The 246,815-nt window shown below is 40.2% G+C and overlaps 1 protein-coding gene across 3 annotated transcripts; it reads left to right on the top strand.

The window, feature by feature from the left end:
* Positions 1 to 14,618: 14,618 nt before the first annotated feature.
* Positions 14,619 to 168,141, top strand: BANP (BTG3 associated nuclear protein). 3 transcript variants are annotated; one of them, XM_076348951.1, is made up of 13 exons: positions 14,619 to 14,693; positions 29,436 to 29,580; positions 31,036 to 31,130; positions 32,442 to 32,641; positions 51,147 to 51,269; positions 52,037 to 52,212; positions 65,628 to 65,867; positions 83,361 to 83,528; positions 93,462 to 93,592; positions 97,482 to 97,544; positions 99,620 to 99,664; positions 162,774 to 162,917; positions 167,363 to 168,141. In XM_076348951.1, the coding sequence occupies exons 2-13, from the start codon at positions 29,511 to 29,513 to the stop codon at positions 167,432 to 167,434; spliced, it is 1,527 nt and encodes a 508-aa protein (XP_076205066.1). In that variant the 5' UTR covers positions 14,619 to 14,693; positions 29,436 to 29,510; the 3' UTR covers positions 167,435 to 168,141. The 3 variants fall into 3 exon arrangements, with proteins under 3 accessions (XP_076205066.1, XP_076205068.1, XP_076205067.1); XM_076348952.1 differs by lacking the exon at positions 14,619 to 14,693 and adding an exon at positions 15,055 to 15,220; XM_076348953.1 differs by lacking the exons at positions 162,774 to 162,917; positions 167,363 to 168,141 and adding an exon at positions 102,428 to 102,476.
* Positions 168,142 to 246,815: the final 78,674 nt, after the last annotated feature.

Below are 246,815 nucleotides of genomic sequence, written 5' to 3'. Positions count from 1 at the left end.
CAAACTCCGCTGCTTTTCACTGTGGCATTAGGATGACCAAACTTTGTGAAGCTTTTTAGGGATTTGATCCTGCAAGGTTTTGAAAATGTAAAGTATATTATAGAGCTACTAAGCTGAACAGAATGAGTCATTTCTTGTGGGTTGAACAGCACAACCAAAGGAAAGTTCTTATGGCATAGGCTTTCGGAAACGATGGGCTGTTCAGGTGCAAAACTAAAGAGAAATAACTTTGACCTACAACACTTGTATCCCTTCTGAATCATTCACAGAATCTGCATCCAGCTTTACATGCACGTGCTATTTCTAACTGAGCTTAAATGTCAGTAAAACTTTATCATTTAGTGAAAAAAAAACTTTTCTCCTCTAGGGGGTTAAAGAAAACCCTTCAAAATATGAGCTCAGTGGCAGTGAGATGGTTTGTTTTGGAAACTGCAGACAGAAAGGCAAAAACTACCTGTGCAAAAGGAAACATAAGCCCTAAACCTTTTTCCCAGCACTTAGCCAGCATGGCCAAAATCTTTGTTTCTGAACCATTCCAGAAACAGAGTTTCTCCTTGGTCATGTCCCAGCTAGAGATGGTGGTTTATGCAAGAGAAACATGGCTCACATGCAGCGAGCTGGAGAGAACAGCAGCAGCCAGAATTACAGTATCTCTGTTGTTCTCATGTTTTTCCAAAATTGTTACATTTCTGGACCATCTGGGAGGTTTCAGCTATGCTCACTCTCGTTCTGAACTAAGAGTGGTTTCTGTGTATAGGGAACACTGCAACCAGGAATCTGGCAATTGGCCTACTGCATGAGTTGAAGTGATACAGAATCTGTGTGGAAAGAGAAATAGAAACCTCATCTACTAGATCTGTTTTCAAACGTGCGAAGTAAAAAAAAAAAAAAAAAGGGGTGAGAATTAAGATAAAACGCAGTTTGCACACTTTGCTTTATGCACGCCTCATTTATGATCCGCTCACTGAGGAAGGGTCTAGTCTATTGTTTACCTTTGTTACATGCATATCTATGGTATTGTCAGAATAGTTATAGTAAATATTGTAATAAAACAAGCATGACCAAGATGTGAGTCATCTGTGAAGAGAGATCTGCCACAAACAGACCTAATTTGTGCTTGATTTATTCTATTTTTTAGAAACCTTCCAGACAGACACAGTGATGGTCCATTGAATTTTATAGTGTTTGGAGGCTTCTTACACTTGCGCTGTGTTTTTTTCCTACCTTTCCCAGCTGAAGTAGATGTATAGCTTTATATAGATGTATAGAGCCATCCAAATAGTCCCAATCTTTTGAATTATTTTCTATAATTAATTGCAGCTGTGGACACTGTAACAGGTCTGTTTGGAGTAATTGTTAAAAAGTTCATTTAGCATTGATATAAGTATCAAAAGCTTTGGGGTGGGAGTCAAGATCCAGATGAAAAGACAGGTTGTGTATATTACTGGATTATCATAATTTATAACACTATTTCCAAGAAAATATTTTGAAGGCCACAGTTCTATGGTAAAAATCCAAAATAAACTCAGCTAAATGAAAGGATTTACTGCCAGTTTACACTGTTGTGAACTTGATTTAAAGAGACAAAACATTTTTCAATGTTTCATTTTTAAATTCCCTTTTAGTATCCTGGGGAGGAGAGAGTTCTCACATATGGGTTACAAAATTAGAAGAAAGAGTACGAAAATTAATTCAGGTGGTTGTCAAGTAAGAATGAGGGGTAAAATGACTCAGCTTCAGTGGATCTCAGTCTTTATGGTTTTAATCTTTAAAAACAATAAAAAAAAAGACCTGTTGAATAAAGCACTTTGATTTGTTCACACAGGGACTTTCAAACGAGCTTCACCCAGCTCTGAAGTAAAACAGGGTGGACAGCATGGTGGGAACAGCTGTGAAACCTCAACCACTTGAAGTAAATATGTTTTTGTCTTAAGTTGAGCAGCGGTGCTTTCCATAGCAACACATTCTGAATTAGAAACATAAAAAACAAACATATTACTGAAACTCAATAAAGAACCATTTTAAACTTTAAAGGATCGTGGCTCTGCTTCAGCCACTTGGATTGAATATGGCAGAGGAAATCCAAGATAGGTTGATTTCTTTGAAGCTCTTTAGTATGAATCAAGATTTTGGAGGATAACAGTGATGGTTGGCTGAAGTCCATCCTGACAAGGTGTTGAAAATTCTGCTGAATTGATGTCAGATTTGGACTGTGATGTAGGCCAGTTTATCAATAAACAGTCCAGTGCTTTTTAATCAAACGGATGTAACTGACAGAGGACTCTAAGCCCAACAGGAAAGCAGCAGCAGCAGATTGTGAAATGCTGAGCTTTTCTCTGCTTCCAGAATGTTTGGCTGAGATAGGAGCCTGGATGAGAAGGCAGTGGCTGAGGCTAAGTCCAGATAAGGAGGAGGTAATTCCAGTTGGCAAGGTAAAGCAAACAGAGGCTTTATCTTTTCTGTATAAAAACATTTGCTAAAATTATGCATGCAGGCTTAGTAACTCGGCATGGAAAGGGCTTAGAAGATGTCTCATGGACAATTTGTGTAGTTACTGCAGTTGTATGTGCAGTCCTGGAGATGGCACACCTGGATTGTGTGTCATTGCTGTACTTACACAATTCTTAAAAAAAACCTTGAAGGATTCTGCTTTTCTTGTAACTTCTAAAAGGGTGAGAAAGAAAAAAGCCATTCAGGTCTGCTCTGGCAATAATTACTAGGGTGAGGGTATACTCCAAAGACTTATAATCCCTATGAAGAGCATTTCCAGCAACTCCCTCTCGATTGTATTAAAAGGTGTCTGAAACCACTGCCTCCATGTATTGTTACGAGATACCACAGAGCTTAGTACAGACATCCACTGCGGTAGTCCACGTGACTAGAAATTTTTCATATATGCCATGATTCTCAGCAATGTTTCTACAGTTCTTTCCCAGTGAATTGCAGAAAAATACTTTTGTCCTTGTAGGGACACAAGGGGATGCCAGAAAGGACACTGGGAAGTGTCAGCCTTTGAATTGTTTAACCTATGTCCTCACAGCAAATGTCCGAGTTAACTGCCAAGTGAAAGCATCACCACCCGGCTTGGTGAGAGACTAATTCTGTGTGTGGGAAGGGTGAGGGGAGAAAGATAAGAGATGAAGTTGAGGGAAATGGTGAACTTTACATTGAAGATGTTACCTAAGAGCTCAGTAGTCCAATTCTACTGTTTCTTTGATCAAGTGTTTGTCACTGAAGGCACTGTTTGTACTGTCAGCTGTGAATAGCGGAACTGAATTGAATGTGCTTTTTGCTTTGAATGCGTGTTGTGCACAGGGTCTAGCCACCAGATGGGAGGAACCCACAGGCTGGCTTGTTCAGAGCTCGTGTCTATTCACTGGCAGCCGAAACCAGCCATTCCAAAGATAGCGTTTTCCTGAATCGGTTTATTTTGGCATTTCCTGCATCAGTTTGTTTTGGCATTTCCTGCATGAATGTCATGGAGTAGAGAAAGACTTAAGTAATAAATAGCATCTGTCTTAAACTGAAAAGAGGAATGTGAGTAAAAAGAGTTAGAAGCAATTGTAGTTAATTTAACCAGCAATGATCTTATGATGGAACAGCCTTGCATGATCTCTTCCTGGAATGTTTGTTACCATGAAGTGAACTTTGGTTTCTCAGTACAGTTTCCCATGGACAAGGGTCCACAGCAAAAAAAACCCAAAACATAATTTAGCCCCTTACTGGGAACTGATGGACCAGGGGCAACCATAAAATGATTAGTTTCTCCATCACATGTGGAGATCTAGAGATCTCAGCTTTTCCCCAGTTTACCTTCTTACTCCACTGAACAATTTCAAATAATTTTCCTAGAGTAACACCTTCACTGATGAAACAGAAAGGTAACACTTAATTGCACTATATTCCATTCCTGAAGTGTTTAATTCTACAGGCCATAAAGTTTTGTGGTATATTAATACTGAACAAGCAGAAGAATTAGGAACTGTGCAGATGGATTCTGTGCTGCTGATTCATGGGTTTCATTACTTTTTTAATGAAGGATGTTGATTTATATTGTCTGTATGGCTTCTGAAATTGGAAGTCGTCAGACTCACAATGAGTATTCACTTGCAATCTTAGTTTATGTCTTCAAATATAAAAATAATGAATAAATAATAAAAAATAATGACTAAAAATGCAGAATAATGACAGAACTTTTTAACCACAACTACAGTGGGTTCTCTGGATTTCCCTTCTGAAGCAGTAATTCATACCACTGCACATGAAGAGCAGTATTGGATGAGCCCAAGCATCACTCTTACTGGCACAGGTTTTGGGTTTAGGTGTTGAATCTCCAACACTGAAAAAGTTTGCTGATAAACTGCAGATAAAGGAGGGCTACAGGCATTGCTTGTGACTATTAGAATATGCTCTCTCATATGCACACATCCTTGTGTGGAGTGGGTGCACATACAGTTGCACAGACTAATTAACACATCTGATTAATATGAATTCATTAGAAAAGCTACTATTACATGCACCTAATTAATACAAATTTGTTAGAAAAGCTACTATTTTATAAGGCTGAATCATTGTTTTTCTAAATGTTACTGTAGTGCTTTTCTTTGAATAGATGAACAATGTCTCTTTTTTCCTTATTTTAATGGGAAAAAAATGAAGTTTCTCAGCATGTTTGTACAGAAAAAAATGGTAGAGAAGGACGTAAAAGTTTTAAGAGATTTTCGAGCTGTACTAAGAAAGCTCTACGCAGGTCAGAAAAGGGAAAAATACTGTCATGGAAGCATGTGTGATCATTTAAATTTTGCATTAGGAATTAGGCTCTTGTGGTTGTTTCACTAGTAAAACAATTCAATGCTAATCTTGCTTCTAGAATTAGGCATCTTCTATAGATTCAAAAGGCACCTTTTTAAAATGAAGGTGAAGCGCCGTATTAACAAGTTATGCTACTAGATTGAAGTACCCATTCCGTTTTAAGCTTTCAGAATACAATTCACATTTGCTAGTCTGAGTAGCAGAAAAAAAGAGAAAATTTAGACTGAGAACTCTGAAAAACATTGCAAACACTGTATCTCCATAACAGCTGCTCTGAATTATTTCTGATGTGCTGAGGGACAGGGAAGCTTGGGTGCTATATATTACATAAAGCTTCTATGTCTAGGAATATATACAACACAGTGCACGTTGCGCTTGGCAGCTAATCTACCAGGTTTTTTTAAATGCTGGTCACTCAGTGGGAGAAAGTATTTTGGCGTCATCTTCAAAAATACATTTACAAGTGTAGAGCTATTAAACACTGAGAGTTACTGAATATTTCTTCTAGCTTTCTATATAAACAGAGCCTTGTGCTTGTCTCCATTCTGCTTTGTTTTGTGTGTGTCACAAAATCGGCTGTTTTCTCATCAGTTAAGTAAATACAAAATTTGTCATGTGATAATTCAAATAGAAGGGAATCACATCTCAATATTCAAGGAGGGATCTTGCTGTTCTTTAGGAAAAGTTAGTAAGCTGAATACATTTACAGAGAAAAAAATAGGAAACAAAAGGATTTCCTAGATGTAAAAAATTACTATTGCTCCAGCTGACATTACCCGCACACCAGCGAGTAGACACGCAGTCTCTGGCTGGCCTCATCTTACTTGTAGATAAGTTAATCAGTATTTTAAATAACTAAATATTTGACATCTTCCAGTAGTATCCTGCATCTCAGGAAGTGATTCATTGTAGTTCTCCTATAAACCACATTTGGAGGGTTTTGTGGTTTGTACTTCTATTAGGCCTCATTTTCAAAATTAAACATTGTAGTGTCTATTAAATTCAAAGTCACTCAGAATCAATTTGCGCTAAATGTGCTTTGAATTACACTTATAAATACAGTTTTCATTGAAACCAGTCAAAACCTTGCAGGACAAAATTAAAAATTAGTTGTTGTATAGTCTGTTTGTTCATTGTAGTTACAAGTGAAAATCACAAACAACCCAGTAACACTGACACAGCAGAAATAACAAAAAGAACAATGTTTTAATCCTGCACATGCAGATAAATCATGCAATTCAGTAAGGTATTTCTATCTCTAGTTTCTCTCATTCTATTCACTCCTTTTTCTTTAATCTTTCAGTCACATTCCCAAATTTCCCTTTTTGGTTAGCTGACAAATAAGAAAGAGCAACACAACTACATTTGTTGTCTTTGTACCTCTGCACCTCTCCTAAGCGGGTATCCAGTACTATTTTGATAAAATGAAATACACTTACATGCATCATTCCTGTTTTTATGAGTGCAGGCAGCCAGACTGCAGAGTCGCGCTGGCACTGCTGGTGGACTCCAGATAGTTTTCAGCTGCTTGTATAAATGCACCAGGGTATTTGCCTTCATGCTATTCATTGCTATCACCTTGGCACTTGAAATCTTCAGTTCGTCAAACAGCCAGAGGAGCTTTCTAGAGTCTAGCAAGCTATCAACACAAAGTAGAGGAAAAAAATCCTGTGGATATACAGCTTCAAGATAACTGAGGGGTCTCCAGACCTATTTATAGAAAAATTTGAGAGCACCCTTTCCTGGTTGGAGCGGTGGAGCTAACCAAGTGGTTAATTTTCAACTTGTCCCTGGATTGGCTTCTTCATTGGCTCTACGTTTTGTTGGAGGACCGGCTAGTTGATGATTATTCTACATGTGCTTTCCAGGTTCTTTCTCATCTGGCTCCAGGAACACCAAAGGGTTACAGAAACCACTCTTTTGTATGCAAGGAGAGGTTTCTTATCATTTCTTCATGCATGCATTCTTTGAATTTGAATAGTTGTGTATTTGAATACTGATAGCTAAGAATTGCTATCATTAACAGCTGCAATTCTGAGGACTGGTGACTGCTCAAACTGAGGAATTCACAGAAATCTAGTAGATAGACAAGGCTTGCCCAGGAGAACAGGAAGGGGAGCAGCCTCCTGCAGAAGAGTATTTTAGCTCCAAGCACGTACTACAGTGCCATTGCAGCCTCACGGTGAGGAATTTGTTCTTCTGAACTATCAGATGTCCCCTAAGAGGGGTAATTTTGTATAGACTAGAAATAGAAACAGATATAAGGAACCATCATTACTCCTCCCACTCACACACCACTTTGACCCAGCTGAAGTGTGGCTTTTTTTTTTTCCAGTGGGGAGAACAGATTGAGATCTTTTCCTGACCTATGTTTCTTAGGGATGAAAGCATGAAGAACCTCATTATTTCCACATGCAATTCCAATAACTTTGTCATCTTATGTGAAGGATTTGTATAGAAAGCCCATCCTTTAATTTTCTTCGGGATGTTTGCTCTTCCTCCCATAGCTGCAATCCACGTAAACGGTACAGACACAAGTTACTTCTGAGTTAGAGCTGTAGTTTCTTAGGCCGAGCACAGAAACACAGGCAATTCATTCTCTAAAGACTTCTCATAACGTTACAGATTACAATAGGCCAAATGGGAATGAAGATGGAGAGCCTTTAGGAAAGGGTGCCTGGGCGTGTCAGGGAGCAGCAAGGGCCAGCTACTCTCCGAGGACAGGGGAGCGGGGAGCCAAGCATGGCCCCATCAGAGGCAGGTGCCCTCACCAGCAAGGTGCCACCCCACAGAGGCTGAGCACAGCAGGCAGAGCTGGCCGCTGGTAAAAGGGTCCACTGACAATCCCAAACACTGCAAGGGACAAACCAGGTCCAAGGACCAACCAGAGAGGAGCAAAAGGAGACAGGGCCAAAGACAAGCAACAACAAGAGTCCGAAGTCCTTCCTAGAGACAGGGCCAAAGACAAACCTGAAGACAAGTGCCCTCACAACAGAACTTAGGGGCCCAGGCTTGGGCTTAATTGGGCTCCTGGCCCGTGGGCAGGGCTGTGGGTGGAGGCTGCAGGTGAGACTTGTCAAGGCCATTAAGGCTTGTTAGTGCCCTCAGGTTGATGACAGCACAGAAGTATTGTGGGGCCTTTAATAATTCTCATCTAAGTATTTACAAAATCCATGTGATTATTTTCCTCCGCTAAGTACATAGGAGGGCATATTCTGAAAGCTACAGAATCTATCAATGACAGAGCAAGCAGAAATGATAAGATTGTTAACATTCTGCCATTAAAAATTTGCCATTAAGACCCACTCCCTTCTGAATCCATAAAATTACCTGTGAAATATTTTTCAATAGGGTTGTTTTTTTTTTACTTAACAAATTATGGTGTTCTGAATTAGAAACTTACTTGCTTGGCAATATTTTCATTAAACATATGCATGTTTCTCATCTCTTATCACACAGGGTGTAAGTGCAAGGCTCAGGCTCAGGGAGTCCTCTTTAGTATCCTAAAGTGGCAAGCTTATCTGTGCTATTTACTATTCCAAAACCTGCTATTTAGGAGAGTCTTTCCTAATGCTTGTCATTTATTAGCTCAGCAGCCTGCTTCAGAGTATCTAAGAGCAAGCCATTGTCAGCTAGGAGTTCTGCCTGAAGAACTGCAAAATCAAACTTCTATTGTTTTTCATAATTGTGGGTAATTACGTATGCGGAGTGTGACTGTATACAATGGAAATGTGCTTACTTTGTCTTCACAGAAACTGAAGAAGTAAAAATCTAGAAATTTCTTGCTGTCACTACCCATCTGACTTTTGCTGTAAGTGCCCCCGGACTGGACAGAGAGGATCAGTATTTGGGTTTTTTTTCTGATGCTTACTAGAGGGTTGCCAGTACTTACATTCTGGTTAACTTCAAATGAATGCTGTTGCTTCAAGAGAGAAAATTACCTCCTCGATTTAGTGTTTCAAGAGATCTGATTCTCCTGGCATCATGCTTGCAAGGGTGTTTCTGTCCTAACATTGTCTCAGTTGCAACACTGGCAAGTCAAACCCAACAATTCAGAAAAAATAGTCTTACAGTTTTCCTGTAATTAAAAAGAGACAATGAAAGTGATTTCATAATTAACATTTTCCTCACCTAGTTATTGTTTTATAACAGCTGACCAGACGATCGATCAAGTAGTGGGAAGCTGCCCAGGATGGCATCGCTGCTGAGGAGTCTATGTGAAACCTCTGTGGAGTAGCTAAAAATATCACCTAGGGCAGCTTTCACAAAGCAGTCAGGTCATTACTGGGTGAGCTTTAACACTCACTTCTCTGTGGATCGGCTCACACTTCCCATGTTAGATATTACTGCAGCCTAAGGGAAGCTTTTCTTTGATGTCCAAATTTTGCTAGGACACTTAGTAATGCGACGGAGCTCACCAGCCTGCTAACCACCTCTACTCCCTCCAGTTTTTCATTCTCTCTCTTGTATCAGGGGTCCCCAAACAGGACAGAGTATTTCAGATGTGTCCTCACAAGGTCTGAGTTTTGGGGAATAATCACATGTGCTGGCCGTGCTCTTTCTAATATAGCCCACTATGCCATTAACCTGCAAGGGTGCATTGCTGATACATGTTCAACTTGTGCTCCAGGATCTGCAGCGCTTTTCTCCAGAGCTTTTCACCCTAGCAGTCAGTCCCCAGGTTGCACCAAAGCATGGGATTATACCATCCCAAGTGCAGGACTTGGCATTTGCCTTTGTAGCACTTCATGAGGTTCCAGCTGACCTGGCTTGTCAGGACCACTCCGAAAGGTAGCCCTACCATCCTGCATGTGACAAACGTGGTGTTATATGGAAACTTCCTGGGGGGACATTCTGTCACTCTGGCCACTGATGAAGATTTACACTTAGTTTGTTTTACCTCTCACACCTGAAAAAATGGGGTTACATTGCAAATAATTTTGAACAAGTGTCCAAATGGATGCAGGTCCAGAATTGGGAGATGGTCAAACTCTGCTTAGAATAATAGCATTAATGATACACTAATGCTATGTAACATTTTGTATCTGGATTTCTGAAAAAAATATATGAAGGTGGGGACTACACACTGAATGAAAAAGCAGTTCTCGGGCAACCCTCAGTCTGAAGAAAAGGATAAAATCCTCTAAAATCAGTAAGTGTCATGAGCTCCCCTTCAGGCTTTTGATAATCCTAGTGGATTAAAAAAGACTGATAACGGTAATGGTACCTGACCAAGTAAACATGGTCTGTGGCAAACCTGAACAAAGCTGGGCAAACTAGCAAATACTGGGCAAAGATATCAGCTGTGTAACAGAGGTAAAAGGGCAGCCGAAACAGCTGTGAGCGTGATCCTGGGAAGATCACAGCTGGGCAAAGTGCAAACACAGAGCTTGTTAGAATGGCAGATTTCTGAGAAGGGGAATAGCCTCCTATCATTTTTTTCCCCATGATCTATACAGAGAGATGGAACAGTATGTAAATAAATAAGAGAACATTGAGATCATGCCTGACCCTTCTCACCTTATTTCTCAGACTGGCAAAAATGACCTTACAAGACCATGAACTTTGACCGGCTGGATGACCAAATGTGTAACGATGTTTTTCTCTCTGCTGTGGGATTTTGAGGCCTTTTCTTCCATCCTCATTCATGAAAATTAGGATTATCTTCACTGAATGAAATGGAGTTTACTCAGCGTAAACCAGAAGTGAGATCAGAGTCAGAATAGAGAATGTCTGTGTCTTGCCCGAAGTCATAGAGCTAGCTGAAGGAGGTTCAGGAGCAAAACCCACTCAATCCTGACCTGTTTTCTGTAATAAAATCAAAGAACAATTCTGAGAGAATTGGAAATGGACATGGTGTCTGAAAAGTAGGTGCTGAGGAAGTATGTACTTGGAGGAGGAAAACTGACAACAGATTTCAACTGCAGAGAAGTTTTCTGTTGATAAAGGAGAAATGCTACAGCAAGTTTACAAATAGCATTAATATTACCGTTGTTTAAAAAATGTATTTTATATAACTTTTAATTAAGCATCACTATGTCACAAGATAGTGCATGCTGTGTTCACAAGGATGTGTTTGTGTCCCTCTCCAGTTATGAGAGTTAGTGGATAGAAAATGAGTGAAGTAACTCAAACAGAAACGGAATAAACAGGGGAACTTCATGTACTTCTTTTGTTTTTAATGGCATAGGATGTGATCAAGGATTTTATCCATGGGAAAGAAAATTATTCCTACAGAGTTCTTATGGCAAATGCTCTGGAGTTACTTCTGTGCCCTGATCACATCTTCTGTGTTCTTCGTGCTTTTGTTTCTATATTCTCATGCTCCACAGTGAGTATAATTATGAATGCCTGTCACTTGTTTAAACAAATGCTTTGTTTGACAACCTTTGTTTTCCTGCTGCTGATGCAGCTGGAAAATTGTGTGCACAGTGTGTTAATTTTTTACCTTTGATGCTATGGTAAGTTTTTTTTTCCTAACAAAAAAAAGGAAACCAATGAATGAGATACCAATCTCTCTTGATCCACACAAAACATGTGAAAGCAGCAACTTCCTTCGGAAACAATAGTAAATGAATGCTGATACAATGGTAAAGTAAGCTAGATATTTCCTGGAACCAAATGATTCTTCATAACATGACAAAGAAAAGTTGGCACATACATAAAATGCAAGAGAGAGAGGGAGACTAAAAAAAGAGGATGAAAAAGGTGAGGAGAGGAAATAAACCAACAAAGAAATATCTTGTTATTTTATTTGGGACAACAGACTAACAGGGCAACAGGATGTATTTTCTTTCATAAAACTAAAAAATGAAATTGATATATTAGCACCCTGAAGTTCTTACTCATTTTTATAAGAGGGAAGGAAAATAAGAATGGATTTGACGTAGGCACTTGAGTGAGTTACCGTGGTTTAAATCAGAACGTAACTTAGAGTGCATCAACTTCTTCCTGGTGCTTGCTCATGGGCAGTCTCTTATGCCATGGGAAAGTGAAGCCTTCATTCACTAGAGGGGGACTTATGCTGAACTTCATTACATTATTGCAGAAATATTCAGGTGACCACATTTTTGAAAGCTCATAAAGCTTAGGAGTTTGTGAAGCACAGGAAACAATTATCATTGGATAAGTCATTCATGTGTTGGTACTGTAAATTAAAGACTAAAAGCCAAATTTGGGCCTTCTGATTTAAGCACAAAGGAGGTCTCTACTGTTAGGTTGTGAACAGAAAGATCCTCTTTCTTCTGCTGTTTACCAGTGTTTTCTGTCATACTTTATGCTGCGTGAAGGGTATTGTCAATCTCAAGGGGAACAAGGGATAGGCTATGATAATGGAGCCTCTTCATGATTTATTGGTGTAATTCAAAATTTTAAAAGGAAACGCCCCCTGCTTTGGAAGAAATGTTAGGGGAAAAAATCTAAAATCGTATCTCTGGTAAAGAGGGAAAAAACCCTTACAAGAGGTAAGTTAATCGTCTATTCCAGATTGCTGTACTGATCAGAGCGGACTGACTCACTAGCAGAAGGTAGTGCTGCAGCCTTTCTTAGTGATAAATTGCTATATTATTTTTTTATTATGTTGCTATCTCTGATCAAAGATGTAGACATCAGTTGGATCCTGCCAGTTAATTTGACAACTGTAGGTGAATAGCATAATTGGTTTATGACATGTTTTGTCTTGTTTTAGCTGAGAAATTATTTACTGGCTATACAGAGAGGAGCGGGATCTCACATCTTCAGCACAATGTGAGTTAATAATCCCTGGGAGAGAATGTACTGATGAGAAAACAGGACAGCTTTTACATCGGATTTAGTTTATGATGACAAAGGCTCTTACTAGCAACTTTCCACAGCAGGTAGTACACTGATACTTGTATCGCTGTTTTTCTAGCTGGGACCTGGCAATTGCTTGAGTGCAGCAGAAACTGTTTGGCAAATCTGTTGCAGGGCAAATCTGTGCAGCAAAGCCTGAAATAATCCTGTGTGAAAAGTCAGTTTAGAAGCAGTTTAACCTTTGAACTTCCTAATCTGCTTGTGAAGGAAGAGAACACAATAAATAAATCAACAGACTCAGCTGAACAGTTACAAATCTGGAAGCAGAAGCAAGGGTTTTCCTGACACACCAGTTGTTAATTCCCAGGCTCATGGCAACTCTTTAATAGTGAAAACACCAGCTTGAGAAGTCACTGCGAGCACTTTCGAAGAAAGGCACGGCACACGTGCCTCTGACAGTGTAGGTTTCCCTGCCTGAACCATGAAACCCCTCAAGTCCTGTTCTCTGACTCTCTCCCTAACTCCTAGACAGATGAGCAGGAGGAATTGCTGGTCTCCTGGGGTTTGAAACACTTCAGAAACTGGAGCCTTTGTGACATACGCCGTTTAATTTCATACAGGTACAAAAGTCCTGCAGTGGACACCTTGAGTTTGAACATGACAAAGCTGCAGAGCCCGAGAACAGCATTTCAACCCACTAGCCCGGCAGCTCCGTTTAGCCATGGGTCTGTAGATGTCAGGGTGGCCAATTACAGCTGAACCAGGGTGGATTCAATTGCATGTCATGACACTGCAGAACTGAATTAAGCATCTCATTTAAGGAATATTTTTATGGAGAAGTCTAAAAGTCACCGCTGGCTATGCTGAAGCTGAAAAATGAAGTATGATGATGGTCTTGTTTGGGCAACACTGTGATATATAAGGATATAGTAAAATAACGTAATCCTTGTCTTCTTTCAGAGCTACTTGCATACTTCCTCCGTGCTTCCTTTTTGTGCTTTTGCATATTTTTATCATTCCCAGAAGGTTAACAGCAGGTTTTCCACCTTCGCCCAGTCATTCTGTTCTCACACCAAATGCAGGAACGAAGCAACAGAAGAATCGGTCTGATGAGCTAATTTAGCAAATTCCCACTTGCTGCCTGTTCTTCAGCTGTGTTCTGAGCATGGTGACATTTTTCTCCTTAATATGACAGCTCACATTCAGATCATCCCATTTCAGCGATGCAAGCGCTCAGGAGCCATTTGAGCAGGGAGAAATTTAATGGAAGGACCAGAGAAAGGAGTAGGGAAAGGGAACATGTCGGTGTGTGAATGGCTCAGTGCAGGCGGCTCTCGAGGTGCATATATACGTTTAATCTGCTTGCTGACAGCTCCGCTGGCCAAATCCTGTGGCTACGTCGCCTGGCAGGTCTGGAAATGCTTAATACAAAAGAGATGTGACACTGGAGTTTGCAGTAGCCCTGAGATGCTGTCGGAGAAGGAATCGCAGAGCTGTGCCCAGCAGGACGTGGCCGCAGGCTGCGGGACACCACCGCACAGACCATATGGCTGCGTTGTCCGAAATGCCGGCAGGTCCATCACCGTCCCGGGGCGCACGGCAAGACCCTGTTGTGACGTCCCGGCCCAAGCAAGAGGGTTTTAGTGGAGCCCTCAGGGTTGTGGCAGGGCTGGGCGTGCGCCTCAGGGTGAATAGGGGCGAGAAGGGGGGACATTGTGTGGGTGCGTGTGGGTATAGCGCGCGTGTGTGGGTGTGTGTGTCAGCTGTGGGGGTGTCGTGTGTGGGAGGTGTGGGGGGCGGACTACAATTCCCGGCATGCACTGCTCCGGGCGCGTGTACTACAGGTCCCGGCCTGCTCGGCGGGGGCGGCGACGAAGAGCCGACGCGCTGCCCTCTGGGAATTGTAGTCTCTGCCGGCGGCGCGTCGGTGAAGGGCGGCCGCGAGGCCGCGTCCTCCGTGCGCCTGCGCGGGCGCTCGGGGCGGGCGGGGGCCGAGCGGGCGCAGCGCGGCGGCGCCTGCGCGCTGAGGAGAGGGAGATCTCTCGCGAGGAAGGACGCCATTATCGCAGCCGCTCGACAAACACCACGAGAATTCGGCACCGCACACGGTAACCGCGGCGCCCCGCGGCCGGACGGCTGGGGCTGAGCTCCCGGGGGGCCTGACGCCGGGCGTATAGCCCCGGCCCTCACAGCCTTCCCGCTCCTCACAGCGCCGCCCGAACACCCGGGCCGCGAGGCGGCGGCTCCGGGGAGGGGCCCAGGCGGGGGGGCCGCGGGCCTCCGCCCCCTCACCCGGACGGGGCGGGGGGGGCGACCGGGGACTCGCCTCCTCCCGCCGCGGGACGCCGGAGCTGGGCCCGCCGTGGGGGGGGCTGCTCTTCATCGCCTCGCTCCCCGCCTGCTTTCTCCGCGCTCGGGCCTGGGGAGGGGTGTCACCTCCTTGCTGGGGCTCCTCAGTGCTGGCCCCTTCTCTTGCTACCGCCGCGGCGGGCAGCCTGTCGCCCCTGCGGGGCGTGCGGCGTTTGAGGTGGAGGGTCTGGGCTATCCCTCCCCCGGCAGTGTCCCCGAAGACCGTGCCCTCTCTCTCCCTCACCTCCCCGAGGCTGGTGCTTTCCCGTTTTGAAGGACGGGACAGGTTTGAGCCTTCCCTCTCTCGGGTCGCGCACACGCTGCACTGCAGGCACGTTTTTGGGAAGGGGCATCGCTGAGCGCACTCATCCCTCCCTCCCTGTCGTAGGAGAGTGTAAATGACTGGTGACATTGGTACTGCCTCTTCTTTTTTTCTCTCTGCTGCTTGCAGGTAGCGGTAATGGAAAGGGGCCGCTTCTTTTCACGTGCCTGCTAGTGGGCGGAAAAAAATAGTCTCCTGAGGTGCTGTTTTGCGTGTGTGGTCATTTAGTTATAGTCAGGGTTTTTCACATCCATATCGGGGCAGGTATTTTCTAGTCTCTTTCATATTAGTGATCTGTTGGACAACACACTCAGTCTTCCCTTTTTCCTTGTTTGCAATTCAAGTGGCTTTTTTTTCCTAAAATCCTTGTACAGTGGGAAGTTGTGTACTTAACCAAATATAGTAATTTTATCCTGCTATGGGACATATAGTTTATGTATCAGTTTATTTTTAGAGCTCTCAAGGGAAGATTTTTTTTTTTAAGTAAACAAGTTTGGAGGGGTATTAGCAACTGAGTGATTGCTTCAGTGGAAGCAGCTTTCAAATTGTTGTAAAATGATAGTTTGGAATGTTTTTTGCTAATTTTTTTGCCTTCTGTGTGAGGTTACCTTAGGTGTAGTACCCTGTTGATGTCAGGCTTTCAAGAAGCAGACATAAAATTTGTAGAATTTCGAGTACTCGAGCAAGATCTTAAAACAACAAACAACCAAAAAAATGCCTTTGTCTTAATAATTTCATAGCAGTGCCTCTTGAAACAATGGATTTTCTCTCTTAGAAAGTATTAATATATGTTTAAAATGGATGTCCATAGAAATCAACCAGAACAAGAACTTGATTCTGAAACTGTATGAGCCTCATTCCCTATGTTAAATGACATCTTGGCAGTAGTTCAGTTTTCAATAATACATGAAAAGATGTTACGAAGAAAGGCTAGTTAATTTATTGAAGAGGGTAAAAAGATTGAGTTTGGATTTGGGAAACATTCCATCTCCTTCAGAGGATGAAAATATTTTGTAACTTCTTTCTTTGTTTTGTAATTTATAATTGTTTTACAATAACAGTAACTGGCTTTAATGTCTTAATTATCCAGCCATGATTAAGTTGCGTGGTTACAGGACAGGTTTTAAATTTTAAGATTCTTTTAAAGGAGTAATTGATTAATGACATTCAGAGTAATTGAATAATAACATTAAGAGTACAGTAGTAATGTAGTGAGCACTAATTATCAATGTTCACAGTTAAAAGGGTTCCATCAGCACGTGTTCTGCCAAACATGTTTGAAAAAGGCTTGTTTCCTGCCTGTGCTGTTTTTAACACAGTGCAACATACTTGTTCTGTACTGTTTTGGACTGATGAGGTGAAGAAGGGTGAGCTGGTTACATGGAGCTATGACTATAAGAAGTGCTGCTTATGGGTTTACCTTGACTTAGCTGGGAGTAGTGCTGTGCTTGTGGGATTCAGACCCACGTTAATTACAGTAATATGCTCACATTTGCAAGGACTTGAGGTTGTCTCTGGCCTTTATCTTGAGCTTTTCCCTAAACTTGTAAAACATCGTTCATGCAGGAAGAATAATACGTGCCTTTATTTTGTCAGCACTTGAATGTCTTCATATCTTTCATTGAAGAATGCCTTGAATTGAAATTGCTGTGATGCTCCTTAGAAAGTAAAGACTCTCTCAGTACATTCATTTTGAAAGGAAGAGATGGGTATTTCCCTTTGTGCACAGAAGCTCTTGTCCCAGAGATCTACAGAAACTGTTTATGTGAATTGAGCAGAACAGCAAGAGCTACTTGTAGGAGGAGACAATGCAAAGCTAATGACTAGAATAACAAACTGTCTATGTATACTAAACTTTGCCAATAAAATTTTTTTCATAGATATGATTTCCTTTAGTTTGAAACTTGATATTTAGTTGTTAACTATTGAAGTAATTTTATTTGTTTTCTGTTTTTTACGTATTCATTAAAAGGCTAAATCATAATATTTTTTTCAAGTAAAAATAAAAGGAATAAAATGTCTTTAAAGTCACGTCAAACACTTGTTTCCTTGCAGTTTTAGGTTTTTAAAGCTACTGTTAAGCACTTAGTTTTGCCTACCGCTTGTTAGACTGCATGTTAAGCCATTAAGCAAAAGTGCACAAAAGGATTAACTTCGTAAAATCCTTTGCATTTGGGACTTTAAATAAAGTAATTTGTAATGTTGTCTGTTGAACAAAATTATTTTATCTTGCTTCCTGTTTGTAAAACCCCGACTTAAACCACTTAAGGGAAAAATACATTAAGTTCAAATTTTCCTCTGAAAATTGGAGCACCTGTATTTTATGATGAAAAAAGAATGCATGTAGTGCATTCAAATCCTACCCATGGAGTGAATTCATAGCAACTGTAAAGTTAAACACCCCTTCCTTCCCTGCTCCTTAGACACAAATGTCTGTTACATGTACCAACTTACCTCTCTTTAAACTTCCGACTACATATTCATAGGATGTTAAAGCTGGAGTTACTTTCTGGTTTTCTTTAGAGGAGGGAGGGGGAATGTCAAAACAGGGTCAGATTGTGCTAATGAAAGTATTCCAGAATGTGAAGAACAACTTAGTCTACATTTTTCTACTGAAATGATGCTCTTCAGTTTATTTTCATAAGTATTTTTGGTAAGAATTTAAAAATACTGGTATTATCCCTGTGTTTTAAAACAGTGCTAAGGGTCTGTTTCAGCAGCTTGGATGTTTCCTTTTTCTAGATAGCTGCAGGAGGTAAATCTGTTAGAAGGCTTTTGAGTAAGCGGGTTACTTTTATGTTGGCCATCGTGCTTTTTGATAGTAGAAGCCTGTGCCAACATTGGGGTCTGTCCTTGTCCCCCCTGGAATTGCTAGATTAGAAAGTTTTTCCGGTGTATAGAAGATTAGCAGTGCACATACTAGGAAAAATATAAAACGATAATAAAAAAATGTTATTCCTTTTGTTGTCAAAGATTCTGTTTTAGGTAAGCCGAACACGTAAGAATAAAGCATTTTGCACAAATCTCCCTTGAACTTGAGCCAGGTGCTTGTCACAGTGCATGCTGGTCCTGGGGTGTCTGCTGTGTTTGGACTGAACAACTGTCTGAGGCAAAGCCCCTAAGTGATAATAGCAAAGCCTCTTTCCTGCAAAGAGGCAATTAAACTGGAAGGTTACTGTATTAGAAAGTCTTAATTCCTTCTGCCAGTGAAAAACGTGCACAAAGCAAGGGTGTCTTACAGAGCACACTGAAGGTGGTCAGGTTCAGGTACATGTCTTACTCCCGCACCCTCCCTCTGCATTTATTTTTTGTTTCTGTAGAAGACCTGGTTTTAACATGGTGAAGGAATATGATGGTCAGAGGAAAACAGATTCTGGCATAGTGTCCGTGCTCCGCTACACAGACCTGACAAATGATGTATTGTGTGACATGCACACGATGTCTTGGAGCTGAGGAGAGTAGCAGCTTTGGATGTAGAACAGTTGAGCCAGATGGAAGTGGCTTCTCAGCAGTGCTGCTTTGTTGCAAACCAGCACGGGGCAAGATGTTTTCCTTGGCAGTCTCTTCTGGTTGGAATTTCACTGATGGGGATTTTCATCACACAGTTCTAGTCTTAGCATAGCGTGTCATTGGTAATGTGATGTAGTCATGATGTTGGAGCTGTGCTTGTATTTCTCAGGGTGTGCATGGCTCAAGAGTACAGCTCCAAGATGCAGGGCTTAGTTACTGTTGCTTTCATTTTTAGCTAGACAGTGACAGGTCATTTCTGCAGCGTGTCTGCTTCCAGAAACACACACAAACAGTTTTCTGTGCTAACTAAAGTTTCTAAATGATCTTTTACTTGGCTTTAAGTAGGCAACTTTCTGATTCTTTATGATTGAAAAATACGGATGTTGTTAAACTTGGAGAGATGTGTGTCAGAGCCAGTTTTTAGTTTGATCAAAGATGTGCATACTTATTATCTGCCTACTGCTGTGATTTCAGTTTGAAATGTACTCTGAGTTTAGTGATAACCGTAACTCTTTAGAGCAAATAAGTTTCCAGCCTAAATCTGATGTTTATGAAAGTGAATAATTAGATATTTTCTATTAATTAAAAAGTCCAGTTCTAGCTACCATAACTTAAAGAATTAATTTTTTTCACTTTTAATGCTTTTTCCCCAGAAAGCATGAGATTGTCCTGTGTTATGTTTTTTTCCACATTTTGGATAATTTCTAATAAAGAAGAAACTCATTTACCCCCCACCCCAATTATCATACATTTTTTTAGCAATATATTTAAAAGTAATCATTTTTTGTTTACACTAAATTGCAGTGTTTGGTCTGTGAAGTGAAGTAATATTTGCTTTGGCAGAGTTAGTAATAACAAGATGGGTTTTAGGAATTCAGTACTTCAATCCTTCGGACAGAAGTTTTATCCAGGTCTTTTTTTTCTATGTAGTATGGTTGCTAGCTTATTCTTCACTCAGCCTTTCTTCTAGGTCTCTTTATAAACCTGGAATAAATGTTGTTGGAAGGTTTGAAGAATCACAGGCTCTTCTGGTAATGTAACTGTTGGCATGTGGTCATCGATGCCAAAATTGGTGGTAAGCCTTCCTATAGAGTCAGCAAGTCTCATGGCATATTGGTGTGCCTTTTCCCACTAAGGCAGAGCCCAACCCCACCGAAGCTTTGTGATTGCGAGGGCTTCTGAAAGGGGGAATCTTCATGGAAAATTTAACCTACTCTAAAATTTGTTCTTTGGTAAACATTTCTTATTAAATAATTGCACTGAGTTAGTGGCCTTGCCATTTCAGTGTTCATTTAAAGTTTAAAGTGCCATCTGTGATACTATTCATTAAGCTGTTTTCTTGAATACAGAGGATTTTTTTTTTATGAGGGGGGGGAAATTACTTTGATAATGAAATGATTGGACAACATAATGAAAAACTGGGCTTTCGGAGGTATAAGTTGAAAACTATGCTAATTTCCTTAAAATCTCTTTATTTCCCATCTTTTGATCTTGACTGTATACTTTCAGTCTTGCAAAAGGGAAATCAACTTAAAATAATAAAGATTGCATAGATTTTCACAAATATCAAACGGTTGCACAGTGAAATGGAATTAAAGTATCAAGCAGGAAGGAAACTTATGAGATAGCTACTTAATACTGAAATAGTTAATGAAGCTACGTTAGAGATGCGTGCAAATGCTTGTATCAGGTATACGTTATTATGTAGGTGGTCAATATTCAGAAGCTGTCATTTATTCAGCAAGTTTTAGCAAGTGTTTGAATATTAAAAAAAACTTTCACCTCCTTCTCTCCTGGTAGCATTTGACAGTTTTTTAGAACTGTTATTTTTAGTTGCAACCCTTTTGTTATGCTATTTATTTCCTGCTTTCCAAAGGGGATTCAAATATTGAATAAATAGCTGGTATCTAGATCTGTCATTCTTCTCATACATATATTCCTTAAAAAATCCTTTGGAGTTGAACCAGTAGTTGTACAGAAAGTATCTCAAAGACTTTCTGACCAACACACAGTATTGTTAGCTAGAAAGCAGCTACAAGTGTGTTGTGTACAGTCTTCAAGAACTTTTCAGCTTTTTGGCGTCCATATGGGAAATTAGAGTTAAAATTTCTCGAAATTATTTCAGTCTACGGCATTGAGATTTCAAAATGTTTTAATATCAGTACACTTCCCCCCCCCAAAAAAAAAAAAGTAATGAAACTCAAATTTGATAGAAACTGTATTCTCCAAAGTCTTCTCTTGTGCAAGTTTAGGGTCAAAGATCTGGTGATAAACCTTGTTCCAGTCTACATGTCCTTGCTGGGGGAAAATGTGCTCCCTTGATCCTTCGTGAAGTAACTTATGTTTCATGAGCATAATGCAGATCCCTCTGCTGTAAAGGAGGCTCATCTGAAAAAGTCTACGTTCCGACATCTGTAAAAGATGTTTGTACTGCTTGTACCCTTCCTCCAAGTGTTTAATTCCTGGGACTGGAAGAAGACTTCACAGCTTTTCTCAGTCAGCTTCTCAGCTACCTCTGCAGATCTTTTGAATAGCAGTGGTGAAGCTCGTTTGCCATGTTACTTTGTCCTGCTGCTTGTGAAAATTACAGCGTGGTGCAAGAACGTTGGGTGATACCTGCTCTGAGTTGGTACTAGGTTGATTTCATAGCTGGTGGTACTTCAGCTACCAGTGTTTTCTGGAATATTGGCTTTCCAAAGAAAGTTCCCCTCTTCCTCCCCCCCCCTCAGCTCTTAATCACTTCTCAGTAAAGGCCCTATGAGATGTTTAAAAATCCCTGTTTCTTCTCTGTTTCCCCTGCAGGAGGAATAATACCAACTCATTTAAAGTAACACCTCTTATTCAGGAACGAGGCAGATGCTGCACTTTGGTTTTTGGGGGAGGAAGGTTGTTTTTTCTCTTTTTTTTTTTTTTTTTTCTTTCCCAGATGGGAAAATTGAATCCTGAATAGTGTGTAGGGTGATCCCTTGGTGGACCAGTAGCACATGTCGTGCTAGACCTGTTGTTGCTGAAGTCTGTAGACTACAGTGGTTTCTTTCACCTTAGATGAAGCATAACATTTTAATGTCCTTTGAGTTTTGTGATGGAAAATAGGAAAGAAAGCACTCAGAATTCAAATATTTAAGTACAATGTTTAGGCTGCTGTATAATCCACTTACATTGCAGTATTAAACTTCAAGCAAAGTTTCGCTCTTTCTCATATACGTAATGTTCTGGTAAGAGCTTTCTGCTCGTGGACAACATGACAATGACAATGAATTGGGGTGCAGTTGTATTTTTGTTCCATTCATTTTTCTTGTTCGTTTGTGTTTCAACTAGAAATAGCATTAACGTAGTTTTTGGTTTTGATTTTACCTGTTTAGCAGGAATGTCATTTTTGCTAGGAACATATGAAAGTACTCCTGAATAGGAAACTTACAGGACCAAACTTACTCTTTCTTTCTGAGGATAGTTTCTGGCGTAGAAAGGCCCGAGGGTACAGCCATCTCTATGTGAAGACATCGGCACAGTGAGTTAGGTGTGATGTTTTAAGGTATGCTTTGGATCTGACATTGCGGAGCTGCCTTCATGAATTGGAGTACACTCTGCAAGCGTTCAAGTCATGCTGATAGTCTCACCAAAAATATGTCCATTCCCAACATCTGCAGCATGTTCTGGAGTTTGAGGCACAAAAGAAAAATACTTTTATCAGTGTTACAGTTTTTGTAAAGATCTAATATCTGCCCCAAATAATTCTGATCGTGTTAGGCAGTGGTTTGAAATTCCTAAAGTCGATATGAAGTACCACAGAAAAATAGATTAAGAGGTTATTAAAAAAAAAGTAAGTTCTAACTTCAAATGAAGGTACAGTTACCTAGAGTTCAAAGGACATCTGGACCACCTATCTCAAAAATATTCTAATCACACGTAGAAGTTCACTGAAGCTGGGAGACACTTTTAGATAAATAATACGAAACTAATTCTGGAAGTTTGTTCTTTGAATTTAAGTAGTTACAGGTTTTTTTTGGAGCTGTTATCAATAAAGATTCTCCATCTAGTGGATGAAAGCAATAAAACAACATGACTACATCTGGTTCTGCATACTGCATTTGCTGTCTGGGCAGTTCTTGTTTCGTATTTGCTGGTTTTCAGCCATACGTACATAGGCACAAATTGTGCCTAGCACTAATGACCTATGATGCTGAAAACTGACCTCTGCCTTAAGGCACTGAATCTGCAAACACTTAAGTATATCCAGTCCATATGGGTAGTCTCATTAAGTTCAATGGGTTTATATGTCTGTAAAATTAAATTCAGACTTTTTTGGATGTCTAAGCACCTGAAAGTGTAGTTGTAATAGGTGTTAACATATCCTTCCTAGCTCACTTGGGAATAATTATATCAAAGATGTGGCAGTGCCGGTGTTGGCACATGACAGCAACAAGAGTGTTTATACAAGGTCCACAGAGAATTTGTGCTTGAGTTGCTGGTGTATGCGGCCACACACTCAACGCTGTCGTTCCTTGTGCCAGAACGTGTTAAGCTGGTATGAGTACACTGGAAAGCAGGACAGTGGTATTTCTGTTTTAGTTTGTTGTACATTGTGTTAGGATTGTGGCCACTGGCAGCGTATTAGAAGAGTTAGAAAAAGGCATCCAAGCAAAACAGTGGCTTGTACCAGGTGGAATGAAAAAAAAAAAAGGAATACATGTAGAAGCAAACCAAAAAACAGTAATAATAATGTGAGCTTTTGTAGCAATATTTGAGAATTTCTGCCTCCCTGCAAGATTTTGGACTCCAAAGAAATTTCAAGATCCTTTATTCTTGGAGCAGCTGTTTCCTTTTTTCTGTTGCTATCTGTATTTTAAGAACTTGTACTGGCGTCCATCAGCGTAGCATCTCTGCGAGTGATGTTTATTTTATATATCTATCTCCAGAATGTTATGGCTGGTGTCCGTGCTTTCACAGATAAGGAACATTTCTGTCATGTTTTGGGAGGACTTTTTTTTCCTGATCTTTGGCTGAACCAAAGATGCCTGTATATTGTTACACCAATTTTTTAAATTGTTAAACTGAAATGCTTGTGTAGTTTTACTATGAAATTTACTTAAAACACAATGTTTTTACTTGCCTTTTAAGGTGGATTGAGAATAAGGATGAAAGCTAAACAGGTGCTAAGAAAGATTAGAGTCTTCTCCTTTATAGTTTTTAGTAGTAACAAAGAAGTGTAAATTCTGATCTTTTTTTTTCCCCCCATCCTCCCCCTGAAAATAATTTTCAACTTCATATTCTGATAGACTGAAGCTTCAGAGAGCTGGAGCATAAGGGAGGCTGGTAGCTCTTGTATTTACAGTGCATTTAACCCTGCATGCTATTCAATTGTTGCTTTTTATTATGTTATTCCTCATCTATTACAGTGCATTAACATTTGCACTGATGTGGCTTGTTGGGGACTTATTAGTTAGTGTCGGAAGGCTCTGTTCCAGCTGCCAACTAAAGTGACTTTATCTTAGAGAAAAAGCCAGACTTTGGGATTATAAAAATGTTGCAAGTCACAGAGCAACACTAAAAGAGCATTGTCAGATTCTGAACCTTATAATACCCGTGAATAACTTCATGTATCAAATGATATGAAAGTTTCCCAGTTCTTCCCATAGGACTACTCATAGAGATTGTTTCTGTGAAGACACGACAGAGTTCTCAATGCAGGAGACCTGTTGCCAGGCTAGCCAGGGCTATAACCTGAGTATGCTGGTTATTCTTCGTTAAGACTATCATGTGAAAAATGTTGTTTTGTACTTGGAGTGCCTTTTTGCTGGTTTTGCATGATTTGCTTCCAGAGTGGATTAAATGGAACCGCACAAAGGCATTCTTGGTGTGGATTATTCTTTGCACAGAGACTTAAAGCTCGGTGGTCCTTCTGGGCTGGTTCCCTGAAGGGACAAGTACTCGGGGAAGTTGAACTGACTTAATGCTCGTTAACTCTACTGCTTTAGCTATGTCCTCTATGGATCTTCACTTTCAGAGGGAAGATGATCTTTATACTATAATTCCTTTACAGCATAAGGTCATTTTACTTCTGCACAACCTTGTCCTCACAGAGGATTAATACACTTGCATGCATGTATAAAATACATTCTTATCATTAGGTTTGCCTTTGTAGCCTAGCTGGTTTCACGTTTTGGAAATCTTATTTATAAGTGTCAGCAAATCATAGCACTTTGCGAGATAAGGACCTTTGTTTGTCCCATTCATGGTCGATATTAGGCTCAGAAAAATGGGCTGATTGGCTAATAGTGCTTGTATAAAGGAGAATATATATTTGTAATAGAAATGACGTATTTGAAAATTTGCCTTAATTGATTTAAAGGAAAAGTGAAATGAAGAAGAGGAAAAACATTTGGGCCTTTTGGGTTGAGCAAAGTAACATGGCATCCTTCAGCTTTTTTCACACAATCAGGAGTAAATTTTTGTCATAGTGCAAATTGAAGTATGAGAGAAGTTTTTTTCATTTATCAATAGCACTGAGATATATTAGCCAGGGAAGTGATTAGCTGCTCAAATGAGAGAAGTGGAATGAAACACTCTAAGTAGACCAGAGCTTTGGAAATTGTTTTTTTAAAATGCAGTGTTTACCCTCACTAATTAGCATGAGAGAGATGATTTATGTTTTGTGCATGTTTTTATATGTTAACAAGGCGTTGGATGTTTTTGATAATACACTTTGGAATGATGCCCTGTGACCTTGCAAAGCCATCAGATATTTCGGTAAATAGGTTTGTTTACAAGGGACTGCTCAGAAGAATTATTCTGAATTAATGTTTTAAAATAGATTAATTAAATTGCATTAAACTTGTGTGTGGAAAAACTAATCTGGAATTTGGGTGAATTTAATTTAGTTGCTTACAAATATTAATTTACTTAACTAAACAAAGGCTACTTTAATTCTGTGGTAAGTGTATCAATTCTGAGTAAGAGTATTGGCAGAGATATTTAGTGCACTTTATCTAATTGGCTTTAAATTTATACCTTTAGTTGTCTCTGATTAGTTTTTCTGAGGGTTCCAGTACTACAGCCACCTCCTGGCAAGTGGTTGTAGGAATGCTCTAGGATTTTTGCTCCCCTTTTTGGCTTTGTTTCTGAATATGAAAAGCCAAGAACAGGGAGGAGTATTTGTCTTTACTTTCAACTTATAATACATAAATAGGGAAATTAATATTTTCAAGTTTTGATGGGTGATGAAATAGACTGTATTTATTACTGGAAGATTTAGTTCTGTTACTCCATATTGATGCTTGTTCTGTCTTGGAACCTTAGGACTGTTTTCTCAAATTTTGAAAAAATATTTTTCCTTTGGGAGGTAAGAAGGAACTAATACAGTATGTTTGCTACGTGTGATTATTTCCGTTATTCACTGTGATTAAAACGTGAGACAGTTTTTAATTTATGCTGCTTTATACAATAGGAATGGGTTTCTGGTGGGTTTATTAGGCGAGGATTACCAAAGTAGCGTCTGGCCTGGGGTGGGGAAAGGGTGGACAGTAAAAGAGCTGATCTGGGAACTGGCTATATGATGCAAGAGGTCTGAAGCGTTAGAAACATTTGAGGTAACTGAGATTTGAAGGCACCCAGGACTGAAGTAGGAATGGAGGTGGGAGGAAATCCCTCTGATACACACCGTAACCTGCTTTTCAGTGTTTGCATTGGATAAGAGTTGAAGCAGTCTCTTCCAACCCCCAGAAAAGCCCTCCAGGAGAAGTGATGAGTGCGGTGCAGATCCACCTAAATAGCTCAGCTGGAGTCAGTTTGAGTTTGGCTGGCCAAGGCCTCCTGTAGTGTATGTGTTAATGAGGTATTTTCCACTGTCTGGTGTAAGCTGTCTTCCCATACCCCTCCCCCAGATAATGGCAAATTGACTATAAAATACTGCTCTGTTGATCCAACTTCCACATGCTCGTTGGGGGAGAAAAAATGGGCACATTTCATGTCCCTGTTATAGTTTATCCTTGGCTTCCTGGCTTTCTGTTAATATTTCTTTCTTACAGCTTAATATTTTTTCCAGGTAATATTTCGGCATTGGCTTCTTAATGCCAATGTACATACACTTAATTTAGAATTAATTGGGACTAGGGTTTCAGCCAGAAGAAAGGAAGGAGGGGGGAAAAAAAAAGACGGCTGGGAACATACAGCAAATTTCAAGAAAAGGAGTGTTTTATGTGAGGAAATGCTGGTAAATACTTCACTGAGTAAAATATGTGGAAACTATATTGGCAAAGTTATTCTGAATTTGTTGACTGAGGCTTTTTAAAGCTGATAAACTAATCTAAGTCTAATCCTGTTAAATTTTATTGAGCTTTTACCCTTGGTTCTGAAAGCAAGGTTAGACCACTGCTAAAATTTCCTATTATAAATTGAAATTCTGAATTTGGAAGAGGGGCATTTTATTCAAGTTGAGATAGCTGCTGTGGTTGCAGTACCCAATGTAGCTTACTCGGGCATTGCTTTCCTAATCCACACATCTAGAGTTAATAACAAATTTACTTGTTTTCCCCTTATGTTTTGATACCGGGGCTCACTGCATCTGGTGACAGCAGAAGTATATTTTGTTCTGCCTGTTGAGAAGGCAAAAATGTGTTCCATCAGGATGTTGGCTAATTGACTATGAGCTGTGTCTGACTTACTGAAATTGTAATAAAATTTGTTTAAATGGAAATAAATACTAATGTTACGAAGACACATTGCTGTGTATGTGTAGTAGCTGTTCTGCCAATCATAGTTTGGTTATTATGCCCTTGTTTCAAGGCTCTGTGACAGAGTATTTTGGTGGTACTTTTCTGATGTGAGGTTGAATACTTTCAGACTGTGACCCAAGAGAGGCAGAGAACAGATGTCAGCAGTGTGAAATTATTTTTTTGTTTGTGTTGAAGAAAGGTTTAGTGATTTTTTTATAATGAATTTTGAAAGGCTAAATATGTGCATCACGTGAAGTATTAAAGTGGATTTAAACAAAAGCATTACAAATCCTTTGGAATGTTTGGTAAAATATTGATGTATTTGTAGCTATAACTGGTTTAAATGCAACACGTGAAGTATCAGTGAAATTTTGAATCGTGTAAATAGACAAAGTTTTAAAAGCTGGGTTTTGTTCTAGTTTGTCCTTTTTCAGTGTTTGCAGTGGCAGATGTCTTCCTTCAAGTTGAGGGCAGGGTTCTTAATATTACTAGCAGTATGTAACATTATGAAACAGTAACTGTAGCACAGCTGTTTTATTATGTTAAGCCTGGCTGGTTACCAGGATTTCTCAGAAATGGCAAATATAATTTGCCAAAATGGCATCCATATGCACTAATGTATTGCCAGTTTTTTTGGGCGTGCTGCCACAGTCTGTGCTGTCCCAACAGTTTTTCACCACTATCAGAATTTCAAATGACTCAGTATTGGCAGCGCTGGTATTTTGAGTAAACAATTCTGATATGTGGGGAGTCCTCCTTTTGAGATGGGCTTTCGCAGCATGCAGCGGTTGCTCAGGCCACTCGCAAAATTCTTCTGTAGGTTGTGTTGCTGTCTTCAAAAATTTGTACACCACCTGTCTGGCTTAATGGCTTTCTTGTGCTCAAGTGGAAGAGGGAAAGAGGAAAATCTTTATGCATAGTTGGATTTGATTCAGTGTCAGTGTTCAGGGATGAATTACCGTTTCCATTGGTAAACCTCAAATTATCTCTCTAGTATTTTTTGCTTCAGGTTAAAAAAGAAAAAATCAGCTGATCTCCTGGTATTCATTGTCCATCCTTTTGTAGACTGTGGGAAAGCACAGATATGAATGGTTCCAGTGATTTTAATTCAATTTTACAGGCTGAAGGCTTCTCTTAAAACACTAATGTATAACCTTGACAGAGAATTCCAAGGGAGCAGGGCTGAGAAATATTTTGGCTTTAAAATCAGGACCATATTCTGAAAATAGTTTCATCAGAATTGAGCTGTAGAAAAACAAGGCAAGTTCAATAGCCAAGAAAAAAAAGTCAAGTTTTGCTTCAAGTCTAGTTGTAATTAGCTGCAAGGAAGCTCCCTGTTCTCACTGAATGTTTATGAAGATTTTAGAAGCCTGTTAAAATCCGTATATGTAAGGATCTTGTGTGCATATAGATCTGTACAGAACACAGTAATTGCAAATCTGATGTGGCTTGGAAGCTTCATATGCTTTTGCAACATCAAGACTTAAACACGAAAGTCTGATCACTTCCAAGAGCTTAGCAATAATCTGTAAATTAAACCCCTGCAATTTAGGAATGGTCTTGTATGCTCTTAAAACTTCTAAAACAAAAAATCAATTTAAAAGAAAACATTTTATTTTGTATTTTATACTGATGAGCTGCCAAATCTCTGCAGCTAAATCTTCTCTTTATCCATTGGTAAAATGCAGAAAAGTGGATCAGCAAGGGAAGCTTGAGCTCTTGTCTCAGCCCTAGTATAGAAAGCTTACTCATGGAGGTGATGCAGGTAGTTCAGTCCTTGGCTCTTTGACAAGGCTACGAATAAAGTAGCAGTTGATACCACTGGATGATCACTTTGTAGGTTGGCCACTTCTGTTAGGAACTGCATCTCCTTTTGTAGAGGAAGAATGAAAAAGTAAATGCAGTATTGATATATCAAGTATATCTGTATTAACGCTCTTCTTGCTGCTGTTTTTCAGGGTTGCATGACTTGTAAAATTACTTATTTGGGGGCCTGCAGTGGTGTTTGACTGGATATTGCTGCCTGGTTCTGAATGATGTCAGAACAGGATTTGGCAGATGTTGTTCAGATTGCTGTTGAAGACCTGACTCCAGATAACCCAGGTACAGTAGAGATGGTAGTGATGACGTGAGAAGGATCATTTATATTATTGCCCATTAACAGGGTGGAAATCCCTGTTGAGGTTTTCTTAAAAATATAAAGCAGTGCTGCACATTTTTTCTGAGGTGCTTGTTAAGACTGTGTACCAAGTTTTCAATAGCTTAACTTGTATATCTTCAATACCCTTTAGATCAGATTATTTTTTTATTTTACTTTTCTTTTAAAGGCTTTATTGCCTGGGGCTTTGTTTGGGCAGAGGTAGACTAGTGCCGAAAACTGAATGAAGTATGGCCTCCTGCAATCTTTAGTTTTTCTTCAGACCAAGTATGTTTTAGGCTTTCCCTCAAATGAGAACTATGACCCATCTATTACGAATTGTTGTTTTACTTGTAAAATAGTTTCTCTCATACATTATTAAAATTCTTTGTATGTATAACCAAATGACAGTAAAATTGAAAAACACTTCTAAAAGCAAATACTGTGATATCCCTTGCTTAGAACTTGACCTACTAAGCGAAAATGTGTTGAGATCAGGTATAGACATTGATCCTATGCTGCCATTACATGTAAGTGACTGAAAGAACAGTAACTACAGTTGTGGAAAATAGAAACACATATCAAAACCCTTTTTTTCTGATCCAGAAAGAATAAGTTACTTCAGAAATGTTCCCAAAGAGTTGGAGGAGGAGCTGGGACCTGGGACCTGCCTGTCCTAGCCTAGCTGGTAGCTTGGTGCTCAGGATTATCACCTGTGGTATGGTCAACCTTAAACAAGTCTTCCTTTGCTCAGTTTGGTAAAGGAACCCAAACCTGGTCCGATCTCAGGTGATGCTCTGACCGTGAGGCTGTTCAGGGCTCTACCTCCTGATTTTACCAGCCAGGCCTTCCAGTTCTGAATTCAGTTCTTTTTTGTTACTGTTTTCTTCAAAATGTTTGCCTTTCAATGAAAGGCTGTTAGAACCTCTAGATCTGCATATGTGTGTGTATTTTGGAAAGCTTGCAGGATTTTGTTCATCAATACTGGCGAAAAATAACCTGCTACTACACTGAGTAGTGGGTGTAATCCTGTCTTTGTACAGAACTTCATTAGTACTTTTTATGGTTTAGTAAAAACATGAGGGTTCAGAAGCCTGTAGAATCTGTCAAAGCAGAGCAGTTAATGTGGCAACTCTGCTACCTCGTGGTAAGTTCGTAATAAAAAAATCCAAGGTAATGCTTGGGTGTTACATCCTCAGTGCATTTGAAACAAAGTCTTAGATTTGGATAAATGTTTTTTGAGAAGTAGTAAACCATTGTCACGTATTTAAGAGAAAACCCAAGTAAGTGTAAAAGAATACATACAATATGTTAATTAAATGCCTTTTATATTTTTTTTGTTTTATCCATTTAATGTATTTTTAATTTGAGCCTTGTCCTCTTGTATTATAAACTATGGCAATGCTTACTTTTCTTCACAGTTGTGTTGGAGAATCATGAAGTGACAGATGATGATGTAGAGCCTGCTCTGAAACGTCAGCGTATAGAAATTAACTGCCAGGATCCCTCTATTAAGGTTATGAGAATGCCTTTTTCTGCTTTTATTTGTAATACCAATTAAGTTAGCTTTCTTGGGGAAATACATTAAAAGAAAAGAATGTAAAATAAACTGTTTATACATAATACTGGAATTATTTATAGCCTTCTTGTAAATGTTTGTGCATTTTTGTGCATAAATTTAAAAGTCTGGATGATTGGCTAATCTTCCAGTGTGAAATCAGTAGCAAGAATTTTGTATGCGATATAAAATTCCATCAGAATTAGTTCCGGTGACTCAAACACCACTATTGGTACATTTTTTGATAAAGTGAATAAAGTTGACCTAAATGATAAACTTGAGCATGTATTTGTATTAGGATTTGTAGATACTTTCAGCATGTTTTAAATTACTATTTTAAGCTAACAACATCTCCTAGTAGTTAAGCTGTATTTGGTTCAGGCTCAGTAGCTCAGGCTTTTCTGTACTTGCAGAACTTCCCCTGCTGTTCTCACTAGTGTGCTTTAGTGTGTGTGCGCTTTTTTTTTGTCTTGGAGCATAAGTATATTAGTAGTATTTTAGTGCCACATGTTACATAGTATGTAATTCTGTATTTTTGAAATGGTCATAGAAACTGAAGCTCTGTATTGAAAGAGCATGGGGGGAATAGCACTGTAAACCAGCTTGATTGGGTGTGTAAATTGTAGTGGAGGGCCACAAGATGGCATAGTTGCTGTTTGCAAACGAGAATGTGTGTAACATTACCCTTTAATGGCCTATTTTTCTCAAGAGAAACCAAGTAGGATATGCTTTCTTTTGAATAAAATTGCTTAGGAAAACAGATTTTATTTATTTGCCTTTCTTGATTTGCTGTTCAGGAGAAAACCTAAGTGAGCGGCATTAATTGTCTCTGTTGATGTAATTTCCACTGTAATCATCTGAATTTATCTGTTTGGGCAGGAAAAAATCTTATTTAACTTTATCCAGGAGGATGTGTTCATAGATTTATAATCCTTTTGTTTTTACATGTATCGAATGAAAGGCTTTGGCATGTCATTTTAAATGATTTTGTGGTGTATGAAATCATACTAACAAAGCGCTTAGGTGAAAATGTGTTTGGCTTGGATGCTTTTGGCTTCTAAATATAGATCTGGAAGAATTTGAGAGTGCTAAAATGCTCCTGGATGTTGTCAGTTTTGTACGTGGCTGAATTTTGTCACTAGGCACACTGCTGCTTCCTTTAGAATTGTTTTCCAGTCACATTTATCTGGAGCTTCCTTATGTGTATGTTGCTGAAGATAAATGCGTAAGTCTTTAAAATCGGTTTCTTTTGCATTCTCCCCTTTCTAGTCATTCCTGTATTCCATTAATCAGACAATATGCCTGCGGTTGGATAGCATTGAGGCGAAGTTGCTGGCGCTAGAGGCTACCTGTAAATCACTGGAAGAGAAGTTGGATCTTGTCATGAACAAACAGCATAGCCCCATCCAAGTCCCCATGGTGGCAGGTTCTCCTCTTGGCGCTACACAGACGTGCAATAAAGTACGATGGTAAGAAAAGAACAGATTACTCATCAATGTGCTTTTTAAAATAACGTAAATCCATTTCTTTGGCATCAAGCTCTGCAGGTTTCTGTATAGCTGTAAAGAGCTTGGTATGCTGTTTATGAATGTAGAATTAATTTATCTTGAAGGTAATTTTTGTACCAGTTTCATGATGTTACTTAGAATGAGACACTGGTCCATGGACAGTTTGCAACTATTTCCACATTTCATTTTGACTTAAACCGGACTGATTCATCCATCCTCTGGAAAAGTCTCATCAGCTATTTTGGACAGGTTTTTTAGACTTGCTTTTCTTTTATTTATGTGGCTGTTTTGAGTTAATCATCATTTTAATTGCTTCTCATTTTACTTTTATTCACCAGAAATACAATGGAGTTTGTTTTATGTGCTTGTTTTCTCAAGACTCTTGCTAGAATAATATCTGTGCTTATTTTGGGGTTAGAAGTTGGAGATGGAAAACCTGTTAAATAATCTAATCCACTTTGATGAAAGAGCAGGTTTGACCTGCAGTGCCTTTATGTATGAGTTGCCTAATATGGTTTTAAATGTCTAGCTCTTGATGTGCCTGTCATTTTACCGTGGAGATGATTCCAGCCAGAGAAATATGTTTATCAAAAGACTCTTTTGTCTAACAACTTTTCCCTCCTCATTCATGTTTTTATAGCTAGAAAAAACTTAATACTTCTCTAAATAATTGCTTTTTATTCTCCGTTACAAAGGTGTATAGGCAACTTTCGCATGTCATACCATTCTAGTCAAGATATACTAACTTAATTTGTCTTTTGTCAGTCTGTTTTTCCGTCTTCTGATCTTTTTCATCACTCTCTCTGAACTTTCTCAATATCTGAAAATTATTTGGATATATTTTTGGTATGTTATACTCAGTGCAGTGTTTCAGGTGCACTACTCTAGAGCTCTATAGGAAAAATTAGTTCCTTGCTTTATGTTGTGGGACTCATCCATGTGAGGTAAGGAAAAAACCAAAACCCACCACAAACATTACCTTTTTGCTACTAGGCCACTACTTGTTCCCTGCTGTATTTTTTTTTTTTTAATTTTCAGTATTGCTATTTTTATAATAGGTATTTTAAGTTGAAAAATTTATCTCAAGGTCATAATCGCATTTTATTATGATATCTTTCAGTTCATGCATTTATGAAACAGGATGGAGTATAACCTTACTACCATAAGGGTTCAGAACTGGAGATTTTTACGTGAGAGGGATACACTCTGCTCACGTAGCTGTACCTGTTGCATAATGCAGACTGTTACCTCACAGTTGTTCACTGAACGTGATTACTTCTGATGAATGTAGTCTAATCTTTTTAAAAGATACCTTATTTGTATTTAAAAATCTAAAATAATACAGAACTGAATGTGTTTCTTGATCTTGGATGGATCAAAAGTCCTTTTTATTTTCAGTGTAAGTTTGAGTACTCTCTGCTCCTTTTGCTGTAACAGTCACCTGTCCAGTTAGGAACAGTTGATGTCCTCAAACTTTTCCAAAACAACTTTCCTTTTTAGATGTCCAAATACAATGTTTGGGCCCCAGTTCAGAATTCCTTTATTGGTCTTTGTTCTTGTGCTGGTGATGAACATCCTGACCATTGGACATCTTCCTTTTCCCTTTCTCCATTTAATTTTTCTTTAAAATAGGTGCTGTGTCTACATTTACTTAGGCTTTTGAAGGCTTCCCAGTCATACATTGAAAAGGTCAATTATGACTAAGTTCTATATCAAAAGAAATAAAGTATGTGGAATAACTATTTAGATCATAGAGCAAGTAACTAGAATATTACACCAGTGTTTTTGCTAAATACTCTTTATCAATAATTATTTCTCAAGGAACTTTCTTTAAATGTTACTAATTTTTTTTGTCATTATATTAGAAATCTTCAAGTTCTTGTGCATAAGCTGAACTTCTTACTGCAGTTTGTGCACAAAAGACTTCAAAAATATTTTCAGAAATACATGGCCCCTTTGGGAATCTATTAATTCATGTTCAGTGAATGCTTTCCTCTGTAAATTGTACTATTTTGAGTTTCTTACGGGATTTGTCAGACGTGAGGTTGTTTTTTTTTTTTTTAATCTCTGTAACCATTGGAAATTTGTCCTGTGTGTTAATGGTGAGCTTGGTGTTTAATTTTTTGTTTTGTTTTGGGTGTACAAATTTATGATGACGGCTTTTCAGGCAGTCTGAACATAATTTAGATAGAAGTCTTGAAGACTGTAAGACTCACTGCCCCAAATATGTATTAATGTTGGTATGAAGTTGCACATTATCAAATGCATCTTGCCAATAAAGCACTGAGGGCTTTTTGTTCTTTTAGCAGTCTGTGGCCTATATGACTCAAAAGAAAATAGTTAGGGGTGTATGTGTTTAACTTGGCATTAGTAACACTTCAATTTCACAGTGATAGAATGTTTCACTGAATTCCCTGTCTCTCATTCTTAAAAACCTTTATCACTTGTTGATTATTTCCAATTAAAGCCTGCGTGGACTGTTCTGTTGTATCAACTCTCTGTATCGTTCCCTCTTCGGAGAGCTGCCAACAAGAGTTAGTATTTTGGATAGTGATTTTCAGATTCTGCATCTGAATGAGATTCTTCAACCTCCTTCTCCTCCTTGTGCCACTACAATAGTACAGGGTTTGCCACTCTAAAAAAAACATTGTAGTTAGCAAAAGCGTGTCAACCAGATGGTACTACACTGCCAGTAAAGCAGACTCTCACTCTTTTTTTAATAAATACCTTAGGTTTTGTGATCTTTTCTCTTCCACTCTATGGTGAATTTTGTTCACAGTTTTTCTGGTAATTTAGTTACTGCATTAATTTGGTGTAGATTTAACATAATCAAAATTTGTTTTACAGCAGTGCACACAGTAAAGTATACGAACATTATAAATTCACACAGTTTGATTGCTTTGTGCTATTTGTGCTTTTAAAATTAAATTAATTTCCTAAGACTTGTCAGTTTGAAATATGCTTAGGTCATCATGTGATGAAAACAAGGGTGACTTGGACAGAGGAGCTTTCTTCCGTGTCATCTTGTGGTGGAATTGTGTAGTTACAGTGTACCAGGTGAATTCACAGCTATGCGCTATGGCCTGCCTTGACTATGATGTGGAATTTTATGCTGTGTGCAGCACTGTACACTGGCTGCTTATACGAAGGAGTGATAAAGTATAATCTGTCCATATAGCTGCATTAGGGAGGCAGAAGTCTTACATTGTAATGGTTGTCAGATTTACGTTCAATGATAAGTTGTTTTTTCTAGTAAACTTAATACGTTGATTTATTGGGATAACTTGTACCTTTGTGCCAAACTGTTGTTTCCAAGTTTTAAAAATTATTAGGGAAATGAAGCAGAAGTTTTCAAGCAGACTTAGAATAAATCTGGAACCACCCCATGTTATTAGCTCCCAGGACAGAAATGCAGTGCATTTTAGAGTCTCGTTCTGCTTTCTGTCTCTTTATTAAACACACGAGGAGTGATATGTGTGGAAATCTTCCAATATCCTTTTCTGGATATGTGATTTTTGAAGGCTTGCTGACGTTTCTTGGAAAACTACGAAATGTTGAATTCAGAAATAACAGTACTGTCTACTGCTCTTGATATTTTGTGTGAGTACATCTTCATGAAAGCTGGCTTGTGTTCTCAATTCTTTTCTTCATATTGTTTACTCTGATCCGCTGTTACTCTACTTCCTTATATACTAGCTAATTGCAGTGCAGATAAGGAAGAAAATAAAGGATACGTGGTGCTGTGTAATGAATAATTTGAATGAACAGTTGAGATACAGAGGAACAATAGGCTGACTTTTAGATCTCCAAGTAAGAAGTTTAGGCTACAGCAAAAACTAACAGGAGAAAACTTCTTTTGAAAGGAAGTCATTCCGAATTTGTGACATGTAAACTGTTTTGAGGGAAACAGCAATAGGCCACAAACAATATGGAAAGACTTGTAGCTGTTGTATTTCAATAAATCATCACATGAAAAGCAGAGCTAAACAAGTGTAGTTTTGTATGGGTTTTTGTCTTATGTCCTCTACCTTTTCGCTGGACAAGCCTTGTGTTTCCTGTATGGTCCATGACGCTCCCTGCTGTGGGATTTTGAAATCTTCCATGCTATTCCCATGAGAGTAGCATATGCGACTGCTGGAGCTAGCTGCTGTGAGGTAATGGATGAGACCTTGCTGACTTTCTATTAGTGGGGTGTAGCGTTTGGGCTTGTCCTTACCCCAGCCTCAGATTTTAACAGGTGTTTATTATCTCTTAGACCTCTTTCTTTTTTGTCAGATTTGGTCATAAGACTGCAAAGTACTAGTTGGGATTGGAGAAACAGCATGATGTTAAATCTTATTTTCTTGGGGGGGGAGGGGGGGGAAGAGAGTTTTAGAAAGCATTTTCTCAATGTTTAGTGGCTGCTGCTTAAAAATACGTGGTTTCCAGGATTACCTACAAAGACATAGTGTTAATAGTTTTTTAAATTTCTTCCTTGGAAGAGAGGCTGTCAGAAGGTTTTGGAACTAGTAGAATGGATGACAGAAATCCTTAGATTGCACAGAGTTACGCTGAACTATATGGAGCTTGAAAAGAGACAAGAACAGTAGCAAAATAATGTAATAAATTAGCAATGGGAGTATGTGTATTGTCCCGGTGTTCTGAGCTTTGTCCGGCTTTGTGCAGCATTAGTACAGCCCTGCTTTTCCATCCAGGAAGCGATTGTCTCTCTTCCTCTGTCTGCAACATTTCCTGGCAGTATGGCTATTAAAAACCTCTAATTTCTTTTCTTTTATGAGGTACCATGCTGGTCAAAAATTCCAGTAGCTGCTGAGAGTTTCTTGGATAGGAGAATTGGTGCAATGCCTGATGGTCTGTCAGTATGGCAGCCTCAAATGATAAGTTTGAAATTCAGCATGTGCCCAGGTCTTGAGATTTATAAATTGATGAACACACAGTGTGACAGTGCGACTAAAATCTTTTATCTGTGTTTTGAAGAAAATATTTCATCTGAAAGATTTCAGTCCAGAAACAGTGTTATTTTTGTCAACATCTTTCCATTAATCATTTTTCTGAGTGGGTAACCCCAAGTATAAATGGTTAAGGATGATTGCTTCAGATAACATAGGAATTTGTTTTGGTTTCACAGAACCCTCCATCACTTGTTTTTATGGGTATTTTCTGCAAATACTACATTGTACAATTCTGCTCTGTTATTTGGGAAATTTTTGTTGGGTAAATAGATGTAATTGAGAGCAGTTTTTAAAATGTATTAATTTTGGAGAGGATTTAAATTTAAAATTGGTATTTTCTTCATACTTAATAAAAGTGTTTCTGATGAAATATGGAAATTCATAGGTAAATGGAGTTTTTCTTTTTGTTCAGATATTTTCCTTGAGCCTTTGTTATGGTAAAGTTGAAATACAGACCACATACATCTGGTTCTTTACCATATGCGTTTGTGGCTAACTGATTAAGGATACTGATCGCTATGTGTAGAGATAGAATTGCATGTATTTTTGTCTTTAATGGGAACTGGAGAGTTAAGTGGAATTGCAGAGTTCAAAGCACTCAGTAACTGTGCAGAGACCCAATATGGTATCCTTGAACAAGACTTGTTAGCGGGGTTGGACATTAGCTTATTAAAGCGGAGGTGCTTCAGATAGTCTTGTCTGCAGTTAATTGTGGTGTTGGTAGGTTCAATCAGCTAGTTTTAGAAAACAGCACTTGTCTTTTTTTGTCTTAAGATAGAAACCAAGTTTTTTTTCCATGCAAAAGAGAAGGCTTGATGCAGTTGTGTACCAGCTGGGATGTACGAACTTGCTTTATTTTTGTAGGTGTAGATCATTAATGTGTTTGTTTTACCATTAAGTTTAATCAGCAGGGTGTAGTAGGTTTTGAAGAACAGGATTTGTTCCTCCACTTAGTTTGTGGTGTGCCAGTTGGCAAGCCTTTTGGCTCCAGATTTCCCAAGTTCCAGATCCATGTTTCTGGTGTGTGATTGTTTCTTTGTTTATGAGTGGTTTTGTAGCCAAATAATGCAAAATTGAAAACTGAGATGATTTTAAGTGAGGTTGTAAAGCAGGGGGATGTGGGGTGGAAAGAATTGTAGGATGACTGTTCTAGATTTAGCAAAACTATTGTTGCTCCTGCATAAAGTCTTTAGGAAAAAAACCAAACAAACCCTAAAGAAATATAATCAAGGTATTGGTATAAAAACCAAAATAGCTAGAATTCTATTTTATATATATTTTTTTTCTGTGAGTTACAAACCCCTTGACCAATCTAATTTCATGTTATCAGGTATTGAATAGCTTTTTCATTTTTGTTGCATTTTTATCATAAGGATTTTTATAGATTATAATAAACTATCCTACTATGCTAATCCAGGCTTTTTAAAAAGAAGAGTAATTCTTCAGTTCTTATTGCTAAATAGTGGCTGTTGAGTCTCTGGTGTATATAGTTAACCTCTTTCCCACATTTGCTGCAGTTGATACTATAACTCATTAGGTGATGTAAACCAGTATCCAAATTTAATTTAGGCTATTTTTCCCCCCCCCTTTTTTTTTAAACTTCAGTGATAAATTAACATTGTAAACCTTTGGGATTGTTACTGTCTTTACCTGAAGTTAAGAGCTAACTGTCCCTCTCTGGAAATACACCCTCTTCAGGTCTGAAGACTCTACATTTGCAGGAAGGTTTTTTTTTTTTTTTTTAAGTAGCCAGTTTGAAACAAAGCATGTATTGAGGAATATAGTATCCTGAAAGATGTATGGTATATGGTTTATTTTCACGTTGCAGGTACATTACTCTGCCTGCTGAGAGCCTGATCTCATGCACTGAACTCTAGGCCTGAAAAAATATTTCCCTGGAAGCAGATTTAGTCTTCAAGACAACTCAGCAGACAGCTCAGCGAAAGATGTAAAATTAAGCCGTGTTTTGGGGAGTGAGAGGGAGTGGAGTGTTACAGATAATGTCTTGAAAATACAGTCAGCCATTTGGGGTGTTAATCAGAACGTATTATAAAGGTCTTATTTGGAGAAGCTGTGGAGTTCATCAGGTTTTCAGAAATTCTTGTCACTTTCTATAAGCAAGCCGGGTTTATTTATCCTTCAGTATATCTTATGTTAGAGCCAATTTCTGGGGCCTCCTCCAGCAGTATCTTTAGTGCAAACCTTCAAGTCTGGGAGCGGCTGACAAAAACACAGATGAACTTTTGTCATTGTTTTGGACTGGACCCTGTGGTATCAATAAACTAACAACCTTTCCCTGTCACTTTCTGTCATCAGTCAATGGTACTGTGCAAACATTTATTTTAAATTACCAGTTCAAGTGTCACGTCTGTAGCTTCAGCCAGTAAGAGTTCTGCTTAAAATTAATAGGTTTGTTTCATGAAGAATTGAGGATGATTGTGCTGCCCTCGTGAATAGCTCTTTCATGCAAGTCCAGTCTGTTTATGTCTGGGCACGGAAGGGGTTGAAGTAAAATGGCACAACTGTCTGTGATCTGTTTTCACCATGTTCATTTCAGGTACACTCACAATTAGGGAACAAAGTCAATATTAACAAAATGTAAAAATCATAATTAAAACTTAATGACTTGAGAGGATTTTACCCCCTTTTATGAATTTAAAAATTTTTGTTTAGAGTCTCAAGTTTCTTAAAGAGCACATACATATAAGCAAAATTTTGATATTTTGATAAAAACTTTCTGGTAAAGTGGAATTTCATAGAATCATAGAATAGTTTGGGTTGGAAGGGACCTCTAAAGGTCATCTAGTCCAACCCCCCTGCCGTGGGGGGGTTTGACTAAGGGAATCAGAATTTGAACTGCCTTTCATAATTGCATTGATTGGTCCACAATGCTGTTCTTTTTCATGCCTTTTGGGGCCTCTGTTTTCAGTTCTACTATCTCTCATTGTTTGTTTTTTTTAAATCCTTACTGCAAAGCAGGTGATAAAGGGGTTTCTTACACATGCATTTGTGTATAAACACTCACACGCACGCACACTCACTCTCCTTTTCAGGTTGAGTACGTGAAGCATGTTTTGTATGGTTTTCTTAAATGAAGGAAGTTAGCTACTATCACCTTACAATGCCAGCAAGCGATGAGCAGTATTTTAGTCTGGAAGAATTGTTGTGGCTTGAAATATGTAAGTGGATAGACGAAAAACCCAAATACCTTCTTGAGGTGTAGTAGACATGTTTATCTGAAAATTATGGTTCTGTCTTGCACTCAAAAATTCAGTTTATGAAACTGAACTAATCAAATAAAGGAATTCTTTGATTAGATGTCAGCCCCTCTTTCTTTATCCAGGGCTGCATAGTGTTAGTTTCTTTGGCTGCGGTATGGAGAAAAAAAAAAAAGCTTGACATCTTCGATTCCTTGAAAAACACATCAATGCTTTCCAAAGTCTCCTAATTTGTCACAAGAACTTGTCAGCCTCAACATTTTGAGATTGATTCTGGTCCTGCATAGCAGTAAAAATACCGATTTACATCTTTTTATTTTTCCTGCATTGAAACATGCATTTCATGTAGAAGTACCTGCTACGAATTAAGTAGACTTCTGCGATTCATTATATTTAGGATCGATACAACTTTATATTGAAAATAGTTTAAGAACTCTCATGACTCTGATTTTTATCTTTATTTGCTGTATCCTGTAAGATTTACAGCAGCAGTGCTGCAAACAATGGTAATTCTTGCTTTGGATATTTATGCTGGAGACTTAGATATTTTGAAATTAAGCTTGCCCTGTTGGTTGTCTGTCTGGAGTTTTTGTTACAGACTATTAGCAAGTGAAGATTTTTTTTGTTACAAACCATCAGTTTGTGAAGATTTTACATTTACTCCCTTCACTATTGGGAGTTAAAATTCACACAGGAATAAAGAGAAATGGCATCTTGGATTTAAGAAGCTTATACAGCAGTGTTCTCATTGGAATTTTGCATTCCATTATTGTTGCATTAAGATATTGAGGAGCCAAGTGTTTAGTAATTTGTTGTTGGGATTTGATAAATTCAGAAACAATGTATAACTTCCAGATAGCATTTAGGTTGAGAGTGCAAGGTCAGTTATGGAATTAAAATAACAATTTAATACCAGCATTTCATCTATGTTTTGGAGTGTTCAATAATTCATGCATGTATGGGATGGAACTTAATCTATAAAACTTTAAACTGACCAAGATTTGAACTGTGTTGATTCATTCTCCCAAGTCCAATTTTTCTTAAGTTAATGGTTTCTGATGAAATATCGTTTATAATAGTCCAATGATTCAAATGAGAGCCTAGCAAGTAGCAGCTGATAACTTATGTCTGAGAAATGGATGCAAAATGTGTGGCTTGGATCTTTTTAATTATGGTGGTAGTGTTTAAAATGTACCTGTGAGGCTTGAAACACTAGAAATAATCTTTTAGAAAGATATAATTTTGAATTCTTAAATATAATGCTAGCTAAGATTTTCAGCAATATACACTGAAAATAAAGACTTAGGTAATAAACTTCCTTCAAGTTTTAGACAAAGGTTTCAGTCTTGTAGATGTGTTACAAGGCTTAATATTTTACTTTTGCCAGGTAATCATGCAGTAAGTTTTCCTGGTTGTTACTCTTAGCCCATGACAAATGTGAAATCCTTTAAATTAGGAGGTTTAAAGCATCGGAAGTAATTTGTGCTTGCTCTGAACCACATGTCGGTAAACAGTTTATTTATTCCCACTTGGCTAATACACAGGAACTTTTTTCTGCGTCTGAGACCTTAGTGAATCCTCTTATTTTCATTTGGTAAAGAAAACCGTATGTGAAAGTTATGGCACCAAAACCAGAAATGCAGTTGTGTGAAGTCCCTTGTGGTGCAATATCTTGCTATTCACAATAGTAAGCTAAGAAACGAGAGAACTGAATGTGCACAGAATTTGCCCCTTGTGCCAAGACATTTTAGAAATCAACATCCTTTAATTGTAAGGGTATCTGAGGATGAAAAAGAGAGGCGTACATGGGGATCAAAAAGGCTTTGAGTTTTATACCCATTCTAGGGGGACATTTACTAGTATAATTAGTATCTAAGAACATTTAAAACCAATTATAGTAGTATTAAAATGTGGGTTAACCTACCCCCTTGCGAAATCCCATAAGGTCATATTAGATTAATTCTGGGGAAAGCAGAACATTTACTTTAATTCTATGGTTCTGTGAGCATAGCCAGCTATTGCATTCGAGAAATAAATGTAAAGGGTGCATGACTTGAAATTTGGTTCAGGACAAATGCCTTCATACGGCTCATGCTTTTCCTTTTGCCTAAATAAACAATTGAATAGAATTATTGTGTTTAATGAAAGTGGAGAGTTTTTACCTCGTGAATGTTGTAAAATGGATGAAAATTATTATTAGGATTATATTTTAGTGCAACTCTAAAAATCTTAATATATTTGAAGCAGTGCACTGGATTGTGGAAGCATGTGTTACTATGTATTTTAAGAAGTAATTTATCAAGGATATAATAAACAGAAGGGGGCAGAAAAGCTTTATATATTCATTTGGATTCCAGTTTTGAGAATTTAAATATTTTTAATGTTACAGTCTCTGGAGATGCTTGGGAGTTTGAAAATCCAGCAGTAAGAGCATTCCCTGGAAACTTTTCCTGTAAGTTGGGGTATTTAGTTCTGCGACTACAACAAAACAAATGAATGAACAGGAGAGCAGCTAATCAATTTGTGATTAAAGGGGGCAAGTCTTCATCTTCCTTTGGAAATGACAGAAATTTGTGTTTAAAAATAATTTGTATACCAGTTTACACCAGATTAAAGTACCAGTAATACTATTTTTAAAAGTTGCAAAAAGAACTGGGCTTGCTACTTATGGAAAATAATACGTAGTAGTATAGTTTTAAAAGAAATAATCTACAGTGTTTTTGGAGAGTCCTAGTTTTACTTTAAGCAAGGTGGAAAAGAGCTATAGATGGATTCAGAGCTTCAAAAGGATGAAACAGAAACATCTAGCAAGGTCTCGGCAAGGTTGGTAAAATGGCAGAGAGCCAGTCTTCCATCTGCTTTATTTGGCAGCAGATGCTATTTAACTGATACATTTCCAAACGTAAAAAACACACTGTTTGGAATCTGAATGTCTTTCCAAACAGAATTTTTCCTTTTTGTGGAACTGTATGTTTTTGCATATCTTTAGCTCAATCTCTTTGTTCCATATTGAAGGGTGGAGTATGAGACAGGAAATCTGCTCCTAATAACTTTTAAAATTGTATTCTTTGTAAAAAGTGAAGAGTGGTGTTTCTTTAACATCCCTTCAGGGTATATGGAAATTAAAGATTCAGTACCAGCTCTCAGAGTAGCAGCATCCTTGGCCTTTCTATAAAAGTGTGTGTGCGGTGGCAAGTGTACATAACTGGTTGGGTAATTATGAAAAGCAAGAAAAACAGATGCATGATGGAAATTATTTACAAACTGGCTCTGTAAGAGCTGTGTGTTTGGGTTCTGTTTGCAGAAACCAATGTTGTATTTATTTGCAGTTTGTTATCTGGTGACCATCGAGGCTTCAGATACTGTAACTAGTGTCTTGAAAGCCAGTGCATAATGCTGCTTCCTTCACCTCAAAACTTCTAGTGCCACATAAGTCAGACTTTTGCTGATATTGGAATTTGTAAGAAAATTTGGAAAATAAATCTAGAAGTAGCTAGTTGTATAATAAAGGATTCAAAATCTTTACTTTTGTTTCACACAGTGTTTTCTAAACGTATAGCAATTTCTATTTTGGTACTAAGGCTGTGGTAGATCATTTCATTCATAGTAGCTGTGTTCAAGATCAGTCAAGTCTACGTATTTTGTTATAGAAAATGACTGTCCATCCCTTATAGATCAGCCTTTCTCATTTCATGTTTAATACAATCTCCAGTAGGCTGCAGTACTACTACTTATCTAGTTCAGGAAGTTAAGGCTCAAAGAAAGGTAACAGCTGTAAATGTCTTTCTATACTGTCTGAATAAAAGATATCTTTGCTGTTGTTTTTTTGAGTACATTTGTCTTTAAAGGGGCTTGTATTAACCTGTTAATTAGAAGTCATGACCTGTCCTTTTCTTGTCCATAATCAAAAGTAGAAGACTAATAATTAATGCCATTTCTGTTACGGTGTTTTTCAGTCCTAGTTATGTTGCTGGCACATGGCCTGGATGGACTGGTGTTTGCTGCTTTTGTGTATCTGCTTAGGCCAAAAGGTTCTTCGGAGACTGTTTCACTGTGCATTTAATTTTTACGGAGTTCCAGTTGTTTGAAATAAAAGAAATAGTTTTGTGGTTTTCTTGGTTTGTTTGTGTGTTGTTGTTTGTTTGTTTGTTTGTTTTTAAACAGAGTATGAAGTTGCTTGTGTACCCATACAGGTGTTGTAAAATCCCTGAAGTAACAAGCTTGACTTTTTAAGTGGTAGGTTCTTTGGGTCACTTGTGTTATCTGGCTGTTGGTTAGCTGGTGAACTAGTTGGAAATGGGTGTTGTCATTTATGAATGATTACACTTGATTGTACAGGTGCATTTAGCTTTTCTCAGAGCAGAATAATCTACAACAGATTTTAACACTTTTAAAATTGGTTGATAAAATTGGTCTTAAAGCTAGTAATTCATGTCTTTCTGATTGTCAGCCAATTCAGAGGCTCTCTCTGTAGGTAAGGCTGCGTACAATAAACTATATAGATATATTTTGTAACTTGGAAAATGTCTGGCTCTTACTTATTTGAGCTGAAACTTTGATGTTAGATGTTCTTAAACTGTTAACAGTATGTTTTAATAAATGCTGCATTTGCTTTATCTTTATTATAAATTGATTACAGCTTTCTCAGTTTTCAGATCCATGAATCTCTTTCCAGTGATGGCTGGTGTACTTTGGCTTGTCTTTTTACAGGACCTAGTCATTAGTGCTGTCTTTATAATGTCTGCTCTTACATGATGTTCCAGATGCAAAGAATCCAAAGATAATTTTTGATGACTGAGCCCTTACTGAAAATGATGGATAACACTGCTGCTTTTCTGGCAATTGGCTGTGACTAGGTGAATGCCACAGTTTAGGGACATTAAAACTTTAACTGTTCAAGTGCCCACACAGCTCTCTACCCTATAGCAGGTGTCCCACTGGTCTTCATCGTGGTGAATGGTTTGCTTGTTGGCAAGTTTGCTCTCTCCTGGGAGGTGAGGAGCTGCATTCATTTTTTTGGCATAAATCCAATGTAATTTTTGTGTATGCTTTGCCAGTTTGTGGTTTTGTTCATGTATACCATAGTGTAAATTCGTAAGTCAGTTTTCTCATTCCTATTTGGATAGGGAATCTTAACTGTATGTGCAGAAGGCAAAGGAAGCAGGTGGTCATCAAGAGGAAGGAGCATTTTAACATTATCTTCCTAAATAGCGATGAAAAGATCCACAGAGTGGCTGTTCTTACAGATAAACGCAAGTGTTAGTGAAAGATGATAAAGCAAAAAAAAGTAAGGAAGACACCACACTTCTAAGATGGTATTTTTTTCTGTATCATTTGAAAAACTTAAATTTCCTTCATGGTAGGGTTAATTGTAATATTCCTCCAGAGCCCCCACACATGCATGAGCTATACATTTAAGTCTTCATATTCGTCCCCAGCAGTAAACTGGAAAATACTAGAGTTCAAGGTCTCTTTCCCAGACTTGTTTTCCTTAAGGCTGTGTTTGGCTGGAGACCCTTAGTACAAGCAGTCTGCCAGCAGTAACTCCAACTCCTGCCTTCCTGATCTCCTCTCTCTCTGCATCTCCTAATGCGTACACTAGAGGAAGATGAGAATGATATCCTCAGGAGCCCTGCCTTCCAGATAAGCAGCACACACTGCGTGGGCGTTGTAGTGACCACAAAGTATTATATAGACAGGAAACAGCGGTTCACGTGGGTGTGGCTAGCTGAATGTCTCTAAGCCAAGCTCTGTCTCCGAGCTCTTATTTACCTATTTGCAGATGTTCACATGTGCAAAGGAGGCTCAGAAATGGTCTAAACAGAGGACTCTCTTCTTCCTTTAACTGGCTGAGCACTGCTATAAATAATCCATTAACTGGTCTGTATTAGTGGGTCTAGGAAAACAAGAAGAATAACTTCTTGTCTGAAAATTTCAGTCTGAGTTTTTCCACAAGTAATTTTCATCCATTTGCAGAAACGCTTTTGATCTTGTACCTTGTGGAAGATAGAAATGTCAGTTAGTTCCTTTCGCTTTATTTTTCTCTCTTTCTAAATGAAAACCTCATCTGGGAAGAGGAGGAGATGATGGTCCTGGTATTGCCAAAAGTTCTTTTATGTCATTGGCTGCATTGTGTGATTGACAGGTTATTGGCAATGAAAAACCAACAGTTAAGACTAACGATCATATCTGACTCACACGTTTTCCATACTGAAAATTACCTTTGGCAGCAATTTTCTTATGCAAAATATAGAATATCCTTTTAGATTTAAAAAAAACGGCAGAGGCTAAATATGCATGCTTGAAAATCATTATCTGGCATGTTATTTTTTTAGAAATTCTTTCACCTGTAATTTAACAGATTATTTGGTAAACTGCATTTAAAAAGAACTCCCCAAATATAATAATAATATCTGTAGGTTGCATGCATTTTAAATTTTTTACTAAGTTGTGTCCAAGAATAGGCAAATTGCAGAACCAGTCTCTCGAAGTTCTAATGCTTATGGGGAAAGGAATATGTGAACACAAATGGAAAGTACTGAAGCCTACGCAACAACACTGGGTTTGTGAAGCACTCCCCCTGACCCCTCTTAATAGTTTCTTTCCATCTTCTCCATGAGTATAGTGCTGGCAGCGCTCACAGAGAGAACTGCTTCATTTGGGATCCGAGTGAATATCAGAAGCTTTCCTCCTTCTTCATGATTTTTGTTTTCTGTGTTTTAGTACATAACTAATGATTAAAGTTGATTCATCTTCAGTATGAGATGTACAGACTGAAAAAAGAAATTAGAATAATCTAGTATGGGGATGCACTAGTCTGTAATAAGTTTTAATGATTTCCTCTGATGGATTTTTGTCAGGTTCGCCCAATATTTTGACTTACATAGAATTCCTTGTTTGATTTTGTGCATATTCAGCAGATTTCTTATTGTTGTCTCTTTAAAATAAATAAATCTGAAAACAGAGAATACAACATCTCACAGGAAAGTTAATGGGAAGCACATTCCCATATCTGCAGGGAATCTTGTGGATATCCGTCTCTTCTGTGTACAAATTGGAGTCTAAGACAATCCTCTGAAACTCTCTCTTTTTCAAGCATAATGGCACCTTTTTGTATTGGTCCCAATTGTTATTTTCTTTTTCTTCCAGATAAGTAACTGCTCAAGTTTCACAACACCATCTCTGAAAAATTTCTGCCTCATGATTCCTCATTGTCAGAATTTGTCAGCAAATTCTGTAGCCATTCTTGTTCCATGTAGAACATGGACCAGAATTGTAGTTTCTTGGTTAACATTTATGACATTTTGAATGGAAAGGTTACCTCATCCTCCTCATGCAGACTGCTTTTGAAAGCACCATCCTTCAGGAGTTAAGCATTAAACATCATAAATTCCTTCTCCTTTAAGACTGAAAAAGAACTGAGTGAGTTTTACTGGGGTCTTTATGTTAGTAGACACAGAACACAGAAATAATCTTTTACCCAACATTAATGATTCCTGGTAATAGACAAGAAACTTCATTCAGTTACTTTCAAACTAGATGTAGAGTTCCTACTCAGGCAGGTTAATCACAGAGAAAGGTTAATTGGTGGTTGTAGATTTGTTGTGCTGCGTTAAACGTTTCCAAATGCTTATTTTAGCTGTTCTCTACCACTGTGCTTTCTGTGTGACTGTTTTCTCTTCAAACTGCTTTGTAGAGTCTTTGAGTCCTTACAACTTGATAACAGTTCATTTCCAAATGTAAAACAATTGATGGACAATTTGGTGGTAGCTGTGGCTTGTTACGGAGGTTTTCCTTGTGTACGTGGTGTCTGTTTTTGCCTTTGTGCTGTATAGCCAGGAAAATACGTGTCAGTAAAATGGTATGTTTAGTTAGTGGCTCCTCCCAAAACAACTGTGAAGGTAGATTTTTCCTGCCGATTATCCACTCTGCTGACTGGGAAAAGTTAATTCTTAGAGAGGAGCCAGTGTTTTCATGGGTGTTTGTTTAGGGATAAATTTGAAAAAAAGCTTATGCATTGAAGTAAGCAAGCTTGAACGTACATTGACGCATTGAAGAGGGGATGAATCTGTGCTGGTGGGTTGTATAAAAGTATTTCCTTATTCTAAATTTGCTTAAATTAGCTATATGCCATCCGGCTCACTCTCTAGACTGTCTTCCTTAAAAATGAATATTCTTTAATAAAAAAAAAAAAGGTAACCCCCCCCCCAACCTCTTCCTTATTTTATGTCAAGTTTTAGTGCTAAGACTCTTTCAAATATAAACTTAATAGGAGCAAAATCCTAAGGACTTTATAAATGTAATTTTATTGCATTTATCTCTACAGCTGAAATTAATTATTCAGTGTGTTCATTAAAAATAAGCTTTGGTAAGTGACATTTTAAACAGGCATTCAGAAGTGATTGCAAGAAAGATGGTGATAAAGAACAGTGTCTAAAAGGAAGCGTAAAATTCTTGAACATTTTAAACTAGCCTGTAAAAACTTCAAATGTAGCTGTTTGGACAATTTGGGAAATGTAACGAGAACACGTATTGCTGCTAGACTGGGGGACTGCCAACGTTGCCATGGATCGGTATTTTATCAAGTATTTGGTGTGGTTTTTTAAAACATGCAGTGCTGGCATTGAGAAAATAGAAGTTGTCATTTTTTTTTTAAATAAGAAATGTGTGGGTGTTTTTCCTCTTGATAATGAAGAAAATTTTGAAAAGGTGACTATGAAAGCATCATAAACCCTTATGCTCTAGATAGCAATTAAAAAAAGCCAACAGAAACCCCCCATTTATTGCTTAATACAATTCGAACTTCACATACACATGAAAAGCTATAGTACACTCTGTACTTGTCTATGATTAGACAAACATCTTCCAGAGCTTCTCAAGGTTTGCAATCCAACAAATCATTGGCAGTCCATGAGGAATCCCATTTGTTCCTAGCAACAGATGCAATTACTGTAAGAGGGAGGCAGAGCATTAGGCCCTGGGGCTTTTTGTATCCAAAAAACCTGTGGTCAACCATTTTATCTGTGCCAAAGTTGAGATCCATTTATTGTTAGCTCTTATGACAGTTTCTTATCTTCTCTTTAGGTCTTAATGATGGATATTGTAGTGCTTAAAATTTTATATGGACACATGAATATTCAAGCAAGCAGGCACTGTATTGCAGCTGGAATAAACAGAGTTGCTGTCATCAGATTTGTTTAATTTGTGTTTCAACAATTAGCCAAGGAATACAGTTAGGAAAAATAAATGACCATCAGTCATGTTTGAGATGTTGGACCAGTAAAAACAATAGCGGAAGCAAAGAGAAAGGAGAAGGCCTTCTCTGTCACTAAACCACAAATTTTCTTCTAAGTTCTCTCCTTAAGTTTACCATGAGCACAGTGGAAACAGTCTCAAATATCAAAACCATGCCTTAGAATATTGAGTAATGGTGTGGGACTAATGTTAATAATCTCTGAAACCAAATTAAATGATAAGCTGCATGCTGGAGACAATTCTTTACTTCATATTTACTTTTGTATTATGGTGTAGACTTAGTGTGTTTTTCTATGCAACACTTCTCTAGTTATTTCCTTCTACATTGTCATCATAAGTGATAGAGAAGGCTTTCTGGTTTCTCACACGCTAAATGCTTTTCTGTTGTTTGTTTTAGATTTTTTTTTTGTATGTGAAATGCACACAAGAAGTAGTTTAGTCTTGTCATTATTTAAAGTTACAGTCTGTCCCTGTTCTGCTCTCATGCCCCTAGTACCACTCTCGTCTCCCTGCCCTCCACAAGCCCCCAGCCCTGGAAGACAATACGTGCTTTTTAACTAAGCCCATCATCCAATTTTGCAATAAATACTTCTACATTTTTTTTTCCTAGGAATTAGCCTACTGAAAATGGTGTATTACCATGTAAGCTGGCCATAGTATCTCTGAAAACGATCACTCTCAGACTTTTCAAAACAAGAATTTGGTGGCTCTTTGGAGCTGTGATGTACAGACTTCCTCCTGTGTATCTTGAGATGACGAATTCTTTATCGCTTTGCCAGGGGTCGTGGACTTTTATATAATTCCATTGAAGCCATCTGTCCTCTGAAAAAATTTGAGTACTTGAAATGGTACAGATGTAAAATTTGATGGATTATCAGCTTTAGCATTTGATACATAACCACGATGCTGGGAGAAAGAGCTAGGCTTAGAGGCAGTCTCTGTTTTTAAGTAGAGTATTTAAACCATAAGACTGTGTTAATGTATTATTTATAAGGTTTGCTCCTTTACATTCCATTTTCCTCTCTGATTTTTCTCTTGTAGTGTTGTCCCTCAGACCACAGTAATACTGAACAACGACCGGCAGAATTCAATTGTAGCCAAGATGGTTGGGCAGGAAGAGCCATTGAGCAGAACAGCGGATTCTCTGGAAAATATCCTTAGCAAGTTAGTAGCAGTTACGGGAATCCTCCCCCTTCGTGCCCTCCTTTGACAGATCAATATCAGTCTCTGCAGCAATTTGAAGTGCAAAATGAGGAATGTTCTAGGTAATAGTGGGGGAAAAACATTGAACCGGTACTTGAATATTTTATCAGGCTGACAGTTCTGCCTAGGGAAACCTCGTATCAGCGGTAAAGGTACAGAGCAATGCTTCACTCTTGATGGGGAGAGAACATCTTGGAGAATCTGGGATTAGTTCCATGCTAGTTGACAGCTGACAGTTGAAAGGAGGAGTGCCCATAGCTACATATTTTTTACATGGATGTGCGATCACTTGGCAACATGCCAAGAGCCTGTATTTAACCAACTGAAGGAGGATTATGCAGCAGCCCAGGAAGGCTTGTTAGAATTTGTACTGTCTAAAGCAAATTTTAAATTAAGTGGAACTGAAGATGCTGGGTAGAAAACGTTCTTAAAGAATATGTTTTTATAAATCATTTAAATATTTTTTGTTTTGCGCATTGGGCCTAGACTTTTCCATTGATGCAAATTTAGAAAGTGCGCATCTAAAATTTTTTATTTCTTCTGCTATTTTCTTCCATTTTATTTTGCTGGATAGCTCTGAGTTATAAACAGGAGTAGGCTTGTTTAAAGGAGTATGCTTTTATAATACATTTAATTTTGTCAATTAGTGTTTTTAATTCCCTTATAATGATGCTATTCCTGATTAAGGATTGTGTTTTCCCAAAGTTACGTACTTTTCTTTTCCATAGTGCTGTTCCTGGACGTAGGCAGAACACCATAGTGGTGAAAGTTCCAGGGCATGACGATAGTCACAATGAAGACGGAGAGAGTGGCTCTGAGGCCAGTGACTCAGTTTCCAACAGTGGACAATTAGGAAGCCAAAGTATTGGGAACAATGTCACGCTTATTACGCTGAACTCTGAAGGTATGCTGATCTAACTATAAGGTTACTTGAGCAAAGTAAATGTGGTGATGGAATGAACTAAGATTCAACTGGAAGCTTCAGAGATCATATCATGGGTCCAACCTTGAATTGTTAGGCAGTACAGCAAGCATCAGATAGGAGTGAATGAATCTGAATGAATCATTTGGTTGTTTGGTGTGTGTTTGGCTTTTTTTTTCCCCCATTTTTACTAGTTTTACAGGCAGAACAGCTAATGAAAATTACTTGTAAAATTTAAGTATGCCCCACTATAGCAGTGTAGCTTTATATTTTAAACCCTTTAAATTAAAACATGCAACCTGCAGGATTTCCCATCACCAAGTTGAAATACTGTTTCAGAACAATAAATGCCTTCTCTGGGAAGTAATACCTACTAGTCCAGCTCCTCCTGTAACTTATTATGCCAGTCCACTTGTGTAATTCTTGTGAATGTAAAATAGTTATTTTAGCAACTGTAAACGATTTTTATAAGGAAATTCATATTAAAAACAGACTGTTAACAGTGTAATGTCAGATTTTTCTGAAAATTCTTTGTCTTGGACACAGAAATCTAAGAATTTTAGGTTAGTCTTATAAAGATATTCTATTTTATCTGGTTGGAAATATTGAAATGAATGTTAGTTGCTGTATTTTAATCACAAACAGGATTATATAAGGGACACTGAGTTTTAGGTGAAAATAACATGATAAATTATGTTTTATGATTAGTTTGAAAGTATCGGTGATTTTTTTATGCAGATGTAATTTGAATCCTAGACTTCAATTTAATAATTTTCCTAATTACTTTTTAAAACATATTTATTGAACATTTACTTGTGTTATTCTGGATGTGGTAGTTCGTATTTACATTCATGTACCAGGAAGAATAAGGTACTTCAGGAAATCGTTGCAGCAGAATGCACTTAGGAGGTGACCTTGGTACTTAAGAGGTAAATGTGTTGTCTTTTTGATCTCTAACACTGAAACAGAAGGACTCTAATTTAGGAGTGATTCAGTTTCTTCAGCATGATCTCCAGCCATTGGTAAAAGCATGTTGAGTGTGAACAGGTTAGGATACAATTAGGGGTAAGGAATAATTCAAGATAGCCTGAAACTGAGTATTTAAGAGTGCATTCAAAGATTTCAGAACTAACAGTTCAATGAGATGCTTTAAAACTTTGATGCTTAGAAAACTTCAGAAGTCAGTCTACTGAAAGTGTCACGCACCAAAGATTGTTTCTGAAAGTGTTGTTCTAAGGCATTTGAACCTAGGATTCTTTGACTTTCATGGATACTCATACAACATATGCATATTAGAAAGAGCTTTTAGGTTCTGTCCTGTAAGTACGTTGTGACACAGAGTTGCTTCCAAAGGGTATTTCTTTTTGGGTCAATGGGGAATTAAAGGAGACTGAGGCTGTCTGAGGAGTTCCTCTCAAAAAAAATGATCGGATTGCAGATAGTGCTGATATTTCAATGTGAAAATACATATAAAATGTACTCTTTGTGGAGTCTGTTAATATTTCATACAGCTTTGTGTCAGCTATGCCAGGAACAAAGTTTCTAACATCAGGAGGGTATTTGTTGTGTAATGCCCTTTTTGACTTGGTGGTTTGGCACAGATTTGCACAGACAAATGTGATGTTGGCCTTTTATGCCATTGTTGTATATGTAAATTTTGAAGAAACAGCTAATCCATTAATGTCTTCAGATCTGATTTTCTTCAGACATTTAGAACACTCATCCATTAAAAATCTCTCTGAGATTGATGAATGCTTTGAGAATCAGATTAGTAATCCCCCACACCTACCTCTTCTTGCCCTTGTGAAGAGGAGAGAGGACCGCTTGCACAGAAGGAATGCTAAGCAAACTAGCCTGCAGTGTGTCACAGAAATTAAATTATTAATAAAGGAAGTGATGAAGAATAATAGGTCTGTTGTGCAGACTCATTTTCTTCAGCAGTAAAAGGCAAAAGTTACAGCACCCATCAGCTTGCTTTCATCGTCTGTGAAAGAATTCTGAGTTGCTCAAAGGAATCTCAATTGATTGTAAAATATGCGGGGCCAAGAATGGTGTACTTCAGCCCTTATGGACTGAGACTAAACAACAGGTTTTCAGTATGACTCCCATCTGTCTTATTGTGTCCGGAAAGCAAAAATAAACTGTGTTTATAGTTGGGCTTTAGCTGACTTTGGATATGGCATTGACCTGTGGATATTTTCAGAATTTAGTTAGTAGATTTATATAAAGGCGTTGTTTGCTCTCTGCTGGCTGTTTTCAAAGAGCATTTAATCATGTATGGTAGTTTAAAAAAATTAGTGTTACTGCCTTTCTATTCCAGAAAAATAATTATACAGAAGCATGGAGCCCAGTTCCTGGTTCCAATAATGGTCTAGAATAAGGGGGAGGGGGGGGGGGGGGTGTGTTGCCGACTGAACACTGTGACTTTATTTGATCTTCAGTTGTATATTACTCTTTTTGCATGTGCAGAAAGGCATGTTCTCTCTCTTCTTTGAGCAACAGTTACTTGATTCGTTCTTTTGCTTTTCAGAAAACTGAAAGTGTTCATCCATTTTACAGATGCAGTTAATAGTCTGCAAAGTGTTGATTTTAACATGTAGTATTTATGAACTGAAAGCACCTAGAGATGCTGAATCTATAATTTTTGTGAAATTTTATGAACTTTTTCCAAATTTCACTTTGGAATAATTAATGTCCTTTCACGTGGGAATGATAGAAATATCAACACCTGATGTATTCATTGAACTGCAGTTCTAAAAGTGATGTTCATCAAGTAATCTTGCACAATTGACGATAAAACCCAGCAAGAATAGAATTGTTCAGTATTGAATTACCAGTGTAAAATCAAATTAAAACAGGCCAGAAGGCTTACTAGTAAGTGACTTAATATTTTTATTAATGTCATATTTTTGGCAGAGAAAATATCAAGTGTATCCTTATTCAGCCAACTAAGAAATAGTGCTTTTTCATTTAACTTGTAATTTTACCCCACAGATATTAATAACTGTCAAAAGCGATTAGTCTGTTGTTGTTTTGAATGCATATGTTAGTGTGTCTTTTCTACTCTAACTTTGTTGCAGCCCAAGTGGATCTTCTGGGGAAACTAGAGAAGAGCAGTTGGTATCGGTGTATAAACAGTAGTGTAAGTTTATAACCACATGCTTTAGATGTAAAATTACTTTCCTACAAATGGGAGGATAATTTAATACTAAGATCAAAGCTCAAAACTCTGTTTTACCAAACTTCCCTTATAAGAAGATACCTTCCTCCAGAAACACTGTTTGAATGCCACTGATCCTCCCGGAGTTTAAATGGGGAAGGGACATCAGCTTAAAACTGATTAACTGACTCTTTGGTTTCTGGAGATCTGGATTGGAGCCTTCATTTAAATCCTAAGTAAAAAAATGTTTATATTTTTTTTTACTGTACTGAAACAAGGTACTGAATGAAGAAGCCCAGGTGTGACCCACTACTGAACTCACATTTGAGTAGCAGTGAAAAAGCAGAAAGGTCTTAGAACAGCAAACATACAACCTACCAAATAAAACTGTGTCCAAGCTGCTCTATTCTGGTAATTTAAACTGCTCAAGCAATGCTATAAAGTTAATTGTAAGCGCGGTCTCTAAGGTCTAATTGACTTAATCATCGCCCATCTCTTCTCTCTTTATTTTTCTGATTTAGGAAAAAATCTCCTCCTTGTATTTTTAACACAATACATTAATGATGTTTAAAAAGGTCCTCACTTTAACCAAGAGTCATTGTTTCAAACCAGAGATCTTTTTGTTGTATAATTAGCTTAGTTATAATCTTAGCTAAGAAGTTCTGATTTGGAAGAGCTTTTGGAGAGCTCCTCTGACAGTTGTGAAACTGTCCTTACCCACAGCGCGCTTAACTAAATAAATCTCCAGTCTGGTTAACCTTTCTTTTCTCTTTCTCCCTCCGTCTTTTGAAACATCAAAGCTCTGTAGGTAACTCCTGCATTGTGGTAGAAATGCAGCTAAGCAGTTTACATCAGGAGGTACTGCTTTGTGTTTTCATATAAACGTTTTCTTTCTGAAGTGTGGCTTTTAGAAGTTTGAAGTACCCAGCTGTTCCCATGCTTTTTAGAAGTCTTTTGTGTAGTAGTTATTCTCTGAATACATGAACATGTCTGTTTTAGCAGAAATGTTTTCTGGAGGAAAGAAAACACCAAACATGAGTTATAGCATGACCAGTCAAACTTATAAACAAACCATTTTACTGTGTGAGTATCTAAGAATTTGGGTAGAGGCTGGTTTTCTGAAAAGTAATGTTTTTGGCTGTGTTCTCCTGAGGCACTGTATGCTTTTTCTTTAACCTGGAGGAAACCTGTGTTTAAAAACATAGGGAACTTTTCTTGTTCGTTGTCCTCTTCTCCCCTCATCCCCGCCAGCATGGATTACACATCTTTCTCGTTTAATGGATAAGAAACACACATTTATCACTAAGAAGTGTTTAAAGTAAACGTCAACAATTGATAGATGTGTTTTTGCTCTTTTAAAAGTCCACTTAATTTTGACGTGAATGTTTTTTTACCGTAGTTTTGGAGAACAGCATACACTCAGTTTGAACAAAGTTGTGCTTTTTTTTATCTTGAACTTTTTAATTAGGCTTAAAAATGATGAGTTGATTAATGAAGAACATCATCATTTGGGCCTTGTGTCTATGTACGTTATTTTTGTAATAAACAGTTGTAGATCTTCAGAAACTGTTACAAAAAACTTGTTTGTCCATTTGCGTTTGTGAGGATTTAGTTGCTATATGTGTTAAGTGGTTTATAATGCAGTGACTCTTATCCATCTGTTCAGCTGTGATGGGAATGGAGTTGATATTTCTCTCAGGTATATTGAAGCTGTGCAGAATTATGTGATGTAAATGTCATGGGCACCTTCCAACTTTGTAGAGTTCACTGTATTATGCAAAGCAAAGATAGCACAGGAAGAGATGTCATTAATTTCACTCATGTGGTTTTGGAGTGGGAGAGCCATTAAGTTTTATATACTAAACATGCTGAAATATTTTTTTTTTCTTAATAGTTGCGTGGGAGTTTGTGTGCTAAATGAAGTGATGGCACTGTTCTATTTTCCTCTTCAGTTTTCAGATATTGTACTTCTCGCACTTTCAGGGTGGTAATAGAAGGAAAAGTTTAGACTGTTTAGTTATTTTTGTTTAGACTGTTAAGTTATTTTGAGGAGACTATTTTTCTGTGCTTTCCAGAATTCTTGTACGTTTATAAAGGTCTGTAGACTCTGAATTGGATTTCACCAACCTAAAATGCTACAGCTGATATATACTGTCCTTCTTGCACAGAACTTAATTTGCGAATCGATTCTTTAGGCCTTCGTATCTCTGAAGATATCGGTACTAGTTGATTATGTGGTAAGTAAGGCCTCGTGTATAGTCTCTGTTCATGACAGCTTTCATCCTAACACTGTTGCGTTCTTTCGGATTTTGCCTTCCCCTGCAAAAAATAATACCGTGAAGAACATTAGATCCACACTAGTTTTAAATTACAGAAGTTTTAAACCTATGTTATTAAGTACCTATATTGTTTTCTGACTTTAATGAATTCTCTCGTACTGGTATGTGGCTGTAATCCTGTCAAGGGTTGGTTTTCAATTGACTAAGCTATAACCTGGCAGCCATTCATGCTCACCACAAATCCGTTAGAAAATATTCTGACATTCTCAAATATATTTGTCTAAACTTTTTAACTGAAGAGTTTTAGCATTAGACGAAGAAAAGCAAGTTGCAGTAACTATGAACAAATAAGTTTTGGTAAGAATGGTGAGTAGATTTTCAAATGATCAGTGCTTAAAAGGAACCTTTTATGTTCTTAATAGATAACATCTGAGGTGAAAATAACGCTCTTTCGTCCAGGCTCCAGTTACCTCCCATCTTATTTACTGTAAGGCCTCCTCTCTGGCCTTATATTCAGAAAGCTGTTACAAATATGATTTGCCAAACTTGTCATTTTAAGCCCATCATCTTCTTGCATCCCTTTCCCTACTCCATGGCACCCTTGTTATGAAGGAAGACCTTGTCCTTTGCCATCTCCCAGTCACTGTTGAGAGTTCCTCAGCCGTAGATGACAGGTTTCCTTGCTTGTAAAGTTTTCACAGAGACTTTTATGCTTTCTTCTACTTCCTTGGGAGGAAATCCTCATAACTATATATATACATCACTGTCCATGATACTTGCTTTTGTCTTTTCTCATGGTGTTTACTTAAAACTTACCAAAGTTAAGATACCTTTTTTTCCCTAAGATACTTTCTTTAAGATACTCTTTCTTTTGGTGATGCCTACCATCTCAATGTGTGTTGTCACCTGCCTGCCTCTCTGTAATCCACCTATTGTCTCCTGCCTTATTCTTGGATTGTAAAATAGCTGGGTAAGGTTGTTATATTTGTTCTGTACTTACATAGTACCTTCCGCAACACTTGATTCTGATTTAAGAGTTTTACACTCTTGGATTTATAGGAAACAGTCAAAAAGTGTGGCTTGTTGCTTACTTGTGATTTCTCATTTGTTGGGTAAACTGCTTGGAATTCATGTATAAAAGATCACACTTAATTCATAAAGAACTCTTTCTGATAAGCCTTGAGCTTGCACTGAATAACAGTTTCAGAATTTTACATTGTTAAGTACTGTTTTACCAAGAAACGTGTGCAAAGAGCAGAAAGCAAGGAATAGAGAATATCCAAATATATTTACTAATTTTTTTGATAAATTAGTTTTTGCTGTGGTCAGGCAGTTTTGTGTTTCCTCTGAAGGTGTTGAATTTTATTTTGAAAAACTTTACAAGAACTTGCTCTTCAAAATTTCACATTAGAATATTGGTAAAAACAGAATTTGCTTTTTTTTAATGCAGCTTATGTACAGAAAAAATAGTAACTTAAGCGGCTGCTTCAATTTAGCTCAACAAAGCTCAGATGTTGAATACTTACTGTTCAACTAAAGAATAAGCTATCTAAAGGCACTGTGATTATACTTGCACACCTCTAGGAGATACGATGAGAGCGTTATTTTGCTTAATACTAGATATACTTTCAAGATATGAGGGGCTTCAAGATGTAAGGAATATTATAATAATACTGTTCTTACACATATTCAGTATATGGTAACATTTAAAATATTTAATCTGTGACTTACTGTACAAACAAGAGGAGCATCTGTTCCTAAAACATTAATGCACATCATGTTATCCTTTTAAATCTTTCACAATAGAGTTACTGTCCTATCTTTAATATGGAAGGAAAAAAAAAAAGGCAGGACCTCTCATCTTTGTGGTATAAGAATGTCCCGTTCAGCATTACTATGCTGCTTTAAAAGCAGATATTTTAAAAAATGTCTATGCTAAAGCCAAGACTTTGAAATTACTGAGAAAGAAACAGATTGTCCTTAGTATCTCCCAAGTACGTGAAATGCTCTTGAACAGCGCTCCATGAAAGCTGTTTTTAAGTGATATAAATAAAATGGCAAGATCCATTGATTTAGAATTTGGTTCAGTGAACTTTACACTTGATATCCTGACGTATGATGTTTGGCACCATATGATAGTTTCCTATCACATCTGCTTTCTCTGCGTTCCTTTTACTGCATTTTAAGACTATAAAAAAAATATAGAATTAGAAATGTAAACATGTATTTTTTGAGAAGATAAGGGAAAATCGGTCTACATAGTGTGTTAATTAAAGGATGAATAATATTTTTTCCAAATGAAACTGTTTAGTCACATATTGTCTCTTCAGCTTTGCATCTGAAACAGTCATTTTACAATACTAGTATTAAATAGTGCTCAACTTGCTTTCCAAATGTGAATCCAAGCAGCTATTTGTACGTGGCCCAGACTTATCTGTCCACAGGATTTTCCAGTTCACTGTAAGATCAAATCTCGCATGTTATATGATCATTTGCAGCACTTTGCTTTTCCTGCCAAGCTCCTTATGACCAGATACAGACAGCGAGAATGAACTTCTAAATAGCAAACTTTTTGTATCTTAAAACAATACATGTAGCTGATGTGAAGACACTGATGAGACTTCAAGAGCTTCAGTGACTTGTTAAAGCCAAAGAAAACTATAGAAATTGAATTGCTTTGAGTTTTGTGTTGGTTTGTTTGTTTTTTTTTTTTTTTAAATTATTGGGAGCAAACAAATGAACAATGGTTTCTTCCAGGTATCTGTCACAGTGATGTTTGGAATTAACAGTCTGGTCCACTGTGTAAAGTTAAATATAACAAAAAGGCAATAAACAAGAAAGTGGGGAAAATCTAAATTAGAAATCTCATTTTTCTGTCATGAAACACATTTTCTAAGGGTTTAAAAAGTCATCTAAGTCCACAGATTTTAATTTTCTCAATTTTATCTGGAATTTTTTTAGCTGATTGTTTTAAATTACGGATGATCACATTGTCCTCATTTTCTACTTCTGTTGAATAAATTCCATGGCCTTCCATGAGTCATAAAGTAAGTGAATCTCCTCTTTCTCTCATGGATTTAACTATATACTAAAACTGAGGCCTTATTTTTAACAAACAAGTAATCTCACTGATGTTATGCTGAGACTTCTATGCACACCCTAGTACTTGCTGAGACAAGTATGCTTTGGTACTGCATGCTCATATATGTTCTTTCATGCTGTGTTGTCTGTCAGACAACTGAAGAAACCATGAGTGCAGGATGTATTTTCAGAATATCTCGCGTGGTGTACCGGTCCTCTAACCTCAGGGGCTTAGAAGTTAACTGGAACTGCGTATCTGTTAGCCAAATCCTTTGTGCTGTACAGAAGATTATACTTGGAGCATGAGATTCTTCTGGCTATCTTTCTTTTATATTTACATGGAAATTAAACCTTTTTTCCCCATGAGAAGAGTCAAGCGAAAAACTCCAGTTCTGTGTCAAGGGTTTCTGATGTTTGTGGACGTGTGCGTGTGTTGTATGCTTCCTTTTGCCAGAACTCCCAGTGTCTTAACTGCTTTTTGTGGTGGGAGGAGGTTTTGGTGAGTATAGCTTTAAAGCTAGTTCTTTAACCTTTCTTTTAGCACAAGCTTTAAATCACATTGCTAGATTTGTAGGTTAACTTACAGCCTGATTGTCGCTCTGTTCCTTATATGTAATGATTGTTAGTTAATAAAGTCAGTGCTCTGTAGTCTCTGTCAGTTAATCACCACCGCTGTGAACTCTTGCAGGGGCAAAGGACTCGGGCTAATTGACAGATGTTTATTTAAAAAGATGATGTTGAATCTTCTACACATCAGTCAAAATAGTATGTAATTTCTCTAGAAATGGGGGTTTATTTTTGTAGGTTAGGATTTTTTTTTTAAGGTTAATTCCTCTTTCTGCCTTTGTATTGCAGCTACCAGTTGTTTTTCTCTGCTGCAAAAGCCAGATTTGCACCCGGCCTTGTTAGTAAAATAAACCCAACTACTCGGAATCATGGAACATGTTAATTCAAGTGTTTATGTGGGCAGGTGTTTCCTTTTGTTTTTCCTTGTTTTAAAGGAGTGATTGACAGCACCTCGCGAGAGGGCAGAGCCTAGCTTTGCTTCTAGTCTTACTGCTGATGCTCACATGTCAAACTGGGGGAGTGTATCCCAATGGAAAGACGTGAGTAACAGTTAAGTCTCTCTCATCTCCCCGGGTGGGAAAACACGTACACACATCGAGAGTGAGTCTGAAAGCCGCGGTGACTCTTGTCTGGTTTTTGTTCTCTTGACATAGGTTTTCTTGATACTAACCTTAAAGCTCGCTCAGCCTGTTTCCATAGAAATGCTTGTTTGCGCAGCAGCCCCAGCCACCTCTCGTCTTCTCGCACGTCCTTGCCGAAACAGAGGAATGGTCAGCTGTGTTGTGAGATAAAAGAAATGGACTTAATACAGTAAAAAAGATTTGAAAACAGCATTGAAAAGCAAACTAGTTCTGGATTCAGCAGAATGGAGATAAAGGGAAATTTTCTGATCTCTAAAAAAACATTGAAGAGGAGCTAGAAATTAGTCTGTCTGTCATTGAAATGAGCTTCTGAGTACAGAGAGGAAATCAGATAAAAATGTCAGGACTTTAACACTGGAAGTAGAAATGATCAAGAGCCACTTCTCTGATGATATAATATTTGGTGTAAAGAAACTCAAGGAAGTACCTTTCCACGTAGCATTCAAAATGCAGCAAGGCCATTAGGAAAATTAAGGAAAGGAAAATACTTCAGGGCAAAACAAAAAAGGTGCGTGATTAACTGAGTTACAGATGAGTGTGTGCATTTATGCTTCATTATTTTTAAGAAGAGTGTTCTTTGACTGTATTCTTCCTCCCCAACCCTTCACATGTTATTTGTGTTTTGGTAGCCTTTAAGGAATAGAAGAAACTGTGTGTGGTTGTACAGTGCCTAGTGGGGTCCTGACTCGGTATCTGGCTATTGCAATGTAGGTACTAAATAACTTGATTCATCTAGATTCTATCTAGATACTACATATAATGCCTGATAATACGCGTAAAGAACCATTTCAGTAAGCATAAAAGGATGTTTGAGCGCTAGGAGCTTCAAATGATGCAGCTTTAGCCAATAGTGTTTATGTACTTCATTGTTCAGAGAGAACTTCCATCAAACTCTGCCTTTTTTTCCTCTTTCGTTATTCAGTCTGTCTTTTCCCATACCACACCACTTGTTCAGAGCAGTTCTGCCTCCCTCATAACTGGCACTATACTTCCTCTTTTCACCAGTTTTTTGTGTGCCAATCTCATCACATTTGCTCTATGCAAAGTGCCAGATGTGTTGGCAGGCCGGTAGGAATTATTTTTATCTACGATAAGGAACGGTTTAGCTTTTGTGCCCTCAAGTAGCTGCAGTAAGACAGTGTCATGTTTAACTTTAGTCAGGTAAGTTCCACTTAATGCAAAATGATTATAAAGCAAATTCCCTTTCTGTTGAAGCTTTTAAAGCAGGAGGAAAATGCAAGAGATGATTTAATGTGGGGCATGTGTTCATAGGTCAGAATAACAAGATAGTGTCTTTTTTCCAGGCTGTTAGCAATAAAAGAACAGTTGCACATGGTAAAAAACAGTATGTTCTAGACTCCGTGCCAGTAAAAAAAAAAAAAAAAAGATTATTTTGCGAATTGGAAAAAATCTTTGGTTCATGTAGGTTGATAGCATTTGTTAAACAAGACTGCAGGTGAAAGGTGTTCCATAAGTAGTAATAACTGTAACAGCAATTCAGTGAACTGGTAAGGCAGTAAGGTTTTGATAGGATGTAGAATCCTTTACTCAGGCTTCCTAGAATTTCTTTGAAAAAACTTTCACATTAATCCAGAGATGTTTTTGCTTTGCCAGCTCTGCCCAAATTTTTATAAAACAGTCAATTTATCTTCAGGAACAGACTGTTGTTTTCCCTGATAATGTTAACCAGACTTGTGGTGAGGCCAGCCACAGTGGCATTCAAAACAAGTCATAATTAATATGAACCACCTTATTTTTCAGATGGCACCTGGTACTGTGAGCAGAAAACAGCTAGTGTGCCCTGTTACGTAGTTCAGCATAAAAAGTAAGGTTCAAGTAAAATATACACTTGCAATTTTTTATATATAAAAATATATTCAGAGCAGAGCATGAAGTTCTGATTTCAACAGAAAAAAGTTTGAGGGACTAGCTGCTGCGTACATCAGCAATAAATATTTTTCCTTAGAAATTATTATAGTTGATAATCTGATGTTTATAATGATATATCAGTATTGCATAATCTAACGTTTGCTTCATCCTGTCATTATTCATTGCAGTAAACTTGCATCTGACATGTGGTATGACTCAACCCAAAGGTCATGTTGGAAAAGTATTTTTTAGTGTTTGAGTTGCTTTTATGTTATATTTTACTGCATACTTTTGGCTTGATGTCTAGTAAAAGGCAGGCTGCTTAACCTATGCCAGTACTTGGAAATAAAGATGCTGCTTGCTCAGGGGTCCTGTTCAATGTGAAAAGGATATGCTCATCCGTCTGAACTCCGTCACCCTACCTTGTGACTAGAAGGGTTATGGAAACCAGGAATTTGTGACTTTGTATATACCATGACATTCTAAAGACGTTTAATGAAAGATAAATCATGTAGTTGAATGACTTGTTCACATTTTTACCATTCTGAAGGGGTGTGAAACAACGATGAAATACTATAAAGCTCTAGCATGGAAGGGCTGAGTGACTCCTAAGTCAGGAAGCTTTGTTTTACTCCACAGAGTTGAGCAAACATAGAAATCAAATCCAAATGGTCTGTGTCAGTAAACATTGAAATAGCGCTGGAATGTTGTTCTATCCAGTTCTTATTAGCATTGTCAAGATTTGTACTGGAAATTTTGTTTTTATCTGGAGTGAGAGTCTCACCCTAGATCCTGTGTTGCATCCTCCACTTCAGCAGGGATTGGTCGTCCTTAGGAGCTCTGTTCTAGTTTCTGGTTAGTCTTGAATCCACTGACTTTTGGCATTGTCTGCAAAGATTAATTTCCAGTGAGGGCTTAGTATTCCTCTTAAAATGAATAGGTTTTTTTCCTGCCAACTGAGGGGCTGAGACAGAAATCAAAACCCTCTTTATATACAAAACGTGTGTGTTTATACACAAGAGAAGTTAGGTATAGTTCTTCTACTAATGCCCTTGTACTTGAATAGAAGGGAAGATTCACTTGGCAGATGATTAGTGATTGATTCATTATCTTTATGCTGGGCCTGTTCCTTGGTAAACTGTGTGTTTAGGAAATAATGTAGACTACTGGCTGGTAAATTTGAAGAAAGACCAAAATTTTGATTGGGATCTCTGGCTACATTTTGAATGATTGTCGTTGCTTGAAATACTCTTTTTAAGTGATTATTTAAGTTACTACTCACTATTGATTATAATTTCTTAAATTTATAATCTTGGTTAGACTCTTCTAAATCTGATGCTTTTGGGGAAAAATGTGGTTCAAAGCTGTTAGCTTCCTGAAATTAGCTGTACTTTAAGAACAGTGTGGGGTTGCAGTAATCTTCATTTTTAGGGGATGACTAACTTGATGAATGAGAACACTGTGAATACAGTATGCTCTTTCAGCTGTTGGCCTCTAGTATGAGACATTTCAAAATTCTGAGAGCGAGTTAGGCATCTGGACTGGTTGCACCAGTTCCTCGTGTAGGCCAGAACATTAACGGCAGTAACTTTTACTCACCATTGGTGTGGATTTGAGAATAACTTTTTATCTGTAGCAAATCTTGCGAGCCTATTAGTCGTGCTAAGTTTTAAAGAAGTTTATGGAGACTACAAAGAGAACTGGAAGAGCTCATGATAACTTAGGAAATGTTGACTGTAACTTGAACCTGGCTGTCTCATTCTGTGCCACAATTAGAATTTCCACAATCTCTGTTTTTAGAGGATTACCCCAATGGGACATGGCTCGGAGATGAAAATAATCCTGAGATGCGGGTCCGTTGCCCCATCACCCCTGCTGACATGCTGCACATCAGCACGAACTGCCGCACAGCCGAGAAGATGGCACTGACATTGCTCGATTATCTCTTCCATCGGGAAATTCAGGCCATCTCCAACCTTTCGGGCCAGGGGAAGCATGGGAAGAAGCAACTTGATCCTCTCATGATTTATGGAATTCGCTGTGAGTATAATACTGAAGCTTTTGAATTTGTACTGTGTAGATAAGGCAGAAACTGTCTGCTACTTGCAGTTAAACTACGTTTTGTAAGAATGGAGTATGTATTGTTGCCAGACAGATGTTTTGTTAGCTTTTGTTTACGAAGGAATCCTAATGGGCTGGTTTAATTTAGTTTGTTGTGGGTGTTCACCAGAAATTCCTTGGTTTTGAAATCTGAATTCAGATTTCTTTGCAACTACCAGCTGTGAGCGCACCAAGAGTAGTAAATATCGGAGAAATATTACTTTCTCAGATAATGGAACAAATACTAAAACAGATTACACAAATTTAAATATTGTCCAAGTGTTCAAAACAGTATGGTCTTGAATCTTAGTTTTTTACTTCCCGTTTATGTGTATTATTTCAAAAGACTTGCTGACATTGAGATGGAAGAAATTTGCAATCTCTACTAAAGGAGAGATTAAATATCATAAAGTCTGTGGATTCGTAACAGGAATGCGTATGATGCTAATGTACTTCTGTCAGCTCCAGTGTGCTTGAGTCTTTTGGTTATTAAAGCCATTATGCAGTAATGAACAGATATTACTTATACTGAAGATGCAATTTTTGTCAATTTAAAAGGAATCAAATGTGTTTTGCATATAGAATATAGTAGGCATAGCCACTATATTGAGTGAAGAAGAACCTGGACATACGCATCTTGCTCTGATACAGTGACTTCTCGTAGAGGATTACTCAGTGAATACGTTGAGGACAGCCAAGTCTGTTCCATGCGCTATGGTGTAAATATTTTCCAGAAAAGGAGGTGGGTGAAGGCCTCTCAAACAGCCAAGCATCTGACACAAGTGTTACAGCTCTTGTGTGATACCTTTGCTATGCATGTAAAGAGGAAACAAATTTAAATGTTAGTCTGGAATTGAGAGTCTAAAAATGACCAGCTTTACTAATTGAACTAGATTTTAATATACCAGTGGATCTCACTGTTAAAAGATTCTTTGTAGTCACATCTTATGTAGGTCACCAATGGATTAGTAGAGTGGGAATAATTTGCTATACTAGAGCGTTTTGTATGGAATTGCCAATTTGAAGTGCCAATTAAGGCTTAAGAACATAGCCAGAGAGAGCTTATTTTGAATGGTGTTTGAAGAATTTGATGTTTTGTTTTTATGCTTCTGTTAGGGCAATGTGTTTGATAGTTACACGGAAGAAAATGTGAAGAACGTTTGATAATGAGACTGCTGTGCTTTCTTTACATTGAACCGAGCTGAGGAAATACAGTCCTATTGACCTGCTTTTGTTTCTAGTAACTTGCTGGCTGTCTCAGGGAAATTGATAGGCAAAACTAACCCATTCAGTTTGCTGCATTAGGCCAATTTTTGTCTCGTTATATACCTGAAGCAGAAGACTTCAGGCTTCTACTGCAAATACATTAAATATGTATTTTTAAGGGAGATTATGATTCAAAGTAATTTTGATCTCCAAAACCTTTTTATCTATTGATCTCATCAATGTAAATGACCTTGTTCCATTGTGTTTTTAAAACTTAGATTTTTGTTGACACTAGTTTTTAGAAACATGAAGAAATGAATCTTGCTCCAATGTTAAAGCAAGTCACTAGCAACCCTTTTCCCCATCGCTTAAATCTGTGAGCACAAATCAAACAAGGAAATTTATAACTATTCATGTAGGAAGAACAGGTTTTTGGAAATGTGAGCATGGGGAAGGAATGTGCTCATGTGAATGAATGCTCAAGCTAGGGATTATGTCATTTCTATGAGGCATTCTGACCATGAAGAAATTGGATTATAGAAGTGATCCCTGCAGTTGGAAAAGGTCTGCAATGGCAGAAAAGTGACAGCAGTGGATCATAAGCAGCTGCATTCTGAACACTGGGCACAGAAACCACTGTCTGTGTCTTCGATGTCATAAGCACGGTTCGGAAGGTTTGGGATCCAGGTGTCTGAAACATATCTTTATTTCTTCTTCATGTTGACTAGTGTTGCTTTCTTTTGGGAACCAGTCCATAACAACCTAGGGATTGTGTATGCCTTCTGGAAAAAATACACCCCGTGTGAATCTGACCAGAGTTTGCTTTTTTGGGTACCTAAATGTTAATGGTTATTGAGATTCGCTATCAGCAATGACAAAGAATCCTGTGGCAACAAATGACGAAAATGCATGTAAACTTGATGAAGCAGCAAATTTAACAGTTACAACATTGGTCCAGAAATGATGATTTCATGTAATAACCTAATATGTCATCGCTGTGAATAATTAAGTTGAAATGAAATTTCATTTCAGTAGCCTGTTTATGAATTTGCTGTGATGTGAGTGAGCGTATGGATGACTCATAACTCTCGAGGATGAGATTCTGGCCATGTTCAGTTCAGTGGCAGAACTCCTGTTGAGTGCAGCTGTGCCACAATTTCATCCCTAATATTTGTCAGAGAGGTACTGGGAAGAGCCCTGCCATGCCATACCCACTTTGCTTTACCAGTCCACAGGCCATCTGTTTTTTACTGGTGAAGTGTTGTTCCATGAAAACTACCAAAAACTGAGTGCAGCGCTAGCATGGGAACTAAATTAGGTTGTTGTCCTAACAATGTGGTTTGCTTCTGCTCTGAGCAGTAATACTTTGATGCATTATTTTAAACTTAAATGAAAAATCTAATGTCATCAGCCTCGCATTTGCCAGTTATAGCTAGAAAAGCTCAAGCCGATATAAAGGATTTTATTTTTCCTTTTGTTTCAAGCTTCTTAAAGTTTGTCAGTGGAAAGATATTGCTTCCTTTCTTTTTCTAGGAGCAAAAGAAAACACCAACCAAATCTGTATTTAATAGAGAGAATATTTTGTGTAATATGCAGAAACTATTGAAAATGAAGAGATGTATGTTTATTAAAAACTCTTGATATACTGCTTAGGGTTTACCGCAAGAGAGATGAAAGTTTATCTGTGGAAGTATAAATTTTCACTTGTGGTATAAATTTGCTTGTGGGGTGGCAGTGGTATTGAAGAGAATTTTTGGGCAAGAAACCAAAATGACTTAAACACACTATATGTTATTAAGTAGCTCATTACTTCAGCCCTACTAAAAATGTAGACATTTTCTGGTGAAATATGATATAAGAACATCCGCAGTTGTAATTTTCTTTGTGTAACAGAAAATACAGGTTTAGCTCTTTTGAGATTTTATAGCAATCTCCACAAATTAGTTTGGAAAAAAACAGATTTCCAAATTCAGGATTTTGCATATATAAGAAGCTTTATAACACAAAGGATGATTTTGCATGTCGTCTCGGAAAAAAATTGAGAGGGGATTTCTGAAGTTCATAAAAGAAAATCTATCAATAGTTCTTATTCTTTGAAATAATTCAAGTAATTAAATGAAAACAAAATAACATGAGTTATTTCCTGTGTGTTTAACTTTGTTACTGTTGACACACTTTCTGTGAAAGCCTCTTGCATTTGCACATGTGTTTTTGCACTCTCACCAATCATTTTTTAACATATTTGTCAGTTTTGGCCAATTATGACAAGAGGAGAGAAGGTCAGTACCTACAAATTAAATGCAGAACAAGTGTTTGGGTGAAGGAAGGAGATACAAATTCACTAATTGTGTTAAGGGGAACCTGTGCCCTTAGTTCAGTTGTATTGTTGGACACCAGAAGTCCTCTTTTGGCTCCATACAGTCGTCTGTTGCTCAGGGAATTATTTATGCATATTGAAATAACTCTCACATTACGGACATGGTTGTTGTTTAAAAAAACCCCAAAAGAACAAAAAAAAACCCACCAAAAAACCCCAGTACCCGCAGAGGAGAGGGCACCATGGTGAAAGATGTATGAGTACTGTTACAGCCAGCTTAGTACTATTCTGTTGAATTTTCCCATCTGCTTCCAAGACTACTTCGTAGAGTGAATTTTTGTTGATTTCCGTTCATGAGTTAACATTTATTTCATCCAGAATACATCCCTGTCATTTAAATAACATAGGAAAAAAGTGTGATCTGAAAATACCTTATGGTAAAGTCTGATTTTTAACTATATGGTAAATGATGTATATTCTGTTTCAAATGGCACATAACTTTACTTTTTAAGATGCAATTAAAAACGTAGAATAGAAGGAAATTGGTAATCAAAGCTTGGTGTTTGTATTGTGTCATAATATTGCTTCCAGTAAAGGTGGGACCACCTTTCTACTCTATTAGTTGAAAGAGATGTTAATACACTTTGATAGAAGAATGAAACATAGCTATGTCCTCTTCAGAGGGCTGTTCAAATAGAAGTAAGCACTATACTGCTTTACAAAATTCATTGACACAATACTGCTTGAAGCAGACCACCCGCATTTGTTTAATAGGAAACACATTTGACTCCTGCTTGATTGTGTAACGTATGTCAGTTAGATCAGCGTATCTGTATATATATATATATTCATGCACACAACCCAAACATAATGCAGGTTGGGCCAGTTTAAGCAACTTGTAACTTGTGTCATGTAAAATCGGCAGATCGCAGTAAGTCACTACTGTTTCAGCTTCTCATTTGCTTTTAATGAAGGTTTTGATCTTAATAGCAATGCAGGATAAACAACAAATATACCACACTTCTGTCTGTCTTAATCATTATCGTGCTTTTAAACATTGGAGGGAAGGGTAGTAAGTTGCTTCTCATGGACAAACTGTTAGCTCTAATGTTTCTCACACCAGTGGATCTGTTTTATGAGATACTGTAGACTGTTGCTGTTATATAGAATGTTTTATATAAATAAACATTACAGTTACTGAAAGTGTACACTATAGATACAGAATGTATTTAGTATTTTCCGTTTTCTCATTTTTCCACTAAAAAGCCTTTTTTCTTGCTGTATTTTTATAAACTACATCAATTTTTCCTCTTATCTCCTTTTTTCCTTCCTAATCTTCATATACTTTTTTTGCACACTCTCTGTCTTCCTTTCATTTCCTGTTTATAATTCTGGGCTTCATGTGTCTCACTTCTAAATATCGTTGTAGTCACTAACTGTCAGAGTGTATAATATATATACAATGGCTTAAAACAGTGTTACACCTAGATGCAACAGAGATTGCTTCAAGTCTTGGTTATCAGCAATTTTTAGACATGTATCTAGACCTTGGATGCCCTCAGGAGACTGTTGAAGAACTTCAACCAAAACTCAAACCTTTTCAAATTGGCATTTTGTCCTACCTCTTTAGTATTTCGTCAGCACTAGAAATTGATGAACTTCTGTAACTTGGATTGTTGCGACCACATTGCTAATTGTCGTTTCAGTCATTCCCCTTGACAGACCAGCTAACTCAAGAATCAGTCATGCTCTGGATACTCTGGAGGTTTGGGGGGAAGAGGAATGGGTTAGTGGCAGTGCTCAAGCTAGTAATTTGTTGAGGTTCTCTGATGTTTTCTGTTTAACCCATGCTTCTGTTACTTCATTATATAGGACATTAACTAATCTTCCAAGCTATAGTAGTCTGAAAAGAAGTTGTGTGGTTTATATCCGCATGAATGAGCTAATCTTGTGGTCCCTGGAAATATTTTTTGCCAGCATTTTCTTCTCCTAGTAATAAATACCATGGACTGTAGCTCTTTGGAAATAAAAATTCACTTCAGCCTGTTCCTTTGAGGACTGCGGTGTTATCAGATGCTGTAGTGCATTTCTCCTCAACTGCCAGATCACGGCTTAGAGGTAGGACAGACTTCACTTTACAGTTTGAAAGGTTGAGTATAAGCAGACAAGAATTTGCCCAATTCTGCAGCGTCATGCCTGTGGCAGATGGGGGAGTTGAAGCAGGTTCTCCTGAGCTGTGTGCTATTCAAAACCTCTGCTCTGAATCTTACCAAGTGGACCACCTCCACGTGACAATTTCAGAAAAACTGCATTGTGGTTCATTCTGAAGTCCATGAGAGTGGTGAGAACGCTGGGGCAGAACTTGGAAAGAGAGGAGGGAGAGTTTGCAGAGGTGTTGAACTATCTCATACTCAAGAGAGTGAGAAGCAAAGTCTGAAGAGTTCAGCACATCTTTAAATGGAAAGAAGTGAAAGAAAGCATTTCTGTTGTGCTTTTCTCATATCCAAAAAGCATTAGTTTTTTTTCGTACAGCACCCTCGGGAAAGGCCTTGTGATGCAGCAGTGCTGCTTTTTTCAAACACGGCGTCTTCCTCAGAGCTGCAAAAGTCTGGCTTCAGTTCCAAATAGCTGCTTCTTTGTGAATCAATTAAATGCTGCCACATGGAGGGAAGTGATAACCTCTTTTGAGGCTAGGCAAGAAGATAATATGAGAACCCATTGAGTTTATCTCAGTGCCGCAGTTCTCATAAATGGCATCAATGCTGGCACTTGCTTACTGACTTTATGTAAGCACTGTAATTTAATGCTGGCTGTTGTTTTCTTCTTTCCTGGGCACTTATGTTTATTTCAATTACTTTCCTGGCCAGTTACTGTTTAATAAACTGAAATAAAGACAGCAATTTTGGGAAATAAAATAAATTGTTGGCAGTGTGTTTTCTCTCTCCTTCTCACACTTCTCTTGTTGTTCTTGCATTGTATGAGCGATGAATTTAATTTTCCATTCCTGAACGTAAGCAGCTGCTTAGCCTGTCAGTTGCAACTGTGATTGCATGTAACTTGATTGCGCATGATGTCCTGTCAAGCATTTGTGAGTTCGTAGGCTCTACAGAAAGAAGCAAGCTAATGCATTAGGTCACTTGGACCATCTCTTTCCAGCCGATGCACAGGTGTTCCATCCTGTCAATACTTCTCCGCTTTGGCCATACTTATTTAAAGTATGTGCTGAAGTGCGCTGGTCCTCACTTCTTGAGAGGCAGCTAAAAACATTCAGATAAGTGTGAGCGTAAAGGAGTTTTCTCAGTGACTTTAAATGTTGCTTCAGGAGTGTGTAACAAAAAAAGGGGCGAGTTCTGTAATTTGTAAGAAAGATGTGCTCATTGGGAAAGTTACTGCTACAAATACAATAACTTAGTTGAACGAGTGCTGGTTTTTTCTAACGAAAATCAAGGGAGTCTTGCGTGGATTTCAGAAGTTATTACATATTCATGTATTAACAAGCCCCAAACCCTGAAGTCAGCAAGAAGTATTGGACCATTTATAACCAATGTGTTGAGTGCGATGTCCAAGGATCATCTTTATCAATACTGAAGATCCATCCAACCTATGAAGTTACAAGCGAAATAGAGGACTCTTTGTGTCACGGTTGTACTAATCACTGTTTTCTTTGGGCTGATTCCTCCATACGTGGAACTACTCCAGTGTTATGACTGTCTGCAGGGTAGTTACTACAGTGGGCAGCAGAGATGTCCCTTTAGGGCCTAATTCAGAAGGATGTGGAGCGTGCTTTACTCTCGCCATCTGTAGAGGAGGCTGGTGGTTACCCGGTATCACTCAGGCTCAGTCCCTCCATAAGTAAAATATCCTAATGAACTCTAAATGGACTCCAGACAAGAAATATTTTCTTTACTATCGAAGGCCTATAAATGACAAAATTGAACTTTTTACGGTGTGGTTTTAGAAGACATGAAGAGTCTAAGAAAGTATTTGATCCCTGACGTTTTGAGAGGAAAAGCAGCTCAGCCACCAAACACAGATTGTTCAGTGCAAAAATAATGTACATTCATCTGGAAAACGCATTGCTGCATGCAAGGAGAGCTGTGATTTCACAAAATCTCGTAAACAGAATTCCAGTAAGTTGCATAGCTTTTCCTTTCCTGGCTTTGAACTTTCTTTTCTTCATTTCACAAGGGTTAAAAAGTGAAGTGAGGAGATGCCTCAAGCTGACTGCAAGTAAAATGTAAATAAATTCCTGCAGCGTTCAGGTTTCTGTCGTGCCAGTCCTTTCCAAACCCACAAGCTCCTTCGGAAGGGGAGAAATTTTCGTTGTTGATTCATAAGTGAGTTTTTCTTGGCGGCACGTGTGGTGGCGTTTGCCATGCAGATGGGCTCCTGAGGCACTGCGGTGAGGGCTTATGTAACGGGATGTCTCGGGAAGGGGGTGGTTAAAGCAACAACCCTCCTTTTTCCATCGGTTCTGCTGCCGGTTCTGTCAGATCGCATTGTGCTGCTGTGTTAAAAGACAAACAGCTGTTTAATCAAATTCCCCGTAAAATTGTGGCTATCAAAAATGACCTGATGTGTGGTTATTGGCAGCAGCTCCTTGAAATCAGAAGCATTTATTTCGATCAAGCGTTATTGCTTCAATTTAGGTGATTCCATTTGTTTTGAGCATCAGACTTTGATTTCAAACAGTAAGTTGATCCTTTGGCAATAAACACATCATATACTTAGGTATGTTCCATTCCAAAACAGAATGACGTCTGATAAACCTTGTGGGATTGTTTCTCCCAGTGAGTAAAAGAAATAGCAAGATCTTTGCTGGCTGACTGTGATCATAAATGAATGCTCTGACATTTTGAATGTGCAAAACCAAAAGGTTAATTTAACTGAAGACTTAAAAGATGGTATCCCATAAGTCCATTTTTATTATGCAAAAAGAAGGTAATAGTTATCATGAGCGCATTAGGTATTTTATTTGGAAGGAGGTTGTTAGTGGCCGGGTAAGTCAAACGAGTGTTGGAGTCTTTAGGTCCTAATCTTCGTGAAAAGCCATTTCAGATGAAAATGCTTGTGCAGTCTGTATGGAATGCTGCCACTGCAATTTTTAGCTGTACAGCTATATGAAGTATGCAATTTTGCTTTCATACTGAGACCCAAATGTTGCATGAATATATATATTTTGGGAGGAAATGAAACGTAGATCTTTTTTCAAGGTATCTTGTTTTATTTGCCGTGTCTTTTTGGATTTTTGCAACATCTTTTTTAGAGCAAGCAATGTGTTTTCTTTTAAAAATGGGGGAAAAAATAGAAGCAAACGTATGTCATTTGTCCAGTATCATCGTAGTGGAGTACCTCTCATTTAATTTGTGAACTGAGGCAAGTCTGTAGTAGATGACAGGAAGACTTTTCTATTTTCAGATTATAAAACTTCTGGTTTGGTCTAGAATTATTTTCTTGTGCGGGTTGATCGATTCATTTAATGAGTTAGACACTTCATGTTTTTGGTAATTAACTCTGGTTATTAAACAGTTACATTTATGCAGCTGTTGATATTCTGTCACCATCAGAGAAAAGTGATCAAAAGATCCCTAGGGGGAACGCCCTACGGCCACTACAGTAACACACCGCGTGGAACTCACTTCAATCAAAGTGTGCAACCAGGAACATCAAAAATACTTTATTCCTGTAGTGATTAATTCGCCCACTTCCATTTCACAGCCTATCTCTGGTTCTGCAGTTCTGCTAACCTTTTGTAGCACTTGGCATGTCCGGCAAGGGAGTTGGAGATTGAGCAGACACATGCACGGATAAAAATGCTGTCGTTTCTTGCCAGAATGGTAAATTTGACGCTCCACTAGATGGCATTATTTGCATGCTTATGGCTGTCTCTTGAAGGGTCAAAATCAAACAGGTTCTGCTCTTGGTAAAATAGATAAAAATAGACCGGCTGGTTTTCCAGAAAGGTGGTAAGGTGTGTCTGAATGTAGGAGCTCTTCTGTTTTGGAAGAGGATACGCTGGTGGAATTTGGAGCTTCTAGATGCTAATTAATTTTATTTTTGTTTTTGAAACTTCTGGTAGGGTCCTGTAGAGCTGCATGGGTCCTTTTAATTTGTTGAATAAGGGCATTTAAAATAATCTTTAATTTCGTGTTTCCTCTGGTTCTGTGATTTGTTAAAAACGAAATATTCGGGCAAATACTCTAAATATTAATAAATATTAATGAAACATTCTGAAAAATTAACTTTTAATAAAATAAAATTAGATGTTAAATATTCTGATAATTCAAAGCTAGTTGTTATTTCTTTTGAGGAACAGTACATTGCCAGAATGAAATCTGAGCCAGATCTGCGTATAAGCATCAAGAAGGTGCTTGCTTTTCTCTTGATACATTTGGTTTCAAAATGCTTTAAATCTTTTAAAATACAAGACTTTCTATCTGTGTTTTAGAGAGAGCAAGAACAGAGAAAGAGAAACCTCATGCCTTTTGGGTTGTACTGCTTTCTCATAACTTTTTTTTTTTTAAAAAACCCAATCGACCCATAAACAGACAACAAAAAAAACCTAGCTGGATGTTGGAGACCACGTATTTTACCCGAAGCAGAAACACTTCTAGCAATCACTTGTAAAAGGTGAATGGTCTCTTGCAGTAGGCCTTTGATCTGGTATGCTTGAGACAAATGCAGAAAATAAATGTGGTTACAGCCGTCTGTCTGCATCCACCAAATCGTCGGATCTGCAGCTTCAGATTGACAGAGAAAGTTGTAATGATTGAAGCAGTGAATAATCCACTTTCACTTTAACCTGCTATTGAGACACAAGCCCGTATGTGCAAACACTTTTTATGCTGTTTGGTAGATATTTAAAACAAGTTCATTTCTGAAATGTTTCCTCAATGTGATAGAGTAATCTAACATTATTGAGGAAAACTTTCTTGCCCGTTCTTACAAATGGTTTAGTCTTCTATTTGCATAGAATTGTAATTAGCCGATTGTCTGAACAGTGTAATTAGCATTTTATAAATAGTTGCTGATTGTAGTTTAACACTTCTTCTGGCTTTCTTTGATGCTGGTCCATCAAAATGCACCCTTTTGATCCCAGAAAGCATTCCTACCAGACAGATACTTAATGTGAACTTGGCTTTGTTTTAGGAGCTGAGATGAGAAAACATTGTTTTAAATTGTTGGTTTTCTTGAAATAGTGAAAACACACTGCTTTCATATATGTTAGAAAGGAGATTTTCATTCTAAAAGGGAAGCAATGAGTGATATAGGCTGTTACCTCAACCCATCCTGTTCTTGAACTCGGGGAATTTTATAGTAGTCATAGTTTGGGGTGGATGGTGTCTTGGTAATTGTAAGACCTGTGTTACTGGGATATTGGGGAGTAGGAGTGGGACGCTGATAGGCTGATGTCAGTTCAGTCTGCAGAAATTTATGTGCACAGTCTCACTTCTATTCCAGTTATCTTGTAAAAGGTGTGAAAGTACAATGTTAGAGTTTAGGTCCTTAATCTGCTGACGTGTGTATTTATATAACACCCACATCATGATGGCATCTGGAAGCCACGAGAATTTGCAATATGAGCAATACACTCCTGGAAAAAACATTTTTTGGTGTTCCTAAAGTTAGTCCTTATTCCCTAAATTGTCTAATCACATGCTCACACTTAAGACCACTGACTTCACTGACGTTTTTCACATCTGGAGTGTTTCCTTGAACGTGCCTGGCTTTTTCAATTGTGTTCTTAGTGATATTTATGAATTTCCTTATTCTTTTGCCATGACATTTAATTTTCTTACTGTAGGTGAACAATTGCTAGGTATTTGTTGTAGAGCAGTTGTTATAAAATTAGCCATTATGTGTTCTGTCATAAAGTTACCTAAGATAAGACTCCTCATGATCTCTAGTACAGAGTTGAGTTCCTATTGTCCAAGTGGAAAGGGATTTGATTAACGTGGAATTTTGAGGTTTATATATTATTATAACTTAGTTGAAGAGTACAGTAAAATAATCTGTTTTCTATGGAATCTTATTTGCAGAAATCCTCTTTAACCGTATCTTCTGTACCTAGGAAAACAGGGCATTTCTTTTCTTTAAAAGCTGACAATTGAAAATTTCCTGAAAAAGTTCAGATTTTGTGAACATTTTATAGTGTTTGATTTTAATATTTGACTGTTTAAAATATTCTGGTTACTGACACAGGTTTAGTAAATCCTTCTTTAGGTGTGTGTAGTAGAATAGGATTTCAGTTGTATTTGAGGCTGTTCGTAAGTACCCCCTGAATACAGTTTGCACTATAAAGTGTGCACTCTAGTCTCTAGTAGTCTATAAATTTTGTAGCTGTTTGAAAGGTGTGAATGTAATAGTTAAACAAAGGAACTCTAGAAATAAAATGGAAAACAGAGTAATTGTTTGGTAGCTGAATTTTCTTTCCCTCTTCCCTCTCTCCGTGTTTTTAACAGCTCCCCCCCATCTCTTTTTGGATGTTGTTTAGCTTGTGGATGAGAATGTTATGGAAAATTATTATCTGGTGACATGACTGACGTTCACAAGCATGTGACGTTGGAGAAGCTGCCAAGGTTCTGCCATCCCACTGACTGTAGCGGGGCGAGTTTTCCTTGAATGAGTACGATGTTGCCTTCCCCTCCTGCATCCCTTTGCCCAACCCTAAACAATTCTGAGTTTTGGAGGGGGGAAACTGCCTCCCAGCTATGGAGATCATACCCCCCCCCCAGCTGTCAAATGAGTAAACAATTACTCTTTTCAAAATTGTTTCAATATGGTCAATGCGTGACCATAATTACGTTTGAAGAATTGAAGTCTGAAGGCGCAAGAAGTAACTTCAGAGGTGCTTAATTTTTTCCTCTGCTGTTCCAATATTTAGTACAGCAGATCTTGTTGTCATACGCTATTTGTTTAATAAAAAGAACTCCAAATGTATGACCCTTATGTGAAAAAATGCATTTTGTTAGCCAAACCCCTAAATGATTGCCCCTCTTCATGATTCTGTGCAGGCAGAATCTGAAGCCCGTGTTTTTCATAATATCCATCCTATTGTCAATTAAAAAAATATTCTGTTCATCATTTTAATCATTTGAATTTTGAATATGACATCCTGTTGCTTTTTCTCTAGACAGTAAAAATTATGTTGAATTTGGAAATGGAAGGAACAGTTAACCAAATCTGTTTGGATTACACATTTAATGTAAACATCTTTATTTTACATGTGTGGCTGTTAGATTCTCTGGGGTTAACACTTTCCCTAATCTTTCGAAATGTAACAATAACAAAGGGAAAGTCTATGCCATGTTGGTATAAATGGCAGCAAAGGGAACTCGGCCAAGTCCATGAAAACAATGATTTACCTTTTAATTTTCTGAAGAAATCTGGTATTCATGGAGAATGGGAGGCAGCACAACCTAGCAAGATCCAAGTGCAAGCTATTGACATGAAGTTTGTTTTTTAGGAGGCTGATTTTGAATGCAGTATCAAGATGGAATATTCATGTCTGGTTTTGATATTGCAAATGTCTTCTCTTCCTCCTCAATTTGTTCTCAATTATATTTCTTGACAATTTAATGTTTTATGTGGGTTGTTTCGTCTGCTGACTGACTTCTGACCTTTAAGAGAGGATTACTTTCTCAGGAACATTGTTTTCATGGGGTTTTCATTTTTTTTTTTCCTAATTAGCCCTGTTTTTAAAAAAACCACAACCCTTTCTCCCCCTATTTTGTACATTAGATGCCCCAAAAGTTTGGGAGTATATAGTCGTTTCAGACATCATTGCTGACGATCTTTGTGTTTGTACCAGATCATCTTCACTGCATTTCCAAGCGGGTTTTTTTTTTCCTTTGAACCACAGAAAGATTTATTTTGTGGTGCACAAGAAGCATTCTAGAACTAGTTGTGTCAGTCGTCTTTTTAGTTTTATAGGAACTTCGGCAAAAATATGCTGTGTTTCTAAACTAGGATGTGGAAGGCAAAACTTAGTATGATGCACCTGTTGGCTTTTAAAGCTGTCTTCCTTAATTTTTCTGATGCACACATGCCTTCCTCCTAAGCTTTTGCTTGATAAGGTTTGAACGTTGGTTCTTGCTTGCAAACCAAAGTGATTTCCTCTTCGTGCATTTCAGAATAGCCCATGTCTCTGTGAGTTCTTTGCGCAGATCTTTGTCTCCCAAGCAGCTGCTAGTATGTATCTGGTCTATAGAAATCACTCAAGCTCTTGCAATTTGTTAAATAACTGAACTATGTTAAGTCTCTGGTGTGTTTTCATAGAAAGCTTTGTTTAGGAAGTGAGGTTCCCAAAGAAAGCAAACTTTGGACCCTGAAAGTTTAAAAACAAGCACATCCTTTGTTGTGAATGTTACCGGCAACCATCCATTGTCCTAAATAAAAAGATCGCTAAAAACAGTCAGCCATCCTTAGATGATCTAAATCCTTTACTTCACTCTCCTTGTATAAGTACATCTGTCTTCCAAAATACTCTTGTCTTTTTGCCAAAGTGCTGAATTATATTGCTGAATGTATTTTTTTAATGTGTTTTTAGCAGGGTTGTTATGTGGCTCATAGATACTGTGCCGCTTAAAAATTACAATGCTTCATGCTGCTTTTGACTAGCAAATGTTCCGAAAAAGTCAAATCCCTTCTCACTGAAGTATTTCTGTCTTTTCTCATATGGACTTCCCCAAGTTAAATGTCTCATTTGCAGTAGCTTGCTTTAGTGCTGCCTTTCTCACTTTTTTTGGTATTTGACATACTCAGAATGAGACAGCTGAACGCTCTCCTGCATGGGATCATTTATGGATAGAGAACAGAAAGTCAGCATGCTTCAGTTTTCTAATATTGTTTGCACATGTTTTCGGGATGTATCTCTCTACTACAGGTAAATCATATTTCTAATGTTATGGTGAACTTTTTATCTACTTAAAAAATACTCCACTGTCGTTAGCATTAGATTTTTCTTCAGTCATCAGTGGACTGTTATGAAATGTGGTTGCTAACGACCTGTTCGTAGAATAACATTTTAGATTGTAATATCAACTGGGTAGATTTATACATCTGAAATTCATTTAACCTTTATATCAACTATCTTTGTACTTAAGGGCTAATTTTTCATGCCTAATTTGCACATGCAGTTACTGTGACTGAGTATGCAGTTACAGTAAAAATCTGTGCAAACAGCAGGCGTTTTGTCTATACCAGTTTTACACCTTCGACCACCGTAACAGCTAAGTAGGAATTTCATGAATAAGGGAAAAGAAATAAGCACGCCTGGCTTTGAAAAGCTATGACTGATGTCTTAGGTCTCTCTAGCCTAAAATCTTCTCCTCTGACTCTACCCTGTTTAGCTTGTTATCTGCTTTCTATGCTTTCCTCTGTAGTCATGTTCTCTCCATGAAAGGTAGTGGTCTTTCTATCCAGTATTTCATGGCCATTCCTTATCACATTGATTAAATGATAGCTTTTGTGATCAGTAAGTAGAAGAAGGTCTTTTCCTGTCTTCCCTCAATAGAGCAATTCCTGGGACGTTTTATGTCACAGCTCTGGCACTCATCATCTTTCTCAAGCTCTTGTCCTACATGGCCTGGGTCCCCTAGTAGGAACAGCTCGCTGCACCTGAGACTATCTTGTTCCTAATAATTTATATTGCTTTTGATTTCTCTTTGAATTAAGTGACATCCTGGAATATCCCATGGATTACACTGTAATAGTTAAAATTCCTAGCTAGACTGCTTTTCTATGAGAGTTTTCTCTGACCTACAATTGATTCAGTCACTTCTCTAAACAGAGCAGCATACAACATGAAAGTCATTAAAATGTATTTATGAATGAAATATGGACATTTTTTCAAAATAACCAGAGCATATGACTGTTTTGTGTACGACTACAGAAGTGTTTTTGTACGTACTGACAGCTGAAGTCATATAAAGAGTTAAAGCACAACTATTTTTATTGGACACTACTGCTAACATTTATAAACCCATTTCTCTGTGTAGTGCATATTAGTAATAGATTACACTGAGAAATGTGGTCTCAATATTTACAATACAGAATGTGCTTTCCTTTTGCTGACACCTATGGAAAGGAAACTTGCACGGCAGCAGATGATGATTTCAGTTGATTTTCCTCTTTTCCTACTCCCACCCCCTTTTTGGAGACATAATGGAGGGGTTCTAAAGCAATCTCTAAGTAACGTGCTTGCTGTCACTTGCCAGTGAGAAATCTTGGGGCTTTTAAAGCGCTTTTGAATTAGCTTTTTGATGCCACTGTTTGCCTCCTGTATGTTCTCTACTTTATTTCAAATTGCTTTTTGAACAGATCTATAAAAACATGTAGAGCATCAGAAAATAAGTGTGTTTTAAAAATGATGATGACTTAAGAGATACAGTATTCCACCTGACTATGTTAGATCAGTAACCTGCAAATTTCAGTTTCTGAGGACTCTGGGCTCATTTGTAACACAAAGGAAAAGTACAAAGCTCTTAGTTTGTGCAAACCTGGAATTTTGCAGCTGTGGGCTTCAACTCATTTGTCTTAGAGGAGCAGACCATATCCTGTTCGTAGGACTATACAACAGCTTAAGCAAGTACTTCACAGGATCAGGATCCTATTTGAGAGTAAGATCGAAAACCCACTAGGTTGAAAAGATTATTTTACTTTGCAGTATATGGAAAGCAACTGATACCAAAAGGAAAATAAGAATTTTAATCCTTCAAGCATAGTCATGTTGAGTAAAAGCATATATTACAGCTTTGGATTGTTTTTTAAATGCAGTATTGCACATCTTAATCTGGAAAGTTTAGATGTACTGAAGTTTTAGAGGATGTTAAATGTTCAGATAGTTCTGTTTTAATTCACGGGTTTTGAACCTTTGGGTTTACATTTTCAAGTGTTTTTTCTGCAGCCAAGAGGATTATAAATTTCTCTTAACGTACAGTCAAATGCTCTCAACTGTTGATGCTTTACGCAAAATATAAACCACTCAAGCTTACAATGAAATGGTAAAAGTATGCAGCAATATGGGGAGGACCTTGAAACAGCTGACAATGCACAACATGTTTCCTTCCCAGTTTTAAAGCCATTTGTCCAGATGTTGAAACAAGTATTTCTTGTCATACCTGAAATAGTCTTTTTGCTCCCTCTGTTTCTTGTATAACTAAGCTTTCCCTTCGGGTGCAGAGGTTGCACATGATAACGAACCTGGTTTGAGTTGGCAGCAGGGCTCAATCTGTGTGAGCTTTGTTTCAAAATACTCAGTTCAACTCGCGAGTCAACGTTGTGTTTATATAACAGTTTGGCAACTTAGCACCAAGTGCTGGAAAGTGCATAATGTAGCTCTTTAAATGACTTAATACTAGTAGTAACCTTTTCAGAAGATTCTAATTCTGTATTGCATTTTTATTGGATTCTGATGAATTTTGAACTGAGCTTTAAAAGAAGGGTTTTTTTTAATAGGGAGCTTTATATGGCTTCCTACTTATCAGACTTACACATATTGTGGGGCACTACCAGTGAGAAATAAAGCTTTATCCAGTTTTGGCTTCGGAGTGCTGAATCCTTCTGTTGATCAGTGTTGCACAGCTTGAATGTAACAGTGCAGTTTCCATGGATAGAAGTGTAGATTAGAAAATTTCATAGACCGCTGACATTTTTAAGTATGTAACTGTGCATATGTATGTTTACTTAATTTTGTGAATAGTTGTTGAAATCACATCGCTGTATAGCTTTGGCGTTTTTCATAATGTCATTGTATTCCTTTAGGCAGTGTCAAGCAGGAGGGCAGTTCTAAAATTTTCAGAGTTGCTTTGTTCACCTTGTGTGTGTGACAGTGTGTGTCATCTATGCATTTTCCTGAAAATACGGATTCATGCTGATTTTCACCCCTTTGTGTTTCTCTCTAATTACAGGTCACCTATTTTACAAATTTGCAATCACAGAATCTGACTGGTACCGAATCAAGCAAAGCATAGACTCCAAATGCCGAACAGCTTGGAGGCGGAAACAGCGAGGGCAGAGTCTTGCCGTGAAAAGCTTTTCAAGGCGAACACCTTCATCATCGTCTTACAGTGGTTCAGGTAAAAAACCAAACAAACGTCCCAAAACCCACAAAGACCAAACAAACCCCAACAGAAATGGAAACTTGCAGTAATAATGCCATTTGTTTTTCAATATACCTGAAAGTTATTTGGATCTTAAGTTATATTTACAACAGGTGCCTGTAGTACCCACAAATGTGAATGTTTTTGTGTAACAAAGGTAAATGGAGAAACTCACATTTCTCGCAGTTGACTTTTTGGAGTGGATTTTATATTATTGCATATTTGGTTTTTTTTAAGTACCATTTATCATTAGCAAAGAGGCCTCTCTGTTAGAGTGTACGTATATCTACAGTGCTCCTCAAGGAGTGTATCCATGTACTAAGTGAAGCCAACCATCTGTACTTAAGTCATCATGGGCCTTCAGCGCAAGCCAACCACCTCCGGGTAGATTCGGAGTCCTTTGCAGCCTCGTGGGGCTTGTACCAAAGTAGATCCTTGGTAGGATGAGCTTCTAATTCTGTTTCATCTACAAATTGCAGTCATGCTCCTGGTTGCAGTGCATCAATGATCCTAGAAAGGAAATGAGATGTGTGTGTGTGTTCACAAAGAGAAGAGGGAGAAGGGAGTCTGTCTCTAAAACAGTAGTAAAATACAGATTTGCCAGAAATGAAAGTGTAGTATATTCCAGTCTGTGAGAGAGATTGACTTTGTTGATTTGTACGTTATCCGAATGCCTGGCTTCACTGCGATGCTTGAGAACGTCCATCCACATGTGTTAACTGAAAAAGTTTCAGCACATGCAGCTTCCTGCCATCATACTTTTTTTTTTACCATGTTCAATTTTTTGAGTAGATGTTTCTGCAACTGATGTTCGTAAGAGGAGTCAAGTGAATAAATTCTTCTCCGTGTGTTCACACCATTTAGTAGGACGTGCTAAACTTTGTTCCTGAAGTATTTTCCTCTGAAGAAATTAAATATGTTGTAGGTGATTCTACATTTCCATATAGGTATGTAGGCATGAATAATAATACCAAATGAAAAATACTGACCTAAGAAGTGTTCTCATAGGACACTTCTGGCTCATGCTTTTAATATAAAGCAGTGTTATGGGACATTTGTACATCGTATATTAAAAACAGTGTTTTGGAAGTGAGCCCAAAGAAAAGGAAGTAAGTTTATTTGCCTGCGTAAAATTTTTGGTTGCATGTTAACACTAACCACTGTATCTCATGCAAAGAATGCCAAAATCTGCTTTCAATGGAAAATTTTATGTGCTGGAACTGGGAATCATATCCAAAATTCTCAAATTAAAACAACTAATCAACATAATGATAACCATAAGCCATATATGTTGATGGGATTTTTATTTTCAGTCTCTTAGCAATCAGTATTTCAGAATAAAAATGCAGTAGTAAGTGGATATTATGGGCCTGTGCTCATTAGACTGTACTCTTGAATGTTGTTGAGATTTATTATTAAAAAATATTAAACTTTAATCTCCTGGTTTGGAGATTTAGGGAGTCCAGTGTAGAGATGTAAAACACAGACTCAGGCTCAGTGAATTATTGTCTTCAGAAGGCCATAAGATAATAAATTTTGGTGGTGGTTTTTTTTTTGTTGTGGTTAAGCTGAAAAGTCAATTTTTCCCCCAATTCCACTAACCTGATTTGTGAGTAAATTGTTCCATGGGTACAAAGACAGCTGAATTAATTCCTGGGATTTCAGCAACATGCTATCTGAGCAGGTGGGAGTATTGTGGTACAGATGCACATGAGCTGGTTCTGCAAGAGCCGTATTTTGGGTTGTGCGCCCCGGCTAGCTCATTTAGCTGGAACTGAGCTGGCTGCCTTTGGTACATCGATCTCCAGGATTTTCCCAGGAGTTTTTATGCCACCTGGGTCTCCCACTGTACAGGCTGTCTCATGTCCCAGGTCCCCTAGATAGCAAAGAGGTGACTACGTGTCCTTATAAAGATGTCTTTGGTCCTGAAGATGGTGAAGGTCAGCTGAGGCATCTTGGCATGTCATTGGCAGGACTGTATAGACTGTGCAGCCAAAAGTTGAGTACCGGCAATAACATTAACAGCTGCCTTTGGTAATGGTATGTGAAAATGTTCCCATGGATTCAGAGTCTTTTGTTAATTTTCTTTAAAATATTGCTCTTACTCAGAATGTCATTGGCATCATTTTCTGGGAGGCTGTAAAGATGTTAGATGAATTCACCACTACATTCGCACCCACTGTGAAAAAGCTCTTAGGAAAACAGACCCCTTTTCAGAATCAGGTGGTCCTTTGAAAAACTAATTTGCGTTCCAAAATCAGGTGGGAGTGGTATTTCACCTGAAGAAAGAAGAGGATGTATGAGGAAAAACAGGAGAGCGGCTTGAGAGGCTGAATGAGTATATAGGGAAAAGAAAGAGAAGAAAAGATGCAAGGAAAAAAAATGTACATTCACACATGTTTAAAAAGGTAACTTTTGCATGACAGGGCTGTAATTCCACCGCTCTGTTCAGGTAACTTCATGAACTGCTCAGACTTTGCCTTTGTGGTTTGACATCCCTGGAACCCCTTACTGGAATTACAGCATCATAATTCACAGGCATCTGTTCCTTATTATATGCACTGTATAGTGGATATAGCAGAATTCCTGCTGCCAGCTAGCAGGAAAGAGAAGTAATATTTCACAGCTCTGAAGTAAAGGAGGTCTGTATTTCACTGTTATGACAACATAGCTGTCAAATATGGCTTTTTAAAGTGTTACATATGAACCCAGACAGTTTTTATGGTAGCATTTGTTTCAGGGGGCAATTTAAGGTGAGCCTTGAACAGTCTGGAATTCAGCTACTTGAGAAACTGTCTTTCCCGCTATTGTTAGTTATAGCTGTTAAGATCAGCTTCTAGGTGCTTTATGTCAGGTCCCCACCCAGCTGTGGTTGCTGCTGTCTGCAGAAGAATACCTGTGTTTGGTTTCACTGAGTAATACGCTGCTCCATGTCAGTTCACATGTAACAGGCATTTGAGTTGTTTATCTGTTGGGTGGAATATAGTAGCTGCTTCTCACAAAAGATATAATGAAAAAAAAAAGGTTCTTGAAAGATTGTGAATGGCTACTGTGTCGTGTTTACACTGTGAAGGATGTGGGGATATGCAGCATAGTTTCTTGTATAACGTCCTCTGAGCTGTTCTGAGAAGCTCTGGCTTTGGCTCCACTCACTCAGCGTAAGACTGTGACTTCTATTCAAAGAAGCTATAATTATTTAGTTTGATCAGGCAATTTAGTAGAGCGTGGTTCTGTGACTAGCCAGGTTAGGTCACTGAGGACCTTAAGCTGAGTGTATCAGCTTCTCTGATAGTTTAGATACAACAGTGGTGTCACACACAATTCAGTAGGAGAGGACTTTCATTTCACATCTTGTAACCAAACATTTCAGATTGTGCCATGCAGAGGAAAAGTTTACACACGCGCTCACCCCTTTTACCAGGTTAAATACAATAAACCTAAGCAATTTGTGGACGAACTTAAACCCACTGATTCTTAGCTAAATGATGACACTTTCCTAGGGAAGTTTCAGGGCTTACCCTAGAAGATACTCCCGTAGTCTTCAGAAAGCACTTCTTTTTAAGATGCACAGATGCCTTGAGTAGACGCATAGTATTGCAGTGTCTGCCATGCAGCTGAGCTGTTCTGAAAACATCATTGAGGTTTAAATATGATTTCAATGTCCTGAGCGTTCATGAATGAACACCATGTTCCCTGTATGAACTTTTTCCAGAGTTTGGTATGGTTTTTCCACTTCTGAACTTGTGATTGTAGTATTTTATATTAAAATTGTGACCAAGAGGTGCAACAAAAAAAAGGCTCAGATCCAAAACTGTTGTGTTTGATTGGCTTGAAGTAATATTTTTCATCAGCTATCCTTAGGGCCTGATAAATAGCAAGATAGCTTTCTGTTATGTCGTAGTATAATAATACATGTTTCAATCAGCAGAAATTTATTGGCACTTTCTTCAAGTGTTGCAAAGGAGCACCATTCTTTTATGTGTTACAGAATATTTTCTTAAATGCTGGTATGCTAGAAGTCTAGAATAACTTAATATTTTCTGTTTGGCAGTGAAAATTGTTGAACATCTCTACATATCATTAAAACTAATACTTTTGTTAGTCCTGAAATAGTCTCAAATCAGCATGGTCACTGCCCTGCTGGACATCCTCCCCTATGAATTAGGGGACTTGATTTTCCAGAGCTGTTTTTTAGCAGCAATAATTTGACTCATTAAAAAAAAAAAAAAAAAAAAAAAGCAGCCTGAAACTCACGTGCGTATGACCTGACTTTGATTTCTCTGGCTCTGAGGAATCTTGAGGGTGGTTGAACACAGTAACAGATTGCCCAGGGAGGCTGCAGAGATGCCATCCTTGGAGACAGTCAAACTCCATCTGGATGCAGTCCGAAGTAACCGGTTCTGGTTGCCCATGCTTTGAGGAAGGGCGTTGAATTAGATGATCTCCAGAGGTCACTTCCAACCTCATCTATTCTGTGATTTTTATAAGCATTGAGTTATTGCACACATAATAAATAATTCTGAATTATTTACATCTACAGGGGATTGCTATTCTTAAGCTTCATTCTTATGTACTTGTTGGACATGTCAAAACTTTTAGGCTTTTTCTGCTTGTGCATAAGAGTTTATATAGCACGTGGCTTTGATTTGAGTCATGCAGTTAAAAATGATAACGGATTTCCTCTCTGCTCCGTTTATCATATGGAAGAATTAGCTATGCAAATACCATAGAAAAGCAGGAGGCTGAGCCCATAGTCCTTACGAAGCCTTACAAGTTTTTGGCGTTGTAATTCTGTGATAGTGTTCAAGTGTTAAGAGCTCAAGAGGAACTGATCTGCAGACAAAAACATGTCTAAGGAAACTGGTAGGAAAACATGAATGAATATCTCTTCTCTGTCCTTCACCCCCAAAGATATTAATTGAGATTGTTCTACATTTAATTGACTATGCAGCTTTACAGCAGCCACAAGATTTATGGGTTGCATAAAGTTGTTGTAGCAGACTGTTATATTTAGGCAGAAGTTGGTTTTCCTTATTTTATCTGGCTCTTCTGTTTGAAGCTGTTGCCTTTTGTTGGAATTGAGGTATTAATTGCAGTGGTTTGCTCTGCTCTTCTCAGCGCCAACACTTTGGTCCTTAATGTGTGTTTTTCTCGTTTTTTTTTTTTTTTCTGACAAGAGTACACATGGCTGCCATGATAATTTAGCTAGATACTCTTTTTAAAAACGTTAGCAGTCTATGGAGGGAAGGCAGTAGGAAATGAGGTTTTTGGGAGGAGGCTTAATTGAAGAGTGCCTTCTCCCATTCTTTTAATTTCTCTTAAGATTGTTAAAGCTGTTATCACAGTTTTCCATGTTGGAATTTTTAATTAGTTCTACGACTTTGGGATTTATGTGTAGATTTAGGCTGAAGTGCTCAGCCTATGCTGATGTCACATATAAAAATGGATGTGCAGCCAAATCTTCAAAGCTGTTCTGCAAAATTGGAGGCATTTAGCACTGGATGAGTCAGGTTGAGATAATGGCTTACAGTATACGGTTTTATTTCTATTAATTGTTCAGTAATGGTGTTTTTCCTGCTTTTTGTTTTTGAGGACTGCTTTGCTACGTCTGGCCTTTCCTTGCTAGGACTACACATCAAGGAAACAAGAAAATACATCCTAGTTTGTAAGCAGAAATGTGAGGCTGGGAGGCCTATACACTAGGAAAACAATTTTGAATAACAACACATAAGGAGACTAAGCATGAATCCCCTCTGCTGCAGAATCTGTACCTCCTACATTTCCTTCCAAAATGAGAAGCCAGATGCTCAACTGATAAATATGAAGTATAATGAGAATAGGAAAGAATTAGAAAATGCCAAAGGTTTTGCCTTTGAAGTGAGGAATTTTAAAACTGATCTTAGTTGAGAATTAAACGCACACGTTCTTGAAACAGTTACCAGTTACATTTGTCTGACAAATCTGATCTTCCTCGGCAATGTCCGAGGAAGATTAGCTTTGAGATAGGTGACAGAAGTAACTGCTTCAGTGGGGGTGATTTTGCCAACTCTCGAACATTTGTCTGAGAAGACAGACTCACTTAGGCTAAATTTTCTTTGACTCATAAGCATGTGCAGTAAACAAATGGAAAATGTAAAAGGTCTGATTTCAACTTGGGAGGAAGGAGTATTTCAGCAGTCGGGTTTTTTTTCCCCTGTATCACAACTTAATCACCTGTGGAATGGTCAGTGCAGCATCTTCCATTCTGTGGGTGGCTCCAAAGCTATTCCATCTGGTGGGGGGTGCTTTGGGAATGCCATGGATAACGTGCTCAGTAGTAGCACTACATAAGCTGTTCGATTCATGTCGAAGTACCCCTTTGTAACTAGTGCAATGGAAAATTTCAAAGCAAGAGTTCAGCTGTATAGCTTCTCGGTGCCAGGGATTCTCTAATATATCAAAGTTGTAAATGTGAGGCTAGATAGTTTACATGATAGTGATTTATAACTGTTGACATATCCTCTATTCAAGCTGTGTGCTATTCATGTTTGTGTTTGTTTTTAATGGGGAATGTTTAAAAATGGATAAATATTTCTTTTGTCTGGTCAGAGATTTAGAGGGGAAAAACAATACTTATAAAGGATGTTTTGTTTTTAGACACTGTTGAATCCTCTCTCTCCTTTCTTTCTTCCTAAGAAGAAAAAAACCCCACCAGAATCCAACAAAAAAAGAAAGAAAACACAACTGTAGTTGTTGCAGTGAAGCCAAACAAATCTATTTATAAGTGACCGTGCGAGATGTACAGTATGATTGCATTCAGTCTGTCTCCTGTTCCCACCTCTGAAAAGCGTAATAATTTCTGGTGTCTGTGAAGCAAAAGATGGTTTACAAATAAAGGCTTTTGGACTTTACAGTTAAAAATGTATTTCAATATGTGCATATAATATATATGTAAATATATAAACTTATCTGCTGCAGCTCTTATTTCTTTGATACTCTTTTATTGCATAACTTTCTTAATCAGAAAATAAATACTCATTATAAATGCATCTTCGTGTTTTCTCAGAAGTAGAGCATTGCAGTTTGTGTAATGGTAGGTATAAGCTACAGGAAAAGTACTGCTACAAGGTTATTAAATCTGTAAGTGAAACACACTGTCTTACCTTGCTTGTGTCCCAAGTCCAGTTTTGTGTATGTGTATTTCCATTTACACTATACATGTTTGAGCGTATGAAGTTATGTATGTATGCATGCATGTGTGTGTATACATGCACACATCTAAATGAAGGATTATGTATTTGGACACCGTGGTTTGACTAGAAGTTAAGTTGTAACTCAGCTCAGCTGTTGAATTACATAGTGGGGGACTGGGAAGCATGATGGAAAGACAAAATCACAACAGAATGGACTAGTGGTAGCCTATAAGAAGCAAGATGAATAACAGTGGGCTTTCTTAGCTGTTTAGCATCCTAACAAAATGCTATTTGTAAAATAAAAAATACAGAAAATTAATTGCATAAAATATTATTAGGACTGAAGTAATGGAAATAAGAGAAAAAGTGAAAGACAAAGAGGAGGCATAGGTAAACCATCTTTCTAGAATATCTGTGACTTTCAGTGACCATGACAAAGCCACTGGCAATGGAAAGCATGATCTGGTATCAGAATTTGAACAAATCGCATTTTTATTTGGTTGACGGTGCAGTTTCTCATACTAGGTACAGGACTTTTCTCCAATTGTGATTTGTTACTCCCATCTGGAACTCTGTACAGCAACCGTCCATTGTACAACAGTGCAGGAAATACTGGAATTGCACAGTAAGCCTTAGGACTATATTTAAGAAATTATAAACATTCTGCAGTTACCTACTAGTCAAATGTAAGGTATTAAAGATGTATGTCCAATAGACAGCAAGAACATGTACTTGTTATGTTTTGCTCGGTTACTGTAGAAGTGTTCTGGTTGTAGTTATGTATTTGCAGATTGTTTACATAATTAGAGCTGCCTAGTTGAACTTTTCAACAAATAAGTAAATACTAGCTTGGTGGGTTTGAGTTAGTTTCCAGTTCCCATGTTTAGACTTAAAATTATCTTCTTACACAAACATTTGCAGACAGGATGAAAAAAACCCAAATGGGTGATTTTATTAAAAAAATGTTTCCATTAAAATATTTGTATGCGTGGATAAAGCTCATTCTTGCAAAACTAACATTCTTTTTTCAGTATAAATCTTAGAGTATTAAGTAGAGGTATTCAAATTTTATGAAACATGTCTTCCTGCTGTGTTGGTTCAAAAAAAACAACCGTCATTTTAAAAATCAAAATATATCAGCCATCAGTCATCTCTGAGCAGGATGAGGCCTATCTAATGCTTATTTAAGCAATACATAAAATCTTGTAAGGAAATGATCTACAATGGAAGTAGAATGACAGTGTTTCTTAAATATTTTCATTATAGTTTGTGGTACTTGGACAGCTTGAAAGCCTTGTAGTATTGAATGTTACTACATGTTAGATGTTAATGTGTTTTACGTTGCCTTGTAGCATAAAAGTCATTGTCAGAGGAATAAATAATTTAGAAAAATTGTAAAACACTTAATGCTTCAGAGATTTCATTCAATGTATTTTCATGGTGTAGCAAAAGAAAAATGTTAAAATTGTTTACAGGAATACTGTATGTAAAAAGTATTTCTTCAAATACATTATTCTAAAAGCCCTTTGACAGTCCCGTTCTCCAAGATGTCTCAAGTAAAAAAAAAAAAAAAAAAAAAGGAAGAAAACTAGGACTGATGCTGAATCTTAGTATGATATTGGGACATGTTAAGGTTTTTCCTAGCAGTGCGTACTTGAACTTGTCACATGTGCTGCAAAAGTGTCATTGATTGATAGCCCCAGGTTTTTTTCCTGATTCCTAAAAGGATATATGGTATGTAGCGATGCTTTTGCCTGCTAGTGGTGTCTTAGTCTGTAGGAAGACCCATACATGGCATTAGTCTCTGGTCCATTGTATTCCACTTCACCCTTTCAGTACAGAACTACTGACATTATTAGTCTCCCGGTATCACTGACACCAAATGCATAAAGTCATGTTTCAAAAAAAAAAAAAAAAAAAGAAAGTATTTGAGTGCTTTTATTTAAAAAAAAAAAAAAAAATTAGTTCTTTTTACTTGCCTTTTGCCTCTTACATTTATAAGAATCCTTTCCCTGCGGCTGGAAAACCTAGAAATGAATCTATGATACGTCTACTTCTAATGCAAGTTGTTATCCTCTTGAAATCATGCGATGGTTTTCCTGGTGGCTGTCACTGTTAACCAAAGATAACACCCAGGTGTCTTCCTTTTTGTAGGGGCATTTTCAGAAGGCCTTACTTTGCAGTGTGAGGTAGTGTTTAAATTCATCCAAGTCAAGAAATCAACCTGCCATTTTGAGGTTTAAAAAAAAAATAATAATTCCAGGCTCATGTGTGTCAGTATGAATTATAGATGATGGACCTTGAAAAACAATTGAGAGATATCCTTTATTTATATGGTAACTTCAATTTATAGGGTTTTCAAATGTATCCTTGTGGTGGTGGTGGCAATAACAGTTCTCAGCTACACAGGCACAAAAAGTGTTGAACTGCTGAGGAATTGTATCTGGTTTTGCTGTGATATGACTTTTACAGTTGCAGAATCTTTAATCTAGATTCAAAAGATGCTTTTTAAACGTATGCTTTCTCAGAGACAAAATAGCCTTTGGAACTTCTTTGGAATTTGTAGGAAATCTACAGGTGAGCAATGAACATGCGTAAGGATATTAACATATAAAAGATCTGCATCTGCTTACTGACTGCATTCGTTTTTCACAGTTTTTAAGTATGCATTGTTGCATGGCCACTGGCATGAGATATACACATATAATAAAGCTGGATTTTTGTCTCTTTTTTTCAGAGGGTTCGCAGAGTTCAGTTTCAGCTTCTAATGAGATCCAGCAGAACCAGCCACAGGCACTACACTATGCACTAGCCAATGCTCAGCAGGTTCAGATCCACCAAATAGGAGAAGATGGACAAGTCCAAGTAGTATGTACTCAACTTTTTCTAAATTATTCCATTTAAACAATCTGGGTTATTGCAAACTTTGCTTCAGTTGAAGTTTAATGTTTTATTTTAAAAAAGCGACTTATCATCGCTTCTTAAGCATGATTTTCAGAAAATAAACATTGAAGGCTTATGAAAAAATTTTTAGTTATTTGGCAAAAATCTTCATGTGGGATTTGCTCACACAATTGTTGGAAATAAATGCACATTCATTACTGTGTATAGAATTGACTAGTCTCTACCTGGCCGTTTGCTTGCAGTTGCCGTAATAATAATAGCATGTATGATTTACACTTCAGAGGTAGTTCTAGCTAAGACTTTCAAAGCAAGAATGCATTTATTTATTTATTTTCATTAAAAAACCCCGGTGTTCTCAGGCATTTTTGAACATCTGTTAGCTGAATCCTTTACATGTGTATTCATTTAGATACATGTATATAAGTAAAAGTTATAAATATTGACATTTTTTAAGCCTGAGACTCCTACCATAACTCAGGCCATGATTATTTTTATATATGGTTTTAGTATACTCTGAAAAAACTCACCTTGGCTTTAGTTCCTGTGTGCCACAGTTTGACTACAAGGATTGTTTTAAATTGAAATTTTTTTAAAAAGTAGAAGAAAATAATGAAATAATGGATTACGTGGCATTTCTGACATGCGGCATTCGGAAATAGTGAATTATATCTGCACACTCATTCTTTTGTGGTAGAAACCTGAGAATTTAATGTGTGAAATCTGTCTGCCATTAGTTTTCAAAAACTTCAGGCTTTGCAGTTTACAGCGTTTACGTGCAGTCATATAACATAGAAACTTTTTCACTGATGGTATTAGTGTTTTGAAGGTACCCAGAAGCCTGAGTATGGGCCAGCACTCAACTGTGCCAGGCAGTGTCCAAGCACAGAACAGAAAGAAATGTGCACAGACACGTGCGTACCCGTTCTGCATGATGATCACATAAGCCCACTTTCCGTAGAAACCAGGCTAAAGAAACAGGTGGAAATGGGCAAATAAACAAGAATTCTTGAGAGAGATTAGTCAACATGATAAACGGTAGTACTCAGTGGTCTGGCTGTTGCAAAGGTTTTAGTCAACGCCATTACAAAGAAGATTTTGAAGTACGATAATGAAGCATCTTTGGTAGATACTTATAGTATTCTCTCCCCAGGTAAGAGAGGCAGTGCAGGAGAGAAGCAGCAAATGTACCCAATTGAATAATTTACACATAAAGAATGAAAACTCTCCATCAACACAGGGAATACTCAAGTCTGGTCATGTAGAGCTGCAAATAGTCAGCATGGAAATGGTGAAGTTGCTCAGAAATATGATGAAGAAAAAAGGGCTATGAAGGACAGATGCTTTTGGAATGTTATCAAAAGAAACATGTCTGTAAGACCTGCTGAAGGTTTACCAGAGTAGCAGTAGAAGAATCGCAGGAGAAAAGTGTCATGGAAGTTGGGGGAAAATTTCAAGATATGTGGCACAGTGTTGAAGGCAACTGACAGAGCTGTAAGCATTGCTTAAAAGGACTTAAGTATTAGCCAGAATATTTTTTAAGTAGTGCATGGAAGTGGAAGGAGTTTGAGATGAAAGTGATTGAGAGGAACTCCAGACAGCAACTGCAAGAGTTGTGGAGAGGAAATCGCAGTAGGGAGCGCGTTTTTCCAAAGTGAAAAAGGTGGCTTATAAAGTAAGAGAAAAGAACAAGCTGGAGTGTGAGTGTAAGGGATGCTAGGAACCGTTAGCTGTGAGATTCAGATAGGGTTGGAAAGTCTGGGCCACCCCATCTTGTTTTCCCAAAGGCCTTGCCCTTTCCTGTTACGTACCTGGATACCATATGACTGAAATGGAAGTTGAGGAGCTAATCCTGGAGAGTGATTGCTTAATGGAACTAGATCCTAAATGCTTTTAGTTACTATTCTCAAACTTGGAAGAGGACTAAAGAGAAGTTCAATAAATTAACTCGCAAACTTTTCCCCCCTCCTGTCAGTTGGGAGCATCCTCAGTGAAATAATGCTCTTTCTGCAGGAACTGGGTGCCAAGGTTCCATTTCCACTTCACTTTTGCCATAATTTTACAGTATTATCGTGTGAATTTCTTTGTCTCTTGGCTTCCCTATATATTTTAAAGAGCATATCTTCTTAACTGCTGTAGATCTTTTTGAGATTTAACTGATGACTGAAAAGTATTTTTCAAGTCTTGAAAGACAAGGTAGAAGGGAAAATTATATGAAATACATGGATATAATAGACAAAGCGGTTATGTTTATAGATGTAAGTGATGGAAGTTTGCCTCATTAAAAGATCTGGACCTGTCAACTATCCTTTAAATTGATTGTGGAATCTGGGAAAAATCCACTACCACCCACAACCACTATCTAAATGTTGTCATAATTTGTCAAACATGTAGAGGGGTCCTAAGTTGAAACAGATGAAAACAGTATTGCTTTTTCAATTCTAGGGAATGATACGTATAGATCAGGCGAAGAATCATTAGTAAGGTGGTAGTTATTTATACTATATATGTTTAAAAAAAATCAGTATTGAATTTGTGAACAAACTAAAAGGACTGTCCTTGAAGGCCAGCTATATATCTGCAAAAGATGAGTGAGCAGTTCTTTTTTGGAATGCTGCATGATACAAAGGTGAATAAAGTCACTGCCTCCCCCCTCCCTTGAGTCAGAAGGGATTGCTTATATTTGAAAACACTATAAATGGATCTTTTAAATGTTCAGTGCTTTTTCCTGGGAGCCCTGAGAGCTTGATGTTAAGGAGGGAAAGTGATTGTAATCTCAACATGGACTGGGCTGTGCTCTAATTTTATATACAGTCCCTATTGTCAGAGTGATACTTTCAGTATGTTTTTTCTTCCTATAAATAGGCAGTTTCCTTCCAAAGGAAATGAAACTGTTTGAAATAGAGGGATCTGTGTTTCTTTGAAAATCACATGCAATTGTTCTTGTGTTATAAAATAAGAAGAGCCTTTGACAGAATTCCAAACGATTATCTTTAATCTCTGTCTCATGCAGGCATATTAAAATGAACACAAAGCCTTATAAACCCTGAAGTAGGTTATTTAGAATCCAATCTCTCTTCAGGTAAATCACAGTAGCAAAGACTTTGCTGGGCTAGTCAGGATGCACAAGGAATTCTGTCCACTCTCTTATCCATGTTTTGATGAAATGGTAGGCTTGATACCATTCTGAAGTGGTGGGTATGGTCAGCATACAAAGTATTAACATTATTAAAACTGTTAGGGCAGATTCTCTGCTAACATAAACCAGTTTAACTGCATTCAAATTAATGACTTCATGCCAATTTATAGCAGCTTGAGAGATAGTCTTTAGCATGGTACTGTACTTCACCATAACTATGTGAATGTACAAAGATATACGGATACTTACAGATACCTTTTAAAACCTCACTCTTAGCGAGTTGTTAGTCTTGGCGTATCTGTTTTAAGAACTAAGTTTCCAAGGTCTTTAAATGGGATTAATGGTTCAGGCACAATGCTAATCTACCAAAGCAAATTAGTCCCATGCTTTGTGTATCAATCAAAAATGCAGATACTTTGTCTATAGAGAAATGCACTACATAAATATTATTTATTCTTATGCCTGTTTTCTTTCCTCTTATGTGAAAATGAACCATTCTTTCTTCAAAGTCACTCTGCTTACACTTTGCATAAAAAGATGGGGAATTATGGATGCACTTTATTTCTTTTTTTAAAAGCTATCTTTAATGGTTTTCATTGAATAAGCATTTTGCTTCCATACGTTAAGCTGTATTGAATCCAAGGTAATAGCTTCTTCCTCTAGTTTTGATTTTCTTCTGATGCTCCTTGGTGTTTTCTTTTGTTGCGGATCCCACAGGGCCATCTCCACATAGCCCAGGTTCCTCAAGGCGAGCAAGTCCAAATCACACAGGACAGTGAGGTGAGCCAAACGTTTGGGTGCCCGTGGAGCAGATGCTGGCAGGAACTTAGGGCCCCAATTCTAAAACTGTACCTCTGAGATCTGCTACAATACACTACAGAGACCAGTGTGGGTAGAAGTGAGAGCATGTGGTGGAGCCAGGATGAAGTGTGCTTTATGGCAGTAAATGCAATATGATATTTCTGTCTCTGTTTTGGGGTTTTTTTTTTCCTTCCCTTGGCCAGCCAAGACAGCTCTGTGTGTGTGTGTGTGTGTGTTACACTAATGATTGCTGTATATGGCTGATGGTCTTCGTTGGAAATTTAGTGCTTACAGAGTATTACAGGAAACCAGCTTAGGTGCTTGTACTGCCATTGAGAAATGAAATTATTTTAGTTAGGTTTATGAACTGTGTTTGGAATACTCAGTGTCTTGAATTGTGGGAACTGTTGAACAGGAGTCGGAGAAACCTTCAGACGCCATCTAGTAAAGATACATTGCAGAATGAAGTGAACTTACCTTCATTACTGATCAAGTAATCTGGCACTGCAGTACTTGCACTTCATAATTTTTTCCATAAAAATAGTAAAGTAGAATGGAAATGGATAAATCCAGTACTGAACCCTCCAATTTTGACTTTTATTTCCCCACTCAGGCAAAACAGCCATTAAAGCCAGCTGAATTTACCTGAGTGAGAGTGTTATTGCTGGTTATTTAAGAATGTATAGAGACTCCTAACTGCTGTTAGATTTCTTGTGCATTTTGTTTACATGAACAAGCAATAGCAAAATAAGGTTAAACATAAATGCAGACTACAATTTGAATCTGTATGCTTTCCCTGTAGAGTTTTTTTTACTCAATGTTAAGCATATCTGCTTGTGGGTTAGTTTAATCCATTTCCAAAGTACCCTAAATCACATCTCATAAAACCACTTTTGGTGCAGAGGAATACTGTTAACACAGGGAGCTATTGTAGAATAAATATTATCGTAAATATTATATAAATATTATAGTTAAAGGCAGTCTCCTTTGAAGAGCTTGTCAGACCTAGGAAGAAATAAGAAAGGATTACAATGTTCTGGGTCTAAAGGAATGCATAGCGTGCTACAGTAAAGCTGAAGCAGTTATTGGGTAAAGAGCCACTGAAAAAATTATGATTCAGCAGATACTAGTTGTAATTGATCCTGAGGTTCAAGCACATGCCGGTGTCTATTGGCTTCATCCGAAGTTCCCATATGTTAGACTTTTAAGGACTACATTTGTCTTTGACAGATGAAAACATCTGGTTTTAAATTTATTACAATGTACACAGCTTCAAATAAGAGGATGTGCTGCCAGTAAGAGAAAATGCAGAAAACGTGCAAATGAAAGAAATTTTTTCCTCAAAGAAATGTGCTATTTCACTGCAAACCTCTGTGTTTGGGAAGCTGTTTTTTCTGAATCTCAGTGTACTTTTGAAAAGACATCTCTGAGCATATGAATAAAACCTTCATTTTGTAAAGATACTACTTTCCTTTTTAGACTTTGTAGCTACAGTTTCCTTTAAAATACTTTTACATTATTGAGAATTTTTTGTAATAGATGTATTTCCTGTAATAGAACTATGTTGGTCTTTGGTATCGAATTTTGATAAAATAAAAAAATCTGTTAGCACAGGCAGTAACTTTATAACAACAAGTAGTAAATAGCACTCCATACATGTAAAAGTGTTATACTGCTAATTCTAGTTTAGTAAGGGTTTGATTTAAATTTGCAGTTTTATATAAATAAGGAATAACAAAAACCTTACCTCAAAAGCCATACAAACAAACTGTGCATAAAAATACTGTACGTTATACAGTAACTTTCAAAAAGCAAAACATGCTGGTGCTGAAAAACCTCCTTGCTTTTTAGTCTGTTTATCCTCTGTGGTTAAAGTGCTGACCATTGAATTGTAGCTGGATTGCCAAAATAACCCTCAGCAGAATTTCCTAAGTTAATAGATTTCCTTAATATTGAAGTTGTTTAATAATGAGAAGAGAAACAGGCCTTTTTCAGGACAGAGTAACTTTTTAAATTCCAAAGTTGTGTTTATTGTCAATGCTCTTATTTTACAGGGAAACCTGCAGATACATCAAGTTCATGTGGGTCAGGATGGGCAGGTAGGAACAGAACTGAGTTTTAAACAGCATTTTACTTTGGTCTTTGCAATTAATGCTGCAGTTGGAATGATCTCACATTAGTAGTGGCTGTTTTAAAGAGCAAAATCTGTTCTGGTCTTTCTGTTTAAATAAACAACTTGCAAAATGATAAAACGTAAGCGAAGTATTTTGTCTGTGGACTCAAAAGTATTTGACCAAGCTTATTTCATTACTCTGCAAGATACTTTGTCCCTGTGTTTTATACCTTCTTGTCTTTGGCGTCTTCACTCTTACATTTACTAACTGGATTGATTATATATTGTGTACAGTATGTTCTTTTCTCTGTTACCAACTGTCACTGTGGCCAGATGTGGACTGCAGTCTATGCAAACCTAAGAACATTTATTGCTGAGGTTTAAGCAGCTATTTTTTCATTATATGGCTGTCTTGGGAGAAACAGATCTTTCACATCTGCTTTTGTTCTTTTTGATAAGATGGCTTTATTAGGTGCTTATGCATACATGAGGTAAGAAAAAGAAGCTTTTACTTTGAGTGATGAGTCAGTAAGTGAGGAAATTAGCAGAATTCCCATGTCAGGTGTCAGCAAAATTGCTAACGTTTGATCTCAGATGCAATTTACTAAATGTTGAGCTATATTAAAATATCCACAACACAAAAATATTCCTGTAAGAAGCTTTCTAGCCAGGCCACTTGAATAAATGTGTTATGAATTTTTTTGTTCCTGTTGAATATTAATAAGTTGTGAGACATATGGCTAGAACTTGAATACTGCCCTGAATTGAAAAGGCTCAGATCATGAAGGTTCTTGAGCTCAAAGGCCTTCGGAAGCTACCAGTACTCTGAACTTTTGACCACATACAGTATTTGTGTGGGGAAGCAATCTAACTTGTATTTAAAAAATAAAAAAAAAAACACTTTAACGTCTCAGTAAAGAACACTTAATCAGAAGTCCTTTTGCAGAATTGAGACTAGGAAAGGTGATTTTTTTTCGAGACATGTCAGAACCTTTGTTTTAGTACTTACTGTTCTTTCTTCCTTTGTGAAATACTGCTGTCCAAAGTACATCTTCTTAAAAGACTAATATTGTGTGGTGTTATGTCTCTCTCAGTGGCATGTAGATTAAGTTGCATGTTTTTTTAATTATAGCCTGGTACCATTATTTTTCCCCTTGAAATATCTATTCATAATAAGTATTCCACAAATCGCATCTCTCTCTCTTAAGTGGAACCACAGAATCTAGTTTAAAACGTTGTTGCAAGCTCATGCTGCTTTTAAGGGAAATGCTTGGATGACCGTATTTTCCTGAACCCCCCTATATTAGGCAGGGAGAGGTGAGTTCTTTCATGTAACAGTAGCATTCAGCCGCGTCTCATGTTAAAATAGTCATGGAGTAAACTTCCAAACTCGAAATGCCCCTAAGTGGAGTCTTGCTGATCATCTGAGCAGTTGCATTAGTACATGCAGAATAAGGCTACACTGGAAGAAAGGTGTTCCAGAAGTATGTGCTTGTAAATGTGTGCATACATGTGTCTGCGCATATATATGGATACGTGATACATGTTTGCTGAAGTGTGTGAGAGCACACACAAGATAGGGAAGAAAAGCATGATTTAATTGATTGTTTTGTTGAAATCCACACCAGCTTATCTCTATAATGGCATCTGTGCTATCACAGAGCATTTTCATTGGGATAATCTTGGTTCTGTCGGAGTGGTTGTGGCTGTACACGTGTATGTAGGAAATCGGGTTAGCATCCAATTTTTGGGTTTTTTTAAGTAACTGTAATCTGGGCCCTGCTTTTAAACTTTCCTTGAAAACAAATAGTGAAATGCTGGTTTGGTGGTGGTTGTTTTTTTTTTTCTTCATGCACTCAGCTGCATTTTGCTGCAAAAGAGTAACTGCTTGTTGCTTCAGAATCAACAGCCAGGCGTTGTCACACTTCAGCTGGCATCTGCGCAAATTCACAGGAACCCTCAAGCTCTTCCAAAAGTATTTGCTGCTTAACTGTTTTCCAGTGGACCAAAAAATAGGAGCAAGCAAATATTTAGGGGATTTTTATCTCCATTCTGCAGTAGATATTGAAACCTTCATCAGCAGTTTAAGCCATGTGGGCCTGTTTTGCGCTGAAGTGGATGAGTAGCACTCACATGATTCCTTGCAACAGCTCTGTCTGTGTGTTATGCGAGGGGGTAGAGGGGAGGTCTGTGGCTCAGCTGGCTTCTGCTCATCAGCTGATCTGTGTTAAGCGACCATTTTTTGAGCTATTAGCTCATAAAAATTGCAAAGGAAAATGAGTTAAACTAAACTGTGGTTTAAGAATGGAAGTTGAAACTAATACATATTCCTTGGCACTTGTAGTGGGATAAGAGCACAAAAACCTGTCATACGATATGATTCAGTGGTAATGTAAATCATAACAATCCAGTAGCTTGCAGTCATCTGCACATGACCTGTGATCAAAGAGACTTCGGTAGTTTTCCCACCTGTCCATTACTTTTCAGGAGAGTGGCTTTTTCTTCCATGTTTTGAACTCTAATGCACGCTGCCAAGGAACACTGCAGAATATTGATAATAAGCAAAGTGAATAATGTGGCACTTCTGAGACTTCAGTTATTGAATATTCTTAGCTGACTAATACATACTTACTAATGGTACTAGATCTTAGCTTGGCTACCAAATACTCCCTTGGAAAATTCATCTCATGGTGCTGTTTTCCACATATTATTGTACACTTAACGGATGTTATGTATCCTCTTTATTCAGGTGAGGTTTAGTACTGCTGCCTGATGCAGGCTTTCACTCTGAGTCACAAGTAAAAGGTTTACAAGAAGCTGGGACTGCAAAGCACGGAGTTGTTAACTTCATATGAACTAAAGCAAAAAATGGCATAAATCTACTGTGAAATTTTAATCAGTAAAATTTCTGAGGTGATACATATGTTTTAAGCCTTGTAATACTAGTAATAAATATTAGCTTCTCTGCATAATGCTGTCAGTTGTTGATTTTGACTTTTTTTTCCCCCCCTCTTGAATTGTCTGTCCTGGTAGTTGCACTGAATTTAGATCTTGTTTTTCTGGCATCGTTGTTCATGGAACTAATGAAATCATGCCAAAAAGAACGCTTTCTACCTACACATGTGTTCTATTAGCTGAAAGTTTCATATTTCAGTGCACGTTTAATAAAAATACCAAACTGCAAAAATAATTAGACTTCATATTAACTAACACTTGAAGCTGTGGACCAGTGGGAATTTTTTTGGACTTCGCATTTTATACTTACGAATTACCAGAAGTTTTCTAATTTGTCTCTTCTTTCCTCTGATTGCCTGCCCTCCTTTCTCCCTAACTCCATCCTTTTCTTCCTTTGAGCTTCAGTGTTCTGCGTCCCAGGAGGTGTTCAATGTGTGTCCTGCACAATACATGCTGATGTAATGCCACAGTGTTCAGAAAGATACGTGGGGTATAAAGAGGCAGAACAGGACAATTTCAGTAGTTTGACATTCCTTGATTCTGCATTTTAGACATGCCATTTTGTACATCCTCACAGCTAGTGTTTCTCCAATTTAGAAATTAATTAAAATGACAACAGGCAAATGGTCTTCAACTTATAGCCTTAGTTCTTAAATTAAAAAGTTAATGCACTATCTAAAATATGATCATACGTATTCCTGGAGAGCTGACAATTTGTTCGGCTCAATGAACAAAAAATTAATAAAAGTTGGCAGCATTTAGTTCGTTTAGTACCAGTATCTCTAGGTAAGTTAGAAGCAGCAGGAGAATCCAGAACAAACAGCATGTATGACAGGTTTAGCAGAAAAAAGCTAGCCAGTGTAAATTGCTTTTGTAGTATCAGTTGTCTTACTGTGCGCATATGAAATAAACATGCGGAATTGCTTCTGCTACATTACATTTTTCAAAAAGAAACTTGGCATCTTATATAGTTGTAGACACAGTGTCTTCCAGATAAGTTTGTAATCAAAGTGGTGCGGTGGGACCCATCCATAACTGTTGAGTTACATATATGTAGAGAGAGAGGGGATCACGTTAATAACACATTTTTCTGCTGCTCAGTGAGGTATTTGTATGGAGCAACGATTGCATTATCTTTTCCTGAACTTCTACTCTGACCTTGCTGCTATGGGCTTTATGGCAGCTCTGTAGTCTAGGAGAGTTCAGACGCAGGGCTGTGGAGGTAGCTCACCAAGTAAGCTTTAGAAAAGCATCCTCATATGTGTAATGATCGTATGAGAGTATACGCGTCCGTGATCAGAAAAGATATTCTTGGAAAATTGCTGTAGTGATGGAGAAAGTATGGCAGACTTCAGTGCTGCAAAGTAGCAGCTAGCTGCTGTTGGGCCTGAAAGGTTAGAATGCAGACGTGTATGAGAAATAGATCAGTGAGAGTTTGTCTTTAATGTCCTCAGGAGGAGTATGAATCTGATGTCTCCTTCAGATCTGTTTTCAATACGCATAGTGCACCCTGTAATACAGCTCAGAAGGAGATATGACCTCATCACCTATGTTTGAAACATCTGTCCTGTTTCTGTACTCTGCTGTAGTCTGAAGTGAAGGGCAAGCTGTTAAATCTTAGAGGAATGGAAAAGGGGGAGAAATGGTTCCAAATGTTCAGGGGGAAAACAACCCTATTCTAGTAATTCCACGTAATATCCAGTGAATCTTATTTGTGACTGGATCAAACTAAAATGAAAATAGGTTTCTTTGTGGAGGAAATTATTTACAAACATATGGGACAGTCTTAAACCAACTCTTTTAACATCTGGTTTTTGTATCTCTGTTTACCTCCCTGATCATTATTGAGATACTCACACCTTGCTTTTCAGTGAGGTCACCACATTTTTTTAAGGTCCAATTTAATCCATAACTCAAGCATGATTTTCAGTTAGACAAACAAAAATGTGTTGACATATTAACTCAGTTTCTGCTCACTTTTATGCATTTTGCAGGTGTCATTTTATTGGGAAAGAAACTGTTTAATATATTTTTCTGAATATGCATTTTAATTGCCTTTTCTAAGCCTTTGGAATAGGTACTGCAGTTTCTATCAATATTAACAACTTTAATAATAATAATAATAATAATGATAAATTATCCAAAACAGAGGAAAGAACCATCTTCCACAGTTCTTAATTTTCATATAATGCATCTAACTAAAAAGTTCGAAATTTAAAAATACTAAATTTCTTTACTCAAGTTCCTCAGTCAAGAATTAATATAATGTAGGAGTTTTTTTCCTGTCCCTAATTTTTAAGCAGTAGAGGGCAGTAGTATTAAGATAATTGTCAGTTACTTTCTCGGCGAAAGCTTGAAGAAATGAGGAGGAAATTTGAAGTGCAAGAAATGTGCTGCTCCGACATCAACCTTGTAAACTGTCGTACCGTGGGGACAGAGACACATTCACAGCGTGAGTCTTTCTGCATGCATTGCTGACATAGGGTCTGTGTGTGCACGCGTGTGTGCTTGTGGGCAAACGAGAGAAAGGAAGACGACCTTAACTTCTGCGCCAGCTGCTGTAGTAGATTGAAAAGGCTTTTTCTTGTTTCAGCACATCTGCTTTGAATAATATGCACAGAGAAACAAACAGGATTGTTAGAAGAAAAACAACAAAATTAAAAACCCAATATAGTACAGCTGGAACTTAAAAACTGCTCGTATGGTTTTGAAAAAAAAAAGATTATTTCTAACTGATACTTCTTCAAGAATAGGTTGTACTAAAGTCTTGCAGGTCTGCTCTATTTTCAGGAGCAAAAATGAAGAGCATAGTTTTGAAACAAAATGTGCTTTATGCAAATTTTGCGTAGAAGCAGAATGTATTTATGGATAAAGTAAGATTGCTTAAAATACTTAAGTGTGAGCATTTTAATTACAAGAATTTTCTTTTTTTTTGCTTGAAGATTGTCCTTTGTGCCCATATACTTTTTAATTTGGATTCCATAGAAGAGGTGTTCTCCACTTTGACTGTTCCTCAAAGTAGATCATCAAAAACACTCACCATACTTTTTAGTTCTGAAAACTTAGTTTGCTAGAGAAAGTAGTATTTTAGCAAATTAAAATTGAGAAATTTTAATTTTAAAGCAGTTTAGTGTATTAAAACTTACAAACGTGTATGGATTTAAAAAAAAAAGTTTGGGGAACCCCCCCTACTACTTAGGTGATCAGTAACATACAAAATACCTCTAGAAAATAATATTATAAGAAAAACAGTAACATATTTGGGTTATTAAGTATGGGTAACTAAAAAAGTAGCTGTAAGAAACTGTTAGGTGTAGTTTAACTGCAGAATTTAAAATGTGTTTGTAGAAGGTTTGCACCTACTTTGTAATTGTAAAGCAGGGTAAGATGCTGTCTGGTAGGAGCGCAACTCATTTCCAGCGGTCCTTGCTGTCATCATTCTGTATAAGATTCCTGAAACAAATCTGTGCAAAGTGTTTACTCCAGGTTATTGTATTTGATGATAGAACAACAGAATTCTACCCCAATATGAGGAGACAGTACTTGGGGAAAATACAGTAATTCAATGGCAGTCAACAAAACATAACAAACTAGGGAAAAAAACTACAGAAGGGGAGCTGCTACTTTAGAGATATCGATGGGAAAATACATTCTCTGTAGTTACAGAATGCAAAACTAATTCTGATATTTAATTGAAAATGCCATGTTTTTTACTGCATAACATAGTTTATCCACTTTTGGGGAAAATGATGAATGATTTAGAAGCTCACTGAAAGTCAGCAGGCCTTGCTCGATAAATGAGTTAACATTTTTGAAAAACAGCTATGTTGCAAATTCCAGGATTCTATATTGTTTCATTAAGACTTAAATTCTAATGCAGTTAGGGTGGCAGGACCATTTCTTTCCACATCTGTGCCACTGAGTTGGGGAATTCTTCTGCCTTTCATCTGTCTTGGAGAGCCTGAAAGTGAATGCACTTTTTTTAAAACAATGAGAATATGTACTGGTTCTTTGTGTCTAATTGTACTTCTGTCCATGTTAATTATGTAAAATTTCAGAAATGAGTTACTGGATGATGAAGTTCACTGATCAGTACAGAAAGCCGTAGCAGATATTGAAAGCCAACATGATTGGAAAGTAGCTTCAACTTTTATTCTTACGGTTTTAAATTTCGAATTGTGTAAAATATTTTCTTTGTTCTCTTTAAAGAATGGAAAACCTGAATATTTTGCTAGCATATTTTTTAATCTTCTGTTATTTAACAAGTGATTAATAGGGTTTTTTTTAATTATTCTTTTTAGATTTAAGTTAAAGAAAAAAGGCAGGAAACTTAAAATTTTTGTTTATTTTAGTGAGAGTTTCACTGCATTAACCTGACCACATCCAGTAATTTTCATCACTTTTTTAAATTCCTTTAAGATGTATTGTAACTCTTTTCTTAAACTAAGGTTTGTTTAAAAGGGAGTGGGAGGGACAACCCTGGCAAATTTTGAGCAGTGTACAAAAAAGGATACCTAGTTGCTGCTATTTATACAAGTGTTCTCCTTCACCTTGTTGAGATTTAAGCTGTTTTTCTTTCCATTGCGCTGTCTCCATCTTCTCACTCATTTATGGTGCATGCTGCTGGGAAGGCAGTAAAAAAATCTTTTGTACCGGAGAGTCAGCGGCATCACATCCCTGCAGACGTTATTGGGTCGTAAGTTTTGTTTACAAACTGGCTGCATTTAGTTTTCTTTCTGCGCCATTTTGTGCCAGAAGATACTGTTTTATTTTATGGAGAAAACCAGCTATGTCCATGTCTGATACATCACCAAGAACAGCATCTGAACTGGGTCAAGAGGAAAAACTTTTTCCAGCAGCGTGGCCCATTCTCAAATGTAGTAATTGTTACACCTGAGTGCCCTCAGTACTTCAACATTTTCCACTCTAAGACATGTTTTCTATTCCAAGATGTAGCAGGTATACATTGGCATTCCCTTGCAGTAGTTTAGTCCTCTTGAAATTCGATGTTATTTCATTCATCATGATGGATAAATATTTCTCCATTTTCAGAGTGCTTAGCGGGGACTTCTAGAGCCTCTGCCTCTTTTCCATGTGTTATTTAAGTTTACATGAAATGGGTGGGAGAACAGACAAGGCAAAATGAGTCCTTGCCCTGGTGTATGGAGAAAATGTACAACTCTGCTTTTTAGGGGTTTTTGTTTGGTTGTATCAAGTAGTAGTGGCACCATTTCCCAGACTTTTCAATACTTAACTAAAATTAGCTATCTAAATGCCATGCTGCTAAGAAGAAAATAATAGCTTAGATGAATTTACTTTCTTTGCGATATTGCCAGCTATCGAAAAGAATCTTTCATTGGCTGGTTGCTGATCCTGAATGCTGGATTAACTTGGTTTCTTTTAATCAGCCTTGAGTAGGGACTGATTAAAAGACTGTTTGCAAAATTAGCAAGTACTTTTGCGTTTTCTTCTCTCAACTTTAAAGCAGCCCTTACATGATGATGAAATAAAAAGCAACATCTTTGTGTAAGTGTGGGATGGCACAAGCGGTAACTATTATACGTTTGTGCCCTTAAGGCACAAATGAACTGATCTGATGTGTGGTGAAGTTTTCATGTAAATGTAATAGAGGGTGGAAAGAGTACTTTATAGTGCTTTTCAGATAAATGTATCCAAATAGATTTTACATGTGGGAAAGGAAGGAAACAAGGAGGAAAGAAACAGGCTTAACTAAGTTTATCAGGAGTGGAAGAAAGGAATTGCTGCTTTGGAGATAAAGCAAATATTAAGTCATTTTAGCGTACTTAAGATTTGGTGTGTAGATATTTATATGTTGTAGTCTATCAAAGGTCATTAATTGTTGTTGTTAATCTGCAGTTCAGCACCTGGTTTAAAATGTGAGCTTAGGAAATCACGGGCACGTCTGCCCTCTGCTCTCTGTCTCCACTAAAGTTCACTAATGCTCATTGGGTCCGTAGTACCGGTCTGAGACATAAAGCCATTTTTGATTTACCATTTGGTAAAAGGACAAGCGTCTTCAGTCCACAGCGCTTCTTGAAAAATGCTCAACTTTCTTTTGAATTCCTCATCAGCCACTTTGTGATTGTTATTTGCTGCCATTTGCTCTGCTTTTTTTATGTGAAGTCCGTGATCTTGTCTTGTGGGCAGCTGTAATTGTGATGCCTTTAATTTTATTGTGATAATGCTTTGTCTCATCCAGGATCTTAGTACAGCGCCTCAGAGAGAACACGTAAGGAAGTTTGCAGTTGCCTTTCAAGTCAACTTGTTTAAGAATTTTTTCCCCATCTACTAATTGTCATTAATTACTGTACATCAACAGCCACACAGTGTTTTGTCTTGTGGTGTTTTTTGTCTTTTCTAATTTGGGACCCAGCCTACCTTTACGTGCTAAAAAAAAAAAAAAAAATCAAAAAATCTCTGCTGAAGGCAAAGTAAACAAAGTCTCCGGCAGCAAAATCTCATATTTATGGCATTTTTTTTGTCATTTCAGCTTTTGGCAAAGTGTAACAATAAAGAAATAGCCTCCCATTAATAACAGAGGATTCAAATTTGACCCTGCTTTCATGCTTCATTTCAGTGACGCAGGTAAAGATTTGTTTTGGGAGCAAACAGTAAATTCCAGCAGATACTTGGCTGTAAGCACATAATACAATGTCTATGTTTTAAACATAAGAGTTTTTCCCTAGTGCTTCTCAAGATTTAGACATTATGTCACGCAACTATTTTTGTCTTCTGTTCAGAGGTCCCAGTTCCCAATACAATGTCTCTCTCAATGACCTGTGGAGCCTTGCGCTGTTACCTTTCTCGCATCACAAACTTGGTTGTTTTTCTTTGGCTTGCTGGTCAAAAGTAGTGAAATGTAGAGAGATATGTTAAAATTAGCCATTATTTTAATACTGATATGTATTAGGATTTTTTTTTTCTGAATTACTTGTTTCCATTTGTAAAAATGTTCTGACTGGTAGAAAGAATTAATAAAGGTGATTTGTTAATCTCTTATAGGTGCTTTCTTTGATACAGTCCCTGAGCGACAGAGTTCATAGAGTGATCTGTGGTGGTTGTAAAGCAAGGCTGTTTAATGAAGGTTTTGGAAAAGGATAATATTTTCTGTCATCTTTTTTTTATTTTCCTCCTAAGAGGGTGGGTTGTTCCATTAAAATTCCATTCAAGCAGACAGGAGCATTTATAATGCTCCAAAGAATATGTTCTCTATTTTGGAGTATATTATGTTCTTTATTCACCCAAATCTTGTTTTAATATTGCTGTAAACTTAATAAGAAGAGATGAGATATGAAGTGATAATCTTTTAAATATAAGGAAAAATAATTTTCTCCACCTTCGTAGAAGGCATAGGTCTAAGCTGTGTCTTATTAGAGATTTTGGTAATAAAAATCTCTGCTTGTAGAATAGCAGTCATCACAAAGCTATCTTGCTGTGCTAATCTAGAGAAATCATTTCTTTTTTGTTTTGTTTATTTTTTTTAGTGCTCTTCATTTATGATTTTTCTCATCATGTGGTATGAACCCTGTCTTTATGCTGCAGATTTGCCCTTATCCCATCGCTGTTCCACTTTGTACGCTCTAATAGTTCCATGCTCAGTTATTTTAAATATTAGGGATGCCTCTAGCATCATGTGCGTGTTCAGAAATCGCTGTCCCACATTCCAAATTCCAACCCAAGAAGGAGTTTTGGGAATGGTTGGTACAGTTGGACTGTCAATGCCCATGAGGGGTTGATACTGGATATATTATAATGCTAATATCCTTGGCTGGATACCAACTACTTGCTTGCTGCTGGCCGACCCTGATGATTGCTTAGCTGTTCAACGTGGAGAGATCTCGTTTCATCCTGATGAAAATCAAAAGTGTGTGCATGTGTATGTGTTGTCAGGTTACTAAATGGCAAGTAGAAAGTTCAGGCCATTAACATAATGAATCTTTCAACTATGTTAAGTGCAACAGTAAATCTTGATGACTTAAATCTGTTTCCAGATTTCCATATTGTCTGCCTAGGTTAAATGATCGATGGGATTCTGTGGTATTTCACAAACGGTGGTCATGACTTCAGAAATCTTTTGTGACTAATTTAGGTATGTGGAGATGGGAAACGGCTCCCCTTTTTTGTCTCCTCTCCATTAAAACAATTGCTTTTTGCCAAGTTTGGTCACAACAGCTATCCCTTTTAAAAATGAAACCACAGTGGCTCGATTGCAAATGAAAAATGAGCTTACCTTTTTAGAAGAAAACCTGTGTGATTTACACAGTTTCCAGGGGTTTTACAAGATAATGTTAAACATAGTGAGTCTTGACCAGTTCATTGACTTTTATGTCTGTTGTTCATGTATTTAATCCTTTCTGTAGATCAAATATATTTTCAGTCCAATTTGCCAGAATTCTTAAAATATTTCAAACTAGCTGAGTGAATCTCTCATAAATTGAAGAAGGATGATCAAAGAGCATAATTTTGTGATTTGTATGCTGACTTGGAAAAAAACATACAGGATGCCATATAGTTCAGTGTATTTTTTAATAGTTAACGTGTGTTTCTATTTCATGTGCATACATTAAAAAAACTACAAGATGACCGCTTTGTTGCTTATTTTAGACATTGAAATCCCACATCAACAGCACAGTTTTCAGTTCTGATCTCAGATGCTATTTTAATTAGCTGAGATATAGTCACTTTATTCAGAGTACAACTCTGTATTGCTGTGAGTAACATTTGGAAAGTATGTTTGGAAAATCATCCACTGTAGCTTGCCTTAGCCATTTCTTTAGTGTTCTGTGAACAAAATTCTTCTTTGTGGAATAAGTACTTTAAATTATGAACTTGCTTCATTTTATTTGATCCAGTGTGCTGGGATTAATTGTTGTATACTGGCTCCATCAATTATTCAGCTAGAGCTATCAGTTCCTGGGAGCAAAAAGCAGTACTGCTTTACATGCAAATATTGTTTTTCTTTGATAGAAACTCTGGGCTCCAACCAGGGTTGAGCTATGAATGAATCTGTTTTATAAATTGCTTCACTTTTTTACTACTATTTTTATTCCTGAAATATGTCATTCCATGCTTCTGGAATGTTGCTAAATATTTGTGTTAAACAGCAGAAGTGTTACAGAGTTCACCAGGAGGAAGTGTTAGAATTAAGTTATTTATCATGTTAGTGTGATGTTCTAGTTAACTGTTTTGTTATAGGTGGCTCGTGATGACAGTGAAAATGAGGTATCTCAGTCCCACAGTAGTGACACAGAAGTACCACCATCTTCAAATCCAGCCCATCTTACACTTAGTTTGTGTGTGGTTTCCAAGAGTCGCTCTGTTTTGCTTCTGAGTTGGTACTACAGTGTTGACTCCAAAACTAAGTCAGTTCATGGGTTTCACTGGTAAAGACGCTGAGGGTTGCAGAAGTTGCTGTAATGCATCAAATTCAGTCAGAGGCAAAATGTCAGTGGTGCCAGTAGGTAAGCAGATGTAACAGCTAGCAATGAAAAAATACTGGTCAGTACTTCTAAATTCCAGAACTGTGCTGTGAGATTTTGGGGTTTTGAGTTTTTCTTTTAGCAGAAGGCAGGTATTACAGCCTTTCGCCTAAATAACAGTAGGAAGACAATATCGTGCAGTTCAAAGATAGGAGATCTGCTATACTGTAAGTATGAAAAAGGGAGATGTCCGTGCAGAGAGGAGAAAGCTGTAAGAAAGACCGAACCAGAGACCATGCTCTGGGAAATTAATGAGATTGTTTCAACAGTGGCACAGTGACTTTTGTTGTTGACTTTGGTGGGATCATGTTTTCCTTCAAGATAAGTTTGTTTTATAATAGGTCAATATACAAAAAAAGACCTTGTCAGATGGTAGAAATGGGTTGTAAGCATATAGAAAAGAGAACGTGTCCCAGTGTTGCGTACAGAGGTATGCCAAAAGTCAATAGTGAAGATAAAATTTTTGCTTATGATAGTCACCCTGTGTAAGCCTTGCACAGCCTTGTGCTAACGGGTTGCATTTTGGTGTGAACCCACATTGTAAGTCTCCTAAAGGAATGACTATTCTGCCTGTATATCTGTGTACTACCAGAGAACAGGACACTGATCTTCAAAGGTGTATGGTAAAATACCAAATGATTTTACTTTTTGGTGTGTATTTTTCATTGTCGATGGCGGTATGTCAGAGAGACGCTATCTGAAACCTGAAGAAAGGAGCAACCAGTGAATCATCTGTTCTGAATTAAACAAAATATGACTTAGACTTGCGTAATGGGAATGGAACTGTCAAAACCATTTGTCATTGGCCTGATTCTTTTCCAAGTGATGCTAACAGTTTTACCGTTATTTGGAGTCCATTTGGTTCAACACTGAATTCTTAACAACAACAAAAAAATCACTCGTGAGTTTCATGAGTGTATTGCATGACCGTTTATGTAAGTATATACTTAAAAGCCCCAAACACGAGGAACAGCTGCTCCTTCTTCCATGGAGACCTTCCACATTAAGGTGATTCTCATTTGAGTCCATGTACGTTGTTTGGAGTTAGATAAGTAGTAGTTGAGAAAATCCAGGATTCTGAATGATTGACCTAGAAATGGGTAGATAAAACTGTTCAGGGGGCACTTTCTTCTGTTCTTTTAGAAAATATCATTATATAAGAGCATTTATTAGGTACGTCAGTTGCAAATGTCTTCATTAGAAGTGCTCCTTTCCTTTGGGAAAACTTAATTTAGATCACTTGCTTTGAAGAATACAAGTCTTGGCTTACCAATATCTGGGACTTTCTGGAATTACTTTATTGAAGATACACAGATGCTTTAGTTTTCCGTACATTGAATAGTGTATTTTTCATTATTATGGGAGGAAAGTGGAATATATTTGGAGACTGCTGTCAGACTTGATTTTTTTAAAAATGTGTCACTGACCTTTAGAAGAGCAGGATATTGTCTCGCTGAAGATAGCGTAGATCGAGACTGACCCGGTTAATGAAGAAGGAATGACACCCTTACAGAGTCAGGACATCTGAATTCGGAATTGGGCCCTCTTTTTCTGTGAACCTATCTTTTTTTTTTAACAGTAACACAACACATTTAATAGCTTGTGACACTGCTAGAAGCCACAGTTAAGTATCACTGAATTTTAAATGTCTTTCGCACCGTACAATAATTCCATACCACTTCATTTTCTGGAAAGCTCTGATGAAAACTTGCAGCAAAGCTAACAGTCAGAGGAATAAAGGAATTCCTAGAATGTTGCAAAATAGTTGACTGAATGGGCAATATTGCTGCTCTTGATCTCGTTGCCAGCAGCAGCACCACGAGTGCATCAATATCAGTCTCTCGTTTCCTGCAGCACTTTTCAATGTGCAATCACACCACAGCGAACCGTTAGCGAAGTCAGTGCTTTGTGAGCTTTGGTCAAGGCTGATGACTTCTGCGGTGTGTTGGAAGCCAGCGTCTTCCAGAGTGACGTACCGACATTCCGTGTTTTTAACATAGTCTTAATCTTATTTCCTGTTCCATTACATCAGACTAAGCCAGATTGTTTCATAAGTATTTATTGTTCGTTTTATAATTTTTTCCCTGCCTGAAATATTAAGTAGAAAAGCTTTTCCTTTCAGCCTCTATCTAAAATCTATACAAATTGTAAAATTATAGCAGTGGGATCCTACTTCTCAGACTTTGTCAATACTGACTGACAGAGATTTTGACGTTCCTCATTGTTTCTCTCCTTAAGTAACTGACATCTCCAGACAAATCTGTATTTTTTTTTTTTTCTCCTGTGATGACAAACTCACATGCTTTTAACTGTGGACTAGTGTGTAATTGTAAAAAAGGGAAGTATAGTTCATAAAGAAAATCAATGCTATTTAAATTATTCCCTGAAAGTGAATAGTGTCTCTTTAAATCTGTTTTGCTTAGACCAGGAAAACACAACTGACAAGTTGGTGGTTTTCCCCAGCTCCAGTTCTGTAATGGCACATGGCATCCAGCAGCTCTTATTCCGAGCATTTGCAAACACTAATGATCAAGAAAAGAACTTAAAAGTCACAGACTTCAACCATTGCGGTTAATTGGTTTGTTTTTTATTAGTCAGACCTTGATGTCAGTACAAGAACTGACATTTATTTTGAATTTTTTCTAAATTCATACAAATGCCATATTAACTCCAAATGTTGGATTTGTTGAGAATTGCATTTTCCATTTCAAGTAAAACATTTTATTAAAATGATAAATTGATTTGTCATCTGTTCGCATTTTTACTGTAATTATTATTAAAGCAGAAATTGGTGCAAAATGTTTGAATGAAATAAAAATCCTTGCTTTTTTCAACCCAACTGAGTACAAAAATCAAGATCTAAAAAATCCCCAGACTTCCTCTTTCCTGATTTGGAAAGTTCTTTCTGTATTTGGTTCAGTGAGGAAAAACTTCAATATAATAAGCAGTAAAAGTAGGGAAATAATGGGAGTAAAACCACACACACACACACAAAATACTTCATTTTGCGGTATTCAAGCCAAAATATGTCAAAATGAAATGTTTTTGTGAGGTCAAAACTAAAAGTAAAAAATTGTTTTCAGTGTTAAAAAATAATACAAACTCCGGTCTGTGTTAGAATCATCTTTTTAAAGAGTATGAACTTGCACAGTAATAATAACGATAGCTGCCTCCTGTGAGGCTGTGATGTATTTAGTTTTATGGTCCATTAAGTTTGATGGCTTATGTGACACTACCTGCTTTGTGGTTGATAGCATCTTACTGGAAGGAATGATTCGTGCCAGGCTATGTAAGCAGCAAGAGCTCGTGTTTAAAAGAGTTGTCTGTGTTAAGTTTTACTAACATACGTGGTCCTTATTCCTGTGGGATTAAGAATAGGTGCCTATGCGGGTTTTCTCAAGCGTGTAGCCTACGCAGCTCTGTTGCAGGTGCTGGGGAAGTTGAATTAAAAAACCCCCGAAGATAGCGGCAGCGACTTCTCAGTTGTGACCATGCTCAGCGTGATGCTGCGGCATTGAGTTTGTGATGCGTTCTTAGAGAAAATTACATTAAAATTACGCTTTTTCCTTCATATCTGTAATTGTTATGGACAGTGCAAAGATTTCAGTCTGTAGCGAAGAGGAGAATTGTTTTGAGAATAGCTACTTTAAAAAGGAAAAAAATTTGGAGGAACAGTTCCCATATGCCTCTCTCAGTGAAGCCTGTTACTGAAATACTGTCGGGGGATGATGGTGTCATAGCCAGCACAGTAGTTACGAAATACAAACCAACTTAAAATTATTTTCTCTGAGCAATAGATGCTGCAAGGAATTAAAACAACAGTTTAAAGGCATAATTTGGTAGCTGTGTGCTTTCTCAGAAAGCCGGTATATGCTGTAAAGGAAATCTACTGTTGAACAAAAATATTTTTTCAGTGAACAAAGTTTTACAATCTAATAATAAAAAAAGAGCTGTAGGGCAAGGTTAACAATGGAGTGGTGTTCTGGAGCATCCGGAGGCATTGGCATTCCTCAGCAGCGTAGATGATTCTGGCTGGGATATTATTGCAAACACATAAACCATGCTTCCTAAGCATTGTTATGAAACTTTCACCTCACGTGTGAATGTGTCATAGTTGAGAGCAGCCCTTGTTACTGATCAAAGAAAATCGTGCTCCCTCCATTAGAAAATACATAGTAAATATATAACACTTCAATATGTATACATCTGGGTATAAGAGAATTTGGTTATATGAATTGCACCTATGTCATCTGGATAGCAGAGAAGTTTGTTGTCATGTAGAAGCTTGCAGCATTGATGGGTGTGTTTTGATGTTAAACATGGGCAGCACTTCAGTTACCAAGACTTGAGTGTTAATTATTTCCTTCGTCTTCATATATGTTGGTGGACGCTAGGCAACATTTCTTCTAAAATCTCTGTTTTAAATTGTGGAAGAGATGTAACGTCTTTTAAGCTATAATGTTCCATTGTAGCCTCAAAAATATGAGTTGAACAGAGAACTCAATGAAATGGAGGATCCAGGTGCCTTTTTAAATGAGGTTGGATTATTAGATGCATCCCCTTAAAAAAGCACATGCCTTATTTTTATATTTTGGAATCACTGTTGATAGGTAACAGGGATCCTTTGTTTTTGAGAGTATGGGCTTGACAGAAGCCAGCTCTTTGACTTGCACAGTTTTTGCACAGACTCCTCTGGTACTAGAATTTTGTATTCTGTGTGAGCTGTAAATTTAAAGTTGCTTTAGAATTATTTTGATTCTGGAGTTTTTTTCCTGTGGCAAACCAGGCATGGATCTTCAGTTCTCAGGATTATATAGCACTGTCTTAAGAATTAGCTTAAATAAAAACTTCATTTTTGTCCTGTTCTTTGAAGCTTTTTTGAGCTGCTTTTTTTAGGTCAAAAAGTAGACGTTCTCTACTCTCCTACATTTTATTTACAATAGTCATCCATATGTCTAATCAGGGGCTTGTTTCTCCCTCAGGATAGTCTTTGGCATCTTTTTTTCTTTAGTTGCTCCAGGAAAAGTTTGGCTCCTTAAGAATCTTCTTATTTTGGCTGTGCTTTGGTTTCCCCTGGTCTCTGTTCTCATAGCCCCATCAAAGGCTGCCTTCCTGGCTCCTGGCTGTCCTGACATTCCTTCTTGGTTGTGCTTTTTGCTGAAACTTCATGAATATATACTGCGCTAGTGCCTTTGAAGTATGCCCATGCCACTTTTGTATAACTGGTTTCAAAGACCTAACGGCCTTTCTCAGATTCAGAGTGATTTGGGCAACTCGGTCCCTTGGGTTCCGTAGTGACTGCCAGGTAAAACTTCAGCAGCTTGATCGCTGTCAGGCTTCCAACTCTTTTATCCCAGTGCAGGCAGGAGCACAAAGGTTCTGGCACAACACCATAAATGTGATCTCAAATTATGACTTCATGTAAAAATCACAGCATTTGAGTGTGAGTGGTAATTGAGATCAGAAAATACAGGGGAGTGCCACTTTTTTTTTCTTCTCATTTTCTGCATGGTGGTTTGATATTCCTGTGTTAGTGTCATTTCAATTGAGTTGCTTGAGACTGCTTTCCTCATCAATATCATCTTTTTCTTTATAAATCAGTCCTGTCAATGTTATGATATATATCTCATATAGTCAGTCCTTCCTCCACAGTCTTTCTTGGTAGCAACATGAGAGCTCCAAAATACTTATTTCAGGAAAAAACTTAATTGTGCCAGGTTGTCATGCTCTCACCAGCAAGGTGCAGTGTTAGGGACAGCTCCTTTAAAAGCCAAGTTTTTGAGATAAAATACATGTAGAGAGTTGTGAAGGTTATGTTGTTATTTTGCATAGATAACTTGGAACAGGATATATAATTAAAAAAAAACCAACACAAATGTGCATATGTGGTCTTTCAAGAACCTCATGTGATTGCTGAATTCCATGTGGTACGAGGCATAAAAAGAAAATAGAAGATATCCCCAGTGGGAGAACGGAGGATGTAAAATACACATTGGGGTTGAAACTTCCTAGGTGTACAGGAAAATTTAAACAAGAATGGACTGAGTACAGCAAAAAGGAATACGGTTGGACAGTAATAGCTGGTTTTGACACACTTGAGAGACTTAATTTTCCTTCACCTCTGTAAGAGGAAGGTAACTGTGAAATTGGATCGAAGAAATTGGAACAGTGCTGTGTTCCAGTAAGATCTGAAACACAGGGGAGAGATGCATTTTTACCTTCGAAGAGAGAAGGTGCTGAAAGTGGTTGAAATCATAGAAAACCCTGTGACTAATCAAAGTCTCAAGAACCATTTTTTCAATTTTGAAGGATTTTTTAATTGTTTCTGTGACAAGAGATGAGATTGTGATAGCAGTCTGATGGAAGACCCTCAGAAGCAAAATGCTTTTTAAAGCAGTAGAATTTGTCAATCAAAGCAAGCCACTTGGTTTGTGGTAAAAACTTATGGATATGGCTCTGCTGCTGTGGGCATGAGGAGGAATAAAAAACACTACAGGAGGAGACCTGCAGCCACAAACCACATGGATCAAAGAGCTGGAGTCCAGCAGAAATATATGTGTTTAAATATTCTATTTTGTTTAATCAAGCAGCTCTGCCTCCTCATGAGGATAGGAGGATCATAACAACAGCCCACAAAAAGCACAGTTATATTTTTATTTGCATTTTAATCTTTTTTAAAGAGACAGTTTTCTCAGATTATCGTTTGAGTTCAATTCAACACCAGAGATGCTCTGTTGAAAATTACAGCATGGTTTTGATAGCACAGAGCAGTGATGGCCAATAGACAGCCCAGGGGGACAATTTGGCCTGCCAGAAGTATTTATTGACTGGATGCGTGGTCATTGCAGCAGTCTCGTCTGTATTCATATGCTAGAAAAACATCTTTTGAGTCTCAGCAGCACTGTCACTATGTTTGGATATGTACTCAGCTGGGAGGAAAGGCGATAAATAATAATGCTGGAGTTAGTCTGACTTATGGTCAGTAGAGCTTGCGTACTGGAAAGGGCCCCATGGAGAAGGCAGAAGATGGCGTGTGGCTTGAAGCTCAGACGTTCAGGCTGTGGGTCAGTTTGTGCACGGGGGGAGGACTGGGAGCAGAAAGAGGCGAGGGTAACATCTGGAGGTAAGGTGGGCCTGGGGGCAGAAGGAGGAGCCAGGGCAGGGAGGAGGAACGGAAGAGCACTGCTCTTCTGTGGTTTCTCAGCATGCGGCTTGTGTTGGGTTGGACAGATCCAGGGCTAGTAAGTGCGGGAGGAGAGGAGCTGCATCTGGGTGTCTGGAATAGTGGATTTCAGAGGCAGTACAGCTGAGTTTAAAAGAGAGATGAGAAAGAAATCTCAATGTAGAGTGTCAAATCCATGTAATGTCAGTAACACATTTGGAGAAGCACGAGAGTATGCAGAAAGGTCACATTAAAGATGTAGCTATTACTACTGTGCTGCCTAGATAGGCTAGGAAGAGATGCAGAAGAGATTCCTATGTGAGAAATTGTCTGAATCAGCAGCCTAAGAATGCTGATGGGTAAAGATAACTTATGGACTTGATTGTAAATCCACAAATTCTGCCCCCCCCCAACAAACAAACCAACCCCCTCAAAACACCAACCAACCCACAACATAGGAAGCCCCAGGACTGTGACATTACCGAAATGACTTAAGCTTTCTGACTTTGTACACTTCTTTTACCTCTGTGTAATCAGAACCAAAGCGCAGGAACTGCTATGTATAGTTGCTAAAAAAATAATTGCGCACCGGTACAGTCAAAAAGAGGAGGAGGTTTTGGCTTTAATACAGCTATGTGAAAAGTTTTCATGAGTCGTCTTTGAGAGGCCAGCTGACCATCAGCCACTAACTGGTATTGCCAAATAGAGCAAATGGGTGATGTCCCACTAGAATATAAAGATTGCTCTTTTGACTGCAGATATACGATTAGCCAATGAAATACAAAACTATTAGACATTTTGTGTTTGCAGACATTGTTTCTAGAGCTTTTGCCAAAAGCACAGTAGAACAAAGACCAGAGTTAAATTTAGTACATGTCAACCTGATCAAAACCAACTATACACAAACAAAGCCTGTCCAGCTTCAGACACAATGTGGCCTGCAGTTGCCAGAGCTACCACAGAGGATGGGATCTTGCAGAAAATACTTAAAGCTATTACAGCAGGAGGCTTGAGGCAGCATATCTCCAGTGTCAGTGTGAATTCAGCAGGCCTTGTAATGACTAGAGGAGGTTTTATTTAAGGTGGCAAACTAGGGTTTTCGTTGTTTTGTTCAAAACAAGTGTTTAAAAAGATATGCTATGACCGTTCAGTCTTTTTTGTTTATTTTAATCCAAAAGTTTACGGTAGCCTCAGATCTGTTAAAACCTTTGCAAACCAATCTGTACTGAATACTGTTAAATTGCAGAATAGCAGGAGCAATGAAGCATTGAGTATCGCCTCCTGACATTTTGTCCAACAGAAGAATGAAAACAAGATTGCCTACACTGCATAGAAAGTGATGTCTGAAAGACTTGGACCGAAAGATCTCATGAGACTAATGTATTAATAATGTTTTTGGTTTTGTCTTACGAAAATGACACTGTCTGGGTCTGCAATGGGCAAGAACAGTTACAAGGAGCAGGGATGTCTCATCAGCTCGTCCTGTGGTTGCGTGTGAGAGTCGACCCAGATAGGCATAATATACAGTAACAGAAGATAGGTGCACAAGTTCCAGGAGGAAAGAAGGTGATTTTGCCAGAAAACCTTTCAAATAGGCAGGGTCTGTAGGATGAGACCATGAATGCCAAGGCAAGGAACCAGCGAGCAAGCCCCATTGCCTTAGCAGTACCAGTACTTCCAGGGAGCCCAGAAGGTTCAAGCACTGGCACAGAGAGCCTTTTCCGAACTGAACAATAAGTAACTTAACCACAAGGTTAACTGTAAATATTTCACATTATGTTAATGTTGGTCTTTAAATCTTTTAATGTGTTTCTAAGTTCTGACTTGGAAGGGGGACGTGATGTTAGGGACTTTTAACAGCTGAGCTTCCCTGGCCTCGAGTCTGGGCAAGGTGTTGTGAAATGCTTTCTGCCTGTACGCAGCCAGTTGGAAAGAAAGGCATAGTGAAGCCATGCTCCAGCAAGCGTTTCAGCACTGAGTGAGCACAAAACCACCACATGAGGCCAGATCATTCCAGCTCCTTAAATTTTCCTCTTGAGCTGATCTTTTAATTTAGGAGAAATAAACTCTTCCAGCTGTGCAGAACAACCTGTGTTATCTTGTCACCTTTCCCTTTGAGTGCTGCCTGTCTGTATCTCATCAGCAGGAGAAAATGATGATCAACGAGTCCTTGCAGCTTTCATTTCTTCTTTCTGAAGAGATAGATCTGTTGATAAACGTTTTCACTTGTTTTGTGTCAATTAATGCTATGAGATTGTTCTTAGAGTAACTTCAGACAGCCTTTATCTATTACATCTTTATGGTAGTGTTTGTGTATCAATGTTTACAGGGAATTGTCTTCACAACAGACTGTGTATTATCTCTAAAGCAGATTTTATTCATTAAGCCTCTTTCAACCACAGAACTGATCAGAATATGAAGTATTTCACAACAGAGTAAACAAAGGCAAGTTTGCGGTCACAAGTATCCGACATGTTCTCCCAGAGAGGCTGGGAAGCATTGGTTTCACGTTCTTGTCATTGCTGTGGCTTTTAATTCCCATTGCTTGCAGGCTCGTTGGAGCAGGCAGGGTGAGGATGGAAGATACCATAAATTTCTCAGCATTTAAACTTGGGGAGTGTGAATCATTTCTTTCTTGGAATAACTTTAATAGAAAACTAGAATCCAATCTGATGAGAAAAATGTGCAAAACCTTTTCTTCCTTTTTTCCTGTTTAAATGTTTTTTTCCAGACTATTTTTATCATGAACGCATGAGCACTTTGAGAAACCTAAGAAACTTTTGAGTTGTAACGCTTACAGAATTAGAGCACTGTAAAGAAGTATTTTGTTAGGAGTTTTTTTTAAGGAGCAGTAGAGTTCCAGCCAATTAGAAAAGAAAATTATTTGTGTCTGGGATAGTTTGCTTTAGATTTTAAACAATTTCTGCAGCTTATGGGAGGCTAGAAATTGGTTGGATTTCCTTCTGAAGAGATGTAACATCACTTCTAATATATTTTACAGCAGCATTAGATGTCAAAAGCATAAGAGAGCTTATATCTCACAGAAGCAATGCCAAAAGTATAGCAATGTGTTCAGTAATTCCCTGGTTTTACAAGAAGCAGCGGATTATATTGAATCTTACTCAGTTACTATGTCATTCTTTGGATGTTTTATCTTGATGATTTCAGAATACTGAACAAGCGAAAAACACAACCAGCTCAGTGAAGATCAATTTAGTGACTCCTATTCCTAAAAGAAATATTGACATACTTTGTTGTTTTAGGACTTGAATTTATGGTTCTTGGGGATGTAGTCCATTCCTTAATGTCATATAATCTATTGAGTGCTGGACAGAAAGCCAAAACTACTACTTCTCAAATCCTGTGCCTGCCATTGCTGAGTGTAACTAGAAAAAGTACCTTCACTATTGGTATGAAGGAGTACAGCCACTAATAGAGTTTGTGAAAAATGTGAGGCTATTACTGCATTACGAAGCTTCTTAATATGTAGTAGTTTATTGTCATAAGAACTGAGCCAGTTCAAAAAGTTTACATACAAAACGTGAAATCGTACAACGTGCAGTCTGTCCCAGCACAGAGCGAGGGTTCACAGTAACCTGCACTCTTTGCGTAGCTGGAGGTCGAAAGTTTTGCTTTCTGTTCCCCCTCTGTTGTGTGTGAAAAGGAGACAGCAAAGAGGTACCTTGAATCTGGCTTAGTGATTCTGAAATTGTAGTCTTACAAATGATTATGGTGTTCTTAATAGAACTGAATTCATTTTGCCAGGTGGGAGTTGTTCTAACAAGTTGCAGGAATTGGGAGCAAACCCGTTCATTTCTAAAAACCTGAAATGATAACATTTGTAACTCGGTGTAAATGACCCTGATGCTGTTCTCCCCCAAATCTCTGGGCTTCCTTGGTACTTCTAACTTTGGTGAATTGACAGATTGACAGTTAATAATCAGGAAATTGTTCATCTGAATGTCACTTCTTTTTGAGTGCGTTTTTTATCATCTCTCTTACTGTCCGGCACCACTTTTTCACTCCGCAGGACTATCCAGTGGTTTTGATGCAGTGGTGAAAAGGTAGCTCGAGATAATCCAATGCCAGCTTAGTCTGCACCAAGGAAGTGCAACTGTGATTATGATCACTCATGCTGCTATTGTGGGCATTACCTGTGGTATGTAGCTCTCACGTTTACCGTAATTTTTTTTGGCATCTCAAGTTGCCCAATACAGAAACCACTGTTACAGTGCGGCTTGGCAGAAGCAAACCTCAAATGTCTTCCCTGCACCGTTCCAGTTTTAGGGCACCTTGAGCTGAATAGAAAAGGTTGGGACATGATTTATGTAGGAATTAATGAAGACCAAAGAAAATGGAGCAAGAATTCTGTTTGATTTACAGAATTACAATGAGTTTTCACATGATCTGTTACTCCTCGGTGACAGACAGTCGAGACAAAAATCTCATTTTCGCTGATGAGACTTGGATAAATGTCAGTTGGAAAACTTTTGTACTTATCCATTGAGGAAGTAGCTTTTGAAAACTTTTGTGAAGGAATTTATTTTTAGACAAGTATTTTCTTGAAAGTAAATTAATATATTTAGAGGGCCAAGCTCTAGTTGTTATAATATCTTTGACTTCTGTAGGCGCTCTGCTGCTTATTTAAGCTCCTTTAAGATCTTTAGCAATTAGGCTATACTGTGATAAAGCTATGTGTTCTTATCTTGTCTCTTCTCTTAGCTTAGAGGAAATAATTTGTGCATTATATCAGGGATAAGAGCTAGAAAGTGTGAAATCTGATCCCAGTTCTGCCACTTGGTGACCTATAGGAAATTGGTTCACCACAGCATTTCAGTTTTCTTGTCTGTGTGATAGGTAAATGCTAGTCTCATCTGTCTTCCAAGGTATTCCGCAGCTCTTTAAGTATTTAAAAACAATACCAAACCTTTTAATAAGCTCCTCTATGTCTCATTTTTACTGAAGTAAAATAAAAATTAGGTTATCTGGAGCTTACAATAACTGTGAATTTCAGATTAACTGTGAAATCTTTCTTCTTGAAATCAGCATATCCCACTTGCTTGGGAAGATTTTCTATTCCATTATTCATTACAGGGGCCTTAAAATTATACTCCAGTGACAAAGCCTTTATTTATTTTTAGACAATTGGCATCCACTTCTGGCTGACCTAGAATGTTTCTTTGATGACAGTGTCTGTGATCCAGCTGGGTTTGCTGAATGGTTGAATAAACAAAGACAGATAGTAAAATGTGGGAAAGAAAAGGCTATTTTTATTATATTAGAGAATCTGTCCAGACAGCTCCAGGCCTGATTCTAAATGTCGCATCTGTAACAGTACACTTCAGTTAAGTGTCCTTGTGGTCTCCATAATATCTCTGGAATTTTATCATTATTGGATTTCAAGGTTATGAGAAGGCTAAGATCAAAAAAGTTCAGAACGAAGGTGATTCACCAAAAAAAGGCAATCAATTTATCTGTCCTCTTCCTTCCTGAAGTACGTAGGTTAAATACATGGAAGTAAGAGGGTAAGTCTAAGCTTGTTGTTTTCTCCCTTACCATTTTTTCATTGTTGTTTTGTTTGCTGGCCATTTATGTTTTATTGCAACACCTTCAAAGTCAACTTAATTTTTGGATGATAATGCTGCCTGTAGGCAAAAAACTCCAGGTAGTAGAATAAACAGAAGTCTCTTGTTTTGACTAAAATCAAAAGGGTATTTCACTACACAGCATCATGATCCAAATTTCTCTCCTTGTTCAAAAAGAAGAGCCTAAAATGGTTATTAGTTGCCATGTAAGAAGGTGTCAGAGGGCAAAATTTGGCCGTGATTCAAATTTCACTGTAAATTTAGGGGAAGTTTATCTTTTATGTGAGACTTAAGACCAAGTGGCAAATAACTTTCTTGCATGTATTTAAATTTAGTTTCTACTTTACAAATAATAGATAGTAATGAGAAGAACATCCTGATATTCTAGTTCTGACATCTCAGTTGTCAGTTACAGCCTTTGCACTAAATGCAGGTCACAGCAACTTCAAATTCTCACTAGAGCTGCCGGCGGAGGAGGAGACCCAGCAAGTCCCGTAATACTACGGGGTGTAGTAGCAGCTTGGGCCAATAAAAACCATTACTTCCACTGTAAAAAGCAATGACACAGCTCGAGTTCCAGCATGAATATTGTCAAAATGTTTTAACAGGAAAAATAGTTGGTTTCACAATTTTTTTTTTTTAGTGGTCATTGCATGTCTGAACAAGAAGCCATTTTTAGTATGTGTAGAATAACCAGACGTGCTCTAGCTTTTAACTACGGCTGCTGTCCTGTCAGTAGAGGGGTTATTTCTACCACATGAAACAATTAAAGTACCCGCCAAATGCTCTGCAGGAGCATTCTACAATCATAATCATCATGTTTGTCTTGGATTAGGAGCTTTAAAGGATTTATTTAGAAGCCTTTCTGTTTATCTGTTTCCAGAATGTTAAAAATGGCCTTTCACATATAATATGCTAAGCTCGATGGCTTCAGTGTAATTTTCCATGGTTCATACTTTCTGCAGTAATAAATAAAATGTAATAAGAATAAATTATAAATATTTATAAGACTATTTCTGTCTCTTATTAGGTTCTTATGATTTAGAATTTAATATCCCAGCCAAAGCTTCAGTCAGAGCTCTCCTCTTTAACATCAAAATGACTGCTCAGAATTTTACAGTTGAAGACTGATCTAGTCGACTGCAAAAAAACCTCACCTGTACCAATGCCAAGGAAAGCATCCGGTGAGATAGACCAAACAAAGTCAGCAAACCTTAGACATCCAGATTAGGGTTAGGAAGTTCATATGACCCAAGCACATTCCAGCTCCCATCCTTGTGCCCCTGTCTCTCGATGAGTCACTCTTGTGGACTTGGTTGCATGCCAGGTGTACCAGATACGTTTTTTGAAAAATATTAAAGGGAAAAAAAAAAAGAAAAAAGAATTCTTAGGGTTCTAGAAGAGTTGCTTTTTATAAGTGAGTAACTTTCTATGCTTAAATTTGTATCACAAATAATTCTAGACTATTTACTTTAACAAATATTTTCTGAATGTTTTTCTTGTAAAATTTGGACTTAATTTACATGGAAAAGAATGTGGTTGATGGTGCTAGAAAAGAAATAAACAGTCGTCTTTTAGTTTCTGAAAAATATTTAGTCCCTCTTATTTTGTGCCCAGACTTGAAACTGAAATATCTCCTTAATTTGGCTTATGCTGATGTACAACAGTTTTGTTTTTCATTTCTCTTGTAAAACATGTTGTTCTCAATGTCATGAAAATCCATCCATATGTACGTTCCTCTGTGGTCGTTCTTATACCTCATGCTCCCAAACTGGGAGTTGTATTTTGTATCAGTTCTGTCATTTCATGTGCCTCACACTGAGGGCTTAAAAGGCAACGTCTGCTTCTTTTCACCCCTCGTATGAAGATAGAGCATACTGAGATTTTTCTGCAGTTTGGATTGCTTTTTGATTTAGGTACTTTTATACATCAGGGCAGTGAAATTAGGTTTTTCAGTTGTTACTGACAACCTCTTAAGATTCTTTTAAAGCCAGGGAAAAAAAATTCTTGTGCCCACAATGGCTTCCCCTTTGTCTCATGGATTCAGATTACCACTTTGAACGTGAAAAAGCCAAGCAATAGATAAAAGGCCATGAGTACCTTTGCTCATCTAGAGAGAGCCTTGTATCCCAGGAAGGCCTGCATCTGCAGATATTTCACTTGACAAACCTGCAGCGACAAGATGGTAGAGTAGCAAATCTCTCTCTTGAACAAGTTGATGATGCTAACTTCAAACCCAGATGCCAAGGACATCCCCAAAAGACTCTGAGAAACTCAAGAACTCTTAGGTGGCTTGCCTTCATGCAGTTCTTCAGCGTTAAACAAGGAGATGCTGTTCAATGAGATAAAGGACTAAGCATGCTCGAGAGGTAGATTTGCTTTTCCTTCCACCCACATAGTCCTCTTCCTCTTATTAAATATTGGCAGGGTTGCAGTAAGGTAGCAGCAAAACATTGAGTCAGGAAACTGATGCGTAGAAGACTACAAACCCCATCTGATTTCTCCCATGCTTTTATCCATCCCTTGCCAGTTCAAGAGCACCAGTGGTATTCTACTCTAATGAGTCATCCTTGACCATATAATGATGGTAGGGCAGAGTAAAGCAACAAAGAATTTGCAATAGGCTTACAGAAGCTACGGGTTTATACTGTGTGAACCTGGTTGGCCGTGGTTGCTGAAAGCCCTGAAATCTCAACATCTTTGGAAAAGTTTCCCAATCAGTCCTGCTGTCAGCATCGTTTGTAACTACCAGTGGTTATAATGTGTTTGCTGTTACCTGCCTCTTCATTGGTGAATGTCTTCTGATAATGTTTAGATCATTGCATGGGTCCTTGGGTTTCTTCTCAGTTGTTTTTCAAGGCAAAAACAATTTCACCCCAAGGGAGACACTTGGATACAAGCTACACTTTCAGTGTGTTCTGCTTGGGATTGTGTTGGCCTTGGATCTTAGTAACGGTTGTAACAACGAAGCTGGATTGTAAAACATGAGAGCAATTCAGTGACAGTGTCTGTTCCAAGACTGCTAGCAGCCCTCAGCAGCTTGTGCGTGGTGACAGTCCCAGTACAAGCCCAAGATTCGGAATATGCAGCTGTACAGATAAAGAAATATTCAAATATTTTTACCTTCTCTCTTTTTTTTCCCTAACGAGTTGGAGGAAGGAGGAGCTGCTCTGCACATGCCAGAGCTGTCAGAGTTCCAAGATGTTCTGCAGGAGCAAAGTATGGATAGTTCACATTTGTCCTCTTGACTTTAATTGAAGGACTCAGTCCTTGCAACTCTTCTCTTGAACAAGTTGATGACACTAACTTCAAACCCAGAAGACTGGATTAATTAGGTAGTAATCATATGATTTTGTGCTAGTGGTTTAAGGTCAATAATGGCCAAGCCCTTTGTTTAGATATGTAGCAGACTTGCAAGCAGCTCGTTCTCTTTATAGGCAAATTACTCCCTGATGATGGGGAGGAGCTGTTTTGCTGCCGTTGTTACGTCAGTTTGAGCATTGGCCTATATGTGTTCACTGTGGCGGTCACATCGCGGTCAGTCCGGCTGCTTGCATCAAGCTTTTCCAGCAAAAAATAAGGGTTGTGAACCTCCTGGCTGAGGTGTCCAGCTCTAGAGCTGCTCTGCTGTGGTTTGTAACCTAGAAGGCCTTTAGGTGACTCTTGTTGGCAAGGCTGTTTATGGTCTGGTGAAGTCATTTAGTGACTTTCTAAAATAATCTCTTAATTAACAATGGGCTTTTCTGTCAGCTCAAAGCATCTGCATTGCTGAAAAGCTCATCCAACTCAACACGTGTAAGGCTGTATTCAGTAAATTAGAGCTAGAATTGATTTTTTTTTTTAAGTTCCAAGAACTGAAGTCCCAATGTCACTACTGCTGACAGCACTTGCACCAGTACTGCAGAGAAAGAACTTACCTTGCCATAATTAGGCTAATTTGAGATACGTTGCTGGTGTGCATATTCCATAGCCTGTGCTCTTCAGAAGCTGGCCCGCCTGGAGGTTTGAGGGATGATGAAACTCTGCACCGATCAGTGCTCTCTGCCTCTCCCCAGTGACGTGGTGCACGTGGAGCAGTAAACCCTGCACGTAGCTCGCAGGGTCCATGTGCAGTGTTAGTCAGATGCAGCATGTTGAAGATCCCTTGTTGCAGGGAAGAGTCTTGTGTTTCAGAAGTATCCTGGCAAAAGATATCACTGGCGTTTAGTACATCATTAAATACAAAATCTAAGAAAAAGTTTATCTTTGTGTGTTAACTATCCATCATGTTGGGGAAAAAAATACTCTACAGCCTAAGTGGAGAAAGGGAACACTTGGTAATACCTTTATTAAAGCTGGTTTTTGCAAAGCTTTAAGACATTCCTGCCAAAGAAGAGAACAGGTTGGATGCTTTTTTTTGTTAAGAAATGGTAGAATAACAAATGTTTTTCTGATCCCTTAAGTAATTTATTCTCTGGGCAACATTCTTGATTGATAACATACATTTTTTTTATTTTGAAGAATGATCCAAAAACTGTCCAGAAGATAATGGATTAAAGGAAATACAGCAAAAATACCCTACTGAATATATGCTTTCTGTTAGTTATTTTACTATTTATTAATATCCTGTACAAATTTTTTAGACCCATATGGGTGGAGATAGGATTTTACTGTATTGGTAAAATATATGGGCTTACATAAAAATACTCTCTAATTTACTACCATTGTTTTTACTGCTATGTCTAGGCTGAAGGATTTTAAAAAAGAAATTTTATTTTCTTGATGTCAAACAGATATGTAAAAAAACCCAACCCAACAGATTTTGTTTTTTATTATTTTCTGCAGATTTTACTGATAGAGGGGGAATTTTTTTTCATGAACTGCCTTGGTGATTTTATCTGATGTTGATGTTTGTAGAATGTGCAAGTTATGGGGTTTTGAAAAAGTGTTATTTGGATGTTGTGTAAAAATTCATAATGCATATGTAGGAAGAACGTTTTCTAAACTTTATTTTAGAGAGTGATTAGAAAATAACATTTTCTCCTATACCTGTTTGGCAAGGAGAGCCCTATGTATTTAATAAGAACTTTGCATGCTAGAAGTTTGAGTATATAATGTCTTTGTTTTCTTTGAGCTGCTTTTCCAGCTGTGTCTGCTATATTTCAGTTGACAGTGTTTAACTCTGTTCAGCAAAGTAGTAAGAAATCGGTATTTGGAATGAACATCCTGAAAATTGTAGCTAGCAGATAGTGAATTGCTGTAAAGAGGGTGCTCACGTTTCAGGAGGAATGTTAGAGATGAGCCATTTTAGAGTGAGGAATTCTTCCTGACACTTAGTTTAGATTCTGCATCACACCCTGAGATAGTGAAGAGCATGAAATGGGTAAGAACTTACATACTTTTCTATTATCTGATAATTGTCTTTTAGTCTCTTAGCTTTCCCAGTTGTGTTTTGTTGAGGGTGCAGTAAATTCATCTGGCAGGCTGTGAAATCTAGGTTAGCAGGTTTCAATACTGACCAAAATTAGTATTGTTCGTCACTTCAGCTGTCATCATACACCCCTTTGCTAAAGATATGCTGTGCTCTGTAGTATTGGTTTCAGTAGTTTTGTCACATATAAATATAACTTTAAGTTACAGCACTTAGATGTGGTTTTTAATTCTAGGATTAAGTCTTTCATTTCAAAAAAATCTTTGTGCTGCTCAAATTCAGTTTGGAATTTTTCTTAATTTGCAACAGCAATGAGGAAAATAAGTTGACTGTTTTGGAAGCCTTTTCTATTCGTTTCAAATATGGCTTCATTTAAAGAATATTCCACTCTTTTTATCCAAACAAATTTTTTCCCCTTAGCACTCTTGTCCTCTTTATCCTCAGCTCACCCTGCTGTGCTTAGGTGTTACAGCAGCCGTTTCTAGTGCTGTTTGCGTAGCGAGAGGACTTCAGCAACATGTCAGCGTAGTAGCATGAGCTAAAGAGCACAAGAGATGTGTTTAAGTATGCGTCGTGGGACTCGGCACGGGTGAAGTTAATCTTTGATAACTGGAACTGATGTTATTGGATACATAAAACAAGTGTGCTACAAGAGCTGAAATAACTGTCAATTTGCATTTGGAAACTACTTACAATGCTGCAAAAAAAGCAAAGATGAAGAGCGTCTCATGATGCTGAACTAAACCAGTACAGTGTAAGGAGATGTTTTTATTCAGTGCCACAGTGCAGCAAATACAGCCCTATTGTGTCTATTTGCATTCGTAATCTTTAAACTTTCCAACCCGTCTTCCACGTGAAAGAACTTTTAGGTCACCAATATATTTTACTGCTTTTCTCTGGGCCACTTTCTGTATTTTCTTTCTGGTTTGTTTTTGAGATTGAGAAGCTAAAATTGAATGCATACTTAAAGGCATAGCGCTAAATACTATTTTACAAAATGACATAACATTTTTAATTTCCTTGTTTCCCCGTGCCTTTCACATCTGTTTAGCTTGACACTACAACCTCTGTTTAACTGCGTTTCTTTTTCATGCATGTACATAGTTAATTTCGAAGCCTATGTGGCATTAACTTGCACTTGTTGGGGATGAATTTCACCTGCTGCTATGCTGCTTTTATGTATTGCTAAGTTGGTCTGGATTCTTTTGCAGAAGTTTCTGCTATAGGTTATCCTATTGTCATCAGAACGGTTCGTCACGTCCCAGGATGTGCGCGTTGCACTGTCGTCCACCTTTCTGAATGTTAAGGTTAAAAAAAATTCCTGACAGTTTAAAAATCCTGTAGTTTCTCTCCTAATATTGGGAAATTGATACAGAGTTCTTGGCTAAAGATTTCCCCTTTCACAGGTAAGCTGACTAGCTACCATTCTCACCAGAAGTTGTATTTATACTGTTATTAAGGTACACTTGAGAAGAAAAGCATTCTGTAAGCAGTATATTTTGAGTAAAAGTATTGTGGACTACTTTAACGTACTCTTTTTTTCACTAGTAAATATGACTACAGCTGAAATGAGGACTGTTTTCCCCCTTTTGTTACTGCTAAGCTGTGTAAGTTCTAGATTTCTGGCATTTCTCTTTTTTCAGGAGGGGAAGTCACTCAAAACACTCATGAGGAATTAAAATCATTTTTTAACATCACTTGAGGGGAATTAGATACATCTGCTTAGATTGTTCAGTCTTTCTAAATTGTATTAAATGCTCTTAAACAAGAAACACTCAACATCCAGCTGCCTCGGACAGGACGCAGAAGGTAAAGCTGTGTGTTTTTAAGCAGATGTCCCAGGTCTCTGTAGATTTGGGTAGTAATGTTTTGTGCTGCAACTTAATTTACCAACAGCACATAGCAGCTTTGTGCTCAGATCTTCATTTTATGCTAACTCTTGTCATCGCAGACCTCAGGCAGACAATGAGGAGCTTGAGAGCAAGCTTGTGGATAGCCAAACTTGCATTTACAAACTGGGGATAGATTTAGACCGAAAGAGAGCTCAGACTGTAAACTTCCCTCCTCCTATATGCACATACACAAGAAAAGAAAAAGAAGTCACTGTTTTAAATGAGGAGATGCTTGTTCTGCGTGTATTTTCGTAGCACTAGCTGCAAGGTTTTGGAGGAAGGAAGAGAATTGTTTTTGTACCTGTCATCTCTCTGCAGATAGAAATAGGTTATCAACACGTTTTCAATTATGTGTGGATAGTAATGCATGCAATTATGTACAGATGAGGTACAAGCTAATAACTGAAGACACAGAATTCAAAGTAAGGAGACCCAAGTTCTGCTTGTGTCTGTAATTATTCCTGTACTCTTACTAAAACAGGAATAAAAAAAAATAGAGACGCTATTTGCCTAATCCGGTTTATATAAACCATAGAGTTGAAGCAAAATTCAATTTCTTGAGCCACAGCTGAACCCGAAGGGTTTGTTGATACAGAACTAAGACTGAATTCCTTCAAAATACTTTGTATTGCTGGTTCAAAATAATGAGCCTGCTAAAAAAAAAAAAAATATCTCTAGCCTTTGCACAAGACATCCTTTCAGGTGCAGAACTATTTTCACCTGGTGGGTCTATAGAGCACTAGCATCCTGTTGCTTCTCCCTCCCTTTGTCCCTGTGAGCCCTTGCTTCTGCACTGTGACACTGTACATACTGCAAATGCTAGTAGGCACTTTTTTTTTTCCTAATGCAGGAATTCAATCGGCGATTACCGTGGGCTCTAACTAGACTGCTCTGAGGGAGGGATTCTTGTCTCGAGCACAGGCACTACTCCCCAGGCTCTCCCCTAGCAATCCCACTTTTAAATCTTGCTGCATATGCAGTTCTGAGCACCTGGTCTGTGTGCACGAGCGTGTGTCTGTGCTGTATGTGCATGGTCTTGGGTTTACAGGTGGGAGAAGAGGATGCCAAGAGGGTTCAGACCGTATCTGTAACCCATCCTTGTTTCCTTAAAAACACCACTTGGGTCATTTCTCTACCTGCTAAACCCCTCAAGCGGTACTTGAGCTCTGACAAAAGGGTAGGATTTGGGGAGTTAAAGGTTCCCTTTGGCTGAAGCCTCGTCCTGTGAGTCTTTCCCTTTTAAAATTTTGCATTTTCAACAGAAGACAATTTCAACTGAAATGAAGTTACTTACTAATTAAATCTCTGTTTGCCTGAAACATCAGTGCAGAAATGCAATGAAAACTGATCCAAAAATGTAGTGGTTTCATGTCCAAATTTTAAGGCCTAATTAACTAATGTCTGCAGGGGTTTTAAGATTCTTTGGTTGCAGCTGGATTTAGAAGGGCAAAATAACAGTAGCAGGGTGCTAAAGAACTGCTAAAGAATTTTTTTGGCATTGTGTGTCTCTTCTGCTGAATTGACAGTTCAAAACTTGGCATTAAATGAAAAGATGAGCTTTGGACCATATCCAGAGTCACCAAAGTCGCTGGGTTCAGGCTTTGAAGAAGCTTGAATCCAAGTATCTCCTCAAAGGTACCTGCTGAAAAGGGCTACACAGGAGCTAAGGGGACTTTAGTTTATCTGTGGCATGATTTTTTTTTTAATTTTCTGTTTTTACAGTTGTTGAGTATTTTTTCTAGGTATAGACTTGTATACTGTTATCTCTGTTTTAAGTTTATGTCTTTTTATGGAAAAAATTGCACATGTTAAGCTTTTTCCTGTGAAAACACTTGCCAAGCAAATCCTTATTACAGTTATCCAAATGAAAGGCCATTTTTACAGAGAGACTTCTCCATATATATTCTCAGACAACTCGCAAGCAGCCAGCCAACAATAGCAGTGGCATCTTTCAACTTTAACCTTGTGTTCTTTAAAATTTGTTCAACAAAAAAAGAAATTCTGAGAACTTCCATCTTTTCCATGAAGTGATTCTTCTGAAAACTCAGATAACAAAAGACTAGGAGAAACACGAATGTTCAACTTTTTATTCTGTATGCATGAAAAAAATCCTATAGCAAAAACATTTTGTGTAGCAATTTCCAGAAGTATTTGACTATCAGTAATAGTTTGCCATACAAGGCAGAATAATACCAACTCAATATACAGGGTAATTTGTTATTTCTCATGTAATGACAGTGTTCCTTTCAGGCAAAAATGTTCTTGTCTTGCATGCTAAAACAGCAACAGAAATTTTGGAGAGCCTAGGTAGCACAGGGAATTAATGCCTTATGGGAAACCCATCCCTACCAGAATTAGTGGAAAATAAAATTTAAGCCATAATGAGTCAAGAAAATGGGTTTGGTGTTTACTAGTTCCAAGAAACACCCTAGTAAAGTCTCAAAAACAACTGTACATCAGTTCTGAGTCTGGCAAAGGTGAAGCGTGGCCAAAAGAGGCCCAGGGCAGCAAGAGCAGGACAAATATCCTCTTTCAGAACGATCTCAGCAGGCGATTGTGCTTTGTCTGTCCTGCCTTTTTCTGAGTACTGGACGTGGAATTTTTCCTCATCACTTTTGCACTCATAATCCTTCAATATTTAAAATTGTGTTAAAATCTCTCCCATAAAAACTACTAGCGACTACATTGAAAGTTTCGTTTAAAAGGTGAAAGTTAACTCCAGTTTTGAGATTGTGCCTGGAAAGGCAAGTGACCTTGTTGCAGCTACAATGCAAGTGCTCACGAGAGAGAAAGATAAACAAGCAGAGCCTCGACTCTCAGTCCAGTGCTTCGAGGGGCTTGGCTTTACCTTTTTGTAAATTTAATGAAAATCCCTAAGACACAGCTATCAAAGTAAGCACAGGTATCAGCAATATATAACTCGCTCCTGGTTTTTTTCCCATGTGTCTTTCATTGGTGTGTATTTGTGTAGATTGATGCATTAAAATTGTAGCAGGTTCTGTTCCAATTTCTGTGTAACAGAGTGCATTGAAATGAAACCATAATGTATTTGAATGAAGCTTTTCTTTTGAAGATTTTTCATGTAGTTATTTCTTGCAGCCATTAGCTACAAGTATTTGAAACTAGAAACAGAGCCCAGGAATCTCCTAGAAAATAATTCTTCATCGGGGACAGGCATCAACTTCCTCTGAGAAAAGGAAACCTTAAACACTTAATGACTCTCTTAATTAAATTTTCAGTAATTTCTCAGACTGTTGAAAATGTGTAGATGTGCTTGATGGATATGTTAGGATATTCACTGCAGGAGGCGTCTAGGTAAGTGAGAGTTTTTTTAGATTTTGCTTTGGCAGCATTTCAAAAGGGATTGTAAGTAGATAAATGGAAAACGCCAGTAGTGTTCACAAAATGTGCGTATAGGTTACACTCATACACGAGATGCAAGTGCTCTTGGCTTTCTTTGCTTTTAACACATGAAAAGCTGCATTGTGCTTTAGATGGTGGTAATTAAATAGTAGATTTGTGATCCGTGTGCTAATATTGCATTGCTGTATATTGTCATGCAAGAAAGAGTTTGTGTACTCCTGTTGTATGATGATTTATAGAGCAGTGGGCTGTTTATTTGTGGCTTAGTAACAATACAGGACGTGGCCAAACTGCAGTAATTAAAGGGTAACATCAAGATTGTAAGTTATCATTTGAATGTTAATCTTTCCAGAATGCCTCGGGACTTTCCCTTCTCTCTTTTATTGAACCTCATGTGTTGGAGGTGTGAAAGATGGAGGAAGAAAGCAGTATGTCCCCTGCAGGTTCTGGGGATCATACATCTGCAGTATGATTTCAGGAGCATTTTCAATCTATTTCTCATAAAGCGGAGGGTGCTGGTTCTCACTCCAGACCTGGACTTGGTTTTGGCATCAGTTCCCACATTCCAGGAACATTGCCTCCCGGAGCGAGGGGAATACCCAAAGAGATTTGTTTGGATGGAGGTAATATACAGTACTAATAGAGTTATAGCTGGAACTGGCTGGCCTCCAAAATATCAAAGCATAACACGGTCCAGGCATTATTACAAAAGGCTGATGATGGGAGGGAGTCCTTTTCTATGGCAATCTTAGAGGGGGACAGAGCGAAAGTAGGGGATTACAGTCAATGGGCATGGGGTTATTATATACAGCAGATAAAGCTTTCTATTAAAAAGGGAAATATAATTGCATTAGAGAGAAAAATATCTGTTGTGGACATTGATTATAATAATCTTTAAGATGCCGTTCTAGAAGGTCAGATTTCTTACCAAAAAAAGTGCATTTCCCATGTAACTTTTAGGAACGTTGGCACTCCTTTGCTGGCTTGGAAGACTGAACAGTAACGGGGCAAGTGTGAGATTCATTGCATTCAGTGAAGACTGCTTGGTTGGATGTTACATCCAGGGGTGCCTGCAGCAAATATTTAATAAGCATTGCCAGCAGTAAGCACATAGCTATAGTAGGTGATTGTTGTGTGCACCGATCTGCATTAAAAATGTGAACAGATTAATTTTTATATTATGTTTTAAAAGCATAATCCAAAAATTGCAGAGTCGTGTATGAGAATACCTTTGATAATACTGCTGAACTCATCCTTTAGAGAGAACCTGTGTTCTTTTGGGCTTCTCTGTACAAGAATACTTCAAAAAGCTTATCTAAATTAACCAAAGATACACATTTAGTGGATTATTTTAAACCATAATAAGCCCCTGTGTGGACACTATTTTACAGAATTCAAGTGGATTTAATTCGTCTATCTTAATTCACTTTTGAGTCTAATTAGATTGAATTTAATGAAAGTCACTTGACTTATGAATGAGAGTGCTGAGGGGTTTAATGTAGTTTAGCTTATCCACTGAATTTTTTTTTTCCATGTCCTGTTATAGATAGGCACTCTTAAATGTTTAGTTTTACATGTAACAGGACAGTCTGCTCTGTGTGGTAAGAATAGGCTTTTTTGAGCCATGACTGTGTAATTCCAACTGATCGGAAGTACCACGCAGTTTCTTAGTCTGCTTAGTCAATGTAAGAGCAACAAAATATTCAATATATACTCACTATTTGCAGGAAGCGTCACACTGCAGTTGAAAAAGGAAAGATCCAAGATTTTGTGTGCACGTGCGCTTGTATATATATTTTATCATAACTCATCTGTGGCTATAGCTTTCCTAATAATGTTATCTAAAGGTGGGGAATCGGGAGGCAGAGTGGAGGTATTAAAGGAAAAGTTTATAGTTACGTACTTGCAGAAAAAGCTCTTCTGGCCTTGGACAGGATACAACTTTCTGTGTTTACCTTAATTCTAGAGGTTACATCACGCTACCACAACTTTTGGGGAGGGCATCTTGAGTTTCCCCAGCTTCTCTCAAGCTCATGTGTCTGTTACTCATATTCTCAGCTGAATTGTTTTTTCTGAGTGAATGGTTGTTATTTATACTCTTCATGCTTTTATTTCATGCTATTTCATTTCAGGCTATTGGGAATTTTGCCACTGAATTGACAATACCTGGATCAAACCTTGAAGTTTTCAGCTCCAGCTACAAACAGGCTCATTATTTTAGTTGCTTGGTATTTTCTGCTTCATAGGCTCAATAGTTGTTAATAGTTGAATTCAGCATTTAGTGACTGCTTGTCATTGTGTGATATGTCAGCTCAGGGTTGCATTTTACGAAGATGCATATTACTATGTTGTATTTCATTGAAACTTCTGCGCTTGGAGCAACGCAAATCTTATTTAGATGAGATAAGAAGTGGATTACCTTTTTCTGTTTTCCTCTGCAGTTGACAAAATCCTGCAGTCATGCTCCTGGCTGTGTTCTTTCTGCCTTATCAGGCCAAAGTTGAAGCATTCCCAAATACTCTGTGGAAACCCTTTTATGGTCCCTTGTATGTCCTCTCAGGATTCAGAGTCCAGGAATTAAATATGTGTGAAGTGCCCCCTGGGTTTTGGGAGGAGGTAGAAATTGGTTCGAACTGGCAAAATGTGCACGTCTGACAACAGGAGGACTTTAAATTTTTTTTTTTTAAGAGAAATTAAGAGCATATTGAACCACTTCCCCTAATTGGCCGAGCTAGTGGAATATGTATGTATGCATATATATACGCACACACACACATGCCATATAAAAAACCTGAGTATTGGAAATATTTTCACTCTATGACAAATGTAACCGTTTGTTACTAATTTTTAATAGGTTGGAGCTTGCTTAACAGTGCTCCCGAGGCTGGGAGAGTCAAGGGGGAGAGGAGTGGGGTTTGTTATCACGAAAAGATCATCTCTGACTGGATTTTTGCCGTTCTATTTGCTTTTCTTGCAAGTCACCTATGAAAAGGAAAATAATCTTCATGAGGTAAATCAAGCAGAAGATAAAACCCTTTTATTCTTACAAGGTTTTTTGTACGCATAATGCTGTAGAACACATAAGAACGGGGTGTTGGCGAGAACAAATGCTTTATAAACCTTGGTATATTTGCTCTTAGAGAGATGTTGTGGAAAAAAGTTATGAAGACTCTCTAACTATGGGAAAATGATAGAAAACGTTAAAAAAAATAAAGATCATGAGAAGAGGAATTCGTACAGACCAGGTGTTGTGAGCAGAGCAGTGAGGATAACAAATTAAGTTTTAAACCACAAGATACGCTAAATTAAGCAAAGATTCCACAACCAAAACTGATCTTTGGACTTTAAGAACATGGATTCTTTCTGTGGACTTAATTACATTAAGGTAAAAGTTATGTGCTTTTTTTAGAAACTTTCTAGAAGTAATCTTTCAAAAATATTGCTGCGTGCGTACACTGATGTACCACTTAATATTCAACAAATATAATGAGTATAGGAAAGAGTATCTGAAACAGTAGAACAACTTCTGGTCTGTATATATATGCACGTGTGTCAGCTTTTTGTTATTCAGTCTGCACAGATTCTGTGTTTGTTTTTTCATTACAGTTGCAAATTAAATGCTGCCCAAATAATCATAATTAGCACATTAGAATTTGCCTGCCTTCAGCTGAATAGAGAATTTACTTTCCATGGTACTCGCAAAATTTTCCTCTTTAATAGGATAACAAATAATGTTTGAGATAGTGTAAGGAATATAACATTGCCCATTTTAAAGCAGAGCTATTTTTGCTTGATGATGCATGATTTAAAATCCATAAATTCACAATTAGACAGTAATTGCAGTGTATCTCATTAACGATATTTTGTGTTACTCCACCTTTTGCATTTTAACAGACCTCAGGAAGAATCTCAAGGGATTGATCACAGATATTCTGCGTTATTACAAGGTCCTGATGTTGTTATAATTTCAGAAGCGCATCAATTAATGAGGACGTTGTCTTTGAATTAAAGTTCCTTCCACATGCAGCTCTTTGCCTGTCAATATGTCTCTTTAATGGCAATCACAGTTACTGTACAAAAAGCTAGCCAAATTTATGTGCACCTGCTATTTAGTAGTAAAGTTTTGACTACTGAAGTACCAATTAGCTGCGTGGTTAATAGCAAACAAAAATCCTAGACAGTGGTTGTGTGAATATTTCCAACAATGGAAAAGCTTATAGCCACAGACAAATTTCAACTGAAGCTCAGATTCATAGGATCCTGTAAAAATTGAGAGAAACAAAGCACAGAGGAAATTCCGGGACGTAAAAAATCATCTCGTATAAAATTTCATATTCTAATTGGTTGCCTGCTTGCAGAGGGGGATAGGGATTTATTTCCCATTTTAAATCTGTTTTTAAGTGCAGGTCTGACAGTGGAGTCGCTGCCAGATATCTGTAGCTGCTAGAAGCAGTCCATACCCTTGTTTTTCATCTTTCAAGCCTGTATGTCTCTCAATTTTCCAAATGTCCCTGTAAGGAAGTAGTAACAACCTCGTTGTACAGGTGAAGAGGTGGAAGCAGTGACTTGCCCTAGACCACTTAAGTTGGTAGGGAACTGAGATAAGAAATTATGAATTCTGGATTTCTTGTCTACATTTTTGAGCGTTTTCTGTGATTCATAATAGATTTTGTCTTGCTTTTATCAAGGAAGAAGCCAAAGAAGCTTTCTTGCTTTTGGAGGAAAATGGCTTAATTCCTTTCTGCTTTGCTTGAGATCACATCTCAGCCCTTCTTCCTTGCTGTCGAGCTTATGACTAATAACAGAAAACTCTTCTGATTTTTCTTCTTCTGTGAATTAGTAGAATGTGCTTTGCTATGCACAGAATTACACAGGAAAACTCTTTCAAAGTCCACAGTCCCCTCACCCTGTCAGATTTGAACCAGTTATTTATAAAAACCACTGGATTTTGACATTCGCCTGTGTTTTCAGAGCTCTGTGTGCGGTGCAGGTTGCAGTGCAGTTCTCTGAGTTAACTGTGTTCAAATGCTTTGTGATTCTTAGTGGACAGAGGACCTTGATGTATTTGCGATAGGTTTTTCCCCAGAATCTTTGGGATGGATTTGATTTCCTTGTTACACTTCGGATAAAGGAATTCTCCTTTGTTATGTTGCAAAAGCAATCGTTTCAGGAAACTTTTAATTTAGTTGACAAAGTGAAGTGACTTGTTTATTCCAAATTATACACACACACACATGCATCTAAGAAACAAAAATAGGAAACAAGGATTGAAAGGTTAGGAAGTGCCAATTTCATACTTTTCTCTGTTAATGCAGAGTTGCCCTGGCAGGCTGTATACCAGCTACAGGCTGCAGGATCAGTGTGGCTGAGGAGCAGGATCGCCCACTGTTCATCCCATGGAGGCCCTGTCTCATTCATTTAATAGAATGACCATCCATGAGGGCAGGATTTAAATTTGCACTAGTGATGGTAAATGTGGCACTCTACGACTTCTGTGTGTTTGATTTACAATCTGAATAATCTGCTGTTTATGTCGTTGTGTACCATTTATTATACTGGTTTTCAGTATTGGTTTTTGATGTACACATTCCTTAAAAGAAAAAAAATAAATATTCTAGGTAAGGTACATATGCCTGTACAGCAAATTCATGCCTCCTTGAGAAAACCTTGTTCGTAACTGACTAAAGTCCAAAGACTTCAGAAGTACTTAGTAGATTCTTTGCATCCCTTCTGAAATGTTAACCAAATGTTAGCGGAAGCAGCCTGAGGTCAGCTATTGGTGTCTTTTAATGAGTTTGGTTTTAATCTTAATATCTGTACTAGAAATACTTGTTTGGTAGCTGCAGAATGTTTCATTCATCCAGCAGTTGCCTACAGCTGCGTATAAAAGAAGTAAAGGAACCTAGAGGCACTTGGTTTCAGCTAAAATCAGTACTTGCTTTCAGAATGTTTTTATTAAAAAATATCCATGACAGCTTTGGAATATCTTCATCCTTGTGTTTTATTCACTCTTTCACATCACTAATTTACAAGCTAATGAAAAGGTTATGATCACAATAAAACAACACAGAGTCATAAATTACTAAGTCTGTAAAAATACTTGGCAGTATTTAGCTAAATACTAGGTGAGATTACATTGTATGCTGTTCTGAGAAAAGGGTGTAAGAACAGGGGACCCACCTGGAGTTTAAGCTTCAGGTCCCCAAAGGTCTGTGTTAAGCTAGTCTCTGTGTGCCCAGGTTAAGTAAACTCAGATTGCTAGATCTGGGTGAAACAGAGCTTGTTGCTTCTTGACAGTAAAGTGCGCCTCAGGGCTTTGCAAGTGGAAGATACAGCTTAGTGAAGTGTTAGATATCCTGCTAATGCAAGGAGTAACAATTTTTGTCTTCAGTTGTAAAGATAAATACTGGCAAATCCCGTTACTGTAGCTGGGGATGTTGTGTAAAACAAGTGTTTAATACATAATTTTAATTTTGAAGATTTTCCCTGTTTATAGAAGCAAAAGGGACATGTTCTCTTTTCACTTTTGCCTTTAAGCAATACTGGGAATGGAGTGCAGTGGTCTGTCCTTCAGAATATCTGGTCAAGGCTTTTATACGGACCTCTCATTTTACTTGCTTAGCATTTTTCATTATTGTTGTGGCTGTAATGCTTTCCCAGGTTACCACAAAATTCTGTACTTCGACGGAAGCTTTCTATAGAAGAAGAGATGATAACATCATTTAGGTATCTCTTTAAATTTAAAATGCAATGTGTTTTACATAGAAAAAATCAGGTGGTTTCATTATATAATAAATCTTTCCTAGCCTTTGAACATTCCTTCAGTTCAGCCTGTCCCACAGGAGTCCTTCCACAAGTCCTTCCTCTGCATCGTGTTTCTAAAAACATGCGGCTCGTCTTGAGCCAGTTTCCACAGTCTTGGACACTTTGCTGAGAACATTCTGTATCTGGGCGGTTCCTATTTACCTGGGATACCAGTGACTTAAGTCATTGACTTACTCGACAATTATTCACTCATTAGCCAGATATTTCAAAATCCTTAAGTTATTCAAATGAATTTTTGGTCATAGTGCCACCCCGTAAATAAAAAAAGCAACAACATAGATGTTAAATAAACCCCCATAAATATTCTTCATTTGAAATTCTTGGCTTGTATAAAAATAGACAATAATACTGTTAAAGAAACTGAAAGCAGAACTTTCAAAAATCAGGAAAATTTGTCTAATCCCCCAAAATTGTTGATCTGATGCGTTAGCAGTGTTAGTCATAGGTGACCAATAGAAATTATATCCTATTAAAGAAATTTTTGGACCATTCACTTTTGTTACCACTGAGTAAGTGAAAACTTGAAAATGTTTAGGAGGTTAGCAGCTTATTACTCATTTTTGTTTGTGCTTTTGAGGTCCACGATAGATTTTATCTAATTAAATTTTAAAGCAAAATCATCCTCCCTTTCATTTTCTTTTTAAACATAACCAATCATCATTACGTGAAAACTGGTTTAGCTTTCCAAGTTGCCTGGCACGTTTAGTAGATCAACTTTATGAAGGTTTTATCGCACTTTTTTTTAAAAACAGTGCATGCTTTTCTTTTTCTTGGTCTTCTCTGTCCCAGTCTGTGTGGCAGGTGTGCTAAGTAGTTGAAAAACCTGTGCGTTATCCCAGGGATGGTGATGGTTTACGACTTCAGGTGCTTGTCTAAAAGTGACCTGCTGAAGAGAGATGGGGGGTGTGCGTGTGTCACGAGAGGAAGGGGGACGACAGAGGACCTGGAGCACTCCATCCACACTACATTTCTGGGCCTGGCTACACTAGCTCGGTGGCCAAAATCCGCTAGTACTTCCATATGAAGCAGCTGAGCCCAGAGGAAGATGGAGGCCAGAAACACTTAGAATATCGGATAAGCGTGAGAAATTTTTGGTCTGTAAAGCTCAGAGCTGCCTCTTTATTAGCACGTAATTTAACATGATTTGTATCCTTAATATCACACAGACTGAATCCTCTCTCACCCTTTGGTTTGTTAGGTCGGGTTCATTACTTTATTTTCCTTGGATGGAAACCTTCCCCAGTTATCAACCAGTGAACAAACATATTTAGATATAAGACTGAGTATTGTTTGTCCTTTCCTTTCAATCTGAAATCTAATTTCCAGCCGCAGTAAAAACAATAAAACTGATGTTTGCTTTTCCCATTTTTTTTTTCTCCAGTGATAAATATGATGTATTTTGAATTTTATCTGTATATCTAAAATATTCCATTGGAAGCTTTTGAAAGATAGCATTGCTTTTACTGCACAGCTGGCTCGTGGTCAAGTGGTTTAAGCTGTATGTATGAATAGAAACTTTTCTTGTTTATAGTAAGTACATCCGTTGCTGATGTACTTTGTAATTTAGGTTTAGAACTCAGTGTAATTTCTCAGATTTTAACTATTTCAAATTGTTTCTCAACTTTTCCCCCTCTGTTTTAAGTTTTTAATGAATCTGGCACAACAAAAACCAATTGCAATTCTACCTACTGCTAAATTATCTTAGAATCTAATATTTCATCAACATAATTGTCTACAAATTTTCTCAGCTATTTCCCAAGATATAAATCCTGTCCGCTGTGCCCTATGTTTATCTTAACATACAGTAACGCATTTTTATCCTGTGTTTTGTGTACAATAACAGCAGTGCTTGGCAGCAGGGTGGGTTGTTGTTTTTTTTTTCCTTGAGTGCCATCAATATTCCACAATAATTTTTATCCTGAAGGTAGTCTGTTGAGAACAGATGGGGTCACTTTGAACTTTCCAGTTTCTCAATCTTTATAGTGGAATTACTGTCTCTTGCATCCTTACTCTCAGATTCTTTAGATAGATATTTAATATGTGTATGAGCACTGAGATGCACTTTTCCCGTGTGATATGCGTAAACATTTTCAGATTCGTTCTTGTGCCATTATTATAGTTTTGTCCACATTACTTTCACGTGCACCTTTATCCCCTTCAGTACAGAGCTGTTTTGTTGCTTGCAGTGCCCAAGTACTTAGAAACTTTCCTTGTTAGTAACACGTTAAGAAGTTTCAGACGGGTTTTTCCGATGTCAACTGAATTTTTTTTAATTTAATTCTTGCTACTTGTCTGAAGAAGTAATGTTTATCAGTAGTAATGTTAATAAGCTCTCTAATATATGATTTTGCTCATTCTTGAAAAATACAAAGGGGTGCACAACCTCAGGTGTGGATTTGTTCCTTCGCAACACAGCATCATGTACTGCACGAGCACAGTGACAGCGCTGCTCTGTTTCCGTAGGTAGCTGCTATGTTCTCACCTCTTGCTCATTGGAGACCCTGAAAAGTCCAAAGGGAACTGTATAACGTAACCATTTCCCTGTGTCCTAATGCATTAGAAATTCATTTATGAATGGCAGCAACTGCAGCTATGTTTTATGTAATGAGATCTGTAATGGTTTAAAGACATGCATCAGTCTGTATGGAGCTGGCTCGTACTCTCAAAGGAGCTCTTTGTAAGTAAAGCTGTAATAGGTCTAGGACTGGCCTGTGTGGGTCTCTGAAAAGACCGCAGTAAATGTCACCAGTAGTTTGGTTCAAAATGACAGTACATTTTTACAGTGGTAGAAATCGGCAGTGTAACAAATTCTGAACCTAGTGAAGAAATATCAAAGGTTGTCAAAGGTTCAAATTATAGTATTTCAATTGTAAATGTTACTTATGACTAACCTTACCTCACCAAAAAAAAAGTTGATTTTTTTTTCCTGGAGTTGCCTCTTGACATTTTGGAACATGTTAATACAGTATTCAGCAAAAAATCTGGTGCGAACCCAGCAATCCAGCAGGTCATTGGCCAGAACAATGCTGGTATTTGCCACTGCTGTTCAGAAGACGCACAGGATTTCAGAAGGGAAGAACAGTTGAAAAAATCTGCAAATCAGATGCAGCTCAAAGGGGCAAGCCAGGAGCGCGTTTGTTTTGAAGTGACAAACTACAGCTGAATTCACTGTTCAGTTCAGGTGTGCTCCCCAGTAGTGTAGAGAAGCAAAGTACTGAATTGTTGAGCCCTAATAATAAAAATTTGGGAATTGCAGGCAGAGGAAGATCATCCTTGGACAATGCAAAAGTTTGCTTCTCTCAAACTACCGGTGTGAAGGACTTGAGCATGTTCTGCACACAGCAAATGTGCAGGCAAAAGCTGCTGCGCGTTCGCCGTGCATAGCTCGCACTCAAGGGTGGGACAAGGTTTCATAGTCGTCTTCATCTCATTATTTCCAGCTGTCTACCTGGACACTCAGGCAATTAAATTAACCCCCGATCAGTCACATATAGGATGTTGCCATTGTTATGAAAATGGCTAGAAATGTTTGTTTCCATGTACTTTGAAGATTAATTTTTTCACAAAGCATAGACTCTCAAGCCTATTAGAAAAATTTACCTGTTCAGTGTTTGCCTGCTAGATTCTGTCTACCATCGTTTAAAATTTAAAATCTAGTTATTAACTATTTTTGGTTTTTTATAACACTGGCTAATCATGCTCTGTGATGTACAGTGGTTTATTATTTATCTCAAATGCCAGGATGGATAATTACAGAAGACTTTTTAATCTGACTGTGGTTGAAAGGGAAAGAATATTTTTAAATTAATCTTTTCCAGTACCATTTCGTTACTTATCTCCTCTGTGGCTTATTTACTATACACTGGGTTTCTTTGTGCTTTGTGTGATCTAATTTCTAAGTCATATATGTGGGGAAAAAGCAGTATGCACATCAGTAGGTAAATAAAAGCAAAGTATCAGAGGGGCTACTTGGTAAGCTATAAATCTTCTGCACCCTTGGGGAGCCTGTTTTACCCCTTTCTTCTTTCCTGTGCTTTTATCTTCCTGATATGGCAAATGTGTAAGTAATGCCTGATAACCTCCTTCTCCTTAAATCCCATTTCCCCCCTTCTCTCCAAAAAGCATCCAAAAGTGTCAAACTTGGATTTAATGGAGGTTGTGAAATAACTTTTGTAGTATGCAGTTTGGAGTCCTTGCACTTTGACTCTTGTGATTACAGCAAGATACAACCAAAGATTTTTCTAGAGGAAGATGTTGGTACCAGGAGAAGAATAGGTTTCTAAGAACACCTTGGTGTTCGGAAAGAAATTATAAATGTAAGAGGAAATATTTCCAGAATTCCCTTATTAACCGTGAGTTCAGGGCCCAAGTCTGCCTGTGTTACTCAGCTGGAGTAATTTGGTAAGTGAAAGTGGTCTCACTGGTTGGTACACTTCAGCAAGGTCAGTCAGGGTGCCTGTCTTAGTGATCTTGTTTTGCTGAAGTCTAATATGTTGAATTTTTAAGAAAAAAAAGTAGCATGTTCTGTATTAGATACGGAAAAAAATGCTTTTTATGAGCACATGCTATATGGAATCTTTATCTTAATAGCATTTTGGCATTTTACACTCCCAAGGCAGTCTCAGAAACAATGTGAAGGCTGCAAATCTGGTTTGTAAATGCTGTAACTTGTATCAGGACCAGATTTGATAAAGTCCAAATATTTTGGTTTTGGTTTTTTTTTTTTTTTCCTAAAATGCTGGATCCATTTTAAGCCTTTATGCATCTCTGTAAGAACAGCCAGCCATATAGAGTCAGACTCAGACTGCAGGATGTAAAGTTACTGTGTGAATAAAAATCTGATAATCTAAGTCAAAATAATTCATGCATTCATGGGCTGGAAGAAGGAATAACTTTTACTGACACTTCTTTAAACTCCTTTAATAACATTTTACGAATTGCTTTCAAACTGAGCTCACCGTGGTCCTTGCTTCAGGCTTACCTCTTAGCAGCCTTCAGGATAGCATTATCAGGTTGTCACTGTTACTGCTGCTTTTGATTTATGTTTTGGCCGTCAAAGTTGCCAAAAAAAGATGATTTTATATACGAGAGCATTCTGTAGATTCAGCTTTCTTTGTTCAGCAATTTCCTCTATGCACTCCAATAGCCTTAGTTTCCTAAGCATTAAAAATTTCGTTACCAGACATTTCTACTTCCCATGGACTAGAAAGAAGAAAGTTTTGAGTTGGTCAGGGAAAAGATCGTCAGCAGCCCGGGGAACATTCCTGCCACACGCTAGTGTTAGACGCTTTGATAATTCCTTTCTGATGTTATGAGAAAACCACATTTTAAATGTCTTTGCTTTAAAAACTTGTGTTTTGATTGTAAAAATAAGTAATTTTAACCTTTTAAAAGCAAGATTTTATGCCGCTCTGGTGAACTTTAGTTCTAGTTTCCAGTTGTGGGGCCACACACATGCATGGTGCCTGGTTTGGGGTGTGATTTTTTTCCCCTCCTCTTCCCCCTTCATTGATACAAACTTTTCGGTATGTGGGTAGAACATTAGTCAAGTTGAACTTAATGCATACAAGTATTACTGAACAAAAATATGTGCTTCTAGCATTTATTTTAGGTTATATGCTAGTTTACGCTATCCCAGCTGAGTATTAAACTGAGTTACAGAACTGGCAGTATGTTGGGGAAAACCAGATGTGTACTCTAAGAAAACAATGGTTTTGGGTCCAGAGCTTTCATTGAAGTCTGCTTCAAATTCGCACTCCATATTCCTCTCCCTTTTCTCACAGAAAAAATTGAGAGTTGTTCAAAAATGCATTTTAAAAATCCAAATGATGATCGGAAAGTTTAACATGTATGCAAATGCTATCTGGATATGACTTCAGAAAGTAAAGACCTTTGGCTGGCCCGGAGGCTCAGCTGGTAGCAAAATATATTGCCGTATGGGAGACCCTGATTTAAGTTCAACCACAGGCCATTGATGTCTGGAAGCTCCACACAGGTGAAACTTGCAGCTCTACAGCGAAGTAGTAGAGGATTTGGAGACAGTGTTACTGATGGATGGTTCCTGTAGTTACATCCCAAAGTAATCGTCTGCCATGGATTTCACTGAAATGGAAAATGAACACAAATGGTAAACAAATGGGCGAATAAATGACAGCGCACGCAGGTAAGTGCACAAAACCTTGGAGAACCACCGAGACTGGTGCTCTTGAAGGGTAAAATTGCCCTGACAATAGACATATGGTTGAAGTTTAATTCACGGGGGAGAACAGGCACTCGACTACTGTGCCAATAGTTTTCCACCCCCGAAACAAAGAGATTTTAATGATTTATAGCAGAACAGGGTGTATGTGTTACCTAATGTGTTTAGAATGACTTGATACAGTTTTCTAAGCAATGCAGGAAATGAAGTGGATAAACAATCACTTTTTATTCTTCATTGTTCAAAACTTCAACAGCAGAGTTTTGGTTATCATCTGTAATATTACTTTCTCTGAAAATGCTTTCCCATGTAAGCAAACTTGCAGAACTTTGTGCCATAGGCTAACACATGCAAGCAAAAAAGAAATTTTGAAAATCACTACCAGAAAAATGATTTTTCTTGTGTTCTCAATGTGGAATGTAACTGGCAATTCACATTTTTAAGAATTTGTATAATTCTTAAATGTCAGGTTACTGGCTCCAACTTGAGAAAAATAAATAGAGGAGGAAATTAATTCAGTAACCAGGAATTCATTTGCAAAATTGGGAAAGTATCGTCTGCAGTACCATAACATGTAGTACATGATTTAGTCAAACAAACTGACACACTGTTAGGATTCATTTTCATTTTATGACTTTAAATTAGAAAAAGCATGTTTGCATCATTGCAAAGGCTGGTGGGAAAGAAGCCCCAGTTCCCAAGCTCTTCTCTGGGGTATTGGAAACATTTGTCCACTGAGTGCCTTGGCTAAAGGGAAAGCACATGTGAAGTTACGTTACTGAGCAGGCTTCTGAGGGAGAAGCCGAGTAGAAATCATACGGCTTCACGTGAAGAGAAGTATATATAACTGATGCCTTATCTGTGACCTTTGATGGAAATCAGAGGATGGTGATTTGTGTTAGTCTAACGTTATTAAATTTGTCAAAAAGATGATAGTTTTAAAAACGACACTGGATATATGTAAGAACATCCACTTTAATGAAAGAAATCAATCATTTTTTCTAGTTGCTTTTGTCTAAGAACTATTGTCTGAAAATGTTTTTGACGTGAAACATAAGATTTTCTGAGGTGGAGCATGATCTATGGCTTATAATATACATTACGTCTGCCTTTAGTTTTGGTCATCATTGGAACACACTGAGCAGTTTACAGGGACACTATCTTTTTCAGTGTGAATAATTTAAATGAAGTAGATAAAGCTTCTATTATTTTGGATTCTTTTTACATGAACTTTACTAGTAGATAAAAACCAAGGTTAGAGATACAGTTGGGTATTTTAATGCTCTTCCTACCGATATCCTGTAAACTTTTGTACGGGTATTTTGAGAAGTCCAGGTGTTCTCATATGTTTTTCTTTCTAAAAACCAGCCATTTCATATATTTATTTCTGTCCTAAGTTCTGGAGTACATATTCCCCTTACAAATGTATATACCTTACTGTGATATGAATTGAACTCCTTGTGTTTGTGTACCTTGCAGCTGTCTGCCATTCCTGTCTATCTTGAGATTTGGGTGGAAAAACAAAACCAAAGAGACAGACGCTTTCAAGTTCTGGATTCCTTTCCTGCCTATGCAAATCAGAGAGCATCTTCCCTTAGGGCTTGCGTTTGTTAAGGGGAAAAACCCTGAGTGTTTGAATCTGCTCTTTAACTTCTGTCAAGTTTACACTTCTTGTCCTTTCTGGGATTTTTTTCTTGAATGACGTCTACAGTGTTGGTTTTTGTGCAAGTTTCTGTAAGAAACTTATGTAATTCAGGTAATTCTCAGGAGTACTGCTTTCTTATTTAAGTATTCTTTAACTGACAAGTACTGGCTTATAACTTTCTCCAACTTCTGATTTATAGTTCAGGCAGTTACAGTTAACTCCTCACTGTGGTTGTTCCTACTGTTCTGCTTTTCTTTTGAAGCCATTATGTACTTCTGATACTGATTGATATAAATTGAGCTGCTTACATCATTTCATAATGAAAGTGCAGGAGGTAGTATATTCATTTTCTTTTCCTTAGGACTTTTCCTGAACATTGCAATACTATAACTTTTCTGTTCCTCTGTGTATAAAAGGCTCATGCCGTTGTTGCATGTGCTTTTTTTTCCCCTATCCATATTTCTCCAACTTAATAGGATCCTGCAGTGTACGGTAGGAGCAGTGTTTTGTTACCCTAGCAACAAGAGCCAAACTTTCAGATGTTATTTTGTTAGTATTTAAAAAAAAATCACTGCCAGTTATGATGTAAACATTTGCAGTTCCCCCCAAATGTCTTTTCTTTCTGGAATCAAAGTAAAATCACCGTTCCGAGGGGATACTGATAAATTGTTTCAGACGTTTTTAAGCAAAATAACAGATGTGTGTGATTCTGGTAGATCCTCAGTGGTCTGGTCTTACTATTTTTAAGTGGCATATTTACTACTAGCCTCATCAGAGGAGATGTACCCTCTCATCAGCACTAAGAGTCCAAATTCTAGTTTTAAGTTATTTATGAAGGGATTGAATGCTATTTCTGCTGAAATTGCCTGGAGACTGTAGCAGAATTTAATAGTAAACGCTGAAAGTACTTCAGCATTTATCTTGACCTTTTGTTTTAAGCGTAACTAATCCCATCAGGAATTTGAGACTGGAGGATGGGACCAGCAGGGTGACATTTAAAGCCATGTTTACATTTATTAGACTAGCAGGGACTTGTCACATAAAAATGTACAGGAAGGCAGTCCTTTAGGACTGAGTTATCCTCTCCCTCTTGGCTAGGTTATGTCACAACAAAAAATTTCCCACCAGCCAGATGCTGTGTGAGTCACCATTTATTATTCACTTGAATAACCTTTATCAGTGCTGGTCAGTCAGAGGGAGTCTGGGTCACTCATGTGTATGACTTGTTTCTTGAGCTTTTGCACTCGGCAGCTACAGCTTAGTAAGATTTCTTTGACACTGTAGTGTTTTTCTCTGAACTATCCAGCCGTTTCTTAATAGCACTCAGTTGTGCGTTGAATAAAGCCCAAAAATAACATTCTGTTGGAAAAAAACCATTTAAGCCAAAGGCTTCTTTAGTATTGCTCAAAATAGTGAATTATCATAGAGAGATTTAATTGTCCAGTCTTGAAAAATCTTTCTTTTGGAAGTAGTTCCATCAATTTTACCGTACGTACTGCTAACAGTAAGCCATTTCATCACAAAATGTTGCAATTGGGTAGATTTGAATAATCTGTACCGTTCTTAGGCTGAATTAACTCAAAAGATTTTGCAAGCTATAACAGAACGTCGAAGGCTGAGCTGAGCTGACATGCTTAGTTACATATTTCTGTCTCTTCTTCTCTCTTGCCAAAAAGTGATTGGGATATATGAAATAATTTTTGGTGGGTTGATTACCTGGCAGTTACATCTCCATACGCGTGCAGGTAGCTCGTATGATGTAAAACATTGGTTCACCAGAAAAGAGATACAGAAAAGAGATTGATTAACCAGAGCCTTGCCTTCAGAGAAGGTGGGCATGAAATACCAAAACTACCTAATTTAGGGAACTCTGGCAGGTGCAGGTACATCAAACTACCTTTTGTGTAACAACTGAAATTAAACTGTAGGTTACGGTTTGGGAAGTAGCTGTGAGTTAACCACAAAGTTGTTTTGAGAAGTTGCCCTTGGCGGGCGATTTAGTAAGAGTATCTTCATACAAAAGATGAGTCGGATGTACGATACAGATTTCCTTACAAGCCTCATACTTCCAGATAGCCTCCTTAATTTGATACAGTGAATTTAGATGAGGTAACTCTTCTTTCTGTAACCAAGTAATTTTTACTGAAATTACATCTGCAGTTGAACTGCCAATTAATTATAATTAAGTTTTGCACATGCGCTAGTTTAAAGTGTATTTTCAATGGAAGTCCGTGTTTTGTTTTGGTGTATTTTACATCATTTTATAGGGCCTGAGCCCATCTCTACTTGAAGTCAAAGGAAAGACCCCACTTGGCTTCCGTGGGATGTGACCCCAAAGCATCTTGAGACAATACCTCTTTCTTTCCTTTGATACCCCTTGGTGCTGGCAGATGCATTACTGTCTGTCTACCTGTGATATTGAGTTAAAATAAAATACTGCTGATGTCAATGTGGACTGCTAACGTATAGGATTTCATATGATCTCATTGTATTTAGATCACATGGTACAAAGCTTGATTTAGGCTTTTATTTCTTAGTAATTAACTTTGCATCCCTTTCAGCCAACGTAATAGTTCACAGATAAAGTTTTAATTACACTGATTACCCTTTTGTGTTCAATACCAACCACTTCTCAAAGAAGCTGTTAGTCTCTTGAGGGACCCCCAGCTTGCCATGTGAGAGTACATGTGTTGACCCAGTGAAAGCATGAGATACTTTTAACAACTGCACCTTTGTCTTTAGGCGTTCACTTAAATTTTGGCAGGATGCATTTAACCCGGAGAGAGATCGTGAGCATTGTGGGGTTTTTGTATATTATGTGTTTTTTAAATACTGTATATGAAAAAAAAAAAAAGGGTCAGATTGCTTATTCCAGTTGGACTGGGCTTAGGAAAGGGTCAGAGAGAGAGTGGTGGTGAGAGCAGGTGGGTTTGGGTGGTGTTTTTTTTTTTTTTTTAAGATGACATGAACTGTATTAATTTGGTCTTTTTCTGCCCCTTATGTTTCTCCAGTTTATTTACCAAGTTAGACGTGAATACTTTTCAAAGACCCCAGAATATTTATTTGTAATTTTTTTTTTTTTTAAAAAAAAGCTTGTGCAGGGAATGTTAATAAAGATCATGAACCTCTGCCATGCTTTCCCTTTCAAAACTTCACGCAGTTCTGTGCACCTCATTTTTCTTTGCTCAGGGCCTATTACAACATTTCGCTGATGGCTGCTACTCTCCATAAAACCAGAGTGCTGGAAAGTATTGGTGGTTTTACTGAATAGAGTTAGTCTTCAGAGGCAGAGGCTTGCTCCTGGGGCGGGCTGAGCCCTGCTCTCCTTGGGGATCACTGAAACGGAGATCTTAGGAAACAAGGTGGTGTGTTGTGAAAGGGCTTTTGAAGATGCAGATGGTTTAAATACACTAAGCCACAGTTTGCCATCACTTATCTAGCTCAGTCCAGCCGCAGTAGCCAGAAAGATGGACATTTTTGTAAAGTTTGTTTAAGTAACCACAATAGCTGCAGTTGGTGTTCTGCCTTTCTCCAGGTTTTGTACAGGCATGTTAAGGGAATCTCAGAGTAGACATTACTGAGCAGAACTGTGCTGTGGTATATACTCAAAGTAAAAGCAGATGAGATGGTTTATTATTTGTTATGCAAGGAAATAATGCCGCTGATAAAAATGTACTCTGGAGTTATTCTTTTCATTTTTCCACCCTCGGTAGAGCTGAAATCAGTTTCACTTTTCATGCCTTTTAGTTTGGGGAATTTAAAGGAGGTGCTCTCAGTTATATGACTCTGTAGGGGTGTTAGTTAATGAAGTTTTGACAGATTTAAGGTCACATTTTGCATGGTTCAATTCAGCACACTTAGAAATACACAGCAGGGAGAGTTCCTCTCTCTGTGAACTGCTATATATTAGACTTTAATATATGCTGAATTTATTTTTGTATTGGCACATTTTATGTAAGAAATAAATAGCAAATTTAGGTACAAGTTGTTGGAGTAAGGAAAGGACTTTAAGTAAAGCTTTATGAACTAGATCATTAACTTCAGAATGATACCCTAATCTTTAAGAGCAGTGGATCCTTTTTATGTTGTTTCCAGTTACCTTAGATCAAACATACTTTTATTTGAAGAGAAACGTATTGGGACGTTAACGGGAATATATTACCTTAACGTTACTAAAGCTCTTGCTGTGTAATTTTCTGCAAAACCCTTGTTATACAGCACTGCAATATTTGAGGGCAGATGAGTGGAGCAATTTGATTTTGGGTGATGGAAACTACCCGCAGGATACATGATTGAGGGACTCCGACTTTGGTAGCTGCTTCATTACCATTGGGTCTCTCAGCACCCTTATTTTTTCTCTTTTCTTCTCTGCATAGCCCAGTCCATACCTGGTATCTTGCTCAAGTGGGAAGGGGACTTAATAGCTGAATCTTTTCTTCGGCATCGGTTGCTTTTATGTTTTGATGTGGCCCATCTGGACACAGACATTACGAGGAGTGTGTTTTTAATTCAATAAATATGCCCAGTTTAGAGGAAGTGTTTAGAAGGTAATTAGTAAAGAATTAAAACGTTAGCATACTTAATGTGAATCAGCATTATTTTATTAAAAATGAGCTTGATTGACAGTATACTTATTTGCTTTATAGTTCCAACATGTTGTTCTGCTCAGTTGAAAATGTAGCTCTATAGCAAGTGATTGAAGCCAGTGTTAAATTTATTAAAAATAATTTAGTTGATATATTGAAAAAAGTAATTTTAAGCCTTACAAGTTGTATTTTCTAGTGTTTTCCCACAAATATCTTTGACTAATGCTATTCAGGGTTTTAATCAAAGATACGAAAGAAAATGAATAATTAGTGGTATGTAAATGGCGGTGTAATTAAATGCTACATAATGAAAGTAACAGGTCATTTTTACACTCTGACCTAGATTACTAGATATGATTGACTCAACCTGCCTTTTAATAAAGCTAGATGCAAAGTAATGTATTTTTCTAAGAACAAATATTCCAGAATTATTTTTTTATACCAGTGAACGTTTGGTGGCCTGCCTGATAGGATAAAATACAGTCTTTCACCTCCCAAACCTTTTCCTGCAGGGAGTAATGAGAAGACACAGAAGACGGCGCAGTACGTTAGATGCTCCACGCTAGTCTGTCAACTGAAGTATTTAAAATAAAGAGATGTTACACTTCAAAAAGCAGCTGTGGTTTTCATGGAAATTGCTTTGTGTAAGGGTCTTTAATTTATGCCATGTAAGACAAACTAGACAATGATCAGCCCTTTGTAACGGTAAAATAGAAAAACCTGTGAATTTCTGGAAACTCTCTGGTGGCTGGATCTGAAACACATTATTGGAGTACACATTACAGCCTAGAGGGTTTTTTCTCTTGGAGTGATGCTGGTAATAATGAAATGATAATCAGAACAAGTTCAGCTTGAAAAATAAGAAATTAGTATATGTAATTATTTTGGAAAAATGTGAGTGGTATGTATTTTGGCTTTTTCCTTTACTTAAGTGTGATCTTAGTAGTTTGAAGTCAGACATACAGCAGCCATAAAAATGCACCTTAAAAAGAAGAGAGGCCTCATATTTGGAGGCTTCTGCTTAAAAAAGGGTTACCAATAAATGATCTAAAGGACGGGTTACATCTTCCATGTGCTTGCTTGCACCTCTGTTTGCTTCTCATCACTACTGAGAGAGAAAAGCTGCAGATACTCTCAGCAACACTGTGGGCCATCTGTCTTCCTTATCTCTTTGGAAGAGGAACTTCCAGTCTTTTATTGCTATTAATATTTTGAAAAGTTTGGAAGATAAAACTTAGTCCTTAAAACTGTCTTGTAATTCTATCAAAATACTTCTTGTTTAATTTTAAGTACAGCATAGAAAGTATGCAGCAATATGTAGTGATCCTTCGTCTATATTGTCAGCTGTATATTTGTTCTGAAGAATTACAGGTTGAATGTGAATTTATTTCTCTGCAAAGATAACCTATCATCAGGCTATAGGCATTCTTACTTTATATACCTATGGGATAGATAAATGTAACGCAAGAGTTACCGCGGTTTTCAATGAATACTGCTTGATCTTAACATGAAGATGACTGCTTCTTCGAGACCAGTTAGGTCAGCCTGTCCTTTGCTGCTACTCCTTTTTGTCACGTTAATACTTTAAAGCTAATTTCATTGGAACTGGACTGTAAAATCACCAAAATAACTTTGCATCAGCCACCATCAGCTTTTCAATACAGTTGGCCTTGGTTAACTTGAACCAATGGCCTAATGAGGACAGGGTGTAAAGTAGATCATGTTACCCAATACTCCTTTATACTTTAGTATCCTCCATACTGGAGTTGTTTCCGAGTGTTGGGTCTTGCTCTGTTTCATGAAGCGAAATTAAGAACTCCAAAAGATAATCTTATGGAAGAAAAACTTGGTTTTTTCCATACAACTGCATTCTTTTGTCATTCTGTTCCAGATTCCTTAGTAAATGCCAAGGTGACGGAGACCTTGATTAATCTAAGTCTCTGATGTTTTCCAGGAACTCAATAATTTCTCATACTAAAAAGTTGTAAGTTCTGCACCTAAATATAGAGTCTAGTTGCCCCAGGTAAACTCATCTGTAAGCCTGTAAATCCACTAAATAAATAGCGGATTGGCACTAAATAGAGCAGATGTTTTTAGTCTTAAGGCTCCATGAAGAAAACTTTAAGACTGAAAAGAATCAGCTAGAGGGAGCGACCTTATTTAAGTGAACATGTTTATCAGCAGAGCTTCTTATCATTTGAAGGAGCTGTGTTTGCTGTTTGAATGTATTCGTGTAGTTTTGCCATCAATGATGAATGACAATGTAGGAGGATGATAGGCAGGTGTTTTCTTAATTTTTTGTTTTCTAGGAATCGGCTAAACCCATAATCATCCTTACACTTTTGGGCCCAAACTATCCTTTTTACCAATGTTTTAGCTAGGGCAAGTCACCGACATCTTTCCTTTTTCCTACGCACAACTCATTTCTTTTGTGCAACATTTGCTGAAATGGTTACTTGCTGGCTGTAAGCGTTACAGGATTTTCAGATGTGAACCTTCTATAAACAACCACTCTTTCAGTGATTCAAAACCTCAATTTTTTTTAAAAGAAATGTCATCTTTTATTGCATTCCTGCAGTAGAAATGGGAAGAAACGATGGAAAAAAGACACCAAAATCCCAATGTGTCTTGTTTTTGAGCTTTTTATAGGTAGGCAAACATATGTGCTTGCCTAGATTAATAAAAAAAGCTCACCACAACAGTAGCAAGAATGAGTTTTAGAAGGCTCAATATTGCAAGGAGCAGACTGAGGAATGTGCTTTTCTGGTAAACAAACTTCAGCTATCCCAAAACAGTTACCTATTTTTGAAGGTTGGGGTCTAGAGAAAAGCTTTAAGTTATGGGCTTCTAGAAGAATAATTCAGTGATAAGTAAGATCAGCAGAGGACGTGATATGAATTGAACCGTGGTCGGAAATGATGCTTGAACAATTTTGGAAGAAACTGAAGGAATACCTATTACATTTTAATCTTTTTAAAAAAAAATTATTTCCTGCCCTGGCAGTTGAATGTTAAATGGGAACTATTAGTTATGGGCTAAAATGGTCTTTAAATGGAAAGGAAGGGAGCAGAGAAAGTAGCTGGTTTTGATTATTACTACTAATTTCATTACTACGTTTTATATGGCAAGCATCTCACTGAAGAAGGGATGAAAAATAGAAATCCAGGACGTTTGGGCTCAATAGCTTGCATGTCCCAAATCATCAAGATTTTGAAGAGGGTGATAGAGGAAAAAAGGTGGAGAGGGGAGGGGGGAAAAAAAAAAAACCCACAAAGAGAAAGGCAACGATTCATGTCAGTGGGATACCACTGCAAGGGTCTGTGCTTCTGCTGCAATTCTGATTGGGAAGCGTGGGTTTGTGTTAATGTTGCTGGGAGGAGGAGGAGATAACATATGTGTGGGCACAATATGCTTTGAGTGGGTAGGAGGGAGCTGTCTGTCCCTTAGCTCATTTTATCAAACCTGTCAGCTCTTGTATCTCTCATTGAAAGCTTACAGAGCTTTAAGGAAAAGAAATGTTTGGTCGAAGAGACTGTGGTTCTGTGTTCACTAACAATGCCAAGAGTTCACACTTCATTTTAAATATCTGAACAAAATACTATTCCTTCTAGTATTTCTAGGACCACTTAAAATAAAAACTAATAGAAATGCATTTGTATTTCTGTCTGAAGTTGTTAGGGAACATTGCTGAAAGGTGATGGAAATAGTGAGGGAAGGGGCTCTTTCACGCTTGCTTTTTAGTTTAGGCAAGTTGTCTTCACCAGGCTCACCGTGCAATGTGGTAATCTTTGAGGCAACAAGGTTTGGGACATGAAGGATTGCAAAGATCGGGCCAGGGCACATAATGGGCTTGAGAGTATTGGTAGCTTCAAAGCATTCTCAAATACATACATATCAAAGATATTCTCAAATATCTTACAGGCATTTCCTAAAGTATTCTGATTTTTCTTGATAAACATTTTTCACTAGGTTTTCTATTTGGGGAAAAGCATGTATCCGTGGTTCTAACTGCAGGCTGAAAGAACAGAAGAATTTAGCGAGCTGCTCTGTTCCAGCTGTGCAATTGCTTATGCTTGCAGTGGAAATAATTGTGCAATGTAAAGAGCGGGCTCCAGCTCCGTGAGAGCTAAAGATCTTGTCGCTGTGAAGACAACTTTTTACCGCTGACAGCAAGCAATAATAGATGACCAAACGTACTTTTTCTTAGTACTCCACTCAGTTATTTTACAAAAACATTTTTTGGTCTGCTTGTTAATTTTAAAGGCAGTCTTTTTTAGGATCGTTTTCAGCATTGGCTTGAACTCTCACTAGCCTGAGTTAGCTTGAGCGACGCTCCATGTCAGATACTTCTGTGCTTTTGTGCCGAAGTAAAAGGGAAGGGTGACTTCAAGCTTCTTGTTCTGTGTGTGTGTTTAGAGCACGTTAATCAATTTTGTTAGAAGTGAAGTTTATTATTTTTCAGTTTAACCATATTCTGTTACCTGTTTTGGACCAGTAAGGCAGGATGATAGAGAAGCCCAGTGGAATTGGGAAGAGAAGTTCATTTTCAGGGCGGATTGTTTATTTTTTTGGTACAATTCCTTTATTTTAAGGTCAAGGGCAGCTAAGAATTACAAAGTTAAAGTATTGGTCTGGAAGTCAAGTGAGAAGCCAAAGAAAAGCCCTATACTTACACCTGTCCCATTTGCGAAAGGCTCTGCTACCCAGCCCCTCCATGAATGCTGTGATACGTAATGCAAAATTGCAAATTCAAGCAGAATCCAAGGACCGTGACCAAACTTGCCACTCTATTTGCCCAAGTTGGGCTTTTTCTGAACAAAATATTTATCAGTACTGCTGTTTGTGAGAAGTAGAAAGGGTGACATCAGTGATAGTTCTTCAGCATAACAAACTTTTAGCATATTTTTAAGCTAAGACAAATATAATAAATTTATCATAATCTCCAGTAATGCCTAGAGAAAATGTAATTTATTGCTGTTTTTAATGTCAGTTCAGTTGGATTTTCCTATCTGGATATGCCTGAGATTCATGATAAATTGTGTTATCTTATGAATACAGCGTGATTAGTTAAGTGATATCTTTAGTAAGCTGCAGGTCATCATTGTGTCACATTTGACGGAGGTGTCCAGACATACAAAGTGGGATCAAATGTTCCAGGCTGAGCCTGAGATTGGGTTGATCCTCTTTGGCTCAGCAGATTAAACACAAGGTACTAGGCCAGTGAGGCTACAGAAATAGCTTTATTTCCAGCTCCCTTCCAGAAAAAAAAAAATGGGTAAAGATGGCAATTCTCCCCTTCTACTCTCATCCCTTTGTATCTTTATTTCCGAAGCTGTACAGTAATTCAAATAGAAACTGCAAAACAATAATTTTGTTCAGAGTGCTGTATATAAACTCTAACTCTGCAGATATTAAGAAGAGCTTGTTGCTCATTCCTTCATTTAAGGTTCAGTCAGATGGTTTAATTTAAGACTGGGATCTTTTCCCTGTTCTTGCTTTTATTCTCATTAGTTCAGTGACGGATTATGTAGCCAGTTATGCCACAATAACAAGCTAGGCAGTATTTAATGAAATCTAAGACAGCTATTGATGTTAGCATGTATTAAGTGGAAAACATTGTCGTCTTTTTCAGCATTAGATTGTTCTTCTTTTAGTTTTCAAAGTCCAGACAGAATCTTTTTTTTTTTTAAGTGATTTTAAACACGTATTAAGTAGACTGTGCACGATGGATAAAGAGAAGCCTAAAGAAGCGAAATGGTTCTTAGTTTTGAAAAATAGCCTTTTCCTGGCTTCCAAGCATCCTAACATGTTTTCTAGCTACAGGGAATAATACAAAGGCGGCAATTAGTAGAGAATAAACATATCAGTGCTGTGACATTCAGTTTGGAGCCAATCACCTCGTTTGCAAAACCCAAATAGTTTGAAATAACGCTAATGGAAATGAATCTGCCTTGCTTGGCCACTCACCTTCCATTATTGAATACTGACGCCTGTAGTCCTTGGGGTCTGCACAAACAGGACATGACAAAGAAGGAAAACCGATACTAATTGTGATTTTTTTTTTTAATAATGTTTAATGTCTTATCTCTCCAATTTATCAATCTGTTTTTCAAACTCTACAACTGGAAACCAAGCAGTGTATGTAGCTATCACTGTTATAGTCTTGAATTGGGATTGGAGCACATTTAAGCTTAACTGAGTTGGTTTTAATCTGGCTAGTGGGGGGGAATGGAGCAGCAGCAATCAGTCTATGACCTTGTCAATGGAAATTCATAAATACCTGGGTTCTTCAGCCCCTGCTGATGTTGGCATGTTGTCCATTTTACCTCCGTGAAAACTAGCTCAGCTTCGTCATTACATCCTATAAAAATGCTTCCCATTTCTTTGTGAATGAAAGCTTAATTAGGAATAGTTTATCCAGCAGGAAGACACAATAGGAAAAGCATATAACCATTTGCATGAAACCAATAGGGAAGTGTAATTTGACAGCAAGAAGTATTTTATGCAAGTATTGCTGGGGTTGTTTTTTTGTAGACAGGATGGTAAAGGTAGATCACTAGGAATCTAATAGGTTTGGTATAAGATCACATATAAGAGAGTTATTTGGTCTTCTCTGGAGTGTGTGCTATAAAAGGGAGTTCTTTAGAAGTGCTTTGGAAGGTGTGCAGTTGAGAACACACAATAAAACAGGGAAGCTGGTACCGTTATAAGTTTTGGGCTTCTTTATTGTAAAACAGTTTGTATGTGAGAATGATGGGCTTGTTCAGTCGCTCACATTTGTTCTGAAGTTTGTAGTTCAGAAATAAATGAGAAAAAATACGTTTAAGACCTGCAGGTAATCAATAGGACAGACTGTGATGTGGTTCCGACAGTATGTATCGTATAGTTCCAAAACAAATACCGTAGGACGAGAGAATTTTGCTTACTCCTGTAAAAACAAAATGTAGCATCCTTTTGCAGTTTGATGCTGACTGTATCTCAGAACACCCAAGATCCCTATAAAATCCTGACAACACCCCTGAAGGTCATTTATGGAGGTCACCTCTTTTTGCCTCCCACACTCCCTAGAGAAATTCTGGTCTACCCACTCCTTCATGGCCACCCACCCGCAGATCAGCTGAGAAATCATACTTTGTTAAGAAAAACCTTTGTTAAGAATGTTATTTTTGTTCTTTGTTCTCTTTCCTTCGTTTGAAAGATGTCTTTTGTTCGCTGTAGTTCAAATACCATCGTTTAAAAGTACATCATTCACGGCATATAGAAATTACCACTGAATTTTGTATATTTTAGCTGAATTTAAAAAATGAGACTGGGGACTTGTCATTGTTTACATGCATGTATTTTATTCTGATTTGTGTTTCAGGAAGTAAATTAAAATTAGTCCAATCATAAGAATGTTTTTAAGCAAGCACTTTTAGATGGATCAACTGTTCTTTGGTTTTTGAAGCCTATAGGGGACCTATAGTCTTCACCAGTCAAAATGCAGATGTGTTTAGAGTAAGCATTAATTAGCAGTAATTCTTAAATCTTCACCTTCACATACGATAGGAATAGAAACATTACTATAATAAATTGTCAAAAGTTGAATGCCTTTGGCTGTGAGGAGTATCTTGGATCTGTGTGTGTAACAGTAAAAGCATTACTCAGTGATACCGTTGTGTGCTAGTGACATTGTCACACTCTTAGTGTAACCTGCGCAGTCCATCCCACTTAGTCTTTGCAGTAATCATGATCAGAATTATGAATCTCGTAAGGCAAAATGCGGCGAGCATCTAGTATGGGAATCTTTCCATATGCGTACCATGTCCTCTCGGAAACCCACATGATTTAAAGCAAGTGTTACTGACAGACAAGTTTTCTTGTGTTTCTTTTTAATGGTCTTTGGTTTTGCATCTGTTTTAAGTTAGATGGTTCGTATTGCATTTCTGGTTGTGGTTGTTTACAAGCTGCTTTCTCCATTGCTTTCCCTGCAGGTGTTGCAGGGTGCTCAGCTGATAGCTGTTGCTTCTGCTGAGCCTGCGTCAGGGGGTGTTGATGGATCCCCGCTCCAAGGGAGTGATATCCAAGTCCAATATGTGCAGCTGACACCAGTGACAGACCACTCTGCAACTAATCAAGTATGTATATATATTTTTTTGCCATTTGAGTGTACTTAACTTGATTGAAACATCTGTCAGATGAACTATTTACCTATCCACAAATACTGCAGTCCCAATGAGTTTATGATCCTGTTTCCAAACCGTAAAGAAAAAAAAAAATCTATAATAAGAAACATCATTTTGTTAAAGGTGTAAATGGTCTTTGACTATCCCTGCTTCTATGTTCTTACTCAGTGCCTCTAGAGAATAGTTATTTTGGTCATCATTGTCTTTCTGCATCCTTGAAGGCTGAGAGCCATGTTAAAGGACAAGGCAAAAAACTTGCTTGGAATCTATCCAAAAAGTATTTTTCAGGCTGAGGTTTCTCTTAAAAATGTTATTCCCTTTCTGACAGCAGTTTTCCAGTTATTTTGATCAACAGCCTGGATTTCCCGCAGGAGTTGCAATGTTAGCAATTGTAAGTGAACACTTGATCCCCTCAGTTACGGTGGAGGAATTATCTTTTTTTTTTTTTTTAAAATCAGTTTGAACAGTCATGTATCTGAGTCTAGAAAAAATTTCTCATCAGCTTGAAGCTGTGACTGGTGACAACACAAGAATGCTGACTTAAAACAGTTGTCAGAAATTTTTCTGAAGATGGTTACACATTCTTCTGGGAATCCCACTTAGGGGGCTTCTTTTCCAGAGAATGCCAAGTGGTTGTGAAAAATAAGCTGTTGCTTGCTAGCCAAAATATGATGGTATCCTTAGCAGCCAATATTAGAGTAGATTTTTGTCCAATACATACCCAGTTTTGTAGAGGATTCTGATCTGGCTACAAACATTTGGATATTGAGTCTCTTGAGGGGAAAAAATTAAAAATTGCGTAAGAAATCAAGGGAATCATGTCCAGACTTTGCGTGCACGAAACTCAAGTGCTTAGTGCTTCTTCCACGGACAAGGCAATCTGCAGATCAGTTCGCTAGATGAAGTTAGAGCATGTTAGTTACCCCAGTGGCAAAGAGGGCCTCAAACAAAAGATGGAGCTGTGTTGCGTATTGCCGAAGTGCCGTCTGCGCTGGCTGGTGCAGTTAGGGAGGCCAGAGCTCTACACTCTCTTAGTTGCCCCAGTCCATGCTGGCTCCCCACTTGGATGCTACAAAGTGCTTTTCAGAAAAATTACGCTCCCTGCCAAGAAGGATCAGGCTGCCTGGCACGTGAGTGTGCTGTGCTGTAAGATTACATTCTAGTTTTCTGTACACTGATCTTCCCGTGTAGATGAGCCCTTAATAGTTGTTTTCCCCTCTTTGCTGGATTTGTCTCTGCACTAACCTTCTCAGTATTTTATTCGTAGTCACTTGTAATAGGACGCTGGACAATACGAGTGTTGCGACAGGGATCGTGCCTTATTTCTTATAAATCCTCAAGTACTGCTTGTCCCATGCAATTAATAAAGCATATAGGCGTCAGGTAGTGCGAGGTGTTTCTCGTGCTGCTGTTCTCACTCCAGGCCTGGGAAATTCTCAAATTTACCTCCCGTGGACTTTTTCCTGGGTCTGTTCCTCATGCCTGTCCTCCTTTCTCAGCTACCACCTCTGAGGAGCAGCAGGTTACAGAGTTCGGTTTTAAACGTCGGCATCCGTCTCCCACACGACTGGCAGCCACCAGAGGAGTTACTTTTCTCTTCAGGGACACTTTGCACCGTGTTAGGTTTTAATATTGTGGTTAACCACAGAGATTTATACAAAGCTGAAGAGAAGCAGAAAAGGAATGTGAAATAAGAAGAGTATGAAAGGAAAAACAGACAAGACTAAAAATAAGTTTGCCATAAATATTTCCTCAGTTTACACAAACAAAAAACTAAGGGTCTGTAAATGAATTGGAGGACCCAACTTGGTATTTGCATTACTCCGAGTTACATGGATAGCCCAATAGCTTTTTTGGCTAAAGTTACAGAACAGTCCTACTCATCTTAGGTCTCTTATCTGAAAGGAAAAGTCTAATATGAAGGGAAAACCCTGTCAGTGAGGCTGTAGTGACACTTTCATCTCTTTTCATATGGTTCTTTGCCAAGGTACTGAGATGTTCTCAGTGATTTTGAATCTATTTATCAATCAAAGCGTATAAAAGTGGAGTTGTTTATCCACCTGGGTTGGATGCTATGCCCTAGACAAATTCCTTGTCTGAAACACCACAACTGCGAATTTATTTAATGTCTGAAAACAAGACACTAGTTTTCTGACCTTTTTTTCTTGAAAGCCATGCCTTTGGAAGCAATCGCACATGCAAAGCTGAAGGTAGGAGTGAGGCTATTTGAAATGAATCCCTTGTCTGGCTTCAGCTGAAGCAGACAGCAGTATACACTTCAACTTAAGATTTTCAGTGTATTCATGCACAATTTTGTATTTGCAAATTAGCTGTAGACAGAAGTATTAGTAGCTAGGATTCTGATAGTTTCTTAGTAACCCTAAGCCATGTATGTGAACACAAACTATTAATAAATGAACAGTGTTTTGCTGGCATAAAATTGCAAATGCATGTACAGAGGGAGACGTGGTTTGAAAACATGCATTTTGGGGATTTAGGTTTAGCTGGCTTGTTTTCATGTCTCAATAGCATTCTTACTTATAGCTGCTTGCAAAATTTAGAAGTACAGAATGTGATGATGACAAAGAATATTTGGATTAATTCTGTGCTCAAATTCATGTGCTGGTGGTAAATTTTGTTAGATTTGGAAAAAAACATAATTCCAAATCTAAAGCGTGCTTGTAATCCCTTTGGGCAGTCTTCTACTTCTGGTCTGAACGTTGGATAAATACTCAGTATTGCTGTTGTCGCTATTATTTGATAATTATATTACTTCAATACAGTTTTCCTCTAATGGGAAAGAAAACTTTGATGGTCACTTGAAAACTTACCTATCAAACTTCCCTACTTGCTACCAAATTTAGCAGTCTGATAGAATTATTCACCACTTTGGCACTAATTTATTGAAATTTAAGTAAACACCAAATTACCTATAAAGTTGAACAGGAACAAATCTTGTAGCTGTGTGCAATTACTGGCAACGAGGCAGAGAGGTGAAGAGAATTTGACAAAACAACCTTAATTTAGGAGTGATGCTTTATAACTTTGAACCTCCAGTATTTTCAATTGAATATATAAGGGGTGACTGTATAGTAAAACCTAAAGGATGCGAAATCTAGTTGAGTTTCCACCCTTGTGTCTTTGTGGATCATCTTGCAGATAATAGGCTGAGAGCATAAAGCAGGACTTCAAGTAAGACTTTTTCATAACAGAATTACTGCCACAGAAATAATTCTGTATCCAGGGCATTACATAAAGCATCTATTAGATGAATTTATGGAGGGAAAATCCATCAAGGGCAGATCTGTGGAATCTGTGGGAGTGTGCAGGAAAATATCATTAAATTCTTGCCCTTTTCTTGTAGTTTATCTATGCTTGTGATATTGGCTGCTATCAGGGGAAGGCTTATTGGGTGTGATGGACTTTATCCAAGCCGATACAGCTGTTCTTAAATGCTATTCATCTTATAGCCCTAAAGATGGAGTTTGTTTCATAATCTGGGTTTCCTTATTCCAACTAACTTGGCTAAAAAGACAGTTTGCTATGGGATTATCCTTTCACAGCATTGTCAGACCACTGGTAGGCAGTAATTTAATTTTTAAGGAGACTTCCTTGGAAAACTCAAGTCAATTGTGTTTACTTTAAATTCTTTCACGGAGGACTGTTTTTGCTTGGAAAGTGAGTAGAATCAGGCCTGTAGGAAGAATTTTCTTTGAGAAAAAAGTTCACTATAGTAGCGCTATTCTCATTTTACACAAAATAGAGAAAGACTGCAGTGGGTAAAGTCAGCAGTTTTAGACCGTATCCTGCACTAGCTGGGGAAATTCCAAGCACAGGGCAAACAGGTAGTTTTAGTCTCCTTACCTACAACAGTTCTGTCGCTCTGGGACTTCCTACTGTCTTTTCTATGATCACCCGTAGTGGACTTTCCTTCCATAACACTGTGCAGCTCTGCCTTGTACCCCTGAGCTGTCAGTACATACCTCGTGCTGGGACAAGTCCTTCCACAGCTTCGGCATGTGTTGTGCCAGACACGGGTTTGAGTTGGTTTCTTTTTAGAGCTGGTTCTTTTTTGGGAAGAGAGAGGGAGTAGTTGTTTTATATTTGCTCTCTTCGTGCCACTCGTGATTTTATAGATCCTTATCATGATTTCATTATTTTAGCCTTCTCTTTGCAGCCTGAAGGGCGTTAGTCTACTTAGTCTTCATGTGGACTCTCTGTTATTTTTGGTGCCTTTGTAAGTGTATTCCCATTTGTCATAGAGCTGATATCCATGCAGATTTTGCACTGGTATATACAAGAACTTGATATTAGTATAATTTGTTCGCATTCCCTTGGCTACACCAGTGGAAAGCACTTTTGCATTGATTTATTGGATTTCATGTTTCCTTTTGCAGGGCACTGATACCCTTCAATCAGCAATCCAGCCGGAGATGCAGATAGAACACGGAGCAATCCAAATTCAATAAGAGAATTACGAAAACTGTGTCAACCGAGATGTCAGTGAACCGCAGTCAGAAGTTAAGTGCAACAACAGGAGAATGGAAATGCCTATTAGACTAATGGTCACACCTCAAACATCTCCTGCAAGTAGCAGAGTTCTCATGATCTGGTTGTCCTCACCTGGAATAAATCAGACCTATTTACTTAAATCGGAGCTACATCACCGCATCAGTTGAGAATCTGGCCTTCAGAAAAAAATATGTGGCCTGCCCTTAGGTACACTTAAAGAGAAAAAATTCTTTCAGAAAGAGAGAAAGAAATCTAATGAATCAAAACCGTGAGACTAAATTAATGTTTCATCCTGTTCATTTCTTCTGTGAAATTCGCCATTTGAATGTCTGCAGGTATCTTAGGAAGTGTATTGCTGCTTTGCAATACTTGCTTTATCACATATAGAAGATCAAGAGCTCAAATATTTTTCACTGTTTAAACAGCTTTTTTTATTTGCTATGGTGTTTATAACAAAAACGGAAAATATTTAAAAAAAGAAAAATCCCATAATTGCAAGTATTAGCCTTTTGCTGGTGTTTTCTGTTCAGTGTAATGAAAACTGTATTTGCAGAAGACTAACAATTTTGTTTGTACTGTTGCTTAACTACTTTTCTAGGGGAAAATGCTTTTAAATGCTGTAATTATGCATTTCTAATGAAAAATAAATGTGTATTTATGAATAGTGCAGCTCTAAGTTGCTCTCTGCCTTAGGAATGAATACAGTTTGACTGGACTCTGCTGTAAGAGTGTGGTTCTGCAGTATTTGAAGACAGACACTATCTGGCAAGCTCTGCTGTCAAACTGAGAAGTAAGATTAAGTCTATAAGGAAGATACCAATCTTAGATCATGTTATTATCTAAATGTCCCGTATGAGAAAAATGTGATAGTTAAGCTTTTGGGTCTGCAAAGCCTATTTTATACAACGAATTTATGAAATCATTTTTTAAAAATGTGAACGATTCTTCCGAGCGCTCTCCCTTTTAGTTCCTCCTACCTCCTTTGTCCAGCCATTTGTGGCAATACCTCAGTCTGGGATTCATCCATAAAAAGCTGGGCTGCAGAAGTCTGATACCGGTCTTGTTATCCAACCTGCAACAGCAAGGTGAAGTCCTCTCTGCACTGAAACTTATGGGAAATTGGATACCAGTTTCAAGAAAGCTACATTTTCGTATTTGCTAAACTTGAGCGGAAAGGATACGTGTTTGCTATAACGTGATTATCTTAATGGTGCACGTTTCAGAAAAATACAGAGTTAACTGGGGGAGGTGTTGCTTTGTATTTGTTTTTCAGCTGACTATCTATATGGTTATTGTCAATATATGGCTCATAATGCATTTGATGTATTAATGAATGGGGCATAGCCACAAATTCTACGTGGTTGAATTCAGGATAACATTTTATTATTATGAAAGGAGAGGTTAAGCACACCCAATTTCTGGGAACGTTGTCCCTGGTAAGTATTACACTTTATGTAAATTCCTACTTCTCTTTGGGATATTTCTTGACGCACAAGTACAATGCAAACTGAACCGCAACTTATTGAATACAGTGTTTGCAACAGGCCAAGAATTTGGCTACTCTTCAGTTCCTTTTTTTAACAGTGTTTCTCAGACAGGGTGATGTTTGAAGAGCTTGGCATCCAAATAGAAGCCTAAAAATAAAGCAAGGCCTGTACATTTTAGCATGGCTGTCTAATAATAATTTATCACTTGGAAATGACAGTGAGAAAGCTGGGATGGCAAAGCTGCTGTGTGCTACTGCATACCACTCTTGTTATATTCATATTGGCCCCAGCAGCGTTCTTGTGTTCTTCAGAAAGTTTTACTCTTACCCAGCTTTCCTTCTGCGTCCTGGGTATCTTCTGCTTTCAAGGGGAACACACGTGCATTTAAACTGTAGGGTATCTGTCTTTGTTTTATGGTGCAATTAAGAATTCTGTTCTGTTTGCATTTTTCAGCTCAGGTACAAGATGAAATTGAGTTCAGGAGAGGTTTCCTTTAGCCACTAGACTGCTGCATGCTCAAGTCTCTTCTGCTAAAAGTGACTGTAAAGGCATACCATACGGTGAAATAGCATTCACTAGATTTCAAGAGAATGAAATCTACTTCACCAGTGTGGAATGGAGAGTGTACAAATCAATTGAAATAAATAGGTAAGGAGAGCAGCTTATTAAGACCCTCCTGTGCATTCAGATGTTAAGACTGCGTGTTCCTCAAGATGCGAATTTTTGTCAGTGTTATGTCAATGTTTACATTAGTCTAAGCTGTGTTGCACTATGTTTATACTTAAAAGATACTTCAACATTGAGCCAGGTATTCTATGAGTAATCCCTGTCCCTGTTCCCTTTCTGTAGATTTTATGTCCTTGGAGGATTTATGTCCTTATCCAAGGAGGAAATGTCTTCTCTTCAGGAATGCTTTATGTTTTTCCAGACATCACAGGGTGTGTCATGTACAAATAAGTCATTCCCGAGAAGAGTAATTCAGGAATGAATTCCCTTCTAGGAAATGCTTGTGACTGTGAAGAGTCTGTGAGGTTCTGTGCAAGTGTGAAGAGTGCGTTCATACAGAGATTATCATAGCAATAACATATCAGCCTAACAGTAAGAAATCCTAAAAGTATTATAAGGTGACTCAAGGAATGAAAATCTTGAAGGGGTACTGAGGGTTTTTGCCTGGCTCTCTGTTCAGGTAGGTTGGTGTTGTTTCACCGTGGATGTAGTTCTGCCCTTGAGGACTGTTTGCCCATTTCAGTAGGTCAGCTAGAAATGAGTTCTCATTATGTCTCCTTTTGTTATTCACAGCTTCTGCCTTTTTAGTAATAAGGTTCTTCTCCCCTCAGCAAACCTTCTAACATCCTCATTTTTAACTGTTCTTTTTCTCCTTATGCTGCTCTTGTCCAAGAGGCAGAGATAGAGAACATATGACCAAGAATCTTCAGGGGGACATTTCTTGTAAGGTTAGACTGGGATCAGCTGCATATTTTATTTGTAATTCATCTTGGGACCTGCAGAATACTGTTTTCATGGGTTTGATTTTGTTTTGTGTAATAATGTTTAGGCATGCAGGCTTTGGGGGAGGAGAGCCTCCGGTTACCCTGCTTAGCCCCATTGGTTATTTTCGATATTAAGTTCACTATAGCCAGGACCTCACCATTTATCTTGATGTTGTACTAAAATTCTTGACATGTAGTTATGGCTGCACAGACAGTACAGTACCATTATAATGACCTTTCAGACCATTTAATCCTGAATCCCACCTGAAAGAGCATCCATCTCATGAATTCTTAAGGGCTTCTGTGGTCCTGATGTAAAAACTAATCAAAATATTATGGTTTGATGGATTGTACAACTAGAAATGGGTCTGAAAAAAGTGAAGGATATGGGTTATTTCTTTTCTGTGTTTTTTTTTCTTTCTTTCATTCCTTGTTAGTTTTATATATTTTGTCTTGCAAAACAAAACTATAAAAATGAGTGCCCTTCTGTGACTCAAGCTGGAATGCGTTCATTAGCTGCATTTTTAAGCATTTCAGTATTGACAGTTTGCCTGTAAAGCAAGGAATTTTGGCCAAAATGTTGCTCTAGTGCTTGTCTCTGTCACAGAGATCTTGGCATGCGTACGGGTATGCTCTGGTGGCCCTGTACTTTATTATCCGCTTCACAGAACTGCTGTGGGGTTCCACGTTAGAAAATACAGTGAGGAAACCAATATCTAAAAAACCCCCCTAAAGTCACTGGAGAATCTCACTCTGCACAAACTTCTGTTGGCAATCAGTTTTCCTTCTGAATTCCTAATTATCCAAGTACTGAAAATTTAGAGCCGTAACTATAATTCAACAAAAACTGTTTCCCATTATCAGAAATAAGAATGTTCCTTTCATTCACTGCAATCCCAAAGCAATTCTATAAGCTCTGCTGATTTAGGTGAGTACTCGACAGTCAAACCTCATTTCCTTGAATGAAGCCGGGAATAAGAAATTCATTCAGTTAGAGTGGTGTTTGGGGTAAACTGAGATTGCTTTTTTAATGCCCCGGTACAAATGGACATACTTGATTTCTCTGCCAAACAAGGTTTGACATATTTAGAGGTTGTTTTATACCCCACAAAAATAGGAGTAACTAACCGTGCAGCACGTGGAGGCAAGAGGAGTCGTGCAGAGCTGAAGTTAGAGCTGAAGTGCGTGGGACGTGATTGCTCACGTGCAGTGTGGCCAGGGCAAGGGGTTAACACTCCTCCTCTTTCAAAAGGTGCCAAGGAATTTTTGATCAAGTCTTGGTCTTTAGCGTGATAAGTTGGATGGCACTGGATGAAAACCTATTTTTCCTCACCTACAACTTCACATGCGAAGTTTATTTCAAGAGCAAATGTCTCCTTTGTTTGACTTTTTTGCCTTTTTTTAAACGTACGTGAATTCTACTTTTGAAAGCTTTCTCATGTTTGTTTCCTATTCAATTTTTTAAAGTATGCATTTTACAAAGGAAAAATGTCCTCTAATGATATTTAATAAAATTTTATATTTTGGGCAGAAAACTATATTTTTAGGATTTTGTTCATCAGCATGGGTATTTTTAATTGACTGATAGACTGGGAAAAGTTCTGTTCTTCTTCCAATCCCTCAGGTTAATCTGTGTTTTTGCATGTTTAAGTAAGCTGTCCAGTTTCATCTCTGTCCATCAGCTTGGGTTGAGCGTGAGTTAATATATGCTACATAATCTTCCAGTAAATATTTTATTTCAGATGTTTCATACCAGTTAAAGGAAAATTAATCTGGTTGTGAAACAGATCAACAAAAGGCTGGATGGAAAGCTGAGTTTAGCCTGACATCTCTCCATGCTACACTGTGATGCCAGCTGTAAGGACAGACTGTTCATTGTCCCTCACTGTGCCACAATCTGGACGTTTATGGTATTTAATTTGAAAATAATAAATATCCCTGTTTTCCGCACTGATACCCTGCTTTTCTTAAGGAATGTTTGGGATTTCTGTTTTCAAGACGCCCTGGGGTTTGCTTGCCAAGCTGTTGAGTGCATCACATCAAGATTTGAGAATTGAAGCAAGTACACTGAAATCAAAGGGACTTTCCTCTTTTGTTATTACCACAGGGAAAAAAATCTCCTATATGTATATTTAAAATCAGTTTTTAATTGACGAACTGCATATTACATTTATCATTGGCTTTTTGCGTAAAGCAGAAAAAAAATTGGGAGCTGGCCAGCACCATTTAACTAGCTGAAAAGTGCACTTCAGCTTGCTTGATGGGGTGTGTGTGTATATATATATATGGCTATCTTGTTGCTTGAGTTTGCATGGGGCTGGCTCACCTCCTACTACTTTGGTGCTAGAAGTCACCTCTCCCCTCTTCTCATGTCCTTTTGATACGTTTTTTACTCCTCCATTTCTATAGCATTTACTTTTAATGTTATGAAAAACCTATATCCATTTTGCTGCATTGATCTTACCAGAGGAGCTTGGCTGGCCACCTTTAATTTAAAAAAAAAAAAAAAAAAGTCATAAACCCTTGGGCTACTGGATTCTTGTCGTGGTTTAACCTCAGCCGGCAACTGAGCACCACGCAGCCGCTCGCTCACTTCCCCCCTCCCCGGTGGGATGGGGGAGAGAATCGGAAGAGTAAAAGTAAGAAAACTCGTGAGTTAAGAACAGTTTAATAATTGAAATATAATAATAATAATAGAATATACAAAGCAAGTGATGCACAGTGCAATTGCTCACCACCCGCCGACCGATGCCCAGCCAGTCCCCGAGCAGTGGCCCCCCCGGCCAGCTTTCCCCAGTTTATGTACTGAGCATGACGTCCCATGGTGTGGAATGTCCCTTTGGCCAGTTGGGGTCAGCTGTCCTGGCTGTGCCCCCTCCCAGCTTCTTGTGCACCTCCAGCCTGCTCAGTCGGTAGAGCATGGGGAGCTGAAAAGTCCTTGGCTAGTGTAAGCACTGCTTAGCCACAACTAAAACATCAGTGTGTTATCAACATTGTTCTCATCCTAAATCCAAAACACAGCGCTGTACCAGCTACTAGGAAGGAAATTAACTCTTTCCCAGCCAAAACGAGGACAATTTGGCAGAAAAAACAGTTGTAGATATTACCTTGTGCACAGGGAAGAAGCTCTCTTACTTGGCTTATTTAACAGTTACAAAAATTGCCACAGTTGGAAATTATGCGTCTGCCATTAATTAGCCACGTTTTCAGTTTAGTAACCGGATTTTCCCTTGCTGTTCCTACGTGGTAGCAAAATTAAACCTTCTTTTGCAAGTACCCGGGTGAATACATAAGTAGCTGGTACTGTGAATTGCACTGAGAATTCTGCTGACTTCCAGTCTAGGTTAAACAGCAGCTAAGCTTGTCATCTGATGCCTTTCCTCCCCAAAATGCCTGCTTCCATCTCCCCGGTGTCATAACCCTCTTAGGGCGGCCCTTCTCTAATAATCACAAATTGGTATGATTTAATCAGACACAAATGATGTGCTCTTTCTAAAGCAGGGCAGGCTCAGTTCTGCTTCCCGTCCTGGCACGTGTGAAATGCTGTGCTCGCTCGTTGGGGCCATCTGCCTTGCATAATTGCTGTTATTTAACAGCAATTTTATTACTCAATCCTACTTCAACTCTCTGAATCCCCCTGCTCTAATGGGCTCCCTGCTCTCTTCAGCAAAACCAGAGGAGAAATAAAAAAGCCAAAATGTTTGTAAAAGAGGAGGTGGGAGGAATTAAGGAAAAGATGAGAAACAGTTTGTTGATTTCTTTTTAATCCCTTCCTCCCTTTTCATTATTCAGGTTGCCTTTCACTCCTTCTTGCAGTTAAACGTGGAGCCCAGGGAGGTGGTTCACATTGAGAAGTTCTTCATTTTCTGAAATACAGTAGTGACAAAAATATCCTACTTTTATCCAAGGGACAGCAGCTTTGGAGGTAGGCAGGGGCAAGGTGGAGGGTAGAGGTTTGGGTTTTTATTTCGATTTTTAAATTTTTTTTTTAAATTTTTTCTTTTGGTTTTTATAAGCCTTGTCGTCTTTATACCTTACTATGTTTTAAATAGTTTGTAAGCATCTGGGGGGATTACATCTGTGTTGGGTTCTGCCTGAAATTACTTTGAGTTCTGTTAAATTGACCATTATAATGAAACTAGGACCTTCTCTGGCACGTTCTGTCTCAGAATTAAAAAAAAAAAGTGCATCTCCATGCTTTCCACCTCTGACATTTTCCTACGTTTTCACTGAAATTTTCTCGTGTGGTAAAAGGCTGAATGCGCCTTAGGGTTTGTGAAAATAATTTTTTCCTTTTGTTCTACTTTTTGTAAAAGGTGGAAGGTATTAATCTTTTGTGCCAGAAAATCAACTCTTGTAGGAATATTCCCATAAGAAACTTTGGCCTCTGTGAATGTCTTTGTGCGGATTGACGGAGTTTTCCACGCCGATTCCTGTCTTTGAGCAAATGCGACACGCTTGGCACTGATAAAGCTTCATAGATAGTAAGTGGTTGAGTATTTTGAGGAAGGTTTTTGGTGTGTGGTTTTGCTTTTATTTTGTTTTTACCTGCATCACTTCACTGATGTGATTCATGGTATGGAGCTCTCCGTGCTGTACAGAAATAAGCCTGACAGAGAAGTGTGTGCTTGGATTTGAGCTCCCTCTAGGCTTTTGGCTCTGAGTCCCTCTAAATCTTTGCTGCTTTAATCAGTGTGCAGATTTGGGCAAATAGAGGGTAAGATTTAAAAGCCCTTGATTGGAGTGTTGCTCTTGGGAAGAAAACACTGGCTAGTGAAGAGCTCTTCAGTTTGGGCAGGGAGGGAATTGCAAGAACCATAAGCCAGTCAAATTCAGGTGGGAAATGAGGCACAGCGTTCGACAGTGTGTGTGAAGGAAGATTAATGACTGAACAAACTGCCGAGAAAGGTGGATTCCTCATCTTTAGGTACCTTCTGCTCTTGATTGGCTGCCACTGGCAAGACTATCACCAAATGCAGCCCCACGATACAGTGGCATGCCTCGTGACGGTAACGGGAGCGTGCCTTGATCTACGGCAGCCTGGCACTCTGTGTAAGTGTGCAAGGGTTATCCCGTGGGATGCTCATGGTTCCCACGGTCTGCAGCCTCACCAGTCTCACAACGATATATCCATGCAGTAAAGCCCATAGTTCTTAAATCCATTCCCTGGACTCAGAGGACATTGCCTCTGTTCTCTCCCTACATAGCACATGATGTAAAGCACAACCCAATAATGTATGAAATATCCTAAATTCAAAAGCCATAAAATTAAAATGTATGAGTAAAAGGTATAAAAGGTTGAGAGGTTTGCTGATGTCCTGGTGTCCTGCAGTTGCTGAAACCTGCAATGAGAAGATACCCAGATAGTCCTAGGAATGGGACTAGCCCGTGCGCTCTGTGAAGTTTGATATCTGAGATATCAAGCTGTTTCTTGCTCATCTGTCCTTGAATAAAAATTCCTTCTGGGATCCAAATCTGGTGGTTAGTTAAAGAACAACAAAACACACAAGCCAGACACTGGAGGGTTCTTTTTTTTTTTTTTTTTTTTTTTTTATTTTAACTTAGTGTCCGTCCAAGCACTAGAACATGCTCTCCAACACTCAACCTCTTGTGGCCCATCACATTGCACCATGAAAACAAATGTGGGGAGCCGTTTCTCCGTCTTTGTTCAGTGCCAAGTAACTGAGCAGACCAAACCCAGACAGCAGCAGAGGCTGGCATTTTTGTTAAGTCATGCAGTCTGTAATTCATTAAGGTATCAAGTTCTACCTTGAAACAAGTTTTCTCACGGCCATCACTGGCCTGCTTGAAAGCTCATTCTTCCCTGATGAGAATGTTCTCTTTTTCTCTGTTGTTTATCAATGTTCTGGTGTAGGTCTTGGGTGCTTGTTTCTGTAGTTTATGGGTCTTTTCCCAGTCCCATTCTCTATGGTTTCAGCTTTAATCAACTGAAAATCTTAAAAAAGAGTATACGTTCTGTATCTCAAGCACTTTTCCTACTTCCAGGTTGCAGCTATGAGAAAGGGAGACTGGCAATAAAGCACCCAGAAACACTAAACCCATCACTAGTTTGTTACCCTTGTTCTGGATTTACTAAACAGGCTTAGCTGCCAATAGAATAAATTCCTAAATAAAGTTTGTCAACGTGCTGAAAAAAGTCCAGAGCAACCTCATGTCTTTCACACAAACAACTGACTGCATTGACTTGGTCAGGGATAAAATACAAGCAACAACTCACTGATGTGGATAATGTAATTTCTGTCTGCACATCTGCGCTATCGTAGGTAGCCCCGCCAGGCACAGTTGAGATCCCCCAGCGGAACAGGTTGGCCAAGGAGTGTCTGCTGCCACTCAGGGGTATTCCTTCACCCTAGGTAGTTGAAATCCCTTTAGTACTTGGAAGCTTATCTGAAAACAGATACCTACATGGAAATACCAAACGTACATAGCAATGCATGCCAATGACTGACGCCATTGTCTATCACTTCCTTAGACGTTGTGGGGAAGGATGAGAAGGAAACTTCATGTTGCATAAGTTAATATTTATTCTATCTAGGGTAATCAGTCTTCCTTATCTTAATAGCTGCGTACCAGAGTTTTAATGTGCCTGAGAGACACAAGGCAGGTATCTTCACAGTTACTGATGGGGAAATTCTGGAGTAGTTCATAGCCTGGAGATAGCAATAGCTCCCACTGCGCCAGTGCAGCCCAAAGTGACCATATATGCTGGCTCCAGCAGCACTCACCGGCCTCCTTTGTGCAGCTGCTGGGTCTAAGTTACCAGCAGCCCACATTTCATTCCAGGCAGGGTATATAGCTTTCTAGTTTCCATTCTCAGTTCGTGTCCTTTTACTTCATCCAGAGAAATACACGATGGCAGTGGAGTCTGCGATGCATCAGAGATGCTGGTTCTGGTGAGTAAATGGAAGCTGTACATGCAAGTTTTTACTATAATGGCTGTGCTCATCTACGTGTGCCGGGTTTGCTCGAAACCTTCAGAGCAGTCTGAACTCTGCTGTAGGGTGCTGTTTCTCTTTCTGTTGGTCTGCACAGGTCTGAGGAAGATGATGGGGAACGGGTAGCAGCTGGCGTGCCTGGCTGTGTGACGGGACTGTCGCATAGGAAGCCTTTGGCTCAGAAATCAGGTGACAGTGGCAGCTATTTCATCCTGCACAACTGTCCATGGAGGGGGGAGCAGACGTTCTCCTCTGCTTCATGGCTCTCAGTCTATGAGGGTTGAGTTGGGCTAGAAGTGCATTTTACTGGGTTGCAACCAGTGAAACAAAAGCGGTAGGTTCTTGTGCACAGATGCTTGATTGTAGCCGACAGCAAAAGTCTTACTAATGAACAATGCTTCTGTCTGCAGGTGGTCTGGGAACCGAGGGAGGAGGGGTGGGTTGATAAAGATCATAAGAAAAAGAATTCAAGACAGAAACAATTAAAAAAAAAAAAAAAAAAGACTTGAAATCCCTAATCCTTTGGGACCAGTTTCTAAGGGTCCATAGTTAAAAATACCATAATTAAAAAGAGCTTTCTTATAGCACAGAGTTAATAGGGAGCATCTAAGAAAATACTTTTTTTTTTTCTCTTAACGTGCTGCCTTCCCACTTCCTGCTTCTCTGCAGTCTTTGTACCTAAGAGTTTTTTGTGGATGTTTACTAGACACTTCCAGCAGAAGGAGGGTTAAGTACATGAGAAGGGGGTGGAGAGGGAATCCCAGCTTGGAACTTGAGACTTTCCAGCTGAGAAAGAAAGATTCAGAGATGCAGACGTAATCATACAGCACCGCAATCAACTCCTGTGTCAAAAGAAGTCAGGAAAAGCACATAAATAACTCCACAGCCACACTTAATGTAGTGCAGGACATATATCAATAATGCCACCACTTCCTCCAGGGTGAGTATAGAAAAGCTTCCTATCTAAATGCTTGCAAAATGGTTTAAATACTTTGAAATGGCTTGGTGTAAACTTCAGAAATTGAGGTAGCTTTGAATTCAAATTATTTGGTACCAGATCAAATAGATACTCTTTTATCTTATTGCAAGTTTTGGGTTTCCTTGCAAATAGTCTCAAGAAATAAACTGTGGTTGTCTGAAGCATAATCTATGTTGTTTCCTGCCGTAAATTCAAAACTCCGAATGAGCTGCCAAGGACTGAAAAGCACACTCAGTTAGTGGGAATGCAAATTTGTCTGTATTCTTTAATGTAGAAATTCGAGCATTTCTATTTTAATGGCTTAACTCCTTCCAGCTAATGGCTTGAGTTGCTCTGGTTATCTGCCTGCTTCAATGTAATGAGCTGAACGCTTTCAGGTAATCCACGTGTTTAGGATGGGCTCTCCTGAAGCTGTCACCTTGAAGCGGCTTTGAAGCGTCCTCGGTAAATCTGGTGTAGCTCTACGTTTTATTTGCTGCCTGTGTAATGTACAACAGCTTCTGTAAGGACTGTGGGGTGTTTGTGGTCGGTCTGCTGATCTGAAGGATCCTTTTTGACTGATATAGACAGAATGGAGGATGGAAGAGGAAAGAGATGCTGCTGTCTTCCTTCTCAACGGGGCGCTTTCTCCCCTGCTAGGTGGATGGTGATCTGATGTTACAGATGGTGTGTGATTTATTGCATTATTAGTATTATTATTACCAGTGGAATGGTTCTTGGTTAATGCGCTCGAGTTCATAAACGGTTTCATGCTGGGCTTTGTATGTATTTGTAAAATGCCTGTTTTCCGTTACAAAACAGGGAGATAAATGAAGATGACAGTCACATTTTCCTAACATAAATTTCTCCCTTTCTCAGTCCTCCTTGGAAACCATGAATTTCAGCAGTGTGTCTGCGTGCTCCAGACCTCAAAAAGCCACATTCAGGCAGGCGGATTTACAAGTCCTCTGTTTTCCTTGGTCAAGTCCTTTGCAGAAGAAAAGATAGACATCCAAATGATAACAGAGAGCTGGGAAGGGAAGCAGAGTTAAAGGAGGAAGCTGTGCAATGTGGGAGGGGAAGGAAGGTCTCCTGGGAGGACTTGTCTCAGCTGATACAATTCAGGTGGTGGATAGAGATTTTCCCTCTATTTCTGGCCAACAAACATCATCTTGTTTTCCTGTTCCTGTACTAAGTGTTTTCAGTCATAAGTATTCAACCTTTTCTTCCTCACAGCTAAAACTCTTGTCCAAGTTATCATGTCTCGATTAATGCAACATCCCTTTCTCTTGGCCTTGAAGAACACTGACTTTTGCCCAAATGGTATCCATTCAGAAACTTCCTCGCTTTGGCTTTTTCTTCTCTATCGCATCAAATACTTGTCTGTACTTTTGCAGTCCTTCTTGGCCTGTCCTCATCTTATATCCTGTTTCCCATTTAAGATCTGTTCCTTCCCCCACGCTGCCCCTTGCACTTGACAGGAACAAAATTTCGCATGCGAACAACCTTTACTTCTTGCCCTTTAGTCCCTTCCTATGGTGCATTGTTTTCTGTGCCTACCATTAAAATCTTGACTGTTTCAGTTGCTGGCATGCTAAGACTACTTCCTATTAGGCCTAAATATTAATGTTATTCCTAAATACTATGTTATTTTCCTGCCCTGTATTTCCCCATCTTTATGGGCCTTCTGTCTCTTTGAGGCTTGGACCATCCTTTCTTCCTTGTGCGGCACGTAGCACCTCTTTGTAGGATACTAATAGTAATTCATTCACGAGTTTCGCTTGTCACCAGTTCAGCGGCTTTGGTCACTAATGCATAAGCAGTGTTATTTGCCTTTTTAAAATTATTATTTTACATGCTATGGTTAAGCATAATTAGCTTGGAGTTAGCACACGTTAATAAAACCAAGACTCAAGGTTGCAGATTAGAAACCTTGTTCTGGTTTTCAGTCTGCTTTAAAAACTTTACCATGCCCTGCAGAGCGGATCAAACTCGCTGATCTGTTGAAATAAAACCTTTCCTGCAACTTCAGTCCTTATCAACAAGATATTTGGGAGGCCACACAGGCCACAGATCCATCACCATAATGACCTGCCTGGACTGCAGGCTCTCTGCAGATTTCCTGGCATGGGCGTGTCAGGGAGGAAAGGAGACTTCAGCTCTGCTCTCCCTCCATGTGTTTTGGGACTCCTGGCCAGCCGATAGCTAGATCCAAGTAGGCTTTCAGACCTCTCCTGAGTGCTTTGGGCTTGCACGTGCTTTTTTCAAATGCAGAGTGTGCGCCTATAGGTTGGCTGTATCCTTGGCGTGACAGACTTGCTGTGCCCCTTCTGTATAGGACGTGTGCTTGTCATTTCATCTGGGATTTCCCCGGCAGGGATGTAGGAGCTGTGTGTGCATGCTTTCATGTCACACCGTCCAGCTGAGCCATGACGCTCCCCACCAACACACACACACATTGGCATTGGGCTGAATCTTCCAAAAGTTCTCTTCCTACCAGGTCGTTCCCAGGGATGATGTTTCCTAGCCTCTGACTGTAAGAGGCTCCGGCAGAATCAGAAGCTGAGCTGTTCAGTAATGACTTTGAGCCACGACTTTTAGCAGAGACCTGTTTTGTTCAGGGCTGCGTTGTTGTAACATGAGCATCTGGGCAGCACCGCAGCCACGTCCAACTGCTTCTTGAAAGTGCCTCTGAAAGGTGTCCCTGCTCACATTCTCCTTCGCTCGCCAAACATAACAGTAATAACAAAGTATAAACATTCAAATGAGAGTCTGACTCTATAGCTTTTTTTTTTTAGTAGGTCCTTCACTGTTTTGGCATTTTACACCAACCCGTTGCACTGGTGATAAGAGGAGCGAGTCAGAAAGGAAACTCCAGATCCTGATTTTACTACAGATGGCTAAGCCCGTCAACAAGGACTATTATTTCAGGTGCTATATTTAGTGAAAATCAGCTTGATCTTGTTAGCTGCCATAACTTCTAGCAAGCTGTATCATGGAAAGAGGTTTAATAATCCAGATCACCCGTTGTTTTCTTAATGAAAATATACCTGCATTGTTCTGGTGAAAAGTTTTTTTTAGACCACTGATTTTTGTCCTCCTGTTTGACTGGTTTTGCCATATGTGACAATCCTGAGCTACTGCTTCTGTGTGATTGTTTATTTCAGCTAGCGTAAAACATTTCTATCTTATCCTAGTGCTTTTAAACAAAATCCCATCACCAAACCAAAAGATCCTATCGAGATTAAAGATGTGTTAGGAGTGTACTAGCTTGATCCAGTGCCTGCCTGTGAGATCTCATCTTCTACAATAGATCTGGCATTTGCAGTCTGTGTTTTTTCCAAGAATATATACAGACTGGTTTGTGTTGTTTTGTAAATACTTGGGCTATGAGGCTTATCCAGTTTATTTTGACAAATTTTCTAGAGCAGGAGATCCCTGAATGTGGTAGGTCCGTTTCTGGTAATGGGGGTGCTGGGTGGGCAGGTGGTTCTGGGGGTGAGCTGGGGCAGGGTGTTGTTCTGGGGGTCCTACCTGAGGCAGGAGGAGGTAGCAATCCGTCTCTTCTATCAGCACAGGTCTCTGAGCACAGGGCGTGGTGGTGGTGCTGCTAACGCAATATGCAAAGCTATTGTGGCGTCGCCAGAGCAATAAATGAGGGAGCGTAGAATGTGTCTCTGCAACCACCAGACATTTTTATCTGCTTTGCAGATTGTGTGTTAGTAGCTGAAACAGAACTGTGTTGTCAAGGAGCGCTTTGTCAGCATCTTTTTGGCAGCAGTGGTGGTCATTGTTCATGGATCCCAATCATGTTGGGATCCCATGTGGTTGATCACAGATAACACCTGTATTCCTCAAGGAGGGACTTATGCTTTTAAACACATAACCACCAACTGTGGCCAAAAATCTCCATCCCTTTTGAGCAGACTAGTTCTATGAACACCAAGGTATGCATGGCAGAGGTCTTGATTTTGACCATGCTGGTGATGGAGGCTGTGCCAATATCCTCTCTAGATGTATATCACAGCGTCGAAGGACGTGAAGCCTTGCTGCTTCAGTTCCCATGTGTACTCTGTTAAGATCAGCATCCTTTGTTCCCTGGGTCAGCTTTTTGTACAGTAGCCCTCTCAGGTTGCTAATTTGAGCAGCTGAAGTAGGGCAGCTTTGTTTGCACATCGTCATTCCAGGAAATCCTTGAATCTCCTCGTCTGTTGTGGCAGCCGGGTACATCTTGCCAAACTCTTCTCTGCCTGATATCTTTCCTTTATTTCCAGTACGTGGAATTCAGCTTTAGCTTAGCAGCTCCAGCTCTTTCCAAAGTGAGTTGGAGCTTTCTGTCATGCCTTTTCTGCAGATTTTCCCCAGATGTAAGCATCAGCTCTGTAGACTTTGGAACCCTCCTGGATACACCAACAAAAATATGTTGTGTTTTCCAGAGAAACACCTCTGATGCTGAACTCAACCCAAGTGACAGGCTGAGGAAGGTGTCTCTCAAAGAGGGTGTTGAATGCCCACAAACATGCACTTTATTTTTCTAAGGGCACCTGCCAGAACACTGCTGATGCATCAAGCACAGAAATATATTTGGCATTAGACATCTCTCCAAAAATGTCTCTCTTTGTAGGTAATGGAAAATGTTTCTTTTTAACGTATTCTTAGAATTATTTTGTCTATACAGAATTTTTATTGCAGTAACCTGTGAGTATAACAAATCTGTTGATTCTTTTCCTTGCTCTGTGGTTCACAATAAGTGCATCTTTTCCAGCTCTAGGTGCCATTGGTAAGACCAAGCTTTCTGCACCAAACCCTGAGTTTTACCTTGTTACTTTATGCTCAGTGCTCCTGGTGCTGGCTCCATACTGCTTTGTGCGCCTCTGCTTTAAAATCTGCTTCCATTGCAGCACCGTCTCTTGTTTCTGTGAAGCCTTCCCTGAACTAATGCTATTGTCCTCTATTTTCGTCAGCTTTGCATTTGATTCATTTCTAGTGGATTTCAGCTCTGGTGAGGCTTTTTGCTACTTGGTCTTCCTCAGGATAGCCTTTTACTCTTGGTAAATTAGTTTCTCAGAGCCAAGAAACTAAAAAAAAAAAAAAAAATCGTCCCAGAACCAAACAAAGGTGGATCAAAGCTACCAAGGCCATGAGGCATTGTCTTGCCTTTGCAGCACTTGTGGTTAGTGCTCCTGTAAATCTGCTTCCAGCTCTTCGGAATTGTCTAGCATAAGGCACATTCTAGCATACCAACTTGTTCCAAGTAGTCCGTGCATGACCTTCTTAAAGCATGGCTTACGCAGGGAGCAGCCGTAGACAGCTGCTGGTCTTTGCTTGGGATCACAGACACCCCAAGAATCCCATGTATTTTTGTAAGGAAAGCCCAGAGCTCCTTTAGCTGCATTTTATGAAGTTTAGTTTTGTGGATAATGAGTCCCTTTGCAAGCAGGCTGTAGCCGAGGGTTTCCTTGCGAGTTCAGGAAGTATCTCCATGCTTGGCTCGTTTCTGGTGTGCAATAGCAGCTGTCTTTTCTTTCCGTCACTGGTGTTTTCTTGGATACCAGGGAAGAATTAATCCTCTAGGTAAGTCAGCCGTAGTCCCACATGGACTAAAGGAACCTGGAAGTAACAGAATGTCGCTGTATTGATTGTGGAAGGGACGCAAGTCTTGGGATAAAAGGCAATGATAGATGTCAGCGCCCAAGGAAGCTGGCATGGGAGAAGCCTAGACTCAGACTAGTGTGATCACCATCACTGGGCAACAAGTCAGCCTGTCCTGGCTTTCATCCTTGCCTGGGTTATTAATTCTGTTGGGCTCTGCATCAAGCAGAGGCTGCCCCTGTGACAGATGAACTCTCAATTTATACAGCTATGTGATTCCTGGGAGGGGAAACAGGCAATCTTCAGTAACCAGCACCCCATTGTAGTGTATGGAATAGAGAGTCCTGTAGTATGTAAACATGCCTAGCTTTTCCCTTTCTTCCATTATTTTAGCTCTTAACATTTGCCATAAATAAGGTCAGTTTCTAAGTAATAATAATAATAATAATAAAACCTGATGGTAGTTTTACATTGTGGGGTGATGTCTGTCCAGTTAGTCTGAGCTCTTGTCCTCATGTGTCCGGAAAATTTCTATTTATATACGATGTACAGAGGTTTTTTCCAGTTTCAAGGTGGGGATTTGCTGAAGGCCTCATCTGGGTCATAATGAAAACTGCTGGGATAGACTGACTCATTCTCCTACTATAAACAGCTAATGTACATAAACTTTCTATTTCTTTTGCACTTGTTGCTACCTCTTTTTATCCTGTGTCTTAAATTCACTTGTTTTTATGGCAGGGAGATGAAGCCAAGACCAACTATACTCATTCAACTCCTCCCGGTATTTTAAGCCTAGTCCTTAAGCTACTTGAAGCAGTATTTCACCATGTGCACTCTTCAGCAGGACAAGGGACTAAATGCAGGCCTCCTAATGCACTGTCCAGCAGCTTCATTGTATGATTATTGTCTCTCTTCTCATCATTAGTAGATCATCTAAGCCCTTCTAGGTCTGATCTAGTCCATTCTCTTATTGGCATAGAGTTGCTTCCTGCCATCCACTTTCAATTTTTTTTGGTTGGGTTTAGTTCCATGTGTTCCCAGAAATGAGTCTTTCACTTCAAGCTGTGAAAGCTTCCACTCAATTAACAAGCTAGCTGAATTCAGCTGAATTCCCTTTTTATCTTCATTCCATGATCCTGTTTTATTCAGTAATAAAATAGGAAGTATTTCAGATATATATTGTTGTAATTAATCAACACCACAGTTCGGATTTCAACTACTGCTGAAGATCCTTTTCCATAGTGAGGGCCTTTGGCAGCTGTCCTGTGGAGACATGTCCTTCCCAGAGCTCACAACGCTGATGTCTGCGTTCATCACCTTCACAAAGCACAGAATTCCCCCCCTGCTCTGCCCTGTCTCATGCAGCAGCACGAGGACCGCCGAAAGCATTGTCCCTTCCACGTGCCATGTGGTTCCCAGAACTTCTGTCTTCTTTCTCCTGTCCAGCATGTGTGATGTACCCAGTAAGGCACTTGGCCGTGTGCAGGCGTGACGTTTACAGACACATGAATATTGGCATCCCTAGGTGTAAGTCTTCTGTCATCTGTTCCAGTTCAGGCTTGGCTGTCATCCTAGAAGAGACAGTGATGGAGGGATCTTCTTTCTGCCAGTGGGATAGCTCTTACCTTGGCTGATAGGTAGGAGAACTGAATGACGGACATGGATATCTAAGATCCTGAACTGCTGTGCAGGCCCAGACCCTGAGTCTTGGAGATGTAATAGATCCCTTTTCTGTCCAGTGCAGACTGGGCACAGACCGGAGTCCAGTGTCACACTAGTCCATCACAGTAGCACTTTTCAGTGCAGGGTTTTTGAAACAAGCTTCCCCCCCCCCCCCCCCCCCTAAAAAAAGGATGAATTTAGCTGAAATTCAGACAAGCTAAAAGGGATTGTGCCAAGGTTATCTCATTCACAGACCTTAAAGGACCAGTGGGCAGTGTGGGAGTTTGGGGATAAACTGCAGGACACAATGGTGAGGATGTCGGATGTGTAGGTAACTGCCACTTCATCACAGAGAGCTTGGAAGGAGCTGGATCTGCCAGTGATGGCTTTTTCTTTTCTTAGAAGAAACCTAACTGCTGCTGCAGGATTCATGCCAGGCCAAGACCAAATCAAAAAGCCCGGGGCAGGGGGAGCTGGTTTCTTTTAGTTTTTGGAACTTTGTTTGGGAGCCCTGAAGAGGGGGGAAGTGCTTTTGGGTAAAAGTAACCTTCAGCAGGGAAGCAGGGTGGCCTGGCAGCCTGGAGTGACCATCTGCTTCCATTCTGGGAACCAGGCTGGAGCTGTGCTTCACCCATTCCAGTGCAGCCGACTGGAAACAAACCTGTAGCGGTCTAGCAAGCGCTCATTCTCTGCAACTGGGAAAGGGGCTCAAGCTGTGGGATGTGACACTGTTTGAAAGTCATCTGCTGTGACACAAGTTTTTAACTCTTAAGTAACTGTTTGGCGCTAGTGAATTGCTAGAGTTAAAACCAACTTCTGCCATAAAAGAATCACTGATCCACAGCTGGCTAAGCTTATGGTACTGCCTTTCTTCCTCCAAGCCAGAGTCCTCCCCTTTTCCTCCCCTGGTGTTGCTTTATGGTATGTTCACCTTTGGAAACTACCAAAGCAATTCTGAGCCAGGGGATTTGCTGCTGCTACTGTAGCTGGGCTGTAACTGATGGGTAGTTCCTGCACGAACACTGGCTTTCACCTGTAACCTGACTTCCCTGAGATCACAGAGATGATGGAGGTCACCAGATCAGTCCAGCAGCAACAGAGAGAAGCTTTCTGTGTTGTCTATGTTACAATTTCAAATCTGTTGCTCTATAGATACGGTTGCTGAACTCACGCTTGCTCACAAGCCCACACATGTGCGTGGTGCGGGCAGGCATCTGAAAAGGACAAGCGGTCTGGTAGGGCTTGGGGCGGGGGCTGTCACCCGTAGAATATAGCAAAGACGAACAGAAGAAAATACACGTTTCTTTCTGTATTGCACAGTGTTTGGGGAGCACATGGGAGAGCTGCTGAGTCTCTTACAACTGCACCATAGGCATGCCTGGCAGAAATTTGATGTTACATGTGAGTGATTTACTAGGCAAGGTAAACAGCAGGTCTTAAATGCTTTTAGCCACCTGGGAAGCTGCAGGTTCACACCACAGCAGGCCTTTTGTACAAAGGTATACAGTCGTACTGGCCACCAAACATCTTGTAGCGTGGCTCCTTCCAAGTCAAACTTAAATTTAGTGTTTAGCCCATGATGTTTGCTAAATGGTTCTGAAGTACACCCTGTCTCATAGTGTATCTGGTAAAGATCTTGGGGTATAAAAGCGTTAACTCTAAATTCCCTCTTTCCTGTCCCGCTCTCTTACTAACTACAGTGCGTTGCGCTGTTGGTCAGTTGATTGCTGTCCTCTGCCACTGGGGTGGCTGTATTTCATAGCTGCAGCATTGTATGGAAAATGGTTGTGATCCATTTTGGGATAAAACACACTGGAAACTACAAAGGACTCCAGCAATGATGGCTGAACCTCACCTTCCACAGAAAGTCCCAGGGCAGGTTATTCTTAGTTTGGAAACTTCTTTCTCGCCCATGAGCTATTTTATTTGGTTTCCTCTCTAAAACTCTGTGAAGCAGCTGAGGTCCTCTTCATCCCCGCAGCACGGATGCTTTGATGACTTGCTTCTGCAGAGAAGCCAGATATAAAATCCACTCTTTTTCTCAATTACCTATTTTTTTAATTTATTCATCAACGTGTACCTTGTTGCTCTGCATCTGATACCCATATGGGAGAGGCGTCTGCTCTGTTGCACTCAGACTATGACTCAGGGTTCCCATGTCTTGTTTACGCTGTGGTGCTCAGTGGTGATCTTACCGAGGCTGGATTGCGACCTCGCTTAAGGAACTGTCTGGTTTTTCTGTCTGCCAAGTACTGCAGAGCAACTCTTGCTGCAGAAGGCATATGTATCATGGTAGCGTCTGACCTTTGCAGTTTGCTGTTGAGAAGAGGGAGACAAAAAGGCAAGAAATAAAGCAAAGCAAACAAAACAAGGAACAGTTCTTGAAGTGCCAGAAGCAAAAGTCATTTGAGATAGCAATTTTTTTTCTTCTATTTTTAATCCACTAACTTTCATTTTTCTCTGGAAAGAACGAGCTTCTGGATAAGGAAAAGAGACTGAACTTGTGCTTAGACATAAATAATCTTGTTAATCAGCAATGCAGGGAAGGGAGACAGAAAACTATGTGACAACTGAGCTGAAGTTTGGTCAAATCCCTCTTTCTTTGAGACGTTTTGCCTGATTTTGCAGAGAGCTGTCTCCAAACCAGAATCCAATATAAGTTCATGTTATTAAAATAATTCATCTTTTAAACCTCAACAGAATTTGTTTGGATTATTAATTTCCTCAAGGCCTCAGGCCCCTGTATATGTTGAAATAGATAAAATTCATGGGTTAGCACAGAAGGTATCCAATTGCACAGTCTCTCGGGGGTAGGAAATCACTTTACAAGCATGCCTAATAGTCCTAGTGCGTAGAAATTATTATTGGTGATTACACAGTAAAAAAATAAATGATCAAAGCAGATACCACGCAGTGATGTGGGTGCTGAAAGAAAAGGAAAATGGATAGGAGAGTCAGAAGATACAGGCTCCACACCAGTTTTACCATTCTCCCCCCCCCAGTTTGTCCCTGGATATAGTCACATCAGTGGCTAAATTACTTACTTTCAGCAAAGGTTGTTATGAGTAACTGCTTGCAATTACCAGAATGGAAGAGTCATACGTGCCTTTGATCCAGTTCTTCTCCAGCTTTCTGGGAGCCTTGGTAAGATGGAAACCAGTTCTTTTTTTAACTCGCACTGGTGTACTTAGATGGAGCCCTCGGGTCTCGACCTTGACTTCTTGAACAAAGGGGCCTATGGAAGTGGCAGTTACTGTCCCTTCTGTTTATAGCCTCCGGACACTGGATGTGGTGACAGTGCTTCTCATCTGCCCCTGAGGTCATGGCCAGGGGGCTTCACCAGGCCATACTTCATGCAAAAAGTTGTGCATGTGTTAATATGTGTGAATGTACAGAGCAAGAAATGACCTGGGTTAATTCTGTGACCCCCACAGCATTCTGCAGGCTGTTTTTCATAATCTTTATAAGCATAGAAAAGAAAGGAAAATACTTCTTTGGCTACTAAATAGTGCTTATTTTTGTCCTAGCAGTCTCCTGCAGTTCCAACCCTGGCTTTTCCTGGCTGCTCTCTGAGTGCTCCCCAGTAGAGCTTTCTGTTTTCCCAAAGTGCACCTTAATTGCACTGTGTGTTTTGCTTCGTATAGCTTTTGTTGTGAAGGCTGCATTTGGCAGCAGATCCTCCCCCGTGTCAGCTGCCAGCTCCCCGGGTTGCAGTGCTGTGACAGCTGAGGTTTTTGCCCTCTGGCTGGGGGGCCGCCGCCGCTGCCCTCGAGACCCAGCTCCCCTCCGAGATGGGCTGCAGGCTGGGCTTCTTGCCTTTTCCCTCTCTCCTACCTTACCAAAGTCGTAATCATCCTGGTAAATAAACACCTCACTCCTTTCCAGCTGCTTCAGTGGCCTCAGGCCAGAAAGCAAGGCTGTGCAAGTCACTCCGTTACAGCATTTCATGCTGTCACTGTAGTCTGTCTTGGGACCCCATGAAGTTTGCTCCCCCCATTGCCCCTGCCTCAAAAGGTTTGCAAGTGAGAAAGACAAGTGGCACATGAGAGGAGGAAGAGAGTGGGGTGGTGAGCTTGGGGGAATTCATCGTTTCCTCCCTAGGAAATGTTGTTAATCGTTATTTCCAGACAACGCGGGGACCTTATACTTAGCTGTTGGCCGGACACAAAGCAAATCCTTCCTTTTATTCCCTACAGAAAAGGAGGAAAGCCACACAGCATCCTTTTCCAGACAGCAGCAAAGTGCCTGCGGTAATTTTTGCTTGACTGAGAGGGTGACCAGATTTTATAAATAAAGTAGAAGGTGTGAGACTGGGAATAACCCCAGTGTCAAAGCGTTTGTGGAGGAACATGTTTCCTGTTACAACCTGGGGGCTGGGTACGGTCCCAGAGTCTTGGCTCAAGAGGGGGAATCAAGGAAAATCACACATCTAGAGCAAAATACCACCGCTGAAGAGTTGTTGGGGAGTGTTGGGACAGTTCCTGTGTTCTGGTCTGTCCCCGTCAACGTGGGGACATTTTGCCCTAGTCCTAACGCCACCCACGTGCTTCCTCCGACATGGATGTACAAGTTTAAATTGAGACAGTGAGCAATGAATCCCGTCTCTGTTATTCTCGCTGTGCTCCAGTTATGCTTCTCACAGAGTTAAAATTAGTTTAAGTGTTTTTTTCATGACAAACTTAGGCACAGAGAGAAGCAGCTGACTTTTGCCCCTTTTTATATAGGCTTCCTTTGCAGGCTTAGCTAGAAACATCTATAAAGTGGTAGTGCAAACAGAGCTGATAAGTGCTGCAATAAATGCTTGTCTGGATGTTTTCTGTGGGCTGTCTTTAAAACACCCCACAAATTGTTTCAATTTAAACATAAAAGCTGACAGAAGTGACTTAAACCTGTTTTTGTCAGCCACACTGGCTATTCTGGGTGGTTCAGCACCTTTTCCTCATATGTTAACCGGCTTTTACTAATCTCATCTTTTCCAGGCAAGTAAAAGCCATGTTCGAATTGTTTCCTTTCCCTGCCCATCCTCTGCCTTTCTGTGGCTGCCCCAGCTGGATGGTTGGATGTGACAAATTTCTTTTCAAGTGTGGCTGACTGCGGTACATCAGGCTGAAGGTTTCCTACTGCTGGCATATTCTTTTGCAGCCATTTTCCTAACCCAGGGTGCTCCTGCATTTATGCCCCAAAGTACCTAGGATAGAAAGTGGCTCTTCACTCAGACGAGACATCAGCGGAAGGACTGTATGGAAAATATTTTTCTTTTTTTTTTTTTTTTTTACAAATATGGCTTCTGCTTTAGAGTATAGATTTATTTCTACCAGGTTTTATGGTTTTCTGTAGGGTTTTAGACAAACTGAACATAAGCCCAAAATCACCAGCTATAGCATCTTAGTCTGCAAATATTCCAAGATGGGAAAACTCAGGGGCAGAAAGGGCTATACCTTTCTGCCCTATACAGAGTGATTTCCCTTAAGAATTTAACCTGAGGTTCAGAGAAATGCCAAATACCCGTATACGCACGTACACAGAGTCCTCCCCGTCACTCCCCTGGATGACCCAGAGGCTGCTTAGACACATCCATGAGAGCATGAAGTTTGCACCCTCTACCCTGGCGAGACCTGATGCTCACGTAGGTTTTCTGTACATAGCTGTAGATCCGCCTGCCAGCAGTGGACTTTCGGGTGTTTATGGGTTACTGTCACAGGGTCTGTGAAAGTAACTGAGAAAAGCAACCTCTGGTGCTCTACAGCAATCCACAGATGTGACATTTCTGAAAGGAATGGCATCTTCCCTCGAAAACCTTCTTGTTTTGACAAATGCAAAAAGATGAAAAACAGTCGCGTGTGGATGATGGAGAGTTTGCACATGTGATTTATTAAAGGAGTTTTGTGTGCTCACCAAACTCGGGGCACCTGCGTGTCTGATCTCATAAGATCGGGCATGTCTTGAAAACAACGGCACAGGAAAAATTCTGTAGAATTTAATAGAAATCAACTGTTTCCAATTGTATCTTAACCCCGTTTATTTATTTTATTTTCATGTCTGAGGTGGAGCTATGTCCCAGAAAAAGCATGTTAACACATAAACTGATTCTGATCCTTCTCACCAGGCAGTTTTGTTCTTCCACTGGGAAAAAAGGTTTCCTTCATGAGAGATCTGCAGACTGACCTGTGCTCTCAGCCCATAGTAGTTCAAGGTTAGTTGATTTTATGTCACATCCTTTTAAAAAATATTGGAACTGCAACAGTGTATGTAATTACCAGTGGGAGAATAAATGTCACCTGCAAGTAAGTGTTCACAGGGATATGCAGAAGTGTTTCAAAAAACCAAGGTAAGCGGATGAATCTCTTTCTCCCTTATTTACTACCTCTCTACCATTCTGGGTGGAAGATGAGCATTTGTTTGTTTGCATCTTGCAAGATAAGTAATCAGTGCTTTACGAATGGTTGTTGTAATTTGCATGAGTTGGCCATATCATAAAGGGAAGGGTGAAACAGAAACGCCAGTGAAAGCGTGCAAGGAGCTGGGTGTTAATTATTCTCCTGCTAAAGTTTGGCATTAGGCTTCTTATGTTTAATGATGCTGCATCTAATAATGACAGGTTTCTGATCTAACAGGAATGAGTTAATTTGCTGAGTCTCTTCATAGTGCTCGGTTTTCTTTATGCTCGAGGGCTATATTCAGATAAGAAGAGCTTGGATTTTCTCTTCTATTTTATGGAAACGATTTTATAAATTGCAATGCAAAAAAAAGTTGTAATTCGTGCAAATGCAAATTAGGAGGTGGTGGTGGTGAGAAATCCAAACCCTTTTGCTGTGGCTCCAGGAACTCCCACTGTTTCCTTCCCCAGCGTGTGCGGACAAGAAAGTGAAAACAAGCAGAAATGGAAAATGTGAGTCATTTGTCAGGGGTAGGGAAGCATGTTCCCCACCTTGTGTGGAGACTCCTTCCCATCGTATGCCCTGTCCATCCCTCCAGTCTATTGCAACAAACATCTCACACTCCAGGATAGGAAAAGCGTAAGAGGTCAGGAAACGGTGAGAACAGAATTAGATTTTAATTTGCTTTCACCATTTTTTTAATAATCCCTGATGCTGTTAATAATACAGGAGTTACATTCCTTTGAATAAACTAATAAACTTCCTTTTTTTTTTTTTAAATTAATGCTTGTTCAGAGGGTTAAACCTTCTCCCAGGTGCTATTCAAAAAATAGCAGTGATTTAAACTCCAATAATTTTAGTCTGCAGGACAAAATAAGACTTATTTGAAGCTTGTATAGGTCTATTTTTTCAGTGTGTACAACCTCCCCCCCCCCAAAATAACACTTCAGCCATTTTGAAGGAAACCTTGGGCCGGGTTTTACAACTAACCACATGCAAAAATGCTTATGCAATTGCCGTGTTAAAAATGAACTAAAATTGCATGCAAAAAGGACAGTTTTGTGACGCATGTAATGAGTGGATGAGGTTATCAGACTGGTCTCGTGATGTGGTGGATGTCGGAGCTGGCACGTTTATGGGCTTCACGCCTTGGACTCCATGGTTCGTGATGGCGGCAAGAGGGAGCAGCAGCCCCTGTTGTGGATTCCCACCCTCCCTTACCGAGTTACGGGAAACTCCTCTGCGGTTTTAGCAAAGTAACGTCAAATTGGTGGCAAAGTTGGTCTGATGCTGTTTGCCAGAGGACAGCGATGCGAATATATGCTCACCAGCTGGCTCCTGTGTAATGGATGTCAGAAGAGAAGAGGGGTCTTGGCTTATTATGTGACCCTTTGCGGTTTCCTTATGGAGGTTTTAAATGCTAGGCGCATTATAGCATCCTTGAGTCTGTCATCAGCTGGACAAATTACAGCTTTGGAGAGGCAAATCTCTGGTTCGTTTGGTTTGGGGTTTTTTTTGTTGTTTTGCTTGCAACTGCAGGCTCTGTCCTGGGATGTGGGTGTGAAGATTCACTATTTATCCCTGGTGATGTCCTTGCAGTAGTGTTTTCTCTCTCTCTGTGAATGTCATTTAAAGTTGGGCAGAAGGAAACATAAGGAGATGAGCTGCCCCTCCTAGAATTACTGTCTGCAGGTTAAAACAACGCCATAAAAAAAAAAATAAAATAAAGCCCTCTCTTCCAGCTGGTTATATCTGTGCAGTCTGCTCCGCTGGGGAATTACTTCTTTGGAAGATCTCCACGGCTCTCAGAGGGCTGAGGAAGATGTGTTGGAGGGGTTAATCACCAGCTTCTCTCTTCTGGAGACCTTTCTTAAAATTCGGCCCGTGCCACAGAGGTCTTGGTGGCCTCATGGCTTTTTGAAGTGTCTTTGCCCACGTCGCTGAGCAGCCTGGGACCCCAGGCCAGGGGGAAGGGTGAGCCGGGCCAGCTCCGCAGTGCTTTGCGGGGCCAGATTTGGAGCATCAGGACGGGTATGCTGGATGTCTGGCCCGAGCGCAGAAGTGGCAGCAGTGGCTGTGTCAGGACGGCAGTGCCATGTCTGAGCTCTGGCAGAGCCTGTGAGTCAAGCCACAAAGCACGCACAGTTGCCCAAGCCTCGGCCATAAAAATCCCTGTTGAGTCCCCCCTGTCCATCTTCTCCTGCGTTGCGTGCACGGGGATTGCCGCGCTACGTTGCAGCAGGCGCCCATCTTCTCGTGGGGCAGAGGTCCCCCTGGAGAGGGACCATCGCCCGTTGCGACACCTTCTCCGTGGTGTCGTAGAGGAGGAGCCCGTGCCACGCTGCAGCGGTGGAAAGCTGGTTTATCTGCTAGGAAGGGCCGGTGAGACTCTCATGCAGTGCTGCAGGGAGTCACCACATTCACCCGTTTACTGAAAAACAAACAAAGAACCAACACAAAAAGTAAAAGCAGAGGACTAGAGTTGAAGTTTTGGCTTTGACCCAGTCTAATGGATATTTAGCTCTGGCCCAGAGACTCTGAGATTAGCAGATATTTGTTTTCCTCAGGGATTGAGGAAATCTCCATATTGGCTTTTACAAAGGCTGGTTTTTCCCCTGTCTTGTGACAGGGGTTCATCCTGTGGACACACGTTAGCAAGAAGCAGATGATAAATTAATCGCCTCCTGAGATTTTTCCTGTTTTTTCTTTTTTTTTTTCCTTTCACACAATGGCACCAAGGCCTTCCAAAGGGAGTTTATAGTTGGCTGTGGGCTTCCAAACGAAAACGGCTCCATGATGCAGAGTTAATCAGAGACAGCTGTTACCCACAGCACTGCTGGCCTCACCTCTTTAGCATCAGATTAAAAATCATTAATAACAATCAGTGAGAAGCCATGGAGGCCGCTGGTGAGCTCCTGCCTTGCGGTAACCGTGCTCACCAAGAGCCGTGATGGCCCGGGGTGGGCACGAGCTCTCCCCGATGGCCGAGGCAGGCGAGCGGCAGCCAGCAGTGAGTCAGGATGACTCTGATGGGTGGGTGTGAGCACACATGGATCTTGCAGCTTTCGGGCACTGTAATGCAAGAGCATGAAGCGAGCAATCTTTTGGAAAAATGCAAATGAGGATGTGAGTGCGGAGCTCCGCGCAGGGATGGTCTTGGCTTTGGATTTTGTTTTCTTACCGAGAGTGAGCTGGATTTGAACAACACAACTGGCAGGCGAGTTATCCTTCTCTCTCTGTTTCAGTTCTCTGTGCTTTTTATATCAACCTCCCTCAGCTGGGTCTAAGCAGAACAAAAGGGGTTTTATTAATTTTGTTTTTCCCTTTTCAAGTCGCTTGCTCTCGGTTGCACAGACTTGGAGGTCCCGCTGTAGTTGCCCCCGTTCACGTATGAAAGCCCTCACCAGTTGATAGACCAGGAGGTTACACGGGCGAGTCAAGGGAAGCACGCAGCTCCTTCACCGCAGCCAGCTAGCGTTTCTTTCTCCCTCTTTGGTGCCGTCTGGAAAACCGTTTGCTCAGTGTGAGTGGAAATGTGGGTAAGATTTATTTGATAAAATGGGGTGCGCTGGGACACCTGACAGATGGGTTCAGTTTGCGAAACAGCCTCGTGTTTCGCACATGCTCCTATTCTGTGTAAGGCAGAACAGTTGCCTGGGAAAGGACTGCTTCTCAGAAGACAAGGGGTAGAATCCAGGCTCTGATGTAAACCTCATTTTGGTGAGTCATTGAGGGCAGTTTCTTAGAAGTATCCACACGCTGACCTCTCGTAGCAGCCTTTCCACTCCCTGCTGCAAGCGCTGGGTCATGCCCATGATCTGCACGGCTCAGCTCCCCCTGGTGCGAGCACCTCACTGCTTGACTGCCAGCCCTGCGCTGGGGACGGCGTCTCACTCCCCATCTTTACAGTGACAGCACAGTGGGGCTTGGAGCCTGGGCACAACACTGAGGCATGGCTGGTATGGAAAAACCATTGCATTTCTGCCCTGGACTTCTTGATATCCAGAGACGGACCCTCTGGGGGTGTTGCAGCGTTCGGTGTGAGCCAGGGAAAGACTGCTGAGCAGACACCTATGCAATGCTGACATAATAAAGCTCAGCAAGCTTTCTTCAACTGCTGAGGCTCGGTGTTTGGATTTAATTAGCTCCAGAGATCCAGCAGCACCCTGTTTGTACTTTTCAAGCTCCCAGAGGCACAGAGAATGAAGGGTTTCTTTCAACACCCCAGAAAAACCATGAAAAATGGTCTCCAAAACATCTAGAGCCCACCCTGGCTTCCACCCACCATTACTGCCTCTAAGTGTTTGCTGACAGTCTGCCAGGAACCTCCTGGAGAAAAAAACCCCAGGGCTGCTGAGCAGGCTTTGCATGGGTTGGGGATGGATGAATCCTTCATCTCCTTGGCTCCTTCAGGGGCTGCAGGTTCAGAGATGAGCCTGGCCACAGCGGTGACAGCTGCCAGTCATGTCATACCTTACCGTAGCCCGCCCTGCTCTCTGAACAAAGCATTAACCATGAATTGCCTTGATGCTGATCAGTCTGCTTGATATATGGGCTGTGTAGTGTTGAGCACAGGGAGGGCTGGGACAAGAGGGGGCTCAGGCTGCTCTACGGCCCTGAGGTTTTTGCCTTGGGCTGCAGGGAGATGCCTTAGCTTTGTCTCCTTCCCACTTTTGGGGCAAAGCGCTGCTTCACTGCTGTGTTGCTGTGGGTTCTACTTTTGTCCTATCAATTCCTGGCAAAATAAAACACAGCCAACTCCAAAAAGAGCTAGATAGCAGGTGACAGCATGTGCCAGCAGTTCTTCTTTGCTGTTCCTGCCTTCTGGAGCAGTGTCTGCCTTTATCTCCCAATCTCCTTCTGGATCTCAGCTGAAAGCATGCCTCTTCTTTGCCCATACCTCTTAATTTCTTTCTGCTTCTGATACCATTTATGACTTAACTCTGTTCCTGTACTAACTCTGGTATACCCAGATGCCCTATTTCTACAGAAGCGGTGGCTAAAATGAAGCCAGCTTAGTATTCCCTCATTGAACTGTGGATGGAGAGTCCCTCCAACTCTGTGGCGGCATTGCTAAGGCTTTTATGTGCTTTTACCATTTTTAGTATGTTACCGTTTGAGATGCAATGCTTTCACCCGTGTTGCCCAGAACCCATAAATGCGTTGATGGAGCGAGTTGTGCAAGTGGTTCATTAATTGTACACTAAGGCACAGAGAGCTGATGCGACCTCCTCCATCCCTTCTTCCTCCACTCTTGCGGTAGTGGCACTGGAGGTGCTAAGGGAGAGTTTCAGACCCACCAGCATCCTCCCCAGCCCCTTCTGGCAACAAACACCTCCCAGGGATTTGCTCCCAATGGATTATATTCCAGCATTTTGCCTGATTTTAAAACAGTAAAATACCCCACAGTCACTCAATCTCAAACACCCTAAATCTGAGGTTATTCAACCCGTAGTTGCTGTCTTAGTGCCATATCTAGCATCTCTCCTGAGCAAATGGTGAGTCAAAGTCATTGCTGTCTTACATGGCTGTATAAAGCACAGGGGTGACAACGACAAGAAGTGCTGGCATTGGTGGGAAGGACAGTTTTCAATGCATAAAGGCTACGCGCTAAAACCTGAACCTTTTCCCCTCGCTCTGTTGGGAACACTTCATTCACAGTGGATGAATGATTTGTTTGTAGTCAAATTAAGGACCAAGCTGGTCCTTTGGCTTTGCCTGTCCATTCAGCAGAGTTTTGCTTGTGTCTGGCCAGAAAGTGACTCAGTCTAACCATGACTGAGGGGCACGAACATTTCTAAAGCAAGACAGTGAGAGGAATTAATCCTTCAACAAATAGTTAGAAGCTGATATCTTGATTCAGTACCAAGCTTATGAAGTAGAGGAAACCACAGGCAGTGAGATTTGAATCGAGAGGCGATCCATGGGGACAAAATGGTTAGAAAGGGACAGGCTGTGCTGATACAACACCCAGGATAAGGACTTGACTAGGGTCCAGTACTCCTTTGAGAGCTCCGTGAGCTACCAGACAGTTTTTCAGCTGGGTAGGATCCAGATGGAGAAGCCAACGGGAGCCAAACTAATGCGTGGGTTGCTAAGGATGTCTTTCCGTTCCTATGACCCCATCTTGAAGCACAGTAATAGTTTTTGTATTGTAGTAAAACAAGTTAATTCACTTTCACAATAGCACGGGTCTAGTGTTGAGTCATTTTGGGGGTCTGTAACAAACCTGAGGCAGCTTAGGGACTGGTAATGCACGATGCGAAAGCATCCCCAGCCAGGTGGCAATGGGGTAAATTAAACTGGCCAGTGTGGGAGGGACAGATGCTGCGTGTCTGTGTGGGAGAGGAGGCTCCCTGCTGCAAGCCTTTTTGAGTAAAAGAAGCAGGAAAATGGGGACAGCATCTGCTCTGAGCAGAGATTTCTGCAAGGTCCCCTGGAGGACCCCAGTGCTGTGACTCAAAACTTAAAGGGCCTTATAGGAAATCTGCTTTGCTTAGCTGTACGTAGCAATAGCTTCCAAGAACCCCCACCCTTTCTCCCACTCGTAATAGCTTGGGGTGCATAAAACAATTTCTCATTAGCTATAAAACACCCAAACCTCAGCAGAATTACAAACAGATGGATAAACAAACCAAAATTTCGAACAACATGAGAAAAGCCCTTAAAAAGCAAAAGCAAGGCAGAGTCCTGCCCAGCCCTCAGAGAGGCAGTCCCCGCTCCTTGGCCTTGGCATCCCTTTGTCAGAGCCCAGGTGATGGAAAGTTTTGCGCACGCACCTCGGTCGTCTTTGCATAAGGCCTAATTACGCCTCTCAGAGGTTAGAAATGGTTTGTTGCAGGATTAGGCTTGGTCTGAGCTGGTAATTCAAGTGCTGGGTGCAACGGGGTATCGGTGACCGCGCTGACGCAAAGAGAAAGCATGGTTTTATTCTTTTGCTCCAGGCATTAAGTTCTTGGGGCAAGGAGGGGGGAAATCTGTCTTCTGTTCCTCCTTGGGGCCCACCAAGCAGTTGGGAAGTGGCTGCTGAGAGCACATGCGGGAGGGAGGAAGGCTGAGACCTGCTGTAGCAAAGCCCTAAATTTGGGCACACCCCTAAGTCTCTTCTCCAACCCTGTGGTGATTATTCTCTCTGTTCTTCTCTGGCCCTTTATGTAAAGAGGGCCTCTGTTCCTTAGAAATGTGCATCATCATTTCCTGCTGCTCTAATGGATGGAGATTTTGTCATGAAAGGATGTGGGTTTTGTTCCCATCATCAGTGGGAATTTCTGAAAAATAGCATTAAAATTGATGGCAGCTCCACATTAAGCACAGCAGGGTTGCTCTTCCCAGGAGCATTCAAGAAATCTATAGCCTGCATCCGGCTGGGCCAGCAAGTACGATCACAGCTCCTTACTCAGAGCCACTGCACATCCTGGCGAAACACCTCCCTCAGCTTTCCCCGCTAACGCTGGGCAAATGCCTGCCAGGGATGCGGCTGGCATCAAGGACTAACTCCAGTATCTCCCCCGTTTTCTATCTGATGGGAAATAGCGGTGCCTGCCCACGTAACTTTGTAATCACCCCGGCTCTTTGCAAGATCAAGAGAGGGGACCACTGGTTCTTCGGGGGGTCCCTGCCCCCCAGCCACAAGCCTCATCCTCTCTGTAATTGCAGACACTGTCAATCATTTTCTGCCTCTGAGCTAGTTCCTTCTTTTAGTTAGGCTACTGCAATAGTAGATGGCAACTGCAGCCTTTTGTATAGGGTTGTTTTGTCTCGTTCAGCTTTTATTTCAGGGCAGCAGCTAATTTCTTCCCTCTGTGTAGATCTGCCCATGGAAGCCCCTACGGAAGTCAAACCGCTGGCTGGCTTGAAGGAATTTCCATGGGGTTGAAGTCAGGGGCTGGGATGTGACCCGTTGCTGTGAAAGTTGTTTGAGGTTCACAAGCAGGCGGGGTGGGAAGGGCGTGCACTGAACACACGTGAGCTGAGCTTGTCGGCGCTGGTGGAGCCTTTGGCTTCTTGCTACAGTGGTGCGTAAGGAACCAAACATGAGAAAAAGACTGCGGGATCCGAGAGAGGAACCGAAACCAGAAGAGCTGGATTCTAGTCTTGGCTCTGTGATGAACTCAGTGCGCTGCACTGAGTGTGTCATTTAAGGTCACCTCTTTAAAAGAAACAGCTTCTAATCTGGGGAGTTAGGTCAGGCTCTAACAGCGTGATTTTCAGAGGCGGTGAACTCCCACTGCTTGGAGTTGGCTACTTGGAAACGTTTTAAAGGGCAGTTCCTCAAGCTGTGACTTCAAGTGCCCCTACACTAGAGGCTGCTCATGGACAATTTTTGTATCTCAGCTTCAAGGTGAAAAATGTGGCTAGTGATGGTTGCCTTCAAAAGATGGCGGAGAATGAACCCATATTCCTGATTGCTTGAAGTTCTCCACAGAGGTTGGACTCTTTGGACCGTTACTAGACTTGAGCTCAGCGGGAGGTGCGCGGTAACTCACAACAGGGAGGAATAGCATCTCCCAGCAATCTCTTACTAATGACAGCTGGGATTTTCCATGGAGCTTGAGTTGTTTGTGCACTTAACTCCCACTGCAATTTATGAGCGTTTGGTGTCTGCTCCTTTTCAGGTCTTTGGAAAACTGCTGCCAAAATCCACCAACTGAATTTTCTGTGAGCAAAATGCATGTGCCACTCGAAATGCAGCCAGTGTACCATGGTGATGAGCGTGTTAAGAAAAACCCCATGGAGTGAACTGATCTCTTGGATCAGTTCTGCACATGTTCATTTAATTGCAGAGAAAAGTAAGAATTTTCTCCGTTAGGCAGGGAGCAGCTCTCTCGCTGGAAGGCCCCCATGGATGACTGGGTTTTGAGGCTGAACTCAGCCAAAGGCAAAAACTCGTTGGTGCTGCTGGGCTACACGTGCCAAATCTCCACGTGCCGTTCCACGCTCGATGCAGGCAGATCTGGCTGGTGCGGTCCATGTCACTGCACCTGCCGTTGGGATAAATCCAGCCCCAGGCTCCTCCACTGCTCAGCTGGCTCTGGTCAACGTGAAATAATGTGCTTGGAAACTTCTCCTGAGGTACTTTTTACAACCAGAGCAGCCTTCTCAGTTGTTTCCTTGTGAATTGGTTTCACCACCTCCTAGGACCTGTTTTGCACAGCGCTGGCTGGGCTGCTCTGTGTGTTGGCCTCTGCAGAGTCTGTCTGGCCATTTGATCTCAGTGCGATGGGTCACTTCTGGAGCATAGTCCATGATGAGTATGTCAGCTCGAGGGAACCATAAAGAAGAAACTAAGAGTTCAAGCAAACAAAACCTGGAAGCTTTGATAGAGTAAGGTCAGTGGAGACACCCCCTCCGTGGCAGGACATTGTGTTTTTTGAGACTGGGCTGCTTTGCCTGGCTGGAGATCTCTGGCACATCACAGACTTTGCAATGGACTCCTTCATTGAGCTGGGTGTTGAGTCTGTTCCTGCTGAGGGAAGCAGCTTAGACTCCAGGTAAACCAGGAGGAGGTGTTCGATGCAAACACAGTTGTTAACCAATGCACAGCGCACGGGGAGCACATCAGATGTCTCTTATCTTTCTAGACCAATGCCTCCTCCCTCTCTGCTCAGAATCCAGCCTGTGCAGGGCACAGGAGGATGGAGTGTTTCCTAGAGAAACTGCAAAGAGTCTTCAAAACTGGGATATCCACCTCGGGCAGGGAGTTTGCTTTGATTCACTTGCTGTCCCTGGAGCAGCTGCCACACTTATTCCACAAATGGGGAGATTTCAGCTCTGTCTGAATCCTGACTCGCGTTGCATTGTCCCAGCTGATAGATGTATCTGGACCTTATGATGCCCAGCATGGGATTTGTTTGCTTCCCTTATTGTTCAGTTTGGGACGTTTGGGACTGATTCTCACAGGCCGGGGTTGCCAGAAACCTGGTGGAAACGAGGTTTCCAAAACACCTCTTGCCTTTCAGTGCACAGCAGGCCTGAGGCTTTAGGGACCTGCTCCACCATTCCGGTGGCATTTCCCCATCTTGAGCAGGGCGTTGTACAGCAGAGGGTCCTATCCAGAACAGCCTGGTTTACTTGGTCAAATATTGGACTGAGAACCATTTCTCCACCTGTGAAGTGGGACAAATGGCCTTTCATCTCCTTCCTAAAACCCTGAGAGACCTGCCGGCATGCAACACTACTGCAAGCGAACCCTTGCTGTTAACATTTAGCATGTCCAAATATTATTTCATCCCTGTACTGCAGCCCAGCCGGCACGGGAGCCAACAGAAACGTGGCTACAGGACAGCCACAGCGGCGTGGGGAGGGCGGGAGGCTTGCCGGGATGGGGCAGGCTTGCAGCCCCCATCTCGCAAATGTCACGTTTGCAGCCTGGAAGGTCTGCACTCTGTGTGTATGGCTTGGCCCCGCTTAGTCTTCCACAAGCGCCGACGTGTTGAATGGTCTCGGTGCAGCACGTGCGAAGGAACAAACTGGAAACAAATGCTAACCTCTAAGACTTCACCCCCCGAATGCGCCAGCTCAAACAATCCAGGCCCTCCTGGGTCTCGTGGCCTTTTAATTTGTCTTCTTGCTCGCAAACCAAGTTGACTTCTGTCAGAGAAGATAAATGTTGTCTACAAAGCTCAGATAAGAATGATGAAATCTGTCCTTTTCCGAGGGCTTTGCAGAGGTTTTGGGGGATGCAGATGGAAAGTCGGGACTAGACTTGCCAAGAACACAGAGACTGATCAAGTACACATTAAAGGGAGTTGTACTGGTTGGGGAAAATGGATGTGAAACCCTTTATTTCTAGGTCGTTTCCTTATTTCCATTCCAGTTTGACTGCGGTCGAGCGGTCTTTCTGCATGATTGGTTAAGTGTAGGCTGTGCCGATACACTCTGGTCATGCAAGTTTTTGAAACGCAAGGGCAGATCCTGCAAAGGTCTTTCCTTGGCTAACGGGAAGCTGCGTGTGCTGGCCTCCATCCAGTTCAGACAGGGCTAGCGTCCATTTCATGAAACACCACCAAAACCATCAGCGCTAACACACACCCTTGCCGAAAGCCTCAGCAGAGGCCAAGGTATGTCCGAGCGATGGAGTGTGACCCGAGCACTTACCAGGAGTGGGGTTTTCCCCAGAAACCGGATTTTGGATAGAGATGGACAGGTGGACATATGCAGAGTCAACGCTGGGATTTTGCTGCAAGTAGGGGAACACGTCTTGCTTTTGCCCGTGCTATCTCTTGTCTGAAGACGCAGACCTTTGATCTCCCGAGCTGTTAGAATGCAGGAAGAGAGGTACTGTGCTGCCCTACAGGGCTGTTGCTCCCCTCTTAGCTGTCCCATGTCGGGAACATGCTCAGTGTCAAGACAGGTGGAGGCTGTGGCAGCTCTGCACCCCAATCGTGGCTGCATCTAGCCTGGATGCACCCTGTTCACCAGCAATAAATTTGCTTAAAACTCTTAGGGAGCCCTGCTTAGGGAGTGTAGGTGGTGCGAAACATGAAATTTCCCAAAAAAAGGTGCAAAATGCTGTGTGGCAGCCCTAGTTCCCCTGGCTTCTTTAAAAGCACAGCTCTTTATTTATCTGCTCGGAAGTTTCTGAAAGATGCTGTTTGAAGTCTCTGCCTTTTTATGTATTATGCAGGAATTTGGCTACAGGAAGTCTTAGTTCTTTCACGTATTTTGTATCAAAATCCCTTTATAGACCAAATAATTATTTTTCCGTGGTAGAGAGACTATGTATGACCCATACACAGCGAGACAGATTGCTCCAACCTGTTCATGCTGCTGAAAGGAACTGAAAAGACAAGTCTGTAGCTTTTCTATTAAATTCTCAGGCTTCTACTGTTTTTCAGGGACGTTTTTCAGAGGAGAGGAGACAATTCTTAGCAAAGCTTTCTGCTTGCTGCCTGGCATGCTGGCTTCGTCCATCTCAGAGCATCACCGAGGTGTTCAGTGGTCAGAGCATTGAGTCTATGGCCCTGTAGTCACCTTCGTTGGCACTTAAGGCAGAGACCTGCAAAAAATTCCTGTGGTTCCTGAACTCTCAGCCTCTCAAGGAGTTTTCCACCTGCGGTGAGTCTGTTTGCTCCGTGCTTAAAAGCAGACCTCACATCGGCAGTGGTTAAATCCACCCTTCACAGCCAGCAGCTGCTGATGTTCCTATCCCGCCCAAGACAGGCTGATAACCAGCTCGGTGAGTGTGTTATCATCAAACCCACTGACATCGAAGCGATGGCGATGAATGCTCCGGCTGCTGGAGGAAGCGAGCGAAAGGGAGAGAGAGCCTCTTGTCCTCCGTGTGGTACACATGGGCTTGATTAGGGATGTGGTCGCTGGGGTGTTGCAGCTTGGGGAATGTGACGTGCCCCGTGTAGACAACCGCAAGCTGCAGATGCTGCCCTCCCTGCGGCAACCAAGGTGCCAAAAGGAGCGAGGGCAAAGGTAATTAGTTGCAGGGAGATGGGATGACAAGGGGGTGGAAGATAATGATACATTTTTAATTTCAACATCACATTAAACGGAAGGAGAAATCTTCCCGTCCCGGCTGCTTGTTCGCAGTTCTGCGTCGTGCCGTTGCTGTCGGGTTCTGCAGAGGCCAGCAGGGACCCAGATGTCTCTGGGAGAGAAATCCCAGAGCAGCTCTACCTCTTTGAGGGACTGCAAATCCCAGCTGGCTTCGTCTTCTGGGCCTGCACGGTCATTTACGCTGAGTGGAAAGGGTGGTAAGTTACAAGGTGGCTTTGCAAGGCTGGAAGATCAGAAGGCAAGTTCCTGACTGCCTGTTACAGGAACAGCTTGGCTTTTTCAACGTCAGACTTTGGGAGGCAGTGAGTTTGCTGGCCCACGGGCTCCGGTACGTTTCAAAGGGAGTAGACAGAAATAAAACACACTGTGGTGACATTTAGTTAAGTGGCAAGGAATGCACCGTGGACATCTCTCTGCATCAGCGTTGCTCTGGGTTTCCCGTGGGGGTGGCTGTTACGAAAGTCCCCTTGCCAGTGTCCCTTGGGGGAGACACAGCTTGTGGGGTGGGGGAACAGTATTCCCAGATTGGCAGGCTGGAGCAAGCTGGTCATCCCTGGATCTTGTGGCCTCTGCCCAGCCACAGTCACTGCAAGGCTTTGTAAGTGAAAGCGTGACATCCATTTTATCCTTTGCCCATTTCCACAGGGGCACCTGACCAATACTGTGGCTAAACGCTTAACCTCAGATGCTGAAGAGGAAAATCCCTCTCAGGCCAGCCTTCGGTGCGCCAGGTCTGGTTTGCAGAATTAAGCATCTGTCTCTTCTGCTGCAGACAGCTTGCAGCTTTTCAAATCGGAGCCCTGGCTATGAGGATTTTGAACGTGCACCTGGAAAAACTGCAGAAGCATTATCCCGTACCAAAAGAAGTCATTGCGTCTCTCTGAATCTGGCAATTACTTTTTCCACCCTTCAAATCTATCATGCTTGATAGCTGATTGCGAGCAATCAAGGCGCTTACAGGCTAGCAAGTTACCGCCTGTCAAGTGGGTTGTAGACCGCTGGCGTCCTGCTGCACGGTGTTTCTTTCCGCTTACAGTGGCTCGGGAAGGATGTGTCCAGCCCGTTACCGCAGCTCAGCTGATGGATGAGAGCTGATGAAATCATAGTCCCAGGACACTGGTAATCTGTGCATCTCCCGAGACAGATTTCAGAAACTGCTGGACAGAATTGCCACCCTGTTTCCATTAGAGACAAAAGGCTTTAGACTCCATAAGGACTCAATTTTTTATTTTGCAAACAGTACAGTATTTATCCCCTTGACCAATAGTTGTAATTACCAAGGCCTGATGCAGGGAGCCAGGTTCAGTTTTGCTTGAACTGTCAGTGCTGTTGGGAAGCCAGGACTTTCAGTGTGCGCCTCTATCTGCTGACCTTCATCGTGCGCTAACATGTGCTGAGCAGATCCGCAGCCTCACCCTCACAAAGTGCATTGTGACCTCAGTTAAGAAAACACTTGCTGTAATCGCCTGCAGATCTGCCGCTGTCTTTGATCAGTTTAAATATTGGTTTATCTTATGATATAAATATGTAAAACATCCATTTGTTTTCGTGCGGGATGCAAATAAATCATTGCGTAAGTTTATACATGAGCTAGGAAGTGGGGGGGGGGGGGGCATGCAGCGATGGGTTCATAACTCATGAGTCTCCACCTCTTTGAAGGTCATTACTTCACGAACATGCCGTTTCTCTTTCCAGCCAGCCCCTATTTTGCATTATTCAAATGGTCCTTGTCGTCCACGGACAGCTCTGCCCTGCCGGAGGAGCGTGTTTCCAGCGGAGCGGTGACGCCCGCGTGTGCATGGTGCCACTGCCCTCTCGTGGGTGCAGTGCCCGTCCGCCCGCCCCGCTCCCACCTGGCTCTCCCCAGCACTTCAAGCTTCAAACTCCTCCTGAGACCACGCGGAGGGACTCGGCAGATCTGGTGGTCATCTCCCAGCCCTGCCACAGGCCCGCCGGCTCAGCCCCGGCCACGTTCAGCTCATTCCCACCGCTTTGCTTGTGTCCGCATGTGTGTGCCAGGAATAATTAATTAGACTGCAGCCTCAGCACTGCCAAGGATTTTTATTATTCTCTTAATCCTATGGCTGTTTTCCAGTGTTTCCCTGCAGAATATGCCCGGCCCGGACATCTCTTGTGTGCTGTGGTCCTGGCGGGGTGTAGTCCTCCATCAGCACAGCTCTGCTGTAACTCACAGGCGCTGCTCACGGGCTTCGCAAAGAGGTGACCCTGCAGCGTGGACCCACTTCCCCGGGGACGGCCACATGCGATGCCGCTCTGCAGCTGGAGGATACGGTTAAGCCCCTCCGAAAGCAACAATTCCCACATGTTGTAAGATCGGCTTTCCAGCGGGGAAGTTGTTTAAAGCATTGTTAGCGGGATGGTGTTACAGAGATTAAGCCGAGTCCAGAGCTCAGCGTCTCCTCCTTTGTGTAGCACTAAGCTGGTGTCAGCTGGGCTTCTGCTGCTGGATCAAGCCCTGCTGCTGATGGTCATTTAATGGGAAATCGGAATTTGGGCTTTCTCCTTCTGAGGCGCCGAAGAATCAGCTTTATCCGCTTGTTCCCAACCCAGGCATAAACACCCCCCATATTTAACATGTCAGTGAACAGAAACTCTTGCCAAGAGATTTAGTAAAAACTATAAAAGCACATAATAATTGATGATTTGGGAATCTTGTCCGTCAAGCCATAAAATACGCAAATGAACGTTCACATTTCTTCCGTATCTAATGAAGAATCAGGGTCTCACGTCAGTCATGTTCTCCAACGTTCTGTTAGCGCTTTCCCGAGAGAGAAGGGATTTTGTGTAGTTCTTCTGTCTTCATTCCTACTTGTGCCTTTATATTCCACCTTCCTTAAGGCCTTATGTTTTTCCTCGTTGTTAGAGGATTTTCCATTTCTTATCCTAAACGCTCTGCTGGTGGGCAGATGCCACCCAGGAGGTGGCTGCATTTTGGGGCAAAGCAATGCCTGTGTTCACATCTTCCTAAGCAATAAAGCAATTTCAGTGAAGAACATTGGTATAAAAGAATATTAATCAATATTTTACTGCTGTCACTTCTGCCCACAGATGTCCTGTAAAAGAGAGTATAGGGAGCAATCCCAAGATAAGATATGGTGCATAAAATAGTGCAACATGATTAATGAACCTTTTGTCCTGGTGAGCGAGATAAAATATCTAGTGCTATTGCCCCATGCTAACAGCATTTATATCACATTTTAAATATTTTTTTCTTATTTCAGAGGTATTTCACTATCTGTCTTTGTTCAAGGGCAGATGAGAAAGGAATGATGCAAACACTGAAATTTGAAATCTTCCCCACCTTAATTTTATTCTTAGATCACAGAGATCCTTTTGCTGCTTGCTTGTTTGTTCCATTTTCTCACCTTTGCAGACTCCAGAGTTGGAAGAAATCCACATCAATTACTGACACCCCCCCCTTCTCCACCTCACTAAACCTCCCGCATCTCAAGCAATGCATCTTATCTCCTGGCTGCCACTGCTGACAGGTCTGGAGGCTGTCCCTGAGGCCACAGGCAGCACAGCTCTGTCAGGCGACCGGGAGGGAGAGGTGGACCCGTACCAGAGTTTTGTAATGCCGCAAAGCGAATTTCAGCTGGAAAGCAGAGGGGAACGGGGCAGAGCACCCAGGGCATTTCTCAGGTCATTTAAACTGGTGATGGGGTGGGGGAGTGCGAGAAGACTCTCGCACAAGAACAAGTCTGATGAGGAGCGGCTGAGGGAACTGGGGTTGTTTAGCCTGGAGAAGAGGAGGCTGAGGGGAGACCTCATCGCTCTCTACAACTACCTGAAAGGAGGTTGTAGTGAGGTGGGGGTCGGTCTCTTCTCCCAAGTAACAAGCGATAGGACGAGAGGAAACGGCCTCAAGTTGCACCAGGGGAGGTTTAGATTGGACGTGAGGAAAAATGTCTTTACTGAAAGAGTGGTGAAACATTGGAAGAGGCTGCCCAGGGAAGTGGTGGAGTCCCCATCCCTGGAGGTATTTAAAAGACGTGTAGATGAGGCGCTTAGGGACATGGTTTAGTGGGCATGGTGGTGTTGGGTCAACGGTTGGACTCGATGATCTTACAGGTCTTTTCCAACCTTAATGATTCTATGATTCTAAGATGCTGGGTTGTAGATGGGCAGAGCTTTGGCGCAGGCACAGGTGTGAGCTTGTGAAACTCCCTGTGGCTGGTGACTGAAAAAGGCTTTTCTCCTCCTCTTCCTCCTCCAGCTCAACTTTCTCTTCTCGTTCTTTCCTTTCAATTTTACTGCAGCTCACCCAAAGGAAACCCTTGCAAGTATGCGAGACGTGTCAGGCAGGTGCTGGGATTGCTTCTTCTGGGACAAAATTCCCAGGGGAGACAGTGGATACAGGGCTGGGAGGCTTAAGGCACTGCCTAAAAGTTACGAGAGCCCCGAAGTCGCTGACCGTGGGAGCTGAGAACTGCCTGGGCTTTGGTGGGGGGTCCCTGCGGCTGAGGGTCCCCTGAAGTGGGCGTGGTGATGGGGACAGACAGGACAGAGGTGTACAAAGGTTAGTGGGCAGCATCATCTCCTGGGATGATATCCCCACCTCCAGTGGCCATGTGACAGATGAAGCTTTCTGGGAGACACTTTCCCATCTTTTGATGTACAGAGGCTTGTATTTACGTAGAAATTTGGGTTACACTGATGCTGCCTGGAAGGCCTGCCTGTGTTGCGTGAGCCATGCTGAACAGCCTCACCACGCAGCAGTTGCCTGCGCAGGGGCTTGGACCGACCTGATTTCCACTGCCAGTTGCAAAACTGTGGTGTAAGAAAAATCTGATGACACCAGCGTTATGTTCCTCCCGTAAAGACTGGCTTGCACCGTGTCCAAAATGAAATGAAATACAGTGCTGCAGTGGCACTGTTTGACCTTTCCCATTTTCTGGGTATTGAGTTTTATTTGAATTTCAACCTTTCCCCCGCTGTTTCTTGGCTCTCTCTCAGCAAGCTGACAGATATTTGCTCTGCATGGAAATCCGCCCCACCTCAGGTGCTTGCTGCTGCCATTGAACTGAACGGGAGCCGCTGCCTTCGCTTCACATCTGTTCCTGATACCACTGCAGACGAGGGTCTTGCGGAGGGCGGCATCCCCCCCATTAGGAGGAGTTTTGGATGGTGCAAACCTCCCTGCTATTGGCTTTTTCACATGGAATTCACGCTGAATTCTTGTCAAGCGATTAGCACAAATCTATGGCACTCTCCTTGCAAGATGAAGCTGTTTGCCTATCAAAGACAAAAATGTTGTATTTCCCGTGTCTGAAGCATTTTCTCCAAACTGTACTGTTGTAGAGCAAGTTGTATTTTTCAGCTATGTCCACCGATTTTCCTAATAGACAGTCAGACCTAGCTGGTTGACTGCAAATGCCATTTCCTTCAATTTTGGCAGATTTTACAAAGTCAAATCAGCCTCCAAGCACATAAGCAATGAGCTTGGCTTCTCCTCTGTAAGGTTAAGACTGAAATTGGGACAATTTATAGCAACATTTCCTGCTGGGGAGAGTGGCACCACTTTTACAACCATTCAATACTTCTTGGACTTCAGGGAGTTTACTCCCAATTTATTCCATGCTATGTGAGGTGAGAGTCAGGCCACTAAAGGAAGATAAACATCTTTAAAAATGTTTGCTGCCTGCTTTGATGAAAGGAATGTAATTGCTAAAAATAAATCTAAGGTGGAAAAAATAAGACTATTTTTGGAGAGGTGGGAAGGACACAACAAAGCCAGGGACAAAATCATTGTCTGCCAGCAAAGGAAAGCAAGGTGCAGAGACGGTGATGTCTGTGGCGAAAAAAAAAGTGATTTGACAGATGAAAAGCAGGAATTTGCGGTTGCCCATGGTTTGTGGAGTAGGTACGTTCGCAGATTCCCAGGGTTTCTGGCTGGAAGTTGCCCATCGCTGATCTTTGCCGGGGGCTGGCTTCTCCTAATGATCTCCAATGCGCTGTGCCTGGGGATTTGCCTGGCATGTGCGTAGCTGATTTTGGAACCAGCCATCCATCCATCATCTCACTTAGGGTAACTACGATCAGCACCCTGCAGCCTTCCGGCCCCGGCTGCTCTCCTGTTCTCGCTTTCCATCAAGTGGATGGCAAATCCTTATTTTAGGTGGCTAATTAAAACGCATGGATTTATAGCCGGCGCTGCTGACGTGCAAACCTAGACAGGGAAAATATTCTTAGCCAGTGCTTGCCAGGCTGGCTGGGGTCTCCAACTCGTGGGTGACCTGATGTGCGGCTCGGGAACACACAGCAGCCCCACGTTCTCAACAGGGTTCCTACAATTGCAGCTCAGCTGCATTGCTGCCGTAGTATTCTGGGACACTACAGCTGTCCCTGCTCAGTGTCCGCTCTCCCATGAAATATATGTTTGTATTTAGTGATGGTTTTAGCACTCACTAAGCGGTGGCCTGCTTCTCCTGAGTCAGGACCATTTTGGGATAGCTGGGATCATCTTGCCAGCGCTGCTTTTATCGCCTCGGGGGAGTCCATAGCCTGTCTCTGCCTCCTTCTCCCCAGACTGTGGCTATTAACAGTGCAAAAATACTGCCTATGTGGGCAAAAGTAGAATGGAGGAGGAAATCCTGTCCAATAGTGAAAATGCTGGGTTGGATGTTAGCACTGAACTTAATCCTCATAAAAGGCACAATCTTTAAAAAACACCTGGAAAAGAAGTGCAGGATGAAAGATCCCCCTCTCCACGGGAGAGGCATAATGGATTTCTTAGGCTGGGATGGCATTAAGTGTAACCTCGTAATTTGTGTCATAGTAAGTAGAAAAGATCACTGCATTACCAACTTTCCTGTATGAATGCAAACCCGTCATCTTTTTCACAAGAAAAATGGATGGGGACCCTGTTTGCTATCTTGGAACGGAGAAAAGGAAGACGAAATGCCGTGCTGATTCCCAAAACTGTCATTTTAAAGTGTCTAAAGGGTGAGGAATTCCTACCAACCTGCAGGATTTTGCGCTCCCAGATCCTCTGAGGGGGTTTGAAAATCTGCGCTCCACAACGACTGTGCCTGAAATGGTTGGGAAATTCGATTAATACTTGCACAGGTAGCTGTTCTAAGTATTTACGCAGTACACCTATCTCGATGGTACGTAAATACTCCGCAGGGTTTAGCAGCATGATTACAGCTGACCTGCCAGGGGCAGTCATTCCCTTTACTATTTTCCTATAGGTTGTGTCTAGGCTATTGAATCTGAGCCCACTTTCTGCAAGATTTCGTTTGAAATTCAGAGTATGGTCCTGCTCATGTCCCACATGACCAGATAGGTGTGGGACAAAATTTCAGGAGCAGAACCTGTGGTAATGTGACACCCCCCCCCACCCCCCCCAAATAATTTTTTTTTAAATATATGTTTTTAAATTTACTGTTGGGCAGTATTTTGTGCTGAGAATTAATTTTTATTATAGCTGATTTATAACCCCATGAAAATGGGCTTTGGTCTCAGAAAAAAATGCATACACTGCAAATACCAGAGGTGTGCTATCCAGTTTCCACACAGCCCTCCAGCATTCATATATAGCATATTTGTAGGGGTGTCACAGCTGGCTTTCTCTTGGCCATATTTTGCTGGGGAACTAGGAATCTTGGCAATTCTGAATTTTGTTGGTCTTCCAAAAGCAGAGTCGACACCGTTACTGTGTGGTGAAAGGTTTCTCCATAGGAACTCCATCTTATAAGTTAGTCTGCAAACGCAAGGCTGGAGAAGAGCTGTCGTTCTCTGCCTTCCAGAAATAGCATTTCCCTGTGTGATTGCTCAGGGTCCTGCTTCTGCGTTTTCCGCACGTCCACAAAGTCGTTGGGGTCAGCACAGCATGCGAGGTGCAGGAAGAGCATGGTCTGACGGAGGTGGTCAGGAGAGCGGGCTGGTCGCATGGTTGCAGTGAAGCTTTGCAAGGAGACTTCTTGCAAGGGGAATTAAGTGTTAAAGCCAAACCGAGCCACCTCTCAGAGTCCTGCGGATGTATAAATACCTCCTTTAATATAAATACATGGACTGGCTCACCTCTGGGTCACAGGAAAGTTCGTTTCAAAAGTAGTAGGCCCAGCTATAGTGGCTGCGTGTCTTTTAAGCAAGACTGCAGTTCCTGTAAGGCATCCTGGTACTGATGCGATTGAGCGACTTGATGAGTAATTGTAGTGACTTGGGAGCAGCCAGAGCGGGTCCTTGGTGGCAGCAAGGCGGGAGCAGGGGGTACCCCAAACCCCGTAGCTGCCTCCACCCTGCAGTTTTTCCGTGAGGTTGCAGGAGATGCTGGTTGTCCAGGCACCTCTTGGATTGCAGTTTGCTAGGGAGTAAAGAGAGGCTTTGAGAAGCAACCCAGGCTCAAAGGCTGTGTTTGGGATGAGATGAAGGCAGCTGCGTTTGATAACTTCCATCCCCCGCTGTCAGGGCCCGAGCTTCCGCGCTGCAACATGCTCAGTTAGCGATGCTCACCTCTCCAGGACACGGAATACAGGCAGCTGTTTTTACACTTATCCCTGGAGAAGATGAAGCAGCATAGGTGGAAGAAGGTAGAAGAGAAACGTGCCTATTCCCCACGCGGTAGTTTGGCAGAGAAAAGACACGCTGCGGCTGCAGAGGCAGTGCGCTCGCAGCTGCTGATCGTAAAGGATTTTACAACTGATAAGCAGTGAAACTGCTCGTTGCCCATGGAGTAGAGCGTGTTTGCACTGAGGCACGGGGTAGACGCGCATGGTAACACCTGCAGAAGGATCTGCGTAAGGCGACCTGAGGCTGTGCTCCATCTGCGGGATAAACCCAGGCAATTTCACGAGTTACCGGTTCAGGAGGTTAACGGCGCTTGTCCTTTCACTGCAGAAAAGCAGTGGCTGAGCTCCTCCAGCACCAACCCATTGCTGCTAGGAAATGCTTTAGATGGAGCTCTCTCGTCACTCACAATGGATCAGTCCCTTTTTTCCCCCCTTTTGGAGGGGGAAAAAAATAACCCCAAACCAGAAAACTGGAAAATTTCAGTTTGCAGAGGCCACAGCCTGGCTCCGGGGGAGATGCTGTTTGCAAGCCTGGTCTGCTGTGCAGGCTGAGCTCTGCGCTGAGGCAGGACCAGCACGTCCCTTGAGCAAGGCTTTAACCAGCACCCTTGTTTGGGTAAAAAAAAAAAAAAAAAAAAAAAAGTGGCTTATTTAGGCTGCAAACAGACAGAGCTTTTGATCATTAGAAATCATTTAAACTCAGCTCCGTAGCCTCTGCGTGCAGATGGGGGTATGTGCCTGGCCTCACCTTGAGCATAAAAACTAAATAAATAAGAAAGTGAAGGGTTTAACGCGACCACATCCAGTAGCTCAGTACATTTCACATTCCGTGCTGCCTGTTGTTTGCTCACACTCACAGTATTGCTGGCCCTTGCTTTTAATAAGTTGTGACCTGGCTTCCAACCTTACAAGGCTGGTTTCAAGATTATGAGGTCTCATATGTCTAATAAAGTTGGGGTTCTTTTCCTCTACCCCCTCCTGTTGTTTTTTTTAATTTAAGAAGCACTTTGCTGTCATTTTGAAGTTCTCTCTGCAGCCCTATACATTAAAAACTAAGTCCTGGATTTTAAGCAGTAATTACTAGAAGTTAATTATTGTGCATTCCTGTGATTTAAAGCACTTGGACTTAGGGAGAAGCGCTGATAGCACGGGATACGCAGTAACGCAGCGAGAGCTGCCAGCACTGCCTTTCTATACATTCCGGTGTCTGAGCTTTCCTCTCCCTTTTCCAGTGGAAACTTAACCTTCAGCTTCTCAACTCTGCAGACTTTTTTGCTGTTGAGACACTACCACGTACTTGAAAGCCTGTCTCTCCTTCCCCCAAATCAGCCTCCGGTTTGATGGCAGATTAACGCGGGTGGTGGTGGTAAAGGGGGGATTAGGATCAGATTTTTCTTTCTCCGTTGGGCAACTTGTTGCACTGTCCCAGGGCACTGACGCTTGCTGTAATTCTGGCTGGAGTCAAAGGTGCTGGCTCTGTCTTGCTTTCCTTTAGCCCACAACTGAAAAGCCAAGCATAGCTCTATACTTCTTGCATCCTGGTCTGGTGTTGGGGTCGGTGTGTGAATGCATGCACTCCCACAGCATCCTCTGGAAGGACTGTCGTAGCTTTTAGCAGCATATGTGATGAAGACACCCACCCCTTTTAGCCAGGGTTTGCAGAAGTGTTTGCAAGAGCCCCTCGCTTGCGTGATGTGCGAGGGGCTCCGGGAGCTGCTCTGATGTTGGTTAGGCTCCCAGAGCAAAGCAGCTATGACAGAGGAGGAAATCATCTGTACAGAGAATAGACAGGGAGCACTGCTGAAAAACAAGTCCTGAAATGACTCTTAGGAGTAGGTGCCCATAGGCACGAGAGCAGCCAGGCTCAGCGGTGCTCTGCAGGACGTACCAGCCCTTGCTTTCCCCCCGGCAGAGAGCTCTGCCGCTCCCCCGGCTGCCGGGTGGCCTGGAGCTCCCCAGGTGGGGCAGTCAGTGGCTGTGGGCAGCTGAAAGAGATTAATGGGGTGGGAGAGCCCAGCCCAGCCCGGCTTCCCCACCTGGCAGCAGGTTTGAAACTACCCATAAGTACTGGTTCCCCTTTCTGAGGCTGGGGTGAATTTCTGGGGAAGATGCTGCCTGGAGCTGGGGTTTTATTTCTCATTTAATAGCTTGCTAAGGACAGTAAGGGAGTTGGAGGATGGGTGGTGAACCTCCCCTTCCTGGGGGGCTGCACGGGTCTTCCTGACCTCCTGGATTTTGGGTTGCAAGGTGCTATGTTTGGGCTGATGCTGACCTTGGAAATTTTGCCACCTCTTCTGGGACCTGGCTGGACCCCTGGGTATCTTCCAGCGTTGCACTTTACCTTCCTGAGCAGCAGCCTCTGAGCTCAGCAGGTTAGTGAGGTGTCTCTCTCCTCTGTGCCCCTGAATTGCCTTTATTTGATATTAATGGCTTGTGATTTACTGGTGTGGGTGGGTGGGTGGAAGGCTGAACTGTGGTTTGGTTTAGCTCCCTCTTGGTTCAGTTATGCTACTGTGCTGCCTGCTCTGAGTTAGGAGAGATTATAGCTGTCTCGGATGCAAAGCTCGTCTTGTTCCTTCCCCCTCTTGTTTTGAGCGATGTTTGGTGCCAGTCTTTCAGCCCTGGGGCTGTGAAGTCTCAGAATATAGAAGCTGTTCTGGTTTCAGAGGAATATTCCATAGTAGCAAAATAGCTCTCAATTTTCCTCTCTGTTTCTCCCAAAGCCTCATCCCTTTTGGTCCTCTCTCTTCAGTGTCATCAAAAGGTATGTCTGTATGTTATTTCTTACAAGTCCCTTTTTTGTAGCTTTCAAATGTTGGCAGGTGGATGTACCAAGTGTCTTGCTTTTACTGTGCTAGATGTTGCTGTTATTCTCTTCTGTTCCTCTCCTTGTGAACCTGTAAGCTTGCCTGAGGGCAATGCCCCCCTGCAATCTTAAAGAATTATGTGATGTCTCCGGTATGCACCATGTTACCTTCTGCTTCTCTGCTCTCACCTGGAGAGCGCTAACTTTCTTCCACTAAAAATTGTCTTTTGTGTGTTGCGATAAGAAAAAAAAAAAGTGCAAACCCTTACTGCCCTTTGTGAAAAGGATGACTGTTGTTTGATGTCTTCCCTCCACACCGCTGTATCTTGTGGGGAGCTGGAGTGACCCTGTCCCAGGCTGCTGCGACCTGCTCTGCATCAGCTTTCTCTGTTCCTCGGTCTCCACATCTGGAAAATGGGAACAAAAAGGCCTTTTGTTCTCTCTGTAGTAAAGTCATTGTGAACTGTGGATGAAAAGCAGCTTCGAGGTCTGATCCAAAATCTTTGAAAGCTGTCTTTGAAAGACTTCCATGGATTTAATGCTCTTTGGAGTAGATGCTGTGATGTGTGCTTCACTTTCATTTAAAAGTCTTGCTTTCCCTACCCAGCTGAGCGTCTTCTCGTTGCAGCTGCAATCACTTGAGAGCATCACCACCAAACACCTCATAGACAATTGAGTAATGAACTCCCTTGGGCTGTGTGCTGAACAGATGCCTTCACCTTTTTGGTCTAATTAAAGAAAAAATTGCCATGTGCCTTTTCAGATGGGATCGTTATCAGAGTGTCCCAACTTTCTGTTCCAAAGTGAATCTTTCCAACACTTCGTAAAAAGAAGAGAAAAAGAAAGGGGGGGGGGAGGGGAAACAGGACCAAACCCCAAAACCGTGCTTGTCTATAAGTTTATATATGTCTATGTTTAACCCTTGGCAAGAGGGCACGGGGCTCTGTGAAACCCAGGTCCTGATTCACCAGGTATCTCCTATAAAGTATTGATCATTATGACTTGATTAAGCCTGAAAATCAATGTTGAGTTGCAGAGTTGTCCCAAGTAAAATTCATCCTGCCTGACTGGAAGCAGAATATTGGATACCTGGAAGTCTTTAAAGTTGCTTTAAGTGTCCGTAGGGCCTAAATGTTTCTAGGATTAGATAGCAGCTGAGCTGTGATTTTTTTGAGAGCCTCTCTGGAGATTTAGCTGTAGGGCTTGCCTTCACCTGTTAGGTATTTGAAGAGCTCTGAAAGCATGATTTAGGGTTCCTGGCATTTATGGTTGCGCTCTTGAACATCCGCAGTGAGTGCTTATATCCGTACTTGGGTATATTTTTCTAGAAAAAAGCTATTTCTTCAGGAGTTACTTTCCATTAAGCGCCAAGCACCTGCAGAAGTTGTTTCCTGTTCCTTCAGGGGTTGCTTCGGAGAGCAGGAGGCAGGCGGGCACTGGCCTCGGGGGTTAGCCGTTGGACAGCACTGAAACTGCATAAATCTGTAATGGGGAGTTGCTGGTTTTCACGGGAGCCGTGGAAAGGGGAAGCATGAACTCTGCTGCGACCCGTGTGTGCGTTTGAGCTCTCTATGGTGTGGTTGTCCTCGGAAAGTGCTTTTTGAAGACAGGAATGACTGGTTTGTTTTGTTGTTTGGTTTTTTTGATTTTTTTTTTTAAACTGGAAAATTTTGCTGAACCTGTCCTACTTTATCTACAGGGTACGTGTTTCCTTCACAACAGTACTGGCTAAAAATAAAACAATCGGGGGAAAAAAAAATCCTGTCTCTGATCAAGGACTTTGTTGCTGGCACTGGAGAGTGGATAGGCTTGGCTAGTGAGTGTGGCTGGATGCAGAAACATCTTGGTACCAATCCTGTCTCTGAGGGAATGGTAGGACTCACAGTAATGTCGCTAGTGCCAATTTCATTGCTTGATTCAGTGTTACGGCGTGAAACATTGCTGTAGTCCAGGCTTTAATATGATCCTTGTCTGTGAAGTGGGTGTGATGGTACATACCTCATGTATTGGCACGTGCGAACTTAATTTATTAACACTTGAAGCGCTTGGAGATCTTTGAGTGAAAAATAGAAGTGCAGTATTAACAGCTGGGAAAGAAAACAGGGTGGATCAGGGAAGCAGGCTTTAGCAGCGTGACTGATCCTGTGTGGTGCAAAGTCCTGGCAGCCTTTAAAAATAGATGTTGAGATCTGTTTCTCCATGCTGAGATCAAATTGCCCGTAGGATGTGCAGGAGCATTCACCAAAAAGTCCGTGCTGTCCCTCTGGGGCAGATGGGAGAGCGTGGGCACGCGCCAGGCTTCCCACCGAAGGGGTGCGGGAGCAGCGTGCATCTGCAGCACATCTGCCGTCTCAGCATCTTGCACTCATGGGGGGACTTGGTTTAAGCTATCGGGGTGGAGGAAATGTGCAGTCTACTTCTGAATTAGACTGCAGCACAGTCCTAGTAAATTAGCATCCCATTTTACACAAATAGAGGAGCACAATCTCGACGGGAGATGGAGGTATCGGTATATCTCTTTAATGGACTTGTACTGAGAAATACTATGATTCTGTTGAAATATGATTTTAATAGTTTCTCCATTTTCCCTGATTCTCTCTGGAAAGCGTTTTCAGCTGCAAAGGATGCAGTTGATAGTTTGAATACTGATTCTTTGTGGGCAGCCTAGTTAAAATATAATTATATTGTTTATCATTCAGTAAAAGCCTGTTTCCGAGAGGAGTCCTTTTAGGAAAGGAGAGGTTTTTTTCTTCTCTTTGTTAGAGAGCAAAAATGAAATGGAACATTTGATACCGTAAGCAGTGCTCTATTCACCCGTCTTCTGCCATGCTAACAAAAAAAGACAAGAAAAAGGGAAGACTCGATGCTTCCTCTAATGCCAAGAACTATAAAGAAGGTCATTTTAAGTTTTACTGGCTTGTTAATCAAGCTGTTAACTTAAAGTGCATCTTTCCCATGCAATGGCACAGCCTAAAAATGTTCTTTATTTGGGTTTGGAGCTAAATAGCTCAAACAGTGAGATTGCAGACTCTGGAGAAGATAGTGGGTCAGAAGAATGAAGGAGATACAGGTAATAAAACCAGCAACGTGGACATAAAACTGATGCGAGTGGGAAAACCAAACCCGTGGCTAAACAGAGGATGGGAAGTCGGATGCGACCGCTTTGTCGTTGCTTTTGGTGGGCAGAGAGTGGCTGGCTGGGGGATGTTACCCCTTCAGGACTTTTTTTCTTGTTCATACATAAGGTAGTAGATCGTAAGTGGTTGTGACTCTCCACCTACTGTGTCTCCTGAGGCTGACAGCGCAGCTATATGAAGAAGCACCCGTGTCCTTCAGTAGGAACTTGAGCAACGTCAGGCATCTGTGGAGACAGTGCAGCCAATTTTATTATAAAACTTGGTTATTTTCTTAAATGGCTGTAATCAGAAATGCATAATTGATCTGATGCTGTTGGCAATTCTTTCCTTGCTTCTCTCTGCTTGAGCGCTCCACCTCAGTGCTGTGCAGATAAGCAACGCGCCGGGAGTGTTTCTTTCTGAAACAGGAGTTGGGGTTTAACAGAGCCCCAGTGGCTCCCGTCTGTTTGGTCTGGGCGTTGGTGTGCCCTGAAGGAAACGTATTTTAGCTGCTTCTCGGCGTGCAGCAAAGCAAGAGTTGACCGAGGAAACCCCTGGAAGTTGTTGGCATTGCCTAAGCAGAATCAAAATGCAGATGTGAAGGGCACGTGCCACCGGGCAGCGTGGGAGGATGGCCTTGTCCAGGTCTGGGAAGGCAGGCTTGGCACCCAAATCTGCACACCTAGCTGCTGTAAAATTGCTAAAATTGGGTAATAATGTTGTTCTTTTCTCCCCTCATCCCCATTTTCTTGCCTTTCTCTGACCCGGGTCTTGCAGCTGCTGTGCTATGGTACGTGCAGGAGCTCAGCTAGGGTCAAAACCTGCATCATGCAGGGCCAAAAGGTTTTGGGGCTGGATTCGGGGGAGAGGGAGGAGGGTGGAAAGCTCAGATGGGATGGAGCTGCATTCTGATTAGTAAGGTGAGGCTGCGGGGAGAGAGGAAAGGTTAGCCTTCAATTTTTTTCCTCTTTATAGAGGCCAAAAAAAATACAGGAGTCTTTGTTACAGTAAGAGCTTTTTACATCCTTGTGGAAATAAGGTAACTCATCCCTCTGGCTGGATGGCCAGGGAGAAATAGCGTTCCTGGCTCTGGGCTCCCTTGCAGTGGCTTCCAGCATGCTGAAGACTCCCCTTGGTGTCCTGTCCTGCAGCATCACCTGCGCTTCAGCAGTGGGAGCTGACAATAGAGTGAAAGTTATAAATGACCAGAAAACAAAAATCTATTTCGTACGAACATAGAGGTTTAAAATGTGGTTTAGTTCCACAAAGGAATGAAAACGAGACCTTTTAGATTGAGGGTTTTTTTCTTTCCTTTTTTTTTTTTTTCCCTTCTGAATGGAATGGAGACAAAACATTTGTTTTTGGATAGAAAAGGCTCCCCCTCCCACCAGTTTGCCTCCCTCCACCTCTCTGGAGGCAGCAAATGGCTCACGCTGGACCTCAGATTCTTTTCCACCAAATATTGTCAGAACTAATACACGTCTCTGTGGACTGTTTGGGCAGAAAATGTGAAGTTCCTTCGACACAGCCAAGAGGAACCATGTCCTGAGTCCTAGTCCCAAAGAACTGGGATGAGAAACTTCATTTCCAGCCAGCAAAGATGGTCCTGCTTAAATCCAGTGCCACAGAAAACTTCCTGTGACTGGTTCCCAGTTTAAATAGTTACGGTGGAAACTTAGGGTGCCTGCAGCTTACAGCGGAGATGGGAGTCCCGGTTCGGTGGCTGCACTCCCGGATCTGCAGCTACTTACTGTGGGACCTGGAGCAAATGGGTTGTCATCACCTGCGAGGAGAGGACACCTCTCTTGTTGGAAGTGCTGCGTTGGAGCTGCTGTTACCAACGCGTAGCATAATCTTATCTTTTTTCTTTGAATAAGGGCAAAGCCAGCCTTGTTTTTCCAGCTGGCTTAAAAGCACTTTTCGAGTGTAACTTTTGGCTCTTTGAGCCTTTGAGAGAGTATTGAGTTGCAAAAGGTGGTGGCTGCCAGTTCCTATATAAAAACACTGCATTAGTCAAAAACCCCTTTGGAAACGCCACTGATTAATATATCAGTTCCTATGAGAGCACGCTGACCTAGATTTTGCTTGAGCTGTTTAGGTGGAGACTCGACTACAATGTGGCTTTTATCTGTTCACAGAATGGATTTAGAGGATGTGGAGTCTACAGAGAGCTTTTATTTCCTTTTAAAACCATTGTGTTCAAACGTGCTACCATATGTGTGTGGTGGTGGTTTTTTTTTTTTTTTTTTTTAAATCTTGGTTGCTGATCGTTTTGGGGGTTTAGAAGGTCAGTGGTGTTAAGAAGCTTATCAGCCACCTAAGAATGGTTGGGGAATCCATTAATTTGCACGTTTCACAGCATAACTTGATTATCTGACACCTGAAAGATACTGGGGGTGTCTTTGCTGTAGCAAATATTTGCTGGGATGAGCAGTTTTTCTCTTTGGTCTCTTTGAAGTTCAGATGTGTTAAAAGTATGATCGTAACACTCGTAGGCAGACATTTTTTATCTGGCTTATTTTTGCTGGGGGAATATAATGCAATGTGAAAGGCGTTTACATGGAATTTCTGGAATAGCATTTTCAGGGTGGGAAAAGCAGGATGTCTGTGAAAGAGTCCAGCCTGTGAATTTGCAGCAAGGGTTCACTGGAAAGGAGCTGAGACTCGGTGCTGCTTCGCGGTTGTAACTCTTGCGCTGCAGAATCTCAAAGCGCTTTCAGAACGTTAGAGGGGTTAGCTTCCTAATGCTGCTGGCCTCCCCATCCTGAAACTGAGATTAAAAATCAGGCATGGAAGTTTATTGTGATCTTGTGGATTTGAACCACCGCAGGGTCAAGAGGGGAATGCAGGAGGATTTCCTCAGCTCAACTCCTGTAATCTCTGTGGCTGTCATCTCACCTTCCCGACAGGGCTCTCCTCTACGTCTGCATCTCGGGCAGGATCCAAACCAGGCGAAGTGGAGTTGAAATGAATGCGCTGCTTGTTGGGATTAGCCCCGGTTCAGGCGTTCGTCTGCACGTGTGCGCTGATAACAGCACACCTTGGCACTGCTGGCCAAGTGATGTTGAGGAGGAGGAAAAGGTTAGCATGGTTGGTTTAGTATTTCTCACTGCAGTTCGATTAAAAGATTCCACTATCCGCTTTTGATCTACCACGCGTACTCTCTCTGCCATTGAGACAGTGTATAAATTGTTTCTTTGAATAGCAATATTTACAATGAAGTCTTACTCATTTTGGGTAAAGGACAGTCTAAGCACATTTCTCAAGTCTTGATTTCATTAGCACAGTGCTGCAGTTCATCAAACCCCATAAATATTTATCTTTTCAGCATTCTTTGTATGATTTCAAAACACTGGCTGTATTTTAACAGGGCACTTCATGTTGTTTATTGTGCAATAGCTTTGCCATAGATACGCTGACAAAGAAATCTCTGATGGCCATAATGAATGGGGAGGCACGTTCTCTTCCAGACGTGTTTATGGACCTGGTAAAAGCCGCCTTTGCATCAGCACTCCCTGAGTGGGTGGGGAGCGAAGGCCAGTTGGGGATTCCCCCGCCAATGTTATGAGTCAAACAGATTTGCAGCTCTGCCAACCCTGCACACTTAGAAATCATGAGTCGGTTGCTAAAAATCATGAGATTCATAATACATAAATAAATGTCAGGGTATTTCAGCTTGCCTTCTGACAGCCGTGGTGCCGGGTAAAATCGGTACCTGCGTTCTGGATTTCTCTGCAACCCCGGTGGCTTGGGACTTAGTATCTAATTTTAAGGGCAGAGCAGAAATTTTTGCTGACTTGCGAACCTTTGGGTGTTGAGGCTTTTAAAAGATGCATCAACTGTTTGGAGACTTGTGGGTAAAACAACACAGGCTGGCAGCATGGGCTTCGGGGAGCAGCCTTGTCCTGGTGCAGACTAGCTCTTCTCCTGGGACTGGAGACTATCTCTTGTGACTGCTCACTTCAGAGGCAAGAAAAGACAGTCTTGTCTCAAAACGGTTAAGAAGCTTGCTTGGCTTTTAGTGGCATTTGGGTTTTGAACCTTGTTCTTGCTGCTCTAACGAAACGGGTTGGTTGTTAAGCCAGTTACATTTATGGAGGACACAATGGAATCACAATCCTGTCCCTGAAGTTTTAGGTGTTTGTTTAAATGTGGTTTGTTTGGTTTTTTTAAGTGCTGAGGTGATTAAAACAAAATTTAAAAAGGACTCTTTTCGTGAAGGTGTTTAGTTTTTGCAAATTTCTGTGGAGTGGATGGGATGTGTGGTCATTGCTAATTCTTGTACTACTGAGAAATTGCCTGATAGTCTTCATACTGACATGAAGGAACCAGCTGCTGAAGAAGCCTGTTTATGAAACTTGCATTGTAAGATTTTTTTTTAAAAGACGATTTCAGATATTTCTTCCAAGTGTTTTATTTTTAGAACAAAATATTTTTGGAGAATAGAATCATAGAATAGTTTGGGTTGGAAGGGACCTCTAAAGGTCATCATCAACCCCCCCTGCCGTGGGCAGGGACATCTTCAACCAGATCAGGTTGCTCAGAGCCCCGTCCAACCTGACCTTGAATGGTTCCAGGGATGGGGCATCCACCACCTCTCTGGGCAACCTGGGCCAGTGCTTCACCACCCTCAGCGTAAAACATTTCCTCCTTAGATCTAGTCTGAATCTACCCCCCTTTAGTTTAAAGCCATTCCCCCGTGTCCCGTTGCAACAGGCCCTGCTAAAAAGTTTGCCACCATCTTTTTTTATAAGCCCCCTTTAAGTACTGACAGGCTGCAAGAAGGTCCCCCCGAAGCCTTCTCCTCTCCAGGCTGAACAACCCCAACTCTCTCAGCCTTTCTCCATAGCAGAGCTGTTCCATCCCCCTGATAGTTTTTTGTGACCCTCCTCTGGACCCGCTCCAACAGGTCCGTGTCTGTCTTATGCCGAGGGCTCCAGAGCTGGACGCAGGGCTCCAGGGGGGGTCTCCCCAGAGCAGAGGGGCAGAATCCCCTCCCTCCACCTGCTGGCCACGCTGCTTTGGCTGCAGCCCAGGGTACCGTTGGCCTTCCAGGCTGCGAGCGCACATTGCTGGCTCATGTCCAGCTTTTCATCCACCAGTACCCCCAAGTCCTTCTCGGCAGGGCTGCTCTCAATCCCTTCATCCCCCAGCCTGTATTGATATTGGGGGTTGCCCCGACCCAGGTGCAGGACCTTGCAAAAGGTGGCTGAAAAATTAATATTACTATAAGTTCCTTTATAGGACATAAAAAAATATCATGGTGTAAAGAAAAAATAAACCCAAGGTCTCTACTTCTTCATAAATAAATGTGCTTAATAAGTGTTGAAAGTTTTAACGAGTTAAGTTATATTTATTTTGTTCAATTACGGAAGATCTTTATTTTAAATTCTGAAAAAGTATTAATTACTCTTTCCTCTCTTTTTCCAGGCAGGATTATTGATTCAACATGCTGATTCTGTCCTGTGTGAATTCATCCCCTGAACGCCTGCACCAGGTGCTTTTTTATTTCGTTGCATGTTTGTGCTGTCTGTGCTGTCTCTTTGTTTAATGCCACTGCAGAAAGGTCCGTATGCTCTAATGGATACCGTGTTTGGATTTTAATCTTGCTTTCAGGAGACTGGGCTCCATATTTTGCCCCCCTCCTGCTGGTGTCCTGAACTCTTTTAATTGCAGGAAGATGCTTCTGCTCATGGAAGCTGGGGGGGCGATGGGGCCCTTGGAAATAGGGACTGGATATTCTTGTTGTTCAGAGTGAATTGAATGGTACGTGGAGGCCTTGCAAAACCCAGAATCTTTATTTCACGTTGCTCAAGGAGCACATGATGAGGGCTGGATGAAGGACCTCGGTGTCCCTGCTGATTTCGATTGCACTCTCACAACCACGAGTACTGTGCTTGTGAAAAGCAATCGACTTCCCAGCTGTTTGTTATCACAGATGTAGCATGTCAGGAGGAAAAGCCCCATGTGCGACCTGAGACACCTTGCATTTCTGAAGTGTCTGAAATACTTTAATACTTTTGTCGAACTGATTCCCAGTCTCTTTTCATCACGTTGAAGTTATGGCATGCTCTGATGACCACAGAGCCCAAGGCAAGGCTGAGTTCTGGCTATATGATTAAACTGTGAAGTACTTCTCCCATTTATGTGATAGTTTTCATGTGTTTTCTTGTTGGTATTTACTACTATACGTTACCTCTAACTATTTCCACTTGGAAATGAGTGTGTGGCTGCAAAAGTAGAGAGGGGAGAAGAAAGTGAGTCAAATTTGCCCTCTTACCCTGCACAGGGAAAATGATGTAGTGCGTAGGCACCAAGCCATTCCCCGTCACACAGTCAGGATCATCCTCCGTGAATATTTTTCCATCTAGAATTTGCTGATCTGCTTTGCTGGTATTTTTTGACCACACTTCTTTGTTTATTCCCCAACCACTTCGGATGAGCAAGAATTGCATTGGCAAGAACATTTGTGGGAAAGCAACATCACGTTGCATGCTTGCGCGAATAAATATTCACAAGAGAATCCACGTCGAAAGAGCTCGCATGGCCACTTGCGAATTCTCTTCCGATTACTCACCAAAGAGACTTGTTGAATGTTTATAGCTGTTTGGTGGGCAACTGGCAAACAAGTTGGGAAGTCTTGTAATTTGTCTAAGTCTTTGATCGTCGAGTCTGGAATAGAAATGAAAGCATCTGGCCTGGGTTGATTAATTGAGTGGCACTGGTAGCCCAGACTCATAGCAACTCATTTCTGTCTGTAGCAACTCCAGTTTGTCTGTTCAGGCTATTCATCAGAGCTAAAGGCTGGAGAAATTTGTGGAAGAATCGCAGTCTGTTTATAGATCGTTATGACTTAAACTAAGAGCTGGATTTGCTGGATAAATGAACACAGCGTTATTTGACCAACATTAGGGAAATGTGAAGACTGTATTTACCTTTCAGTTTTGAGTGTTCTTGAAGCGATTACTAGTTAGCGCCTGTGCTTCTGGAGAGCTCTTGCTGAGTGATGATTATCTCTTGGGAATCCCAGATTCTCTGCTCTGAGATAGATGGATACTTTTATCTGGTTTTCTGCTTGCAAAGTATGGGGGAAAGCAGCTGTCGCCTTCAATGCTTGAATAGATTGGGCTTCGCAACTGAGTAAACTATTGCTATTTGCTTGCTCTGTTTCATTGTGAGTTTTCCTGTAGTGGAGAAGAAAGCACTAATAAACTGTTTCAGTTGCGATTCTGTACACAAATGTGGTTTTTGGTGGACACTTTTTAAATGGAGGTCAACTGTCAAACAAAAGTTGCCTCATTCTGTAAGGATTTGGTTGACAAAGGTAGCTGCAATAAAGTTGGATATTTTTTTTTTTCTTTTTGAAGTGCTGGATGTGTATCTGAAGAAAGCAATTAACATTTTACAGCATAACGTGCACACACCAAATGGATTAAGAATTGGCTGATACATCTGAAAAAATAGTCATCATCGGGGAGCCCTCGTGAAATAAGAGAGGTTGCTAGTTGGGCTTCGTGGAGCTTGGCGTATTGTTATTCCATCATCTCATCAGCGACCTAAAGTCATGATAAAATTACTGCTGATGAAGCTTTTGTACAGCTCACGCTTTGGCTGGGATATGCATAGCGGTGACTAAAGAAGTAATGCCGTGTGGTCTGGAAGGCTTGGTAAGCTCAGCCCACGGAAATGAAACATGCTTTGATGCAGATGTAGCTCTACATCTGGGAACAAGGCAGGCAAGCGGTACCGATGGCACCGCCAGCTGTGCTGCAGAAATAAATGCCTTTGTGTAGGGCAGAATGAGCTCCCAGTGTACCCGAGGCTGGCAAAAAAAAAAGCCAGTGTGATGCGGAGATGTGTATCCAGGAGAGCCACGTGCTGTTCTGCCAAACCATGTGGGTTTGGTCATAGTTTTTGATTTTTGTTTTTTCTTAAAAGGATGTCAACAAATAGAAGTCAACGTGGAAAAGAGCTAGAAAAATTATTTGAGAGCGGGGGAAGTGAAATGTTTAAGAGCTCTCAATCTACTGAATTTATGAAAAAAGATGAAGTGACTCGGTAGTTATGCACTGGGATCGTTTATGAGAAAGAAAATTTTGGAAACACAAGGACGAGATATAGTGGGAATCCTAGCTGGAAGCTAAAGGCCAACACATTCAAACTTAGATACAAAGCACGTGTTTCTGAGTAGGAATGTCACAGAGGATTTACTGTCTCTTGGTGCTTGTTAAATCAAGCCTGCGTGCACGGGAGGGGTGTTTTTGCCAGGACCCAAATGAAGCTTTAATTGTAGGGCTTTAGTTTTTGGGCTTTTTACAGCCGGGTGAGTGGGTGAAATGTAATGTTTGGAGTGATGCAGGAGGTCAGAACAGATGATATCATGGTCCCTTCAGGACTTAATGCTTTACGAATAAATGCATTTGAAAATCCCGTTGTATTCTAGTGGAAAGGACTGGCGTTCCTCGAGATTGAGATTTGCAACCACGATAATGTCCTTGCTGGCTGGAGCGTTGCAAGAGGCAGTGTTGGCTCAGCCCACCTTGTCTCCTGACTCCCCAGTATGTTCATCAGAGGAGCTGAAGCACTTGGGGCTAATGCTCATTACCAGCTACATAGCTTTGGAGTTTTCTCTCATTGGAGATCACAGAAAATAATATTTAGATGAAAGAGAGGTCAAGTGAAGCAGTTGGTTATTAGATATTTTTAGGTGTCTTTACAGAATGAATTTTTGAAAGCGAGGGCAGTTTTATGCCTTGCTCCAGGAGCTCTGAAACACAGGCAGACTGGTCTTGTGAAGGCAAGGGAAACTCGGGGTGTATTTTTCCTTCCTTTCATATCTATCTGATTCTTAAGGCATCTCTGTAGGTACCGTTCTGTTTGTCATGTTTCCAGTGTTCCATCAGAAGAGGGAGTTCTGATGAGGCAGACAGTGGTAATAAATCCCCCACCCACCGAACCCATTTGTTCACTTACCAAAAGAAATACTTTATTTTGGGAAAGCAAGTATTTTAGGCTTTGTGTAGCAAAAACAGGAAGAAATATTTTCAGGTCAGATGTGTGACTTGTGATGATTTCTTGTTCTAATCCAGTACCACGCTATATTGTGATGAAGCTGGGGGACTGCTCCCAGTGATGCTTTGCTCCCTGGAATCCCTGAAAATAGCAGAGCATTTTCTTTTGCAGGCTGCAACGTGCCCATCTTGCCTTTCAGTCAAATTCCATTTTGCTTTTATTATCCTAAAATTGAGTAAGCAAGTTTAATTATCTCTATTGTGTTAAATGGTTTCCAGATCGGAGGTTAAGTGCCTCTAAGCAATAGGTAAAATAACGTTATCCATGTGCATCTCTTCGGCATATGGATGAGGGATGCTGTGTATTTGTTGCTGTGATGTTGTTATCTCTGTAGCTCATGTGGCCCGGAGACAGCGGGCTCAGAGTCCATGACTTGTGATTAGGGGTTTTGGTGGTGGTCTATCGTTGTTGTTGTTGTTGTTTGGCTGCAGCTGGAGAGGAAATACCTTAGTGTTGTCAGCTGAAATGTAAACAGAATGTCCATCGTCAATCAGGAGTCATTGAGGTTCATCTGCTCTTGCATTCTCTCATAACCACGGGAGAAGCAGATTAACGTGAAAAATACTGGTGCGTGCATGTGGTTTTGTGCATTTAAAGCTAACCAGATGTTTGAAACATCTTTCTGAAATACAGATGATGATGATATAATGACTCCATAGTAATAGAGAGCATTGGCAAGGGAGACATGAATATCCCTCAGTGTGGCATGTAGAGATGAACTCCTGATTCGTAGGCTTGGATGAGTTCAGGAAGTTCACAGGCTACCTAAGGACAAAAGATTTTTGTTCCAGGCGTGCACTCTGTCCTTGGTAACACACAACGCGGCTGAACTGAGAACATCTTCAGGTTATTTAATTTAAGAAAAGCCTCCGCTTGACGATCAACTTTGCGCTTGCAGGATGCCTCTAATCGAGAGGCTTTATACAACGTTTATTCTGCTGTGAAGTCCCTTGGGTGGTAAGTGGGTCAGAGGGATGTGCAGAGCTGGCTGTGGTCACCGGGATGGCAGAGAGCAGCGCTTGCCAGGATGGCAGCGGCAGGCTGTGCCCCCCACCCCGGCGGGCAGCGGTGGGCTTGGGACGCCTGACTCCAGGTGCCTTGCTGTTCATATGACGTGGTGCTCGCTTGATCCTCTAGCACAGAAAGAGGAAAAAGCACACGAAAACCAGACATGATGACTAGACTGATATGTTTTTTTGGCCTCTTACCTATAAGATTTTGAAAGCTAAAATGTGAATGGGAGGGAAATAAAGTGCTCTGGGGTGTAGGTAATCTGATACGGAGGCATTGGTCCCAGTTCCTCAGTAGGAACATTATTGTCTTCAGAGAAGCTGTGCATACGTTTCTTTTTATACCAAATGAAGATAGCAATTTCCTGCCTCGCTTATGTTTCAAGGCCATAGTCTGCCTCTGTCTTTTCCCCCGTTGCAGAAATTCATGGCAGCGTGAGGAATGCGGCATCTGTCAACACGTGCTGCAAGAGAAATACAAAAGCCTAAAACCAGGACTTGACAGGAGGTGGATGACTATGTTTTAAATAATAAAATACCCTTTCCTGTTAATTTTGTTTGGGTGAGCTACAGGAGGCGGGGAGGAAGGCTATAACGAATGCTGTGCTTTTGTGCTCGGAGGGCAGAGAACCGTGTCAGAAATGCAGCAGGTAACGGAAGGGTGTCAGTCTGGGGACGAAAGCAAAACATAGCCCCTGCGGTCCATGGCAAGGTAAATCTGGAATGATTTTGCTAAAATGAACAAACTTCAGCCGCGTTTAGTCTGGAGTAACTGCAGCTCTGTGTGCTTTCTAACCTTCGTTACACCTGCTTGCTGGTTTGCTTTTTTTTGGCTAGAACCCTGCATCTGTCCCTTTCGTTTCTTCTGCATCCACTTAGTAGTAGACCGAGATACCTGAAATGTTGGCACCTGTTTTCTGCCTCATGTACAAGTTTGAGGCACTATAGTGTCACTCTGATTTCTAACCAGTTACTTTACCACTAGATTTAATCAGAGTTTTTGGATCCATTTGCTTAAACCTTAAATACTCAGCTAAATTTGAATGGCTTATCCAGCCTGGGTTGGACCTGTGAGTCTTCTGAAGGTCTTTATGCCGCGTGTAGTCTCTGTCACCCCTGGTTTCTGCAGTACAGATACCCACAGCAAAAAGCTGTTGTTCTCTATGGAGTCAGCACCAGTCTTGTAATGTCTGAAAAATGATAATGTTGATAGTGGTAAGATAAATGGCTTGATTTTTCTGTTTTTAAAAAAAAAAAAAAGGTAACGCTGGTCACTGAAGCGAAGGCTCACCTAAGGTGTTTGAAGATGCTGATTTAATTGGCAGGTTTGCTTCTAGCTACACAGTTAATTCTCCAGAGAAAGTCTAATTGCTTGGCGCTAGCACAACAATTTTCATCTGCAGCACATGATTAATTTGTGCTGCTTTATCCCCTGAGCCTACAGAACAGTGCCCTCTCGTGTGCAGCACAGAGATGAGCTGGAAATGATAAATCCTCTTCCAAACTAGACACAATTTTTGGAGTGCCGGTAAGAAATTAAGATTGACCTGTTACCACATGTTGCTTTGCTCTTTTTTTCCTCCTAGTGTTCTATGTGGCATGATGGCTGTAGAGGCTTTTGTGTGCTGGTATTTCAAAATATGTAAATGAATGAGCACTTTTTTTTTATACTTGATAGTTCAAGACACTGAATGAATTTCTTTATTCTAGTAGGGGGGGGAAAGCCTAAAGGTTTCACCCGTTTTCCTGACTCTCGTGCTGTAGGTAGCATAGATTCTAGTGATTTGCGTGCAGATGGCAGCAGCTGGGCTCACGTGCCAGAAATTGGAGATTAAGGTGTAGAACGCAATTTCGGAATAGTCCCAACAGAAAAGATTCAACATGAATGTGTATTACACGTTGCTGGGGTTTTTTGCATCGTCGCTTGTCACTGTAGTGGGACTGTTTCAAATGCATAGTGAAGTTGAAGTCCTTGGTTTGCCATAGACCCTACAAATGAGGGAAACCTGTGTGCTCTCTCCTGTGCTGCTCTTTTAGCATCATCTTCCTTCTAGTCCCGGCCTGTTGCTATGCAAAAACCCAATCGTTTTGCTGGCTGGGCTCTGTATAATAAATTGCAGTCTCCGTATGGTAGCGATGGTCCCTGTGTTCTTCTGTCTCCATCTATTGTAGTATTTTACTCTTAGCTACTCTTTCAGCTAGCTAACAGTTTGTTCTCTTTCTACAGGGACTTACCTGAGTAAAGTTAACCCACCTAAAGCACCTAAGAGCTTTATAGAGGTGTTCTTTTTATGTACGGCTAGATATGAACAAATAAACTTAATTACAGACCAGTATGTATAATGCTGGCATGTGGATTAGAAACGCTGTAGTGCTTTTTGACTGGTGCTATAATAAAGGCGCCTACAAATTAACGTCCTTTGGACATGATGAACCGGAGATGACTGCATGCGGCGTGTACTTTGGTTACATCATGCTGCAACGGGCAGAGTGCTGTCGTAGAAGAACCTGTGCTGGGAGTCAACTTGGGTTGGGAGGGTGCTTGCTTTCTGAACATATTTAGAAATAATTAATCTAGGGGTAAGACTTAAACCTTTTATGAGGCTTATAACCTTGCTTCTCTGGTGCCTCCAAACTTTGTTGTAGAAGGAGAGAGTAGAGTCTGTCTTTTTTTTTTTGCTGTGTTATGGGAGTGTTTGTCTAGCTAGATGTTTGTCTAGCTAGATGTTTTTAATCTCTTATGAGGTGGAGGAATTAATGTTAAATAAACGTTAAGTTTGGGCACTTTCTAGAATTGGGTGTGTTTTGCCTGATTTTTAGGAAGGGTGATGTGTTTGGATGAAGGTTTTATATTTTGCAGTCGGGTTCCCTTTGAGCTTACTCCAACGGCTGAGATTCGATGTTCGGATCCAGGATGCTGCATTCAGCCAAGAGAAGTCACAAGGGGAATGGAATTGCATAAGCCAGAGATGTTGTCCACGTGGGTGAGCCTCTGGAGCGCACGGTCCCCTTCAGCAGAGCTGTGTGTGAGGTGCAGCATCTGCCCTTTAGGATCTCGCTGTCGAGCTGTGAGTTGCAATTGATGGCACTTCCCCACGCTTGGTCCCATTTCGCTTCCAGCAGACTTCTTGCATCAGTCACTGCTTATGAGGATGCAGCTTCCAGAGTGGTCCTTCTGATCAGTGGTTGGTAGCTCCTCTGTTCCTAGTGAGAGGAATACCTACCACCTCTTGCACCAGCTTGGTGGGAGAAACAATCGAACTTCTTTTTGGCCAAGATAACTGGAACAATAGAAAGCACCGCTCAAAGCACTGGCCTTGCAGAAAGCCTGAATCCAAACTGACTCGGGGTAATCTGAAGGGTTTTCCCAGAGTGCGGCTGCAAGTACAGGGCTGGAACCCCGACTGGCTTGTGGGTGTGTGAGTCTGCATGTGTCAGAAGTGGCAAATGGGCCAGGAAAAACCCACAGGAGTGATGGTGCTGTTCCCCAAGAAGATGCCAAGAGAATGAGAGGTTTCTCGGGGAGAGTGTTGGCTATGAAGGTAGGCTTGGAAATGTCTGCGAGGAAATTCTCCTTCTGTTCCTACTTGAGTCAGGGAAAAATGACTTTGCGTGCACATTTTTCAGTTAAACAGGAAGCTACTTGAGTCTTTCTCTTGGAAACCAGGCAAGAAGATCCCTGGGTATTAGCTAACCATGCAGGTTGAAAGGGCCAATACTGCACCTCTGATTCTTCTGCTTGTTACTTGACTCCCAGAGCCTTTGCTCTGAGCTTGCCATTGAATCCAAAGCAGAAGAGCGGTGCTAATCCCTCTGTTCAGACCAAGGGTCTGTGTACGTTGGAAGTGGTGCCGAGATCTTCAGATGGAAGCAGTGTAGCCCCCCGGTGCCCTTGCTGGGCGGCTGGGCTCATGCCACTGAATGCAGGGCGGCTCCATGGTGGTCTGGTGTGGTCCATGGTGGTCTGGGCTGGTCCAGCAGCGTGCAGGTGGCCGCTGAGGGCTCAGAGCTCTAAATTTCCTGCCTGTTACGCATGTAACACCAAAATTGTCTCCCCTAACGTTGCACTTGCACGCAAAGGCTGTAACAGTGATTCTGTGTTCTTATAATCCTTCTGCTCGGATAAAAATCAGATCTTAACAAATGTGAGCACATGAGGACTAAAGACTTTTATTACAATATCTTTTTAATTATCAAGGTGGGGAATCACATTTTACAAACTACAATAAATTGAATTTTATTATGGTTTGTGTGAGGACTTATTTAATAGTAGATTACACTAGACCCTAACAAAATTCTTTTTCTCTAAGGTTTATTTGTTGCTTGTTAAACTCTAGAAAAATGAGCTGTGAATTGAATCAGAGGGTTACAGATATAATCCAAATGATGGTTCGTATTTATGGTTTAGATTAGCCTAGTTTAATTCCAGATTGTGAACGCTTCTAACATCTGTGAAATCCAAACCAGGCAGTTACACTTTATTAAGATCTAGCTTCTACTACTTTCAATAGGTAATTTGTGAAGTCTCAAATACTGAATTATGGCTGTTTGGTTTGGAAGGAGCTTCACTTATTTTTCTCTTGTCTGTACTCATTGATAATCCTGGTGTTATGAATAACTCGGGGCTTCTGTGGAGCCTGCTGCCATAGGCAGGTATGGAGAGAGGATGGCTTTGGTAATGAGGAGCATCCACCCTAAACTAGTAACCACTGGGTTATTGCACCTCCTGTTCAGGGCTTGGCTTATTCCTGGTCCTTGTCACATTCTCCTGATGAGCAGCAACTCTATTCTTTGCCCCCTTCTCTCTTACGCGTTGTCCTTTGTCATGGAGACCATGGGTCCATTGAGTGACCTGTGAAAAGCCTTTTTTCAAGTTCATAGCTTTTTTTTTTTTTCTCTTTTGATGTTTATTTTTGTACGTGGAAGCTCCTGAAGAACTTCCAAGGTCTCTCTTTCCCAGTGTGAAAGATGCCTTGCACTGGTGTGCTTGGGCTGAGATGTGGCAGCGTTGTGTAGCTGAGAAGTTAGAGAGGACCCATCTTCTCTGATGAAAACAGTGGAGACTACCTGATGCTTAACAGAAGATGAGAATTTCTTATGCAGACCTCTCATGGGACCTTGGTATGGCCTAAAAGATGAGACTATCCCTTAAAAGACCCTCTCTTAAAGAAAGTGGGGACAGAACCATGGGACATGGGTGAAAGGAGATGCTCAGAGGTTGTATTTGTATAAACAAATGCATCGGAAGTGTTTGAATAGACTTAGGGACCTTAGCGTATTTTTCTTGTTAAATAATTGTGGTGAGTATGGTCCCTCAGTGCCTGAATTAGGAGAAAACTCCTGAAAGTGGAAGGGTGTCTGTTTAGCAAATATAGGTGTAGTAAATGCTAATGCGTTGGTGGTGGAGATTGGGACTGTAGTTGACCACAGTTGGAACTTGACTTGGTACTGATGAAAGAGGAGAGACTCAGGCTACGGCAAGGCTGGGTAACTGGACCAGAACGGCCCCTTCGTGCGAAGCAGCCAGCGGGACTTTGTGTTCTTTCTGAATAACGCCGAGGTTTGTAAAAAGCTTTTAACAGTTTATTCAGCTCTCGGTGATGAAAAGTTCCCCTCTCGGATTTCAGAGCGGTGGTGTCTTGCAAATAGCTGATTTATTCCCTGATTCTTAACAGTTTACGGTCACTGTGATGGTCAGTCTGTACAAAAAAGATGCTTGCAATTCTGGATGCTGCTGTTGCAGACAAAAATTTGCAAGCAAGTGTATACTGGATAACAATTTTTGTCTGTTGAGAAGATGCTGGTATTGGAGAGGGGGTCAATGTGCAATGCCCCCAACTTGCTCTGTGCGTTTTGAAACGCAGCAGATGACAAAACTGAGCCCTGTGCTAGATAAATGGGAAGACATAGGTTAAACAACGTTGCAGATACAGCGGGGTGCCAGTATGATCAGGTTTATACTTCCATTTTAATTCAATTCCTTAGGAAAAATTTGGAAAAGAAAAGAAATCCAATAAAACTATAAAAATGGCAGACATTTTCTGGCCCAATGGCTACAGCAAGCATAGATGTTTTAAGATATTATTTTCATGTGCATGTAGTCATCTTAGAATTCTGGAAGGCAACAGTTTGTGACTTATAATCAATTATTCATCCTTTTTTATTACCATAATAATTGCTTTTTATGGTTACCCAAGTGAATGCTATTATGAAAGCACAGGAAAACCTATTAATTCTTTTCCAGGATTTTATAGTATTTAGTTTTTTCCTAGAGTTTTCCCATTCTGTAGATTTTTGATGTTATCGGAAAGCAAAGCGTTTGTTCTCTTCTAAGATGAAAGTCTCTAAGCACACTATTTGGTGTATTGTGCAACAGCATTGCTATTTGCAGAGCTAGAACATGAGAACAACTTAGCTAGGGAAAGTGCCGGTCTCTGCAACGATCGCTGGATGCCTCTTCCCTGCCTTTTGGTCCCAGAAGCAGTATGGATTCTGGGTGTGTTTCCATTAGCCTCGTGTAGGTACATAATTGATTTGGATAAATATCTCAAACAAGGGTTGGGTTCTTAAAAAGAAGAAACACTGACTTGTGCCAGGAACAAATGGAAGTAGACTGGAATTCAGGATTTTTCTTCTTCAGTAGGGGGAGGTTCTAGTGCTGTTTAGTAGGAGCCCCCAGGGCCCAAACTCGTGCAAATTTTAATGCAGAGGCTGTGTTTAAACTTATAAAACCCCATTCACAACCTGGTTATCTGGGGTACTGAAGGGCTGGACCCATCGCCGGACCCGTCTCGTGTTCATTTGTTTTTTCAAAACGAGTAATTATTTAGTAGATCAGCAGCTCCTAGTGCCATTTATTGCCATATCTTTGGGAAGTTACTCTGCCTCCACAGCGTGGAGAGCATGGTCTAGGTTATTGCACTGGGGTGCAACTGGGGTGTGTAATAGCTCTGGATTTGGGGTTAAAAGCCTCATGAAACGTCATTGGACTGGCATATAGCTTCTGGTATTAGAGGCTAAGGAAGTATGAAGAGGATGCATGACTCTTTCTTCTTGACTCTGTGTCTTACTTTTGATGGGCCGAATCTCATTTAATGCAGTCTTCACTGTTGCATGTAATGCTAATTTGGTTTATAGCTAATGCTCAGTCTGTGGAGCACTGACCTTTGCAATGAAGTGGGACTGAACACAGGGGAATCTCTGCATAATCAAGTAATAACAACCTTGGACCTCTTTCATGCCTACAAGTCAGATTGAATAAAACTTCCGGAGCTGGCTGCTTCTATTCTATGCTAAAACAGCGCTTAAGAAAATTGGTTGCTTGTTTTGCACATTTGGGTCTCCTTAAAGCGAGCCTGCTGGATGTATGCGTGCAGTTCTTGTATGACACCAGACAGCGATGAGATGTTAGACTGTAAAATGATAATAAACGCCCAGCACAGCTGGGAGGTTGGAATTTGGTTCATCCTGTATGTCTCTGATTCACAGGTCTCCCCTGCTGCAAGCACGGGTTTTGACCCAATGTAAATCCGAGAGGTCACAGTTCAGCAGTCTAGCTAAGCACATTCCTAGGTGAAAGCGTGGGACTAACCTTCTGTCCAGGGAGACTAGTCTCATGCTGAAATAACATGAATTGCTGAATTGCAGCCTGAATACCTAAGAAAAAATATTCTCCAAGAAACCTTTCCTTTGGAGCTTGTTTTATACCATACGTCTATTTGGCTTCTAAGTGCCCTAAGGGTTGGGAACGTGTCATCTTCTGGGGGTTGGGCAGAACCAGATCACTGCTTAACACAGCCATAATCCTGTCGTCTCTAGTTTAGATCATGAGCATTTCGGAGAGGGAGCTCCTCTTTCTTTTCTGTGTTAGCAGAGCACGAAGAGCCCTGTCAATGCTCAGTAAATCCAACAGCCTCCTGGGAGTTGGCCTGTCTATTAAAGTGCTTTTCTGCTTTACGAATGGTGGAAGAACTGCAGTTTATAGTAAAAAGGAAAAGTGTGCAAGAACAATAAGGTATCTTTTTATGTTATGTATCATGTGGTGCAAGACACATGCACAGAAGAGCAATTAAAAAGGCTTTGCTTGGGTGAGGTTTGAAGGAGACTTTCTGGTGAGTTTTGAAGACATGTGACTAACCAGTCAGGTGAAGAAACCTAAAATTCCTTTTGGTTTGGAGGAGGTGTAGAGGAGGAGGCTCTTTTGCAAGGAGAGAGGATTGTCGGGGGGGTGGGGGAGGAGCAGGAAGAACTGTAGGCTGGATATAAGGCAAAAAGAGGGAAGGATGGCCAAGGCAGTAATGATGGAACATGTCCAGAGAAGTGATCCAAGAATGAGGTAGGAAACACGACCCTCCTACCTGTGTTTCTCAGCTGCAAGATGCAATATTTCCACTTGTGATTGGCGCACAGTGGGGCAGAAAGTAGCATCCTGGCATGAAGGTGACGCGTCTTTCGGTAGAAGCTCTGGGAGTTTTGCGAACTGCCAGTGAGTGACATGTTGAAATCTTGACATACAGAGTGCTTATGATCTAGGCTAATTACTGACTTGATGCCAGTCTGTATGTGTGTCCTTCCAAGAAATAACGTCATTCACGTTGGCACTGAAACGAGAGCTGCAGCCTTTAACAGGCTTTTGAGAGAAAAACACAAGTGTGATATTAAACTGTATATCTAAGAATGGTCTAGCCACACAGCTTAGTTTGGATGGAGCAGTCTTGGCAACTGCGTTTACCTATGGAGATTATTCTACCATTTTCAAGCATAGGTAAATGTGATTACCAAGACGTTATTCTCCGTGGTACACCAACAGAGGCAAGAGCCATACACGGTACATCCCAAGTCAAATAGCTTCCCCCCCCCGCCCCCTGAAACCAGGCCCCTGAGGACATCGTATGCCAGAGTTTTAAAATGTTAATTCTAAATAATAATCAACACTTGTTAAGAAATCAGTGGGCTTCTGGCTAAAATTGAAGGAAACTTTTCAGTAATGTAGTTCATAGATTGGAAGATACGGCTTTGTTAAGGCAAACCTGTCTGTACTTGTAGAAATCTTCTTGTGTTACACAACACACATGCAAATACACAATTTCTGCCTTTCTCGATGCTCCTCTTTGTGTAAATGATTGAGCACCACCTTTTCTCCTGCTGTGCTCTAACTTTCTAAAGGTTGACCCTCCTGTATGTGATTTGAACCTGGATTTCCATTAGCCGATTAAACAGCCTCCTTATGAGCTGGTCGGGAGTGGTCAGGTTTTTAGTTTCATGGAAATACTTGAAAGATCTCGAGTTCTTCCTTATGTGGAAGGGACAGCTTCAAAATGGTTCTAGTACATCTGCATTCACAACATACTGCTGGTGAATGTGCTGACTTGTAGTCCAAAGCTTCACTTCTAGAAAACCGATAATGCAGAAGTACTGAGTGCATGCAGAGTCTCCTTCCCATGGTGTTTACTCCCTTCCTCTTTCACGCCCAGCAAATCCTGGGTAAGGGCACTACCTGATGTTTTATGATGCTTCTAACTGGGCCATTCATTTCCTTCTTGGTCCTGCCTCCATCAGTAGACCAGCAGGACTGGAAGATGCAGTAGCCTTTTGGCCATCTGGTTTCAGTGTTGGCTTATTTTCAACTTTGACGTGGCACTGAAAGAGAGCGCTGCTTGGGTGCTAGGAGGAAGCTGAAAGCAGCTAATAAAAGATGAATTCTTGACTGACAAATGCCAGGTAAGCCACAGTAAAGAAATAATTGGAGCTGCTTCTACAATTTTTCTGTTCTAAGTTTATTATATTAATCGGGAAGAAGTACTTAAACTTCTTTGTGGTTGTTCAATGTAGCCTTTGGCACCGTACGCAACAGTGGTCAAAAAAAGCAAACAGAAGTGTTAAGAGGCATACAAAACACATGGAAAATATCTTGCCATTATATAAATCGGCTGAATGCCTGTGCCTGAAATGTTGTCTTCCATTCTAGCAAATTCATCTCATAAAGGAGGCAGCAAAATAAGAAGGAATTCAGAGGCAGGAGAAATGAAAAGGGTTAGCATTTTAATATTTTGGAGCTGTTTCCCCATAGTGAATTTTAAAGTCATTGGAAGGAGTATAAAGCAAGGAGATAAGTTGACTTAAATGTTCTTTCTGAGAATATGCAACAAAAGAGATGCTCAGTTAAAACTGAAAAATCAGCAAACTAGATTGCCAGAAGATGTTGCGTACCTTGCAGAATCACACTCTGACGTAAGCTCCACAGGTTGCCTCTGAGATAAGACTTAAGACTCAAAAAAACCACCCCAAAAAAAACCCAAAAAAGAAGCCACCCTGGAAAACCCCACAACTAAACAAATACCCAAATATCTATGAGTAAAAATACTAAGGCAGTCGGAATCTAATGAATCAAGACGAACGAAGGGTTTTATTAAAGAAAATATGTAGTTTGGGGTTTTTTTTGGTTTGCTGTAACAATTTGGAGGACTTTCTTCTTCTTCGCATGGGGGACGGAGGCAGAGATGCTTGTTGTGCGTAGGTGAAGCCAGTACAAGAGAGATGGCGGTAACTCTCTGGCATTTTCTAGCAGTTTCAGGAAAAGATATTTTTACCTTTGCGATTTCTTCTGTGAACCAGGGTTTTGAGTGCAGGGCAGACTTAGGGCTTTTGGGGGTGAAGAATCCCATAAGCTGTGGGCTTTCAATGCAACCTCCTCTCTCCATCTTCCAAGGAACATGCTACCTCTTATCTGTCCCCTCTTATCCATTCTTCTACTTCCATCATCTTTCATCTGCCCTTAATTAACTTTTCCCATTCTGCTGAGTGTACGTACTCCTGAGATTAACGTAAGAGGGAGTGCAAAGTTTCAAGAGAATTGAAAATCAATTTTTCTGTCTTCATGTACCTGTCAAGGATTGAGTGCCAAGGCTGGAATTTGTCCTCCGATAGCTGATGGTATCACCTCCACCTAAATCACCTTTCTAGCACTGCTTAAGATATATTAGCCTTAGCACCCTGGCTGCAATCCAGTTCAAGTACAAAGCTTTTGGTGAAACAGGGAAGCGGTGTCTGTCTGTTAGAGTAGAGGGGCTGAAGTCAATGCCAGCTCCTCCACGTCTGGCAAAAATGTGGTCGTGGAGCGAGAGGAAACAATGAATGGTCAAAACTCCTGGGTCCTCGTCTCTGACGAAAGCTAAGCCCTGGCATTTATAAAAAGGATTGAGCATCGGGGCCCTTGAGATAAACTTATTCTGCTGCTGATCTATGTGATTGGGGAGGGGGGGGGGCCCTGCTTCTACATCTAATCACTTGCAGGCATGTGATTACAACATTAAATGATCATGGACTAGGTCAGTTTTTAATTAGCTGAGCCACATGATAGGCTTTCGCAGTGCCAGCAAACTCTTTCCTTATTGATGTCTAGTCTGATGTTACAAAATAGCAGCTGTGCCAGTGAAATCATAGATTTATAGGTTAAATCATGTTGTGTAGCAGATTGTATTTCCCAATCCCAAGCTGTTTTGCTCTGATCTGGATGGGACACGGTGGGTCTAAATTTCAGCATGCAGCAAGTCTCTCTTTTTGTTCAATGTGTTGTGTAGAATGCAATAAATAAGAAGAATAATGCTCCAAAGTGCTTGGGAAGTTAGAAACAGGGAACCATGGCCGTTACAAGGACTCACATGATACTGTGGTCCAGTGGAATCAAATGCCGTTGCTGATTGAATCACATGTTTTTGTACTAGTAACAACCAATACACCCCTTTCCTCCCCAGCAGGACTAAATATAGTCCCGAGAAACTCCAACCAGTGAGGACTGGCACCAGATTGTGACTTTTCCACAAGCCCTGTGTAATGGCCGGTATCCGACCGTACTGTTCCAGGAGCAGATGGCAGAGCAGGCTGCACGTTTCTGAGTCAGTCAACTTCCCCCTTTCCCCTTCCCTGCAAGGAGGGACGTATCCTGTGCTGGCTTTATGCATCGCTTTGCATCCGTCATCTTGTATTGGAAAGAGCAAATGTATGACTTTGGTTTTCCTGGCCCACACGTGGAAGATAACAGTCCCCCCGTTTCTCTCCCTGCTAAGTGATGGGGGTGGAGGAGATGGTCCCCCAGTAATTAGACGGGCCGTGACCCTTCCAACTTTAGATGCAGAAATCTGTTTTCCTAAATGTACATCTTGACACTCACGCGCTGTACACATGCTCTGCCCTTGACCCCTGTTGCATGCGAACTATAAAAGTTTTCCATTTATTTCCTGGAGGTCTGGAGATTTCAAACAATGCTGTCCCTTTGAGCCATCCAGGTCTGGAGTGTATTTAAGTGCCGAAGTATAGCCAAGTTTGAACACACTGAGATCTCTCAAAAATGTGCACGTGAGCAAATCTTTCCTTATCGTACTCTTCTCCTGAGCCAAGGAAGAAGTCCCTGGTGATGCTGATCTCCAAGCCGGGGCACACTCTGGGGAGGGTTTAATTTCCCCTGAAAGTCTGGTGCTGATCACTTGTGAAGTCAGGGCTTCCAACCTGTTGTGCTGTTGATGGTTCATAAATTCATCAAATTTTGGGCTCAGAGACCACTAGTATGATGATTTTTTTATGTTTCCCCTGTAAGATAGGCCATTTAATTATGGTTCTTCAGTTGTTATATTTTATGTGCTTTTTTCCTCACTTTTGTAATTAGGTTTAGCCTAGTTCGTTTATGCCTTGCTTTCTGTCAGCCTGGAAGCTCATTTGATTAAACCTGACTTGGAGCCAGGGCCACGCTGCCCGACGCTGAACTTGGGCACTTTCCTGCCCTAAAGAGGAAGGGAGGAGTCTAGTACAGACCATTTACCCACAACTATTGCCAGTTACTGACATTCGCTGTTACCTTTTCAAAGGAGATGTGCTAAACGAGGAAGCTCTGCATTGCTCTTTTGAGTTGGTTCACCTGCAATTTTGATTTGAGCTTCTCAGGATCCAAGATTCACTGTAAGAAAAAGTGCTTGTGTATGGAAGTTTGTCCTGTATCTCTGTTAATTTAATACTTGGGGATTTTTCCACAGAAGTTTTGTTTTATGCAAAGCTGAGTTACACTGCCTAAGACTCGGTAGCTGACTCAAGGATTAAAGTTGTGTTTTATGATCCTGAAGTTGAGCAAGGTTTTGGTTTTTGCAGAGCTAATTAGCTGATACAGAGTTCTGTGCTAATGCAACCTGTTGCCTCCAGTTTGCTCCGATCTAGTCCAGGTGTGTGTGCCTTGTGCTAGGTGCCTTCACCGCCTTGGTGGCAATGAAGGAGAGCTGAGGAAGGGCTGCTTGGTTGTAAAGTCCTTTCTCCTTACTGTTCGCTTCCTGAAGATTTGAAGTCCCAAGTCTGCCCTTGCCCTTTCAGCTATGCTCCTGGATAAGAGGAACCTGCTTATCAGCCTGCTTTGGGGATATGTTTTTGCAGAAAAACTGTACGTGGCTCCGTGCAGGGCAGAGTTTGGTGTGTGCAAACTCTGTGGATGACTGTTCCCTGTCCAGGATAACAAAACCTCACTTCCATCCCATTTAGCTTTAGACCCTCTGTAGTCAATGAGTAGAGGTGGGCATCTCCAAATCTTGATTTCAGCCCAAGTAAGATCTGAATTTATTTTTTTTAGACATCTACAGTAAACGAGTTACAGAAGATCACTAAGAGCAACTGGACTCCTAATTTAGATACTGGTGTGGGTTATGTATGTAGACCTCTTCCTTATTCTGGAGGTCCATTCATCTGTTTTACTGAGCCTGGAGTTTTGGAGCATGGTGTGATAGTGGATAGGAGTCTATAGCTGCAGATGTTTTCCCAAAGGCAGCTTTTCAGCAGTTATTTTTTTGAAAAGCACGGTGTATGTGTGCGTGCATATACATTGGTATGTTACTGGTGATCATACAGACTGCGGCAGCTGGGGGATAAATAACAAAAGATGTGTGGTCAAATAGCTGGTTGCGTGGCCATGCGGTTTAATTTTTAGAAAGCCATCTATTCTGGGCTTACCACCCAGCGACATTGTCACTGTGCCTTGCAGAAATCATCAGTTTATTGCTTAAGTTTGTCTGAGCCGGGGCCGATAGGATGGTCTGATTCTTGCTGCAACTTTCCTAGGGCGTAGCAATCTTGTTATGTTATGGAAGTCTGTAGGCAGATAGCTGCTCCTACTGGGCTGCCTGTAGGTCTGGTGGAGGAGTCTCCATTATGGAAGGATCCGAGCTGAAGTCGGCTCGTGGTGCTTACCAGGGAGAGGTGGCTTATTTTGTTGGAAAATTTGTTGGGGTTTGCGATGTGTGTGGAGTCCGAGTACCCAAGGCTTGTGCTTGAATTACAGGAGCAACAATGGGCTAAGGGAAGGGCTCCGTCCAGGGTGCTCTGCATACTAGGGGTAGGAGATGTTCTTGCTTTCCTCTTAGATGGGAAACCAGAACAGCGCGAAAATCTGCTGCAAATCTAGGAAGTGAACCTAGGTTATCTGAGTCTTGCTCTGTTGCTTTGGCATTTTCTGTTGAATGGGCTGGCACAAGCTTGACTCTTAAAATTACTCTGGATTCCTGTAAAGTTTGGGAGTTTGTGGTTACGCGAGGCGCTAATGGGCATCACAGAGTCGTTTCTTAGCGCGTGTAGTGCAGGCTGTTTCATCAAAGCGACAGCAGCCTGCTTGTGAGACGGGTAACTCCGAGGTACTAGCGTGACTTGTGGACTTTCCTCATCTTTCCTTGCAACACAGCTGACTGGTAGGTAGCCAGCTAGCCCCGCGCCTCCTCTGCTCAGCGGTTTTGGACACCATTGTTTTGGGTTTGTTTTTTTTTTTGAGACATGGAGATGCTATAAGTACTGCTAACGGCTTCGATAGGGCAACCGCTCGTCGGGCTGAGTGTGAAAATAACGGACAACTTCGTGCTGGTAAGTTGATGTGGGAGATTCTTGGCTGAAAAGAGTGGCATAAACATAAGAAAGGTCCTACAGAAGGAAATATTGTAAAACCAACTGTAAAACTACTGTTGATGAAATGCAGCCACCGGCATTCTCCTCCTCGCATTTTTGTCAGGGAAGGCACTTGCGCGATCAAAATATATTCAGTTTTGCCTGTGGGGATGAATGAAGAGCAGAATTTGGGAGAAATTCTGGTGATTCTTTTTTTTTTTCTAGGACGCTTGGGGTTATCCTTCGATGTTAACGGCTATTCTGCCATAGAGCTCAGTGCTTCTGCAAAGGTTTCAGTGACGTGTTAAATTCAGATATATGTATGAAACAAGATATAGTTCCCACAGGGAGGTTTTCTTGTTTCAGGACAATGCCAGTGCCTTTCATGAGAACATGTTCTTTTCATCATCCTGCCTTCCTTTTCTTATCACTACTGGCTTTGCATGTGAATTCCCAACAACAGGAGAAGGCTTGGGAGCTCCGATCCCGGTCGTATCTATTCCAAGTGTTTTTGAACATGCCAGTCAAGAAGGTACTGTAGCATAGCATAATATGAAATATTTTGAGTGTCCTGCTGTAGGTCTTGCCTTTATAAACAAAAGCCATTCCAGAAGTTTTGCAAGGATTGATAGGATCAGGATGTATTTGTTAGCAGGGAGGGCTGGCTGAGCTATAGCAGTTGAAACTCGCCCTCAATGTGAAATGGGAAGCTGAATCTGTTGGGTTCTGTGTGTGGCTGTGAGGGAAGAAGGGCTTAAAAATGAGGAGAGACTTCTCGATTTGAGATACATTTTCAGAATAAAATGTTACGTGTTGCGGAAGTGATTTGGGATGTTCTAATGGTATGCTACCTTGATTTTAGTCTTAATTAAAAGAACGTACCCAACTCTTAGATGTGCAGGCACATACATGGGGTGTAAAGTGAAATGGAACACTTCAGTTGACCTGAAATGAAGTTTTTGGGTTGTTTTTTGTTTTTTTTTTTTTTAATTCCCCCCCTCCTCCCCGACTTTGCTGTTTCTTTGCAGAAAGCTCAAGGTTTTCAGTTTGTTTTTTTCCTGATCAGGAATAAAACCATGGTTCAAAATCTGAATGTCTTCTGAGATGGACCTTACCTTCTCTGCAGTGCTGGACTTCTGCTTGGATCCAGCTTTAGCAGAGCAGCCCACAGCTGGCTGTCGCCGGCGCCGATGGGAAGTTTACAAGGGTTTGCAGCTGCACCTGTTCAGACGGCTGCCCTGAGTCCGTTCCAAAAGTCTCTGGTTTTAGCTCCAGGGGTGGACGCTACAAATCATGAGTAGCTTTTGTATTATGGTTACACCAAGGAATGCTGATCATGAACTCAACTCCCTCAGTGGTGGGTATGCTGTATGTCTCTCAGCATCCAAGGCCTCAGAGTCTGAATGCCGTAGGACCCCTTTGGGTACCTAGCCTAGTTGGAGAAAGCAAGAGTACAAGCACGATAAGGTATGGTGTGGGTGGACATACCTGAACAGGCTTGTTTGAAATGGTGCTGCTGTGCGGATATTGGAAGAGCTTCATCCCAGGACATCTTTCCATTGCCCTTGTTGGGATCAGACCCCGAGCCCTTGCAAGGATGAGAGCAGCTCGCCCGCTTTATGCAACTGAAATCCCGCTCTGGTTTCTTGGTGTAATGTCGACACACCCTTTTTTATTAATGTGAGACCCTTGGGGAAGGGAGAAGTTGATGGGGTGGGGACCCCTTGGTTTAGCTCTGCCAGTTCCACACCCACTCTTCAGCTGGTCTGCTTGCGATCATCGTTCTGGGGAGCAGCAGACCAGGTCAATTACTCCATAACAGCTCCATCTATGACTCTTCGGTCATGCAGCTGTATCAGAATTACAACAAAAACAACCCCAGTTATCCTAGTTGGATGTGAAAGCAGATGCGTGTTCCATGAGAAGCGGTGATGCCAGAACGTGGAGGTCAATGTTGTTCAGTGTTTTTTGGCAAAAGAAAAACCTATCGTATGGAAGCTGGTGCCTGGGGAATCTACATGGAGCGGCAAGATGAGCTCTGTGCACGACTGGAGATAATGGTGCTTGGGGAGGTGATTGAGCCAGGGAATATTGGAGAGCGGCTCTGCATGGCTGCCAGCAATCCCCCCCCCAAGCCCAGTGGCCACCCTTCTTCGTGATGAAGTCATTGGAAGCAACAAAACCATTTATCCAGGAAGCCAACCTGCCTTCAGAAGGCCTGAAGGCAATAGTGAGTTTCTGGTACCTCTGGGGCTGTGTTATAAGTAGGTATTTGTATTCTTGGCCATCTGCAAATACGGGTGCTGGTGATACTGCCTCGTTCTGTCTCCGATCAGCTCAAAGTTGCCAAGTTTCTTTTCTCTCTTTTTTTTTTTTTTTTTTTCGTCCCAGTGAAAGGCTTTCAGCTCTTCTTTCCTGGAGAATGAGGTGCTTAGTGCTGTGAGCAACACATGAGCCATCCCTACAGTAACAGACCCGCATCCAAGGGGATATAGTCAATGTGTTAGTACATGTGGAAAAATCCCCCGGAGCTTCCAATTTACCCTAGAATTACTAAAAACAAAAAGTAGAGCAAGTTTTGTTCATGAAACTGGAAAACACCACTGATAATATCTTTTCAGGGCTATTTCCAACCTTCCACGTTAAAAGATGATCTCAAAGTACCAAGTTTTGGGTCTGGGTTTGCAGTTTTCCAGACTTTTGGGACTCGGAGCAGCAGAGGGATGTGGATTTGAAACAATCTTTTGGCTTCTGTTGCACAGAGACTAGCATGGTAAGAGTGACCAAACCTTCAGCAGCAGGAGGGACCTGGGAGCTGATGGAGATGAGACACAAGCATGGCAAGTCGGAGCCAGTCCTCTTCT

This window comes from Aptenodytes patagonicus, chromosome 11, assembly GCF_965638725.1.
Source record: "Aptenodytes patagonicus chromosome 11, bAptPat1.pri.cur, whole genome shotgun sequence".
Classification (NCBI taxonomy): Eukaryota; Metazoa; Chordata; class Aves; order Sphenisciformes; family Spheniscidae; genus Aptenodytes; species Aptenodytes patagonicus.
The sequence above is the reverse complement of the archived record's forward strand: the minus strand, read 5'-3'. Positions and strand labels throughout refer to the sequence as shown.

Coding starts and splice junctions, on each gene's coding strand:
- BANP (XM_076348951.1), top strand. CDS start 29,511: ATGATGTCAGAACAGGATTTGGCAGATGTTGTTCAGATTGCTGTTGAA. Junction 51,270..52,036: donor CTGGAAAATATCCTTAGCAA/GTTAGTAGCAGT, acceptor TCTTTTCCATAG/TGCTGTTCCTGGACGTAGGC. Junction 99,665..162,773: donor ATGTGGGTCAGGATGGGCAG/GTAGGAACAGAA, acceptor CTTTCCCTGCAG/GTGTTGCAGGGTGCTCAGCT.